Here is a 246577-nt window from a genome sequence, read left to right on the forward strand (position 1 = left end):
GACCATATGGTGACTGCCAATGTGCACAATTCTGAGTTTACAAGCTTCTCCAAAACAGCTTACTTTTTGACTAAGAAATTAAGCCTAAATAGTGGAAATCCCCTCTAAGTATTGCATTTTCTTGAGTTCTTTTTCCAATGTTTCAGTTTACCTGTGAACTGGCTTCCTGAGTTCAAGCCTGAGGTTTTTGTTCTCTAACTAAAATGTGTCATTAGTTACCCTGAAGTTCTGTTTGATTCTGAACTCAAGTCCTGCTCTTCAGTAAATCAGACCACAGTGCTTAGACCTTGTACCTCAATGTCCAGCATTTTATCCCATGCTTGGAACACCATATGTGACCACCAGTAGATGCCGTTGTCACAGTGTGACATCAAAACATTAGATGTTATAATTTTATATCAATCTTTCTTTATGCTGTAATAAATGTCTTTAATGACATCTTTAAATCCACCATAACTGTTTCTGAACATAGAAATGTACAGTAAGTTAAATGATATGTAGCTGTGTAATGATATGTACACAGAGTAAAGCACCCAGTCAAACAGACATATGCTAGTGGTTTTTAGCTTAGCTTGCTTTACTAGTCAAGCCTTTTTCAGCTCTTATCTTTCAGCTGGTAAAAAAGTAGCGTTGAAAGCTTTATTTCCTTTGAATTATAGATATAATTATAAATTGTGATAGATTATACATTTTTATAAATGATCAAATTTGATAGATTTTGTTATCTTGAGACATTTAGTTGATGACATCATCAGTTTGGTGTAGGACCAACATTACTGCAAAACGTGTGTGTTTGTGCTAGCTAGCTGTGTGTGTTGGTGCACTAGCTCGCTCCATTTGGTAAAGCCCAGCACTCATTTTTCTCTTGTTAGCTAAAACAACATTAATTAAATAATTAATTTGATTAATTTAAAAAAGAAAAGTGACAGTAAATGTTTTTTTGTGTCTAAAACAGTGTCTTCATTTTACAGTATATAATTTTTTCCCCCCATTTTTAATATATAGTGTTAAATGCAGTAATGTCTAAAGGACTGTACTGTAATTATCACTGCAGTAAAACATTTACAGTATTTATACTGCAAAATTTACTACAGCAACTTACTGTACATTTCACAGTCTTTTACAGTGCACTTGTAACTTATTGAACCAAGCAGTGATCTTCTGACACAGCTTCAGTTCAGATCCTACATTTTCAGTTATTAATACCATTGATTTAGTTGATCCCTTTGTGTCTACAAGCAGAAAAACTTTATATATAAATGATAAGTGGTTTGAATGTTTTATTTTCTAAACAATCAATCATAATCAGTCGGGTCTATTTTACTGGTTTGGCTCTACTTAAAACAGATCCAAACCATGTTTTACTGCCCCAGGAACATATATGAAGTTAAACTGTATGTGACTACTCATATGGATCATGGTCGTTACCTGAGAGCAGTTTGTGTTGCAGGGCACAGGAATGCAATTAATATTTAATAGTCCAGTAGTGGAGTTGGAAACACAGCGACAGGTCTCACAGTAGTTCCCTGGAACGTCCGCTCCAGGCTATAAATGAATAAGCCACAGTCAGTGGTCAACGATACATTTAAATACCTTTCTAAATCTCTTCATTTCATTTCCATCTGGAAAGGCAGATGCTGTGCACTTTTAAAAACATTTGTAGCCAAATGTATCATATTTGAAACACAGGTCATAAACATAAACAGGTCATAAACATCATCATAATTGAGATCCGCATAAACCATAAAAATTGCATACAGATTTCTAAATTAATATTAGAAGGCAACTATAAATGTACAGAGTTAAACAATTTTATGTTCTACATATTTAAGTATGTTTAAACAATTCAAACAACTGTATAATATATAAAGAAAAGGCATATTTCTAAAGTGTTAGTAAATGGTAAAGTATTTGGTCAGAAGGTCAAAAAAATAATCCAGTTGGGAAATGGGAAGATGAGCTCTACTCTACAATGTAACCAAATGAGATCACAGATGATTGATTACCCAAGATGCTACTTGATCTTGCTTACAGGTAAAGCATTAATCTTACCTGATATTCGGTGCCATTGAAGACACAGACAGGTTTGGGCTCTGATGAAACAAACAGGCAGGTTAGAAATAATTGCAAAAAACTTACATCTTACATCCACAGACCAGATCAGACAAGATAGAAGTAATGCATGTGAGATAAGAGACTTACTGCAGAAGAAGGTGAAACATGAGTCCCCCTCAGACAAAACATATTTTACTTATTAATTTACTAATGGAATTAATGTATATAATGTAAATAAAACATCAGGAGTCAGTTTTCAAAAAATGTATCTGACCAAATTACAGCGATCTTGTTGAAAAATGGATTTTTAAAAAAAGATCATACGTTTTTTTAATCCTGAAGATTTGGATATGAATTGCAAAACCTTATGCTGAAATTTTAGATACCTTAGCTAATATTAATAATGAATTGAAAAGTTGAGGACACATTTTGTGCAGAAATTACTTAAATATAAAAATAAACCTGTGTTCTAAATTGATTTAAAACACTCAGGCTGTGTCAAGATTACTATAAGCTACAGACTACATGCAAACCTCAATAGCGCAGGTTTGGCAGGTTAGTAGGTGAAAATATTGACAGCCTAACCCTTTTATACTAACAGGAAGTGGTGAAGTGTTGCTTTTCACCGCTGCACTTCACATTGTTACTGCTGTTTTACTAATAACTGTACCTGATGTGAGTAGCTCCTCCCTTTCTGATTCATATTGGATTGTGGGATAATAGTGTCCACCATAACCACACTCAAAAGGCGACCGGTTCTGAGTAAGCATTGTGGATTTACCTTAACTCTGACTATGGTATCCACTGTATATTACTCACTACACACTACCAGTACTACCAGTTGTTGAAATGCACCCTCACATTTATAAAACCATTAATTATTTTGTTTTTAACGTAGTGTTTATTTTGTGTTAAAATTGGAAATGAAGTTAGTTTTAGTATTAGTATTATTTTAATAGTAATATTAGCAGTTCAATGAAATACTATTAGGAGTTCACAACATTTTAAGGCAGCCCAGACACTTCCCAGACAGAAACTGATTTAACGCATAAATTTACAGTGTAACAAAAAATGTGGATTACTCCTTTAAATATGTGGGCAAAAGTAAAAAACACACATATTATTTGCTTATAATTATATATTTAGTATTTTTTTATTAAATATTTGGAACTATTTATTTATAATTGTAATTATTAAGCAAACAAAGGGAGAATAGAAGTATCCCCCTTTTAAAGTGATATATTTCGGGTCTCTCTTTTTTATTAATAGAAAATGCTAAAACATAATTTGTCCAGCAGATGGCCACATAATACACAGAGAGGTATAACAAGTGCAGAAAATCCAGTTCTAGAAATCCTTATCCTGTAAAAACTGAGACTAAATCTGTGAGATCATTTTGATCCTTGATGGGAAAAAGGAGGATTATCTGGACAATTTGGATCAGCATGAATAGCTTTGAAAAACTGCCCCCAGATGTTATTAGTACTCAGCAATGATCTAATGTGAGAATACTTGTTGAATACTTGTTGAAAGTGTATGTCTGTTCATGTGTGCTGTTTTCTATACTCTCACACATGTAAGCCTTTTTGTTGTGTCTTATTGCTCTACCCATTCACCCTCCTCCTTCCTCCTTCACCTTTCCCACTTTTCCACAATCATCTTCACTACAGTGCCCCCTCACCTTCTTTCTCACCCTCCTCCCATCTTACCAGCCTATGTGTTCATTAGACTGGACTGGACTGCACCCGTGACAGACTGATGCCCAAGCTATGCCTGTGTATGACCATGTGTCTGCACGTGACTAAAGACTCTCCTGACACTTCCTCACAACTTCCAGTTACACAACTTCAGGTTCAGGGCCAACACTTGTACATATTAGCGTATACACTCACCACATTGTGAACAGCAGTTGTTGGTCTTTATCTCAAAGCCAGGTTTGTTACATGGTCCTGGGCTTGGACATGTGACAGGTGCACACACTGGACCCATGGACTCAGTTCGGCACTCGCAGTCTTTACAATTTGTGCGCCATTTGTCTCCCGGCTGCAGGAGAAACACATGATAAGTGCATGCAAAACACATTCTGTACCTCAGAGACATGTCAGTGTGTGCATTCAAGGAATCTGAGATGAACTGTGAGTCAAGTGTTGGACCACAAGTTATTATAACCCACACTTCAGATATAGTCTTTTGCCTTTTATTGTGCATCCTAAAAATGTAGTAAAACAGTCCAGTGTCTCTGTGTCCCTGAGTAATATTCGTACATGCTGTATAGAATGTACAATCAATCTTTCAATCTGTAGCATGTGGCTCTATCTGCCTACCTTCATATCTGCCATTTCTGATCTTCGTGCTTCATTTTGCTTTGGTTGGTCATGTGGACCGTAGCATTTGGCTCTGTTGTTAGCCCCCTTTGTTGTCTTTTTTGTATTGGGACTATGTAATGTTGTTTTTTTTAGATCACATGTGGTGAAATGACTGCATTGTTATTTGCAAAGGATCAGTCTGGATTTGTGTGTCTGGACATCACACACCTATCTGCATGGGTTGTGTTGAAAGTGACGCAAAAGATACTTTGAAATCTGATCTGCATATCCAGGGGGTCCAGACTGAGATGTGCCTGTACAAATCCCATTGTAATCGCATTTTAAACCACCCACACATGTAGTTTTCTGAAAATTTCCAAAAATCGGATTTTATATGATTTTAGGTTTTTCAGATTCCCAAAAATCTACCTAGACACAATCTAGATATTTCAAAAAATCTGAACATAGCTGCATACACCCACGTTTGTGCTGTTGTCCTGCATTGTTGGCCTGATAACTGTTGTCAGTTTAACTTGTGACTGTGGTGTGTTAAAGTTGTGTTGGTCCCTGGTTTTGTGCTCTATCCATTTTTGGTTTTTATCCTTTTTTTTTGGTGTGTTTTGGTCACATCTTATTCTATCATATGTGAATCTTATTCTATCAGATTTGAACGCAATCTTGGACTCGTGATACACAAACATCATATAGTTTTACTCCAATATGCTAGGTAGTTAAACAGTCCTGTGCTTCATTCATAAAAGAAAAATCCAAACTACATTGTTAACCCACCTTCCTGGGCAGTCCATCAGGCCCCACACAACCTAAAACAGAAGCAATACATTTATAGGTGTGTTTATAGAAAGGGGAGGATTGATATAAGACAAAAATGAGCTGAAAGGAAAATGAGCAGGTTGCCTAATACATCCTTATACATTTACAATACATCATAATACATTTTCTTACCACAGAAGGGTGTGCATATGTCTGTGTCAGTATTGAAGAGAGTGGTGCCATTAGGGCAGAAGCATCCTTCTTTAAAGCCTTGACACAAACTAGACTCACAATCGACAAACTTGTCATTGTACCTGGTTTCATGGAAAGGAAAATATATATATATATATTTACCATTAACAGTCAAGCCAAAAGATGAATGTTTTAAGTAATACTGAATAACTGATTGTTAGAATTTTTTCTCCATTACTTGGAGTTGCAGGTTTCTTGTACTTTGGGCCCACATGCCTGGTAGACTTTATGGCTGGGACATCTGTATTCTATCAAAAGAAACAAACCCAGATGAAAACAATCATCTGTATTTTGCATGCCAGCATTTAATGACAAATTTATCATCTGCTTTTTACCACAAAGTCCTTTAGTAGAATCTCTCCATTCCACACATATAGACATCTTAGCACACAAGGTCGCATAGCTCTCCAGGCTGTAGCATCCAGTGGCATTTTCCATGTTACACACGTCATATTGACACGCCTTATAGAAATTTTCAGGGGGATAGAATTTGTGGCACTCTTCAAACACTCTGTAAAAGAAAAGCACATTGTGGCACAGATCTACAGCAAATCTTGTTTGAGTATGAAAATAATAAAGGATGTGAACCCAGAAAGTTCAGAGAAGTTCAAAGAACTTCTGTTTTAATTTATGGTCAAATGTTTTTATTATTACATGTGCCTTACTTGCTGATGATGACTTTGCAGATGTCTGGTTCACATGGTTTCTTTGTTGTAGATGAGCTTATACTTCTGCTTGTGGTTGTACTTATGGGAGGGACTGTAGTAGGACATGCGCCGTCCACTTTCCAAGACTCTGCCGACTTCGGACATTCCTGAATTTGCCCGTTAGGTAGTCTGCAGTCATTGTCTGTGACATTGTCACAAACACCTTCCAAGGTAAATTATAAAAAAGTCAACAATTTGGTCTATACAATCAATTACGTAAAAAAGCATTTACTGCATGTTAGAGCAAACCTGTAGCTGCACTCACCACACTGTCCCTCAGTGTTGTTATGGAACAAAGAAGATGGCAGGCTGACTACAAAGTTCAAGCCTGCAAAGGTAATCTGAGCTTTGATAGCAGGAATGTCCACAGTAATCTGAATTCCTGTACTGGTGATGGTAAAGTCTGCATTAGAGATGGTTGGAGTCTTCTGTACATCATTGACAAATACCTGACAGAAATAAAAAAGGTTTTATATAAAACATTTACAATACTGTCTGCAAAATGTCTAAAAAGCTAAATAAAAAAATAATCTATCAAATCAAAAGTTATTTTTTAATCAAAGAAAATTATTCGATTGAACATATAGCAGAAATGACAGGAGGCATTTGACATACATTTCTAAAGACCAACCCTGGTCCCGGAGGACCACCTGCCCTGCACACCTGATCCAGCTAATTAGCTAGTAAACACACCTAAGTTGAAGATGCTGTGTTAAGAACAGGGTACACACTACAACGTACAGGGCAGGGCAAGTTCTCCACTACCAGGGTTGAGATTGTCAGGTCTTGAAATGGAAGTATAACTACAGTGCATTGAGTGGACATAAATACCATTGTGACACATTTTTAACGTCTAAAGGTAATGAATACACTGTGTTAATACTGGCTATGAGTACGCTACTGTTTCAAGTCTGGGATGAATTAAACATGAGCACCCTTATACATGTAAAAGAAGTAACAGATATTCAACTGTAATCTTTCATTTTCACTTGCAGGACAGTTTTTAAACATTTGGGGGCCCACTCTCATGTCAATCATAGTATTTTCTATGCATGAATGAAAATGAATTAAAGTTAAACAAATGCTAAATTACTAGTAACAAAGCAATAACATGATCAACAATCAAGGAAAATTACAAACTCACAAAGCTGCTTATGGCTTCAGGGCACTAAGCAACTGATTATACAGCTCATACACTCTTACTCTCTCAGGTTGTTCATGGTTGGATTACACAGTGTGTAGAGCAACAAAGCATACCACAACAAAGTGCCACTTACTTTGTTCACAGTTGGGTTTCTTTTCTGTGTCAGGAGGATTTTATGTTCTCTATAGTATATAGTTAAACTCTCAGGACAAGCCAAGCCATGCACTACATCACAATAGTAGTTCTTGATGTGGACACTGAAATTGTACTTCTTGATGATTTCCTGAACCAACACATATGTGCAGTTGCCTTGAAATGGATAATACTTTCCATCGAACGTCACGTAATGAGGATCTCCCCAGCCCATGCATCTACCTGTAGTTTTGGCGAGAAGAATATAATTACTTAGTGCTACTTGTTCCTCCTAATGTGGTTTACATTTAGTAAACTGACTTATGTTCGATTTCTACTGCATTCCTAATTTCGAGGATTTCACTTTGCATACTCAATATTCAGTGCTATACTGAAAGAGACAGATTACACTTACATGGGCATTCAAAGCACGCATCCTTAACTTTCACAGGCTGCATAGAGTTAGCACACACTGGAGGGACAACAGACTTGGTCTGTGGTGGCGGTATGGTGATGACTGAACCATTGAAGCATTGTTTATACACACAATCCTCAATCCAGGTGTATCCATGCTGTTTTTCATGAGGAATACAAAGAAGAATACAGTTGTGTCATTATCTGTAACAGTGTGATTGGTTATCCACACAGTTATTTCTGTGCAAACTAAAAAATAATGCTAAAAAATAATACACAATGTTGTTAATGTGACATGCATCTGCACTTTTTTGAAGTAAACATTTAAAAATATTTTGTGTACTGTATATCACTGCTGTCCAATGAAAAACATGCGGCAAAAAATTTGTCTGTTTTTTAGTACACTGTGTAAATAATTCTGGATGAGTAAACCAAAAGAAATGCTCTAAATGACTTGAATAAAGTCTTATTTCATATGAACCTTAGTTCAAAGTTAAGAACATTTTGCCATCTCCTGTAAAGTCACCATTTTGGCGATACATGTTTTTTATTGGACAGATGAAACTATTGTATTTTTCTCAATTAGTCTAAAAAGTTATATTCAAAATGTCATTTTCAATTCTATGCTATATAAACCAAAACACATTTCCAAATAAATAAATAAAGTTTAATGAATTTGTTTGGGTTCATCCAATTTACCTTTACTGGTGGCTTGAGGAATGTGCAGTCTGTAGATGGAGTAGTTGAAGTAATAGTAGTTGTAGTCTTGCCAGTGGTAGTGCTAGTAGTTGTAATGGTAGTAGTGGGTGTTGTACTGGTAATGCAAAGTCGTGGTTCCTTGTGAACATGGCACGTTAGGTCACATGAAATGGTAAAACACCTTCCTGCCCCATCAATTTCATTATAGATGATAGACCCTAGATAGAAATTAAGGTCAAATACAAATAATTAGCAACATATTTGTACTAGAAAATGGATGAAAAGGCTAATTTCTGTGGGGTTCATTCACATACACATACACCGCCATTAATTTAGGATGCAGGGAAAAGAAAATACCAGTTGCGTAGCAATGCAGCTAAATCTGAGCTCAAGCCAGCCTTTATATTAAAAGATTTCTATCAAAGCAATCTTTTAAGAAAATATGCCATTATTTGGGATTAATAAAGAGTAGAATTTGTAAAGTACTGTGTTTCTCCATTTGTCTATCTGTCCGTCTATTGGTTTGATTTTCTAGACCCTTCCATTCGGCAGCTCCTGGGATTGTGTGCCCTGGAGTTGCGTATTGAGGGGGGCTACTGTCATGCTTCTCTGTCAGTGTTAGGTTTCCCTCATGTGTTCTTTAGCACATGGCTATATCCTTACCAAGTGGTGGCTTAGGAGTTAGACCTCTAGGCTATTGATGACAGGTTTGTGGGTTTGATACCTGGGATCAGTAAGCTGAGACCTTGAACAAGGCCCTTTCATCCTCTCTGCTCCCCAGGTACTGCAGTAATGGCTGCCCACCGCTCTGGGTATATATGCTCACTGTCCACTGTGTGTGTTTTGCTGGAATGTATATGTGTGTTCACTGCACAGATGGGCTATAGGCAGGAGCCAAATTCCATGTCTGTCACAAATGGTGAATATGGTTGTCTTGTCTTCTTAGTGTTCCCATCTGTGCCTACTCTGTAGTCCTGCCCTTTTTACTCTTGTCAGGTGTTCCTTATTTTTTTGTGTATAGTCCCTTTGTTTCAGTGTTCCTTCTGGTCATGTGTTTAACGTCAGCTCATGAAGTGAGCTGGGCCTGTTTGTACCTTGTCTGTTTCTTTGGTTTGTTTCTGTTTCTGGTTTGCTTTTTTGTTTTATTTGTAATTAAAGTACTTGCCTTTGTCTGCCTCTAAGCTCAGATCTTTTTTTTGGACAAGTAGATAAATCTTATCATCCAGTAAATTAATTCTTTGGGGGCATCTCTTTTAGAGAATAACAGTCGAAATTATTCAACCCCCACGGCAGGTTTATTGGCAAAATGTGCAAACTTTAGATAAATAAATTAAATAAAAAATAAAAGAATTATAAATTTAAATACCTCAAACAACTACCATAACGAGTGCTTTCAACACAAAGTAGCACTTTTAATGACACTTGCAGTCTCAGAATTATTCAACCCTCTTAATTGAATCATTCTTACGAGCACACATTTGTAAATTAAGTGTTGTCTGTCACACCTGTAATCAAGGGCTTTATTAGATGCATCGTGTGTGATTGAAATAAAACTGAAATACATGGAGTGCTTTGGGGGCTGTTGACTGATGTTTGCATATTGGAAACATGGCTATGTCAAGAGGCTTGTTCAGAGAAGAGATCTCTGCCTTGCAAGGAAAAAAGGAAAAGGACACAACAAAACTGGCACTGAATGTTCCAAGAGATCCTGCTGGAATCATATTCAAGTTCAAAGTTGAAGGAACATTGGCTATGCTGTCTGGATGTGACAGAAAGAGGAAGCTATCACTGGCTGCCACCAGATTCCTAAAGAGGGAGGTGGTCAAGAACCCTGGAAAAGACCTGCAACAAGACTTTGTGGCAGCAGGCACTGAGATTTCAGATTGCAGAGTAAGGCACATACTGAACACTGAAGCTCTCTATGCCTGCAAGCCTCTACTGGCTCCAAAACACACAGTAGAAATAATCGTTCTGTGAATTCTAAAATTCTAATTCTTAAATTGGAACTTTTCAAGCCTATGGATGGGCGGTATGTCTGGAGGAGGAAAAAAGAAGCATGTGCTGAAAAGAACACCTTGCCTACAGTAAAGCATGGCAGTGGCTTGATGCTGAATATGAAACGTTGCTAGCATCAAGTGTGAAGTAGGACAGTATAGTGGAGTAAGAGTAATTAAGTTAAGTAGCTGGCATACAAATCAGCACATTGCTGCCATGGAACTAATTCTTAACCTGCTAGCAATACCACCTAGTCAGTATAGAGCCAATTGTTGCTACCCTAGCATAGGTCACAGATAAGAGCGACACACACTACAGAAAATGTTCAAGTTAGTTTTCACTGATACAAGAGGATAAACACTTACACCTAAGTAAACATAGTGTGAGTAGTTACTGTTGGAGTGACAGAAAAAGGTCTTGGTTCAGTCTTGTTCTGAACTGATTAATTTAACCTGCAAGCCTGATTAATAATAATATAATTTTATCATTATAACTAACAAGCAGTGATTTTAACAAGTAACAAGTAGATTGATGTTTTATTTTACTGAACATTTCCTGAGTGATGAATGTCAAACATCTGCTTTTTTGCAACCATGAATGGGTCATGATCATGTGTTCAGCATATGTACTCAGTATATTATGTATACAGTATACATTCCCAGTATATAGTATAGAATTTATATGTTCACAAATTGCATTGTTTATAAATGGTATTTGGTTGGTTCATGTTTTAGTATATCTGGTTTGCTAGGAGGTTAGACTTTTTCTATTTCTGTCCTGCTTGCTTTAGGGCTCGAGGTCTGCCCTCATATAAAACCTAAAAATGTTGAACCATGTATTCATCTCAGTCTTGCTCTCATCTTAAAAGCTAAAAATAATGTGAAATGATTGAAAATCCACTGTTTTAATATTAGCAGAGCTAGCATGCATACACATTGGCAATACTTATAGCCAAGAAAACTGAAGTTCAAGTGCTTACCTGGGTGGAACGTTTGGTTATTGTATGTACAGACACATGGTGTTGTTGGAGACAGGGTAGTAACAGGTGTTGTTGTAGAAATACTTTTTGTTGATGGTGTTGTTGATTCATTAATTTGTGGTTTTTTTGAAGGGGTACTTGTGGTGCCAGGTGGTAATGTGATTATCAATTCTGTGGTACTTAATGTGTTTTGTGTAGTTGTGGTTGTAGTTCTCTCTGCAGTAGTTGAAGATCTTCCTGTTACTGTTGTTGTTGTCACTGTTGCAGTTGAAGTTGTTCCTGTTGTAGTTGGGCTCTTTGTAGTACTCATTGTTGTTGTAGTTGTTGTTGATGTTGTAGTTGTAGTTGGTGTTGTAGTTGTAGTTGGTGTTGTTATGGATGTTGGGGTAGAAATGGGTGTTGATTCTGTTGTTGTTGTGGGTGTTGTAGTTGGTGTTGTTAAAGATGTTGGGGTAGTAATGGGTGTTGATTCTGTTGTTGATGTTGTAGTAGTTGGTGTTGTTATGGATGTTGATTCTGTTGTAGTTGTTGTTGTTGTTGTTGTAGTTGGTGTTGTTAAAGGTGTTGAGGAAGTAATGGGTGTTGATTCTGTTGTTGTAGTGGTGGTTGGTGTTGGTGTTGTTGTAGTTGTAGTAGTAGTAGTTGGTGTTGTTATGGATGTTGGGGAAGTAACGGGTGTTGATTCTGTTGTTGTTGTAGTTGGTGTTGTTAAAGATGTTGAGGAAGTAATGGGTGTTGATTCTGTTGTTGATGTTGTAGTAGTTGGTGTTGTTATGGATGTTAGGGTAGTAATGGGTGTTGATTCTGTTGTTGTTGTAGTTGTAGAAGTAGTAGTTATTGGTGTTGTTATGAATGTTGGGGAAGTAACGGATGTTGATTCTGTTGTTGTTGGGGTAAAAATGGGTGTTGATTCTGTTGTTGTAGTGGTTGTTGGTGTTGTTGTAGTTGTAGTATTAGTAATTGTTGTAGTTGGTGTTGTTATGGATGTTGGGGTAGTAATGGGTGTTGATTCTGTTGTTGTTGTTGGTGTTGTAGTAGTAGTAGTAGTTGTTATTGTAGTTGGTGTTGGTATAGATGTTGGGCTAGTAGTGGGTGTTGATTCTGTTGTTGCTGTTGTTGGTGTGCTGGTGCATCTTTCATTTTGACGACAGCATTTGACTCGTATTTCATAATTATAACAAGGTGGTTTTCCTATCTGATCCTTGTCCTTACAAATTAGACCGTCAATAACATTACATGTCACCGTTTGACCCAAATCTGCTAAAGACACGTCCTTCTGTTCTACAGCTTGACATTGTATAGCTTCTCGTGTCTGACAGGAAATGTTCTTTAATTTGAAAATGGCATCTATGGATTCAATTTCACCTCCGTCACCATTTGGCAGAAAATTAGGATAACTGGTGTCAAACCAGTCAGACCATTTGCATTCAATCGGTTGGCATTCAGTAGGTGTGACAGTTGATGGAGTTACAGTTGCTGTAGTGATTGTTGGTGTTGTTATAGTAGTAGTAGTAGTAGTTGTTGTTGTAGTTGGTGTTGTTATGGATGTTGGGGTAGTAATGGGTGTTGATTCTGTTGTTGTTTTAGTTGGTGTTGTTGTAGTAGTTGTTGTTGTTAAAGGTGTTGAGGAAGTAATGGGTGTTGATTCTGTTGTTGTAGTGGTTGTTGGTGTTGATTCTGTTGTTGTTGTTAAAGGTGTTGAGGAAGTAATGGGTGTTGATTCTGTTGTTGTTGTGGTTGTTGGTGTTGATTCTGTTGTTGTTGTTAAAGGTGTTGAGGAAGTAATGGGTGTTGATTCTGTTGGAGTAGTGGTTGTTGGTGTTGTTGTAGATGTAGTAGTAGTAGTTGTTGTAGTTGGTGTTGTTATGGATGTTGGGGTAGTAATAGGTGTTGATTCTGTTGTTGTTGTTGTTGTTGTGGGTGTTATGGATGTTGGGCTAGTAGTGGGTGTTGATTCTGTTGTTGTTAAAGGTGTTGAGAAAGTAATGGGTGTTGATTCTGTTGTTGTTGTTGTTGTAGTTGGTGTTGTTATGGATGTTGGGGTAGTAATGGGTGTTGATTCTTTTGTTGTAGTGGTTGTTGGTGTTGTAGAAGTAGTAGCAGTTGTTATTGTTGTTGGTGTTGGTATGGATGTTGGCGTAGTAATGGGTGTTGATTCTGTTGTTGTTGTTGTTGTTGTGGGTGTTATGGATGTTGGGCTAGTATTGTGTGTTGATTCTGTTGTTGTTAAAGGTGTTGAGAAAGTAATGGGTGTTGATTCTGTTGTTGTTGTTGTTGGTGTGCTGGTGCATCTTTCATTTTGACGACAGCATTTGACTCGTATTTCATAATTATAACAAGGTGGTTTTCCTATCTGATCCTTGTCCTTACAAATTAGACCGTCAATAACATTACATGTCACCGTTTGACCCAAATCTGCTAAAGACACGTCCTTCTGTTCTACAGCTTGACATTGTATAGCTTCTCGTGTTTGACAGGAAATGTTCTTTAATTTGAAAATGGCATCTATGGATTCAATTTCACCTCCGTCACCATTTGGCAGAAAATTAGGATAACTGGTGTCAAACCAGTCAGACCATTTGCATTCAATCGGTTGGCATTCAGTAGGTGTGACAGTTGATGGAGTTACAGTTGCTGTAGTGATTGTTGGTGTTGTTATAGTAGTAGTAGTAGTAGTTGTTGTTGTAGTTGGTGTTGTTATGGATGTTGGGGTAGTAATGGGTGTTGATTCTGTTGTTGTTTTAGTTGGTGTTGTTGTAGTAGTTGTTGTTGTTAAAGGTGTTGAGGAAGTAATGGGTGTTGATTCTGTTGTTGTAGTGGTTGTTGGTGTTGATTCTGTTGTTGTTGTTAAAGGTGTTGAGGAAGTAATGGGTGTTGATTCTGTTGTTGTTGTGGTTGTTGGTGTTGATTCTGTTGTTGTTGTTAAAGGTGTTGAGGAAGTAATGGGTGTTGATTCTGTTGGAGTAGTGGTTGTTGGTGTTGTTGTAGATGTAGTAGTAGTAGTTGTTGTAGTTGGTGTTGTTATGGATGTTGGGGTAGTAATAGGTGTTGATTCTGTTGTTGTTGTTGTTGTTGTGGGTGTTATGGATGTTGGGCTAGTAGTGGGTGTTGATTCTGTTGTTGTTGTTGTTAAAGGTGTTGAGAAAGTAATGGGTGTTGATTCTGTTGTTGTTGTTGTTGTAGTTGGTGTTGTTATGGATGTTGGGGTAGTAATGGGTGTTGATTCTGTTGTTGTAGTGGTTGTTGGTGTTGTAGAAGTAGTAGCAGTTGTTATTGTTGTTGGTGTTGGTATGGATGTTGGCGTAGTAATGGGTGTTGATTCTGTTGTTGTTGTTGTTGTTGTGGGTGTTATGGATGTTGGGCTAGTATTGTGTGTTGATTCTGTTGTTGTTAAAGGTGTTGAGAAAGTAATGGGTGTTGATTCTGTTGTTGTTGTTGTTGGTGTGCTGGTGCATCTTTCATTTTGACGACAGCATTTGACTCGTATTTCATAATTATAACAAGGTGGTTTTCCTATCTGATCCTTGTCCTTACAAATTAGACCGTCAATAACATTACATGTCACCGTTTGACCCAAATCTGCTAAAGACACGTCCTTCTGTTCTACAGCTTGACATTGTATAGCTTCTCGTGTCTGACAGGAAATGTTCTTTAATTTGAAAATGGCATCTATGGATTCAATTTCACCTCCGTCACCATTTGGCAGAAAATTAGGATAACTGGTGTCAAACCAGTCAGACCATTTGCATTCAATCGGTTGGCATTCAGTAGGTGTGACAGTTGATGGAGTTACAGTTGTTGTAGTGATTGTTGTTGTGGTAGTAGTAGTAGTAGTAGTAGTTGTAGTTGGTGTTGTTATGGATGTTGGGGAAGTAATGGGTGTTGATTCTGTTGTTGTTTTAGTTGGTGTTGTTGTAGTAGTTGTTGTTGTTAAAGGTGTTGAGGAAGTAATGGGTGTTGATTCTGTTGTTGTAGTGGTTGTTGGTGTTGATTCTGTTGTTGTTGTTAAAGGTGTTGAGGAAGTAATGGTTGTTGATTCTGTTGTTGTTGTGGTTGTTGGTGTTGTTGTAGTTGTAGTAGTAGTTGTTGTTGGTGTTGTTGTAGTTGTTGTTGGTGTTGATTCTGTTGTTGTTGTTAAAGGTGTTGAGGAAGTAATGGGTGTTGATTCTGTTGGAGTAGTGGTTGTTGGTGTTGTTGTAGATGTAGTAGTAGTAGTTATTGTAGTTGGTGTTGTTATGGATGTTGGGGTAGTAATAGGTGTTGATTCTGTTGTTGTTGTTGTTGTTGTGGGTGTTATGGATGTTGGGCTAGTATTGTGTGTTGATTCTGTTGTTGTTAAAGGTGTTGAGAAAGTAATGGGTGTTGATTCTGTTGTTGTTGTTGTTGGTGTGCTGGTGCATCTTTCATTTTGACGACAGCATTTGACTCGTATTTCATAATTATAACAAGGTGGTTTTCCTATCTGATCCTTGTCCTTACAAATTAGACCGTCAATAACATTACATGTCACTGTTTGACCCAAATCTGCTAAAGACACGTCCTTCTGTTCTACAGCTTGACATTGTATAGCTTCTCGTGTCTGACAGGAAATGTTCTTTAATTTGAAAATGGCATCTATGGATTCAATTTCACCTCCGTCACCATTTAGCAGAAAATTAGGATAACTGGTGTCAAACCAGTCAGACCATTTGCATTCAATCGGTTGGCATTCAGTAGGTGTGACAGTTGATGGAGTTACAGTTGTAGTTAGTGTTGTAGTTGTTGTTATTGTAGTAGATGTTGGAGTAGTAATGGGTGTTGATTCTGTTGTTGTAGTGGTTGTTGGTGTTGTAGAAGTAGTAGTAGTTGTTATTGTAGTTGGTGTTGGTATGGATGTTGGGGTAGTAATGGGTGTTGATTCTGTTGTTGTTGTTAAAGGTGTTGAGGAAGTAATGGGTGTTGATTCTGTTGTTGTAGTGGTTGTTGGTGTTGTTGTAGTTGTAGTAGTAGTAGTTGTTGTTGTTGGTGTTATAGATGTTGGAGTAGTAATGGGTGTTGGTGTTGTTGTTGGTGTTTCTGTTGGTACAGTAGGTATAGAATATGGAAAGAATGTGTGTTATGTCATGTAGTTTCATTTGGGTATTTACACATAAGAATTTCCCAGCTTTCCCAGCAAGACAAAAAGGTCATAATATATCTAGTCTCTGTGCTCAGTGGCTGAGTGGCGATATTTTCAGTCTTAAAACAGGGGGCATTTTTGGCCTTGGCCCTGTAATGTCTGCATTAAACAGGCCAGGCAGTGATTGAGGGAGGTGATCAGGACCCAAATGTAGAATTCAGTAAAAGAAACTTGAAGAGGCACTCAATAAAGTACCTGGAGCTTGACTACAAGATAATATGGGGCCTGCTCCACCATTAATATTCAGTGTAAGGATTCTAAAGTATTTCCTAAGTAATCTACAATATAAAAGAAAATGATATATTATGATTTTTTAAATCAGATTCTACACTCAAACAGTGTTCTGTATGTCCAGTAAGAAACCATTTTTTAAACAGGATTATTTTATGATCTTTAGCACTTAGCACTTGGTAGTAGGGTGCCAATCGAGAAAGGGGAGGAACAACAGTGTAAGCTGGATGCTAACAATAACCTGAAATCAGCTTTATCATTGCAGAGGTAATTTGATAAAACTCCATGTGAAGATGAAGTTTTCTCACTTAATCACTGATATTGTGATGTATTTAATTCATGAAATGACTGCAATGCATAGTGGAGCTCTTTTTGTCTTTCAGCAGTTCATGGTTGTTTGGAAACAACAGTATACTCTAAAAGATCTAAAATACTTGGACTTGCCTGTGATAAAATCAAACTAATGAACAGCTTATTGTGGCTAATAATTTTAATACAAAGTGCTTAAAATACACTTCTTCCACAGAAGAAGGTGTTTGTGGACATCCCTTCTAGCGAATTCCCCTGACTGCAGGTGCAAATTTACAATTACACTCCAAGAAAGTGTTACATGGAACACTTATGATGTTTAACACTGACAGTTTTGCTGTGTAGTTATGCTTATTAGCCTATTAGATTAGTTGTATTTACAGTCAGGATATCAGGCTATTCAGCCAGCAGCAGTTAACTATAACCTAACAATACTCAGATATATGTGGACTTTAAGAGAAAAGTACAAGAAAAAGTGGGCTCTTTAAAAACATTATGAAAATATGGCACAAGGCAGATTATTTGTTTACAGGTGCTGCCACCTTTTTAATTTTTTTTTAGAGTGTAGTTTGCTGACCTTTCGCACTATGGTTACCCAAATAACCTTACAAGGTACAAGAAGTACCTTACAAGAAGTCACAAAAATAAATAAATATCAGAAGCAACCAACCTGGGTTTGAGCACTGAGACGGGTGAACACACTTCATCGTCTCCTCATCTAGTAATGGGGTGTCTGAGGGGCACTTGTGAAAACATCCTAAAAAAAAAAAAAATCACACCAACATCACTGAAATGACACTGCATGCAAGTTAGGATACGTCTGGACAACTCAAAATAGACCACAATAATTTCCAAACAATCCTGTCGGGATTTCGGGATAATTTTAATACTGTCAGAATTAGGTCCCTAAGAGGTAAATGAAAAGCCATGGCAACCTGTCAGTATCTCTGACATCTCTATATGCCATAGAAGAACCACTCTTGGTTACATAAACATATTTGTAAAAGAGATGCGTGACAGTAAAGAACCTTTTAAAGGTTTATAGGACCTTTACTTGATGTACACCATAACAAATCCCACCATAATAAATGCAAGAGTGGTTCTTCTATTGCAGTGCTCAGATAATAAACTTCAATTTTGCAAATTTAATTTATTTTGATGTCTGATGTCAGTGCTGTCCTGTTAATTGTGCTGCTCATATTATATTTTTACAAAGGTAGCACAACTGATGTTATGTTCGAGTACTGTGCTTGAAGAGCCCACCTCTTTAAGCATATACAGTTGAACAATGTTCAGAGAATCGTGCCTGGTAAGGGTGGGCAATATCCTAAAATTGTATCATATTGTGATGAATTGTGTTATTGCGAAGCACAATATACTTTTCTGAACATATCGAGGATATTGTCAGTGCTTAAAGAACACTGATGAACTACATGTTTCATAACAAACAGTGTAATTAGTGCTGTTTAATTGGATTAGGCACAGCACACTTTAGATATCATGTAAACCATTGTACTGGGACAGGATTTGATTTGATTTGATTACTGATACAGTCTGTAAAATATTGCAATATATATCATTTATTGTGAAAATGTCTTTAAATATTGTGATGCAGTATGTTTTCCATATTACCCACCCCTAGTGCTTGGGCCCTCTTAAAGAGGTGTGCTCGGGCACAGTTCAGTTAGAAGCATGAAGTGTGAATGCTAGCCGAGCACGAAACATGATGTCCTCCATGAAGATGTTCTTATTCGTGCTTATTCGACTGACAAAACAATTATCTATATGGCATGCAAGAGTGTTGTGTATCATGTGCCCAAAACAACTCCAAATAAGCATCAGAATAAATCAAGTCTGCACAAATTGGGTCAATTGTGCTTGGCACAGTACAAGGCAACCTGGCCTTACTTTAAGAGAGTAGGCCTTAAAATACTACCGATAAGCCAATGCGAAAATTAGAAAGTGGTTCCATATGAGAAGCTTATTGGTTCTACAGGGAGTGATCAAAATTAAATAAAGCTAAACACCCATTTTATTCACAAATGAGTTCCCACATCATGCAAAGTCTGACTGAAGGTGTTGAATGTGCCGAATCCGGTAGGCTTAATAATGCTTTCAATTGCAAATATGGATCACAAGAATTATTCAATCTTTGAGAGAGTCAAAATGCTCTTTACAGAACACAGTCAAACGTGACCAAGTGTTATCCAGGAAAGTCTTACCTTCTAATGGAGGAAGTGGATTGAAGCAGACTCCTGAGGGATTCTTGCACGTTTTCATGCAGGGCTGACCACAGGGTCTATAGTGCCACTCACAGCCTTCATATGAGTTATAGTAGTCACAAAACAAAGCTGCAAGAGCAGTTCATGTCAGTCAGTCATAAGTATATGATACTCTGCACTAGCTTTGGATTGCAAGAACCCTGTGGCGATTATATTCTTTCAGCCAGTCTGGTAATACAACTGTACAACCAGGGCTTGCATATTTACTGTATTTGTGGATGTATGATACAGTTTACCCTTTCAGGGATTAATGCTAATGATTTTTTTTTATCCAGACTCACGGCAGATGGTTGGGGTCCTCCATGATATACAGGCTCCCTGCTCACTGCATGCTGCAGCATATGCTGCAACAGCAGTGCAGAAACACTCACAGTCTCCACCGCTGTCACATGCACATGTGTCCTGTACACATATGTCATAATACGGATCTGGGTTTACCTATGAGGGGGGATTAAAAGTACATATATGTCAGTGGTTTTGTATTTGTTAAAACATAAAATAGGACTGTTAAAATAGGACTGTTAAAATAGGACTGTTAAAATAGGACTGTTTCACATTCTGTCAGATGAAAAATGGAAGGCAACAGCTGAAGTGAGTGGAGAAACTGAACGAGCAGGTGTACTACATTAAACAATTAAGCAATTAACATCTTGGCTTACTCTTTGTATAAAAAATTTGAGTAGGCTCAGTTGACCTTGATTTTAGAGAAAGATTGCGAAAGGAAACAATCTATGTGACTTCAAAGAGGTTTCGTTACTGAGAGCTTCAGTCACAAAGGCCAGTGTTTCAGTAAGAGCCATGACTAGTGGCATCTGCATTCAAATCTATGAGAAGATAACAACTGGGATTTGTGGTCTAAAGATGCACATTTAGTAATGGTGATGAAATAACTGAGCAGGTGTACAGATGTGGAGAACAGCAATATTGTCAGATGAGCCATTCTTCATCGCATTGCCCACTTGTGGAGATTATGATGAGGATTGGCTCATGTGATGAAATACACACTAATTAGTGACTGTTCAGACCTAAATGCTTCATGACCCATATGGTGAAGCAGCTCTGTAATGCTGTGAAGTGCATTTGGTTGGAATGGTTTGGGCCAACTTGCCCGCTCAGAGTGAAGCGTCAATCCAATCAACACAGAGTTATCCTGCCTAGTCATTAAATTTCTATCCTGATTGGAGTAGTCTGTTTCAGGATGACAGTGCCCTGAATTTATTGTGGATATTGAATAATTTTCCTTTACTTTCATGGAAGGAAATTGTCTAGAAAATCTGTGCCAAGCTGCACTGAAGCTGGTTTAGTGGATGTGGTGGCCCTTAATGTGGAGACACTTAATAGCAGACTTTTTTGGGTTTTTTTTTCCCTTTTGATTTTTCACCAGTTTATCTGTTATAGTCCAAACTATCTTATAGTTTTATAGGATGGCTACTCACTAAGGTGTGACACTCTGTAAAAGTAACACTCTTGATGATGTTGCAGTGTTTGACAGCCCAGGGCTCACGCCAAGGTCTCAAATTACAGGAGCTGTTGACACTGCTGGCTTTGGGGCATGTAGAAGAAATTCTCCAGCTGTTTCCAAACTCAAGGGGCTCCACCACCTCTTCTCCAGCACGAGTCAGAAAGTCATTTTTCCTGTTACCGTCATAGTTACCACACAGTCCACACACTTTGCCCTGATATGAGGAAAGAAGTGTGATGGAACAGAGAGTGAGTATTGGTTAAAATGAGGGTTTTCCTGCACATTAATAATGCAGTAATTATAATGATTTATGTTGTTACTCCATAGTTACCCTTTTATTCAAGTGGCAGAGTGAACAGAATCTTATAAATTCTTATATCAAATGAAAGCTGTTACTAGATGTAATAACAAAAGTTACTGCATGTAACTGCATGTATATTGTTATTCTGGTATCTTTTGTTTAGCTGTTGATGCACCCTTAATAACAACAGTTCCAAATAGGGATGTCCCAATCTGATCCAGGCATATTTTAATAGAGAGGGTAGTGGCTAATTTATTAAATTTATTATTTAGTTATTTCACATCAGTAGACCAACAACAACAGATATCAGACCAGAGTGTGCACCACTACATACACACATGGTGTGACTTTACTGCAGTGTTTTAAAGGAGCTGGGATGGTCAGGGCGGAGAGTCAGACTGGATTATCAGATAATAAAAACTATAATATATATAAGTCATTTTAAGAAAAGTCTCTACTAAACCAAATCAGTCAGTCCAGAGTGTTTATTATAGAAACTCATACTAATAATAAAGTTTACTGGATGTATAAATCAGCAACTCATCTTATCTAAACTGTGCGGCAGCATTATTTATGCAAACAATGGATCGGATTGGTATCGACTGATACTCAGCATTGAGAGAGTCCGATCAGATCGGGGGGCAAAATAACCTGATTGGGTGATCTTTCCTTTAAAGGATTCCTGTCCTGGACATTTTCTAAGATATAGCTATAAAGAATTGTTCACAAACAAAACCAGATAAGAAAGAGCTGCCATAAACACTGCAAATTTTAAAACCACAGTGCCCAGTTTAATGCTACACTACTACTTTTATATTTAATTTATTTATGCTGTGTACACTGAAACCCATTAATGAATGCAGGAGAATAGGATTTTACTTACCCTAAACGAGGCTGTGAGTTTGATCTGTAGACTTGTTTTTTTGTCCCAGAGCAGAACCAGACCGTTATTAGCTTCAATTATCAAGTACATCCCCACAGTGTGGATTTTGTAAGGGATTTCTGTGCCATTATCATAAATGAACTCTTTAATATTTTCATCCGATAGTAGCAACTCTTTGTTCTGTATTAATATAAAAAAGACAAAGCTTAACAACATTTTAAGGTATCAATCAACAATTCTGTAGGCTATCAATAACTAGCAGTGGAATGACATGCAGCTGTATGATAAACTCACCCCTAGAAAGATTTTAATAGATTTAGAACAGGTGGTCCCAGTGGTGCCGCAGGGGATATTCTCTGTGATGATACGGAATGAACCAATGAAACTGTTGCTGCAGTAGTCCTGTAAAGAGTAGACACCAGCAGATTTGGTGGCTTGATATGGCATGTGTTGAAAAACATTAGCCAATGCATAGCATGCTGCATCTTTGCAAGTTATTAAGAATTATATAACATATCAAAATCTTACTGCATGAGAAGCGGTTAGTGAGAGTTCTCTAATTATAGCACAGCCTTTTTAAACTAAAAATGTTAATGCATTGACAATTGACAAGGCTCATTTGAACCTTATAGTCCTTATAGGCAAGTCTGTTCACTTAGTGGACATTTTTGCAATGCCTCCGGGCAGTTATTTCCAGTCACACTGGAAATACTACAAATATGGGAAATGAAGGTCAGATGATGAATATGATGTAGGAGTAATGACCCACCTGGGCCAGTGTATATTCACAGTTTCCACTGAAAGAGTATCTTCTCCCATCAAAAGTTATGTAATGGCCATCACCATAGATAGAGCAAGTGCCAGGACACTTTTTGCTTGTGCAGCTCCATGTTCTGTTTCTGCAAGTGCTACAAGTCCACAACGAGGATAAACATTGATGACCAACATTCATTCATAACATATTACTAAGATCACCATCAGCACCCAGCAGTGGCACCATGTCAGCTCTGCTCACCATGTGTTGCAGTCTTCTTGAACAGTTTTTCCAGGTTTATAGAAGACACCATTATGAACACAAGGACACGATTCTTCTTGAACACACCCATCATTTCCATCAGCTAGTAGACCACTTGGACAGACGCACCCTGATATACACTGCATGCTCATCTGCAACAAACACAAAAAGGATAAAGATTAAAAAATCATACTGAGATTAGAGAACAATCTTTATCCAATATGAAAGATGGCAAACCACTAATAATAAGGACTGTATCTCCCCAGGGGAGTGTCTGAAGTGTACTATGATGTTTTTCATTTTATGAGTAAGTCCTCTCTGTCCAAAACAATGCCATTATCGATGACATCGCATTTACAAACACACACAAGTCGAAGCAAACCAACCGAACATTTGTGTTTGTTCGTATTTGTCCGGTGGCTTACAATGTCTATAGCAGTTAATTCATCTTAACGTATTCTGAAAATTTGCCTTTGCTATAGTTCAGCAGAAGGTAAAAACTAAAATTCTGTGTTTTGCATTTCTTTAAGTATTCATTTATGATCTAATGTATTGGAATACAGACATATTCATATTCGAGCTGAGTTCTGTAACTTCTCAAACATTTCAACAAAAAGCAATGTTACAAACATTAAAATGGCTAAATGAAACTTTACAGATGTGCACATTAATATTACGAGAACCTTTCATTTGTATTTAGCAAGCTAACGTCTCCATGTAACACCTGTTACAAAACAAACAATATACACTGTCTAATGCCTGCATAAATATAAGCAACATGAATCATTCCATTAACATCAATATATCATGTAATGCTGTAATACAAAAAAACCCAAAAGGTAATAGAAAACACACATAGAAAATCATCAAAGAAGTATACACACTAACACAAGCTAAATTCTTTTAAAATGATGGCATATTAATATCAGTTGTGTCTCTCAACCCTGCTACAAAACTATAAAACAGCATTTACCAGCAAAACCAGCATCAGACCAGCAATAAAACAATAGGAATGGCAACTTGTCCATCCATCCCTCCATTCATCCATTCATCGGTCCACTTATCCATCCATTCACCCATTTACTCATTTATCCATCCACTTATCCATCCATCCTTCCATCCATCCACTCATCCATCCATCCTTCCATCCATCCACTCATCCCCCCTCCGTCCATCAATTTAATCATTCTTCTGTTTGTCTATTTATCCACCCCCAATCTGTTAATTCACTTACACATTGGTCCGAGTCCAGCATCTGACAGCTTTTCTGGCATTCTACCCCTTTATCTCCTTGTTCAGCATTTGAGCAGTTGAAGAATATCATAGGGCTCTTGCAGGCTACAACAGAAAATGAACATACAACACAAAATTCCCATCAATTCCAGGAGAAGCAATCCATTAAACAACTGATATATTAGGAAATTAGAGCTCACTTGGAACTTGCTGCTGCCCAGTGCAGTGTAGCCTGCCATGAGTGCATGTGCTGTGAAAAAACAATAAATGTATAAATACATTTAAAAAAGTGAATTTCTTTTTACATACTTTGAATTTGGCAGTTGTTATTTATATTATTCACATGTATTATGAATAGACCAGTAGAAATGTGTGTGTATGTGTGTGTGTGTGTGTGTGTGTGTGTGTGTGTGTGTGTGTGTGTGTGTGTATGTGTTTGAGTTCACTTCAACAGAGAACTGAGAGTCACTGAATAAATCCATATTTTACCATGTAGTGCCATCCCTGTTGATGACCTGAGAGGGGGCTACAACCTGATTGTTGTAGTAACAGGGGCAGCTGGAAGAAGGCACACACTCGCCCTTGTCATTAAGGTAGGTGTCTTTGGCACAGCCACAACCATCCACAGGAGTGTGGCTCACCTGACAAGTTAGGTCATATCCACTGAGGGAGCGGCAGGTGCCCCCACAACTATACAGGCTGTAGAAGTACTTCATATTGCCTGAACAAGCTGCAGAGAACTTACCTGCACAACATAAGACACATGTATAATATGAGACATTCTTCAGTTGAGTCTTTTACAAACAAGTGGTAGAACTTAAAAATATCTGGTGTTCAGTGAACCATGTGATAGTGTTCTGTACTTTGGTACTACATACTACATGCACTTATAGGGTTAGAAAAGAACTGACACAGCCTAGATTTTTTAAGGTAATCTAATGAATGCATTCAGCTACATTAATTTGCACCCATTGCTGACACAGATGTGCAGGTAGTAGGCAAAGCTTGTATAGTCCCTGTGGAGAAGTCTTGCCAATAGAATAGGGCTCTCTGGAGCAGATAGACTTGAACCAATTGGCACCATGTCTAATGCCAGGCATGAGTCTATAAAGCCCTCCAGCATTGAGCTGTGGAGCAGTGCAACTATGTTTCTAGAATGATGATTGTGCTCCATCCAGTACTTTTGGGATGGGTTGGGAAATTAGGGATGAGGTGGGGTGGTGTTTATCCAACATCATAGAAAGCTTTTCCTAGACAGTACACAATTACTCAAACAAAAGTGGAATACACTCTTTATAATGCCAGAAAAACTGTGAACGAGCAGGTGTCCTAATACTTTTGTCTATATAGTGCATTTAGCATTTTAGTGCATTTTTACTAAAATGAGGATCTTACCACAGGTGGCGTTTCTCCAGTTGTTGAGCAGTACACCTTTAGCAGCACATGCATATACATAGGATGACAAAGCTGCACACATGCAGTCCTCACTTTTGGCACAGTTACATGTGTCGTAAATACACCTCTACAGAGAAATGAGCAACACATTTAAGAAGGTGCATTAACACCTTTATATGTAACAATACATATTCATGACATCTTGGCAAGGCTAGACTCTACTATTGGTAAGTTTCTATGGTTTGCTATGTCTGGCAGAGATGTAGTACATGTACTAAATTTCAGAGTGCCTTCACAATAATGGCCAAAGGTCTTTTTTTTATTGGTATATATACACAGCACTGTGCAAACGCTTTAGGTACCTGTCCGCAGATGAGCTACTTATCTGTGCAGTAGGTGTTTATTTGCTCAGTAAAACACTAATTTAAGAATACATTCAAATAACATTCATAAAAAACGTTGTGGCTTTACATCATTGTGATCATGAAAACATCTCCTAAGCTTTCATCCTTAAGAGAGTCTAAAATGATTTAGTTATCATCCAACACCTGGTTTGGTAAGTCAGTGTTTAATGAAATTTATGTGAGCTGGTGATGAAATTAAACAAATTCACACCCTGGCTGGAGGTGTCCAGGAGAAATTATATAACACGATATCAACTACTTTCTTCAGAATGAGAAATTGTTGTAACAAATATCTTGTTACTTTTAACTGTATTTATGTTTGCCTGCATCTGTTTTAATGTGATCTGGTGTTTTTACAAGCAAATATTGCATCGATAAATGGTTGTAATTAATGTGATCAGTACGGCATAGTACTGTAAATGGGTAAATAATAAATGATTGTCATAAAAAAATTCCACTGTGTTTTAGATGCACCTCATAGACCTGCCTTTTAAGGAAGTGTTCCCATTCGATACAAAATTGCCTTTATTTTCTAGTGCAACACATATTTAACCCTATTAAAAGACTATACTGAGGCCATTAGAATTATGTTTAAGGCTATATGCCAACATCTCTGACCGAGTCATGCCCTTATGCATATAAGGTAAATACATTTATTCTTACATCTTTGTAATCATTTGGGTTGACATCAGAATGACAGTGAGAAAAGACTCCAGCCGGGTCAGTAAGCATGTTACACCATTCTTTGGCATATTTTTCTGAAAGAGTAAGAACATATAAAACTTTAGAATGGCAACTTTTCATGTAGATTTAAAAACAGTTCCTGCTTTAAAAACACTGTCCTGTACATTCATTTTGGATACATGTACATCACACTATTCTGTACCTTTTTCCACACTCATAGAGCAGGGGTTTTGATTAGTGTTAGTAACATCAGGACAATTGGAATTAGCTTTCCATGTGTTGGCAAAAGTTGCAGCCGTTCCCTCTTTCATTCCAAATTCTGTTCTAAAGTCGTCTGCTTGGACATCATTAAAGTTCCCACACAAACCTATAGGCAAAGATACATGTTATGCTGGGAGGTGTCATTACATGGGATGGGAAGAGATGATCATAGTGATTAAGAAGTTGATGAAAACACACACCACTTAGATTTCCCTTTATTTGGGAGCTGGACACTATGTACGCTTGCATGACTGGAACAGTTTGGACCACCAGCTGAAGGCTTTGAGTGTTGGCAATGATGAAGAACGTAGAAGGCTTGAAGACTTTTACTTGATCTGAGATAAAATTAGGAGAACAGCACTTCAAACAACACAGTTTTTGCACATTGATATTTACTTATTGCTCTTATCTAGAAATATGCATCGAATTATATGTTCACTAAGTAAAGCAGAAGGTGTTTATAACAACTCACCATTAAAAATGGGAAGTTTAGTTGCAATCTCATTCACAAGTATAGAGCCACTTGATAGAAAGGTGATCTGGTAATGGGAGATAAGTCATTAAGTAATTAAGTAATTATGTTTTATGCTCAGCAGGAGTTTGTGGAGATTTTATTAAATGCTATTCTTGGATCAGTACCAAGCATGATTTCATGCTTTTGTAATGAATCATAGTAAGTAAAATACAGATGAGCCATTTCAAGAACTGTTACACAAAAACTTTGTTGGTAAAAACTTAGTTTAGTCCAAAAATAAGTGCATATTTCATTGAATTTCATTGTAATCTATTCAATTATAATATGAAACTCACAAATAACAGAGCACAGGCCACATCCCTGTCATACCTATGGTTAGATGGTAGCAAAATACTTACAGTGGTTCCTGAAATGATGAACTTCACAGCAGTCAGACATGTTTCAGTGTCTGTCTGACCACACTGCACTAGATGCCCCAGGACCATCACATCATTTATGAGGTCCTGAAAAGGAAAAAAAGTGTCTGTCAAATATTTGCTATGTTGATTACAACTTATAGCATAAGGCAGTAGTAGTGATAACTACAGAACATGTTTAGGTATTTGTCATTGCTTTAAATAAATATTGCTTTAAAAAAATTATTAAATGATAGTGACCTTGGAAAGCACATAATGGCAGTTTCCATGGAATTTGTAGGTTTGGCCATCGTATGTGGTGATATGAGACCCTCCTAGCAAAGAGCAAGTGCCAGGACAGTCCAGTTTTGCACAATTCCACCGGCCTGCAGAACACACACTAACATACAACACAATGGAAATCAAAACATGAAAACATGTTTCTTTTTGGACATATTTACTTATTTTGATTTTAAAAATCAATCAATCATGTCCAAACATTTGCATATGATTGTGCATACATATATACCTATTGGACCCCCCTCTGTAAAGATAAAGTCTCACAACATACATATACACTGTATATTCACAGTGACATATATTTAGCATTGCTGATAATTTGATCATTTTCCTTCATAAGGTAGTATCTAGTGCTGTTTTCAAAAAGGGATATTTGACCATTAACAGACTAAATCTCAAGCCACAAATGAGAAACCTTAGGAACACTGATGAAGCTCCCCAGGAATAGTTGGCCTACCAAAATTTGTTCATGAATTCAGGGTAAAACGGAGCTGTGCAAAAATGCCATTAATTGTCTTCCATTTGCAAAAAAAAGCACCCAGAATTCTAAACATTTTGGAATAATATTCTGTGGATGGAAAAGTGTGAACCGATTTGGACAACCCATGTCTCATCACTTCTGGTCCAAATTGTACATTTCTCTTGTATATTATTTTTCCCCTGTGGCCTAATTATCATTTTGTCATATTAGTTTATGTAGCATAACTCATTTATATGACCAGTTACCAGCCTCTCGTTATCCCTCATTCCTTTATCCTTGATATCTCACAATAAATATGTCTGAATTACAGATAACTGTAATTATCAGGTTGATGATATCATATGGTAGGAAATGTTGGTTGCAGTGAATGCTGCAGGTCATGCAACAAGTTCTTCAGTTTAAGAAGGCAATATCTCTTTTGCATGGGGAATTTGCATGTTGCTCTATAAATAAGTGAATGAATTGCTTTACAATGTTTGACATTAGTCTAAAGTAACATTTTCTAAAAGCATTGCTTTTGACACGTGTCTGTGTGATGTTTATATACCATTTCTGACAAGTCTTTGTGTATGATTCTCCAGGCTTGTATTTTTTTCCATTGTGGGGGCAGGGACATTGATCAACTGGGGTGCAGCCATTTCCCTCAATGTCATTAAACACAGTTCCTGCACAGTAAGACATACAGTTAAAAATGTATATCATTCAGTTGACTTTGTCCAGAGGCTTGCTGTGGCTGCTCAGCTTCAAATACAGTATTCTCTGTCTAATAGTCTAATGGACTACATAAAATCTAAATACAAGGTTTTTTTTTTGTTTTTTGTTTTTTTTTACAGATAATCAACCACTTACTAAACGGAACTTAATCAGAGCATTAGCCAGGGAGCTTTCTCTGCATTGCTTTCTTTTCTAAAGCTATTGTTGCAGCAATATGAATATAAACATCCAACTACAAGTTCTTACTGCTACTAACTGACATTTTTGTTGAGATAATTGTCAACAAAAATGACAACCAGCTCAAATTTGTAATGACAATACCCCATTTTAATGAGATTGGATAGCTGTTTCAATACTACAATAGCATCCTATGAACATTTGTCATAAACATTTTCTAAGAATAACCTTGGAAATGGCATGGAAGTCTCAGCAGGTCTGCAAACATGTGAACAGTTATTGTTTACCTTCTCTTTGCACTCTGAATAGAAACAGTGTCTTTCATACAATAGAATGATCCATTTTATGTTTGTATTAATATTTGTTATTTTTTTATAAGTTGAGGTTACCTGGTGGGCAGTAGCAGCCATCGCTACAGTGTTCAGTACAGACCTGGCTCACTTCTTGGTTAGTACAAGTGTCTTTACATGGTTTCCCACATTCACTATGCACCAGGTTAAATGGACAAGTCTTCCCTACAACAGAGACAACATTTGAACAATTTGAAACTGCACATCTTCTGGTCAGAGATCTTTTATGGGATTCAGTAAGTGGTTCCATTAGTGGAATCGCTTTCCTGATTCTAACTATAATCATAATCATAATCATATAATAAGGATATTAACTGTTATAACATACCACACAACTTGTCGGTTCTCCAGTTCTGTGGCTGGCCCCCAGCATGCGCACACTGGCGTGAAAACTCAGAGACTGTGTCACACAGACACACAGTCTGGCTGCTGTTACACTGACACATGTCTTTACTGCACGCTTCCACAAACCCCTCAACGAACAGCAGACTCTGGCAGCTGTCGAAGGCTGGTTTAGAAAGCAGCTGTTCACATGTTTTTCTCTGTGAAAGGTGAAGAATTGGTAAGATCAAAACCGACAAAGAAATTCTACCAATTTCTTTCTTCAGCAAAATCAAATCTTTAGAAACTAATTTAGAAATAAATGGTAAATTCAAGACGTTTTTAACTCTAGGCTTATTATTTTCAATTCATCTTAAGACTTTGCAGTCCTGTTTGGTATCCCAGAGAAGTTAAAGGATAGTTTTCCGTATGTATAAAACTCAACAGCCACATTATACATTGTATCAAACTCTTCACTCATCCATGCAGAAAGTTGTGCTTAAATAATGACCAAGCTTTTAGCAGTGCTGATCCATATCTGTGAAATTCCATTATTCATTAAAGGTGCCCTAGAATTAAAAACTATATTTATCTTGGCATAATTAAAGAATGAAAGTTACATGAAGTGACAAACCATGAAACTTCAGCAGAAAAACCCACATAGGAAAAACATAGCAGTGCAATGGGCCAATTCCAAAACCCAAAAACTGCTACGAAACAGTCTTGACTCACACCCCCAAAATTTAGATTCACCCAGCCCACTGGCAAAGTCTTTTCAGGTAATGAAAATGTGATGGCTACTTCAGGAGAATATGGAAATTAGGCTGAAAAAGCTAAGAGGTAACACTAGCCGACTGGCTTGGGAGAGTGAGCCAGCAAGCAAAGGCCTGCTAGGAGATTAAGCAAGCAACAGCCAGCCGGCTTCCTGCTGAGGAGCCAGTGACAATGACAATGAAGCTAGCTGAATGTACTAGGCTAAATTCAACCATTTCAGACCTTACTACAAACTCTTTAGCTAGCTAACCGCACTGACACAGGGAGGACCCAGAGAGGACTGGAACACTCGGTTCTGTTACAGTGTTAAAAGTCATGGTCATGCTATACTACTGTGGGCTGGCTCTGTGAGGTGAACCAGTCAATAAAAGTCGAGCTCATCATTTTGTTTACAAGCTTTCCATAAAAGAAGCAACAGCATGTTTCATTCTAAAGGAAAATAACAGGGTTGTAAATAGACTTGTAAGACCAGATCTTCACCTCAACCAAAGTCACAAATTTGCTATTTATAGCTTTTAATTATTTTAAATTCCTTGCCAATATCTTGGTAAAACTACTATATGAGGCATATGGTTACTAAAATACAAATTGGCTAACTAGTCCTTAGTGGTTAGAGGGTTAAACAAGAAGTGGTGGAAAGAGCACTGCGTAAAACTACACAAAAACTTTGTCTGTATAGGTTCATTTTAAAGTAAACAAGCCTTCTGTGGTAAATGTTTTGTGGTAATTTATGTTTTGCAGTTATTTAGTCTCTTTAAACAGAGTGTTTACTCCAAATTTTGAACAAGAGGTCCTAGATCTAAACAACCAAATAAACACAACAAACAAACTTGTTCAACCTTTGAAATGTCATGATGGGACATACCTGATCTTTGCATTCTTTAGTGTGCAGCTCAATTTCCTCACACGTCTCAGTGGGTGCATCTATTTTCCATTTATGTCCATAATCTTGTGATGTTAGTTGCTCACCTTTTACAATGAATGTGAAATGTGATTATACATGTAACAATTTACATTTTAGAATGTAAGCAAATTGTAGCAAATAATTTAGAACTGTCAGCTTTAGCTCACCATTTTCTATGAACTCATTGTTCTGAATGCCATTGAAGTCCCCGCACAGTCCACAGGTCTGATTTCTGTACTTTGTGGAAAGCTCAACCTGAAGAGCAGTGACATGTCAGTACACATATAATTCTTGCACTGCATACAGTAAATAAAGTAAATAAATAAAAGTCAGACCAATGGATTTCTTAGTGTTTTACTTCATGTGATGTGTATACCCCATGGAGTTTTCAAAGTTTGAGTGCTTTAATAATCCACCCTGGAGAGAGCAAGGCCAATTGTGCTCTCTCAGGGCCCAGCTGCCAATGGCTAGCAGCATGACCAGGATTTCAACTAGTGATCATCTGGTCATAGCGACAGTGCCTTTTTCTGCTGGACCACCCAGGCCACATTTATATGTATTAACTATAGAAGTCTCCACCCCACCTGGTATAACTATTTACTGCTTTCAGAAGTCCTTGACTGACTAAATTTGCATTGATTTGGGTTGAAATTAAACAAAAAGGTACTTTTACTGTTAAAAAAGGAATGTTTTGTAAACATTTCTGTTTTAAAGCATAAATTAGTGTGAGGACATTATTATAATAAAGAATCTTCTCTGATTTACCAAGGCTGATAAAAATACAGTTCTTACATTTTGATTAAACAAAACTATGGTAAAAATAAAATAACTTAAAACCAACTCATTTTGTAAAACATGTTTTACATTGCTTAAATGACCATTTCCATTTAAAAAAAATAAGAAAAAGTACATTGTAACTTTGTGCACATTATGACATCTGGCTTAAATAAGTGATTTATATTAGTATTTGTCCCATTCTCTCGTCCCTGCACTGGTTACGAGTTAAATTCCGCATTGATTATAAAATACTCCTTCTGACTTATAAGTCACTAAATGGTTTGGACCCACAGTATCTCAGGGAACTTCTAAAACCATACAACTCATCGCATACACTTCGTTCGCAGGACACAGGCCTTCTGTCAGTTCTTCGCTTTATCAGAAACAATGCTGGAGGAAGAGCTTTCTCTAATAAAGCTCCTCAACTCTGGAATAAACTTCCTATTGGTGTTTGGGACTCAGACACACTCTTTGTGTTTAAATCTAGATTAAAAACCTACCTCTTTGCTGAAGCTTTTGGATAATCCATCAAAAACACATTTTCCTTTACAGGCATTACATCAGTTTATTTAAACTCCTAAATACATCATAATTTTCTCTTTTCTTTTCTCTCCCCTCTGTGCTGAGCGGCCCCTGCCCCCTGCTTGCTGCTGATACAAGTTTATTTATTGGATCCTATCACTATATATTACAAAAACCCCTATCCAGATAAATTGCGCCATCCGGAAACCTACCATTTATACCATTCTGACACCCCATTTGTTGGTAAGCAATCTATCGCATCTGCACATCACGTCACACTCCAGCAAGGAAATAGCAGACGTATGTAACCCAGTATGACAATGTCTGTGGCAGAGACTCAGGAGAACTCGAGTGAAATGTCCCAATTAAGTTCCACATTTACATTCCAATAAAGTTATTTATAACACGCCTCTGAAGTTTGACTTTTTGCACCATTATAATACTTATAGGCAATGTTAATGCTCAGTAGTACACAAAGATGCTCCTTTACTATATTTGATATTACTAAAATGCATTCATTTTCAGTGGGCAGATATGCAGCTGAAACAGGCAGCCTAGTGCATCCCAACATTTTTCAACATCAACTTTTTAATATAACATTATCATCATTATGGCTTTAGAAAAATGTTTTTTTTGGGGGGAGTGCACTGTAGGCCCCTGTGGTGCAGCCTAAGCTTTTGCCATTTGTTTTCCTTACATTACTTTAACTTTTATACTTTAAGTAGTTTTGAAAGCAGTACTTTTACACTTTTACTTGAGTAAAAAGCTTAAGTTGATACTTCAACTTCTATATACGTCTTTTTAAACCCAAGTATCTATGCTTCTACCTGAGTAATGAATGTGTATACCTTTGCCACCACCTACAGTGTAAAAAGTTCTCCAGAGCTCACTGTTAGAGAAATGCATCAAACTGTAGCATCTTGGGGTCACAAAGCCTCCATAACAACCATCAGGCGCTATCTACATGCAAGTAATCTGTTCGGGAGGCATTTTGGCAACAAACACTCTTGGTGGGTCTGGTGTAACACAAAAGATGAGTATGTGGAAAGCACCTCATACCCACTGTGAAGTATGGGGGAGGATCATGGGAACTCCTCCCACGGCCATTTCAGTCTCTAGACCTCAACCCAATTGAAAGCCTGTGGGGTGAGCTGAAGAGGAGAGTGCATAGGAAAGAACCCAGGCCTCTGAGCAATTTAGAGAGATTGAATCAAAGATGAATGTCTTAATGTATTCGCCCATCTTCTAAAATGTTATAGCAGAAGGTGAAGTGCTGTCTTGTTGGCAAAGTATTAACATCAGGGGCACATAAAATAATAATTATTATTTTTTGCATTGTCGCCTATTTTGTTTTTAATGAAGTAATAGAAGCCTAAGAACACATCTTAAGGAGGGGTGTCAATAATTGTGGAGGGCATTGTACATTGTTATTGTACATATTGGGACTTATATACATTTTGTAGGCATGAATGGATGCCCTGAACTCTTTAGCCCTTTAGAAATGTATTATGGGCTTTTTTACTTTTTTAAGTAAATTAAGTAAATTAAAAAAAGTTAATACTTTTTAAAAATAAATGAATAAAGTATTCATATACTTCGCATGGTAGCCCCCTCAGCAGATGGATGTTTTTCCACTTCAGTTCTTGTTTGGGTCTTTGCTGCACTGCTCTTTTGAGGTCTACCCACAGATTTGGATGAGTCCGTTGTGGATTTTAAGGTACGTTTACGATCATCCTCTTTAAAACCTAAGCTTTTTAATAGGCAGTGTGATGTTCCTATAATATGCTGTAGAATTTCCCTCTACCTGCAAACCACAGAAAAAGGTCTTTTGTCTGAATAGTCTAGTACCTTTGCAGAGTCTGCTATATTTTCATAAATGTAATTTTCAGTCAAACAGTTGCCTTTTTAGCAATCCTGTCAATAGTTCTTTTGGAAAGTTTTCTATGTCTTCCAAACTTCAGGTTAATATACATAATTTTTTTTGTTAACTAGCCAGTTAACCAGTTTTTAATTACAATACAAACTGAAGAAGTGGCTACCTAAAAACGCTTTTGGCAGCTTCTTAGGAGAAGCCCTTGGCTGCTGATTGTTTGGACATGGTTTGAGGAACCTGAGTAAAAAATTGGTAAATATTATCTGAGAACTTTTGCATGGTGCTTCCTTTGCATTACTCTCTAGTCCATTCTCTTTTAAAATGAAAAATAAATAAATAAATAAAATAAAATAAAAAAAAATTGGTAAAAATTATCTGAGAACTTTTGCATGGTGCTTTGAAATGCTAAAAACGTCAGTCAGATCTTTTACTCATTTAACTATTCTACTTGGCTTTTATACATATTCTTACTGTTCTTCATCACTTAAATGTGGCATGTTCTCTTTATATTGTGAATAATACTTTCATATTAAGAGGAGCATCAGAAATGTTCAAAAATGACATGGAATAAAATCAATGTATATTGACATTAAAAGAATATTAAGTAAATTATTATATTTTTGTAGATTAAAAATTGTTTAATAAATCTTCACTATAATATTCCAATGGATAAATACATCTTACAAATCATTGGATCAGTTAGAAAGAATAAAAACTAGCTAATCATGAAGCCAAAGAGATCCAAACTTCCTTGTTGAATTCCTCGCATTTAACTCAAAGAACCAGTCAGTTCGGTGTTTCCTTAACGTTTTTAAATGTTTCCTTATTTGATTAGATTATGACATGTAGGTTTGTTAACCTGTTCAATGTTTGTCTTTCCTTCTCTCTGTTTGTCTATAAACAATCAGTCTTTACTTGAACAAATGATGTTTGCATTTTATCTCAGACACTCAACTTTTTGTCACGCTTGACAAGCAAGTGATCAAACAACTGATCAAGCTTATTTGCAGCTTTTATTCATTCCATACTTTGCATTCAAAATATGTCCTGGTTTTAAACTGTTTGTAAATTGTTCTTTTCTGTTACGTTTTATGTACACTTGATCATGGTTGAGATTACATGTAGGTTTTAGGAACTATTCATTTGCTACTCATTTTCCTCTGCCGTTTTTATCGTAGGGTGTGGAACTCAGAGCTTTTTGTTCAACTGAACCATGAGTGAAAGCTGAAAAACTAAGGTACTATTTTTTTCTGTGTAATCTGATTTTCCTTCATTTAGTTTATTTCTTTTTTGCATTCATTTACACACTGTATCATTTTTTAAATAGATAAAGGTAAATAATACTCAATGACTATCAGGTTTACTATCAGAATATAAAACATATATAAAACACATATAAAACATAATGTTTAGCCAGGACCATATGTATTTGTTTTATGTAGAACTGTAAATGTAGGCTTTAGGAACTATTAAGCCTTCAGTTTGCTGCTCATTTTCCTCTGGAGTTTTAATCCTAGGGTGTAGAACATATAAAGTATGTACTGTTATAGAAGTGAAAATCATAGTTCAACTGTACCCAGAGTGAGTTGTGTTCATCCCAAAAGACTGCCAGTTCTGGCTTATTGGAGCTGATTTTGATGTAACTTGTAATTTTCTCAATCCGAACTCCATACTGATAGCTTGGGATGATCACTCTAATAGGAAAATAAGAAAACAGAAGCATAATCAAACAACAAGAAGCAAGGCACAACCTGATGTAGGCGAAAATGTAATAATAATAATGTAATTCAAATAATACCATGTTGAAGCATATCAATAGTTTACAGTGATGTCTAGTCAAATAAGTGGGATTTTTAGACGCCTAAAAAAATGGGCCTCTTTCACCAATATCTTCCAAAGACTTTTCTTAGATTTGTTTTTTTAGAAAAGTCCTTACAAAAGGTTCTGTGGTTTTTAAACAACAGAAATTTCTTAAGGACAGTTGGCAAATAAGGCAAAATTAATAATGTCCATGTGTCTTTATTGAAAAACACATCATACGATAGATGTAATTTAAATCAAATGTATTTTTAAAAAATTAACCTCACCTAGTTTAAACAACATTTATTTATATGAAACTAACTGTGTTGCATATTAATTACCTGACTTTTTAGTAACTGTAACAACTGTTAACTCTGCTTACAGTATAGGGTATAAAAGCTTGAATTGTTCAGAACTGGCATGGTGCTGGTAAGAGGTGTACATTTTCCTTAATAAAAACATTAACATGAGGATGATGCCCTGCTTTTCCCCAATAATGGCAGTCATAGCACAAACCTAATGCGCAAATAAATATAACATGCTTTATTCAGTATACACAGTTACAACAGACATTGCCACAATAGACCTTGTTAATGTTGTTGTGCAAAAAAAATACTTACGCCTTTTCGTTCATGGTAATGTCCCCCTTAGCAAGATGGATTACAATCCCATTTAGCTTTATGGTGAAGGAACTGATGGTGGGTAGATTGTTGACATACTGCCTTCTCATTTGGATGTTAAAGTCAGATATGGCGCTGTCACACATGGTGGTCAGTACATAGTTACAGGTGTAGGGCAGTTGGAAGAACTGTCCATCAAATGTATTGAAGTGGAAGTTTCCCCATGTGCTGCACACCTGCCCATTGTGATTCACATTCGTTCCTGATTAAGAATTAACACATGTGCTTAAAACAAAGTAGCTTTCTACAATTACAATTATTTGTAAAAATATTTTTAGTTTAAGTGTTAAAACAACATTTACCCATAAGAATCTCCTTTGTAGGCAGTATAGACACTTGAGGTGGGAGACAAAACAGAGAGACCTTTAGAAATACTGATATAGTATTCAATAATTTGTGCCCTTAACAAACAAATACATCATTTTATTCCAAAATTAAAAATGAAATATTTATTTATATTTATTTTATACCAATTTAATCTGATCAAAATGCTTTGTATTTATAGATATTGTTTCTGTAGACATACCTGGTGACACTGGCATCATTTCAGTTGCTGCTTCTTGCGGATAGGTGTTAAGAAGGAAGTCAAAGTCTTTTAACATAACATGAGAAAAAAAGATATAAATATAAATGAGAAAATCAACAAACACCAGCCTGTAAATCATTCACGTTTTCTGATATGGAGGACAAACAGATTATTTTCCTTGCCTGGCAAAAAAAGAACAATTGATGTGAAATAGTAGAAAGATGATTTGCAGCCTCACAACCTCCATATTTAATTAAAGACGTATTTATATGTATAAATAAATATTAACTAACCAAACCCCTTGAATGTTAAAATGAAAATAGAAAATCCTGAACAACCATCTCAATGAGTTTTGTACTTATTCTCCTACCTGTTTGCTGGGATGACAGTCCAAAAAGTATTGTAACCACACTCAGTATCCATACTCGTGACATTTTAAGATTCCCCATGGATGCCAGGTGGTATATGAGAGACTGCTGTCTCATTTCTCTGTGCCCATTTCCTTCAGGAAAATTTATTTTATATGGAAGCCTGATCAGTCTGAGTTGTGATACTGATCTCAGGGTGGAGCTTTGACTTAAGACGCTCATTATTATTTGATGGTCTGTGACGTTTCTGAATCAAACAAATATTGAATGTATAGAAGCTTGTGTTTGAGATTAAACATGCTTAATGTAGACTAATAACTCACTACATGACAAATGTTCCATTTAGACCAACAAAGGTGCAAACCTGTTTTCATAAAGTATCACAAAACAGGAGCGCTGGATCAGGGATTCCATTTGATCTGATTTCAACACATGTAGTATGTTTCATACATATGCAATCAGTGTACAAGATGAAAATCCATGGTACTTTTTTCCTGTGTAATTTGTTTTTCCTACTTTTAGTGCATTTCGTTTTGTATCAATTATGCACTGTTTGTTAATAGGTAAAGGGAAATCACAATGAAATTCCATGTCAGTAGGTAATAAAATATTTTTTAGCCAGGTCCATGTGTATTTGGACAATAACACATTTTTTTTGTAATTTTGGAATTACAAAACAGTGAATTTGTAATGATGTGTATTTGTGAATTTATGATACTTTGTAAGGCCTTAACTGCAGCCACCTTGAGTTTGCTGCTTTTTTATGTGTCTTTCTACCTTTTGTTTTGTCTTCAGTAAGAAACGCATACTCAACTGGTAACTGTAAAACATTCTATTTCTCTTCCTTAAAAAGCTCCTAAATTGATTTGGTTGTATGCTTGGGCATTGGAATAGGAAATATTAAAAAATTATGATTTAGTTAGTATTTTGTGAAATTCTGTACTTAATGGTTATATACATATAAATATACACAAATGGTAATTTAGCTAATAATGCTAATTAGGCTGAAAGTAAGAGAGCCTTTAAATTAGCCACTATTCAGACTTATGGACTTACAGCAGTGTTTTTTATAGTACAAAGCTGTAGTCATTAATTGAACCTTGGAGTGACCAAACCTACCTATGCTACTATTATAAAGAATATTAAATATGTTTATTTATCATTTTTTTAAAATGTACATATCAGTATATTGAAGGGGCATTTTGACCATATCTGAATATTGGAAGGGAATTGTCGCTCCCCATATTTAGTGACTATGGCCCTGTTGACAGACAGGCAGATATGCAGTCAAATTATAAAAAACAAATATCAAAGAAAGAATGGACATATACTAAAGACATAAAGTAGAAAAACAGTAGTGTCTTAGCAAGACACTTAGAGGGCAAACACACTAAATCTGAGGATGTAGTGCAAACAAACAGCAAGCAAAATTAAAGACTTGACAAAGCACAGGAAGAATTGAAGTGACATATCAGAAGGAGGCACTGTGGAGCCTGATGGCAGGTAGCAGAAAAGATAAAGCAGCAGTTCAACAACATCATGATAAAATAAATTTGTTTAAATTTGCCATCACTCATCTGGCTAGACCAAAGACTTCATAATGATTGAACTACAGTATTTGTCAGGAATTTAGTGGCACCTGAGACAATGATATCTTTATCTGGGTAGTAAGCCATCACTTGCATTAGTTTAGAAGAAATACCAATATACATTTAACCATTTATATGTAATGTCTGTCAGTGTGTCATTTCCATATTTGTCCTCGTATTACACAAAGGAGGCAGAGTATAGGTGATCATTTAAAGGCTAGAGCACACTGATTGAACTCTAAATCCACACTAAATTCTAAATGTAGTGGGATAATTTTAAAAGTTGCCAGTTATCTACATGGTTTAAGAAACAAAACATTGGTCCATTGCCAGGGTTGCTGGTTCAACCCCAGCTGGGAGTAACTGTTCTCTCACAGTACACAAAAGCACCCACAGTCATAATAATCACATCCTTACATCACATAAGGCCTGTCCTTACAGGCTTTTCTCTCCGCACTTGGGTCTGCTCCTTGACTGTTGTGTAACAGAAAGGTGTGACCAACATTGACCCAGCAGACTTGGATCAGTTTAAGACAGCCTTGCAAAGCTAGGGGGCCACCACAGGGCTCCATGAGCAGCCACTGCAGGAGATGGTCCAGCAGTTGTCTGCATTAATCAAGGCTATTCAGCCCAGTGCTGATGCACCACCCACCTGACCCACAGAGACAGCTAATGCAGCCACTGAAGCTCCTCTTATGCTATTGAGTTCTGTACCCTAGCTGCGGAGAGTGGTTGGAACGATGAGGCACTTTGGGCTATGCTTTTGCAGGGGCTTAATGGCAGGCTGAAAGATGGGCTCGCCACTTGAGATCTACCTTAGAGAGTCTGTATGATGTGTGCATCAGGCTTGACACTCGCTTGCATCAGCAAGACCGGGACCGGAAGAGCGAATCTCATGCTTCAGTCAGCCATCTGTCCTGGCGCCCCGCCCTAGTCCAGCCACCAGGCAGCTCAAAACCCACTGAGCCCATACAGTTGGGTGGTGCTTGCCTTCCCAGCCATGAAGCCTCACCCCAATCTCTTGAGTCCAGGCAATTCAGTGGCAGGGATTGCCCATCAGGAAATGTGCAGGCTCCTTCTAGCCAGGGGGACCAGTAAGGAGCCCCCAGATGACTAATCATCAATGACCATGATGATTAATCATTAGGCTCTGAACCCATTACTCACTGAACTGAATCACTTTGAGGGTGGGCTCCCACAGCGAGAACACCTCACTATATATAACTCAAGCCCCCCACTTAAGGGTATCCCTGGTGAGAACAGCACAATCCCTGCATTGATTGGTCCACATGGGACCACCCTAGGCCCAGGCACAGAACCTTGAGGGGGTCCCTCAAGAATACTGGGACCTCTAAGAGGTTTTTAGTAAGGCGAAGGACCAAATTTTGCCTCCCCACAGGAAGTATGAATGTGCCTTCGTCCCTGTGTGGACTACCGGGCATAAACTCCATCAAGAACGCCCACCTCTGCCACTTATGTTTACAGCATTTGAGGCACTGCAGCAAGCCCACTGCAGGAGGTTGACTGGAAGACGGCATTTATCACCCCCACTGGGCATTATGAGTACCGGGTAACGTCTTTTGGGCACATGAACGTCCTGGCAGTGTTCCAGCACTTCAAAAACGAAGTACTTAAGGAGGCCCTTGGTCATTATGTATGTAGTATGTCTACCTCGATGACATCCTCATTTACAGACAGTCTCTTGAGGAACAGATTGAGCAGAGCATTTGTGTCCAAAACCCCTCACGTTTATGCTCTCAGAAAATAAAGAGCAATAGTGTCTAACATCTGCAAGATTTTTTTACATTTGAGGATTCACACACTTACTTATACTTACAATAGACTGTAAAACCCTCACTTGCTACAGCTAACCATGACCCTTGGCTATTCAGCAGAAAGACTCTGTTGGCAAAGGGAGGACGCCAACACAGACCAAGTACTTGGCAAACTGTCCTGAGATGTCAACCAGGAGACTATGTTGACATGGTTTCCCTTCACTTGAAATATCATAACATCAATTAACTTCCCCATTGAAGAGGCACAATGTGGTTGGGGTGGTGCAACAGATAACACCACTATCTGTCAGTGAGCTACCACACCATGTGTGAGGCAGGGGTTCGATTCCCAGTCTGGGTGACCATGCTGTGCTACACCAATAAGAGTCCTTGGGCAAGACTCCTAACACTACATTGCCCCCCCCCCCCCCCCCCTCTGTAATGCGAGTAACCTTGTAGGATAGGATACCAACAACTGCTTTGGAACACCTTAGCAACCATGTGGGACATGATAGCAACTGCCTGGCAACCATTTAGCAACATCTTTGCAACCACCTGGGATACCATAGCAACAGGCTTGAATCACTATAGTAATCACTCAGCAACACCTAAGCAACCACCTGGGATACCATAGAATATGCCAAATAACCATTACTTAGCAGCCACATGGGATACCATAGCAACAATGTAGTGACAACACCTAGCAACCACTTATCAACACCATAGTAACTACCTAGCAACACCAAAGCAACCATCTGAGATATCTGGGACTCCCATGAATCATTTCTTTCATTTTTTTCATTTTTTTATTTCATATTTTTATTGATTGCTTTGCAAACACTTGTATTTCCTATATGAACATAATTTATATAAGAATTTTGAGTATAAAATATCTAGTCACAAGTGGCCAAGAAAAAATCTACTTCTTTCTGGTCATTTGTTGCCTACCCACTATCATTGGGCACAACACAGAACCCCCCCTGGACAGTTCATCACAGGGTACCACACACAGCCATTTATTCACACACTCACACCTAGGTCGAACTCAGGCCCCTGGATCTGCACATCACACACACTACCTGTGGCGCCACCATGCTATTCATTTACGCTTGTGCTTTACATACAAACTACTGTTAGTTGGAAAGAGTAAGTAGGTTAGTTTTATATTTTCCTTTATAGGTTCTTACCAAAGTTGACAGATAAACTGGCGGTGTGGAGGCTGGTGCAGTGTCCTCATTGTAATGATGCATATAAGACAAAAGCAGTGAACTAAGCTAATTAACTTTACTAGTATTATTTTCACAGAGACCAATAATAAGACAATTGTGTCCGCAGTCTGTGTGAAATCTGCGGTTGGACACTGACGCCTACATTTTTCATGTATTAATTTGTCTCACAGAATATTTGTTTTTACATAAACTAGCATCACTTTAACTTAATTCACTTTGATGGTCAGACATATTTGACATACAGTGCAGGCAGACATGGTGATAATAAGCTGATGATTACTATTGCAAGGCACTGCATTACATGATGACATTAGTCATCAATTATATTTAATTACATCACCCAGTGCCTACCTATGGGCATTTATCATGCAGACATACTCACTTTCCATACTCATTCTCCAAATAGATATTACATGTACTGTCTCTGTTTTCTGTTTTCTCTCTTTTTAAAGTACATATTTAATTACAAACTCACCTTGACACTATGTGTGACTGTAAACAGGGATTAACACACTGGATCCCACAGTAAACCTTGGAATGTTTAAACATGAATGTAGCTAATTCACTGGTATTCCCTCCCTCTTTTAAATAATGATTGATAAAGGCTGTAGGTAATATATCTGGGCATTTCATACCTTCTGACATACTAACCATACCACAGTATATATTTAATATATATTGGGTTACAAGATGCTCTTTGTACACACCAAGCAGAAAGATAGATATTTTGATATTGCATTTTATTTGAACAGTTAAGTTTTTAGAATAAAGGACTACAAAGCTAGGCATTCAGGTCCTTCAACAGATACCCAAAACATAATCTAAATAAAGCGGCTGAAATTTATGAGAGAGAAATTTAAAGCAGATATGTTATCATAGACATTGGCATCTCGTTTGGGTTATGACTGTTGATGATGAACAGTAGATTATCGGGCAGTTTTTAGCCCTTTGTCTGTGCCTTTTGTGTAACAGCGGGGCAGTCAGTCTGGCTGCAGCTGCACTCTTCCACATAAATGTAGGTGTGTTTTACTAAATCTCCATTAAGACACTTGAGGGTTGCTGTACGGTCCCTGGTGCGGCTGGCCTGACAACAGCCACAAGAGGAAGAGCCCAGCTCAGAGTACCTGAAACATAGACAGATTGAGAAATATAGATATATACAGTAATAAACAATGCGGCTGTGTGTATTTGCGTGTGTGTTGTACTCACTTGCTGTAGCTGTTACAATCTCCTTCACAGTGTGTCTGCTCCACTTTGCTCTCTGACTTGCAGTTGTTGTCAATGATATAATCAGAAGTGGTCTCTACTTTACATCCCCTCTCCTTCTCCACACCTGAAACAGACACACACACAAAGCATACACATAAGCTGGGGTTTAGAGCTTTGGCGTTCCCCTACATTGAACAAATGTGAACAAAAAAGGCAGACCACAATCTTTTGTATTCATATATCTCAGATAAAAACACATTACTGTAAAGAGATACTCACAAACTTTGCAGCAGCCATCGTCTGAAAGCTGCACTGTATTCTGCAGATCAAAGATCACACCATAACATTAGATCACATCTGTCCTTCTGTATGTCAATAATTCCAAAACATTAAAACCTAAAAAATAAACTAATCATTTCTAACAGAGCTGGGGAATTCCAGGCCAGTACGGTTTGGTGATTTGTCTGCTCTGACGCTAATCCTGGCAATTAGCTTCTGTTGAGTCTGGTGTGTTTTAGCAGGACAATCACCAAACTCCAGAGCTACCCACCCCTGCTCTGTAACATATGGTGTCAATAACAAAGGTGTGGTTAAAATTGAACTTAGGAAAATTTAGTACTGTTACCGTGCCAGACAATGATCATGTGACAGATAACTGGTTTAGTAAAGGAGAAATACATTTAGTTTATTTCTCTATCATAGTGCAGCATTATTGATATCTTGAAAAAAAAATTGGGGATTTTTTGGTATTTTATGTACCAAAATCTAGACCTGTTATGATAACGATTATGATCATTTCCCCACTGTGTGAGAATTTCCCCACTGTGGGACTAATAAAGGATTATCTTATCTTATATTATAACTATTGTTTTTTTAAAATTGTTTTGAATAATAATAATAATAATAATAATCATACAGCACCCCCTAAATAATTTACAGTATCAACAATCTTGTAATTTTAAGACCATTTAATGTCACTAATATAATGATAATGTATTAGCATTAGCAACTATTAAGAAAATTCAGACTTTTAAAATAGAAATAATAAAATGTTTAAATATCATAAGGAATACTACATAAATAAAACAAACCACTGTTTTCAATATACCAGCTCACTTAGATAAGTACTCCCTTAACTAAGTACATGCAATGTCAGAAAAAAATTATTACAATATATTGTACAATAATTTGATAACGTTATTCTTGTGACAGATTAACTAAAATCATCTAAAAACTTGACTCTAAGACATGTCTTATAAATAAACACCAGTATATGCGACCAGATAAGATTTGTATGTGTGTGTTTACATGAGCAGTAGCAATTGTGTGTAATATGTATGTATTATTTACAGGCTGGCAGTTGTCTATGTCGAATGGAGGACACTGGATCCTGTAGTTGGTAGTAATGAATTCTCCACCGACGCTCACACAGATGAACCTGTTACAGACAGTATTTTTGGGGGCCCATTCTGCTCCAACCTACACAGACACACAGGTCAGTACAGATAAGATTCTGCACACTGCACAAATCACCCCACAAGCTACTCTACAGCGCCTCTTTAGAGAAAATTGTGAAGGCAGGTTTAAATAGTCTGCTACTCAGACTACTCCATATTCAAAGCTGCAATTTGTAACATATTGTCTTGCCTACAATGAAAGGCCCAATATAAATGCTCCAAAAAAGCATGTCAGATTGAAGCTTTTGTTTTTGTTCTGTAAAGTTTCCATGTTGGAATACAAGGTTATGCGTGACAGCAATTAAATACTCTTGAAACATCCTATAATGTACAGTTACCACAGCTCAGTTCTTCCTCAGTTGACCTCTTTACCTTACCTGCAGAACATGCCTTGTACCGTTGTGGCCAAGGACACACTTAGTCTGCACACACTTTCCACAGCATTCCTCACCTAATGGCTCCACATACTCATATCCCTGCGAGAGAGAGATTTATTTTACTATATTTCCAGACAGGCAAATACATAGGAAATACTGAGAGCCAGTGGGCAGTGGGCAATTCAGCAGAGAAATCTGTTGTACTCCTGAGCAATGGCAATAAAATATACTTTTCTTCTCTGTTTTATCACGGCATGTCAAATAACCCAGAACAAAGATTTTCAGGCTGAGTGGAGTGCGAGTACAATACTCACTGGCTCACAGTCCTCATCGCAAGTCACAAATCCACATTGTATCTGATACAGTTGTGTGTTTGGATCCACGTCCCAGGTGCAGTGACACTCCTGGCAGTTCACCACAGGGACTGATGTACCAGGCTGCAAGAGAGAATTTGAATATGTAATAATTATTACACATGACATGCAAGTGTTCTCAAAGAAGAGCTGCTATCACTCATATTTACCTCATACTCTATGTTTTTGTGCACACACACTTTCTTTGGCTCTGTGAGAACAACACACAAAACTCTGAGTTACACTGCATGCACAATCAGAAAGCTCAGACAACAGTCAAATGACTGTTAAAAGGTAAAGTTGAGTAATAGTAATTAATAGCACAGATATTTATACCACATGTGAGTTCAGGGCAGCATTTTCCTTCAGGCACAGTGAGTACAGGAGCATAGCCAATGTTACACTTTCCATCTACACTGGGGCAGAGGCTGCTGTCACAGCCTAGAAAAAAAACAGCCATGAAGTATTGGCAATATGACACAACAAATAAGCTTAGGGTCAAGCAGATTTATACAGTGCCTGGCATTTTTCTATTGAGCCACTTAACAAATGCAAATAAGGAACTGTCTGTAGTGGGAATGTCTGGGCAGCCTAGCTGAAAAATATCACATGGTTATGTATGCAGACTTACGGCAGGTGAGTATAGTGCAGCATTCATCTGTGGGGTCTGTCTCATTGGCAACAATGAAGCCAGGTTCACTGCAGGTTACAGGCTTGCTGTTTGAGCACTGCTTTGGTTGACAGACCACAGATGCTGTTGTTGCTTCACAAACACAGTCCTGGCAGCTATACTGAAACTTTTCTCCAAGCTGTCATTAGGGCACATGGCAAAAATAAGAGATTTTTTTACAACTTGACTTGCTTGTCCAACAGATTATGCAGTCAGTAGCATAAAAGCCCACACCACATTCTGCCTGGACTACATGGACTTTCAGGGCCTTAGTAACTGGCCTCACAACTGAAGGATAATGGTGAATGAAAAAACTTATAGTTGACATTTTAGTATCAATACAACAGTGTAGATAGTAGCATCTATGGTAAATGAAATATAAAGGTAAATAAGCAGCAGGACAACATTTAAAACAGCATCACAAAATTATTACAAAAGTAAACTATGAACTCACAAACTTAAAGACACCTTACCTCTCGTGCTTGACCAGAGGGGTCCAGGCATCCTGTAAAAGCAGAGCACACAGTCAAAAGAATGAATTGTGTTGTTGTTCTTCTTTGGACTGATATTACAAAGCGAATGATGACAGACGGATGACATCTCATCTCTTTCCTCTGATTTAGCATTAATGTAAGATTAACCATAAAGGCAGTAATTTCATATTATTCCATTTACAGACTACAAATAACACACATATTCAATAAATATTCTACAACATTCTCATATGGTACTTTAAATTGTATTCATTGCTGACACAGATGTGCAAATGTCTCTGTAGAGAAGTACTGCCAATAGAATAAGAGTCTCTGAAGCAGATAAACATGTATTGGCACCATGCCTAATGCCTAGTGTGGCCTAGAGGGGTATCAAGCCCCTAGCATTGGGTAGCAATTGAGTTGTGTTCAAAATGATGGTGCTCCCTCCAGTACTTCTGGGATAGGTGGGGTAGTGATTATCCAACATCTTGACCTCATTAACGCTCATGTTGCTGAATGCCATCAGATTCTCACAGCATGCTCCAAAATCTAAGTAGAAAGCCTTCCTTGGACTACAGACAAGGTATGGGCTGTTTACTTACCACACTTGTCGACACACACTCCTGAGTCCTTGTTGAAGAGCAATGTGCCATCAGGACAGAAGCAGCCCTCAGTAGTCACGTTCATAGACTGCTCATTTGGCCTTACATTAAAAAGATCATACAGGACCTTTTAAATCCCATCAGCATCTCAGTAAACAACGTCTGACACCCAATTAAACCCCCTAACTCAAAGATTTTTGCATTATTAAGCTCAGACACTGTGCTGTACACAACACATCAATACTGTACTCATTTTAAGAACTTTGTAAAAGCCTGTATAAGAATATGTATAAGAATTTTATATAAGATTGGTAAAGCACATATCATCATTGTGGTAGGAACAGACATGATTTCACACCTGTCCTGACAGGTAGGAGGTTCAGCAGGTCCACAGGGTTTGTAGACTTTGTCTCCTGGACAAGTAATAGCTGAAGAATGACATCACACAGTATTATTACATTTGGGACAATGGACTAAAATCAATCTGACAATCAATACGTTCCACTGGCAGACTGGCAGCAATGGCAACACAATAATTTTTGGCTTACTGCACAGATCAGTGTGGTCTCTCCAGTTTAAGCAGATGCCAAACTGAGAGCAGGCAGCGGCATACGTCTGCAAACTGGTGCACACCACAGCAGGGTTGGTCACGTGACAACTGTCAAACTGGCAGCCCATGAAGTAGTTGTCGGGGGAGACGAATGGATGACACTCTTTAAACAAGCTGTAAAAAAAAGAAGCGAACTGTCAAAAAAGTTTTCATATACTTTGTGCTCAGTTCCTTAATGTAATGATGAAACCTAGCCTGTACTAAAGATACAATGATGTCACCACTAAAGGACATGGACAAAGATAACAAAACAATCAGTCAATATTTTGACTTAAACAACAAAATAAATAATAAAAGATTGTGCAATAATACAACATACAAGCTTAATTATTGGCTTATGGTAGCTTATGTGCTACAATATACAGAGTAGCTTGAAATATGGTCTCAAAATAAAGCCATAAATATTACAATTCATTCACATTCCCTCTGCTCCCCGCGACTGCCTACTGCTCAGACTAACCACTGGGCTCTCCTGCTACCCATGTCAGCCCAGCTGCCCACCCTCCTGCTACTGCTATCTGCCTACCGACTACATGTGGTGATATGGTGACATTTTATCAATATTGTATAAGCAGTTTTGATCAGATAAGGAAGGGTTCCCTGTGAAAGTCTTGCTTCCTCCCATGGTTTCTTCCTTCAGGTCTGAGGGAGTGTTTCCTTGCCACTGTCGTCTTTAGCTTGGGGGGTGTTATGTTTTATGTTATGTTGATCTCTTGTCCTTTTACTGGATTTTTCTGTAAGGCTACTTTTGCTCCATCAGCAATACAACATATGTCTCAAGCTAAATCATTTTTGTGACTCACCTGTTCATGATGAATGTGCAGAGAATATGTGTTTGCATGTGTGTGTTTTAGTGAGTGAGTTTTGTCAGCTGTCATCATGAGCAAGACATTTGAGTCACAGACACTCACTCGCTCTTGAGAAGTTCACACACAGGATTGGCTGGGCATGGCTTTTTTGTGGGTGCAGAGGTGGGTGGCACAGTGGGCGGCTGGGGGCAGTCTGGGTTATACAGGTCTTTAGCTGGCCAGTAGTCTGCCATCACTGCACAGTCATGTAGGAGTTTCCCGTCTGGTAGCATGCAGTCATCAGCCCGGTTGTTGTTGCAGGTACCTGAGAAAGATGAGTGCAGCCCAATTCAAGCTAAATGTTATGAATCTTAAATAGATTCTATTAATTTGGAAAAAATGGTCTTGTTTCATTACAGAGTAAGAACATAAATATTCCCATACCACAGTGTCCCTGTGTGTTGTTCCCAAAATGTTGGAATGGCAGGTTGACACTAAAGCCTGTTACTCCAAAAGTCAACACAACTCCCAGCTGTGGAATCTCCAGAATCATGTTCACACCTGAGCCCAGCACTCGCACACCGTTTTTAGCAAAGGGTAACTTCAATGTAATGTGCCCCATAGATGCCTGTGTAGATTAAATACAATAGAAAAGAATAGGTAACACTTTATTTACAAGCAAGTTACGTAGGGGCTTCACAACACATTTATTAAGCACTGAATAATGGATTTATAAAGCAATACTTCAATATTTATCAATAGCTTATGCCATTCGCAACATAAGACATTTAATTAGAAGTTTAATGAAATAAAAGATTATAGTGAAATGTCATATTGATATGGAACATCATATTGAAACTTATTTTAATGTATTTAAAACTAAATTGATCAATTATGTTTCCTTTATAGTCACCAGGACAGTGCTTGACTGTTAAGAAGGATGTTTTAGACTTCATAAGGAATTTGATACATGAAATGGACCTTGGCTTTTTTAAAACACATATTTGCTGTATTTGTGACATTTATGTGTTTGCTATATAGTTGTAGCATGTAAATTTTGTTGGCATTTTTCTGTATCCCATCTAATGGCTGTGATCCACTCTGAACATTTTAACATTACCTATGTTGTCCCACCCAACATGCTTTGTGGATTCTGTTTAATGAAGGTGTTTTGAATAAAAAATGTGTTACCACTTCAGTTTGACAGCTTTAAAATCATCATAGAATATACATTGTATATACATGATATACATTGTTCATAAACAGGTGTCTGTCCTATAAACTACATGCTATGGGGATAATGTTTCATAACAGTGTTATAAATGAAGTCAAGGTTCATTACTTTAGTTTAGAATCATTAAATGCTTTCATGAAGCCGGACATCATGTTTTTTAACAGGCAAGTTCTGTTCTGATGACACTGCTGAGAGACCGAGACTTTATAGATGTGGTTAAAGAGAAGGAAAAGGAAAAGTATAGGAGTATATCACTACAAGGTGAATTCATAAATAAAACAGCCTTTAGGTATTTATCCATTTTTTGTTCTGTTACAATCTTCCATCTGATGTGACCATATAATAACAACATTCAGCTTCTCCATATGATCCATTGGGGGGAAGAGCAGACGGTTTTCATGTATACTTTCCCTTATTTCAATGCAACAATCGTGTCATCTTGGGAACGCTGATATAAATATTTTTCATAGTGTTTTTAATATGATATTCAGCACTAAACCATGTTACATCAATACAATCTCAATAATTGTATAAAGCATCTTATGTCATGTTGCGAGTGCTGGCAGATTCAATATGTTTCTAATGATTCGTTCTTAATAAAACTTCCAAACAATATAAAGAGAGAGAACTGCCAGATTCATATTATGTCAACATTTTAACTGTTGTCAGAAATAGAGTCTCAAGGTTTTTACATGACAGCAACGATAATAATGGATAAAGACACAGAAACAAATTCTACTAAACAGTCACAGCTCCCTCGTTTTCATCATAAGAAAAAAGAACAATAAGTACCAGTTCACTCTCACCTCTAGTTGGGCAGCTCCTAAAAGGTTGTTGTTTTTAAGGGTGATGACAAGATTGTTGTAGGACACAATCAGGGCTCTGGGGCAGGACACAAACTCTCGAGGGTCGCAGTTGATATTGTCAATGTAAATTTTCAAATTGTGTTTAGGTCTGATTTCCTCCATTAACACATAAGTGCAGTTTCCTTGATGACTGTAGAAGAGTCCATCAAATGTTATGTAGTGAGGGTCTCCCCATCCTTCACAGAAGCCTAGGCAGGAAACAAGATGGGCTGTTATTGCAGTCGTGTTATGTTTGACAGTAAGGATTAACAGAAGGTGTCATGAAGTAACTTGGCTACAAAAGCAAAAAGTAATGTTCAGTTTTCAAACTGTTTTTGGTTGGAATAGTTTTGGCTTGGGGTTTTGGGTCGGCTTTCCTCTGGCCTGTGCATGAAGCCAGGAAAAAAGTGAGGAGATGGAGTGAAGGTGGGTGCACCATGTGTTTGACATGGAGCTGAACTGAGAAATGGGGGTATATAAGGGCGTGAGGGGTGTAGTCCTATTCCTAAAATCTGGAATGTCATAATTCCACAAAAAAATCACTGTCAGTCTAAGATTGTGAATCTAAGATTCACAAAACAATAACAGGAATAATAGAAGCACTTCACTTTTAGTTTTCACTTTCAGGGTTAAGGTAAAGCTTGCATTTAAGACTAGGTTTAGCTTTTGGGTTACAGTTAAGGGGTGGATTAAGTTATGTTTAGGGTTCGATTTCAAATAATCTATTTAGAGCTCAGTTGCATTTCACAGATCTTGTGTAAATGTTAATTAACAACAAGCTAATCCTCTACAAAGCATTTACAGGGGACTGGGGGGGGGGGGGGGGGGACTAAAGTGCCCCCCCCCAAAAAAAAATCATCATCATTATCCAGTGACAAATGCAGAAATGTTGTGTATAAATGTTTGGGTATAGTAAATAGTTAAGTGAGTAAAATATGAACTGATCTCTTAAAGGGCATAAGGTTGAGGATTAATCATTATATTCAATATTTTAAGCAACACTAGTGTACTGTACAGTTTTAAAGTGCAAAAAGGAAAGGAATACCATGCAAAAGTTTGGGCACCCCAAGATATGTAAGCTTTCAGTTAACATTTCCCAAGGTCTCAGTCCCTAATTTGCTTATTAGGGCTATGGTCTGTTCACACTCTTAGAAAGGATACCTAGAATAGATACCTAAACAGCCAAATCAAAACCCCCCTTGCCTGCTACGCAGACATTATTCTACCATGCTGCGACACCAATCATGTGTTGCAGGCAGTGAAAATGGTAATGCTTCACTGGTAAAAGGAAAAAATTGAACAATAAATTCTGAATGCAAACTTCACACAAAAAGCAGAGTAAATTACATTCAAATCACATTACACAGATAGGCCAATGTAGTGTAACTGGTCTCTGTCTGCTCCCTCTGTCTGGGGAGGGCAGACGAAAACTTCACTTCACAGATATTTTGCTTAGGGGTGCCTGAACAATACTAAACCCTTCTGTACTCTGTAATTTATGCAATAAAAATATTTGAAGCCTCATTCACTCACAGTCACAGGCATTTTGCATACAGCAGTGGTTCTCATCAGGCACCAGACCCGGCTTCTTCCCATTTGAACATGTAATGTTCTGAAGAGGTGGACACTCAAATGGTATGATTTCAATTATGTTGTCTTCAATGCACCGGGCTGTGGTGCAGTTACAGATCTCGAAGGTCTCATTTTGCTGTCACCAAAAAAGGCACAAACAATTTGAAACTTTGGTTCCGGTCTTATCACACAACACAGCACTATTTATCTCCATGCTGTTCTAAAATCAATGTCAAATTCATGCTATGGATATAAATGAAAGGTTTTTAACATTTCAATATCCTCACTTTCTCAATGAATCTCTAAAATCTCAACTTTACAGGACAGAAAACAAAACATTTAAAAAAATAAAAGTAAATGTTTAAAAAATAATATTTTTATGAGTTGATTATGATTATGGACATTTTAGAGCATTTCTATTGATCCCCTCACTATGAAATTTGGACACAATGTAAAAATTGTCTGAGATACAAGGCTTTTTGCATGACAGTGACAATGTGCTTTGTTTTAACAAATAATCATGTTCTTAATAAATGTCCAGGCATGATATATGAATTCCACATTATGGAAGTATATGCTTTAATTTATCATTAAAAACTGCTTGGTTCTAAATATTCTTTTCTGTGGTGTGTGGAGTTTTCTTTTCATAAATTCACAGATGTCAGAATAAACTATTTTTTGCAAAGATAGTATCTATTACAAAATCCAAAAAGGGATTTATTTTTAAGCCTTTTCATTTTCTAATTGTGAAGAAAGAACTTCCTTAAGTGTTTTTAAGTGTAATCTTGGATTTAAAGTTATCTAATGAAATGATTTTCTAAATAAAATTTGTGACAGATGACAGACATTTGCTTTTTCTACTGCATCTACTTACATTTACTTCCCATGTTGGACAGTCATAGTTTGGGGTGGTGAGTGGAGGTGATGTTGTAGTTGGACATGGCTTTGTGTTGTTCTTAATTTCACAGATATCAGAACAGATCATAGTCAGACAAATACCTGAACCAATGTGAACCATGTCATATATGGTGTCTCCTGTAAAAATAAAAAAGAAAGTAATGCATTTAAAAAGTAAATACAATCTCAAAATACACTATATCTCTAAATTTTGCTATAGACTTGTCTTATAGTATACAATTCTAAGTGATATTAATTTGACATGAATTAGACCCCACTAACCTGGTTTATAATGTACTCCGTTGATTACACAGACACACATTGTGGTGGTGGGAGTTCTGGTCGCGGTTGATGTTCCTGTTGTGGTTGTAGTAGTTGTAGTAGTTGTTGTTGTTGGTGGTGTAGAGGAGGGAGTAGTTTCTTTAGTTGTTTGTTCAGGTGTTGTTGATTTAACTATAAACACTGGGGTAGTTGTTGCTTTGGTAGTTGTTTCAGTTGTAGGTGTTTGCTCGGTTTCAGGTGTTGTAGTTGGCACATGAATTTCTTCTGTTGTTGTTGGTGCTGCTGTTGTTGTAGTAGTAGTTGTTGTCGTTGGTGTGGATGAGGGTGTTGTTTCCTCAGTTGTTTGCTCAGGTGTTGTTGATTTAACTATAACCACTGGGGTAGTTGTTGCTTTGGTAGTTGTTTCAGTTGTAGATGTTTGTTTGGTTTCAGGTGTTGTAGTTGGCACATGAATTTCTTCTGTTGGTGGTGCTGCTGTTGTTGTTGTAGTTGTTGTTGTCGTTGGTGTGGATGAGGATGTTGTTTCCTCAGTTGTTTGCTCCGGTGTTGTTGATTTAACTATAAACACTGGGGTAGTTGTTGCTTTGGTAGTTGTTTCAGTTGTAGATGTTTGCTCGGTTTCAGGTGTTGTAGTTGACACATGAATTTCCTCTGTTGGTGGTGCTGCTGTTGTTGTTGTAGTTGTTGTTGTTGTTGGTGTAGATGAGGGTGTTGTTTCCTCAGTTGTTTGCTCAGGTGTTGTTGATTTAACTATAAACACTGGAGTAGTTGTTGCTTTGGTAGTTGTTTCAGTTGTAGATGTTTGCTCGGTTTCAGGTGTTGTAGTTGGCACATGAATTTCCTTTGTTGTTGTTGGTGCTGCTGTTGTTGTTGTAGTTGTTGTTGTTGGTGTGGATAAGGGTGTTGTTTCCTCAGTTGTTTGCTCAGGTGTTGTTGATTTAACTATAAACACTGGGGTAGTTGTTGCTTTGGTAGTTGCTTCAGTTGTAGATGTTTGCTCGGTTTCAGGTGTTGTAGTTGGCACATGAATTCCCTCTGTTGGTGGTGCTGCTGTTGTTGTTGTAGTTGTTGTCGTTGGTGTGGATGAGGGTGTTGTTTCCTCAGTTGTTTGCTCAGGTGTTGTTGATTTAACTATAAACACTGGGGTAGTGGTTGCTTTGGTAGTTGTTTCAGTTGTAGATGTTTGTTCGGTTTCAGGTGTTGTAGTTGGCACATGAATTTCCTCTGTTGGTGGTGCTGCTGTTGTTGTTGTAGTTGTTGTCGTTGGTGTGGATGAGGGTGTTGTTTCCTCAGTTGTTTGCTCAGGTGTTGTTGATTTAACTATAAACACTGGGGTAGTTGTTGCTTTGGTAGTTGTTTCAGTTGTAGATGTTTGCTCGGTTTCAGGTGTTGTAGTTGACACATGAATTTCCTCTGTTGGTGGTGCTGCTGTTGTTGTTGTAGTTGTTGTTGTCGTTGGTGTGGATGAGGGTGTTGTTTCCTCAGTTGTTTGCTCAGGTGTTGTTGATTTAACTATAAACACTGGGGTAGTTGTTGCTTTGGTAGTTGTTTCAGCTGTAGATGTTTGTTCGGTTTCAGGTGTTGTAGTTGGCACATGAATTTCCTTTGTTGTTGTTGGTGCTGCTGTTGTTGTTGTAGTAGTAGTTGTTGTCATTGGTGTGGATGAGGGTGTTGTTTCCTCAGTTGTTGGCTCAGGTGTTGTTGATTTAACTATAAACACTGGGGTAGTGGTTGCTTTGGTAGTTGTTTCAGTTGTAGATGTTTGCTCGGTTTCAGGTGTTGTAGTTGGCACATGAATTTCCTTTGTTGTTGTTGGTGCTGCTGTTGTTGTTGTAGTAGTAGTTGTTGTCGTTGGTGTGGATGAGGGTGTTGTTTCCTCAGTTGTTGGCTCAGGTGTTGTTGATTTAACTATAAACACTGGGGTAGTTGTTGCTTTGGTAGTTGTTTCAGTTGTAGATGTTTGCTCGGTTTCAGGTGTTGTAGTTGACACAGGTATTTCCTCTGTTGGTGGTGCTGCTGTTGTTGTTGTAGTTGTTGTTGTCGTTGGTGTGGATGAGGGTGTTGTTTCCTCAGTTGTTTGCTCAGGTGTTGTTGATTTAACTATAAACACTGGGGTAGTGGTTGCTTTGGTAGTTGTTTCAGTTGTAGATGTTTGCTTGGTTTCAGGTGTTGTAGTTGACACATGAATTCCCTCTGTTGGTGGTGCTGTTGTTGTAGTTGTTGTCGTTGGTGTGGATGAGGGTGTTGTTTCCTCAGTTGTTTGCTCAGGTGTTGTTGATTTAACTATAAACACTGGGGTAGTGGTTGCTTTGGTAGTTGTTTCAGTTGTAGATGTTTGCTCGGTTTCAGGTGTTGTAGTTGGCACATGAATTCCCTCTGTTGGTGGTGCTGCTGTTGTTGTCGTAGTTGTTGTCGTTGGTGTGGATGAGGGTGTTGTTTCCTCAGTTGTTTGCTCAGGTGTTGTTGATTTAACTATAAACACTGGGGTAGTTGTTGCTTTGGTAGTTGTTTCAGTTGTAGATGTTTGCTCGGTTTCAGGTGTTGTAGTTGACACATGAATTTCCTCTGTTGGTGGTGCTGCTGTTGTTGTTGTAGTTGTTGTTGTCGTTGGTGTGGATGAGGGTGTTGTTTCCTCAGTTGTTTGCTCAGGTGTTGTTGATTTAACTATAAACACTGGGGTAGTTGTTGCTTTGGTAGTTGTTTCAGCTGTAGATGTTTGCTCGGTTTCAGGTGTTGTAGTTGGCACATGAATTTCCTTTGTTGTTGTTGGTGCTGCTGTTGTTGTAGTAGTAGTTGTTGTCGTTGGTGTGGATGAGGGTGTTGTTTCCTCAGTTGTTTGCTCAGGTGTTGTTGATTTAACTATAAACACTGGGGTAGTTGTTGCTTTGGAAGTTGTTTCAGTTGTAGATGTTTGCTCGGTTTCAGGTGTTGTAGTTGGCACATGAATTCCCTCTGTTGGTGGTGCTGCTGTTGTTGTTGTAGTTGTTGTCGTTGGTGTGGATGAGGGTGTTATTTCCTCAGTTGTTTGCTCAGGTGTTGTTGATTTAACTATAAACACTGGGGTAGTTGTTGCTTTGGTAGTTATTTCAGTTGTAGATGTTTGCTCGGTTTCAGGTGTTGTAGTTGGCACATGAATTTCCTCTGTTGGTGGTGCTGCTGTTGTTGTAGTTGTTGTCGTTGGTGTGGATGAGGGTGTTGTTTCCTCAGTTGTTTGCTCAGGTGTTGTTGATTTAACTATAAACACTGGGGTAGTTGTTGCTTTGGTAGTTGTTTCAGTTGTAGATGTTTGCTCGGTTTCAGGTGTTGTAGTTGACACATGAATTTCCTCTGTTGGTGGTGCTGCTGTTGTTGTTGTAGGTGTTTTTGTCATTGGTGTGGATGAGGGTGTTGTTTCCTCAGTTGTTTGCTCAGGTGTTGTTGATTTAACTATAAACACTGGGGTAGTTGTTGCTTTGGTAGTTGTTTCAGCTGTAGATGTTTGCTCGGTTTCAGGTGTTGTAGTTGGCACATGAATTTCCTTTGTTGTTGTTGGTGCTGCTGTTGTTGTTGTAGTAGTAGTTGTTGTCATTGGTGTGGATGAGGGTGTTGTTTCCTCAGTTGTTTGCTCAGGTGTTGTTGATTTAACTATAAACACTGGGGTAGTGGTTGCTTTGGTAGTTGTTTCAGTTGTAGATGTTTGCTCGGTTTCAGGTGTTGTAGTTGACTCATAAATTTCCTCTGTTGGTGGTGCTGCTGTTGTTGTTGTAGTTGTTGGTGTGGATGAGGGTGTTGTTTCCTTAGGTGTTTGCTCAGGTGTTGTTGATTTACCTATAAACACTGGGGTAGTTGTTGCTTTGGTAGTTGTTTCAGTTGTAGATGTTTGCTCGGTTTCAGGTGTTGTAGTTGACACATGAATTTCCTCTGTTGGTGGTGCTGCTGTTGTTGTTGTAGTTGTTGGTGTGGATGAGGGTGTTGTTTTCTCAGTTGTTTGCTCAGGTGTTGATTTACCTATAAACACTGGGGTAGTGGTTGCTTTGGTAGTTGTTTCAGTTGTAGATGTTTGCTCGGTTTCAGGTGTTGTAGTTGGCAGATGAATTTCTTTTGTTGTTGTAGGTGTTGTACTGCTTTTAGCTGTAGAAGTTGATACAGGTGCTGTTACAGCTGTGGGTGTAATACTGCTAGTTGAACTTTCTGTTGGTACCTCAGTACTTGTAATTTTAACTTGTGGTTCGGTCCTAGGAGTTTTTGTAATTATCCCACCAGTCACAGGTTTTTCTGAAGTTGTTGGCTCAGTTGTAATTTTTGAAGTAGTTGTCGTTTCAATTGTAGATGGTGTTGTTTCATTTGTCATTGTCACAGTAGTTGTTGAAGAAGGAGTTGTAACACATGGTCCACAACAGTAAACCCTGATTTCATAGTCAAAACATTTGTATGGGCGGTGCACCTGGTTTTTCTGCTTGCACACCAAACCAAATGAAACATTACACTGCACAACCTGATCTGTATATTGCAGAAATTCATCAAAGGGAATGTCTGGACTGTTTACAGACCTGCACTCAATGTCTTCTGGAGAGTCACATATTGTTTTTCCAGCATTCTCAATATTTTGATATGTTTCCAAGTCATTTCCCTCTGATATAGGATCATATACATTAAACCACTCAGACCATTTACAGCTAACACATTCAGATGTAGTTTCAGGAGGCACTGTTGATGTCGGCTGACTTTGGGAAGTGCTAATTGGTGCAGGTGTTGTTGTTGTTGGTGTAGTAGTTATGAATTTAGTAGTCGTAACTTCTGTGTAACTTGTTGTAGGAATAGTAGTTGTTGTTGAGCAGGGGTCACTGGTCTCAATGACTGTGCTGTTTATACAGATGGCAACATAGCACATTCCCATATTGTCTGTTACATTATATATGACATCATTTTCACCATATTCTTTTCCATTGTAAAAGCAGCAGCCTTGGAGAAACAAGAAATAAGAGGAAAATATTTTGTTCAAGAGGTAAATGATGAGTTTCTTCATAACTCTTTAAATTGTTCCAGTATTTTCTTACCTTTTCGTGGTGAACAAATTTTATTTCCATTTTCATCACAGAGACTGTAAACATAGTTTTGATTACTCAGTATTGTGTTTTATGCAAATGTAAAGTTATGCATATTAATTTGTTTTACGTTTGGAAGTATTTAATGAACATACCAAAAAGTACATGGTTTATCAGTTGGTATTTCATCCCCATGTTCATACTCCGTTCCATTGATGAAGCAACCCTCACATTTCTCAACGCAAATTCTTTTCTCCTCATCAAAAATTGGTTTGTCCTCTGGACATGTTGGATAACATCCTGCATGACAAAAACCACTTAAACATGTTGTACGGTACAGAAACTACGACCTACAACACAAGTGACTAGGAACACTGTTGAACACTGTTTACTGTTTTTAACTCAAGAAGCACACTTTAGATACCAGACATTGCAGTCCTGATTGTCAGCATCTGAGGGAAGTGATAGATTATGCTAAGTCTATGTTTTGCTGAACTCTTATCTTAAATGGAACTTTATATTATAACTGATTTGGATAATACAAATTCAATTTGTCAATTTTCTGTGTGGTAGCAATTATATGCAAGTCCTTAATTCATTTGTTTAATTTGTTTTAATGTATCAATTAATTTGACAGATTTTAAAGAGTTAAATCAGGTATATTTAACATACATTTTTCAGTGAATCCCTGTATGTAATAGTGTTGTGTTTTTCTTGCCAAATGTCTAATTCAACTTAATAGGTATTTGAGAGGAGAAAAAAAATGTAATTAATGTAAGAGTCCATCCTAATTTTCAGGATGGCACTGCTTATTTAGGGGGTCCTCCACATGTTCTCATTTTAGAATCAAAAAAATGTATGAACAACAAAAATTTCATTGAATTGCTTCAAATGTCTGTGATGCCTTTTATCTTATGTTGACGCTTGTGTTTTTAACAGGCTCGTGTCACCCTCCTGTTTGCATTTTTTCAGAAAACCAACATTTGGTCATGCTAGCTTATTGCATGAAATGGAAACTAAACTTAACTAAACCATGGTGTGATAACTCACCCTCCAGGTTGGGTAATGGGTTTCTGCAAATGCCTTCAGGGTTCAGGCAGGTTTTGTAGCAGGGTGTGTGACAAGGACTGTAGTGCCACATGCACTCATCTGGGTCGTTGTAATAGTCACAGTACACAGCTATTTAGGGAAAACACATAAACCAATTAACATTACATGAGGTACAGGTATGTTTTGATATGTATTGAAAATATAATCACAATCAATTCATAACCCAAATTAGTATTAAATAGATACTGGCAATTATCTATTATTATGAAACACAGTGTTGGAGGATGCTTACGGCAGATCTCTGGAGTTCGCCAGGCCACACACACCCCAGCTTCATTACAGGCTTGAGCATACGCTGCCACAGCGGTACAGAAACACTCACAGTCACCACCGGTGTCACATGCACACGAGTCCCTCACACAGTTTTCAAAATAAGGGGCGGGATCCACCTACAAATGTTTACAAAAAATGACTTACTGAATATACTGTACTGTGAAAAAGCCCAAAGCAGGCATGAAAACTGTTAATATAATCAACCTCTTTTCTCAGCAGTAAGTGTGTTTTAGTGTGTAATCATATGATATACTATTAAATGAAATGACTGAGCATAAATAACACAAATTAAAAAAAATGAACATAGATAAAGTAGGTACTTGGTAGTAACTGTAAATACTGGCCTGCCTTGAGGAGAGCTATGTGAATGGTTAAGCTAACACTACAGAATGTGTGTGTGTGTCACACTTCCTGCTAATGCCTGTTCTCAAACTGACTCTGTTGACTGTCTAGACTCTCTCATCCATCCACCAATCATTTCACAGTTTCCAGAACCTCATCACCAGAACACTAAAAGTGCACCTGTTTCCCTGTGTATTTGCAGCTTTAGGTTCCTCTGTGTTCACTTCACAGAGGAACTTACATGGACAGAGCACAACATGAGTTACAAAGAACGCACAACAGTGCCTCTTCTACCTCAGATGACTGAGGAGGTTTGGTATGAATCCCCACATACTCAGGACGTTCTGAACCTGCACTGTGGAGAATATTCTGACACCTGGAACGGAACCTGTACTGCTTACAGCTGCCCAACGGTAAGAGGTACAGAAGCGTGAGGAGCAGAATTAGTCAGTTCCAAGACAGCTTCCACCCCCAAGCAATTAGGCTGCTGAACGGCCAGGATTACAATGTATAAGTCCAGTTCATCACAAAGCTAACTCACTGGCTCATCACACAAGATATCTTATCACTCCTCCACCCCATAAACACACACTCTGTTCCCTGCACTTACTTACTGAAACCGTGACCAACTGTTCAGTCAAACTGCACCCACCAAATTCTTCTGCCCACTCACACTACACTTGAATTCACATCTTATCCTGAGTCTTTAAGTAAATAGTCATGTAAACATTTCACAAATTATATATTAAACCTAAGTATTTTAAGCATGTATAATTTAAGTATAATGCAATAATGTAAGTTTAGTGTATAATGTATGTATAATATATATATTTTATGTCTAGTGTATAGTATATGTATAGAGTATGTATAGTGCATAATATATGTATAATGTATGTATGGTCTAGTATAAATGTTTTGTATTTTATTTTGTATATTTTTGTTATTATTATAATTTGTTTTACTATGACGGACAATGCACATCCATTTCTCACTCACCTTTACATCTGTAACAATTTGATGTGACAATAAACCTTATATGATTTAAACCTGTCTATTTGGTCAAGACATTGTGGAGTACCGCCTCTGTCTTTCTGCTGCATACTGAGCAGTTCCTGAGCGCTTTGCCTGACTGTGTTTTGACCTGTTTTTCTTCTACCATTTATTCATCACCCTTTAACTCTGTTTGGTTTGCTTTCTGGTTTTGCCCCTATTGCAATACTTTACTATAAATTCAGACCAATATCTACAATATCTTTAGGAATCTACACAGTTGTATGACTCATATAATGGTATATCAGAGATTGTAGACATGAGATCTAACTACTATACCATGTTATGGCAGTTTTTGAAGGTTTCTCCTGTAATGATGCTGCACTGCATTTTTGCCCAAGTGTGCCGGTAGGGTGTTTTAGAACACGGATCAAAGTCTGGCTCTGCATCAGGGCAGTGGCTGTTCACTTTCCAGCTGTTTGCAAACTCCAAAATGTCAGAAACATGAAGCTGGCCTTGAGTGGTGAAGTCATCTTTGCCATTTTCATTAAAGTTTCCACATAGTCCACAAACCTCTCCCTGTAAAATTGGAAAACGCAGTGTTACTTTAGTAGACCTAAAGGTAGATGCGATTGCTAGAGGGTTAATATATTTAACTCACCATGTGCTGTGGTTGCAGAATGACACGAACTGTGGTTTTACGGTCCCACAATACTGTCAGGCCAATATCAGCCTCGATGGCCAGGTAAAGACCCACATTCCTCACTCTATACTTAATCAGCGTCCCAATTTCAATGTCGGTGCTTGTTATTTTGCCATCAATCAAATCCATCTGTGTTCTCTGTTGACATATCACATCATATGACACCATGGTCAATGTATGCATTTGAAAATGTAGACATAAAAAAAACAATATATACTAATATAGCTAAAATGTAAAGTAAAAAGTAATGTAACATGGTCATGTATGTCACTGCATAAAGCCAAAAAGCCAAGACATGTTTTGATGATTGAAAATAAATTAACAAATCCAAATACATTTTGGCATATTTTGAACACAATTTATATTTATTTGATTTATATTTATATTTTAAAAATAGAACATGACATAAACTGTGTCATAACCTTTTGTACATGATTTATATGCATGGCACTTTATTTGGAGTGGTCCTTTCTGGATGAAATAAACACTCGTCAGACTCATAGTAACATCTCAACAACATATCAGGGATGTAGCAGCATCTGAACATTCAGTAAATTATCAAGTGACTTTTACTGAAGATGTGTTCTGAATTCAGATGTTCACATCAGAAATCACTGATCATCTTACAGGTCTAATACAGACCACATCCTCAACAAGCTATTATAGACCTGCTGCTGACACCAGTCTGGAACTGGATCTAACAGGAGTAGACTGAGATTAAGGGGCCAGGATGGGGATTAGGTCTTGGGTTGAGATTAGGGTTCAGGTTCTAGATGAGGGTTAAGATTAGGTCTGGGGTTGAGGTTAGTGTTAGGATTAGGGCCAGGTATAAGGGGTAAGGATTAGGTTTTAGGTTAGGGTTAGGGTTCAAGATGAGAGTTAAGTTTATGTCTTGAGATAAGGGTTAGGATTAGGGGCAGGGATGAGGGGTAGGATTAGGTTTTGGATTGATTTTAAGATTAGGGTTAGGATTAGTACCATGGGGAAGGTTAGGTTTGGGTAAGTAACATATCAAGCCTATCTGATGTAACACATAAGAGCATCAAGATACTTACCTGTTGATTGTGTTACTGATACTCTGTAAAGTTTAATAATCATCTACAAAGAACCACTTCCAATAAAGTGTTACCAATTTATGTATTCATTTCTTCAATATGTTCAATTCAGCAAATAAACAGTTAATGTGCCTTACATTTACAGAAATGTGTTAATTGTACAGTATTTGTACTTGTTTCCACTTAAGTACATAAATAATTAGGAAAACGTTTGTCCTTACTCCCAGTACAATCCGAACAGATTTGGAGCAAGTGGTTCCTGTCGTCCCACAGGGTACATTCTCTGTAATCACATGAAAGGTGCCTGTCCTGTTTCCACACTTGTTCTTTAGGACAATACAAAGCAGTTATTAGTAAGTTAGAAAACAAGAGACTGCACTATTTCTATAACACGTTAGCAAATTGCCACTGTCTGATTTTTCACTTTCTATTTTCTATTACATAATTTAAACTGGCAGCTGGTTATTTTCCTGTAACACAACATGGCACACAGTTGACCGTGGTGTGTTTAAGAAGGAAAATAACTGCTATGAGTTATGAGGATGAGGGTGGTAAATTTGGATCTGTAAACAGGTCCTAAGAGTTTCAGTGATCATTTTATTCACAGGTTAATTCACCCCTTAAAACACCTATTGACCACCTGCAGGCCAAAAGTGTTATTACAAACTACTATTACCAAGGAATAGCCCCACCAGTTTGTACAGAAGTCCCTGTTGTTACTGAATAACACACCTTAGTGTGTAATAAGCCTTGCTGCAATAATTTTCAGTTAATCCACTGAAACTGGTGCCAAACCTTTGAAATATTTTCAGCAAAATATGAAGCAATACTAGGTACCTGGACGGCAATGTAACCGCAGTCTCCACTGAAGCCAAACCTTTGGTTATCGAATGTGTTGTAATGGCCACTCCCATAGATAGTGCAGGTACCAGGGCATTTTTTGTCTGTGCAGTTCCACTTGCCTCGTTTACAGGTGCTGGGCAGATGAACACAATACAGCAGTTTTTTAGTTCACACAATGCTTTCAAAATTTTAGCTATTACTGAAACATGCAAAGCAGATTCACACAAGACAACTGTATCATTTCAGCACTAGGAGAATACAGAATGGTGTACACACCATGTATTGCACTGGTCTTTTATTTGAGAACCTGGTGCGTAAAATTGACCATTGTGTTTGCAAGGGCAGTCATGATGTGGAACACAGTGACCACGACCATCATCCAGAAGACCTGAAGGACACTGACATCCAGATGCACAACCTGCAAGGTACTGATTTGAAAAGAGAATAGGGAGTGTAAGACAGGTAATGTAAAGTGTGCAACACTATCTGGTGAAACTATTATACTATAACTAATAAATCCTGTCATAGTGCCGTTAACCAGCTGCTAAAAGCAAAGGTTCATTTTTTCCTCTGTAAAAGGATGTTTTATTACTAAGACAAAATAACAGGGTTGTAAATAGAAATGCCTGGATCTGGGCATTTTTTTTTGTCACAACCAAAGTCACAAACTTACTGTTTAAACATCAGAGGACAATTTAAACAATCAGTAATTAAATCTGCAGTGCAAAAAACAAAGGCAGGATGCAAAGAGATTTAGGTGAAAATAGGAGTGATACTTACACAATCAATGGTCGTCTGTGCACATGTTTGTGCACACTCCAACCCATGCTCATCTGGCTTTGCCTCACTGCAGTTAAAGAAGACCTTTGGAGCAGAACAGTCTGCAGGACAAAGAGTAAAGCAGAATTTATAGAATGAATGCATTATAAACATTTTATTTGCCATTTGCAACCAATCAGAACTGTTGGGAGCACAATACTATAGGTCAGTTCTCTTACAACTAAGGGCCGAATCACTCACCTGTAACAAAGGGCTTCCAGGAGTGGCAGTGGAGCTTTCCGTTTGTACAAACACTGAGGGAGCACCACATGAGCGACACATGAGACTCTTAAGTCTGATTAATTTATATGCACTATATTTCTCACATCAAGCTTTACTGCTGTGTTTCTTAGCCACTTACCAGTGCTCATTTTTAATGTTGATTGACTTGCCAGGTTTAACATGCTCTCCATTGTAGTAACAGGAGCATTTTTCCATAGCCACACAAACACCATTCTCATTCTCGTAAAGCCCATCCGGACAGGCACACCCATCCACAGGCACATAGTTGGTGCTGCAAGCATGGCGCTCTGAGTTGAGGGAGTCACATGTGCGCTGGCAGCCGTGCAGCAGGTAAGAGAAAGTCTGTGTGGCAGGGCAGTGTTCAGTGTACTTCTCTGTGTTTGCAACAGAACAAAAGAGAGAGAAATCCATAAATTAAAATAATACATCAATATATTAATACATGAATTAAATAATTGGTCTATTGTCACATTCCCTCATGATAAAATAAGTCAAATTCAGCACTGACTTGTTCAAAAGTGTACTGCCAAAAATATGATTTCAAAATATGATTTCAAGAATCTGTCGTATAGACTCAATACATCATACAGATGTAATGAGTCTGTGATTACATGTTTTGTGATCAATATCATGTTATCGGCAATTAAATGATCACGTATAAACAGTAGCAAAACAACAGAAGACTCATAAGGGTTCAGGATGACAGAAAATGTATCCATCTTCTACAAAAAGTATATTCTTTAAGACCCTACCACACACGGTCTCTCTCCAGCCTTGCAAGAAGATTCCCTTTGCTGTGCAGGCTCGCACATAGGCGGAGAAGACAGCGCACAGGCAGTTCTCGCTCTTCTCACATGTGCAGGTTGAGTATTTGCACCTCTATGTGTGAACAATCATGGAGTAGTAGCTCAGCAAGGACCACAATACACATCATTTCATCAGTCAGATATTTGGTACAAGAGATCAACTGTTGAGTGATCACAGTTGATAAATATACCTTTATCTAAAAAAATATGTAATTTCAGAAGAACTTTGGTCTGGGTTACCTTGTAGTAGCTCTCTGGATTAACAGAAGAGTGACACTTGCCGAATGGACCTTCCTTCTCCTTCAGCTTGGAGCACCAATGTTCTGCGTAGCTTTCTAAAACAAACATTAAACACAGATTAGCCTTTTTTTCCACACTGTAAAACTGGATTCTTTAAATCTGAATATTAGTTTGTGACTTAAAGGTACTCCTTCTAAGTGTGAGGGAGTAGGCCTTTGGAGAACGTTTCCTTTCTCACCGCTGTCTATGCTGTAGCTGCAGGGGTCGTCCAACCTCTCACTGCGATCAGGGCAGTTGAATTGAGCCTTCCAGGAATTCGCAAAGGAAGCTGCAGTGCCTTCTACCAAACCCTGTGGAGTTTTCAGCTCATCATACAGCACCATGTTAAAGTTGCCACACAGGCCTGCCAATGAGAACCATAAGTACAAATGAGTGGACAAGTCTGTTCCTGACTGGAGAAACTGGGTTCTTTTTGAGCTGTTTATTAAATAATCTGTTCAAAATTACCTTCTTGTGTATAATCTGAGTAGAGTACATACATACATGTCTTATGTGTGTTAATAATGTAGTAGACAAAGACTGACCGCAGGTCTTTTCCTGGAAGCTCTCATCCAGGGTGATGTAGAGCTGCATGACTGGAACCAGCTGCACTTGCATCTGCAGCCCAAAGGATGTCTGCAGTATGACGTGGAAAGACGATGGTCTGAACACAGTGAGGTCAGCTGTCAAACAGACAACAAAAGACTTTAGAAAGTTGTGAAATGGAGTAGAGGTTGATGTCCTCAGCACAGCAAAACTTGACAGTCTTGTATGTTTGGAGGGTAATAGGTACTCCAGGGTCTGTAATCACAGCATTATCCAAGGCAGGTATTCAAATACCATTAGAATCACAATTTGTACACCTCTCAAATCTCATTCTCAGTTACTGCACTCTGTAGTAAATGTACTCCCTCATATTAACCTTTTCATTAAACACTAATACTTACTGTAGTTTACCAACTGAAATGACTACATTAAAATGAAATGATCTTACCTGCAGCATATGGTAGTGTCAAGTCTCCATTTTGCCTCACTGTCCCATCATCTTTGATGATCAAGGCCTGGCGAAGATTAACCATCAATATCGTCAGCTTGATCATGAGATTGGCCATCAGCATAGTTAGCATTATCATTATGCATGTTCATTTTAACAAGCTTTAATATTTTAGTATAGATTCATAGTAATCAGAGGAAATGGATGATTTTAGTATTTTGCAATTTTGTTTGGAGTTTTCATAAAAATAATAATACACTTTTGTTTATATAGTCATATGTTGAATCAGCTGTAGACAGATAGGAAGACATACGTTATTCTTGTCATTATTGAGTAAAAGTGCAATAGATTTCAGGCAGGTGTCTGTTTCCTGGGCAACGCAGGGAATAAGTTGCCCCAACACAGTAAATGTAGACCCCACGCAGTCCTGCAGAGACAGAGGAGAAAATGTGAAAAGGGCTTTTATAACTTGAAGCGATAACACAAAGTCATTTAGGAAGGTTGTGAACTGCTGTGAGAGCAGCTACGAACCTGGGAGAGGACGTAATAGCAGTCTCCATGGAATGTGAATTCTTTGCCATCAAAGGTGGTGAAGTGGGAACCCTCCTCTACAGCACACAGTCCTGGAGTGGACAAATCCTCACATGTCCACGCGCCATTCTGACACACACTAGAACACACAGCATTGTCAACTTGGAGAACCACAGCTATTCATGCAGATTAAATAATGTCATGACATGGCATGTTATGGTTACAGTGATACAATGTGTGTATGGCTTTTACAGCTTTACAGTAGAAAAGATGAAAAAGGATAGAGTAAAACAGTACAGAATAGAGTTAAATAGATTGAGACTGACTATAGACCACATCATAATGTTTGTAAAAATGCAGATTGGCAGTACTTCCAGGTGAATAACTCACATAACTCACATTCGGTCAGTGTGCATGAGACTGTTCCCTGAAAGACCCAGTAGGGAGGTTTAACAATTTCAGGAGTAAAGATGTACCACCAAAAGAGTCATTACTGAGGAGCGATATGTTTTGTAAACGACTACATGTCCATGCAATCTTCTATATTTTTGCAAATGGTAAACAAATGGTCAATGCAATGGCAAATGTATCCCAGTGCATCAAGGTTCTTTATCATCGTCACTGAAAGAAATCCTTACATAACACTCAGGATGGCAAAATCGTGTTATGTCCTGTTGTATCCTACTGCATTATTCACCTCGAAGTAAGTTAACGGTGTTTGTAAAGTGTTTGTAAACATACAGATTGGTCAAACTTCTTGGATATATATCTAAAAAAATATTTATCCTCATAGAGCAGCAAATTATTACCTGCCAGACTACACCAAAAAATCCACATTAATGGTGAAATCTTGTTGTTTATGGGGCTGTACACCACATCATTAAATACTGCAGTATAAAATGTAAACCAATACATTTTATTGGTTTACATTTTACCACACGGCCAGGGTTTACACCGGGCAGCAGTGCAGTAGAACAGAGCTTTGCTTTGTGTGAACGGTAGGAACAAATGAACTGTATTTGTATGAACAATTGTTTTTTGATGGAAATATAAATGCTTTCCAATACAATCTTTGTAAAATCCACTGAACTTACATAAAATAAACTGACATAAATAACCTAATAATTTATACATTCAGTAGTAGTAAGTCAATACTAAACCGAGTCACTTTAAGTCACTCTTAAGTGAAAACAGTATAAAAAGATCAATTAAAGGCCAGCTTGCACCATAATCACATTTAGAAGCATGTAGCTCCGCTAATATCAACAGTAGCATTAGGGTGTCAAACTGTTAATATTTTGAGATACACCATATTTGAACGTTTAGATGTTTATTGATAAGATCAATGAAAGTGCTTTGCAATTTCTAATATGTTGGTGTAATAACTTGGAAAATCATGTTATCAATGCAGTGGTACTGCAATCAAGCAACAGGGAAGGTCTTTGTTATTGTAAATTATTGTTAAATTGTAGAACCAAAAAAAATATAGAAATAGAACAGATCATAAAGTGAAATAAAATAGAAGTGGAACAGAATAAACCATATCATCTTTAAAGTACCATTCTTTGTCCTCCTTGACCAGCATTTCCCCTGGGTTGTAAATCTTGTTGTGCTTACACTGACACTGTTCCTGAGGGATACAGCCCCTCTCAGAGATATCATCAAACACAGTGCCTACAGCAGCAAATACACACACACACATACATGTACACAACCTGCTAGCATAAGTAACATATTGAAACATATTGTCCTACATTATAGCCTTGGTTGCCTCTTGTGTGACTTGTTCACAAGTATGTGCCATGTTATGATTGACTGACCAGGTGGGCAGAAGCAACCGTCCATCTTGTGTTCTTCACACAGTGAGCTGGTGTCTGTGTGTGAGCATGTATCAACGCAGGGGGATCCACTCTCAGAGTACTCCATGTTAAAGGGACACTTCACAGCTGAGTGCATAAAACAACAATTTTTACAGAAGCCAGAATATTAGCACATTAGATATTGTACCTTTAAGAGGACGTGAACAAATATTTAACACTTGCACAGTTAAACTATGAGCAAATAACGTTTTAAATGAATGACTTTTAGGTGGTCAGTGCACATTTATATTTGTTTAAGTCGATCAAACTGTGATAGACAAGCTGTCTTTTAGATCAGAAACCTGATTACTTGGTATTGGTTTTTCTTCTCTGTTTGTTCTGGGTCAGTGCCTATGCTAAATGACTAAATGGAAATGGAAATGTTTACCACAGAAGTCAGGACTCCTCCAGTTGGGTGGTGTTCCTCCAGCATGGGAGCACTGGCGGGAGTACTCTGACAGGGTAGTGCACAGTGGCACGTTGTCCTCGATGTCCCCTGGGCGACTCCAGCACCTGTCCACTACGCAGGCCTCAATATAGGGCTCAGGACTCACAACCTTGGTACAGGACAACCAGGCTTTATCCTGCAGCAGCTCTGAGCATCCTGGGCGCTGTAAAGAATAAATGCATGTCTGTGCTGAGCTTGCTGTACTGTACCCTTTGTAGTTTTGTGGTGTTATGTGTCAAGACCTCCAGCATCTAAACAACTGTCTGCCAAAACCACAGCAAGTGTTTTTTTCTCTATGAATGAATCCATATTTCTTAATGAATGAATTGACAAATGCTGTTTAGGTCTGCTTGCTGATGTCTTCACCCAGATAACGCTAGTCATAAAATCATAAACATGTCAATAACTTTAACCATTTGATATCATTAACACTGTTAGCTAGTCTTCTAGAATGATCATTTCTCACATTTGTATTCAGAATGATACACTAAGCTAGCTGTGATGTACCTATAGACACATTTTATGGCATTTACTCAAAGCTGTACATTAAACTTGGGCATGTGTAGATTAGCCATGTGTATTTCTCAAGTAACAATCTTTTTGTATATTGTAGTTTTACAGTTTACGATGACCTTGTTAGCCTGTTAGTTATCTGCCAAGCTGTTCATTAAGGATTACATACTGCTGAGGGAAAGTAATACTTCAGTTTGAGCTGCTAAAACTAAATATAAAAAGACAAAAAGATAATAGACATAATAGATTAGTGCTGGGTATTAATTAGTACTGGATAAATGGTGCACATCTTACAAACGCTTGACACTTGTCCACTGTGGACTGAAAAGGCTCGTCTTCTTCATACAGGTCCTCACAGTAGTCATTGGGGTTGTGGACCCTGTGCTTGTTGCCAAACTCAATGGGTCCAATCTCACGAGCTGCAGCACATGTATGGATTGAGTAAAATCAGCATATAAGTCAGAAATCCATTTTTTTCATTCATTCAAGTCAAATTGGCCATTATTAAATAGAAGTTATTTGTTTTTCATATTTAGGGGGATATGGTTAAAAAGTTATGATCTTAGGTTGAACCAGGAAGTTACAATAACCACCAGGAATAAAAAAAGGCAACATTAATTTACAGCAAATCAGTGGAGAGGCTTAAGATATACATTAACTACTACTACTACTGCTAATAATAATAATAATAAGAAGAAGAAGAAGAAGAAGAAGACAAATCAATTCCATGCAACATACATTTATAAGCATAAATAATAATTTAACTGCATGTACTGTACTGTACTACTGTACTTCATTCTACAGCGAGATAACCTCAAGCACACTGTTGAGAAGACAAGTACGTATTTATTTACCTGAAATATTTAGTTGAATGTTTACTGTATTTTTCTATAAAAAATGCTGAGAAATTAATAACATGTACTTAATAACTTTTTGACAAAGTCTACGGTAGTCTCCCACTTTTGCACAGTAATAGGAGTAAGTGCAAACTCTTGAAATTATATATTACATATTTATTAACTTATGGTAGATTTTCACTGGACTGTGAAACTACACACCCTTTTTTAGTGCAACTCACCTTCACTTATGAACTCATTTAGAATTGGCATGCCATTGAAATCTCCACAAAGTCCACAGGTGTGATTGACATATTTTGTGTCCAATTCCACCTAAATTCAGAAATAGCAGGGTACTTTATTCACAGTGCAGATTTGCATCTGAAATAATTCACATAATATCCACGCAAAACATTAAAATGTTACAATAGAAACAACGTAAAATAAGTTCATATTAAAACATTGGCTATAATTGACTCCACTGCTAACTGACACATCCTCCTTTGTCAACGGCTTGACCTTACAAGGCTATATAGTCTTAGAGCACATCCCAAATGTCACTAAAATATGCAAAATCACCAACAGACTTTCTATGTATTGTGCAAAAGATAAAGACTTTTTTTTTAGATGACTTGCACTTCTGTACTGCTGTCATACTTTAAAATGGTCATGACTCAGTAAACGTTTCATATATATATATATATATATATATATATATATATATATATATATATATATATATATATATATATTTCTGTTGCCAAGCATAAATAATAATATATGTTCAATAGTGTGTATATTTTAAAAAGTGTGCATCATGTTGGCGTTACCATGACGGCATCATCTCTGTTCCACATGATGCTGAGGCCCAGTTTAGCGTAGAGTTTAATGTAGATAGCGTTCTGTTCAATCAGCACTCCTGCGACATAGTGGGGCAGTTTCACACTGATATGACAAAAAAGAACATGGAAGAGTTATTCTCCTCCTTACCCGATTACACACAGAACACAGAGAAGCAGAATCACATCAAATATCACTAAATTTTTTTTCTACAAAGATTTCTTACAAATGTAATCTTACACTTCGCTGTTGACAATAGCCAGATCCTTGGTGAGTTCGATGGCCAGGTCACCAATGGTAACCAACACTCGGGTGATCTGGGAGTCCCCAGGGAACTGTGCTCTTTTTACATGAACTGAGAAGTCCTGCACAGGCCGATGGCAGTCAGACACCAGGTCATACTCGCAAATACCCTGGAACTGGTATACGTCTCCATCAAAGGTCTTAAAGTGGAAATTACCCCACATGCTGCAGACATTGTCCACATGGTTGCTACGGCGGACTGGGGAAGGGGAAGAGACATACGCAACAGAAAATTTTATTTGAGCAAAATACCTAAACATTGTATTTGAAAGTTGCATGTGTTTAGAGCCTATGACTAAACCACTTAACATGTGGTTTACCCTGAATATACAGTATAAGCTTCAATTTTGCCAAGGTCATCCAGCTTTCTCTCAATTACTTGAAATAACCGTTTTTGAGAAGTTATGAATGAATCATGACCAACATTTCACAACTGCAAACAGGACGCAAAGTGCACAAGTTAGTGATGGTGCAGGTTTAAACAGATCCTATCCGATAGTGTTCATTTCAACATAGTGGCAACTAAAGTGCAGTGTAGATTTGCTTCCCCTTTCTATTCACAAACATTACTGGAACACAACTCAGAGAACTACAGATTAAAACAGCAACTGGGCAGCAGTTCCACAAATGAGTTTTAAACTTTACACACTAGTTGTAGGCCAGGGGTGGGGAATTCCCTGCTTTGCTTAAATCCTGCACCTACTAAAACTTGCCAATTTACTGATGAATTGAGCAGGAAAAGCACAAAATGGTGCAGGAATCTGGACTTCCAGGTCTGGAGCTCTCCACCCCTGATGTAGGCCTGATCTTAAAGCTGAATTTAGTTTTAAAGAAGAGGTACCATTGTTTGGCATTGTTGTAATTATGCCTGTACATATCATACGTAACAAATTCTTCTCTATAGATTATTTGTTGAAGTTGAAACACTGTGCACTTATAGGTTGTATTTATGGACACTAACATTACATGTCACATGAGCCAGCCAGATTAATCTAAACAGAGCAAGATGCACTTGCTAGCACAATTTGAGACTTTAAAGACGTTATAGTGGAAATATCCAGACCTCAAACAGAATCTCCGCAATATGCTTCTACAGCTTCCTCTCAGATAAACAGAGACCTCACATATAAGGTGACCTTTCTAACTCAAACCTTGCATTGCTGACTGGTACGGTTTTAAACATCGCAACAGAAATATCAGACATTCTTAAATATAACTTCAAAGAGAACCTTAAAAAATATGATTCTATTTCAACAATACGATGTTGAATGCATTCAACTCTTACCCCTAATAGCTTTCACCTGGAGGCCCCAAGTAAGAGCCAGGACCAGAACACAGAGTGCAGGTGTTCTCCACTCCATGATGGGCTGGAGGTGGATCTGTCCACACTCCTTGGGTAAAGTGCAGGTACTGCTTCTTCTGTCCTCTTGCAGCCCTCTTATATCTCAGTTACTCAATCTTCATGGCTGCCCTGCCTTTCTGGGAGGAACTCTCAATCTATGCCACTTTTATTGAGACATGTCAAACAAAAAAAGGCCAGCCTGGTATCTTAATGGTCAAGTGTGTGTGTGTGTGTGTGTGTGGTTGCGTGTGTGTGGTTGCGTGTATGTGTAGGCATGTCGATCTCTACGATGCGGGGGCAAATTCTTGCTGTAGATATACTTGCTGTAGAGTTATCAATGAAGCACCAGTCATAAGCACAATTGGAAGGCTATTCGTTTTATTGAGTGGGAAATTAGGAGATTGTCCTTTATGATTCATATATTATTATTATTATTATTATTATTATTATTATTATTTGTTCGTTTCACTTGACTACCAAAGTGAATTGTGGAAAGCTATAAAAGCTTGTGTTGTCAGTTACACAGACAGTGTATGTCATGATTTATGCACATTGCAGTTCTCACATTATTTTCTAGAATTAAAAGAGGTCAATAGAGGTCAATATTATACATACAAACATACAAAAAAAAAAAAAAAAAATCAAACAATTCCTGTAACTGTCAATGAGACTTCTGCACCTCTCAGCAGGTATTTTGGCCCACTCCTCAGGTTTAAAGGGTGCCTTTTCCAGACGGCATATTTCAGCTTCTTCCAAAGATGCTCAATAGGATTTAGGTCAGGGCTCATAGAAGGCCACTTCAGAATAGTGTAATGTTTTCCTCTTAGCCATTCTTGGGTGTTTTTAGCTGTGTATTTTGTTAGCAAATATGTTGCAGCCAATAAGTGCCTGAAGTCTGGAATGCTAAGTTTCCCTTGATATGCTTTGCCAGACCTTTACTGCAGCCACCTTTCTGCCTTCAGCTGTGTCTTCAGTAAGTGAAAAGTATGATCAGTTGGGTTGAGGGGAGAACATTCCATGGTTGCTCAACTTCATTGAGGTGGTGCGCAGAAGCAAACTTTCTTCACTCTCCCAAAACCTAAGGACCTGACTGTCAGTTTCTTATGGTGGCATGTTGTTTACCATACTGGTTGAGGTTGGTAGATGTTTCATTTTGTGCTGCCATGGAAGATAAGTTTGTTGATATGTACAGACTGTGTATTAATGTGGATATAGTACAATTTCTCTGTCTAGTTTATACGTAATACTGCACAAATGACTTTATTGCTTTCCATGGCTTGCTTTACAGATCAGCATTTACAGTATATTACTGAGGGTCATAAAACAATTTCAGAAAGAGGATCTGGCCATAAATGTGTTAATCATACTAGTAGAGAATAAACAGTAGCAACATTTTAAGGATCAACCCCATATCAACACTGATAATAAAGACTCATGGAAGGGATAAAGAGACCTCTTTACATGTCTCAAAGAGACTAGAGTCATTTAAAATATGAAACATCAGTGTCAGATCGCACCATCTGTCACTGCCACAGCCCAAGTGGACTTTATGGGTGACGACCAAGGAGGACACCATTGTTGAAAACAAATCAGAAAAAAGCTAGACCGGAATTTGCCAAACTACATATTGACAAGCCCCAAAGCTTCTGGGAGACAGATGAGACAAAACTTTTTTGCCAAGGTACATCAGCTCTATATTCACAGATGGAAAAATGAAGCGAAATGAAATGAATCAAGAAAAGAACACTGTCCCTACTGTGAAATATGGAGGAGGCTCTGTTATGTTCTGGGGCTGCTTTGCTGCATTTGGCACAGGATGTCCTGAATCTGTGCAGGGTACAATGAAATCTCAAGATTATCAAGGGATTCTAGAGAGAAATGTGCTGTCCAGTGTCAGAAAGCTTGGTCTCAGTCACAGGTCATGAGTCTTGCAACAGGATAATGACCAAAATAAAATACACAGCTAAAAACACCCAAGAATGGCTAAGAAGAAAACATTACACTATTCTGAAGTGGCCTTCTATGAGCCCTGACCTAAATCCTATTGAGCATCTTTGGAAGAAGCTGAAATATGCCGTCTGGAAAAGGCACCCTTTAAACCTGAGGAGTGGGCCAAAATACCTGCTGAGAGGTGCAGAAGTCTCATTGACAGTTACAGGAATTGTTTGATTGCAGTGATTGCCTCAAAAGGTTGTGCAACAAAATATTAAATTAAGGGTACCATCATTTCTGTTCAGGCTGGTTTCATGAGTTTATTTTTTTAAAATAATTCTGTTGAAGCATGGTTGAAAAGCAATGTCTGACTTTCACTGGTTAATTTTCATAGCAAGTTGGTTCTGTGACCATTGTTGTTTTTTCTTTCATTAACCAAGGGGTACCAACAATTTTGTCCATGTGTGTAGCTGTGTGCAAATTAATTGATGTTTCAACCGGAGACTCTCAACAACCTGATCACAAAACTATATTGCCCCCCCACACACATACAAAAAGCAAACAAACAAATACGAGATTTCTTTGCCTGTAATGTAACTATTTTTCTGTTAGAACTCTATTTGAGTTCAAAGTTAGTTGCTCACACTACTGTGGAGGATTACTGACATACTCCTTCTGGTAAAACCACTTCAGCTCAGTGACATTTGTAGGCCTTTAAGCATGAACTGTGATTTTTAGGTCCTGCCACATCATTACCATGCAGTTTTGGTTGGGTTTAAGCCATTTCCAAAGTTACAATTTAATTTTTTTATCATTGTAAGATAAGCTTACTTGTGGTGACTTTATACCACTGTCTCACTGCATGACCTCCTAGGTCTTCAAATCTCACATGTACCTCCTCTTGAGTTTCACCTTGTGCTCAATATTTTTCATTCTGGCCATCAGAACCTTTTAATTTCCGATGCTGTGAGTTACTATTTTATTTGCTGCATTTTATTTAACTTAATAACTGAACATCTAACAAATATATGAATTCATCTTTTATTAAAATTAACCAGTGATTCTGTAATATCCCTTAAGCATATCCTTGATCAAATAATTCAGCATCTCTCCCTGGAAGCCCAGATAACAAAACTGAAGCTCTCTCATTTTGGACACATTATGAGAAGAACCAGTTCAATGAAAAAGAAATACTGAGTGGAACTGTTGAAGGTAAAAGAGGAAGAGGATGACCAGTAACAAGATGGAAGAATATAAACAGAGTAATCATGACTGAGCTACTAGTAAACCTGAAGATACAGACAGGTAATTCTGGAGAAACACTGTTCATATGTTTTTGTTTATTTACTATGCAAATTGATTAATTTTGTTCCAGAAATAAAAGGTTGGAGAACAAGGATGAAGGCAAGACAAGACAAGACAACCATATTTATCATTTGTGACGGACACAGGTGGAATTTGGCTTCTGCTTTTATCCCATCCGTGCAGTGAACATACACATGCACAACAGTGAAACATACACATGCCCAGGGCGATAGGCAGCAACTGCTGCAGCACCTAGAGAGCAGAAAGGGTGAAGGCCTTGTTCAAGGACCCAACAGTGGCAGCTTGCCAAGCCCAGGTATCGAACCCACAACCCTAACATCAATAGCCCAGAGCTCTTTTTTAGGAGAAACATCTGTGACAAAGACAAAGTTGATCACTAAATAAAATATATTGCATTCGCTCAAACTATAACACTGCCATGAATAAGGAATAGTATCAAAACATCCTTCAACTACAAGTTCTCACAATGATCTAGGAGCAATTTGGTGATGAACAATGCTTTTCCACCATGACTGAACACTATGTCACAAGGAAAAAGTGATCACCAAGTGAAATTTCACCAACATTGAAATTTAGGGTCCATGGCTGGGAAACCATTGAGAACCTGTGGTCAACAGGATGGAGAAACAAAAACACAGAAACTGTGATCAACTCCAAGCACTGATTAGGCAAGAATGGGTTGCCATCAGTCATAATTTTACCCAGAAGCTGATATCCAGCATGCCAAGGCGAAAAATGAATGTATGAAATGTTTATTATTGTACTTCAGTATGCTATAAACATCTGACTAAATGATCTAGAAAAGAAATTGAGGCCGTAAACCTTTGGCCACGACTGTACGCCATTTTGAGTTTTATTTAAATAAACACTTTCTTTAAAAACACTTTCTTTAAAAGCAGTGTGGGTATACAGACTGTACAGACTATATAATAACACTACACATCTAGCACATTTTAAATTTGATTTCCTTGGCATGTACATATGCAAGCATGAAGACTAGTATATTGTAAACCTTTTGGTTTTTTTAACTTTCATTGAAAATGAAAAATGATTTCATTCCATGTGTTTTGGGATATTTCTGTGGGTTTCATCATTTGGCCATTTACATTGAGTCAAAAAGGCAGATACAAGATACAAAATAGATACACCTTTTTGCATGGCTCTGGCATTGTACATGCATGTACTGTGTGTGATATTTTGGATAAGACATCAACATCCTATAGTCATGTAGGTGCGTCACTTTGCTCTGGGTACCATCTGTCTTTGTCCAGGAAACTGAGGGGTCATTAACCACCTAATATTGATCACATCCTGCTCCCACCCTCCACAGGACTCCTCTCTGGAGTGACGCATCTCAAACACACTGTAGTAACTGAGGGTTATTCCAGAGCGTATTCTAATTCTGGAGCCACAGGATAAGATTGGCTTCACAGTAAGCAGGAAAGCTTTACTGTAACTTTGCAAAGTTGTGAGAAGGCCCTCAGGACTTCAGCTACAGCAAATATTTGCTGACCCACACAGCATGAAAATCACTCAAAGCTAGTCCTCATCTTGTAGTACAAGTTCCTTCTTACATTCCAGTATGCACTCTTCATCTGTCTGCGTATGCAGCTTTGCATAAATGAACAGAAAGTTCAACAGCCTGGGCTCCTCAAATGGCTCAGTAGACAAATCAAGGAAGTTGGCTTAAAAAAGTCATACACTACTCTCCAAAAGTTTACAGTCAACCATCCTGTTAATTTTATGTTGTAACTGTGAATTCAATAATAACATATTGAAGCATGGGGCATCCGGAATATTAATGTATAAGATGGGTTTAATGTTATAGAGGTTTTTAGAATCATATAACCTTTTCTGTTCATCATTCTGGACACACCATTTTTTTCTTTATTGTTTCCTATATATTAACCAAAGCTTATTACACACTAAGACATATTATTCAGTCACTACAGGGACTTCTGTAGAAACTAGTGGGGCTATTCTTTGGTAATATAAGTGCTTTGCTTTATTGAAAACATTTGACAAGCAATTTACATTTGCTTCCCCATTTATTTTCAACATAATTCACATTTTATAGAACTGTATTACAGACTGTGGCCTACAATGATATAAAAGCACTATATCATAAAGCTAGTATATGGGGGAAATCAGGGATAAAGCTTCCATTTCCTGTAAAATGAGAACAAAGCTGCATGAGTTTTGCAACACACATGGACAAAAAGTCTGGCAGGTCTAGCAACAGCTTATTGTCGTCTTATTTGTACAGAATTTATCCTTTACAAGTCCAAACATTTCTTATATTTGCCTTCAAACATTGCGTTCATTCTGAACTATAATCTTATTTTAAACAAATTAGGCCCCTTGATCATGTTATGCCTTGCTGATGACACTTTATTTTAATAAGTTTTAATAGGTTTGCCCAAAGCCATTTAGTACATGTCCAGATTAGGTTTGGCCCAAATCTTTGGGTAAGTTTAAAAGTATAAAATGAAGGTATAAACTTAATTTTATATAATGTAAACCAGACCATTTGTACATTTATGATGTCCTTACACCCATAAATGTACGGGGGAAAAAAACATGGCCTAGAGCTTTCAAGTAAGTGCTGTGCTCGTCTCTTAAAAGTTGTCAGGTATGTCTGACAAGCTATCCTGCTGTTCAAAAGCCCCTCCATTGACAAACATTGCACTGGAGACATAGCTGCTCACAGGTATCGCCTCCACCCTCACCTGCTACAGCTGCGCAAAAGATTTATTGGCCAGAGGAGACAGCTGCTGTCCACGGAGGGCCATGACCCATGGCTGTTCAGCAGAAAGACTCTGTTGGCAAAGGGAGGACGTCAACACGGACCAAGTACTTGGCAAACTGTCCTGAGGTGTCAACCAAGAGACTATGTTGACATGGTTTCCCTTCCCTTAAAATATCATAACATCAGATGTGCGTGTGTGTGGCTGCACGATTGACGTCCCCTTTGAAGAGGCCCAATGTTAGCATAGCTTTTTTCTTCATTGTGGACAGTAGCATGTCCCCTGTCAGTAACCGTGTAGACTATGACACCTTCTCCTCTTCTTTAAACATTTACATTAGCTGAGATACTATAGTAAAAGGCCTCAAAGAGAGAGCATTTAGAATAGACTGTAGAAGGTACAAGATCCTTTTTGCAAACATTTTGGGTTATTTTTTCATTTATTCTTTTGTATGAAAGGCTTATTAATTTGGCTAATAAATGGCATTAATATTGCTGTGGCTTTCTTCCTGCCACGTTTCTTTAGTACAGATCACTGACATTACGGTAGGTGGCGATATAGCTCCAGCTGCGTAAATACTGAGCAGCTGCGCAGAAGAAGAGGGTAGAAACTGACGCTCCAGCCTCTCGTGTTGTTGTTTGGTGTAGTTCAGCAGTCCTCATGGGTGAGACAGACACTCAGATTTACTCTGAAAATTCATTGTTTCTTGTCCTACGAATATGAAGCTAGTGTCTTATTATCCAGCTTCTAATGCCTGTTTCCCGTTCCACCTTAAATTGAGCTGCGGCTTCGCTCTGGCGCCTGTAGCTACAGCGCTGCTGAGTATTGCCGCTGTTAAGGTGGAGCGGAAAACTGCACTGCAGCTTCGCCGCCAAAGTCCTTCAGTTTACAAAATCTTTAGTTTCTGTCCACAAAGTCTTATGTCTACTACATGGTACACATGGCAAGTCAATAAACAGTGAATACTCACGTAGATGGTAGCTAGCTAATTTCACTTTTCTATGACTTTGAGTTTATGTCTGAAGCAATGTAGCTATGAACTGAACGGTGTCATTAGACTGCATTCACTCATCTTAGATTCCCTGGATTTTAATCTGGTAGATTAAAAATGAGACCTGCTTACAGACATGTCTTGGCACTAGGATAAGGGTAGAAAAGTGGGTAAATGTGAAATGCCAGTCATTTCCTACTACCTGTTTGCGAAACTTCGGATGAGTAAAATAAGTCTATTAACAGGTAACAGTGTTCAGTTGTTCAACTGTTCGTTTAACACTGCATTCATTTAGCGTTTTGGCCCCTTGAAGAATCCACTAAAGGTCGTGTTCTGGAGGACGGATTTTAAGAATGAACTTTGAGCCAACACTAACCATTCCCTGTGGTGTTTACATTCTCAGATCATAAGGAGAACTGCACTGAAGAAGGAGATGATGATCAGTCCAGTTCTTCATCCCGCCCAGAGTCACCGGAGATGGATCGTAATCCATCACCACCTCCCGAAGGAGATGAGGAAACCGTGGAAGAGGCTGATGCCATTGGAGAAACAGTGTATAGCAAACATTGGCTCTTTAGCACGTTAACCCACCTTATTCAGGTATATTATGATCTTTCAGACACACTGAACCGCAACAACTACTTAACAGACAGAGCCCATATGTTTGTTGCATTTTTACCATTGAATAAGCTCCTTAAGCAACAGGCTGCTATCAGACTTTCATGAGCCCATGGATGTATTTTATCCATTGGTAAAGTTGCTCCAAAAGCAGCCTGCATTCATTTTTATTGTAGATGGTGACAGAGCAGGAGTCAAAGGATGGGGAGCAAGAAGAGCTGTCTGATGAGCATGAGGACGAGCTGTGCAAGGTGTGGGACATGGCTATGGATAAGGTCTGTATAATGAGTTACAGTTCTGCGCAGCTGTATAGGCATGCAAGACTTGTTTATGTATTTTGTCTTGTAATTTATGCTTGTTTAGTCAACAATACTGTGAGTAGATATCTTTGAGTTCAAATGTCTCAGGACATGGCTCACATCTCTGTGCACTTGCGTTTCTGTTCCTGGTTTAAGACTACTTTAGCTGCTAACCAGAGCAAAATTTGATTTGTACAATTCTGACAAGCTTATTGCTAGAGGTGGCATATTGATCTCAATGCGTATCAGGACAACATCACAAGAAAAGCTTAACAATACTGTTTATTGAGGTGCTTGAATGTTCATTACATTAGCTAAGTTATTGATCTATTGTTTCAACTGTTTCTGGTTTCAGGACGTGGCTGGTTTTCTACAGGAGTTTAAAGCTCCAGACATCTTGCTGGGTGTGATTGCAAAGTCTCGCAATCCACGCCTGACTGTAAGTCAGAGAATCAGTTTTTTGGAAATCTCATTTATTAGTTATGAGTTAGAAACACATGTTCTAGCCATAACACACCTATTAGGTGAATAGGGTTGTGGAAGCCAACGTCGAGCTCGGGGAGCAGTTGGGGATTAGGTGCCTTCCTGAAGGTCACCCCGGCCGTGAATACAGAGGGAGAGGAGACATACTTTGTTTGTAATCCTCTTCCTTCACCCCCTCGTCAGTCAAAGGGATAGAAACCATGACCTTCTGGTGTACTTCTTTAATTCCTGGGTCCCGTATCTCTCGTAACAGTCATATTTAACTTGACCATGAATGTGCATATACTGCAATACTGTTTTCCGTATACGCCTCTACTGCTGCTGTAGGTTTCTAAAGATGGATGATACTACACTTTCTGTTACAGGAAATCTGTGTGGGAATTCTAGGAAATATGGTCTGTTTCCATGATACTTGTGTGTCTTTGAGCCAGAATGCTGACCTAGGGTATGTAAACAAGGTGCAGTCTTCCTTGTTATGTTAGTTACATACATAGTACATTAAGTTGTCATACAATGAGTATATCAACTGTTTGAGGTATGATATTTTCTTTTCTTTTCTTTTTTTTCTATTTTCTTTTCTTTTTTAGTGCTGTGCTGCTTTTACTTCTAGGGGACAGCGATCCCCCCACACTGTTAGAGACCTGCAGGTGAGAAAGCTAGTTTAAATACTAATGTCATAGTACATACAGCTCTGCAGTTCACAAACTGCATAGTGTAGCAGTATATACCATAAATTGCATGCTGTTCCTCACAGTAATATACAGTATAACATCCAGTATGAAATATATACAATCACAAACCTGTGCCATTTTTGTACCTGTAAGGTCAAATCACTTTCTAGGTGGTTACATCCATAGTTACTCCGAAATCACCACATTGCATTAGAGGATACAGTATATAGTGAGGATAGCCTACTGGAATATTATAATATTCCTTATGTCTCTCTTTGTTTTCTTTCCAGGCTCCTGGTGACTTGTTTGTCTCAACCCGATGTTGCCCCCATGTGGCTGGAGAGAATACAGCAGCAGACTGCCACATGCAACAACCTCTGTTTCATAATGCGCAGTTCTACTAATGGTACGTTATGGTCTAGATCAGGACTGCCCAGAATGTGAAGTTTATCTAGCTGTTTCTGTGACACCCAAACTACTTTATTGCCACACATTGTAATTTGGCAGAATCCGAAGTGCCCTCCAGTTGGGCCTGTCTCCTCATGCTACACTATCAACTTATTGTGCAAAAACTGGACATGACCTTAATATTTTTCTGTTGATCTAAATACTGCCCACTGTGTGTATTTCCGTGCTTGTTTACATAAGAATGAGCGTCACTGATATTTTGGCCAGTCGCGCTGTTCTGTTCTCTAGTCTGCTCTCTGTCTGAGGCAAGGTTGAGTCTGTGTGCAGACAGAAACATCTATAGTGTAGGAGTTCCAGTGCGAAAATTTTAGAAGTTTTGAAACTACATTCTCTGTTGTGGGAATGTTTTGACTTTAAGCTGAATGAGCATGGAGAGCCCATTATCATGGTCGAGCTAGTATGTCAAAAACAGTGGTAATGAAAAGTGGCAGTAACAACTAACCTAAACCTCATCTAAAACAAATTCATATTCCATCTATTTTTCCAAGCTGGGGACATATATAGCCAAAGACATGCTGCCATTAAACAACCAGCATTTAAAAATATGCTGCAGTCTTTTGACAGGCAGTATGCATTGCCAAAAAATACCTCCATAATTAAATAAAGGTTTATTTCTTTTTAAAATGATGTAAATGCATTACTATGTTATTATGTTATCATTATATCAGTGACAAAAAAGGGCTTAAAAATGACAATATTGCAGTTATGGCTATTATATTGTCCAAATAAATAGTAGTACAGTAAATAGTAAATAGTCTTGAATTACTTGATACTATTACTTGATAGTATCACCTTCTGTGTCTCTCTCTGTCGTTAGTGGAATTGTTGATGAAGGTGGGGGAACTGGTTGATAAGCTGTTTGACGAGGATGAGGACTTGATGAAAAGCTGGCTGTCTGGACTGCCCAGCGAGAGTGACCGGGACAAGGACACACACCAGGACATTGCTTCTTCCCTGCTGGAGGCTGCAATGCAGCTTAGGTCAGACACTCTAATTGAACCTGTGTCTTGGAGAGGGAGAGGGAGAGGGATAGAGACATAGACCACATAATCTATCAGTCCTGTTGGTAGACGATTGCAACAGGCTGGTAATGTCTGGGTCTCCCATACCACGCTACAAGCTGAACTGTTCGAAGTGCTTGTCATTGGCACTCTTAAGTAAACTGAACGGTGAGCGTGAAGGAAAATGGTCTTACTGCTGAGCCCCCACAGGGGGTCAAACCCTAGCATGAGTCACTCCAGACTACGCTGAGCAAGAGATAATTGACCTGGTTTTACATCGAGAATGTCTAATCAAAACAAAACAGAGACCATCAACTTGGTTGTATGTCTTAGATTCGTCAAAATGAACCATCTTTTTTTTAAGTAACAGCTTCATACACAAATACAAGTTTGGTCTTGTGAAATTGTATTGTATTTTGGAATGTGAAGTCTAAATCCTAAATTATAGAATTACTTACAAAATGAAAAAGAGGGTTTATTGAAATGTGTGTGTTTTTAGGAAGGAGAGTCCAGAAGCTCTTGAGGTGTATCTGCATGCTCTTCAACTTCTAACTACAGTAGATGAAGGAGTGCAGAATCTTGGTAAGACTGTCTTTTTCAGTGTAATATATGCTAACGCAGTGCATTTTGACATCCCAATGTAGAATTCATTGGTGTGCAAGGGCCAGACTCCAACAAGATTGTTGGCTTCATTGTTCTAGTTTTAGGGGTGCAGCTGGGTTTTCCACAATGTAATTCAGTTAGTAATGCAAGGTAGTGGGTGATTAGAATACAGGTACAGGCAGTGGGCTGGGCATATGTGTGACCCCAACTATAAGGTGCAGGCTTTTTTAAACTGCTATGAGTGATTTAGTAACTGCTATAAATAATTTGGTGTGTACTAATGAATTCAGTATCATGTGGTTTCTCTGTCTTTCTGTCCGTCTCGCTCTCTCTCACTCTCCTAATGCAGTATCAGAAGAAGGGTGTGGAGAGGCATTGTGGAGGTTTGTGTGTGAAGTGGTGTGTGAAGATTTGTGTCAGCCGGGGGACCCCCCTATCATCCTGCAGGAGCAGAAAGCTCTTCTGGCTCCTGCACTTGCCCTGCTGTCTACTTTATATAGTAGCCTTCAGAGAGAGATCAGTGAGGACACACACCTGCACTCATCGTATACAGAATTCTGTACAGCATAATAAATAAATCCTGAGCATTATGGTACATTCTGACAGAAATTACAAAAATTACATAATACATATCTGGTCTCTTTCCGCTTGGTTTTGATGCAGGCTTGTCATTGGTGGGTAGTCTTCTTCGAATCTTGTACTTTCATACTGAAAACCAGCAGGCCGTGCATAACGGAAAGCAGGAGTCCGGAGACAGACAGACGGAAGAAGTGAGGGATCAGCAGGACAAAGATGTGCAGCTCCTGGCCCTGGTTGAGATGGCAGTGGAGCTACTTTCCACTGTTGTCACAGATTTGCCCAAGGTGAGAATGATATGCTCCATCATGCACAGCAGGTGTTGTGAAACTGGCTGTACAGCAATATGCCAATTCTAAGTGTGTGTGTGTGATTTGTAGGACACCATGTCACAGCTGGTGAAGCAAGGTGACTTCACTGAGAAGATCTGGGTGTCTGCTTTGAAGACTCTACTGCCCCAGAACGTCACGGCTGTGAGTTTATTCTATCACAATCCCTCTCCTTCAGTCTGTCTTAGTCATTGATTTAAAAAAAAAACCTGGAACATTACTGCACACCCTGTATTAGTAGTTAATCATTTTGGTGGTGTAACGAACCATAAGTGATCTGTGATCCATACAGATTGCCCCTATGTGTGAACTGCAGATCACACATCAAAGTTTAAACATATGTTTTTAAACCCTGTTTTAAATGTAATAAATCTGTAAGTCTGCAAAATGTGGACAAACACAAACAGCTCAATACAACTAATATTACAAGAGCTTTCGCCAAATTCAACACAATGTTACGACCAATATTTATGACCAATGTAGTCTCAGATTTATTCAACCCCTTGAGAGTCTTTATTGCTTTGTAGAGTACCCTCTTACTGTTATAACCTGTTGCTATCATGATGCATAGCCAGGCACTAGCTTCTGACCGCATTCCTGAGGAATCTTAGCCCATTCCTCATGAACAATGGCCTCCAGTTCACTAATATTCTTGGGTTTACATACTGCAACCTCCTTTCTATAAGATTTATATGGGGTTAAAGTCAGACGATTGTGGCGACCACTCCAGAATCTTCCAGGACTTCTTCTGAAACTAAGCCTTGGTGGACTTTAAGGTATGCTTAGGATGTCCACCACCTGCCTTCTCAGGAATCTGGAAGCAACCGGTGATTGCTTTCTGCTAGTAGCCTAGTCAGTGTTCCTTTAACATTTAAATTGTGAACTATGTTTTTAGCTGTATCTCTAGACACTCATTGCATTTTCTCTCTGTTTGTACTGCTTCCTTGTTTAGGCTATGATTTCTTCTCTGACGTTTTTAGACAGCTCTCTTGACCTGACTCTTAACTTGACTCTCCTGTTAGCCATGCAATCACATTTTAATCACCTGATTTGGGATTCTGTTCAGGCCTTGAATAATTCTGCAATTGCCATGGTGAATTGTTTTGTTAGTTGTGCTATTTTAAATTGTTTGTTTTATTGATAACTGAGGAAAGTTTGTAATTTTTGCTGATTAAAATTAATTTGCAGTGGTGGTCTTTTGCAACGGTATGTATCAGAATCAGCCCATTTTCAACCTGAACGGTGATTGGCCGATATTTATTTAACTTCGTCTGTCCTGAGAACTGATCATATGAAACAAAAAGTTATGGATTACAGCAGTTCTGCGTGAGGCTCCTTGGTCATAGGACCCTACAATTTCAAAGGATCAATAGAAATGCAGGCCTTGTGTATGGCTGTAGAAGTCCCATACTGGATTTTGCTTTGTGTGCCAAATCTTGTAAAATGTGTAAAACTAATATGTCTTTAGAGACTTACCAGCACTAGCCTGATTCCACACTTCAGAGTACATCACACAGCCCAGTAGAGTGAGTTTCAGAAGACCGCAGAACCAGCTAAGATGACTAACACAACACAAAATTAGGCCGTTTCTAAATGTGACTATTGTAATCCAAATGTAATTGTAAAAATCACTCTGGAGTGTCCAAGGAAAACTAGTTATGTTTGTCTTCTTTAGTGGGGTGTGTTTTGCTGATTCTATAAATGATCCAGTCCATCATTTTAAAAACCATTATACTGTTGTATAATGTATAATGCTGCTTTAAACTTTATATACATCATTTTACTGTGATGGACATGCAATGATTAGTCATGAAAGGCCAAAAGCTCCTTAAGTTCTGACTGATGTGCAGCATTATTCTCTTGCTGTTAACATGGCTGTGAACTAAATTGTAAAAATAGCAGCATTCTACTTCACTGGCTATGCTGCAGTTTTGCTACTGTTCTTAAGTGATCTACCACTGGAATCATGTACTTAACTCAGTTGTGAAAATTGAAACTGAAACTCTGTATCTGCATCTCTATCAACACCTATCTCTCAAAACAAACACTGTCTTTGTCTTCAGGTGCAGTTCCTGGTTTCCATGTTGTCTGAGGTGGAGCCCAAACTGGCAGACACTCTAAAGAGGGAGTGTTCCATCCCATCAGAACCAGAATAGACCACAGACACCATTCATATATGGACTTGAATCCCTCCAATACAAAGCTCATCCTGGAATGGACCAACCCTTTAGCTCACACACACGTTAGTCTGTGTCTCTCATTTATGCATCAGTGCACTCCTACTACACCATAGAGTTCTGGGCTCTGTTGGGGGTGTATGTGTGTGTGAGACACACCAAAAAGTATTATGTTAATACTGTTCGTGTGTGTGTGTGTGTATGATTGTTTTTGATATAGGCAGGCTTTTTAATAAACTTGTTACATCTGTTTGTATAAATCTTACCTCTGTTGGTTCGATTGGAGACACATTCCAAGTGCATTTTTGGTTTTCATACCCTGATTTTCTTGTTTTTTTTTACAAGATGACTGATGACATTTTTTAACTTCTGGGGCCAATACACAAGGGACCCTTACAATTATGACTTTTAAGCCCCAAGAAAAGTCACAAGCTCTGTAAAAATGAAGCCATCGGATGCATTTGGTAGTGAGCTAGCTAAAGAGATTCATGTGGTGTGGGGTATTTTAATAGATACCCGTGGGGTTATGTCACTTCAATGTCTCCAACTTTCTTTATTTAACTATACAGTTTGCAATTCTAGGTCACCTTTATGTCCTTTTAGAACTGGTGTATGGAGGTGCCCTTATGATTTTCTGGGAAGCTGTATATACACATGTTGCTGTGGGTGGGTGTGTGACCTTCCAGATCTGACAGTTAGGCAGTTCAGTGTATATATGTTTTTGTCTACATTGTGCTTTGTCTAAATTAGATGGGGTGAAATTGTGGAAAACCTCAAAAGAATTTCTCCTGTTCTTCATTACTTTAACCTGTTAAAATTGTACAGAGACCTGAACGTCAGTGTCTGTAATCTCTAACAGGGACCCTTCTCTGTGTTCATTAAGTCACCACCACATCTCGGCCTGACCTGAAGTGTTTACCGTCAGCAGTGCTCTCTGGCTGGAATACAGAGCAGCTTTTTAATTAAGGCTGCGGATTGATATGCAGAGCAGCACTGCTCCTTTCTAATGGAAATCCTTGTGTGTAGGAAGAAGGCCTGAGGGAGGCCTGAGCTTTAGACAGGCCAGGCTGCTGATTTTAGCACGGAGTGGGTTTTGATGCTCTTATAGGGCTGTGGTGTTCAGATTAGTGCTGGCCTGAAAAGGTTGATCATGAGTGATCATGCTTACATGCGTGACCTGAGTGTTGGTAGATCCGTGAATTAACTGTGTGGCAGTATCTACGGATGCACTGACGTAATTGTGGGACTAGGCCGGTAACTCCTATTTATATACATATCTGCTGACATCTATAACATTACAGAGAAATGTAATGTGTGTTGCAAAAGCTCAGGGTCACCTATACATTCTGCTAATCAAGAATCAATGTTGGGATCTGGGACTAAGCCTTTACTAGGGCGATCTAGGGATAAGCCCTAAATTTGTAGAGTATCAGTATGCATAATAGTTAGGCCCACATCTAATGTGATTTAATAGCTATCCATCCACTTATGTCAGGCACAGGCCAACCAAAGCAATGGTGTCTCCACCCTCAGATACTTTACATACAGATCCTACCTAAGCAGAAGGGTACACCCCCCCCCCTAAACCCTTTACCACTGAATGAGAGGAAGAGAGGAACTGTTGATGACTTTAAGAAATAATGTATATATGTAATTAATTATAGGAGGAGCTGAGGCAGATGTGATGAACAGTATAGTCTCAAACCTCCTATGTCACACAAGCAGTGAGGTGTCATTACATCTGTAATTGGACAGGGATGTGAGGCCCCATAATATGAGCGCAACAATTGAACAAGCATAGGCTGCTGGAGCCCACTTATATTTCTCCAGTCTGACAACCAGAGGGTTTGAATGGATGGTTATGGCTGCACATGAATACCTTGGAACTGTGTTGAATGCCTAACAATACAGTGATTAAAAATACATGAGCACCCACAATACGAGCCTGCTGGAGAGGGGTATGTGTTTGTGTTTGAGTGCGAGAGTGTGTGCATGTTGTATGGCACGTAGAGCCTTCCCCTCAGTCTCTCTGTCTCTTGCTCACTCACCCACTCTCCCACATCTCTCTCACAGTCTCCCACCTCTCCCTCTCTCCCACCTGCCTCATTAAAGTCTGTGTAACTCGCTCTAATCAGAGCCCCTTCATGTCATTTCCTGTGGCCGGCACGTCTCTATATCCTGTCAACAGCCGCACAATGCAAGTTTCCCCACTCTCTCTTTTTTGCCACCACCACTAAACGCTCTATTTCTGTTGGCCCAGAATAGACTAATGACGCCATTGCACCTTTTGATGGGCTTCTATGATGGCCTGTCCTAAACACCATGCGCCTTTTTCCAGTTTTTTCCTCCTTTTTAGTCATTTGCATTTTACATAATGGCTGACGCACATGATAAGTAGTAGGAGCAACCCATGTTATTAAATGTGAATGATAATCTGGGGTCAGTTGGATTGCTTTCTTCAAATACACGCTGCATGTTCATCTGATCTTGAACTCCGATAACTTACTTGGAAAGGCAGAGAGTAGATAAAAGCAAGAAGCAAGTATTCAGGACAGACCTGAATGCTCTGATCCTGGCAGACAGCATATGTCATTGTTTGTTCAGTGTTTTTACGCTGTTGGAGTTTGTTGAATGTGAGGCCTGCGCATAAAGGAAATGAATAAGTGGGACTGCACGCGGAAACAAACTCATACAAAATGATGAATGGACATGTGGACGTGAACTAATACATCTAAATTAAACAGCCGGATAGAGTCTAGTTCTGTTTACTCAGTTATGTAAAATGACGTACAGACCTGAGAGCACTTTTTTTGCTCTTTCACAGTTTATTCGTTAACAAATGATTCTTTGTTGTGTTTCCCGTCATTCTATCACATTGCTGGCACTCTCTGTACTGATCTGTGGTAGTAGAACATTAGAGGTTTAGGGTTTTAGTCTAGATTTGTTAAAAAAAAAAAAAAAAAAACAATAATTTGAGCCCAAAAAAAGAAGAATAAAGTTGGAAACACTTTAAAATAACAGCTACTTAATCACTAACTAACAGTTTGTTATTGCCTGTTAATTATTATATAATAATTACATTTAGAAAATGCATTTTAAAACATTTACCATAGAAGCCTTATCATTATTTCATAATACCTCCAATAGTTACTAAATGTATCCTGTAATGCTAAGATGCAAAAGAATAATGTTATAGGGTTAATATATACTTTATATTCACATTAATAATGAATAAATGAACACTTGTAATCAAGTTGTGACTGAATCTGATGATGTGTTTAGAAATGCAAATTACATTATTTACTGTATTATTATTTAAAAGTACTGCATTTGTGAGAATTTATAGGTTTATAGTTCACATTTATTAATGCATTGTAGTAATAAAAGAATTAACTAAATTAAATAAACTGTATTTAACAAACTGTTGAGTAGTTTGAGTAAGTATGAATGGAATTTGTAAGAGATTGTTATTATAAATCTTACCATACAAATGATATATTTGGTTATCTTTCTGTAATTCAGTGTGATTAATGATTAATTGATTATTAATGTTACTAAGTAAAAGGGTTAATACTTAATAAATGGTAGCATTGTTATACATATGTAACTATTATATAATAATTAAGAGGTATTAACTAACTGATAATTAGAGTTAGTGAGAGTGTTTAGGTTGTTGTTCATTGGTGCCTGTAATTAAAAAGTGAAAAGACAGCATTTAGAATAGTAAATTATAAAAGTTATAATGGCTTATAAACCTCTTAATGGATTACATACCTGAATAAATGCCTGACTGAATATGTTTCAAATTTTATTTTAAGATCATCAAGTGCTGAGTCATTACATTTTCTGAGAATGAAGCACAAAAATATTGTTCTTTGTTTACACACCACAAATGTGGCACTCTTTACTAGTCCACTGAAAAAACAGCTAAAAACATTTTAAGTAGCTTAGCAGCATTGTTGGTTGATCTTTCATTTAATTATTATTTCTGGTTATTTCTGGTAATAATTATTTCAAATCTTATATTCATTTGTTTATTTTATTGTTTTATTATTTTCAATATCTTTATCTCTATATAATCAATCTCTATATAATTTATAAAAATACATCATATATAATACTTTTTTTTATTTCCCTTTCCTTTCTTTCTTACTTTTTAATTTATTTTTTCTTTTTTTATAATGTTTTTATATATTGTTTTATTGTTTTATATTGTTGGAGGTGCATTTGACATATGGAAAGAACTAAAGTTAGTTTTATTATTGGTTGTTTGTTTTCTTTAATAAATTAAAGCTATTTGAAACTACTTCAAACTTGTTTAAAAAGAAATTTCAACCAAATTCTGTGGTGTTTGTGTGTGTATGTGTGGAACATCCATGAGATTATAGGCATTAGTTTATGTGTCCCTATATGAACTGTAGTGTTTGTATGATTGGAGAGATTAGCAGGCTCTTCAAACTGATCACTCAGATTGTGTGTGTGTGTGTGTGTGTGTGTGTGTGTGTGTGTGTGCGCGCGCAATTGTCGCACACACATGTAAATCCCCTGATTGAAATGAACAGAACTGGGACAGATTATCTGTCAGGGGTACATCTTTGGTGGGTATTCATCAAAGCAAAATACTCTACATAGTTTCTGTGTCATCCTGGCTTGGAGTAACTAATGGAATAGTCTAAAAAACATTACTCTGCCATGTCGCCCTGCTCATGGTCGGGTTTTGATGGCCTGTGTTCTATTGTAATTTAATTTAAGGTGCTCTAGATGACCGCATGTGGAATCTGCCGCATTCAGTCATACTGCGGTTGGAGTTTTGAGGTTGCAGTCAGTCGGTAATCCAGTTCTCACCTGGTCGATTAAATTGTTTCCTGAAGATTTGAAGAGGTGGTGGCACTACAGAGAAAGATTGCTTTAAAGTCATTTGGAACTTTGTTCAACTCCACGCACTGCTGGGTCCAACATTAGATTCATGCCAAGCCGTGAATGCAGCTTCGTTGCATATTTCACTGGTTGTCCAGCAAGCGTGCAGGCTGTATAATGAAGTGAGTCTGTAATGAGATGAGTGGGCACTGTTGAGCTCAAAGTAACGCTACTCTTTCTCTATAGCAGCTGAGAGCCTCTTCAGCACAAAGGGCCAGGACCTGCATAATGCCAGCCTCCCTTTAATTAACATTGAGCTCCTTTTGTGTGAAGAGACAGAGAGGTTGGGGGGAAATGAGCCTGAGCTAATACTGCGTCATCTAATAAATTATATTGGATTTATTAAAAATGATATCTATATACTTAATTTTTAATTGATTCACATATTTATGTCTTGTATCCAGCTCGACTTGATGCGTTTCACATGAACGAACGAACAATGAATGAATGATTCAATAATTGAAAGAATGAAATTAATAATTGATGCTTCCTGGTCACGTAACAGTTATGAGAGAGTCAATAGAGCTGAAACGAAAGCCGTTCAGTGGTTCTGCTCTTTCTCTTAAACTACACTTGTGGTTCTTTGAGAGATGCCGTAGAGGAACCACTTTTCCACAGTTCCCTAAAGAACCATGTTTGTAATAGAGATGTATGAGTGTGAAGGACCTTTAACCCCTGAACTCAGAAAGGCTTATTACACACTAAGGTGTATTATTCAGTAACTACGTTGACTTCTGTACTAACTGGTGGGGCTATTCTTTGGTAATAGAAGTTTGTAATAACCATTTCGGCCCGCCAACAGGCCATAAGCTGTTCAAGGGGTTAAATTGGTAAAAAACCTTTCCGTCAGGAGAAGCTTCTCACAGTCACACTTCCCGATTAAAAACATTGTTCTTAATGAAACCAAATATGATTCTTCTATTGCATCGCTTCATTAACCATTTACACCATGTGAAGTATTTAAAGCATTTGAATTTTAATATTTTAAAAAGGTATCTAAAGCTAAAACCTAAAATGTATGCTTTGTATCATTACTAAATGCCTGAGGTGACATCATGTCTTTACTTAAAACATGTACTTTCTGTCTGTCACCCACCACAACTGGCAGGATATTAATCTAATTAGCCAGTGGGTCAGAGGAGAAACATCACGCTACTGACCTATGACACTTCAGTACTGATCAATACCAAGTGTGAACGAGCGCAACATAAAGGTAGTGTCCTATAGTCTGCTTCTGCTCTGACTTCATGCCTGCCACGTGATTAGAAGAAGGTCACCGCTTCACTGTCGACATTCAGTGATGCATCCTAGGTAACCAACACATTCAATACAATACCAAAAATGCTGAGGATGCCTTTTGAACATTTTCTCCCAACATTTGGAGCACGTCTGAAGACTCAGTTCTACCTTAATGTACTCAAGGGCACACCAAAGAGCCTCATTAAAGACATGCAGCAGGCCCTGTATCTGTACATGTGGCCTGGGGTTTATCAGGTCCATCGCTGTGGTATATCATCCTTCTCTCCAGATCCCAGAGGATTGTGCTTTGATCCTCTTTGCCCCCCCCCCCCCCCCCCATCTAGAGCCCACAACAGCTCGCTCGTGTTGATGCGAGTTTGTTTGCCTTCCGCCAGGTGAGTTTCATCAGCCCTACTGAGTTTACACACTGAACCCAACGGCCCACGCACGTCAAACATACACGTTTGTATGTACTGCTTATAACACTGTCCTACTGTTCTAACAGGGTCACACTGGGGTAGTACATTAATGTTTAGACTATGACAGAGTAAAAATACAGTCAAAAAGAATGTATTTTTTGTAATGATTACTGATCCACACCAAAAATGATTTATAAATTCATCTTAAGTTATGATTTACTTTTATTTAAATGAATGTGTGAGGATCTACATTTGACTTTTTAGTTCCGAATTGCTTTTCTGTGTTTGATTTCATTGTGTCAGGTCAGGCTCATACATAACTTCATGATCTGAGATTGTTTGCCTTCTGCCAGATTTCTGTGATTACCTGTGAAACCAGAGAACTAAGAGGGTGTGCCAGTACTGTCTAGCTCCTCCTACGACTTTAAGAATTGTCTCACACTGCTTTGCTGTATTTTGTGTGTTTATTTAAAATATAAATTAACTCTGCTGAATCTACTGTGGTTGGGTGTTTTTTCTCCACATGTTTTCCAGCACTATCCCTGTGTTCATATCAATTCTTATTTGGGATTTTGCCTGACACTCTTACTCATACTGACTTACATGTGAATCATGTTACATAGGTGAATGTAGGATGACACATAATGTCGGAGTCTTGATCAAGTACTGTTGGTGCAGTTTGTTGTGCACTGTTAAGAGTATTAAACCCTTGAGAAACATTTGGAGGTTCTTGAATTAAAACTATGGAGGAACCTCTTATGAGAGGAACCTTCAAAGAAAGATTTTATAAGACAAACGGTTCCTGGAAGGTTTCTCAAAGCACGTTCATTTAAAATTTTAAATCCTCTGAAGGTTCCTCAAGGATCTTATTCTTTTAACCGTGTGCTTGGCTGACCCAGGAATTAAACCCCAGGTGTTGTTACCTGCTACACTACAGCAACTACAACATCTTACATCAAATATCTTACACCTTTTAATAGTCTATTATAGATCATCAATATCTCTTTCAGCAGTTATGTATCTTGATGAATGGGACATCCCTTTAATAATCCTGCTTTCCCATTCTTCCAAAACAGTTTTGTGTCATTTCTAAGAAGCAAAGTATCTGTCCTTGCTGCTTTACTAGCTGTAAGTGCATATGCCCTGCATAGTCTAAAAAGGCAGAAAGGTATTTTTTATAAACTGGAAAGCGTAGTCCTTCTTTTTAATTTTTGTAAGTCTAATACACATGTGAACTGTGCCCTTTAGGCCACCTTATGGAGGCTGCTCATGTGGCTGCTACATGCTCTCCCAGACCCTGAGGAGGATCGACAGGCATCAAGCCTTAGAAAAAACACCTAGGTCTTAAGTCCCTTAGAGACCACCATGCAAATTAGGCTAGTTGCTCTAAGCAACTCAGTGAACCTCAGTGACTACATGTGAGAGAGTCCATCTATCAGATAGAAAGTAGTTTGCAGACTTAGGTCTTGTGGATTCTGAAAGATCATCCTCTCTGAGCTCTTTCACTGTAGGCTAATTCTTTTCATCGCTAAAACCTGGCACCTGTGGGCTATGCCACCTTGGACAAGCAGCCCTGGGGAGTTGTCCCCACAAAGGGAAAAATAAAGATGAGATGTAATCCTCTTAGCATATACCAATCAACCCTCTGTGTGCAAGACGCCCAGAGCACCACTGAGGACAATTGTAAGGCAGCTGTGAGAGCCGTGAACTTTTAACTAGGCCAGTACTAGAGGCATTGTTACAACTAAGCCTCCAAAAGTGAACAGTAAGAAGAGTCCACATCCCCTCTCCTGTAAAAGACGTTTTAGAGGTTGATTTGCAAATCAGGACTGAGGTATGTCACCAACTGTAATAAGAAACTGACAGCTGAATCAGGTTCTCAAGTTGAATATTCCCCGACACTTGAAACCTTGCACTAATCCTCATCAAACAAACAACTGTCTGGAAATCTGAAACCTAAAGCAATCAATGGCCACAAGGCAGTAGAAAAAAGAGACGTGTGTTTTTAGCTTGTGGGGAATGTTATTAAAGACCTTGGTGTATTATTCAGTAACTACAGGGACTTCTGTACAAACTGATAGGGCTATTCTCTGATAATAGTAACACTTGTGCCCACTGGCAGGCCATAAGCTTTTTAAGGGGTTAAAAAATGAAAGTTTAGAGAAACAGTGGGGGTCAAGTTGAGATCTAGACCAAAAAAAAACAATAAAACCCACACTGTGAATTCCAACAGCTTTCATGACTTATATATAAATTATATAAATTAAATAATATAAATTAGTAATCTTTACTCAGTTACCAACATAATGCCCTTCTTACTAGTTGTTTTAAAACTGAGTTGGATGAGTTAAATATGATGACCTTTCAGGTGTGCCTTATGTTTGGGCATTGCAACCTTAATGAAACCTAAAACTCACACCTTTCCCATTGGCCCCTGGCACCATCTATTTGCATACTAGGCATGCCTTCCCTCCTTTACTTACCACCAGCATATAGTCATGACCCCTGGGCTACCCACTGACTTATACGTAGGTTTTTGGTGTACTTGCCTGGCTTCAGTGTTGGAGGCTGTAAGAGCAAGTTACCACTTTCTCTGCTACTAAGTGTGGCTTTCTGTTGTCTGAATGCTACAGTGACCACTCATGCATTAATGTAGATGTCAATAATATTAGTGCCATTGGAAAAGGAGGGAATTATTAATATCATAATAATACAATAATATAATACAATAATATCATTATTTCATATCACATTGCTCTTCAAGTAAATACAACTGACAGATTCTAAGTGTTAGGACATGTTAGTTAGCCCAGTTTAAATAAATGTGTCATTTGTAATGCACACACAGTTGACTTCACTTCAAATGATTTTGTTGTTTGAAATAAAAATTCTATGCAAAGTCAGAAGCACATGTAAAATTAATTATCAAAAACTAAAGAGTAAAACTTAAGAGTAAAAATCCTGAAAAGCATTTGCCAGCACAACATACAATACCTATACCACTTTAACTTTAAAAAGTCAATCAACTTCTTGTTGTTTTTTAACGTAAGGTTAACTATTTAGATTTTACAGCGTGCTCATATGCTGGTACAACAGACAAACCACACCCCCATGTGACTGCCAAGAACCTGTGTGACAGTTGAAGTTGTGACAGAGGGGTGGTGCATGTTTCACTGTGCAGTGTTGCTTGCACAAATATAAGCTGCATTTGTAATGGTTTACTCATTCATTCACTATTGAGCATATAGCGTTAGCTACATAGTGAAGTGACTAGGTGATGAACAAAATACTTTTTTGGACACTATGTTTGGAAACACTGCTTCATTAAAAAAAAAAACACTTGTGTGATGGACATTTGTTTAATGCATCCATATTCTGTCGCATAAACAAATCAACTGTTGAGCAGTAGCTACTGATTTAGAAAAATGTGTGCTGTAATTAGGATGGTTACACATCGAGTTGTGTATAAATGATTAAAACTCCATGTACAACTTTTATTGGTTGATATTCTAACATATTTATCATGGGCATAATAAGAAGGCACTGACAATTTACAAACTGTTATTTATTCACATAAAAATGATCATTTAATTTATTTAAATAAAAAACATTCTACTAACATTTTGTATATAAAACTGGTGTATTGGTCCATCTGTGTATTCCGTACAGTCTGGAATATTTCTGACCAGAGACATTATCAGTGAAAAGACCAACCACTGATTGAAATATGAATGGGAATTAAGAAAGACACCTTAACTGGGATCTCATCACAAACCTAATGAAGCCGAAATAGACTAATTTCATTACCCAAATGTCAAACTTAGGGTTGGATCTGTCATATTATAGGGTTTGTATTGCTGCCTGTAGCATTATCAATATTACACAAGCAGAGGTAAGAATTGATTTCACTAAATATCAGCATATTCTAGATTAAAAGGACATCTGAAGCTGAATTTATAAAATATATTTATCTTGCTCAAATATTTGTATGTAAAATGTAAAAAGGTGACTTTGGGATCAGGAAGCACATGCTACTGTAGGGACTAAGATTTCAGATGTATATTAGCCTTTGACACCAGGGTTTGAAATAAAAAGCACAAAGAAATGTGAAGTGAAAGTGATTGGAGAGAGGAACCTGCAGAGCTCAGTCTAACACTGGCGGATTGTTGGCTTAGAGGCAGACAAGGCGCAGACGGTTACACAAAGGTGAGTGCAATTAACCTAAATAGCTATCCTTCTCCTTGATATAATATAAAGACATTCATATCTAGTAGTTTGTATCACTACAGGTGTGTGGAATGTCTTTCGTAAACACACATCTCTAGCCAGCTCTGCCTCACCTTCATCCAAACAGGACTTTATTTGGATTGATACTTTTAATACTTTATAGTTATATAGTTTAGCACATCAATTAAGCTTTAACCCTTTAAACACTCCAAGTCTTATTACACACTAAGGTCTATGACTCAGTAAATTCAGGGACTGTACAAACTGATGGGACTATTATCTGGTAATGAAGGTTTGTAATAGGCTTTTTAGGACCTGACCCGGGGGCCTGACCCTGACTTTAACCCCAACACAAAACCTAAACCTAAACCTCACTCTGGTCCTGAGCCTAACACTGTTGCATATCAGACAGATAGATAGATAGATAGATAGATAGATAGATAGATAGATAGATAGATAGATAGATAGATAGATGAATATGAATAAACATGATGAAATGAAAACATGAAAACATGATGATCTCAGCATCTGTCGATAGTCTATAGTGAATCAATATAAAGGGGCATATAAAGGCCTGTTAGTAAAAGAGACTGGCAAGTAAATGTTCTTAATTTTAACTCAATTAGCAAGCAGAGGAACAAGAGGCACAGAGGTTACGGAGGATGTTCGGAAAGAGTTTTTAAAAACCTAAAAAAAAACCAAAAAAACTAAAAATCTAAAAATAACATAAACATTTTTGACATAATTTAATCATTTACAGCATCTTGAATGAAAGCATTTTACATTGATTTCTATAGAACGCTAAGAAGCTTTGTAAACTTGGCGTTTTGGAGCTACAAAGGGTTTACACAACAGCAACAAAATGACAGCAGTTACAGCAATTCTATCTTCTTTATATTTTTTTATATATTTTCTATATATTTTCTATATATTTCTATCTTCTATTTTCATACAGTTTTGATAAAGGTGTGTTCACCCCCCCCCCCCCCCCCCACACACACACACACCCCCCCCCCCCAGTCCTCGTCATCTGCAGCTTCTCAATAAACCCTATTGACTGAAGTCATTCACTCCGTGCCTGGAGCTCAGCTCTATTTCGGTTCCACATGTGATTCATGTCAATCGGCAGTGACGAAAATAGTGCATTTCCATACTTTTTATTTACGCGTGTGTGTGTGTTTATGTGTGTGTTTATGTGTGTGTACACAGAGAAAATGAAAAGGTATGTCTCTAACACGAGCGTCCCCATGACGTGTGCAGCGCTCCTCTTTTTCCATTTGCTCTCCTGGGGAAGATTACCCAGGCCTCCAGTCCATGCAGTTATACCCCACCCCACCCCACCCCACCCCCTCCTGCCCCCGCACTGGCGTTCATAAATACCAAAGCGCACTGCCTCGGTGTATTATTCCATCCTGGGCAAACTGAGACGGGGGAAACAGCTTGATCATAATCAGACCTCAGGTGAATAAATAGCAGGCTTGACGAGACCCAAAATGTACTCGAGCAAAAGCGAGGGCCCGCGCAGAGGGAGGTCTTTCGACTCCATGAACATTGGGCTGACTCTGGAAGAAAAGCAACTTAATAATGAGGTAGGATCCCATGGTTAATTATCTCACTGTACAGCTGAAAATGCTGGACGTTGTTTTTCTAACCGAACTGGTCTACCTGAACTTCTGGAGAATGGCAATGAAGCCAGGGGCTCTGAGACACGAGCTCACATATGATCAACCTGCTTGTATTTGTCTTTGGCTGATGTTCAGATGTTGAGACGTGTTAATAGGAGTCATTCAGCACACTTCTGGCGTGGTGGCCCGTGTGAATAAACTCGTTAAGCCGTGAGAAAAGCAGTGCGTCAAGCGTTAAGAAGGTCAAGAGCGCATCACCCATTTCTGAGCAAACGTGCGCAAACTATTCGTTTGGGCTCAATCAGATAAGAAGAGATTGAGCCCCCCTCAAGGTTTACACGCAGGCAATGCTTAGGTTAACGCAGGTGAAATCAAAGAGACAAAGAGGGGCGCCAGGAAAAGACACAGGAGGCTGTTGGTCACGGTTTGTTCACTGAACTCACCGCCCGAGACAACACGGCAAAGCTACATCTCCATTACGCACACTTAGGAGCAGCGCGCGATGCGCGTACAACAGTGATTAATTGCAGCCTAATCCAGTATCAGATTAGGGTAAGGCGGTGCTAATAATAGGCTTGCACGTTCTCCAAATGGGATTGCTCTAGGAGGTGGTTCTGCGAGACAGACGCCGGCCTCCTCCTATTAAACCGAGACGGCGTTGTGCTCTGACCCGTGCGACCGACCCTGAGCCGTGAGAGCAACTCTGACCCGTGTGACCCGAGCCGCTCTCTCAATGCACCGATGCTTTCAGGGATCCTTCAGACGGGGGGACGTGGCCGGCGTCAGCTGCTTTCCCGCACACTCGCGCTAGGAGCAATGGTTGGTAGACGAGGACCCTTCTCAGGAAGGATGAGACCATGGTTAGACTATGATTAAGCGTGTGAAAGAGAGGGAACCCCAGATCCAGATCACACTGAAGTCGGTTAAAGTCTAAGAGCGCAGAGTCGCTGTCCGCGGTGCTGAACTGTCTGACACAGGCGCGGAACGAGGGCGCAGACGGTCCCGTGCCAAAAGCTTTAATTGGATCAGCGCATTCACCCTTTGACTGGCTTGGATCTGTCTGGCATTTTCAAACGTAGAAGAGTCATCAGAGCTTTGTCTTTACAAAAGGGCTCAGGGTTCATTTCTTGCCTGTTTTTTATGTCATTTTTCAAACAGGCAAGAGTTGATTGTAGTAATTGTTATTGTAATTAAGTTTCGCAGTGTTTTCTCTGGCTGGCTTCTCTCGACTAATCCACACACGCGTAACACTGGATACACATAAAAAAAAGTGCTGGTATCAAAGACTGTAATTAATTTTACTGATTTTGGAGCTTCTTTAACCGGCTCAGTTGATCGCCATTACGATGGGAGCCTCAGAACTGGTACAGTACTGGAACATTAGGACTTAGACTCATGTTTGACAGGTGTTTTTTGACATCTATATATATGTAAAATGAATGAACCGATTTTTTTTTTTGTCTACAGATGAACAAATCTGCCTTTCCTAAGATAGACGAGAACAAAGATAACAAGAGCGAATCTGCAGAGAAGGGTCGTGCAGCTATCGTCTTCTCCCTGAAGAATGAGGTCGGGGGGCTTGTCAAAGCACTAAAGCTTTTCCAGGTAAGCACACGGTATTCGTTTTAATGGTATTGATCCATATTACGTTTTGGTTTTTGTTCGTTCATGTTCAGTTTCGTCCAAAACATCAATATCTAATATTCAAAGTTTTATTTTTCTACATTTATATGGTTTTCCATTCTGAACCTTCCAAAAAAAATAATTTATTCCACGGAACAGGAAAACCACGTCAATCTCGTGCACATCGAGTCGAGGAAATCGAGGAGGCGTAACTCGGAGTTTGAGATCTTGGTGGACTGCGACAGCAACCACGAGCAACTCAACGAGATCATCCAGCTGCTGCGCAAACACGTGAACGTGCTCGAGACTGAGGCGCCTAGCAAGAGCCTACCGGAGGAAGACGGTATGGGTGTGTGTGTGTGTGTGTGTGTGTGTGTGTGTGTGTGTGTTGAGGAAAGGATGCAGTCTGAATGAAGGAAGGAATAAATAAGTATTTAATCCAGTAATGTAACCTGATACTTCAAAAACCCACATAACCCACACTGAATATGAACCTCTCAGATGAGGTATCAGTTATCTTTGCTTTTGTCGTGTGTGTAAAGATGTTTACTATGTTTGCGAATGTATAAAAGTGCCACATTCCTTTTCTATTAGGCAAAGAAATGTGATTATGTGTGATTCTTTTGTAGAGATGGATAATGTGCCCTGGTTCCCCAAGAAGATCTCAGATCTAGATAAATGTGCTAATCGTGTGCTGATGTATGGATCAGACCTGGATGCCGACCACCCGGTAAGCACTGGACAATAACCTGAAATAGATCCCAATCGGGGTCACTTACAAACTACAGGAATAACACTGCTGTTGCTGCATTATTCTGATCTGCCATCAAGATACTGAAGCCATCAAGAAACCTAAACCTGTCCCTCCCTCACTGTTCTGTTTCTGCAGGGCTTTAAGGACAATGTCTACCGCAAAAGGAGAAAGTATTTTGCAGATTTGGCCATTAGTTATAAGCAGTAAGTGACTCCATGGGAAATATTCTATAACTGATTGTGTTTACCCTCCTAATGTGGTTCTTTGAGTGATGCAATAGAGGAACCATCTGTTTTACAAAGTGGTTCTTTATGGAACCAAAATTGGTTATTGGTAATAATTATTCCTAATTCATCTTCACACCGTTTCTCTTCACCAGTGGAGAGCCCATCCCCCGCATTGAGTTCACGGAAGAAGAGGTGAAGACGTGGGGGGTTGTGTTCCGAGAGCTAAATAAGCTGTACCCCAGTCACGCCTGTCGGGAATACCTGAAGAACCTACCTCTGCTCACCAAGTACTGCGAGTATCGCGAGGACAACATTCCCCAGCTGGAGGATGTCTCACGCTTCCTAAGAGGTGAGATGGGACACCACACACTGTGTTGTGTGTGTGTGTGTGTGAATGGGATGTTTAGATCATGTTGCATTTGAGAACTACTTGCAAAACCACCGTTCAAGCCCTCTAAGGTGTTATTTGTATTGTCACATCCTCAGAGCGGACAGGGTTCACCATAAGACCTGTGGCAGGATACCTCTCACCCAGAGACTTCCTGGCAGGTTTGGCCTTCCGCGTCTTCCACTGCACACAATACGTCCGGCACAGCTCAGACCCTCTGTACACACCTGAACCGTGAGTACACTAAGCAGATTAAATACCTCTGTAAATATTCCATAGCGAATCAGTGTGTATTTGTAACCATTCGTTCAAATGCAGATACTTTATTTATGAGCACTATGTGTGTCACACGATCCTTAGGATAAGTGAAATATTATAAGATCTTTGTCTGATCCTACGTATGTTGAATGTTTTGGTAATCTGTGTGTTTTAGAGACACATGCCATGAGTTGTTGGGTCACGTACCTCTTTTGGCTGAGCCCAGCTTTGCTCAGTTCAGTCAGGAGATCGGACTGGCCTCACTGGGAGCATCTGATGATGCAGTTCAGAAACTTGCCACTGTGAGTATTCAGCATTATTTTTATTTATGCGATTCAGAAGGTGTGTTATCTGTTTTAGCATTGCTGCTTCTATGGCACGACGCCACTTTTTCTTTGCCCATCCTGATGTCAAAATCTCAAAATTGCTGAAATGAGTGTAATTTGATTGAATAGCATTAGTGATATCTTTTTAAAAGCTTAAAAGCATTAAAAACACTCTACTACCTCACAGGGAGACACAACTAACTACATGACAGCATATATCATGAGTACGTTATTCCAGGTTACATTTCCAACAGTAGTGGATTCATGATTTTGCCTAATACCCATTGACATCAGTATGCCATTTCTACCTAGAACACTATAACTGAAGTGAAAGCATCTGTCTGTACCTGAGGTTTACACACAGTGATCAGAGTCTAAGAAATGTACCTACAACCATGAGGTTTACTGTTGTTCTGTTGTTCATAGTGTTACTTCTTCACCGTGGAGTTCGGGCTGTGTAAGCAGGAAGGGAAACTGAGAGCATATGGGGCAGGACTGCTGTCCTCCATCAGTGAGCTAAAGGTAATAATATGAATGTGGCCTGCATGACAACACCTCCACATTTCTCCACAAGTACATGCCTGAGATAAAATGTCCTGTAGCTGCACATAATCAGCCGGTTGGCTAATTATAATGTCTTCCTAACAGCACGCTCTGTCGGGGAATGCTCGGATCATGCCCTTTGACCCCAAAGTTACATGCAAACAAGAGTGCATCATAACCACTTTTCAAGACGTGTACTTTGTGTCAGACAGCTTTGAGGAGGCCAAAGTCAAAATGAGGTACGTGAGGATTAACTAGATGAATCATGAATCCATTAACTGATTCACACCTGGATGAATTTACATGGGGTTTCTAGCTGCAGGTCACGCCATCAACCAATCAAAGGATTTCATGAATTCTCTACTTTTTTCAGGGAGTTTGCGAAGACAATCAAGCGGCCATTCACAGTGCGTTACAACCCCTACACACAGAGCGTGGACGTCCTAAAGGACACAACCAGCATCAACAGCGTGGTGGAGGAGCTGAGACATGAGCTGGACATTGTGGGAGATGCACTGAACAGACTCAACAAACATCTAGGCGTCTGAACGACTACCTTACAAGTCATATTATATACATTGCTTTTTTTTCATCAACGAGCGAACACACTCAACTGTGTCCAAATTCCACCAATTCCACTATAGTTGATCTGATGACAATCTCACATTTATGGCAACAATCCATTTCAATTATGTTAATCATAATTACACTTTCTGCTACAACTGAGATTTGTACCCTGAAGCTTTTAAAGCTGGCAAGTACTAATTCAATTAATCTATTCATTGTCTTTCACACGTCACTTGTGACCATTACATCCGCTTTGAAAGGCATTGTGATAAATTGATGCTTGCTGTCATCAAAATATTGTTTTTGTGATTTCAGCTTTTTTTGTGTCTGTAAAAGTCATTGAAAGTCATCTCGGCATTATAAGGCACCTTATTCGATGAAATATGTGTTATCATCTGATATTTATTATGAGCTTGTACCTCGAAGCTTTAGTGTCATTAGCATTTTTCTCTATCTACATTATTAGGGGAAAAGGACAAGTACATGTAATGTTTTGTCTCAGTGTGAACCTAATTCTATCCCATTTTCATGTTTCTGTTTATTATTAGTTGTGTCTCAATGTGATCTTTCTTCATACAAACAGAGCTTCTATTCATTCTCTTCACTAAGTATGCAAGGATCATTTTTACACACCAGACAGCTTAGGGTTCTGTGTAATCGTCCTAGATGCTTGTATTCTCAAGCAGCTAGTCTTACTAACACTTCAGGTTTCAGATGGCTAGATGAGTGTGTTGTAATGTGTATACGTGTAGAAGCTTGTTATAATAAAATTCCTTATTTTTGTACTCTAATGAAGTCTGTTATTTGGATGAAGGTGTGCTATTTTTGTACAGCATTGACTGAACAATGCTGAATTGCTGACTGAATTGTAAAAATGGCTAAAAGTGTGTTGCTAATAGAAACTGCTAGCTAGCACACACCACCAAAGCTAATAACATGCTAATAGCTAGATGTTTTTCTTAAAAAAAAAAAAAAAAAAAAAAAAAAAAAAAAAGTTAGTCCAGGGGCCTGGAGTTGTGAGTTTGATCCTTGTTCTGATCTCTGTCAGTGAGTGACCTTGACTTGGCTATGCTAAATTGCCCCTAGATGTGAATGGTTGTGTGTGGTACCCTGCCATGGACTGGCATCCTGTTTAGGGGGTATTCCTGCCTTGCGCTCAGTGATTCCAGGTAGGCTCTGAACCAACTGTGACCCTGACTACGAAGAAACAGATGAGAAGATGGATGTTGTAAGATTTGTAAGTTGTAATGTTGTAAGTGCACAACCACTTGTTAAATGTGCTGAGATTAGATCTGTCTTCGTCATTTGGCCTACAGAGAAGATAAGAGGACACCTTGCCTCTTTTTATCCTGTGCTGAAACATCCAGTGCTTTCCAAACACACACACACACACACAATATGAAAGGCTGGAGCTTCAATACATTCTCTTTATCAGTCTGTATACAAACGGGTGTTAACTTAAAGTGCAGATGCTTCCAGATAGGTATAGGGCATAATGCAAACAAGCCATTAACATCCTGGCATACTTTGTTGCATGTATATAAACACTTGAACATGCCAATCTAACCTTTATTTTGGATTAATATGGCAAGAGTTGATTTTTGGGCCACAGATGGATGAAGCTTCACAAACACCACTGAATTGGAGCACTGTTGCAATACGACCAGTGACTGAAGTGACATCTGCATCCAGATCTGTGGGAAAGACATCAGTAAAGAGTTTTGAAAGCACACATTAAGTGAGTGTGATGCTCACCGTTGCACATTAGTGGGAAATGTGAGGAAAAACAGAACAGCAGCTGGTCCTCAAGTGACTGAGAATGTCAGTGCAGGACGTGATCAGACTGTCAGCAAGAACAGACTTACATAGAGAGTGGCATTATAGAAGGGCTGCAGTGCATAAACCCCTCATTACAAAGAGGAGGCAACGGTTCAGGCCTCATGAGCCAAGCTTACAGGTCTGAATGTTTCTAGCAGGGACACAAATCTTTTTTCAGCTTTCTTTCATTGGTTTGTTTGCATATAACTTTATTTCCTTTGTCAGTTAACCTGTAGGAATCTTTGTGATATGTATATGTCAGTGATTTACATAATCCTATAACGAATATCTGAGAGTGTCAATAAAGTGTAGGGAGGCACTGTGATCTGGTTTTCCATTATTGATGAACATTATTGATTGTGAACATAAACCTAATAAAGAAGGATGAAATGTGATTTAGGGGCAATTAGTTCAACCTGAGTGCCCCATGGGAGTAGAATTATAAGACTTAAGACTTAATGTTTACTGACCAGGCCTCATACAGTTATGCTGTAGGGGCATTTACTATACTTGCTCAGTAAAAGTCTAGAATTTGTCAGGCATGGTTTGGGTTCCCCTGCTCCATTTATCTCTGACAAACTCTAGACTCTTACTGGGCGAGTAAAGGAAATAAAGGCTTATTTAAAATGTCAAAAAGTAAAATCACTAATGTAGTTTTGCATGAAGACTGAACTCACCCTTCCTCTTGTCTTTCTAAATGTGTGTCCATCTATGTAGCATCCTTCCCTCTTTTATTTTTTATATCTTTGTATTGATTTACACTGACTTACACTTCAGCTTTATCTTCTGACCAAACGCTTCTATTCTGAAACCTAGAATCCTAGGAGTCCCTTCTAGGGGTGGCAGTGCACCCATCTACAAGGCATGAGGGGTCACTGAATGGTTTGAGTATGAAAATATAGCCTTCACAGTCACCAGATATCAACCCATTTGAACAGCTATAGAATCTTTTGAACCACTGTGTGATATGATCCTGCATAGGATCTTTCGTGAAACACCACCATCATCAAAACACCAACTGTGGGAATAGTTTTGCGACCATTGATTTCCTTCCGTCCAGTAGAACGTTAAATCTGTAAACCAGTACACATTTAACATTATTTAAATGAAATTAAAATATGTTATCGATGTAAAACTAAAGATCCCACATCCTTCTAAAGACAAAATTACCATATGAGTGATGTGATGAGAATCCACCACCAGATGGCGCTGTTTCTGCAGCTCAATTGTGAAACGCTGCTTAAAATAAGAAAGACACAACAATCATGGCGGATCTGAAGGACGCGTTTAGCAGCCATGTGAATCGTCATCACGCTGCGCCCACTGATGGACCCACCGAGGACGAAATATGTCTTGTACACGTGGGTAGGTTTTTACCAATCTATCAAACACTGCTGAGTCTGCTGTGAGCACTGTAAGACTGTGCAGAGACCATCCACTCACCAGTACCAGTACTGCACCTGTAGAGAAGCGCCGAGTGTAGTTTGACGTGTTTCTACACTGTTTCTCACTCGTTCAGCTCAGCTTCAGTTTCAGAGTGTGATATGAGCATTCCTCACATTTCTGCCGTTGTAGGACCATTGACCACTGTCATAGAGCCGAACACATGCAGTGAGGAGTCGATTCTCTCATCCAGGTTCACTGACAGTGATCATAGTCATCGTGCGATGAAAACCAAACAGGGTGGGATACAAAACCCCACTGTCACAACATCTGAAAAAACACTAGGGAAACTAGGTGTTTTGCAGACCTGTATAAACGTACTCACTCAATCTCATGCCCCGAGATTGCTAAAATACTTTAGGTAATGTTTTTTTAATGTGTTCGGGTTTTAGTAGTGTAGTAGGAACGGTCAAATCAGTAGGTGTGGTATTAAGAGGAGTAGCAGTAGTAGTGACAGTAGTGGTAGTTGTAGTAGCAGAGCAGAGCTGTTCAGTGTAGTAACTGTAGTAGTAGTGGTGGTATTAACAGTAGAAGTAGTAAGATCTATAGTAGCAGAAGTGGTGTTAAGAGTAGTAGTAGTAGTAAGGGTAGTAGTGGTAATAGTATTAACAGTAGAAGTAGTAAGATCTATAGTAGCAGAAGTGGTGTTAAGAGTAGTAGTAGTAGTAAGGGTAGTAGTGGTAATAGTATTAACAGTAGAAGTAGTAAGATCTATAGGAGCAGAAGTGGTGTTAAGAGTAGTAGTAGTATTAGTAAGGGTAGTAGTGGTAGTAGTAATAGTATTAACAGTAGAAGTAGTAAGATCTATAGGAGCAGAAGTGTTAAGAGTAGTAGTAGTAGTAAGGGTAGTAGTGGTAGCAGTAATAGTATTAACAGTAGAAGTAGTAAGAACTATAGTAGCAGAAGTGGTGTTAAGAGTAGTAGTAGTGGTAGTAGTAATAGTATTAACAGTAGAAATGGTAAGAACTATAGTAGCAGACGTGGTGTTAAGAGTAGTAGTAGTAGTAAGGGTAGTAGTGGTAGTAGTAATAGTATTAACAGTACAAGTAGTAAGAACTATAGTAGCAGAAGTGGTGTTAAGAGTAGTAGTAGTAGTAGTAAGGGTAGTAGTGGTAGCAGTAATAGTATTAACAGTAGAAGTAGTAAGATCTATAGTAGCAGACGTGGTGTTAAGAGTAGTAGTAGTAGTAAGGATAGTAGTGGTAGCAGTAATAGTATTAACAGTAGAAGTAGTAAGAACTATAGTAGCAGAAGTGGTGTTAAGAGTAGTAGTAGTAGTAGTAAGGGTAGTAGTAATAGTATTAACAGTAGAAGTGGTAAGAACTATAGTAGCAGACGTGGTGTTAAGAGTAGTAGTAGTAGTAAGGGTAGTAGTGGTAGTAGTAATAGTATTAACAGTAGAAGTAGTAAGAACTATAGTAGCAGACGTGGTGTTAAGAGTAGTAGTAGTATTAGTAAGGATAGTAGTGGTAGCAGTACTAGTATTAACAGTACAAGTAGTAAGAACTATAGTAGCAGAAGTGGTGTTAAGAGTAGTAGTAGTATTAGTAAGGATAGTAGTGGTAGCAGTAATAGTATTAACAGTACAAGTAGTAAGAACTATAGTAGCAGAAGTGGTGTTAAGAGTAGTAGTAGTAGTAGTAAGGGTAGTAGTGGTAGCAGTAATAGTATTAACAGTAGAAGTAGTAAGAACTGTAGTAGTAGAAGTGGTGTTAAGAGTAGTAGTAGTATTAGTAAGGATAGTAGTGGTAGCAGTAATAGTATTAACAGTACAAGTAGTAAGAACTATAGTAGCAGAAGTGGTGTTAAGAGTAGTAGTAGTATTAGTAAGGATAGTAGTGGTAGCAGTAATAGTATTAACAGTACAAGTAGTAAGAACTATAGTAGCAGAAGTGGTGTTAAGAGTAGTAGTAGTAGTAAGGGTAGTAGTGTTAGTAGTAATAGTACTAAGAGTAGAAGTAGTTGTAGTAGGTGGTGCAGTAGTTGGATGTTAATGCAGATATTCATGCGCTCAAGCATTCAATCTTCTTATCAGCCATCACATTAAAACCTAGTAAAAAGTAAATGATCATATTTTTATAATACAGTGTGTGCAGAATTATTAGGCAAGTTGTATTTGAGATGATTATTTTTATTATTGAACAACAACTATGTTCTCAATCAACCCAAAAGACTCATACATATCAAAGCTTAATATTTTTGGAAGTTGGAGTGGGTTTTTTTTAGATTTAGATCTTAGGAGGATATCTGTTTGTGCAGGTAACTATTACTGTGCAGAATTATTAGGCAACTTAATAAAAAACAAATATATGCCCATCTCACTTGTTTATTTTCACCAGGTAACCAATATAACACAAAATTTAGAAATAAACATTTCTGACATTCAAAAACAAAACCAAAAACAAATCAGTGACCAATATAGCCACCTTTCTTTACGATGACACTCAAAAGCCTTCCATCCATAGATTCTGTCAGTTGCTTGATCTGTTTACGATCAACATTGCGTGCAGCAGACACCACAGCCTCCCAGACACTGTTCAGAGAGGTGTACTGTTTTCCCTCCCTGTAGATCTCACATTTTATGAGGGACCACAGGTTCTCTATGGGGTTCAGATCAGGTGAACAAGGGGGCCATGTCATCATTTTTTCTTCTTGGATGCATGTGATGGAGCATTGTCCTGCATGTTTTTCTTGAACGATACCGACTTCTTTCTGTACCACTGCTTGAAGAAGGTGTCTTCCAGAAACTGGCAGTAGGTCTGGGAGTTGAGCTTCACTCTATCCTCAACCCGAAAAGGTCCCACAAGTTCATCTTTGATGATACCAGCCCATACCAGTACCCCACCTCCACCTTGCTGGCGTCTGAGTCGGAGTGGAGCTCTCTGCCCTTTACTGATCCAGCCTCGGGCCCATCCATCTGGCCCATCAAGAGTCACTCGCATTTCATCAGTCCATAAAACCTTATAAAAATCAGTCTTAAGATATTTCTTGGCCCAGTCTTGACGTTTTATCTTATGTTTCTTGATCAAAGGTGGTCGTTTTTCAGCCTTCCTTACCTTGGCCATGTCCCTGAGTATCACACACCTTGTGCTTTTTGATACTCCAGTAACGTTGCAGCTCTGAAATATGGCAAAACTGGTGGCAAATGGCATCTTGGCAGCTTCACGCTTGATTTTCCTCAATTCATGGGCAGTTATTTTGTGGCTTTTTTTCCAACACGTTTCTTGCGACCCTGTTGGCTATTTGCCATGAAACACTTGATTGTTCGGTGATCACGCTTCAAAGGTTCAAGACTGCTGCATCCCTCTGCAAGACATCTCACAATTTGTGACTTTTCAGAGTCAGTCAAATCTCTCTTCTGACCCATTTTGCCAAAGGAAAGGAAGTTGCCTAATAATTAAGCACACCTTATATAGGGTGTTGATGTCATTAGACCACACCCCTTCTCATTACAGAGATGCACATCACCTGATTTACTTGATTGGTAGTTGGCTTTTAAGCCTATAGAGCCTGGAGTAGGACAACATGTATAAAAAGGATGATGTGATCAAAATACTCATTTGCCTAATAATTCTGCACACAGTGTATATATATATATATATATATATATATATATATATATATATATATATACAGTGAGTCCAAGAAGTATTTGATCCCTTGCTGATTTTCTTCGTTGGCCCACTAATAAAGACATGATCATTCTATACTTTTAATGGTAGATGTATTCTTACATGGAGAGACAGAATATTAAAAAGAAAATCCAGAAAATAAATCTAAGGAATATATATTAATTGATTTGTATTTCATGGAGTGAAATAAGTATTTGATCCCTTAGTATTCATTAGCAGTTCTGGCTTTTACAGACCAGTTAGACACTCCCAATCAACTTGTTACCTGACCTGAAGCCACCTGTTCTCACTAATCACTTGTGTGAAAAACACCTGTCCACAGAATCAGACAGATCACACAGATTTCAAGTCTCCAACATGGGTAAAACCAAAGAGCTGTCACAGGACCTCAGAGTCAGAATTGTTGACCTTCACAAAGCTGGAATGGGCTACAAAAAGATTAGTAAGGTGTTGGATGTGAAAGTAACAACTATTGGTGCAATTATCAGAAAGTTTAAAGAGTATAACATGACAATCAACAGACCTCGGCCCGGTGCTCCAAAGAAGATTTCGCCTCGTGGGGTGGCAATGATGCTGAGAACAGTCAGAAATCGTCCTGCAACCACTCGGCAGGAGTTAGCAAATGACCTGAAGGCAGCTGGGACCACAGTTTGCAAGGAAACAATTGGCAACACTTTGCGCAACAATGGATTCACATCCTGCAGTGCCCGAAAGGTACCCCTGCTGAAGAGAGCACATGTGGAGGCGCGCCTCAAGTATGCCAATGATCATTTGAAAGATGAACCAAGTTATTGGGAGAAGGTTTTGTGGTCAGACGAGACCAAAATTGAACTTTTTGGCCTCAACTCCACCCGCCATGTGTGGAGGAAGAAAAATGCTGCCTATGACCCCAAGAACACTGTGCCCACCGTCAAGCATGGAGGTGGAAGCATAATGTTTTGGGGGTGTTTCTCTGCCAAGGGTACAGGGCTACTTCACCGCATCACTGGGAAGATGGATGGAGCCATGTACCGCACAATCCTGAGGGACAACCTCCTCCCCTCTGCCAGGGATCTGAAAATGGGCCGTGGTTGGGTCTTCCAACATGATAACGACCCTAAACATACAGCAAAGGCAACAAAGGATTGGCTCAAGAAAAATCACATTAAGGTCATGGAGTGGCCCAGCCAGTCGCCAGACCTCAATCCGATCGAAAATCTATGGAGGGAGCTGAAGGTCAGAGTTGCCAAGCGACAGCCCACCAACCTTCATGATTTAGAGAGGATCTGCAAAGAAGAGTGGGCCAAAATTCCCCCTGGTGTGTGTGCTAAACTTGTGGTTAACTACAACAAACGTCTCACCGCTGTGCTTGCAAACAAAGGCTTTGCCACTAAGTATTGAGTGTGTTTGGCAAGAGGGATCAAATACTTATTTTCCTCATTGAAATACAAATTAATTAAAATATATTCTTTAAAATTATATTCTGGATTTTTGTCTTGATATTCTGTCTCTCCATGTTAGAATATATCTACCATTAAAAGTGCAGAAGGATAGTGTCTTTATTAGTGGGCAAACAAAGAAAATCAGCAAGGGATCAAATACTTCTTGGACTCACTGTATATATATATATATATATATATATATATGCGCAAGTGAACAGTCAGTTCTTAAAGTCGATGAAGGAAGGAAGGAAGGATAGCCGTTGAAAAGGTTAGGGGAACCCATTGATGGGCTCATTGATGCCCCACAGTAGATAAGCTGTAGCATGTTAGTTTAATGCTGGGCTTATATAGCCCATTCATTGACCGGTGTGACGATGTTAGGTAGGAGGTTTTAATGTTATGGCTGATCACATTTTGATGTACATTTTGACATCCAACTAATGCTAACTTGGAATTTAACTTTCTTTACCTGGGAAAAAAGGCGGCATACCCTTGTACCCTGTGCAGTCTAGTTAGTTTTGTACAAGGGGATAGTGGCTTTTTTCAAAACGTTTTGTGGTTTCTCTCAGGGTGCAAACAGTTTCGGACAGTTGGGGCAGGGCCATGCCGAAGATCAGGTGGAGCCGCAGCATGTGGACTACGGTCAGCCTAGCAGAAAGTTGCGGGCCATTGCTGGTGGGGGTGGCCATTCAGCACTTATTACTGGTGAGATATTTAAACGTTGAATTGTGTAACCCTTTGTAGTTGATTTGTCTTAAAAAAAAAAGAATAAACTAGAGCTGGGCAATTTGCGATATTTCATTGGATTATCATAAATTTTGTTATTGTGATACACAGTATGCTTTTGTATATGCTAAGCATATCAAAGAGACTGTTAGTGCTTAAAGAACACTGATCAACTGCAGGTTTCATTACTAACAGTGTACTTAGACTGGTAAGTGAATGAAGTGCAGCAGATTCTGACTTAATATCACTGTATTCAGTACAGGAGAGTATCTGTATAGTAGTTTTGATGTATTTACTGTGTGATTACATGTATCGTGCCAAATATTGTGTATCATGAAAAATGTCTTTAAATATCATGATTTTTACCATATCGCCCCGGCCCTATAATAAACATAGTAAGCCATGAAATGAGCTTGAACTGTGCTGTCACTGCCAACATGATTCACTTGTTCAGCATTTAGGTTGGTTACGTGGAAAGTGGTAGTAGTCCTCTCTGCAATAACATCTGCATCGTTTTTCACCATACTTTCTCTAGAGTCGGGAGAGCTGCTGGTATGTGGACAAAATCACAAAGGCCAGCTTGGCATCGGCCACGTTTTGGAAATCGTGACCTTTCAGCTTTGTCCTTTGCCCGGAAATAAGACAGTTCAGCAAGTGTCTTGTGGCTGGGACTTCACCATCATTCTTACTGGTAACTTATGGGAACTGTTCACTGCAAAATCAAATTACTCTTAAAACACCCCCCCCAGATATGTTTTGCACTGAAGGAACAAAGTAATGGATCTCTATAGCACCCATTGATTTTTAGATCTTGGTTATATTAATATACATAAAAGAAATGTGTCTGATACTTTTATCCGGAGCAACTTATATTAGAATCATGTTACACAGGGGGCTAATATTGTGTTAGGGGTCTTGCTCAAGAACTAGTGAGGTGTGGTGCATTTGCCGGCCCAGGGAATCAAACACCTAGTCTGCCACTGTCAAGGTGGTGGTGTTACCCACTACACTACATTAACTGTAAATGTGACTTCACACACCAGACATGTCTTAGCTTTTTTTTTCATGCAATTTGTTGATGTTATGAAAAAGCACTAATAACAGAGAACCAGGTAGACTTTCAAATGTTTGTTAAAAAACCTTAGGGCCTTGCATTAACTTGTGATTCAGACCTCCATCCTATTTCAATCCATATGTTTCTCTAAAATGCACCGCCAGTGTGTGTAGATATTTTTTCTTTATATTTTACTTTGCCATGTACAAAGTGCTTGCAGTACAGTAATCTACTGTAAACATGAATTCTCACTGTTGTTAGAATATCAAATATCTTTTAAAACAGGCAGCAAATTGTCTTAGAGAAGGCATAGTCTTGCCCATGCTGCCCACAGCTGAAAACAGAGCAGCGCTACTGTCCCGAGGACTGAGTCAAGACTGATTGTAGCTGGTTTCTCGATGCCAAATAGCCCCTTTTCATGTACGACAGCAGACTTAGTGTTGCGCTTACATAATTGTAGACTACAGAAAACACTTTCCATTTAAATTTCAATGTGATTTGAGCAATCCAATTATTGTCCGATTGCAATGCATCAAGTAAAATCCGAACTCAATCAATGAAAACTCATGATGATGCAAATTGTAAACAGCTTCTCAGATTACTCAGAGATTATTCTGATATTTTAGAGCTGTACTGGGCTTAAAGAGCCCCAAGAGAGACTGGGATTCTTATATAGCCACTGAAACTCTGTCTTGCAGATGATGGCCAAGTCTTGGCGTGCGGCTCCAATGCTTTTGGACAGCTGGGGGTGTCGCCACAGATAAAACACACAGCAGAGCCTCATTTTGTCAAGGTAAAAACTGAATGTATATTGTATTATTATTATTATTATTACATGTAATATATATCTATATTATATGTAATATATAGTATATTAATATAGTCTATTACATTACAAAATGTTTCTCTCTTGTGTTTCTTCTGTAGTCTTTGGGTGAATCTGTCATCAGTATAGCAGCAGGGCTGAGACATGCACTTGCAGTAACAGGTGTGCCTTTCTCATTTTCTGTGCCTCTCTTATTCCCTCCTTCCATCTGTTTTTTCTCCCTGCGTTATCCACACTCAATGTGTGTGTGTGTATTTTTGTGAATGCGAAGGTTCAGGTGGTGTGTATCAGTGGGGTACAGGTCTATCCAGTCAAGCAAAACGAGCCCTGAATCCTCAGCCTGTCCCAGCCCACCTCATCTCCCAGGAGCCCTGTTTGGTCCCAGGTAAACACATTGACCCATTCTTGCACAATAAACAAGCACTTATGACTGTAAAGGTGTATGGGTGTGTGTAGGGTCTATTTTGTAATGTATGATATACATGGCTGTGCATTTTATACACTTTTTGCTAAGGTGTGAAATTAACTAAAAACTACCCGTATTTTACTCATAGGAATGGATCAGCTAACCTCCCAGAAAGTGGCTGCAGGTTCTGCACACTCTGTCTGTTTGACAGGTGAGGTATTTCTCAGTCTTTTATCTCTGATCTATTAGCATATTTATCTGTACAGTCCATAGATACATATTCATACTAGCAGGACAAACTTTCAAACTTTAAAGTAAGTCTGGATCATAAAACAGTGTAATAGTGCACCGGTCCTCTGATGTGGGAACTGATTGCTGCTGATAAATAAATGTTGGGAGCTTTGAATGTTTGTTTTGATCCTTTAGCAACTGGAGATCTGTTCCTTTGGGGAAGTAATAAACATGGCCAGCTGTGCAGCAAGGAGTCTTTCCTGCCACTTCCTTCTGCTTTGGATCGCTCGCTGCTAAATGGAGAGAGTGTTTCTGCTGTATACAGTGGCTGGACACACCTAATCGCTCAGACAGGTATGAGCATACACACCCAGTCTTTGCTTTGGAGATGGTGTTACTTGAGTCTTAACCTTGGTTCCTGACATCTTTATTTAAATTGACTCGTATAGTTCTGAGCACTTTCAGTTCTCTTTGAAAAATATCAGCATGTAGTCCTACTTGTATGACCAGCCTGAGGCTTTGTCCCTCATACAAGGCCTCATATGAAGTGTTGGTAATAGCAGTGTATTTAAAGTTGTCTTTCAGATACAGTGGAATGCCACATTTTGGGCTCCCTTGGTCTAATTGTTACTGTAAATAGCTAAGTGAGTAAATTAAGATGATGCTTTTGGAGGTGTCTCTGCACAGTAGAACAGTGCGCCACCACTCTACAGTCTGAGGAATCTTCCTGAAGGTCTTTTGCAGCTGAACAGAGCTTTTGATTTGCTTTTTCTAGCAATTCTTTGAGCAGTTTTCTTTTCAGGATTTATTAATTATATTAACAACATAAATGAGGAAACAGTCACCTGATAATGCTTTATCTTCCTAGTCGTCTCCTGCCTCATGGACATGAATTGTTTACATTTTTTGAAAGCGAGGTAGCTGGTTAGAGGAGCCTATGGCTGATTGTTGGGACATGGATTGAGGAGTCAGAAGCTGCATTTGAAATTGTTCTCTATTCAATATGCCCTACATGCAAAAAATCCAGATCACTGTATAGAGCACTGTTATAGGGAACAGAATTAGACATGGCAGTGAACGAGTTCAAAAAACCTTGTTATATGTGTGAGCACACTGCTGTGCGACAGCAGATTGTGTCACATACCCAGTCTAAGTGACAGTCTTCCTCAGAAAGAAGCTGCATGCGAATCACCCACATCTGCTTAGTGTACATTGGACACTATACTACATTATTGTATATGCATTGTGGGGTTAGAACCGTGCACTAAACATTTGGCACTGCATTTTTCTACAATACTACAAAAGGCCAGCACCCCAAAGTAGTGCACTATATAGTGAATAGAGCACAGTTTCAGATCTAGCCAAATTATTTATAAAACTGATATTTGCATCACCTGGCCTTTTCTAACGATGACCAAGCCGTAGGTCCAACAAGCTAACTGTTTCGAAAATCTTTTGAGTTTCCTTGTTTGTTTTTCTAAATTGTACAAACAAAAATAATACACTAATCTTCCTTAAAAGAATGAAAATAATGGCTTTAACTTTAACTTCAGTCTATCTTCTGTTCACTTAATTCACAATAACCATTCACAATAACAGAACTTTTCTTTATAGATGTCCAAATGTACCTCTGTATATCACCTGGAATTTAAGGCTACTTGGATATTAACCTTGTTAGATTGTAGAAGTCACTGTCTTATTAAGTGCATCTTATCTACAACTTTCAGAGAGTGGGAGAATCTTTACGTGGGGGAGAGCCAATTATGGACAGCTTGGGAGACAAGGGCCAACTGATGACGCCACAAGTGTAGACTCAGTCTCCAGTTCTGAGACAAGCCTACCGTCAGAGGTCAAGACACTTTATGGAGCCACGCAAGTATGAGCACCTTGCTCTTATTCAGGACAAATGTAATACTTTTTACTTTTAGGCCGAGCTCTAATTACTGCTCCAAAAAGAAATAGTGAGGCACTTGATTTGTCAGCTCCTACTTTTTCTGCCAGATTTTGCCATGTATCTTTGAGAAACGCTCCAACTGGATTCTGTGTTTATATACTGGTGTTGAAAAACATAATTGTATTATTTAAATTATTATTATAACAAAAACAACAACAACAATAATAATATATAATAATATACAGTAATACTGTCATTTATTATTTTATCATTTATTAACATGCTTTTTTGTTGAATTTGTATAAAACTAAAGTGATGAATAGCAGAATGCAGCTGTTTAAACAGTGAGATGTTAAAAAACAACCACATTAGGTTTTATGACCATTTTTTCCCCACTCTCCATTCCTCCTGTTTTACCCTATGATCAGGCTTGTGTGAGGCTTTAAAAGCTGGACACACAGCAATGTGCAGTGTACAAAGAGAGCCAGCAGGTGGGGACATCACTATGAGAATTACCTCTTGTTTCTTGCATCCTGCCCAGAGACAGCGTTCTCTAACACTGAAGGTCACCACTAACCTTGGAGATACAACTTCTGTGTGTGTGTGTGTGTGTGTGTGTGTGTGTGTGTACACAAACCAACATTATATGTTAAACTCAGTGAGTTCCAGTTGCATTTAATACATTTGAGACTGTAAAATGAATTCTGACAGAGCCCTCTTTCAAGCAAAGTGACCTGAGGGAACTGTGGACATGTGTGGGAGAAGGAGAACGAGAAGGCAGAGCGATCAGGAAAGGAGAAGAAAGGTCTTTGGCAGTGTGAGATACAGACGGGCATGACATCTGTGCCATGCTGCATTTATCTCTCGTGCGGTTTTCCAGGCACAGAGCGGCCCTGTCCAAACCCTGTCGCAGTAGCTTGATGTTTCCTCTCCGCTCAGGGCGTTGGACAGGTGTCCTTTGGCGACTTGCTGTGGTGCACCCCGCCTCTTTACTGCCAGTGCACCACTTATCATGCTTAATCTTCAAAAGCTGCTGATGCCACAGTGTCCTCACTGTTCTGCTGTTGTGCATTGGGTATGCTGATGAGAAAGGGGACAGAGGAAGGGTGAAACATGCTGTAATTCTCACTGAAAGTGAGAAGAAAAGCTGCAGAGGAGGATGGGCCCTAAATACTTTGTCTGTCCTTGCTGCTTATTGATAAGGACGCCTTGGGCTTGCTGTTAAAATTTATCCACAACTGTTCAACAATATCATTTAAGGGGAAGACATTGTATTGTATCTTATATTGGAGTCCCAACTTCCACCCACTAGCTAGGACCCCTATCCTCCAAGCCACATAAATCCAGTCAAAGGCATCTTTTCGAACTGCCACTAACTCAGTGTTATAGAGAAGCTGAACATGCTTGGAGGAGAACAACAATTACCAATTCATTTACTTCAGCTAACAGGTGCCTGTACTGACTAGCATCGAGAGGGATGATTAGAGGCCATCATGCAGCAAATAAACATACCTTACATGCACTTGGTACAAATAGCCTTAAATTGGTCCAGCACGGAAAGAAGACATAAGAGTGGCCCTAAGGCATGTTAGGCTAGAATTCAGTGCTAGAACAAGTTGAGAGAGCTGTCCATGGTAGTAAGCATTACATTACAATCAGATTAGTTCATTCACACAGTGTCACACAGGTTCTGCATGCTGAGCTGGGAATCCCGAGGAGGGGCCAGTGAGGTCTGTAGTCTCATCAGCAGATGGAGAGATCTGTACCCATATGTATTGAGTGTTTCGGTGTCAGGATACGTATCCAAGGTGCACTGTTCTCCAGTCTTATTAAGTGTGATGAAACCTGATACTCTGATGTTTTAAATGTATTATGTAGACACATATACACTGTTAAAAGTATAAGGAGTTTGAAACTGTGGATGAACCTCCTAAGATGTTGTGAGGAACCTTCAGTGAATCTTCTAAAACCTTTTCTTGAAGCACCTTGAGGTTCCTCCACAGTTTTAAATTAAAGAACCTCTAAAAGTCCCTTAAGAATCTTGTACTTGTAACAGTTTACACTGGGCTTTCATTTAGAAATTATCTTAGATTATGAAAAGCAGCTTGTACATTCTGCCCATGTCACCAATGGTTTCCTGTAATAGTGTAACTGGTAAAAAGAATGAGAATATTCTGTTTCACTGCTGAAAGCATGAGGCACACGCTATCAACTGGCAGTAATGACTAATTTGGGGTGACCTGTGTACAGAGACAGCTCATTGATTGAGAAACTGATCTCTCCACCCCCCCCCCCCTCTCTCTCTCTCTCTCTCTCATATAAAAGCATACTCATTGGATGTGTCATTCTTTCAATTTAAAAACAGCTTGTGTGCATTTCCAAACATGGTCCAGACGGATGTTTCTTTTTTGCTAGTCATGTGCACTGCCTGCATAGTCCTTAAATAAGCTAGAAGATGATGTCATCTTGAGTTGGTGTCTCAGTAGAGTTTAAGTAAAGAGAAGGGCGTAATGCATCAACCTGTGCTCTGATCTTAGCCCTTACCACTACTTTAGTAATAATAGTTTCACTATAATTGTATCGTATTTTCCGATCACTCCATTGCATTATCATTGCCAATCAACATGTAAGGCACTCTCTTTTCATAGAGCCGCTGTCAAAGATGGTAAAACCTAAATGCACTTCTGCAAATAAAAGGATACACATAATATTAGTGTAAATAATTGGCATTATAGAAAGTGCAAAAGATAAAGAAAGAAAGCTGAATGTGTTGTATTGTGCAAGTTCTAATACTCTGTAGAGATAATTATAATAGTTTCTCTTTGAATTCTTTGAATTGAATATGAAGCAAAGTTAAGCAGTGATTGTTTCATTTCCCTTTTCGGCCTGCTTTGCACTCTTTGACACCCTGCTGTGCTTCCAGAGTCACCAAGGTCATACAAAAATCTGGAATGACCTTTGTCACCTTACTTGGTCCTTCCCCCAGCTCTAATGTTATGATTTAGCACATCAAGAAAAACTGGCAAACAGAAAATGTATACAGTGCCCTCCAGCATTATTGATGGAGAATAATTGTATATCGGCTGTTTCCTATACTCAACAGCTTGAGGAAGAATTTAGTCATATAATGAGAGCTTTCTTTAAAAAAAATTAAATTAAATAAAATAGGTTTATTATTCAGTTATTAGGCCTTATTCAGAAACCATCATGCATTTTGTGGAGTCCCACAGTGTTCTGTTTTAGGGTTTGTGAAATTAATGCTAATTGTGGCAGTAATGTAGTTATGAGAGTAAAGCTCTGAGGTATAGGCCTACGCACAAGGTTTAAGGGGCTAACACAAAACTGTGCACAGGGTTTAAGGGGCTAACACAAAACTTTCATGACAATGCATCATTCAGTTAATGGCCAAAAGTATGTAGACTCTCAAACAGCACATTCATATGTGTTTGTTGAATATCTTCCAAATCCATTAGCGTTAATATGGAAACATGGGAACATGATCCATGAAGCTTATGATGAACAGTTCTTGGCTGATGCTGCTTTCAGTAGCAGTTTAGGACTCAGAATCAGCACTCAGTGGTCACCATTCTTTGAACTTATCTGAGGTGTTGTTGCTTCTAGACATTTTCACTTCACAGCAGCATCACAAAGAGAGGGTCAGGGCAACTCTAGCAGGGCAGAAAGTTGACAAACTGACCTGTTAAAGAGATGGCATCCAAGGACACCAGGCTCTGCAGTACAACCCTTTCTTATGTTTTTCTAAGGAGACTGATTGACTGTGTGCTTGAGTTTAGCATAGATTGTGTCATATACACTAGTGGTGTCGCTAAGCCAGTTTAGGGGCCTTTACCCCAAAAGGGACGTTTTATTTCCTATATGATTCCTAGCTTTTTATTATTATTTCCATTACTTTTACCATTTGTAGTATCTTTTTTTTTTTTTTGGCAACCCTAATCTTTAAGAATGTGAGGTAGGTGTTTGGATGCCGAGCAGGGAGGTGAAGAGGCAGACAGTGTGGGACCACAGGTTGCGCTTACTGCAGCTGCTGAGACACCCATCTACAATAGCTAGCTGTCGAGTTTTTACTTCAGATCAAATAACCCTATTTCTTTTCTTTTTTTTATCAATGTTACATGTATAAAGATATTGGGGACTTTTTATGTGTCTTGATATAAGCATCCATTCATCTCTAATGACACCCTAGTAGTGTATGTAGCCTAACCTCAAGCCTGATTGTGAGGGTCAGCTCTGGGATCTTTTTTTTTTTTCCTCTAGACAGTTGTTCTGAGTGTTCTGGGCAGTCCTCTGTCCAGCGACCAGGGGCTGTTTTGACACTGACTGTGTTTTGCCTGTATCTCTGCTGTGCTTTCTTATGCTGTGCGGTTTGCTAAAAGAAAGCTGTTGTGTCAGTGATGTTAAAAGATACAGACAAGTCAGGGCAGGTCTTCCTCGCTTACCCTTGTGTACATATCTGTATGTGTGCTTTCAGAGTTGATGCACTATGATTTGATGACTGCCACACATCTATTGCTGGTTTAATTGGGAGACATATGTTTTAGATAGAATGTCTTAAATAGAACGAGCCACCACTGGCTTAAACTAAACACTTGCTTTGTGGGCCTTTGGACTTTTTGCTATTTGATCATCTGCTAAAATTTTATCACATTAAGTTCTTGGTTGGGTTTACTTTTTATCATGTAATCATTAATGTGTGTTAAACGTTCACCTGTTGTGATCCATACACTAGGTCAGAGTTATGCAGTCTCATTCACAAAGGACTGGTGTGAGTGCAGGTTTCCATTCCAACAAAACAGGAGCACATACAATCAAATGTTAGAAGATGCTTTTTCTGGATTAGATTAGACCTCTGCACTAGGTTTAGCATAACAAAAGGCATCTGTAGCTGTAGAAGACATTCAAACAATATGCTCTTTATATTGTATGCTGCAATTGTTTTACAAGTTTCTACATCTCTATTAGAGTTATTATTATTATTAGTATTATTATTATTATAGAATCATTTCATGCAAGTGCATTAAGTAAGAGTGGGTTGGCTGTGAGCTGTAGTTTGTGCGGTGTGTTCCAGCACAGACCTTATGTAGAGCTTGTTTGTGTCTGGACCCTGAAACTAAACCATTTACAGAATCTTTCTGAGATCCAAATTCCAAAAGCCCCAGTTATTTGCTGTACACTCAGTCAGTTTGGAAGTCATTTTGTTATTACTTTGGAATTCCTTAACAATAATGGCCATGGGTTGCTACATACACATAGCTACTGACAAGTAACTGTAACACTTTATTCATTTAAAGTGCACACCCAGTAGTGTAGACTGGTTGTGTGTATCTGTGTGTAAAAGTGTCTTGCTGAGAGAGTCTGAGGAAGCTGGTTTTGCTATTGTGGTATTGTTAATCTCCATTTTCTTTTTTTCCCTTAACAGATCGCATGCGGATCAGAACACAATCTTGCCATTGTAGGTGAGTGAGTACATGTCTGACATGATATGAGAAAGACAGAGAGATTCTTTTCAGTCATCCCCAAATCATCAACTGTTCCAAATTCTTCTGACTAGACTGAGAGAATTGGGACACGGAATGGACAAATAATGACTAAAACATGTTGAATAGGATTGATAATGCTAAAATCCTGACATTGAAGCAGAGAGGCAGTAATGAGCAAAAGCAAGCTAGTGACAAAGTAAGGATAAAGAAAGAGAGAGAACAAGCATAAAATCAGAAGAGTCTTTATTTTGCCATCAGTCGAAATACTGTGTTACTGCCCAAGTTACTGCTGAATTGAACAAAAATGGAGGCACAACAATTCCATTTGGATTATTATGGCTTATTTCTCTGACATTGAGAAGACACATCAGAATTGAGAGGGCCGAGATAGTGACGCAGAGCGAGGATTTGTGACAGAAATCCGTTAGTTATTAAATGATAGCACTAATGCTGTAGTGTAAGAATTAACCACAACTTTGGGATTGATACCTTGGAGAGCTTAATGACTAAATTCCCATAATAGGAATCCTTTACCCTCTCATTAACTTGAGGATAGATGTGTATCTAAAGTAATTAAGGAGCCAGGAGTTCTGTAGAAGGGCTGTACTGTTATCATAGAAGACTGGTGTGAATGTGATTTTCATGCCTTTACATTATACATTATAAGGTCAGTACCATCCCCTTTCAGTTAAACTGCCTATCATGGAACATGCAAGACCAGAGTACTCTGTCCAACCTTACATACAGTGCCTTGGGGTGGGGAGGGGGGTGGGGGGCATTTGACACAAACATTCAGAAGTTTGACTTCACAGATTTTAGGTGTTACTAGAATAATGGACAGGTGATTCTATAATAACCAAGAATGTGGCAAAGGCTTTTTTGGACAGGTATGTTTGCATAGACATGGAATTTTGTCTTTGGTAACACAGCAGCTTGCAGCACACAGTAACGGACAATAAACATTTCACACTTGGATTAACTGATTAACTGATTAATTAACTGATTAATAGTGTTACATAAATTGAATAGAGTTCACACTGAATTCAAGGAAACAAAGAAATTGTGGTGCATAGCAGGTCTGAACAATAGATTGAATTTGCTGAACATGATACTTCACCTTATCCTTCACTGTGTCATCAACAGACCTATTAGACTAATATGCAAACTGTAGAGGGTCAAACAGAGCGTTTTTGACATGCTTCAGGTGTTTTAACGTCAGTCTCCCAAAGGATTCCATGCCTACGGAGTTCAGAGTTGTGGCTCTGTGATCATTTATCCCAGTGATTGTTGCTTTCAGTATATGGGTATTGTTGTGCAGCGTTTAAAACAGAGGTACTTCACAAAGTCCTAGTGATTGTGTGAAGACAAGTGCACTTTGGTCAGTGCAGACCTTCAGGCCGTGAGGATGACGCATCATCAGAGGTGGTAAGTAACAAAGTATACATATTTCTTTACTGTACTGTAGATTTTGGAAGTATCTGTACTTTATGGCCACTTCTTAGTACATTTCAGATGAAAAATCAGTCCTACTACATTTTTAAAACAGTTTTTTTTATTTAACAGTTTTAATTGCACAGTTTTTAATCAGGCAGCCAATTGCTGTCTGCCAAATTGGTGGTTACCCAGAATTACCACAGTGTACTTAGGGCAAATGCATTATAACATGGAGAAATGGATGATTCCTACAGGACAACAATGTGCCTGGCCCTGCTAACACCGTTGAATTGACCGGCCCAGTGGGCTTTTTATGTGTTTATTTGATAAAGATCTTAGCAATCACTATTTTCTTGGGGTTTAAAAAAATTCACAAAGATGTTGATTTCAACAGAAACAATAAGACAATGAAATCTTAGAGCAAATGTTACCACTTGATGCATACTGATTACTCAGAGAAACCACCTGAAAAATGACCTTTTAATTCAATGGTTTGTAAATGTTCCATATCAGTAAATCTGACATTTTGAAAGAAATTCTCTGTGTGCCTGAACTTGAACTTGCGTAAATATTAATTCGATTTTTACAACGATGTTGTATGATTTTTTTTTTTATTTTACTTTTTTTTTTTTTTGCCTTTGGGTGAAAAAGAGAAACCTATGTGTAGATTTCAAATCCCACTGGTTGTACTTTTTCTTGCATTTATGAACACTTAGCTCCTGACTTGACTTGGTTCCCCAAATTTGCGTATAACCATCACTAACCCTAGGCACGCATTTGCAGTTCATCATTTCCTCAACCTACAGACAAAACAGAGCACAGACTTTCCGATGTTCATCATTATCAGACAACCAACTCCATCTAACTTCACAGTCAGCGTTGTAAGTAAACTGCTTGCCAACTGTGAATTGCCTAGAAGACTGAAGATTGAATCTGCTAGCGAACTGCCTTGAAGACTGAATTTGGACCTTGAAATAAGGCGTGCGACAAGACAACCTCTTTTTGCAGAAGACATGAAGTCTCTGCTATGCCTGATCGCCCTTGTGCTTTTCAGCAGCATCACGCATGGATGGCAGTTTCAAAAATGTCAACTCAACGAACTTGCCTTGGATTGTTCTGGTGAGCATGGTGCTTACTGTGAGCATGTCAGCGATATTAAAGTGGATACTGCCGGGCTTCCAACTGACATTCAGAACTTGTGTATTGGCACGGATGTTGAAACACCATATGGATCTCTTGTTTCTGGCTCTTTTTCACGCTTCACTTCTCTGGAGTACCTGATGATCTTTGGCTGTTTTACTCAAATTCATCCTGGGGCATTTCAGGGGCTTTCAAACCTTAGAAGATTGAGCCTTTTTACAGTAGACCGCTGTGCGATTGCAATATCACGCCAGGTATTTAGGAACCTTCCTGAGTTAAAAGAATTGAACATTTCCAGTTTAAATCTTTCACTGGTGGCAACTGATGTTTTTGATGATCTCCCCAAAATTGAGAAATTTTCTTTTGTTTGGCCTGGCAAATCTGTCTTCTCTGAACTAATATGCAGACTCATAAGGCTAACGTCTTTAAAAGAATTTGTTTTTGCAACGATGGTGGATGAGATATTAGAAAACCCTAACTGTACCCATAAAAATGAATTGTTTTTTGAAACTTTCCCACGTATCCCGAGAGCCAACCTATACTTTTCCAAAATTAAGCATTTTCATCCTGGAGCAATAGACTTTTTTCAAGAGTTGCCTAATTTAGCATTTGGTTTGAATGACCAGCTACTCAACTACCTTCCCAGATCTGGCATCAAGAGTGTAGATTCCTTAACATACAATACAGACAAACTTGCTGTGGAGGAAATGTGCATTGTTGTGTCCAAGTTGTCAACTAGACACCTTACGATATATTGTGAAACTGTTAGTAACTTCTCTCATTTTAGGAATGATAACTGCATTGCACTTGAACAGTTACAAATCGCTGTCAATGGTTTACAGCCCATAGACTTGAGTTTTTTCTACTATATGACAAACCTTAGTGCTTTGTCAGTTTCTGGCATGGGACTGAATACATCTGGTTTTAGATCTGTGTGTATGTCTCCGGTACAGGTCACATGGCTCTCTGTGTTGACTGTTAAATCGAATTCAATAAATAAGATATATCGCCATCAGTTCCAATGTTTAGCCAATCTTAAAACACTTAATATTACTGATTGTGCTGTTTCACAAATTGAACCTTTTGCTTTCATGGAATTAAGCTCATTAAGGTTCTTGAGCCTCCAGTATAACTTAATTAGTGTGATTAGTCCCCATGTTTTCGATGGTCTGTACAATCTTTCGGTACTAGACCTTCAGAACAATCCACTGTTTCGCATTGAAGAAATGGCATTTAGGCATCTTGTGAATCTTCAAGAATTACATTTTAGATATGTTAAGGTTTCACCACCAGGGTTCATAATTAGGTGGAATTTAACACACATGTTTGGTAATATTTCAGAACAGCTGACCTACTTGTTCTACGAGTATGTTGAACCAATGGAGCTGATTATTGGATCCAATGTGATTTTAAAAAACAAGCTTACCTTCTATGTGCACACGGCTGTTGTCACTATTGAGGACTGTTGGCGTCCATTTTTTAAATCAGTCACCACTCTCTTTGCAAGAACCAAACATATCCTCTGTGGATCAGAATTCATAGGAAAGTACATTACAAATGTGGAGAACCTAGTCTATCGATCTGGATATTCAGACAAAATTGGGGATTTGACAGATCTTAATAAGCTTGTTCACCTCAAGGTACTGAGACTTGACGCTGTGGATTTTTCAAAACAATCAAACGTGGCTGTCATTTTCCACAACCTGACTAAACTGAAGGACCTGAGGTTGTTTGACTGTAGACTTTTCAGTATTGACGGCACTTTAACGCAAGACTTAAAGTCACTGGAACTTCTGATGTTGGTGTTTCGGGATTATGTCACAATATATGGCAGTTTTTTTGAACCTCTCACCAGCCTACAGAATCTGGCCATTTATCGTCTTCAGCTCTTCTGCAATTGTGACAATGCCAACTTTTTCAAGTGGGTGCTGGAGAACAAGCAAGTGCAGGTTGAAATTAAGCTTCCAAGACTAAACGCATTGCAGTGTTTATCAAACGATGGCTTTGACAGACCCAACTTGCGGGTTTATGCAAAGCAGAACTGTTTTTTTGAGAGAGAATTTGTGCTCTTTATTTTGACTTCCTTGGGTGTGGTCTTCTTGATGTTGGCAGTATTGGGCCATCAAATGAAAGTACATTTCATTTTCCCGCTTTATCACATTGCTCGTGCCTGGATTGAGCAAGCTGTAAGGAAAGATGGCAGGTTGCAGTATCGCTATGATGCTTTTGTTTCTTACAGCGGCAGAGATGAGAACTGGGTAATGAAGGAGCTTTTGCCTAGCTTGGAGCAACGAGGCCCACCCTTCCTTCGTCTTTGCCTACACGGCAGGGACTTCCAGCTGGGCAAGGATGTGGTGGATAATATCACAGACAGTCTCTATGAAAGCCGTTACACGCTTTGTCTGGTCAGCCGCAACTACTTGCGCAGCACCTGGTGCTCTCTGGAGATGCGGCTGGCAACCAGCCGGTTGCAGGTGGAACACAAAGATGTCCTTATCCTGGTTTTCCTGGAGAAGATCCCTTCCCGCCTGTTGTCTGCGCATCACAGGCTGGCTCGTCTGGTGAAGACCAGAACGTACCTTGACTGGCCTCAGGACTTAGATCAGCGTGATTCCTTCTGGGACAGACTGTGGGACAAACTAAAGCCTGAGGAAGTGTTGTGAAGAGATGCATGCTGTTAATGACCGAGTTCATTTTGACTATAATATTCATCACATTCTGAGGCTAAAGTTGTGGTTTCCAATACTCCTGAACTTTTAACATTTTAGGACAGAAAGATACTGCCCATGTTTTAATTATCATTTATTTAAATGGAGTTTGCTGACACATTGGTCCACTGCCAGCAGCAATTGATTGCATTGCATGTATAAATAAATGTCATTATTAGTTTGAGTTTATAGAAAAGGATGATGATGAACAGTACTAAAAGTAGATTACAGTGCTTTTCATTATCAGAATAATGGTTGACTGTATTTTATATACACAATATAATGCTAATATTAAAAGGGTAAATGATCTAACATCACAACCCATAATGGATCATCTTGTTAAAATGATGCAGTGAAGATGCATTTACGCTTGAAGCAGCTTCTTTTTTTCAGAGTTTCTGTTCTTGTTTTCTTCACTTTGTGACATGTTTGCTGTTCTATTTTTAAAACGGAAGTGCTTTCTGCGAATGCAGACATGCTTCATTTAAAGAGGAACATCTGTTATAGTACATCCTTATGTTTGGTATCAGGGCCTAAATAAAGTGTTTAAAATGTGTAGCAGCTGTGTAGCACCCTCTATATAGACTTATTTCTTCCTTAAATACCTATAGAGTTTATGCTCATACATAATAAACTGAAAAATATATACATTTTGTTTTATTGGGTTGTCCTTTTATTTATTTTTTTGCCCACTACTGTTTGGCAAGCTAATTTCATGTGTAGTAAGACGCATCAGAACTGCCAGTCTCCCGGTTTGTGTGAAACTGAGCTTTGCCTCTTTCTAAGCTCCTGGTCACAGTGGTTTGTGGGGAACCTCAACGTCTGTATATGACAGTACATTGAAAATGTCTTGGTCTGTGGTGACACATTGAAGGTTCAAAGAAGACGTTCTTAATGTTTTAATACACTGTAAAATAATATATATATATCAAATATATTTTAGTCTGTTTATTTTAGTTTTGACTCAGTACTTCTAAATTATAAGAACAGGCTATGTAGTCCAGGGTCTTCTACTGTAATACACGGTTAGAGAATGTGTTTGTGAAGGAGAAGTAAAGATGAACAGTTCTCCTTCTCCTTTTTGCTCTTCCATGTCTAGATTAGTATGCTACTCTGTACATTGCTACGGTCTATAAGTTTGTTGCTATGGAAACAGTAATATACCTGGTATCAGTGGCAGAACGCTGCCCTGTTGCTGAGTGAAATGTGCTACAGCAATATGGTGGTGTATCATTTCCTTCAGTCCTGTAAACCTGCATGTTTTTTGCTGAATCGATGAGCTGTCATTCTTTCAGCCACAAGCGTGTCGTGCAAGGCAATCCTCACCTCCAACATAGACGAATAAAAACAAGCGAGTCATTGTCATCGGCTTTGTTATGAGGCAGCCGTGAAGGACAGCTGACTGGCTGTCCAGCAGGAATGGTTAGAAAAGGTTAGTGCGTTGGAATGCGTCCCTCTACAACATGTGAAGTGAACGGTGGAGCGACTCACGGGGTGCAAATCTGAGAAAACGAGTTTCCCTTGAGAATGCAAGCTCCCTTCTGGTTGCCACGGCAACGGGCGCTGTTATGTAACAGTGTTGCCATGGCACGTGTTTCGGTGGTGGTGCATGCTTGACCACACCCATCAGGCAAATGGCTCAGCAAGTGTCCAAGTCCCAGTGCTTTTTTTCAGTCACACAGCCTTAGATTCTGATTGGTGGCTGCACGTATGTGTTAGTGAGAGTGACATTACGAGAGGATGATTGTAGCTATTTAGGGAAATACACCAGATGCTGCTTATACATTCATAAGCACTTAGGTGGCATGTCATTCGCATAACTGTGTAACACACTTCTTTGTTTATTCATTTCCCCCATTAAAGCCAGTGCAGTGATTGGTTGTGTGGCTGGTGAACATCTCTGCTGTGTTGGGTTGCAGAGCTTTTTGCTTTCATTTCCTTATGTCATGTAAAAACAGTGTAAAAACATATCCATGTTTTAATTTAGGTCCATGTTTTCTATATTGATGGAATATAATAATAAGGCAGTTTCGCAGAAAATAAAGGGGAAGTTGCGGTCAATACTGAACTACTCTAAGAGAGACAGTAGTCAGTCAATTGCAACTGTCATGAATTTTAAGTGTGGTTACATAACAAATACAGAGCTTGATGTGTATTTACATGCAAACACCCCAGCAGTTTTCTTACTTGTTCAACATCGATATTGAAGGTGGCATCATTTCATGCTAGAAATTATGCACAATTAAAGGGTCTTCTGTCTCTGATAATGACTTGATTTAATTATTAAATTCCTGACCCTGTTTTGTTTTCATGCTGTCTTTTGTTCTTTATAGGGAATCAGGTCTTTTCCTGGGGCTGGAATGAGCATGGGATGTGTGGAGACGGCTCCTTTTGTGACATCCCACAACCACAGCCAATCCCTGCCCTCAGAGATGTCAGTCCTGTTCTGATTGGCAGCGGAGCTGGGCATTCCATGGCACTGTGTTGTTTGACGAACAGTAAAGATTTTGGAAGCTGACAAGTCTTTGAGAAGATCCAAGTCTTAATTTTTTTTGTGTTTATGCCTTGCTTATAGATTAGATGAGATGTCGTATAACCCTGCGTTAACCCTGCGTCAGAACATTTAAAGCAAGGGTTCCCAAACCTGCAACCACATTGACCTTTTGAAATTAACCTTACATGATGCCAAAAAACTAAGAATAAATATTGGTCCCCCCTTTCAAGAGAGAGTTTTTAGGCTACCATATATTTTTTGGACTTGTGTGACTGTGAAGAACCTAACAAATACATGTTTCTTTAGGGAACCTTTATGAATGTTTTTTTTATGGTATTGCTTGACTAGGCACCCTTTTTTAAAAGAGCACTATGTGTGTATAAATTGAATTACATCTGAGCAAATTATATGATCTGTTATTCCTTATGGTGTACAGCGAGCCTGCTTACCTTCCAAGTAATGTGTGTTTTAAACCTGTAGCTCTGTGAGCCTGTCTCAGTGTCTCACAGCTGTTCTATATGACCATATTCACTTTGAAGACATAATCTGAGGTTCTTTCCTTTACACCCTCTGCAGTTGTGATGTGTAAAAGGGCTAAAATGCTGTTGGGAGATGTGACACTCAGATGAATAAGGGTCTTCTACTAATGCCCCACTGTGATGGGCAGGACTGGGTCAGCCATGGATCACTGTCCTCCTGTCCACAAGAACGCCCCTTAAACAACTCTTGAGCCTAGTCGGTTTACCGTACTTTACACTATGCAAAGACCTGTCAGACAACTATGCACTGTAATCTTGATCTGCCACTGATGCTGTTTTTATTGAATGCATTGTATTCTAAAGGATATATACACTCAGGTCCATAAATATTTGGATGTCAACAAAGCTGTTCTTTTAGCTTGATGAAGGAACTGTTCATTAGGTCTGCACGATATTGGGAAAAAAACAACATTGCAATATAATGCTGTTCTGTGATATGTATTGCAATATATAAAAATACAAAAAATACATGAATTTTCACCGGATTTCTCCAGAAGTCAGTGATCTAACATTATGTTATTAATAAGGCCTTCTGTGAATCCAAGATTGGACTGAAATAAATGATATTGAGTAGATTCAATCTGCCTCTGCCTCAGATCTGTCATTTAAAGTGTGATTAGTGCAGTTTTTCATTTCTTTTGTATCAAGCATGTTCTAGCATAGCATGTATGAGTTAAAAGGCCTTATGTGACACACATCCTGTGATGTGACTACTGCACAAGCATACATTACAATGGCAATGCTGAAACAATATATTGTACAGCCCTACTATTCATGCTCCAAAGCATACCACCTCATATGTCAAGCATGGTGGAGGTAGTGTTATGGTGTGGGCATATACGGCTACCAATGATACTGGTTCCCTTACATTTATTGTAATGGAATGTAATGTAATATACATGTTATTATAGAATGGCTAAATGTTGAAATAAGGTGAAGTTCTTATTGGACTAAAACTTACAAATAACAGTAATTGTACAAATAACATGCAATAAATGTCGGGATGGATGCACTCCTTTCACTTTGCACAACTTATGATCACAAGCTAAGGTTATGTGAAATCTGGCAATACTGTTGCTTACATTACAACAGGTCTGATAAAATAATTGCAAAAACTAGAATTTGTGACATATGTGATGCTTTATATTCTTACTGAATCACTCTGAACTAAAGTACAGTAAAGTTAGGGACGTGCTGCTGTGGATTAGTTTGCCCTTTCTCTTGCCTTAGATATTATTGTATGTAAAAGGCACAGTCATTATTCATCACATAGCCATGACAGTGGCAGTGAACTCCTTTTGTAGTCACTGTTCTGGGATTAAATTCATGCTCTCTAAATAAATCATTAAAACATTACTTCCTCTCTACTGAAGCTGAGTAGACTGAAAGTAAACTGAATGAATTTCTCAGTTAGATCAAGATTTCAACTGTAACTTAAATGACAAAATCCTGCCACTCAGCTCCACATCAGTCATGTGCAGTTGAGATAATGTAGGAATGTGCTGGCAGAAACATTTAGTGAACATTTCCTTTAGATAATCTTTGAGAGTCTTGCTGAGAAGGTTTGAAAAGTTGCTTGGTTACAGACTGGATGGTTACAGACTGGAAGGTTCTTGCTCCTTTTGCAAGTTTCTTACTGTTTATTAACTTGTCAAAGTACATTTTAAAGAAGCAATATCCTCACTATTCTAAGGTTACATCAACCGACCAAAGCACAGGAATATAAAATACATATCATTGCTGCATATCAAACCACTTGTCACCTTTCATTCTTATTTCATTATATGCATAATTTAAACTCTTCGGTTCCCACTTGCATTGCATTAACAATTTCATGAACATTGACCAGTAAAAATGGTCATTGAGGGTCCAAATTATTTGCTTTTACTGTAGAGTTACTATTTTGGAGATGCAAGTAATTTTGCAACAGTCTTACCGTCTATAAGACATTCCTTTTTTATTCAATAATGCCTGATAAGTCATACCCATGGACTTTATGAATTGGACCCTGATAAAACTTTGCCTCATATATTCTGCTGTGATTCCAACTTGCTAAGATCAAAGGAATACAATAAGCACAAACCCCATGCTTGGTTTTTTTTTTATTAGCATATAATAGTTTTTTTTTCTCAGAAAAAAGACACAAATTGATTTAACAAATCAAACCATCAATGAAAACAACATCTTGTTTTGAATAAATAACCACACTATGCACTGTACGGTGCATGAAACATATACGGGACGTCTCACGGAACAGCACAAACAGTGGAGATACCTGTGTTGCTGGAGTGACCGGAGAGTCAGGCCCCACCGGCAAACTGTTAGAAACATAGTTGATTTATCTAAATTGTTTTTTTGTTTTTTTTAAACCAGTCAGTAAATACTCAACTGGACATTTATGAGCTGCCATTTCAACTGACACGTCCAAGATTACTTTTAGGAGATGCAGAGGATTTCATGTTTCTTTATACCAAAGCCGGACTTGGAGCAGACTCAGTCTTTGCACTGTTTGTTGATAGGCAAAAAGAGTTGTATAGAGTCTGGTACATAGATCTGTGGTCTTGTGGTGTTTTGTTAATGGACGGTCCAGCATATTGTCACTGTCATATTGTCAGTGAAGGGTTCGACATGGACATCCCCAAAGATATGACTGGCAGTGTTCTAGGTTGGTCCCAAAGAATTGGGTATACTGTACATTTTCACGACAATGGAAAATAAATATTCACATAAACCTAAGACACAGTATTGTTTCCTTTCTTTCATTCACCTATCTATTAAAACCCTGTATGTTTCAGAATTGCTTTAAGTGAATCTATGAGAATCAGCATTGGAACTTCGTTGCTTGTTGTGCAGGATTATCTGATGGAAAACGTTCTGTCACGCAGTACTTTCTGCCAGAGAGACAGAACGATCCAGACAGTCTGTGGCCTCTTATTTATCCACTGCTCTGGCAGGCACGAGTTTCAACAGCAAACGAGGCATTTTCTTAAACATTTCCTAAAAGCTTGTTCGGCGCACACAACAAAGGACTTTCCATTCATTCAGAATAATAAGTTTGGTCCTGTTGTTGTTGTTGCTGCATCCGCCAAATCAAGTGTGTAGTGAAGCTCAAACTACATGTTTCATTTTCCCTTCAAACTAACTGGAACGTTACCAGCCTAAGTATTAAGCTACACATGATTTCAAACTATTTTAGGCTCTACTGCAGAGGCCACCAACCCTGCTACTGGAGATCTACCTTCCTGCAGATTTCAGCTCCAACCCTAATCCACCCACAAAGCTGAAGGTTGCTTTATATATGGATTTTCAGAGACCCTTGCATTCTGGCACCTGTGACTGCAACACTAAAGGTGGAACGGGAATTACTGCCCTCAGAAGAGCTGGATTAGCTGAATGAGGTGCCAGAATGTAACAGTGGCACCATCTGAGGTGGAATAAGCCAGAGTTCAGACTCATAACCCCCTCTCACCTTCAAACCTCCCAATCCCTGAGGTGCTTGGCTGTATCCAGAACCACATACTACCGTACTGTACTTACTATTGTAATTCGTATTTCGTGTTTAGTATGGTAGTGTAGGATTCTGGACACAACCCTGGATTAGCTGAGTGATGTACCAGAAAGTAACCATTACAACAAGGTGGAATGCAAACATTCCTATATGTATGGTCCAGGGATGTCTGGCTGCATCCAGAACCACATTTGACTATACTATACGTACTTACTATTGTAATGAATTTTAGGTAGAGCCCTTGATAAGCTGAATGAGGTGCCAGAATGTAATTGTGGCACTATTTAAGATGGGATGAAAAGTTTTAAAAATAAACCATAATTTCATAATCATAATCCATTCCACCCCATACTACGTACAAAAAAAAATTTATATTGCAAAGGGTTCTTTGAGCAATGCCATGAAAGAACCACTTTTGGTTCCCTGAAGAACCATGTTAGTAAAAGAGATCTGCGAGTGTGACAAACCTTTTCATTTGATGTAACAGTTCTTGACCAATTTAAAGGTCCTTCACATGGACTGGCGCCCTGTCCAGAAGGCTTTCCTTTTTTTTAGTAAAGGACCTTTTTTTTAACAAAAGGTCCTTTATGCTTTAATAGAAGTGGTTCTTCTTAAGCGTTGCTCAAATTACTCTGTGTAGCACCTTTATTTAAAATGTTGCTATTGTAAGAAACAGACGTTTTATAGCGGCGTACAACTTAGTAAAGCAGTCCTGAAGGCAGCCCTTGTTTGGCTGAGTGAGGTGGGTTGGAGATGAAACCTGTGAGAAGGTAGCTCTCCGGAAGGAGGGCTGGTGAATCCTTGCTCTACTGAAAGGAATGTAAAAGTGAAGAGGTGCAAAAAGTGCAAAAGGCAATTACTAAGCAGTTGCTACCGTACTTCAACAACAACAAAAAAATAAAAACACAGGGAAAAAGCGTTTCTCTGCTTAATGAGCTTCTCCCTACTTGGTCATGACTGGAGAGTAAGTGTAATAGTCAATCACGGTGATACGAACTGGAGTAACATCTTACAACATTAAAACAGAGGCACACCAAAAAAACGGAACATCTGTTAGTCACTTACGGAGGGAAAGGAAAGAAGAAATGCACCAGCACACGAAAGCACTATATACAACACCGACACATACACACACATACATACACATACACACACTCCAAAACAATAGGCACTTAACACAGTACAACAGCACGATAACCACTCACGGAACAGAGATACATATGGCTGAACAACAACAGCTTCTCTGTGCTACTGTGCTACATCTATGCTGAGTTTGTCTCTGTCACTTCAAAATAATGCTGATCTACTGTACACACACACACACACACACACAAAAACACATACACACGCTACAGCACTATCAGGTGGGAGATGTGGCTTTATGGTTGACACACATAGTGGTTGGCACACCATGGTTCATAACACACACTGACTCTGTTGGTTGTCTGCTTCGGCTCACTCGCTGGGCTTCTAAAAAACATATAAAGAAGAGGACACAACAACAACAAACAACAAGGAAAATCATATTAATACACCCAACGAACACCAACTGAAAAAATAGAGGACAGATGGATGGAGGGGAACGTGAAAAGGCGGAGGAGGGAGAGGGGGTTGGGGTTGAGGTTTGAGGGGGAGCGTCCCCTTAACCGCACGAGGCAAGCAAGGTCAGCGTGAAGCCAGCACGGGGCAGGGTAGTGAAATGGCCACTGATGGAAATGGCTCTGCTGGACATTCATGGTAAAAAGCGCGAATTTACCATGCCCCTCCCCATGCTCGGCCACAAGCAGCATTCAGCACACAAGCAGCAGCGCACGTAGACGCGGATTATGGTAGAACAGGCCATCGCATGCTGGGTGCTTGAGATGTGGTGTGCTTTGTTTTCCGCCATGCTCAGGAAACGCTATCATGCCACAGTGTGTGAAGCAGGGCAAATACATCACTGCCGCTCCTGCTTTCCGTCTCTTGTTACACTACCACCCAACCACCACCACCACCACCACCACCCCTTTAAAAAGTCACATACGATCTCTTTGACCTTGCTGACCTCTCAAGGGCCCAGTGCAACGACACATGGGCCTGGATGATAGAGTGCTGGTTTACAACTGCAGCTTTTTTTTTTTCTGGATCTAGTGCACCCTAGCTGCGTTCAGATCAAATGATGGGTCCTATGACAGATAAGAGAGAGGGGTGAAAAGTCAAAGAGAAGCCACTGTAAAGGAGGAACACAGCTTGTTGCCAGGCAACGAGGGTGATGTGTATGTGTGTTCTGTCAAATAAAACCAGAGTCCAAAACATCGATTCAGTACAAAATTTATTTCATGCAAGGTCTTTATTTACAGTGTCATTCGCATACGGTACGGTACTGGATTTTTTTTTTATGGCGTTTTTTTTTTGCATAAAAGTGCATGCGTTTACCTTTCCCCAAGTAAGTTAAAAGAACATACTTTTTTTCCCCTCTTTTTTTGTTTTGTGTCAACAGCACACAGTCTTATGTAGTACATGTACATTGTTCTATTTTGTTTTGCTACAGAGAACAACAGACATTACGCCAATTATCAATTATCACGGTATGAACCTGAATGTATGAAAAAATAAAGGCTGAACTGTACTCGGCACTGTGTTCCCGTTCCCTCAGCTGGTTTTGTACTCTGAATAGAGTGGAGTAAATTTGCTCGCATAGGAAAAAGGTTGCTCTCGAGGTTAAAGTGCATTATTTCGCTATTTGCATTTTTAGTCTGTTTTCGTAAAGGAAAAAAAAAGCTGAATGGTCAAACTGACCACTGCTACTGTTAGAAACATGGTGTGTGCTCAAACACACACAAAAGCTCCTGGTTTGGGGAAAGGCAAAAGGAATTTCAGCAAAGAAAGAGTCTTTACTGCTACATGTACTTTATATCATCTTAAATGATATCATACTAGATCTGCATTATATATGGATTTATATCTGAAAAAGAAGCTTTGGATGTAAAAACAAAGATATACTTTTCTTACATGATTTCTTATGACTTACATTTGTTTTTCTCAGTTTCCCATGCAAGGCATGCAAATGCAAATGAGGTTTCTTCAGTCATAGTTTTATGTTGGTGACGTGTGCATCACTAGAATCATGATGGGTAAGTGCTACTTTCACTTTTTTTAACTCCATTGTTACATTACTAAACTATATGAAATGCCATTTTCTCATCTTTTTTTTATTTTAAAAAGGTGTCCCATAGCTCCTGATGGAAAACCACAGCTTAGAAACACTGAAGGAGGGAAAGGGGGAGTCAGAGGAAGGAAGGGAAGGTGAGAAAGAGAAAGGAAAAGCACGATAATGTTCCTGGAAGGAGAAGAAAGGTGAGAAAAGAGAAAGAACAGACAGAAGGAGAATATGGACACTGACATGATGTGAGTAGATAAACGAGGAGAGTCGGGACAAAGACAGAACAACGTTGAGAGACAGATACGAAGAGAGAGAGAGAGAGAGAGAGAATGAAAAGCTGACAAAGACAAATGCTGATGAAAGACGGATGGTACACGAGGTGGGCGGGCATCTCAGTGCAGCGCTGCAGAGCGGGGCCTCTGATTGGTTAGTTTGGTTGTCCATGCTACAGGATGGATGGGATGGGGGAGTGGGCCTGCTGCATGAGACAGGGCGGGCTGCAGGGGAGGGCCGACACTGAGGCCACGCCTCCAGACATGCTGCTATGGCTCCATGGCTTTTCATAACCTTCATTTAAAGAGAGAAAGGGCTTTCAGTACACCACAGTGCATCCTCAAATGCCAGATGTATGTGATTGCGTGTTTGTGTGTATGTGTGTGCAAGTGTACATTTGTGGCTAAGCATGTCTAAAAGTGGATGAATGTTTTGGCACTTGGAGTGCATTACTGTGTAACCCTGTCATGTAGTTATGCTCATGGTGAAACCAGTTGACAGTGACCATTCACCAAGTCAACCGCATCATCCTCCATGCGTGCTATGCATTATGCATTAGTCTGTCTACTGCATGCACTGGGTGGTATCACAGTGCTAACCAGCACAACACAGCTATAGAGAGATACCAAAGAACACAGCCAGACACTTTAGCTCAATAGACTAGATAATATCAAATCAAGCTAACGGTTAATATAATTCCATGCAGACGATTCCTCTTTCTCTGTAGTACAGCAATTACTGTTTGAATTTGTTTACTGTTTAAAATCTGACAATAAGACGCACCTATAGCACCATTGTATTGGATAAGCAAGAATAAAAACGTCTGTTGTGATGTTCAGCTCGGTGTATGGCTTCTGCTGGGATGTTCTAATTTTGAGCTTCAAGCTTCTGTAAGCCCCAATTAGAATCTAACAAGTCCCGCCATGTGTTTCACAGTGATACCTGGAAACAGTCTCACCTCGGTATTTAATGGGGTAGAACGTAATTGGTGTCAACCTGCTCAAGCAGCAGGACACAGTGTGAGTCAGCTTTGGGTCATGCCTTTGGAGTTATGTAATTCTCTAGCATGAAATATTCTTCTCATCTTGCTTTTGGACTAACGCTGGTTTGGTGGCGCATTGGGCCCACGTGATATACGCCGTTTTAAACCGGGCACTGTGACCTAAGAGCCTCTGACTGGCTGAGTTCTTGTCATGTGACCACATGCCTCATATCCCATGCTGGAACTCTCTAAGGTTCACCATCACCAATACCACCCGCCATAGTGAATCTGCATGCATGACTATTTATCAAGGCAGGCACTTCCTTTAAGCTTCCTTTAATAATAGCAGCAAACTAATTTCAAGCCTGTGACACCAGGAACCTGCAAATCCACTTACAGCAGAACCTGGAGGTTCTATGGTTCATAACTGTAAACTGTAATGTGTGCCACTGAAAGTGTAACATTTGACATCCAACAAACAAACAGGGTAGAAGGATAAGCGTCAGGAGTTTTCAATAATTGTTACTTCCACTACAACTTCTACTGCTGACCTGCAGGCAAGGCCTAAAAGGGTCAAGCCACAGACTTTGTGCTTTGTGAGACTAATCACAAAGTGATCACTTTCCTTGAGTAAAAAAGGCCATCCTCGACTGACAGCAGCTTCATTTTTCACAGTAAGCAAAAGATGGTAAACAGTGACTGGCCGATTACGTACCCTTCCTGACTCTTCCCCCTATGTGATTGCCCCGTTCTCCAGAGGTGAGCAGAAAGCAAGGTCTCTCGCGGTCCACAGGGCTAAAAACCTCCTCAGGTGACACTGCCTGGTCAATGTGGGGACAGTCCTCATTGGCCAGGGCTGCTTTAGATGCCTCCCCGTTCACTTTAAAATCTGCGAACACAAACAAGGACAGACGGTACACTTCAGTCTCGGGCACACAGACCGTTCATCTCACAGCATTAGCTCAATTACAGCCTACAGGCAACATCAGCGAAATTATAGTTACAGTCAACCTTACGTCAACCTTATGACACTACTTATGCCTGTAGTATAAAAACACATTTCCTCTGTCCTCTGTGGGATCTGTTATTAAATGAGAATGTTCTTTAGGTGCTTTACTGAATTCTAAAATCATATAATTACCTTACCCTACCCTACATACTGGAAAAATGACAAAAGTCAAATAGTCATCTTAAATCTTCTCAGCTTTAGCTGTATAATCGAGTTTTCTACATTTATGTTTACTGCATTTAGCAGACGCTCTTATGCAGAGCGACTTACAAAAGTTCTTCACTGTTTACTCAAGAATACCCTTAGCTAGTTTGAATAGACTAGAATTCAAAGATACCTCTAAGCTTTGACACTACTAAACACAAGTCAATATGGAGACCATAGTACTCAACACTATATTAGTAACATGATGCCTTTGTTAGTGTCAAAAACTCTGTCTAGAAAATAGTGATATATCTTGGGATTTACTTGGGTAAATATAAAGGTCCATTATGTCCTAATGGAATGACAGAGCAGAAATCTTTATTTCCTTTGGAGACCCAAAAAATGTATTTCGTTTTGTAATGATTTCTTTATCATTTTATTATTATTATTTATTTGGCCTTATGTGGCCTTTTGTAACATTATATGCTGAGTTTATTAAAGGTCATACAGTGATGATTCTGTACACTAAACTGGGTGTAGGTAGTTCAGGTTCAGCTGAGGGAGGTCTTCTGTTTCCTTGGTCTGTGTGGTCTGTGCACATTTTCAGTTCAGTTCCCCTCAATAAAAAGGGGAAATGTGGCAAGCGATTCAATTAGTCAGGTCTTTAAGAAAGATATATATATATAATAAATATTTTATTAACTTTCATATTTTATTAATATTATATGTTTAAATTATAAATATATCTGCATGTTAAAAAATATAAAGAAAACAAATCAGGTTATATTACTCATATTCAAATTGAGCCTGCAAAAACAGTATGTTAAGACCATTTTTGAATGATCAGTTATTTAGCACCAGAATCAAAATTCATTCATAAGACCATTTATTTTCATTTTATGCTGTCTGAAATCAAAATATCACATCTACCATGGAATAGTTAGCGTTAGTGTTGCCCTCTCTTTAGTTTTCGATGATGATTTTCCCTGCTTCTTTGGTTCTGATAGGGGCAAACAACCAAATGTTGGCTCCACTCGTTAAAACATGAGTGGACATCACTCATGTTTTAACATTAATCGGGTTAACATTACTCAGGTAAACATGAGGTTGTTTACATCTATACTGGGTAAACCATACATTTTACACGGTCGCAGAAAATCTTCTCTGACCCCACCTTTTTTATGTATATCAGTGTTTTTTATATTTGGAATAGTGTTCTTAACTAATAATTTCAACAGTTGTTCTTTATGACTTCATGAGAATTCTGTCACCAGTCTTAGATCACTAGTGCCTCTCGATACTGTATCAAATAGCTGATTTATGATACAGCTAATGTTTTTCAAATCCCAAATCTTATACATTTTAGACCTATAAGAGGGTGTTAAGCTGCGTTTCTGGAAGACCGCAGTCCCATAGGGTTATATGTCTTACCTGCATGATCCCACCTAACTTTAATATAATAAAATTTTATGTAATAAAAGGTAAAGAAATGAATACATAACAACTGCAAATTATTGCAACAGGAAACTAAATGCTTTTAGTTCTCTTGAAGAATCAATAGTTCTTAACTGTAATCTATCACATATTGACCTGCATAACTGGATCAGCTGTGGTATATTACGGTTGGAACTAAACAGGGTGTAGTTCTCTAAAAGCAAACTTTGAAATGCCTCCATGTAAGCAATCAGGAAGCTGCAGCATTTTGCCTAAGTATGACCTCCAGGAAGCCAGACTCATATAGCTGCATGAGGCTAATAGCTAATGGCTGAGTAATTTAAAGGGCTCTGGATGCTGTTGGCAATTGCAAAGATTTAATGACAGCAGGCATCGTTTTTGACCCAGCAGGAGCAGGAAATGCAGTGAGAGATTGCTGATTCATTTGCATTCATAGTATTATTATTATTATTGCTAAGCTCACCAGTGCCTCCTTGCTTCTTCACACTGTACCAAACTATTGATTTCCTCACTCCTACAGTCACTGCTGTACTCTTACACACCTGCTCTTATAGTTTGCCTATGTCTCCAAAATCAGACAGATTATTATTAGATTAAATTATTTTTCATTTTTGCTTTAAAGTATTTATTATGGTCTTTTACACATTAATGAAATTTCGCCCCACGCTTAAAAAGATTCCAAGCTGGTAAGTCTTCTAGGCTCACCCAAATTGACCCAGACACAAAGAGAACTATTCTAAGTAAGGACCAGCCTTATAGAGAAAAAAAATAGAATTCAAGATGCCTTGAATTACTGTCTACAACTAGCCAATATGCCGATCTTTGTGTACAGTCTATTCTTAGCATTCTAAAATATGTAGAAAAGTAAAAAAAAATAATATATATATATATATATATATATATATATATATATATATATATATATAATATTAAATGTAATTTAGGATCACTGCATAAGTAAATAATTGTGTGTCCATTATATTTCACAAGTAAAATTAGTAAGTAAAGATAGACCAGGTGGAAATGTTCTTGAGAACATATTAAGTGAATAAAGATCTAAAAAATTAAGGGAAATAATTCTACAAATAAAAAGACTTATATCATGGCATTACACATGAAATATTATAAAAACTAAAAACTGTAGAAACAAGAAGGAGAATAATAGTTCTCAATTATAGGAGAGAATAGGTTTAGCGTATAGCTCTGACATTTCTTGTGTGTGCAAAGATTACTTCAACCAGCTTATGTCATTGAAAAACACTAAAAATGCCTTTCCAGTTTTGAGACTAAATTACCAAATCTTTAATATTTTATTTTTCTACACTGTATCCCCACTAAAGAAAAGAATGATCTTATTTTAACTAATGCAAGTTACAGCAGGTGGCAGTGCTATTTATGCACTGTCTGTGAATTCAATATTCTGTTAGACAACTTACCTTGGTATCTAATCTCAGAGACTTCTTCCTGGGCCAGAGGGCAGGTATCGCTGTGTGTACTGGGTCTTGGAGAGTTAATAATTGACTTACAGTAGTTGGGGGAGCCCAGGGGGAGAACCCGGGGAATATACTTGTTCTTTTTCTTTGGTAGTTTTTGTTTTGCCATTGCCAGAGAGTAATACATGCCAAAATTGTTGACAATCACGGGCACAGGCATGGCAATGGTCAGCACACCAGCCAGAGCACAAAGGGCACCCACCAACATGCCTGATGTTGTCTTAGGATACATGTCTCCGTAGCCAAGCGTCGTCATTGTAACCACGGCCCACCAGAAGCCGATAGGAATGTTCTTGAAATACGTGTGTTCACTGGCACGGGGGTCGTTGGGATTGGCTCCGATGCGCTCAGCGTAATAAATCATGGTGGCAAAGATGAGGACTCCGAGGGCAAGGAAGATGATGAGCAGGATGAATTCGTTGGTGCTGGCGCGGAGCGTGTGACCCAGCACGCGAAGACCCACAAAGTGACGTGTCAGCTTAAAGATACGCAGGATCCGGACAAAGCGCACCACACGCAGGAACCCCAGCACGTCTTTTGCAGCTTTGGAGGACAGGCCACTCAGTCCCACTTCCAAGTAGAAAGGTAGGATGGCCACAAAGTCAATGATGTTGAGGGCGTTTCTTATGAACTTGAGTTTGTCAGGACAGAACGTGATTCGTATTAAGAACTCAAAGGTGAACCAGACAACACAGACTCCCTCAATGTACGTGAGCTGCACCATGGTCTCAGTCTCAGGGTAAAAACGCTCCACGGTTTCATTGTCTACCACTTCAAACACTGTCCGGTTGATGATGGGGTTAAAGGCCTCATGGGTCTCCAGGCAGAACGTTGTGATGGACACCAAGATGAAAAAGAGAGATGCGAAAGCCACCCACTGCACAAGAAAAAAAGAGAAGAGAGACAATTAGTAAAGCCAGAAAGAGGGAGAGTGTATGTATGAACAGTCTATGAATCAGTGGCATCAAATTTCCCAGGCACATCACTCCACCTTCCCTCCTCCCCAAAAAACTAATTTCCCATTAAAAAGGTACTTTCAGCAGAATTTAAAGAAATCCAGGATAAAGTCCCAGTCGGGATAAAGTTGCTAGTTTGGTCTCCTTATGCACTACAGAATACTGCTGCGTCAACAGGAGTGTGTCATTTAAGCCCTATGTCTTCTGCTGCTGCAGCTCAAGATCACCGCTTGAGCCCAAGGACGATGGAGGATGGCAAAGTGGCGCCAGCCCAACTCCCCTCTACCTCAATGGGCTAAATTTAACTGTATCTTCTCTCACCGGGGACTCCAGGATGCCCCTGGCAAGGTTGCCACGTGCCAGCTGAGGGGCCATGGTGATAAACAACTAGCCTTTCGGGGCTTGGACCCTTCTTAACAGGTATGGATGAGATGGGTTTACTGTAGAGGACAAGTCTGTCGATGTCTGACCACTGGCAAGGTGGTTTATTGCTGAGAACAAAGCGCTTTGACCTTCACTATGCACACGTGACGAGCTCAGACAATGCTTCATCAATAACTTTCATTTCAGCCTTTCCATTTACGTAGGCTCAGGTCTTATTAGCTTGTAATTGGCAATACATTGCCAGACATTAGCTATTGATTAATTATATATCTGCATTTAATGGAGCTTCTAGGGACTGCTGTCCTGCGAGCACTTATCTGGCCAATTCTTCTAAAAGTCATCCCCACTGCTCAGTTTACAGCTCCTTCCACGGCATATTGCTTCTCACAAAGTCTCTCTCCACAGGCACTTTATATCTGGGTCACCCAGTACTTAGTCAAACAGACAGAATTCCCTGGATGTGCTTTGTTGGCCGTTTGTGCGGAGTAGGGATGTTTTGTCTGAGGCACTGAGCATTCAGACAGGCACACTCTCTCTCTCTCTCTCTCTCTCTCTCTCTTTCACACACACACACACACACACACACATAAACAAACACACAAATAGGCGCCTTTCATCTATCATTAGGATCACCCTCTCGTCTTTGTACTCAGGCGGAAAGCCTGTGTTTGGTTTGAGACTGGTTTGTGTGGCTCTGTGCGGACAGTATTGTGCCATCTCATTCTGGGAGAAAGCGGTGGAAGGGAACAGCCAGAGAAAGGGGTAGAATCGAGAAGATGGGGGAAGGGAAGAAAGATGTGCTGGGGAAATGATAGAGGCATAAACCGATAGGTGGGAGAGAGAGAGCGCGCACACACACATGATGGGTAAAACCAATGAGCTCTCTCGAGACCTTCACAACCTCATTGTTGCTAAACATACTGATGGGATTGCTTCCAGTAGAAACTACTGAAGATTCCAGTGAGCACTGTTGGGGCCATATTCTGGAAGTGGAAAGAACATCATTTCACCATAAAATGGCCATGACCAGGTGCTTCCCGCAAGATTTTAGACAGAGAGTCTAAAAAAGCCAAGGACCAAGAGCCAAGGACCACCTGTGGAGAGCTATAGAAAGACCTGGAATCAGCGAATACTGCATTCAACCGCCATGGCCTATATGCATGCTCACCACAAAAGACTCCATTGCTAAAGAAAAGACATGTTGAAGCTATAGTTTGCTCAGCAACATATAGACAAACCTGTGAAATACTGGGAGAATATAGTCTGGTCAGATAAGACCAAAATTGCACTTTTTGGATGCAATGTACCGCAACATTCTTGATAAAAATCTGCTGCTTCCCAGCATAACATCTTGAGTACCATCAATTTAAAATATTAGTAAAACAAAATGATAAAACATGTTCTAGGATCTATGTGTGCTTTCATTTTTATTTTTACAATTTGTTTCTAAGGGTTTAATGGTACAGAAGGTCACGACTCAGTTCACACCACGGTTTGGACCTTTGGAGGTTCAGTACAACAGAAAGCCCCCACCCAAAAAAATCCCATCTTTCTTTTTATTGATTTTGAAAAGACCGCCGTGCCAGTCTCGGTCTGTTCCACCTACTGTGGCATATTTTCCACACATATCCTACAGCTGACCAACAATACCATCTTTGTCGGATCCAACACAATTTCACGAATTGAAATAGCATGTAAAAAGATCAGAATTTCAGAAATATGAAATAACAGATTTTTTTTTTTACATGTGGGCCAAAGGCCTGCAACAACACAGTGCTAACAGTAAAGGTAAGCGATGTAATCAAGGACTCATTAGCACAGCAGCCCTCACATTAAATTTTACTCATTTTAAAACAAGATACTACAAATATGTTACACATTTAGGCTATAATGATGCAAAAGGACAAAAGTGGCATAGTGCCAACATAGAGCGCAAGACTACATGACATTTTACAGCCTTAACAAGACCAGATTAACCTCTGCTGTCCTGTATGGGTGTCTGTTTTCTAGCATGGCTAATTAAAATCTGGAAAATAAGGTTAATGTTCACTACTTTAGAGAACACTGAACTCACAAAACTAATCAGCATTTACTTTAAAACAGCACTGACCAAGGAATACCTCAAAAATGGTGCTTAACTCAAAAGGTATGACTCAAAAATGTATTCTCTGTGCGACTGTGTGCCACATACCAGTACAGCCCTATTTGTTTCATTTTGATGCTATGCCATAGATCAACAGTCACCTCACAGTTCCATCTAGGTACAGTCCCATAAGCACTTCTCTGTCTAATCAATCACAGTGAGATACCTGAAACACTTGATCCGTGTTTGATGGGATACCATCTAATAGCTGTCCTCCCAGTGCCACAGCAGTGACCTCAGTATGTGCTATCATCATCTGGTGACTATCCAGTCGTGTGAGTGCTTTGCAGCTGAATGATGCTTCCCGAAGCACAGAATAAGACCAGTGTCATGCCTGTGATGTATAACACCCATTCACCTCCAGACATACTGATCACAACCATCAACTGGGTTATTCACACAAAACATGACAAACTATATGTCCAGCCTGTAAACAAAATAAAGTGGCTAAAGCTTGATGATTTTCTTCTTTGAATATACAATCAATGAAGCCTGATTGAATGCTTAACCGTAAACCTGTACGATTGAAAAGACTATTAGTAACACTGTTTAATATGAATAATAATAATAGTTGAAAAAAATCTTTATAATTTGCATATTGTAATTTGCATAAGTCAAGCGTAAAAATATATACATCTTCATGCAAATGTTTGGATACCCTTGGCAAAGGACATTTTTATTATTAAGAAGTAGCAAATACAAACTGTACAGATAATACAACATAAATCACAATCTTTTCACCCCCTTTGCCAGAAATCACAGCGTGCAAACAGCCTGTTGGCAGAATTAACTATTTTGTCTTCATCAGTCCAAAGCATTTGTTCCCAAAATTGATCTAGATGTTCTGTAGCATACTTCAAATGTTGAATTAGGTGATGAAGTCGCAGATAAGGTTTCCTTTCCATGGCTCTTGCATGAAGATTATGTTTGTGCAAGCAATGATGCACAGTGGAATGGTGCACCATCACTCTCTTCTCTAATAACCCTTAATGCAGGTTCTTGGCGGTCAAATGTGGGTTCCAATTCATCTTTCATACCAGCTCAGAGCAGTTCTCTTTCAGTTGAGAGTCTGCACTGTAAAAACTGCAAGCTGAATAAATCTTGGCTATTTTGTTATAGCTGTTACATCCGTTTTCAGATCTTTTACTTGGTCAAAGTTTTGCCCAGGTTGCATTGATGATTTTGTATTTTTTCATGTTTTGAAAGCTAAAATTGTTGTGTTGTATGTTTAATTAATTAGCTACAGATACCGGTGTTCATTTCCTAATTCAAATACAAAGAAAACATTCACCCACTCTTTATTATGTTTTATTTTTATGTTTATGTTTATCTCATTACTGCAGTACTTTGTCAACTATGCAGTAACAACTTGTGTGACGGGATTTTGTTCTGGTTTACTTTCTTAGAGTTTATAAGAAAAAGTTAACAAGAAAGTTAACATTATGGCATCCAACATAGATTATTTCTTGTTATTAAAAAAGGGAAAAAATAGAAAAGATTAGTAATGAGAGTACTAATGAGAGTAAACAAATTTTTCTATATGTATTTACTATGTAAATATAGTAAATATTGTTTTTATACATTAAATATTGACATATTACATATGTATGATTCATTATTTATGTATAAATACTTGAATTTTTACCTTCTTACATGTTCCTGTCTATCGTTTATAGTCATGACCAAGTTTTGTGCATCCCTACCTAAATTACACATATATATACATACATACACACACACACACACACACAGACACATACAAATGCACACATGCACGATCCTCCCAAGCAGGCTAATGAGTGACATGTGGGAGGGTATTTGCTGAGAAAGCAAGTCTGGACAAGCCAACACTGAAGCCCACATTCAATCACCCACCATCACAACACACACTTTCTGAACCAGATGGTCCTTACACACACACAAGGTTGCCGGCGCACAAAGAGACCTCTTTATTCAAAATCACGCATGGTTTCTCAGGTAAAAAGCACACTTCACTACAATATTAAGACATCAGTTGTGTTAAAGTGTCAGAAACAGCCCCTGCTGTGTGTTTACCGCACAATGTGAAAAAGCAAACATCAGAAAACAATGTCAGGCGTCTCTTAAACGTGTCAAATTTCAGGTTAACTTTCAAGCAAAGTGCAACTAAGCTGTCATTCTCCTTTACTGTGACAACACAGCATTTTCATCTGATCCCTCTCTTGTTGTAAGGTACTGTCATCATTTCAGCAATGGTTCTTGTTGCGCTTCCCTCAATATTTCCTCCTCTCCTCCCTCCGAGAGAGAAACATCAACCATGATTAAAGTGGTCTTTACTAGCAACTCCTTGTTCTCACTACAGTTGCAGCGGTATACCGTTTTTAGATGTACCATGGTGTGAAAATTGATGATTATCAGGCCGTGTACATTAGCTTAGTACCAGTGTTGGACAAAAATACTGAATTCAAAATGCAAAAGAATCCCACCAATTTATAATAATAATAATAATAATAATAATAATAATAATAGAGAGAAAAAAGGGAGAAAAAAAACAACCACAACAGCAATTACTAGAGAAGGACGGGTGAAATGCCATATAATGTGATACTGTGATATTTTCTGAGCCAGTTATTATACCAGGAAAATGTCATACCGTTTGCAACCCTAGTTCTCACGTCCTGTGGGAATATGGTAACTGTTATCATGTGACTAACGCAATGACATCAGAATCAGTTTCAGCAGAAAATTGGAATTGATTCCATGTGGAAATCTGGCAATATTTAAATGTCAAATATATAACCATTTTCAAATATTTTTATATATGGGACACATACATCAGCTGTGTATCAACATATACAATCATACATGTGCTTCACATATATTGAACAAACAATGAAAATTGTCTCTGTTACACAAAAAGCACAATCTAAAGAACTCACTTTTAGGCAAATTTACCATATGCACAAATATGTTTTTCTCTACTAATTATAAATATATGTGTAGTCCATATATTTTACATGTATACAGTTTTTGATACTGTATTAATACAATATACATTTTGCTAGTTTGGAGCATGCCATCAAGACAAGACAACCATATACACTATTCGTGACATTTTGTGACACAGATGGAATCTGGCTTCTGCCTTTAACCCATCCGTGCAGTGAACACACACGTACACACAAGTGAAACACACACAGTGTACTGTGAGCACACGTGCCCGGAGCAGAGGGCAGCCATTGCTGCGGTGCTTGGGGAGGAGAGAAGGTAAAGGGCTACCCTATCATCAATAGCCCAGAGCCCCATCAGTATATGGTGATATGGCGAGGATGCTGTAAGACATGGGGGAGAACTCAGAGAACTTGTCCTGGAGTTCAGGTGCTGCCTTGTGGTAGGAAGCCAGCCCACCCTTTGATATACGATGTTTTGGATTATAGGGATGTTCCTCCTCCTAAAATAAAGTCATTTCTTAACACACATTTCATAACATATTTAAAAAATATATATGAACAGTCCTTTTTGATTATACATGCATACATTGCCATATATCAGATTTATGTGTGGGCTTCATCTATCAGGCCGATGGTTCCATTTGCCCAGTATTGTAAACCAATTCTTGATAATGTATTAATAGACCTCTGAATCCATGTGCCATTCTGTAGTAGTGCCCATATTATTAACTACATGTCAAAGCTGTATTACGAAATGAAAAAAGTGAGTAAAATTTAAAAAGTGATATATATATATATTACATATCTAACCTCATTTGAGTCTACTGGTTTGTGTAGATTTGGGTAAAAGTGCCACCAGCAGCAGTGTCTTACGATGTTAGTTCAGTGTGCTTATGTAGCAATGTATCAAAATTTGTATAGCAACTTGTTAACGACCTCGCAATTCTGAGGATTCAGTGACATTTGAAAGAAAAATGTTTGTAGGACAAAATGTATCCACTTGGAATACTTTTGTTGATATGATCGCACATTTAAAAAAAAAAATCACATTCATTCATTCATACAGAAATCCAGACTCAAATGCCGGCTGTGGAAGGACGCCCGAAAGCTAAGCTGTGCTGTTGCACTAAAATATCAGACTTTTATTCATTATATAGCCTTTTTAATGTTGTAGAAATACATGTTTTTATATTTCTCTGTAATGCCAATTCTAGTATCTACTGCTAAGGCTAGTATCAGCGTTGTCAGATTTGTACATAAAAAAATGTGGAATATAGACACTGTATTTGCTACAGGATCAGATCAGATTCATTCCTGTTTCTCTCTGCAATCCAATCCAGAATCTTCTGCTGAAATCAGCCCGATACCGACACCTGGTAGTAGTGCCCCCTCCACTACTAATTCCTGACATCATGAATTTGAGCCTTCTCACACTCTGTTGGACAACCAATAGGCTATGTGATCTCACTATATCAGAATTGTGAGAACACCATCTATACAGCCTTGCTAGACACTTCTGGTTCTTGTTTTTCCCATTGTGATGTACTGATGGGCAAATGGTGATGAAACCTACTGGATAGGTCTCTGTGAGGCTTCCATACTTTAAGCAGAGATAAAGAGATATGAAAGTGGTGATTGCAGCAAGTAATTGAGTTGTCAAGTTGTAATGTAATTAAGACCTACAGTTTGATGGAGGGAGGCTAAAAATAACTCAGCACAATTGAATTGGCTCAGGAAAACACATAAAGTCCAGTTCCTTCACTGCGAGAGGCAGGGCCTGGGAACACAACAGTGCCAGAAAGATTCCTAAAATCATCAGCCACAAAATGTAGAGCTGATCTTTCATTTGGAATTTTTCTTTCAATAAAAATTAAATAAGTAAGTAAAAAATGCTTAGTAGCTTCTGAAGAGATGAATATTTAATGCAGCATGAAGACACCCAATAAGTGTCCTTCTAACCTGCCTTCAGAAAAGATTCTTCAGCCTAGGAGTGATGCCTCACAGAATGTACTAACCCATGATCTCCTGCTTTTTCGTTTTTTCTCACAAAATAAATAAATAAATAAAATACTTATGAATGAATTATGTTCCTTGTTTTATTGGAATAAACATTCTGCAATGTGAATATTATAAACACTGTAAAAGTAGCACTTAACTGGTAGCTTATATTGGTATCGGGCTGATGTCATCAGAAATTGGATTGGATGCTTAAAACAAAGAATGAACCTGATTCAATCCTGTAACAAATCTATCCTGAAACACCATACACTCACACTGTGTGATGATATCTGTGTATGTCTTTTGGTGGTGTAGTAGAGTGTATCTGTAGTCTTAGATCTTCATCATAGCCTTTTTTCGCAGGCCCCCTAAAGACGAAATGATGTCCAGAAACTGATTAGAAACTGATTGTTTAATGTACCATAAAAGAGGTGGGGTATGCTGAGATGCAGACAGTTAAACACTTCAGAATCTATTTTATTCAGCTTTGATACACTATATGTCCAAATATTTGTGGATACCCCTTCTAATTAATGTGTTCAGCTATTTAACATTGCACCCATTCTTGACACAGATGTGCAAAATTGACAATATAGGACTCTCTGGAGCAGATAAACATGAACCTATTTGCACCAAGCCTTACACCAGGTGTGGGCTAGAGGGGTATAAAGCCCCCTAGCATTGAGCTGTGGAGCAGTGGAATGATGGGATGGTTCTTCATCCAGTTCGTTCAGGATGATTTGGGGAGTTGGGGATGAGGTGGAAGTGGTGATCATCCAACATCCTGACCTAACTAATGCTCTTGTCGCTGAATGCAATCAAACTTTCACAGCAATGCTCCTCCAAAATCTAAGAGAAAGCCTTCCCTGGACTGTAGAGTCAGTTACTCTAACAGAAGTTACTCTAATTTCAGAAGAAACAATGAATAACAGGTGTCCCAATACTGTTGCCCATATAGTATAAATCATATTTATTATATATCAAGTAACTGCAACACCTATCAGTTATACCTCATGTATTTAATAGAGAAATGCTGATTTCAGGGCAGAAATGGTGGCCACTCTGGGTCCTGTGGAAAGGGGTTAAGGGAGGTGCTTCAACTCAGAATTGATCATTTTAATGCTTAGCAGTTTCTTAAGAGGAAATATCAGATTGGTATCAGAAGATACGTGAGGTTCATATCAGTATCAGCATCAAAAAAAGATGAAGATATATTGCGCCATCTCTAGAACAAAGTGAACACATGGCCTGGAAAAACGCATAACTCAACCACAGGCTTCATCTGATTTCTAGGGAAGTGAGAAGACTTTATTAGGTTGCTACTGGTTGTTTCAGATCAGGCAGTTCATCAATCTCTGTGGTGTTATCAGAGCTCCAGCAGCTCTCTGCCATGGCAGACACACAGACCAGCCTGGCTCCCAGCAGTGGAGCAGGACAGCCCTAGCCACAGCCAAATTAATAAAACATCTCCTTCCAACAGCCCAGCGTCATCACTACCATCCTGGAGCAGATGCAAGGAGCCCTGGCCAATACTCTTTCAGCGTAAGGCCCGCACCCACATCTCTCTCTCTATTAATATATACATCACTTTTATCTCTCTGTCAAAGTAACTTTCCTCTCTCACACCCTCTTTTCCCTCGATTAAGCTACATACAGCCTTTCCCACAGCCAACACACTTTGAATTTGGAGGCCTGCCATCCTGGGCCTTCTCAGTGCCAGAGCCTTTGGGTCAGAATAAACAGCACTGACCTGTTTTCGACCTGATTGCCAAAACTTGTGCAAATGCTGGGACCACATTCAGATGTGTTTAAGAGCTTACTGGCCTCATGGTGGGAGTGATGCGGGAGATATCAACAAGAGGAGTGGCTGGGCACAGGCCTGAGAGTTTAAACAAAATAATGAGAGATGTAGAGAAGCTCATATTTTGATGTGTGTGTGTGTGTTGCTCCAGGGGTCATGGTTGCTGCTTGTACCACATCAAAGTGAATGAACAGCAGTCAGTGGTGGAGCTCTCTGGGAGAGAACATGATCTGTGTTCCCAGTTACAATCTGTGAGCACTATTTCCAATATTATGTCACCAGATTTGAATTGTGTTCTAGTGAACACTTGGAACAAACAGAATCAAGCTCTTGAAGAGGGAATGCTCCACACATTCAGGCTAATCTTTTGAGGAAGAAGGTTCTCATTGTCTATCATTTGCTGTTTCATGATCAAAAATCGAACAGTACATCAGGGTATTATGTAAGACGGGACGACGGGACAGTGTGTTATATAGGGGTGAAAAGGGGTAAAAATGGTGCAATGCAAAATTATAGTGTGCATCATAGAGATGTGACAATGCGTTCTGGAGAATATGCAATCTAATCTGTTGTATTGTAGAAATACCAGAGTTTACAAATCGATCTACAAACACATTCCAGTAAGGCGGTGTCATGCACAGCACTCCTCCTGTATCCTACCTGCAGTCTCATTAGTAAATTCTGCAATTTAATTGATACAGTCATCATGATCCTTAATTTTAATTTCATTCAATATATTGTGAACATACATGTTAGGTCATACAGAACAGTGTGTTAGGTCACATAGAACAGTGTGTTAGGTCAAATAGAACAGTGTGTTAGGTCACATAGATCAGTGTGTTAGGTCAAATAGAACAGTGTGTTAGGTCAAATAGAACAGTGTGTTAGGTCACATAGAACAGTCTATTATAGGATGTGTTAGGTCATATAGAACAGTGTGTCAGGTCATATAGAACAGTGTGTTAGGTCAGGTCATATAGAACAGTGTGTTAGGTCAGGTCATATAGAACAGTGTGTCAGGTCATATAGAACAGTGTGTTAGGTCATATAGAACAGTGAGTTAGGTCATATAGAACAGTCTATTATAGGATGTGTTAGGTCATATAGAACAGTGTGTCAGGTCATATAGAACAGTGTGTTAGGTCAGGTCATTTAGAACAGTGTGTCAGGTCATATAGAACAGTGTGTTAGGTCATATAGAACAGTGAGTTAGGTCATATAGAACAGTGTGTCAGGTCATATAGAACAGTGTGTTAGGTCAGGTCATATAGAACAGTGTGTCAGGTCATATAGAACAGTGTGTCAGGTCATACAGAACAGTGTGTCAGGTCAAATAGAACAGTGTGTTAGGTCAAATAGAACAGTGTATTACAGGATGTGTTAGGTCAAATAGAACAGTGTGTTAGGTCATATAGAACAGTGTGTCAGGTCAAATAGAACAGTCTATTATAGGGTGTGTTAGGTCATATAGAACAGTGAGTTAGGTCATATAGAACAGTGTGTTAGGTCAAATAGAACAGTGTGTTAGGTCACATAGATCAGTGTGTTAGGTCACATAGAACAGTGTGTTAGGTCAAATAGAACAGTCTATTATAGGATGTGTTAGGTCATATAGAACAGTGTGTTAGGTCAGGTCATATAGAACAGTGTGTTAGGTCAGGTCATATAGAACAGTGTGTTAGGTCATATAGAACAGTGAGTTAGGTCATATAGAACAGTGTGTCAGGTCATATAGAACAGTGTGTTAGGTCAGGTCATATAGAACAGTGTGTCAGGTCATATAGAACAGTGTGTCAGGTCATACAGAACAGTGTGTCAGGTCAAATAGAACAGTGTGTTAGGTCAAATAGAACAGTGTATTACAGGATGTGTTAGGTCATATAGAACAGTGTGTTAGGTCATATAGAACAGTGTGTCAGGTCAAATAGAACAGTCTATTATAGGGTGTGTTAGGTCATATAGAACAGTGAGTTAGGTCATATAGAACAGTGTGTCAGGTCATATAGAACAGTGTGTTAGGTCAGGTCATATAGAACAGTGTGTCAGGTCATATAGAACAGTGTGTTAGGTCAAATAGAACAGTGTATTGCAGGATGTGTTAGGTCATATAGAACAGTGTGTCAGGTCATATAGAGCAGTGTTAGGTCATATAGAGCAGTGTGTTAGGTCATACAGAACAGTGTGTTAGGTCATACAGAACAGTGTGTCAGGTCATACAGAACAGTGTGTCAGGTCAAATAGAACAGTGTGTTAGGTCAAATAGAACAGTGTATTACAGGATGTGTTAGGTCATATAGAACAGTGAGTTGGGTCATATAGAACTGTGTCAGGTCATATAGAACAGTGTGTTAGGTCAGGTCATATAGAACAGTGTGTTAGGTCAGGTCATATAGAACAGTGTGTCAGGTCATACATAACAGTGTGTCAGGTCAAATAGAACAGTGTGTCAGGTCATATAGAACAGTGTGTTAGGTCAAATAGAACAGTGTATTGCAGGATGTGTTAGGTCATATAGAGCAGTGTGTCAGGTCATATAGAACAGTGTGTCAGGTCATATAGAGCAGTGTTAGGTCATATAGAACAGTGTATTAGGTCATATAGAACAGTGTGTCAGGTCAAATAGAACAGGCTATTATAGGATGTGTTAGGTCATATAGAACAGTGTGTTAGGTCATATAGAACAGTGTGTCAGGTCATATAGAACAGTGTGTTAGGTCAGGTCATATAGAACAGTGTGTCAGGTCATATAGAACAGTGTGTCAGGTCATATAGAACAGTGTGTCAGGTCATACATAACAGTGTGTCAGGTCAAATAGAACAGTGTGTCAGGTCATACAGAACAGTGTGTTAGGTCAAATAGAACAGTGTATTACAGGATGTGTTAGGTCATATAGAACAGTGTGTTAGGTCATATAGAACAGTGTGTCAGGTCAAATAGAACAGTGTGTTAGGTCAGGTCATATAGAACAGTGTGTCAGGTCATATAGAACAGTGTGTTAGGTCAAATAGAACAGTGTATTGCAGGATGTGTTAGGTCATATAGAGCAGTGTGTCAGGTCATATAGAACAGTGTGTCAGGTCATATAGAGCAGTGTTAGGTCATATAGAACAGTGTATTAGGTCATATAGAACAGTGTGTCAGGTCAAATAGAACAGGCTATTATAGGATGTGTTAGGTCATATAGAACAGTGTGTTAGGTCATATAAAACAGTGTGTTAGGTCATATAGAGCAGTGTTAGGTCATATAGAACAGTGTATTAGGTCATATAGAACAGTGTGTCAGGTCAAATAGAACAGTCTATTATAGGATGTGTTAGGTCATATAAAACAGTGTGTTAGGTCATATAAAACAGTGTGTTAGGTCATATAGAAGTGTGTTAGGTCATATAGAACAGTGTGTTATAGGATGTGTTAGGTCATATAGAACAGTCTATTATAGGATGTGTTAGGTCATGTAGAACAGTGTGTTAGGTCATATAGAACAGTGTGTTACGGCATGCTTTAGGTCATATAGAACAGTGCGTTGGGTCATATAGAACAGTGTGTTATAGCATGCGTTAGGTCAGATTATATGGGGCAGTCATACTGAACAGTCTATTCGGATAGTATGTTGTTTTATTCTGTACCATGTAAAATATTATGGAACACTGTGTTAGGTCATGTAGGACAGTCTATTAGATCATATGGGACAAAGTGTTAGGTCATGTGGGACAGTCTAGTAGGTCATATGGGACAGTGTGTTAGGACAGTGTATTAGACCATATGGGACAGCGTGTTAAGTCGTAGGACAGTGAATTAGATCATATGGGACAATGTGTAAAGTCAAATAGGGCAGTCTCTAAGATCAAATGGGGCAGTGTGTTAGGACATATAGAGCAGTCTAGTAGATCATATGGGACAGTGCATTAGGTCATATAACAAAGTGATACATCATTTATAAAGTGTGTTCTGTTCAATATGACAGAGTGTTAGTTCATATGGGGCAGTGTGTTAGATCTTTAAGCACATGCTTTTTGACCATATTGGACAGTGTTAGGTCATGTGTAGTAGGACAGTGTACTAAATTACATGAGGCATGTGTCAAGTTCTCCAGTGATCTGATGCCCCACACACGCCTTCTCTCGTTCCTCGCTCACACACACACACACACACACACACAAACAAACCTCTAGCTCTGTCCTCACTCACCCGCGCGTATCGGGACGAGTAGGGGTCCTCAAAGAGCGCCCACATCTTCTTCTGCCAGCGGCTCCAGCGGCGGCTCCTGCCGTCCGCCGCGTCCCTGTGCGCGAGCCTCCGCGTCATCTCGGCACCCTCGTCGCCGTCGGCCGCCTCGTGCGTGCCGTCGCCGGCCCCCTCCACCTCCACCTCGTGCGCGCTTTCCACAGGCGCCGTGCCGCCGAAGCTTACGAGTGCCTCCTCGGCCTCACGGTGCTGCCGGTACGTCATCCAGCAGCACGGCTCCACGTCCGTCTCATCGATGCCCCAGAAGGAGAGCTCCTCCTCGTACAGAGGACCGCACACGTCCGCCGGGCAGTGCAGCTTGCCAGTGCGGTAGTAGTTGAGGATGTGCGCGAAGACGCCTGGGTGCCGGTCGAAGAAGAAGTCGTGGCCCGAGCCCTCCGTCTGCTCGGCCAGGCGCGCGAGCCGCGTGCCGGGCAGCGTGCGCAGCGTGCCGCGGTACGTCTCGTGCCTCACACCGCCGACGTTCAGCACGACGCGCTCCTCGTCGTCGCTCAGGCCCATGGCGGGTACCTCCCTCCCTCCCTCCCTACCTCCGCCACCCCCCACCCCCCCCACCCCCTTAACCCCTAGCAGCTGCAGGGCATCAGCACGGGGGGGCGAGAGAGGCTACGGGCAGCACCCCCGTACTCGTGCAACACATGCATGCAGAGTAGGGGGCGTGGGTGGGCACAGTCGCACGAGACGATCAGACAATCGGTGAATAAAAAAAGGTTATTAATGCGCGCGCCCCTTTTTGCTGCGTTTTAGAAGACCGCGTGCGACGGTGCGAGGGGTGGCTTTGTGTGAGTGTGCGTGTTTTAGCGCGCCATTTCTAAACGCGCGGTCCTCACCCGTCTCCTCACAAGAACAATAAAAGCAGCTCTGGCGACCACCAGCATAACCGAGTCGATTCCGAACGCGCACGTGTGCAGATCAGAGCACCGGTCCGGGTGTCATTGGGCGCAAGGTGACCGCACGCAAAGCGCCTTCATCACTCCTCTCCCTCAGTGCGTTACAGCGCTCCTCCGACTGCACCTTGCCCTCATCTGGAGGCGAGGACCCTCCCTGCCGTGTCAGACTCGTCCGTTGCGGTGCGCGTTCACTGGGGGCGTCGCTGCGACGGCTTCCTGTGCCGGAACGGACGCTGCATCGGAGGCAAGTCGGCTGGGGTTGTAATGCCTTGGAGGCGAGCAGCAAAAAGGACGAGGCGCGCGCGCGGCCAGTGCGGGGAGGATCCTTCATTCACGGAATGCAGTGCGGTCTCGCGGCAGACGTGCTCCTCCGCATGCAAACGCACTAGTGCACATGTGTAGCGCGCTGGAGCCCCGCGCGCACATCCTGAATGATTTAACCACAGGTAGCCTGTAGGTGCTGTGCTCACGCGCAGCTTGACCTCCCTCCACTCTGTGTGTGTGTGTGTGTGTGAGAGAGAGAGAGAGAGAGAGAGAGAGAGAGAGAGAGAGAGTCTGTGTGTGTGTGTATAGTTGCTGGGGTGGGGATAGGGGGTGTAATGGCTCTGGCACCGTTATCGCGCGCTTTTAAAGGCAGCAAGAGAGACAAATACCTCTGGTGATGCTTGACAGAATGTCCGTCCCAGTAGAAAAGCTGTGTACTGAAATGAGCAGCCCCCCCCCCCCCCCCCCCATACACACACACACACACACACACACACACAGGATTAGAATGTAACGATAAGAGATGCATCATAAAATAATAATAACTCTTAGCCAATCAGGGACTTCTTCTATTTGTTGGATCAGGTGGAGTGGATTAGGGTTGGATGCAATGTCCAATGCGGGAAGGTAGTTCTCCAGGAGCAGTTTTGGAGACCACTGTGCTGGGCACAATCACAATCAGTACAATGTGAGCATGTTAATACATTGTATACATGGGGGTGCCTTGCAATGCCATATCTGTTTGAATGTCCTCCATTCAGTATTTAGCTATGTTTGCTTACAGAAATAGACACCTGAGACAATCAATGTAATCAGCCAAAAAACATATAAAATAATAATAAACTCCACTAAAATCAGTGGTAGGTTTCCCCAGCAACCTTAGCACGACAATCACTGGTAATTAGCAGAGTGAGAATAAGGTTAAACAGTCTCTCTGTCGTTTAAAAAGAGCTGTAGGGAAACTAGGCCGACTTAACATCAGACCTGTACAATAGTGTGCTAAGCATAGAGACTGTAACCAGCTTTCCAGTGTGACCACAAAGCAACAGGGGAAAATGTCAATCCCTGCTAAAGATGTTGGATATTAGAAAGGTAAAGGTTAAGGTGCACGTATTTGTCACTGTACAACGAAATGTGCCCTCCGCATTTAACCCATCTGTGGTAGTGAACACACACTCACACACACACTAGTGAACTAGGGGCAGTGAGTACACACACAGTGAGTGCACCCAGCAGTGGGCAGCCAACTCCAGCACCCAGGGAGCAGAGAGGGTAAAGGGCCTTGCTCAAGGGCCCAACAGTGTACTGTACCAGTCACCTGGTTGAATGTGTGCAGGTCATCATCTTAAAAACACCTGGTCCAAATGTTAGGATGAACAATTCTTTCCCTAGTTAGGATGTCATAGCTGGGGGTTTCAGGCAGTTGTAAGTTGTACGACTGTGGCGGTGTGTATGTGTGAGGGTGGAAATACCCCTCAAACCATGCAGCTACAGTCTGTTACTGTACATTAATACTTAACCATTTACTCATTTAGCAAGACTAATAAAGCCTATATGACCAATTCATCTCTGGATGGCAACCATGTGCGACCAAACTTTTGACTGGTGCCGTAAGTTCATTGAGAGCCTCTCATCAAGCTCATGTACACTCATATAAACACTGTCAATTATTCTAAGTCCTCCAACACAAGTACTATTCTGCTCTAACACACGTGATTCCAGCCATGTGGAAGGATAGTAAACAGGGTCACAGTCCTCCAGGACTGCAATTGGAGAAACACCTGCCATTTGGAGGACTGAAATAGAACCGCAGTGTCCAGTATGTGTCCGTAGGTGGCAGCAAAGCTTGACAATCTGCCTCCCTGGTACATCTGCTCTTCTGTCCATCTACAGAGCTATTGTCTAAAACTTTTTTTCAACAGGTCTCAGTTGTTTCAGTTATTCTTGAGAAGATGCAAGTCAGCTTATGCCAGCCTGTGGTCATGATGTGTGTCCTCAATATATACCTTCCTGCAGGCTCCACCTCCATCCCAAATCTAACACACCCTATTCAGCCAATCAAGCACTTCTGAAGACAGTCATTAGATGTGTTGGAGGTCAACTCTGTACGAAGGATTGATGCCCACTGGCACAAACATGATGTGTTAAGCCACATCACATGTTGTTAGCCAATCCCTTCCTTCTCTACAACTGGTCTCACAGTGTGCTTTCTTTAAACCAGTGGTCACCAACCCTCTTCATGATGGTCTACCCTCCTGCAGGTCCCACCCCCGACTCTTCACACCATCTTCAGCTAATCAAGCACTTCTGTAGACGATCAGTAGATGGATCAGATTGGGGTCCGTTAGGGTTGGAGCTGGGAAGTCTGCAGGGATATAGAACTCCAGGAGCAGGGTTGGTGGCCACTGCTTTAACCAATCAGGTTGATTTGCACAACAAACGACTTGGTCTATTACTTGCAGTTTTACAAAGTGAAGAAAGCTGGAAACATTGTTTCAGATGTTTTTATTACTGTTCAGTTCCTCCACAACCAGAAGCTTGTTGCTATGCAACCCAGTTACACAGTTACATCCTATAGGCTCACGAATCCTATTTTTGATGGCGTACAAGCCAAGCTAGAACAGCTCGTACCACTGAGAAATAACATGTAGAACACAATGGACTGAGAACAAAGAGTTCATGATGCAGTGCAGACGGCGGTTTCGGACCTTCATTTAATAATAAAATAATATTAAAGAAAAGAAGCCACTCAGTGTTGTTGTCTTTTATTGTTAGACATGGTGGTAATGATGGATTCAGTTTGAAAAGGAAATTCAGTGGGATCTTAGGACATTTTGGTTTGTGGGAGAATAATTGGTTCTCAGCCAAACGTGGCTTGCAAGCAACACAACATTCCCCAAAACATGGCGAATATATTTCTCAGCCAATCCTACATGTGTATTTCTATTATTATATTTACATTTATGGCATTTAACTGATACTCTTCTCCAGAGCGATATACAAGGTTACTCCTATTACAGAGGAGGGCCAATGCCGTGTTAGGAGTCTTGCCCAAGGACTCTTATTGGTGTAGCACAGCGTAGTCACCCAGACCAGGAATCAAACCCCAGTCTCCCACATGGTGTGGTAGCTCACTGGCAGGTAGTAGTGTTATCTGTTGCGCCACACCAACCTAGCCACACTAGCCAGGTAGAATCATTTGAATGTAAGTCTTGACTGGGAGCTTAATCATAAAGTAAGGTCAATCTTCTGGTCAGATGCCTACTGTATCCCATGGAACTCCCTGATTTGTGATTCTCCGTCTGATTGGGCTGGAAAACATATGATTCTGTGAGAAGAAGTCCTCATAGTGCCTCATAGGGTGGGGATTGGCTGTAAAGCATGAATATTGTCTGGCATGAATATAACAGCCAAGCCCACATTGTCACCATGATATAATGTAACTGAAGTAGATCCTTGCTTTCTTGCACCGAAGGAAGAACCAGGAGACGGCTGAGGTGTTGAGCTGCTTATTTCAAGGCAAACGCAGTTGAGTCTGAGCTTTTGTCCAAAGACAGTAAATGCACATGCAAATGCTGTTCCAGCTTTTCGCCAGAGGTTAAACTCACACACAAACATTAAGATCCAATATAATACACTAGCTAAACACTACAGCAGTGACATTTACTAATCATGCTAACTCTGAGTTAGGAGAGAAGTAGAAGAACTGACCCAAACTGCCCCCCCCAGAATCTAAGATCTGTATTTAAATAGACCTCAATTGTAAGTGGAAAACATTCAGAGGGTTCAGATGTGTACTCTGTAAGTGCATGTGTTTTTTTATTATTTAGACCTCAGACAGTCAATCTCACTAACTGATATGGAGAACTGAACATTTTTCAGATGTTGAACCTTCAAAAAAAGCTAATATTTCTGTCCATTTTACACATTAAATAAATGCGGATCACCAATAACTATAAAGAAACTAAACTCTGCAGGTCCCAAAGAATAAATACAGTGTCCTTTCTCACTCCGTATTGTCCACTTATGATCATGTCAATCAAAAAGTGTGTAAACGATGTGTATACAGGGGTCATAGCGTAACAGCATTTCAATTCAATTCTAATCTGTTTATTTGGTGCTTTTCACAACAAATGTTGTCTGGGTCCCAGCCTTTTTTGAGCAAGCCAGTGGCAACAGTGGCAGGGAAAAACTCCCCTTAGATCTAGAGGAAGAAACCTTGAGAGGAAACCAGACTCAAAAGGGGAACCCATCCTTCTCTGATCGACATTCAGTGGATTTTAACTTGTTGGCTTCCAGTATTGCTCAGTTTCTTTAAGCACCACTCTACAACCCTCAGCATTTTCCATTATATTACATCCAAAACAAGACCTTGACGACTGATGGCCAGTCATACTCTGGTTAGTTAACTGCAACAACACATTATATTTAACAATGTAAAAGTTGTACCACAGTGCTACATTCTGATCATGTCACTGACATTCATCAGAATATGTGATTAAACACACTTGTAATGGTGGACCTGATGAGGTGGTGCACACTCTGCTTTGGGGGGCCCTCCAAAAGTTGAATAATGACTGTGGATCTGCAAGGCTTCAGACTGTGCTCAGTAGGCTCAGTGTTTGAGTGAGACTCCTGCACGTTGCTTCCATGTTGCAGACTGGACGGGGCGGGTCCACGTGACTGTACACGCAGTAGTTTGTTTTTAAGGGGACAGTACATGATCACAGTTACAGCTCTAACCTACCCCCTGCACAACATCATGTAAACACACCTAAAATGTGCATGTAAATGCAGTTATCTAGGGCTGAGCTTTAGCTTCAGTGTTTGTGTTGAGTTATGTATGTTACCTATTCAGAATCACTGCGTTCAGTTTCCTTACACTCAGTGATCACAGTGCACTCTCGCTATGTCTGACTGGTGTGATGACCTTACTCCAGACAAAAACTGAAAGCGTCGGTTAAAGTGAAAATCATCACTGAAAGACAGTCCGATTATCGGTCATCTTATAGTTTCAAGAGAAACTGGACGGAGGGGGATTGCGTAACTGTGGCTCTACCGGTCACAGAGTGTGAATGTGACCGTGGTTTCAACCGTCAAGACACACACTACACACTGCAAGATCCAATGTCAGGGACGCATTAGTTAAGTAACCTATGTGCAGTACGGAAGATAGGATATGATGGGTCGGTCGCGAAAGATCCGGTTCTAAGAGTCGGCTCCTGGTTGTGAGCCGTTTGTTCTCTTCTGTTAACCCCGTGCGTAATTGGTCTAGATGTGTGGCGGTGTCTGTGTGTCTGCACTAAGCGGGAGGGGAGGGGTTACAGACACACACACACACACACACACACACTGCCAGCAAAGTGAGCACACTACAGGAGGGAGACACGAGAGAGAACTTTGCGCTTTACACAGTCAGACAGACTACACGCAGGACAGGTGAGGAAAACGAGGGACAGGAAACGTAGTAACGTTTGGACACATTCTAACGTGCTGCAAACTGTGCAAAGTTAACATTTTATATCGCACAGGCATCTGCGAACTGAGTATATTAAAAATACAGTTTAGTTTAGTATCAGGTTTATTTGTCATCTGCATATAACAACCTGTCAGGACATTTATGCATTGAAATGCTTGTGGTGAGGCTCAGGTTGCTTGTGGTGAGGCTCTACATGAGGACAAAACTATATACATACTAAACATATTAAAATAAAGTTATATAAAAATACACACAACATCTACACAAAATACAGAATATACAAAGACAGAAGGGATCTGTAGAAATTCTTTGACATGTACATTTATGAGACAGGTATAGTCTGAGAGAGGGTGGAGCTAAATATAAATATGTATGTTTATATGTATGTATGTCTATTCCTGTCATATAAAGTGACTTAGTGATGTTGTCCATAGCAATGATATATAGAGTATTAATAATAAAGTACCCGAGTACATATAAATAATAAACATTGTTTAATGTTGTTTTACATTAGTAATTCATTTTACTCATAATTTAGTAATACATTGATTTAAGCAATAAAAAAAAAATCAAAGGAGCCACTGAAAGATCCGGCTCTTTTTAGTGAGCCGAGTCAAAAGAACCAGCTCTCTAAAAAGAGCCGGAATTCCCATCGCTAGTGGCGGAGTGTCTGGTTTCTCAGTCAGTTCACGGTGCACCGGGAGCTCTGACGATTAGCGATCCCATTGGCCCTGGAAGCAACGGCTCAGTGAACGACAGCCAATCACAGCCGCGAAAGCCGTCACCGCCCAGCAGTCCTTATTATGGCTGCTCTGTAAGATGTATGAGATCCCTAAGCAACTTCCCGTCGTTCTTGTTTAAGGGACACGCTGCTGTATGTTGACATGTCCGCGGGCATTATGCTAAAGAATGTACATAAACTTAGATATCCGCTGGGGGTCTCCAGAGCGCTGTTATATCACACGGAAAGAGGCGTTTACGGTTATAAACCGCGAAAAGGGAATCAGGAAGGAGACAGTGAGCTGTCCCAGCTAGACCATTTCTCCTCACTGAATCAAGGTAGGTCAGTGGTGTTTACTTCCAACCCACACAACAGGGGTCGGCCTCCGGTGTGGTGTCACCTTAAACCGTGCCCTGCGCGGCGTTCACCTTTCTCTATCAGCGCTAATGGCTGTAGCGTCGGCGGGCAGCTGTAGCTTCAGTCTTTTCAAGCGCTTCACTGAAGGCAAGATCTACACCAGCTCTCTGTGATTTGGACCCTTTGACTAATCTCTGTTTTTGCTTGCTGTTCTGTGTGCACAGACCATGGACTGGCGAGACTGGTGGAGGCCTATCGGACACATGGGCACAAGGCTGCTAAAATTAACCCTTTACTCCCCCACTCGCCTGTCTCGGAGAAGGTGCCAGAAATCTCCCTCTTAAATGGCACCGTCCAAGGAGTCCTGAACACAACCGGTAGGCATAATTCTGCATAACAGCTCTACACCATTTACATTAATGGCATTTAGCTGATGCTCTTATCCAGAGCGACTTACAAGGTTACTCGTACTACAGAGGCAGGCCAGTGTAGTGTGGGGAGTCTTGCACAAGCACTCACCCAGACTCACTGACAGGTAATGGTGTTATCTGTTGCACCACACCAACCGAGGGGCACACCAGGGGCATTCAGTTCTGGTTCTCAGCTCACTTTGGTGAGTTCCCTGCTCAGGCACACTGACCAAACCTGGTGTGTTTAATCGCCAAGTAGTGCTGAACATTGGGCTTCCAGGACCTGCTCTACACAAACGCTCCTCTGATCATTAGTAACAGATGTCAGTCCTGGCTCTGAAATACTGATGCATGCTATAGATTGGTGCTGATACAGTGAACTAAGAAATAAGCCCTTCCTGAGGTGTACTACTTGTGTTGGATCAGGGGGGAAACATACCATGCAGGACAGTAGCAGTGATCTATGTAGCAGTGAAATATTTCAAAGTTTCAAAAAGTTTGAGGCTGGAGAAAATAATGCCTGTACGTGTAAATTAAACAGTACAACAGTACACCATCACTCCAGAGTCTGCTTAACCACCCTGAAGGTTTTTTTGCTGTCAAACAGAGGGTTGTGATTTGCATCTCGAGCAATCCTGCGAGTCTTTTTGAGCTTTCAGATCTCAACCTGAAAAAACAGCTACTTGAAAAAGCTTTGGTATCTGATTATAACCAGTCGCTGCTTTGTAGGCATGATTTATTTGAATCTTTAGAATAATAGGCATCATGGTAAGAGGAGCCCATGGCTGCAGATTGTTGGGGCAAGGTTTGAGGAGTTGAAATATTTATGAAGTTTTAAAATGTGCATTTCCTAACAATGTAAACAGCCTTTACAAGCAAACATGTCCGAGACCTTGTTAAAAAGGTATCTGAGAACATTACAAAGCAAAGATAATACACTAGTCTTGCTGAGAATTATATTATTATATATTATATAAGTATTTAATCATTAACATTATGCCTTTCAGAGATCAGTTATTCTTCTACTTGTAACTTCACAGGAACAAAAAACATATTGACCGGGGTTCCCACTGTCCATGTTGAGAAATGTTTTCATTTTATTGCTCGCAGTTTGTGCTGAAGTAGCCAGAGCCAGCATATAGAGCCACTGCTTTAAAGGACCTGCCAGTGCTGTTTAAGATTCATGATCCACGCCACAGAAATGAACAGTCCTATTTTTGTTTTTGATTGTATCTCTGATTTATGTTTTTTTCTTAAGGTTTAAAGCACTTTGGGAAAGCAAAGGCCACCACAGAGGAAGTGGTAGCGTACTTGGAGAACACCTATTGTGGGAGGATCTCTGTGGAGACCAGCCAGCTGCAGAGTCTAACGGAGAGAGTGTGGTTTGCAGACCGCTTTGAGGAGCTCAAGAAAGAGTCTTTCTCTGCTGAGGAGAGAAAGCAGCTGGCAAAACTCATGCTTGAATCACAGGTAGAAGCTGGACATGCACTCTTGTACAATGAAGTAACAAGTTAATGTAGCATATCTTGTATGCCGAATTTGATCCCATGACTTAACTTGACTATTATTGGGATCGGGATGTCCCGATCAGGGTTTTTTACCCCCCGATCTGATCTGAGCCTCTTAATGCCGACTATCGTCTGATTCCGATCTGATCTTTGTGTTTCTGTAAATAATACAGCCCCACAGTTTTGGAAAGCTGTGCTAATCCATGCTAGTAAACAGCAGTACAATCTCTATTTTTAGTAGCAGTTTCTGTAATCAGACTAAATTCTAATCTGATCTGCTTTGTTTGGAGCAAATATAAAAAAAAACTGATTTAAACTCTAACATGTTTAATATTTTACAGTTCAGTCTGACTGACTTACCTGACCATTCAGCCTCAGTTCCTTTACAGCTCTGCAGTCAGATCACTTAGTGTATGTGTGTGCGCATTTGCATTAGCCGCTTCCTCGGTTCTGAATGCGCCGTTCAGAGCTGGCTTAGAACCAAAGAAAGAAGGGTTCTCTTGCTGGTAGAACAGAGCATTTCCACCATACTCTGGTTTCTAAACAGGCGGAATTCAGCAGTAAAGACTGGATGGGAGGAATGTTAAATCTTCCCAAATGGGTCAAATGGGATAAAATATCTGTGTCTTGCAGAAGTACAACAGACTGGGTGGTTTTTGGCAGCGCAGACAAAAATGGCAAAAAACAGACCACCTAACACACTCTGTACCTGCTGCTCTCTCGTAGCTCTGAGCTAATCGGAAGTGTATATATCGGAAGTATAAGTATAAGTATAGGTATAATCAGATCGAAAGTGGATCGAAACCTTAAGTCGATACCCTATCCATTAAAATGCCTGGATTGCCCCCCAATCCCGAGTCACTGGGTCGGATCGGTATTTCTTTTCAAAGAAAAACATTCAGAGAAACAGCGTTTGGCCTAAGGTTTATTTCTTTATTTTATAGCAGTGTCGCGGTTCCCACACCTCCTGAAAAATCATGAAAAACTGATGGAAAATGAGAGAATGTCCTGGCAAATGAATTCAACATTTTGTTAAATTCAACATTCTGTTTTCCTTTAGCTCAGAATGAACTACTAGGCTATCTTTATGAGCTAGCAGATAACATTGCCATGTAGCCTTCTAGCATGGCTAAGGCTTTTTAAAGCAGATTAAAGCAGATCATGCATATTGGTATTTTTACACATGGGCTCCCCCTACAGTGGGAAGTGCAATTTACAGTTAAGCAGCCAATCGCATTGTGAGCTCCCTGAATCACAAACTTTACACATTTTGGACAATCTGAGAGATACAGAAGCAGCAAGAAGTACATTGAGTGTCGTGTGTGCATATACGGAAGGAAGTGTTTGAAACACGTGCCTATATAAACAACCACTTTTGCTGCATGCTGAGAGCTCCCTGCTACTATTATCATATCAATCATCATACCCACCCCCCACCACCACCCCCCCAGCTGACTGACCCCTACTCCGTTTCTCAACAGCTTCATAGATTAGGATCTTCTCATATGGTAGTGAGCAGGTATTTGTTTGTGATGCTTGCTCTACCACTCTACAGCAATCTTTCATTTGTGCCAGCCCTGTAACTGACAGCACAGATAAGAACAGGTTTAGCAAGGTACCTTGCCTAATATTATAGCAAATGTTACAAAAGAGGCAAGGTATGGCATGATCCCTGCCTGTTATAACAATCAGATCATCCTGAAAAGGCCTGGAAAACTGATCTCTAGAAAAGAGTTGGGAGCTTGTGGCTGTAATGTCTGCTTGAAGTGCTGTTGCAGCACATAACCTGTCCTCTCTTTTAACATCACAGGAGTTTGACCACTTCTTAGCCACCAAGTTTGCTACAGTGAAACGCTATGGAGGAGAGGGAGCGGAGAGCATGATGGGATTTTTCTTTGAGTTGTTCCGTTCTGCAGCCAAAAGTGGAGTGACCGACGTGGTTATGGGAATGCCTCACCGTGGACGACTGAACTTGCTTACTGGACTTTTGCGTTTCCCACCCGAGGTGAGTAAAAAGCAGCAGTAGAGTATTTTAATCATGGTGTATAGACAGGTTTAACAGGCTTTTCGTACATGGTACACTGTATGGTTGGACAATAGAACAGTAATAGTAGTAGTAAGATGACTATATCTCAACAAGAGGACGGTAATTCAAATTACGACATGTTTGATGTCAAATTTCTGTTCTTTGTCTATCTAGAACACGCCCAAAAAAGCAAATTTCTCTATTTGCAAGAGAGCCATAGGGTGGGGACGTAGTGAAGCTCACTGATTAGTGATGTTATGTGCTGAAAACAGGTGGAAAAAAACTAACCGCCCACAGTAGCTTGAGTCATTCTTTTTTTCTTTTCCTTTTTTCCCTCCCCCTCTGTCTTGGCTGCTGATGGCAAAGCTCCATGGCTTGGGATTCGACCCCCAGGCCATAGTGGAGTCATTCCCAATAAGAAAACCTGGATTAACCTGTCTGTTAAATATAGTGAAATATGCCTGAGAACGGTCATGGCCGGTAACGAAAACACCTCCTACAAGCACTTCTATAAAGAAGAATGCACCTCTATGCCTACATGGTTCCCGTGGTTGCGTTGTGCTGGTCAAACTGATGTTGACACATTTAATTTTAGTTTTAGTTAATTAATTTAGTTAATCATTTATATTTACATTTAAGGCACTTAGCAGATGCTCTTATCTAGAGAAAATACCCTTAGCTAGTTTGAATAGACTAGGCTCCAAAAGTTCCTTTTAAGCTTAGATACTACTAAATTCAAAAGTACACTACACTTCGCCCAAGTACCCTTGCAAGAGTCAGTCAGCGTTTGAAGACACCGAGCGACTCTGCCGTCTGTCGAGTCAATAATCATGAGCCTATTGAATCGACAGACATGAGGCTTTATCCTCTAAGCGTATGTAATTGAACCTCACGATCTGTGCTGTGGTGTTTAGTCTGTTAGCTATCTTTGAGTCTAGCTGGCTGGCAATGGATCCAAACACAAATCCGCTGCATTACGGCTTTGTCAGTCTACAACCAGTCACTCGGCTTTGCTCAACTTTGACGAGAGGTTTTATCATCAACATTTTTGTCAGAAGTGCAGCAGTTAGTCAAAATAGCAGCTGGACTGTGCTGTGTGGTTCTCGATGGATCTGTAGCCAAGCTATCTAAGCAAAGGTTACAGATCCACCACTGTGGAAAGAAAACCATTCAGTTCAGCTTTCTGTCCTTCAAACACCAGTCTTACAACTTTATCCTTCAGATTTGAGTTATTGTCACTTGAACTTTAGTGGGGTTGAACGTGTTCTGTGGTGAACCTAATGTTCTAAGCTAATGCCTAGCAGCTGGTGACCCTGTGAGCAAACTAAAAATTGGATTTGATCTTTTTGTTTTGTGGTTGTCCTGAAATAATGCAGGATGAGAGGAAGCCATGTGAACGTAGGACTACCAATGCTGCTAGCGCTGCTCTGTGTCTGTGTATAGGTAGCAGGGAGTAACTGTCTTTTAATAAATTAAGTTTGGCCCCAAGAGGTCCAACGGAATAAGGTGCTGCCACTATGACCAGGGGATTGCTAATTCGAATCCTGGTCATGCTGCTAGTTATCACCAGCTAGGGCCCCAAGAGAGCGCAGTTGACCTTGCTCTCTCCAAGGTGGGTAGATGAAGCCCACATCACTCCAGTGTGGTGCTGGCCAGCACTAGCGCCAGGTTCACGGCGCTTTCCTCTGAGCACGTTGGTTGCTGGCTGACTTTTCTGGAGGAGGAAGAGGCCTGTGTAAGCCTTCACCCTCCCAGTGTCAGGAGCACTGGAATCCAAGTTGAGGAGAAAAAGGGGAAAAATAAAGAAATAAAGTTTTAATAAAAAGCTTTCATTAGCAAACTGCAAGAGCAACAGAAAAGTGGCTTTAATTAAAAAGAAAACATGGCCCTTTTTAAAATCTTGACCTTAATCCCTAAAAAGCCTCTACAGTGATCTTGAAGTTGCATCAGTGTCTGTATATGACTTAAGTAACTTTACAAAGAGAAATGAAGAACAAATATTGCTTCATCCTAATGACCATATAGTGTGTGTGTGTGTGTGTGTGTGTGTGTGTGTGTGTGTGTGTGTGTGTGTGTGTGTGTGTGTGTGTGTGTGTGTGTGTGTGTGTGTGTGTGTGTGTGTGAGAGATATATATAATCCTGTGCTGTGCTGAAGGGATAAGTGATGATGTACTGCACATGCAGCGGTTATAAGGTTGGCAGAAGGAAGCTTCTGGGGTTAAGGAGAGAAACGCTGTAGTTCTACAAAATATATAAAAATAACTTGCCACTAAATATTGCAAAATGAAGATGTATAGGCTTCCTCTCAGCTGTCTTTTAAAACTGTTATTATTTTCAGTACCTCTACATCATACTGAGGGGAACACTGTACTTTGGGTCATGTATGTCCCCATGTGTCCCTGTGTAAAACATTACTCTATTGTTGTTGGTTGTGTACATAACCTTCTTATTTGTTGTCTCTCGTGCGTCGTTTCAGTTGATGTTTCGTAAAATGAGGGGTCTGAGCGAGTTTCCAGAGCATTCGCCTTCCATCGGGGATGTGCTGTCCCACCTGACCTCCTCCATTGAGCTGGAAGTGGGTGCTGGACACCCGCTTCACGTCACATTGCTGCCCAACCCCTCCCACCTGGAGGCTATCAACCCAGTAACGCAGGGGAAGACCCGTGGCCGACAGCAGGTCAAACAGGATGGGGACTACTCTAATGATGCGCAAGCTCTGCCCGGAGACAAAGTCATCTGTCTGCAGGTACCTGGGTTAGATGGTGCTTATGGAGATTTGGTATGAAAGTCCTATGCTAGCAGAACTGTCTTGTATCATCAGCCTGTCTTTTACAAAAAGCATCCTGTGGGTTAACATGATATAATGTATGTTTTCAAAGAAGATACACCTTGCTTATGTCAAGCAGCTGTTTTGTGGGTAGTAATTCACCTGTTATCTAGGTTCAGGATTTAGAATCCTTTTGAATAATCTTATTTTTTAATATACAGGAAAATCTGAAAAAGTTGTAGAAGCCTTGTTGGTTTTTAGTTGGGAGAGCTCAGTTTGTTAAGATTTGGAACTTCTGTTTGTGCCACCTGTTCAGGTTCATGGCGATGCCTCATTCTCAGGCCAGGGAATTGTACCAGAGACCTTCACTCTGTCAAACCTCCCTCACTTTAGAGTTGGTGGAAGTATTCATCTCATTGTGAATAATCAAGTGGGCTATACCACTCCTTCTGAGAGGGGTCGCTCATCATTATACTGCAGTGATGTTGGTATGCTTCAACAATTCTATATTATTTGTCATAAACGAATGATATTTGATGCAGTTGATTACTTTGAAAAACATTTATGACACTTGGCAATAGTAGGAGAAGTAGATGATTTCTTTACTTGAATAAAAGTAACTTTGTATAACATTATTCAGTATTCCAGCATTTATGAATCCTTTTGAGCTGTGTAACGAAAGTCCAGGAACTATAGTGTATTTATTATTACACATAATGTGCTTAAAGCATGTGGATAATGAAATATAGCCACTATATTATATTTATTTCATCTAATGTAAATATCAATGTACATACATTTTTAGCTACTATAGTTTCCATATCTGGCCACTTTATGAACTGACTAAAGTAACAATGAATTAGATAAACATGGAAGAGTCTGTGAAAAAAAATCATAAATTCTTATTTAAAATTAATGGAGTGAAAATGTACATAATTAAGAAAGTTTGCTTTGTACTAATGGTGGTATTGTATGAATTGGCTTGATGTGTAAATCAGGTAAGATGGTGGACTGTGCTGTGATCCATGTGAATGGAGATGATGCTGAGGAGGTACTCAGAGCAACGCGACTGGCCGTGGAGTACCAGAGGCGTTTCAGGAAGGATGTTATAGTAGACCTGCTGTGTTACCGCCAGTGGGGTCACAATGAGCTGGACGAGCCCTTTTTCACAAACCCAGCCATGTACCGAATCATCCGGTGAGTTCACATTCCCTGTCCTATTTAACTGCTAATTAGGAACACTTGTGTTCGCATGTCCTTAACAAGTCTGAATTTATAGTAATGGCACCCTGTTCATTAACTTTTTCTTTCACATCCCTTTAGCTCAAGGAAGAGCATCCCTGATTCATACGCTGACCAGCTGGTTTCTGAGGGGCTGATGACGGAAGAAGAGTGCGGGCACATCAAGACAGCTTGCTACTCCATGCTCAATGACCGACTCGCGAACATGACCTTCTACAGCCCTCCACCCACCAACCTCCAGGGCCGCTGGGGGGATCTTGTGGAGCCTCAGAACAGAGTTTCATCCTGGGATACTGGTGTGGCTGTACCTCTACTTCAGTTTGTGGGGGCCAAGTCGGTGGATATTCCTGAGGAGATCCAGATGCATGGTCACCTGAGGAAGACACATGTGCAGGTACAGAATGACCTGAAACTTCATTTATCATCTTTTTTGAATGTCCTTTTCAGTTTAAGTTGTTGCTCTCTCCCCTCTCGCATGATGGCGACAAGCCATGAAGGGTGAAGGCCTTCCCTGTGATTCATATAGCCAATGACATGTTTTGTTTTTATTTGAGCTGACATTACACATCATAGAGCAGCTGAGCATACTTGGAGGATAGCAAAGACTGCAAAAATCTTTGTAGACATAATGGAAGAAACAACGCTCCTCCTTGTCAGGCATGTTTATATATATATATATATATATATATATATATATATATATATATATATATATATGGGGGGGGAGTATTTAGTCAGTCACCAATTGTGCAAGTTCTCCTACTTAAAAAAATGAGAGAGGCCTGTAATTGACATCATAGATAGACTATCAACTATGAGAGACAAAATGAGAAAAAAAAATCAGAAAATCACATTGTCTGATTTTTAAAGAATTTATTTGCAAATAATGGAGGAAAATAAGTATTTGGTCAATAACAAAAGTTCATCACAATACTTTGTTACATATCCTTTGTTGGCAATGACAGAGGTCAAACGTTTTTTGTAAGTCTTCACCAGGTTGGCGCACACCGTTGCTGGTATGTTGGCCCATTCCTCCATGCAGATCTCCTCTAGAGCAGTGATGTTTTGGAGCTGTCGGCGGGCAACACAGACTTTCAACTCCCTCCAAAGGTTTTCTATGGGGTTGAGATCTGGAGACTGGCTAGGCCATGCCAGGACCTTGAAATGCTTCTTACGAAGCCACTCCTTTGTTGCCCTGGCAGTGTGCTTGGGATCATTGTCATGCTGAAAGACCCAGCCACATTTCATCTTCAATGCCCTTGCTGATAGAAGGAGGTGTGCACTCAAAATCTCACAATACATGGCCCCATTCATTCTTTCATGTACATGGACCAGTTGTCCTAGTCCCTTTGCAGAGAAACAGCCCCAAAGCATGATGTTGCCACCCACATGCTTCACAGTTGGTGTGGTGTTCTTTGGATGCAACTCAGCATTCACTCTCCTCCAAACACAACGAGTTGTGTTTGTACCAAACAGTTCTACTTTGGTTTCATCTGACCATAAGACATTCTCCCAATACTCTTCTGGAACATCCAAATGCTCTCTAGCAAACTTCAGACGCGCCCGGATAGGTACTGGCTTAAGCAGGGGATCACGTCTGGCACTGCAAGATCTGAGTCCCTGGCGGCGTAGTGTGTTACTGACTATAGCCTTTGTAACTTTGGTCCCAGCTTTCTGCAGGTCATTCACTAGGTCCCCCCGTGTGGTTCTGGGATTTTTGCTCACCGTTCTTGTGATCATTTTGACCCCACGGGCTGAGATCTTGCGTGGAGCCCCTGATCGAGGGAGATTAGCAGTGGTCTTGTAGGTCTCCCATTTTCTAATTATTGTATTTACAATGTTAATTTTGTTGAGATGCTCTAGTATTTACAGTGTAAATCATTGTTGGTTATGCACTTGCTACGTGTATTGTAAGAAACAAGTGGAGACTGACCTAACCTACATTACAACCCACCCAGCCCTCACTGAAAAGACAACTTTTCAACCAAATATGTTAAGACATGATGCAAAGTGAAATATGTAAAACTTAGAAATAAAAAAAAAAAAAAAAAACTAGAACAAGACGTCCTCTATGTCTAAAATTCACATGCTGTGAGAGGAAGGTCAAAAAAGGTTCTATTTAATGTGCTCTGAAAAAGACTGTCACTGTCCACAAGCCCAATTTTCTCTTTTTGGGCTTAATCGAAAGTCATCCAGATTTAGCCCGAAAAACAACATTCACATGATGTCTGGTGCTGGGCGGAAAGACCTATTACAGCAGGTAACTGAATACAGGAAATGTCAAAATAATGACTCTGTCATGCACAAACATGTCATACAAGCCTCAGCCGACTATTAAGAACGTAAGAATGTAAGCTGGCGCATAATAAACGGCAGCTAAGCGTGTTTTGACAGGACATGGGGGACCTGGTCATCCCTCCTGTCTACTAAAAGTACAGTAAGTAATACTGTCATGACGTTTTAGTGAGAAGTCCATCGGGTCTCAAATTAAGGTGTCAGTCTGCTCTGTAGAAGTGGCTCCCTGACTGAGCTTCTAGGGAGCACTTAGTTACCATTTTCTGCATTTATGAAATGTTGTAGTGGTGTGTATAAAATATTTAGTTGACACAACTTTATTCTATACACTGCATTGACTGGCTGACGTGGAAATGATGGAGTTTTGAACTTGATTTTAATTTCTTGTTGAAATGCACAGTCTAGGTTGCAGAAACTTGAAGAGGGAACCAAGCTAGACTGGTCCACTGCAGAGGCCCTGGCTTTCGGCACACTTCTTTGCCAGGGTAAACCATTTCTATTAAATGCTGAATTCCGCAGCAGTTCACTATGTTCAATAAGGCTTTCTCTTCTGTAATACTATATAAGTACTTTTGTTTATTAATTATTTTTTTAAATGCAGGCTTCAATGTGCGGATCAGTGGCCAGGATGTGGGCCGTGGTACATTTAGCCAGCGCCATGCGATGGTTGTGTGCCAGGAGACCAGTGAGATGTACATCCCTCTCAATAACATTGACCCTCAACAGAGAGGCTACCTGGAGGTCAGATTAGCAGTCAAGTCCTGGTTTGGACAACATACTACTTATTTACTTGTCTGTAATGTGTATCTACGTGTGTTTTATTTCAGGTGTGTAATAGTGCACTGTCTGAAGAGGCAGTGTTGGGTTTTGAGTATGGGATGAGTATTGCACAGCCAAAACTGCTGCCCATCTGGGAGGCTCAGTTTGGAGATTTCTTCAACGGCGCTCAAATCATCTTTGACACCTTTCTTTCTGGAGGTAGAAAAAGTCAATTACACTAATGATTAGAAAGCATTAATGTCCCTAATTACAAATGTCAAATGTGATTATTACTTCTCGATTACAGTGCTGAAGGCTATAGTTTGACAAAGAAAAAAAGTTGTGGTTCTTATGTTAAATGTTATAACGACTTTTCAAGGTGAAGCGAAGTGGTTGCTGCAGAGTGGCATGGTGATCCTGCTGCCCCATGGCTATGATGGAGCTGGACCCGAACATTCATCCTGTCGAATTGAACGTTTCTTGCAGGTAAACATATTTGTAAACGCTTCAGAACACACAAAAGATTTGCACCAGTGCCTGATCAGCCTCAGGAATAGACAGATTGAGTTGCTATTGGACCTCTTCTTTCTCCTTCACAGATGTGTGACAGCAAAGAGGAAGGAGTTGATGGTGATACAGTGAACATGGCGGTGGTGAATCCTACAACACCTGCTCAGTACTTTCACCTTCTGAGGAGACAAATGATCCGAAACTTTCGCAAACCACTCATCGTGGCTTCACCCAAAACACTGCTGAGGTTTTCTGTGAGTTTCCTGCATTGTGTTTGGTGACTGTCATATTTGGCCCGATTTTATTTCACTGTATGCCAGGTGGCTCACGGTGTTATTCCTACTTATCCACTAGGGGGCAGTGTCAAGCCTGGAAGAGATGGGCCCAGGCACTTCCTTCAAGTCTGTAATTGGCGATGCCTCTGTAAATCCTGAAAGGTATGCAGTGTTGTTATAAACCACTTTTTTTTTTTTTATTCCACTGAACTTTAAACCAGTTCAACTGTGAGGCACAATTCAGTAATCTGTTCCCTCTGATCTTTGCTGCTAGTGTGCTGCGGGTGCTTCTTTGCTCAGGCAAGCACTATTATGCACTGCTGAAGCAGAGGGACACGTTGCCCGAGGCATGTAAGAACACAGCGCTGATCAGAGTGGAGGAGCTGTGCCCCTTCCCCACAGATGCCCTGCAACAGGAGCTCCGCAAATATAGCAACGCCAAAGGTGAGTGCCTGTCATTCATATGCATTCCCCTAGCATGCAGTTTCTCAGTCACACTACAAATAATTTAATAAGAAGGTTAACAGATCTTGAGATCTTATTTAGTTTTGTAGTGCATGTATTTAATTTAATCATTTATCGTTAATGTTTGGGCATGCTTGACTAAATGACACGTTTGGTTTTTATTAAGAAATAATTAGCACAGTTTCTGAAGCTAATCAAACACGAAACACCATATTTTCAGCAAATTGCACAGTTACTATGCCTTTTTAATCATTTAAAAAATCATCTTTGTAGCCTGTGCAAATGTTTGGACACAAAGAGTTGAAGGCTCAGATTATTTATTTGTTTTGTGTCCCCCATCCACCCACCCCCCCTCAAATCAGACTTGTTTTTAGTTATATTTGGAATGGTCACCATCAAATTTCTGAGCTTTATGCATTATCGGGCTCTAAGCAGCTGTCTAAAGATCTGAAACCACAAATAATTGATGCCCAGGGGAAGGCTACAAAAACGTAGCCAAGCATTTTCAGCTTGTGTTTTCTACAGTGCAGACTGTTAAGAAATGGAAGACCTGCACATATGCTGGTAAAAGAGGCTAATTAAAAGCCCCATATGACTGGCAAGAACCTGCATAAAGATTTAGCTGAGTTGAGATGGTGGTGCACCGTTCCACGGTTTGGAAACAAGTGTTGTGGGTGAATAAAGTCACAATAGCATGCAGTTTTTACATTTTCTGTGATTTCTGACAAATGGAAGGGGTGGTCCTAAAGCCTTTCTTAACTGCTTCATTTATGCCAGAGTTCATCTGGAGCCAAGAAGAGCCACAGAACATGGGATGTTGGTCTTTTGTATCTCCCAGATTTGAAAAACAGCTTGCCTGTAAGGTGAGGATGTGTAGCATTTTTCTGACTTTTGCTTAGTGCACTTATGACCTTTCTGCAGAATCGTCTTTTGTGGTACATTATATTGTGTTTTTGGGGGTAACTGTACTGTGAATGAGGTGCTTCCTGATTAATTGATTTTTTTTTTTTTTTGTTTGTTTTTGTGGTGGTCTTTTTTGCTATTTCTCTTCCAAGCTGCGGGTGATCAGTCGGCCTGCTCTGCCCGCTCCCGCAGTTGGCATCGGAACCCTTCACAATCAGCAACATGAAGCTATTCTCACTGCCTCTTTTTCTTGAGACAAAACTACACATACATAAAGCACTTACCCAGCTTAGCACAGTACCCAGGATGGTACAGCTGCCTTCAGAACACTTCTTCCAATGAGCTTCAATGACACTTTTTTTTTTTTTGTTTTACTATGTTTACATAGTATCAAACTTTTTAGAGCCCTTTAACTCTGTCCTCTAATGATATGTTGGCTGCACTATTCAGCGTTATGTTGGAATGTCAGGGAAACTCTGTATTCTGCACATTTGAGCGTTACATTGAGACAAACAGTCAAACACACAAAGAATACTTGCAGGGGCCAAATACGCAGTCTAGATCATTAACTATATTTAAGAAGGAGAGGTTTGTGCCATAGTATGAAATTAAAATGTATCTAGCAGGTTTAATCTCATGGAGGGGACAAGATTAAAGATTGAGCGTCGAGCCCTTTTAATGGTGTAGTTGAAAATAGTTGTGGCAGTCAAAACAAAAGAAATACAGTGACGCTTTGGAGCAGTGCGAGCCGTAAAACTAAAATATATAACAAATGACCTTTTGTTTCTCATTTTCAACAGATTTCATTTTTATTATACATCAGATCAATATAGAAGGGGATGTTTTGTGGAATGTGTGTTTCCCAAATTACCTACTGGAAGTTTACAAAATGAGTGAAAAAAAGGCATTTTAGATATCCAGGTACAATTCCTAATCCCACAAAACAGTTTGCTGAAGAAAGGGCTAAATCGATCCTTAAAGAATGTAAGTTTTCACTTTCACTGTTTTTCGGAAATGATGTCTGATTTACATGCCCCCATTACAGCAACAAGAAAAGTGCACTGTTCAGTGAAAATTCTATAATTACACACCATGGATCCTTAACTACCAACTTGAGAACTGTACAAATCCATGTTTTTAACAGGTTGTATGTTTTCGCAATGCTACTGGGCATTTTACTTGAATAGCTGATTTACTGTAAATTTTTACCTTTAGTAGATAGTTTATTGTTGAGATCCAGATCTATTGAGACATATTTCAACATGCAAGGTACCATAAGAGCATCATCTCCACCTCCTCCAGAATCCACTGTTGTTGTTTTAAGGGTAGTATATTGTCCTACTTTGGAAGAGATGATTCATTTGAGAGAAAAAAATAAATGATTTTATGAAATCTAAATGTCCCGATCTGCATGTGTGATGTGTAGCTAGCAGGTCCATGATTGAAAATGAATGGATGACACTTCTTACAATTACAAAACCCTCCATAATTAATGGCACCAACTGTGTCAAGTACCATACACCCATAATTAAGGAAAAGTATAAATGACTCTACTAAATATAAAAAAGCAACAAAAAAAGAAGTTGAAATCAGGCTAAGAAACTGCTTATTGAACATCTAAGCAGAACATTATCTACCAGCAGATTGTCGCTGCCAAATAAAAACATGTATCTCCAACATGGTGACTTAAAGGAGAAGGCAAAACTGCTCTGAGCTTTAAATGGAAGTCAATAAAATAAGGAAAATAAGAGTTCTCAGTAATTTAGAGCATTTCTATTGGTCCATCATCCAGGATGATTTACACAGTGCACAGAGCAGCTACAGGGTTTAACAGACCACAGAGGAGACAAAAATGGAGATGCATGTTCACATGTTAGACACTACTCTTCACCTTTGGGATCCTAAATATCCTAATAAACTGGGGGGGAAATTAAACAACAAAAAAACAAAAACAAAAAAGAATTTGCATCCATATTAATGACTAAAATGTAACTTGAGTAAAAAGCAGATTGCTTTCACCACAAGGATTTTCAAAAAATATTTGAAAATAATTTTAGCTTTTTTTTAATCTGGAAATTGTGACTGAACTCAAAAACCTTTTAGTAAGATTAAATGATTATTATTAAAAAAAAATTGGGGTGTTTTGGTTGTAGTCTGTATACATTTGCCTACACATTTTATCACATTACATGCGTTTCTGGCCTTTAGTGTTATTGAATGAACACTGCATTATTAATAACAACATAACCCCCAAAAAAATCGGATTTCTAGTGACCTGGGTTGGTTTATTACAGTTGCTGCCAGTCTTTTCACCTGAGGGGACTGTGGTGAAATCATTCAGCAGTCGGTCAGAGGAGCTGCTAATCCTACAGGGAGACAGCACCCCCCCCCCCCCCCCCCCTCCACTTACAGTTAAGACTGAAAAATGACTCAGACATATGTGAGACTTTCTGTGTGTTACTCAGGGCTGCTTTCTGTCAGTAGAGGCGAGGCGGCGAAGCGTTATCTGCAGCTCTCGATTGGATTAGTCACATTTTAGGCTAGCTGGCTACGTAAGGCACCTTTATGGTAGCGTCTGACGGTGAGGGCACGCAGCGGTAGGAGCCGCTAGCAGGAGGCACGACTCGACTCGAGGCTACTCTTCTGTCAGGCTCGCTGGGTTGATTTTCCGTGCTGTAGCCGCACCCTGGGTAACAGAAGAGGGGCATCTCTTTCTCTGCTCTACTTACGGAGTGTTAGCCCTGGCGCCAGCATGGCCAGGGGAAATGAAGAGTCCGCCAATGGATCTTGGAAAAAGCAGGTCGATGACATCAAGAAGATCTTTGAGTTGAAGGAGATCCTGGGAACGTGAGTAGCGTTTCTCTACAGCACAGTGCATCAACACACAGTGCCGGGTGTTGCGATCCGTTCATGATGATTTTTTTTTTGTTTGTTTTTTTTTTTGCAACTCGAGGTGTGTGTGTGTGTGTGTGTGTGTGTGATGTAGACATGCGAGATGTGTAAAACCTTCAGACTTTTACGTAACCGAGAATGAAGAGGACGCCAGGCTCTCTCAGCCCCGCGTACAGTGACAGCTCCGGTTCTGCACACTTGAGGAATGTCAGCTTGCTATGGACAAAGTCCTACAAGCAGATAAAGACCTCTGTCTGCCTTTCTTCAGGCCATCTGACACTGGTTTAAAGCGCTGTTAATGTCCAATATTTATGGTATTTATTTATCCTTTCAATCACCTTTATCATTTTCTAGAAATCACACTTTAAGAATAATTACCTGTCAAACTTTTCCGTGCCCTTGTGTTGTACCATTAAGAAGAGGCTCAACCAACCATGGATTGTTTATATATATATATATATATATATATATATGGTTCATTCATCGACAGCTCTGTGACGTGGAGGAGAGAAACATTCCCTTACAGGGGAAATAAGTTCAGAATCAGAGCTGCCTCTTTTTTGTTGTTGTTGTTTTCGTCCTAACCGTTAAATCTAATTGCCCTAATTATGTCTGCGGCTAAGCTCTGTTAATGTGAATAATTTGCTTGCTGGCACTATGCCATGTGTTTTGTTTTTAGAATGACTGTAGCCTAGTTCATTCAAGTGTTTCGCTGTTCGAGGCATGCCACAGTCTCTTACTCCTAACTGTCTGTATTTGCCTCCACCCGTTGTAAGTGGACCTTTCCGGCTTTCTTTTTTCTCCAACTCCCCCCTCCAGCATCATTGTGTGTATCTCCAAAATGTCACGTTTACAGAAGAAGGCAATTGTGAAACAACAAAGAACAACTGCCAGATTCTAATGATGTCAAAAAGTACAAAGTGACAAAAATGGTGGTACGGGGGGGGGGGGTGTGGACATAAAAAACTAGAAGAAGAAGCAGAATTCATGTTGCCACTGAGGGCATTATGAAAGATTATTATGTATTTCCTACAGTCATTTCCTAAACCAAATATAATATGTATTGGTCATGAATTGGTTGGTATTAATGACACCTAATTAAAGTGGAAGCTTTGATCAGTCTTTAAGGTGACCTGTTGAGAAAACACTGCGATGGGTTTTGGAAAAGAATTGACATCTTCAGAGTAACTTTCTGTGCCGATATTTGGAGCATCCAGCAAAGTACTACAAAACATGCACTGCCTCACTCTTATTCTTCAGACCCTGGAGATTTGGCACATCTGTGCAGACTGCTGAGAAACGGAGAAACTTGTTAGGCCACATCTGCAGACTGGATAGGCCCACACAACGTTTTCTAGTGCCTAGCTTCTGTATTTCCAAGATTCCAGATTCCATTCCTCCATCTGATCAGCTTAAAAATAACTCGGTCATTGCTTTGTTTTCCATGTGGTTACTGAACAGGTGATTTACATGATATACTAAGAAAAGTATACTGTTATGTAATTTATCATGATAAATATCATCATATTTCCCAGATCCAGTCTAAATTTGATGATTTTTAAATAATCTTGTCAATTATTACTTCCTTACTTCTTATATCATCCCCTATTGGCTCTATAGAGACATCAGTCAGTTCTGAATCCGTTTTGCTTGTGATCTCTAGTAATGCAGAATCCGACTTCAAGGACATCTTGTAACTGCAGTGGCAGAGGTCAGCACAATACTGCTTTAATGTCATAGTCTGTTTAATCTGGCAGGTTGTCCCAAAGCCACCCATGGATCAGCATCCGTCCCACTGTCCCCACCCTTACACACACACAGACACAGAAAGTACTCCCTACAGTGGCCTCTACTTTAAATGAGAACAGTGTGGTGATAGCTGAGAGGCTTTAGTTAGAGTTTGGGTAACTCAGAGATTATAGTGTGTTTAGGATCTCTTCACTCTCATACCCTGTTTAAAAGAAGTTGCTCTGACTACTGAAATAAGCAGTCGTTTCAAAAGTCAGGCATCTAGTCTGCTTGGCTGCTGAATGGAAGGAAAAGCAAGTGGAAATCTGGAACAGGTTCTACCTGGATTATGTCCTGAGGATTTCCCATTCCATCTCTTACATAAGAATCCGCTAATGCGTCTTACACAAGACAGTTCACTCTGATTATTCAGCATGCTGGTTGCCCAGTGGGCATCATTTAATAACACTGAAATGTCTGTTTCTGAAACAAAATGAATATTTTTGGACATTCTCACTTAAACCACCTCTGCTTTGATTGTACAAAACGCCATATCTAAGGAAGAGGCATCTTGTGGTCATCACTTTCCTCCTGTCCTGTCCAAAATAGCTCAGTCATTCCCTCCAGTGGTGACTCAGCAGGAACCCGTTCTCAGTCAGCACCGTCCGACTTGTGCTCACACCCGCACACCCACCCACGTACACTTAGAAACACTGCACCCTTATCATAATGTGGATACATATCAGAATGTGTGATTTAGCGCAGCGTCCATTTTAGATTAAGACGCTCACTCATAATCCTCGTTATTCCTGGGATTAAGTGCTGGTGTACCGGAATGCACCTGCCCCTGTGTACGCACAGCCTGTGCAATATGTTTTTACTGCTGCTGTTCACTGCACTCGCTTTTACTGCACTTTCTTGTTTGTGCCGTAGGGTCCAAGATAAACAGCAAACCTGTATAGACACCTTTAGGTCATTTAATTGCTTGTATAACCCCCAGTGCCAGTGTAAGAGCTCCGTAAATTGCAATGGTTATTATAATAAGAAGATAGGGCCTTATTTGCGATCCATCATTATGAGACATAGGCTTCAAGTTCATACCCAAGACCTAATCTAAGACAATTCTGAGGAAAGTTTTGGTGAATGAGGCCCAGTCAACACTAATACATGACCAGACACCAATGGTGGGGGCGTTCCGAGGGCCTGTAACAGGAGCCATAAAAATGTATAAAAAATGTTTTTATTTTGCCAGATTTGCTGAAGTTGTGGGGCCCAGTGTAATATCATGGGTCCCAAAATCTCCTGTGCACCTGTACATTCACAATTTCTAAAACATATACATTTTTACACAGGTTGGAAATCATTTTATCTAAAAAACTGCAGCAATAATGCTGCTTGTAAGCTGTCCTTGCTGTTATCAGCACAATATGCAGTGATGTATGTCACTGACGGAAGCCGTGGAGTTCCTCAAAGTGGAAACTTCCTGTGGTTTTACTGGTTTCCTTCTTACTGCAACCCAAAAAAAGGTCCTCATACCTCATGCAAACAAAGGGGAACTCCTGTTGTGCTGTTTCAAGCATTAGAGCTCTGACTACAAGTTTCTATGTTTCTAAACTGCAAACTATCTCAAGTTTATAGTAACAACCTTCCCAATATTTTTTATGTTTTTGTAGTAGTGCAGAAGAATGATAGGTATGTAGTGTTTTAGGGGTGGGCAATAATGTTCCACAATGTGCTTTTTGGAAGATATTGTCTATATATGAGTATCATCAATACTGCAACACTGAACTGTGTGTGTTTCAGAATGACAGCTGGTTAACCAACTTTTAGTGCAGCAATATACAAATTATTGTATTTTGTCTTTGTAAGCACTGAGAAGTATTGTGAAATGTATTACATATCGTGAAATGTCTTGCCATATCGCCCACCCCTAGTGCTGTTGCTAACAAAAAACAACACCCCAATTTTAGCTTTCCACAGGGTTACTCCTGCTGTATGTGCTGTTAGTCAGGGGTGTTAATTCCTGGCCCTGAAGGCCTACAGTCCTCCACAGTTTGGTGCTTTCCCAGGTCCAGACTGTGCTGGACTGCAGCCTACCAGAAAAACGAGTGAATGCCCCTGCTGTAAAGTTTGCCAAAGCAGGCCTGTTTTTTTGCAGAGTAAACAGTAGGCCTAGAACTTGTTTGTAAAGGAATGATAATAGCGAATCCCCACTGACAGTGTAGTTCAGGCTAAAGACAGAATGATCATCCAGAAATGCGGCCCACTACGTTTGCCTCTTGCCAGATTTTCCTCTGAGCTGTTTGACTGCATCTCCTTGGCGTGCGAAGGTCAGTTTCTATTAACCTGCTTATGTTCTCTCAAAATCCATCAGGGAGAGATTAAATCAAGCATGTGTAATGGGCTCTAATATCATTAATCCATGAATAATCGTTGCTTACTCCATACTTTCTTCATAAAGCCTATTTGATCTCAGAGTAGCGATACTTGTACCAGTATAAATCAGAACCAGAATGAACATGCATGTTTATTAGCATGGATCAGCTGTAATCCGGTAGAATTTCTGATGTTTGTGCTTGTTTCCTTCCATTTTTTTTTTTTTTTTTTAGGATTTTCAGCCTGATCTGGACATAGATCTCATATGTTTTCTGTTGCATGTATTGCTGTTGCCACAGCTGTTGTGGTTGCTGGTTGTGGTGACAACAGAAGGTGGTTACCATATTGTGTTTGTACCAACATCAAAAGTGTGAAGACACTCTTCTGTGTGTTTCCATGACTCCTCTTATAGTTATTCAGTATTCAGCAGGGGGTTCAGTCCCAGTGGAGTGTATGTATTGTAATCCTCAGCAGCACAGTGAACCTCTTCTGACCCTTCATGTTCTTAAATGATCACATCTTTCTCTCATATAGACTCAGAATGTGTGCAGTAACTGTTTAGAAAAGAGGAGGGTTAAGTGAGGAGTGCACTCTGACTGCTTAAAGGACTGTGGTAAGCTGCTTAATTCTAAAATCCTTTGAAATATCTCACTTTAATGTTTAGAAAATACCTGTTAGCAGCTCAAGCGAGGCCTGAAACCCTTTCAGATAGTTAAATTGCACTAAACGGTCATAATAAATTTTGACACGGTAAAGAAATAACGTTTTATTGAACTGCGAAAAGTCAAAGCTTCACTGGTGTCATGACATATCAGACAGCCTGAGTGAGTAATGGCCAATTGATGTGTTTCATCTGACCTCCTATGACCTTGTGCCGGTAGCTGTGTGTGTGTGTGTGTGTGTGTGTGTGTGTGTGTGGTGTGAGGGATTACTGAGGATTTTCTGTGGCCACTGAAGGCTTAGCTACCAAATGCAAACTGCAGTCTGATTTAGGAACCCACTATGTGCAGCTGATTACACTCAGTGTTTATAATTGGACGTTCTCTTGTTTATAATTGTGAGTGTGTGTGTGTGTTAACTTAGAATAGACGCAAATTCTAATGAAAATGCTCAAGAATGTGCGTGTATGGTCCCTTCAAGAGCCTGCAGCTTTTCTCATGTATCCATGTTTCCGTTTTTCAGCTCATCCTTTTTTTTTAAGCTCTTTCCTCCTAAGTGATTTTTCTTTGCACTTCTGTTTTTTTAGGGGGGCGTTCTCTGAAGTGGTTCTCGCTCAGGAGAGGGCTACAGGGAAGATGTACGCAGTGAAATGCATCCCTAAGAAAGCGCTGAGAGGGAAGGAGAGCAGCATTGAAAACGAAATTGCTGTACTCAGGAAGTAGGTATTGCTCTACGTACAGAATCCTCCACACGAACCGGCTAAAGCCATTCAGCAGTGATGAAGCTGACGCATATTAGCAGTGCTTACGTTAAAGAGTCCATCAAAACAAACTGTATACACCCCAGTCCACCCGGAACATATATGGTAACTCAGCTGCAGGAGCAGGCTATACTAAGAAGTGTAAGAAGTGAATCTGCTCACACTGCTTTTTGAATTAGGCAAAATACAGGACAGCCAATCAGAACAGAGGACTTTTAAATATACCCATCTTAAAGGCACAGTAACACATACGGCCTGCTTAATTCTAAGGGATAAAGAAAGTTTGGAAAAGCATAATCGAAAAAATGTCATGTTTGTTACATAAACCCATGTCATAAATGAATGTAATTAGTAAACCTAAGAGAAGAAAAGGAATAAATAAATGCAGGATATTTTCCCTACAAACAGCAAAATACAATCTTGTGCACACATATAATACATAGCTATCATTGCTGTCGGACAAAAACCCTGTATCTTCATTTTTCCCTTTTTTAATATATATAATTCGAATCTGGTTCTTTACATTGGTCTCCAAATTTCATAATATTATTATAACATTTCATAATATGACTCTTTATTTATAGTTAAGAGGGTTTTCCTTCTCCTGTAAAGCTGCCATTTTGGGCATACAAGTTTTTTTTTTCATGACAGCAATGATATTGTAGCTGGCACACAATAACCTTTATCTGTATTTCTATATAATATAATTTTTTGACATATTTGAATTGTTATTTATATCTTTATATCATAATTTCAACATGAATAAAATCTTTTAACATTGGCTTCTATTGAAAGTTAAAAAAAGGTTTGCAGTTCCCTCCTTTAGCAAGAAATCAATCTAGTATTTTAATTGATTTTGTTACCCTTTAAAATGTATGAATGATTAGTTTTTGTTAAATTAAGTCCAGTTGTTTGACTGTTTTTAAGAAACCCTGTTACTCTGATTGTCAAAAGCATCAGTCCATTAACTGATTACTGTAATAGTGAAAGTGACAGCTCTATAATTCAGTCCATTTCCCATTAAACAATTGAAAGGCCAGCATATAAGACCAAGCTAAAAAGTTAAGCAATGCTAACTGTTGCTTCCGCTCTTCTGTGAGAGCAGGATGAGTCAGGCTGTTTGAAGCCACTTTAGCAGTGCCCTACCTGTCCCCCACACCCACCTGCACCTTCTGTTAAGAGTCTGCTGCTGCGTTCGCAAGGCTGTGGTGTTCTCCCCCACACACGCACTCTCCGCCCTCAGCAGTGACTCATGCAGCCTCCTCTGCAGCCCTCACTATGCCGCACACGTTTGCATGCGAGCGTGGCATGATGGTTGTCATGGTAAAAGAGGAGCAGGCACTAAGAGCAGGGCTGCTTATGATGAGGAAGAGGGGCTGTGCAGGCAGCTGGGGATCAGCTGTTCGCCACTGTGAGGATGTAGTGTTGTATAGAAACAGCACGGCAGCAGGCAAACCTAGAAAAGGTGCTTCAGAGGGTTCTTTGAGCAATGCCACAGAGAAACCACCCTTAGACCTTTTGTTTAAAGGTTCTTTCACAGTTCTTAACCCTCACACGTGGTCAAACATGGTTCTTCTGGGAAGAAAAAGTGCCTATTCTATGATGTCGTTCAAGGAACCCTCTGAAGCACCTATCTTAACTATCAAGTAAGCCATCAAGTAGTGCTAAAAGCGTACATCTGTTCAAAAGGCCTGATTGCAGTATTTGTAAGGGGTATTTTTTTTCTCTGATTTAGGTTTCGTGCCAAGCAAATATAGCAAAAAACTCAACTAAGTCAGAGTTAATCATAAATACTAACTAGTGATTAATCATTCTAGTAAAAATACATATAACATATATATAAAATACATATAAATTTAAGTAACGTATAGTATATGCTTTCTGTATTATCAAATTAAACACAAAATAGGTGTTGAAAGCTCTTGGATTGAGATTGTCAATGAGAGCAGCTTCTTGTATGATGTAGCAATCCATTCAGTCTGCATGAGCATTTTCACACTGACTGAGAAGGCAATGCAATGTGTGAAGTGTGTTTTGTGCAGCAATGACTTTCATTCATATTAATTTATATTTATGCGTCTATTCATATTCATATTTACAACATCATTTTGAGAGCTTTTTTGTTTATTCATATTTATACATACTTATACTATAATGGACCCTTTCCCCCTTATTTCCTAGTCATAGTAACTACTATTCCTTATTTATTAATGATTCATTCATCTGCAATAAAATGAATAGTTCAATTCCTCAATTCTTTCTGCCTTTCAATTCCAAGTGTTTGAGCTTCAGATATATGGCAGACATATTGGGCCTCATTCACTAATATCCTCCTAAAAATTTCCTTACATTTGTTCTTGAGAAAAGTCCTAACCAAAAGTCTTTGTCAGATTTGTGGTGACTTTTTAAACCATAGAATTGTTCACATCTCTGCTCTTATAATAATGGATTACATTGGCCTCATTAATTGAACAAATCCCAATAAGATAACATTGGTCAATGTCATACTGTACTGTCATACTGTCATAATGTTCACGAAAACTGTCAGTGGCTTTTACGAAGAAATTTCTTCTTAAGAACAGTTGGTGACTGAGGCCCATTGTCTGTAAGTTACCAGACAATAGCACAGTTTTACTGTTTTGTCTCTAACATTTAACACATTGAATTCAGAATGAATAATGACCCATTTTCAGGAGGAAGTAACTAATTATGTACAAATTAACATAATCGCATATTGGTTGCAAATACTTTGGGGTTAGTTACTGTCTGATGTCTGCTAGCCATAGGCATCAGTACCACACATACACTTTCTTCCCTGATGATGCTCTACCAGGCATGTAATATACCTATTTGTGTTCTTGCATGGCTTCAGTTAGTCTGAAAGCTTGCTCTGCAGGATTCCGTTCAGGTGAACCAGGTCCTGGCTACTTGCATCTCTTTGGCTTAGAAGTACTTCGTAGTCACTTTAACAGTACATGTCAGGCCATTGTCCTGAGACAAGGTGTTCTGAGCACTTAATAGGCTTTGTTTCACTTTAACATTCACCCTGTCTGCACTCACATCATCAATAAAAAAAAGGCTGAATCCACTGGCAGCTGTGTTTGTCCATGCAACTATGTTTTACAGATGAGATGGACGGCTTTGGACCGTGTCTATATACAATTTTCTATTTCCATCACGCTAATGCCAGTTAATCTTCATCTCGTCTGTTTGTCCCAGAACCCTGCAGACCTTTTCTCTGCACTTTTTTTTGTACACTGTAACCTGACCTTTCAGTTCTTGAGGTTTTTCAGTAGTCTGCATTTTGTGGTGAACCCTTTAAGGTCATGCTCTATTCTTCTCTTCATACCTTAGTCTTTAACATGTCTACAGCTACAACCCACATTCATCTGCTCAGCAGTTTTTCCTCATCATTAAAAGTATTCTTCCGTCATCCATCAATGAAGTGGTCTGGTTCCATGGTCTTGCAGGTTGTCTTTTATTGCTAAGCTTACTTGTGCCTTCTGAGTGTAATACACTTAACGTTTCTCCCATCTCTAATTGATTTATTCTGATGTTTTACTCTGGTGTGGCCTTTTTTTACTGAGGTCAACAGTCCTATGGTCCTCTAGTTGAAATACAGCAGCAACAGACTAGAAATGTAAATGACACATCTGCAATCACCTTGAGACAGCTTGTACACTCTCGCTAATGAATCAGTGATGAAATTACACACAGCTGGCCAATAAATAACTGGGAAGCTAATTAGTCAGTTATGTACGGTCTTCTAAAGTGGTTAAAGTCTGTGATTCCTATATGGTTCAGCCATCACGGGCGTTAATACCCTCAAATTAACATGACGTTCTGTACTTTAAATGTTTTAATCCGGTCAGTACAACAGCATTGGCTAGTTAGATACAGACTACACACTTAACTGCCTCTGAGTAGGAATATACACTGATCAGCCATAACATTAAAACCACCTGCCTATTCTATTGCTTTGACCTGTTGAGACATGGACTCCACAAGACTTGTAAAGGCATATTGTGATATCGGAGACCAAGACGTTTGCAGTAGACTCTTTAAGTCCTGTAAGTTGTAAGGTGGGGCTTTCATGGATGACCTCAGTTAGCCATGGACACAATCTGACTCTTGTCAGAGTGGCTCAGAGTCTTACGCTTGCCTTCAAGAGCTGGCTGGTCACTTGTTAACTAATGTGTACATCCTACCCCTTGACAGGTGCCATTGGGAATAGATAATCAATGTAAATCTCTTTACCTGCCAGTGATTTTAATGTTATGGCTGATCGGTTCAGTGGTAGTGATATGTTAATACTGTAGAACGGTCTTATCCATAATGGAAATAAGGAGTGGGATAAGGAATATGTTAAATAAATGTGCATCTGAATCTGAAGCTCTGATTACCACAGGATGGTGGTGTGTATGCACATAAATTACACCAGTTGTTTTTCTTTCTCCAGGATCAAGCATGAGAACATTGTTGCCCTTGAGGACATTTATGAGAGCCCCAACCACCTGTACCTCATCATGCAGCTGTAAGTAACATCATCAGAGTCGCTACTTGTGGCTCACTTGTAAACAGAAACTGCCCTTTTATCACGATCCTGTCCTGCTCCACTGATACAAAATCAGCAGTCTGCATTCTTCTAAGTATTGTACTGCTTCTCTCATCTATAGTGAAGGGATGAACTGCGAGCAGTTGTCATGGCACCTGCTGTTATTCTTGTGCAATGTTATATCCAGTAAATTTCAAACAGAACCAACCACAGATTGTTGCCGTCTTTCTTTCAAAAACAGCAGAGCCAAATCCAACTTGTGATTTGTAACGTTACATAAGACCATGTAGCATTTGTATTGGTGGGAGATTGCAGGAAGGAAATGAGTTTTTTTTTTTTTTTTTTCTTATTATTTCCCTGTGTGTTTCCAGAGTCTCCGGAGGAGAGCTGTTTGATCGGATTGTGGAAAGAGGCTTTTACACTGAGCAGGACGCCAGTGCTTTGATAAAACAAGTTCTGGATGCAGTCAACTACCTTCATTCACTGGGTATAGTGCACAGAGACCTCAAGGTATGGGCTGCTTCCTCAAAAGCTGTATTAGTGACGGACATTTAATCTGCTGGGACTTTTGCCTATTTTGCCTTCAAGTAAACCTGACGTGTTGTCTCTTTTTAGCCAGAGAATTTGTTATACTTCAATCAAGACGAGTCCAAAATCATGATAAGCGACTTTGGCCTGTCCAAGATGGAAGGAGCTGCCAATGATATCATGTCCACAGCCTGTGGAACTCCAGGATATGTTGGTGAGGCTGTCAATCAAAGACTAGCTCTAGTTTACCAATCCTGCCATCGCCAATGAATTTACTGTCTTTACTTAACAGTTAAAAAAGTGCCTCTAGGAAATTATTGATTATTTATTTGATTCATTTCATTAATTTAGTTGTTCAGTATTGTCTTTTTTTTCTCCTATATCATTAGCTCCAGAGGTCCTGGCACAAAAGCCCTACAGTAAAGCAGTTGACTGCTGGTCTATTGGTGTTATTTCTTACATACTGTGAGTAGCTTTTTTCCAGTACAGCAGCTTCCTACCGTTCATCAGCTGCATATGTTTCGCTATGAAGACTACGCTACTTAAAAAGAATAACTCATATGCTGTTCTGTTTTTTATTCTCCCTCAAATGCCATTGACATATCAAACAGCGATGGCAAAATAAGAAATACACATTAACAGCTTAAATATCTGGCTTCTTTGTCACAGGTTGTGTGGCTATCCTCCTTTTTATGATGAGAATGACTCCAAACTGTTTGAGCAGATCCTTAAGGCTGACTATGAGTTTGACTCGCCATACTGGGACGATATCTCAGACTCAGGTGAAGAGCTTTTGCTTTTGATACTGAATTGCTACATTACAGCGTTACAGAAACCTCCACATTTCTCTTTTGTATTGTCTAGCGCGCTTATAAATTAAGACTGATGACTTTCCTGCAACTCCATGTAACTGATTGTAAATTAATGTTTGACAGCCAAAAATTTCATCAGTAATCTGATGCAGAAGAATCCTGAAAAGAGGTTCACGTGTGACGAGGCTCTTCAGCATCCTTGGTTAGTACTGCTTTACATAACCATGAAAGGCCCTAACTCTAGGTGTGTGTAATACGGATTATACAGGCCATGGGGTGTGGTGTAAATAAGCTGTCTCAGATTGGTTATTGATTAGTTTTGGCTTCTTTGCAAACTGCTGAAGAACTCTGTTGTTTGATGTTGTCGTTAGGGGAGAGGGTAGAGGTCATTTTAATAACTTTTTTTCCAATATCCAAATCTTTTTTAAATGTCAGTGCTTTTTCGTATTTCAGCTGAGCGGGCATTTAGAGCCTGCATGTTTTGAAGCTAACTGGTAGCGTTAAATAGCATGACAGACATTTACAATTTACTATGTATATAAATGCTCAAATATTGGGTGATATGAGATAAGGTGGTTGTTGTCATAACAGTCTTATGCAAAAGTATAGGTACCCCAGTCAAATAAAAATAAACATATGTAGAAAATATATTTATCTGTATCTGTATTTAGCATCTGTATTTATACCAACATTTTGTGTGTATAAATGGTAATCTAAACAAAGCTAAATAGCTAAGTTAATTCAACTCAAAGAAATTATTAGAATAAAACATTAATTCATTTAATAATAATAAATCAGTATAATGCAAAAAAAAATTTACTCCCAACTTCAGGATTGCTGGAGACACCGCTCTTCGCAAGAATATCCATGAGTCAGTGAGTCGGCAGATGAAGAAGAACTTTGCTAAAGCCAAGTGGAGGGTGAGTCACATCTCTTTAGCTGATTTCTGCATATGACTTTGGGTAATAGCAGAAGGATACTGCATTATACAGCACATCTGAGATGGTAACCCTCTTTCTTCCCTCTTTCTCACAGCAAGCTTTTAACGCTACAGCAGTGATCCGGCATATGAAGCGTCTACAGCTCGGCAGCAGTTTAGGCAGCAGTATTGACTCCACCCAGCACAGGAACCAGAACCAAACCCCTATGCCTATCAAGAGCCAGTCTGTCGATGTATCCTCAATCAGTCGCAAAGACTGTAAGTTGATAAGTTCCTAATATTTCTCCTTTTTTGTATGTAATGGATTGGCATGCTTTAGAGCTTAAATGCCCATGGCAATCAACATTTCATTGGATATTGAATTGTGCAACGTGTTTTTATAAAAATACGCATATTTATGCAAAACCTATTGACTGCATGCCTAAATCATCATATTGAACAACTGTGCTGAATTGTTAAGTCATTTCAGATGTGGTTTGTGACAGATTTATAAAAAGCTGTTATTTAAAAAATGGAAAAATGGATCATACTAGCACAACATACCTTTGCCCATTTTTAAAGATGTCTTTGCTGATCATCACATTTGGGATAAGAGAAAAATTATGTAATTATTCCTTTACGTTAGTCAGCTGATCTATCTATCACAGAACCGCCCTTGAAGAGGTTATTCTTTTTGTGTAGATGCATCCCAGAAAGGCCCAAACACTGGGGCGAAGGAAAAGCGGTGTACGCGGCCTTCCACCGTCACCACCATCATCACCGGATCCAAGTGACACAACCACCTCAGAAGAACACAGCACCTTCAGACATTTAAAACACTCTCTATATTATCCATTGGTCACTTCCACCTGATCAGTCCTTGATCTAGCAGCTGCCAATCAGCAGCACACTGTTCACTCCTCGCTGTGCCAGAAGGTGCCATACTCTACTCGAGGAGTTCAGACAAAATGGTGTGATGAGAGTCTACTGCTGATCAAAGCTGCCGTTGATCTGCATGGTACCTGTTTTGTATTGTGGAGCTGAGGTTGACTAATGCACGATGGAGGTAATGGACTGTTTAAAGCTGCTTTTAGTCTGGAAATATGATGAAATATCGTTAAAAGTAGATTTATTATATGGTCTGTTTACTTCAGCTAGGTTTTTGGGTTTCTCACACTGACTGGACAACCACCTGGTGCAACATTATCTGCACTAAAGCAAATGAGACATTAGATGATCACATGCAGCAAAGGTTCAAGTTGGATTTCCTTCAGTACCAGGCCAATATTTTTAGGTAATATCCAGAAACGGTTTTGGCATTGGTCACATGACCAGCTGCAAGCCAGTGATTAATCAGTATTGCAATATACAGCTGAAAAGCTTTTTTAATGCCACTTTAAATCCATTTCATGCTTACAGGACAGCAGAGATGTGTTTGTTTGAAAGTGAAATGAGGCAAACTATATTACTAGAGAATAATTTGTATATAGATCTACCACATAGCTCGGGCCCAGTTACCCAAAGCATTGTACGGTAAAGATTGTCTAAATTGATTGGTTTCTACAGTGTTGTTTGTGGTATCGATTTTGGTAAACACAACGCTTGACTTTCTTTTTTTTTTTTTTCTTCCCAACTGTGTAACATAGAACTTGTACTGTAACTGTAGTGCTGATACGTACCGTTTCATTTGACCACTATCTGTGGGTACTGGTGGAGTGCGCTTTGTCTGATGATGTAAGTTTCTTTGGTATGAAGTGTTATCTGGAGTGTATACTGTTAAAGGTGAATGGACATATTTATTTTTTCATGGGCACTTTTAGTTCTTTTTGGTTTGCTGTATAATAGTAACTGCTGTATTCTCCATGTCATTGAATTGTATAAATGCTCTCAGGAGTATGTTTGAAGGTAGTCGGCAGCCATTTATTAAATACAGCTTTGTATTATGCCCAGTTCTTTTTATGTAAGATTCAGCAGTTGTGTGAAAAAAACCTTGGAAACCTGTTACCACAAAAATATAAATCAGTGTTCCATAAGCCTGCTCTTGACTGCATTTTGTTATTCAGTGTAATTCTTTACTTAGGAAGGAATCTTGAAAAGAATAAATAAAGTTATGAAGTTGTTAATGAAGTTATTTGAGCACATCTAAATAACTATTCTACTGCTCAGTTTAATGTAGTCTCCTTTTCTACCATATTGTTGTATGGTCTGAACTACGACTTTGGGAAAGATGGCTCCTAGTGTGCTCAGTATTTCCTTACAGTCTTCATAGCAATGCTCTGAATTTAGCAGCTAGGTGCAGCTTCTTTTAGTCACATCACAAGGCAGAGAGAGGGGCAGAGGCCCTATTCTGAGTTTATCTTATTTCATCCCAATATTAAATGGACAATTTAATCATGTTTAAAGGAAAAAAGCACAGCTTTAAGATTAGTCTAGAAGTATTTTATTAAATTGATATACCATTTTACATTTAGCCCCAACATAGACTTGTCAGACAGTCTGTTAAGAGCCTAGCGAATTTGCACATTGGAATACATATATTAGCTGTATATTTGTATATCATTAATGCATGAAACATGGCTACAGTTTAAAGTAAACTGGTAAAAGCTGAATCATATTTTCATACTTGTAGTAGGTCATACTGAACTCATTACAAATTTATACATCACAAAATGCATGAAATCTTTCACACATTTTTCTTAAAATAAAGTAGTATAATCATAGTAACACAGTATTATCAGTACCATATCATAGTAATATCATAGCATATCAGCTGAGGGTATGAATATTATTTATATATATATATATATAATATGTTGTGTGCACTTTGTATAATATGCATGCTTAACTTTAGCACTGGTGTAAGAGACAATATTATGCACCCTGGTGCAGAAAGCATTTAGCGTATAGAACAACGGTGCAGAAAACTGTAGTAAGAAAAAACAGCAAGTGTATAATAATTCAGTCCTTGTCCAGTCATAAGTCCGGTACAAGACAATTTTGCCCATGTCATGAGTAAATCAGAGAAGATCTTAGCATCTTTAACTGTTGATCTACTTTTATCCCCACCTGAAACAACTGCTGCTCTAAAGAAAAAATGAGTTCTTGTCCAGCAGATGGTGCTGTAGATCTGACCCAAAAAGTTTCATGCTATTTTTGTCCTCAACAAATCTAGGGAGTGCTCATACAGTAAGTAGGCTACACAAAGCAGAGAGTGTTCTTTGTTTACTAGCATCTTTCTTCTCCCCTGGTGGATAAAAACCTCTGCTGGGCAGCTTTAAATGGTGTGTCGGTTGTATTCATAAGAAGGGTCAAGGCCATCATAGTGGAACTCTCTCCACTGCTCTGTCTTCTCCCGGGTTCTCTCATCTTGCTCTGAAAGAGTGTTCGATGAAAAAGGATCAGTTCACAAACGGATTAGCAAGAGGATGACCAGATAGATAGATGGATAGATAGATAGATAGATAGATAGATAGAGAGAGCTATAGAAAGATGAAGCATAGATAGATAGATAGATAGATAGATAGAGCTATAGAAAGATGACTCATAGATAGATATATAGCTGTAGATTAATAGAGAGCTATATATATATATATATATATATATATATATATACGAGAGAGAGAGAGAGAGAGAGAGCGAGAGAGCTATAGAGAGCTATAGATAGGGAGTTATAGAGAGCTATAGATAGATAGATAGATAGATAGATAGAGAGACAGATAGAGAGACAGATAGATAGATAGATAGATAGATAAATTGATATATATATATATATATAGAGAGAGAGAGAGAGAGTGAGAGAGGTAGCTATAGGGCTATAGATAGATAGACTAAATCGTTATTTTTTAAATAATTGTTTTCACCATCATGCTCTTCCTCTGCATAACTCTCAAACTCGTTCCTCTGCTCCTCATGGTATTCTCTCTTCCTTTCATCAGCTGCCAGTCTCTGTCTCTGCTCAGCTAGAGGGCAAGCATTAAAATTACAACATCATTCCAAATGAAAGAGAGAGCAGTAGATATGTAGTCTTTATTGCTTATAAAAACATGATGAGGTACAAATGGACTTGATTTCGAGGTTACAACTATGCCTGCAAAATGAATCAAAATTGCATGTAGTTTCCAGGTGTTTCGGTACATTGTCCTGTAGCTGTGGGTTGGAGAGTCTCCATCATTGCTCATCAAGTTTCGCTAACAAAGTGCTAACTATGTGTCACAAATTGTGTATTCTTAGTTAAAAGACTTCTAGTTCTGTGAGGGTTGTCGTGTATGACTGCACTCTGTGTATCCACAGATTTTCAATTACGCTTATGTCAGGGGACTGAGAGCTGTGTCAAAATCTTTAGTTCGCACCTCTTGAGGCTGTCAATTGTTTTGTGTTTAGGATCATTATCCTGTCATAGACGCTGTCCTCTTTTCCTCTTCAGTTTTTTTTTTTAGAAAGTATTGTTTGCCTGCCACACCAGCTAGGCTGCTGTTTACAGAAGCCCATAGCTGCTGATTGTTGGGACAAGGTTTGAGGAGTCTGAGTATTTATGAAGCTTTGACATTTTCATCAAATTAAGGGCTGAGAGTTTCATACAATGTACCTGAGAGCACAAATCTCTTGGAGTGGCCAAACTTTTGCATGGTTCTCCTTTCCTTTGTTTACTCTAAAATTGCAGAAAACTACACATGAACACCCATATTCATTATTTGTTTTGGACACAGATGGAATATGGCCTCTACGTGGAATATGGCCATACGTACACTAGTAAAAACCGAAATCCGTTGAAATCTGTTGTGAGTGTATGATATTCGTACAGCCATGTAATATACATATACAGCCATTATTCAATGTGCTTCAAGAACTAGTGAAGCATTCATTACAGCATCTGTGGCTTGTTGATGCAAGGAGCTCTTGCTCAGATCCTATATGATAACCTCTGACTTAACCAATCATTTTCCTAAACTCTGACCTCTCCAAATAGCTAAAATCATGTCTGTACTTGAACGAAGCTTAATTCTTAGTATTTCAACAATCTCAGGAATTCTAAAAGTGAGTGCATGTGGTCCGTCTGACTGCTGTCACTGCTCTAGTTTATACCTAGCTGTAGCTACTTAGAACGAACTGAGCAGCACAGGTTTAAACTGAGGTAGAAAATCTTACTGGTGGGCAAGACCAAGTCCCAAGTCAAGACCAAGACACAATTACAATCAAAAGCAAAAAAGCCAAAAGCCAAATCAACATCTAAGGACCCTGTGCAGACCCTGCTCTGACAGTGCCTGAGGCTGAGTGCTGGTTTCTCCATGTTGGCCTGTGGCTCCTGCTCACCGCTGTGGTTAGCCTCTACTGCATTCCTCAGCTGGCTCAAAACACAGCGGTCAGGCAGCACCTGCAGAGCCTATGATCCACTCTAAACCTTCTTCTTCTACATTGGGTGTTTACACCTGGGATATTTTTAATTTAACTGTGTACAATGTAAAGAATCTACCTCACAATTCTTAAATTATGTTCAGTCAGTTGTTCCGAATATAGGACCAGACAACATTAACATGACTTTTCTAAGTGGTATCTTTTATCTACACCACTGCAACCATATTTACTTCAGCTTCAACACTCCAGACATTGTTGTTTCAATTGTACTCGGGGGCACCATATGCATTAATGCATTAATCAAGTAGTTTGGCAGAATTGTTAAAGTGTACTTAAGGACTTTACATTAGGAGCAACAGCCAAATCAATACTGGGCACAACAACCGCAACCCACACATAATGAGATGGCCAATTCTATAGAACAATCAGCTGCAGAAAAATTCCCAGTAATACCATAAACAAACTCACCATTGATCTCATCCTGAGTTTTCACTGCCCTCCTGCCACGACGTTTAAAAAAGCTGCTGGCATCACTCTCTTGCATGAAAATTCTTCTTAGCCCACCTTAGATCAACACACAACATTGACCAAGACCAAGTATCATATCAAATCAAGCACTCAGAGGTAGCTCTTCAACCACCCCCAACCCCAACCACAGTACACTGTGTTCATCCGTAAGTGAAAAGCAATAAATTATTTAATTAAATAATAATAATAAAATCTGCATTATTTGAGCAGTTGTTTTGAACAGTTGTCATTTCTGCAAATAAATGCTCAATATAAATGCTCAAAATAAATAACAATATTTTTATTTTGAATTTAGAGGAAATGTTGACCTTGGTGCATGAAATACATTGCAAATTTTAATTACCCTAAACATATTGCCTATAAATAATAAAACTAGAGAAAATAATGTTGTAGGGTGGTCTCAGAGAAAGTTTTTGTTTTTTGTTTTTTTTAGAGCCCCAGATTTAAGCATTGATGAAGAAGGGTTGTTTACAGCCATTACAGTGAATATTTCTTGGTCACCTTGGGGGCTTGCTGCTTTGTTGTCCACCTTTCCATCAGAGACAGATGCACTGTTAACCTCATGGGACACTGTAACACACCAGAAAGAACATCACAAGTGTTTCCTACCTCTGAATCTTGACTTACTCAAGCAATCACAGCCACATGCTATATTCGTCTAAACTCCAGTGCCAATGTCGTCGTCTTTGTTCTTGTGCAAGGTCTGAGGGTGTATGCTCCAAAAAAATGAAGGATCTGAGACACTCCATATGCCACTTTAGACACAGAAACATCCTCCATGCTGTCATGTGTCATACTCACAGGTGAGGACGAACAGCACAGTCAGACAGCTGAGCAAGGCCAGGCGCGTCCACCACATCTTTAGAGTTGTATCCAAGCTACAGAAGGTTACAAGAAACAAAAGGGTCCCACACAGAAATACCAGGGAGCTGAAGTGGAGCTTGTGACTGAAGAAGCAGTGGCAGGAATGCAGGAGATCGGGCCGAGTGATGGGAGGGGCACAGAAAATTTGTTTCCGAAGGGTGGACCCTGGGCCATTAGAGAAACTGTAGCAATGACTAGCCGCAGGATATCATTAAATTGGAGTGGACACATGTAACCCATTTAAACACTTTGGCATGGGCATGCCCCCCTGGTTTCTACCAGCCTACTTCCCTGAAGCAGTCACCAAATCCTATCCCAGCCTATTTTTAAATGACTTGATCAAGGTGTACACATTTGCGCACCAACAAAATATATGTTGCCTTACTCTCTCAGTTTAGATATTTTGGAAAACAATTGTGTTCATAGTTTATTTATGTTGATCTATCCATGTTCAGATGCATTCGTTAGTTACTGCTGTGAGATTAGATTAGCTTTTTAGAAAGTTGGCATTCAAATTTCTGTTGTATGTGAAGTGCAGTATACATTTTTAAAGATATTTACGTTTGTGAACATTCAACTGTCATAATAGATTGGGTGTAGCATGCTTTTGTTTGTTTGTTTGTTTTTAGCATATTTTTAGCAATGCATTGTAATTTTACCTGTAAATATACACTCTGGTAGCATGCTTTTTGACAAGGCAATACAAATTGAAAGAACACAGACATAGCTTACATAGACGTAGCTTAGCCAATTCCACCAGAGAACTTAGCTACACATAAAAACTTATACAACAAATTGCATATCAGCTTTTTATTAAAACAGCTTTCCATATGGCTATTCCATTAGTTTAGCATAGCTTAGCTACCCAGCAAACAAGTCAGCGCCCATTCCACCAGTAGAGAACTTATTAACAGCAAACCCTATGGCTATTTATTTGCCCTATGTTGTTTACTACAGAGGGCTTATTTACGGGTTTAGCAGAGCACACTGCAAAAAAAAAAAACCATCCCCCAAGGGCACTTAGGGTTACTTTGGTTGTTTGTCTGTTTGTTTTTAGCTGCATTGTAGTTTGATCACTAGTTCTGACTAACTACAAACACAGTCTTGTTATGCATTGTATTTTAAACTGAAAAGTTGTTACATAGCGACTAAAAAGTCCTACTTAAATTAATTTGACTGAACTGTATTTTTTGCTGCTTTTCTGCAAAGCTTCTCCAAACTTGTCACCGGCCAGAGCAAAGATAATAGTCAAATTCAGTGCATTTCTTTACAATGTGGTGGCTTGTCCATTTTGTCAATGTTGCTAATTCATCACTTATGAAAATATTTGTAATACATTCATATTTTATTTCTGATAAAGTTTGTTTACATATAAACAAGTAATGATTTTATTCTGTAGTAATTTGTCCTTCCCTGCCTTTCCTTATTTTACTATATTTCACTCATTATACCATACAAATCGCGTGCTGCAAGCAACCGCAAGCTTGCCAGCATGAAGACGTGTCTCACACACCAGACTAGTGATATGTTTTTCGGTGCAGCGAGTGGTTTGCATTTAAAGGGGAAATGGGCACGGGGCCCCTTCACACAAGGAGCCCCTCTCATAGCAGCTGTAGACAACCATGAGGCCACTGGAGGTGTTTGCTTACAGGGTTTTTTTTTCTTTTGGAGGTTGGCTAAGCCTCTGGACTGGGTGCATGAATGAATGTTTAAAATGAAGTATGCCTTCTCAGTCAGGGCAGACGATGAAATGTGTGAAAGTGTGTGAAAGAGGGAGAAGTCAAATGTTTGTGTTCCTTGGATTGCCAGAGAGATGTTTCTGAGGACTCCCAAGTCTGATGTGTTCATCAGCCTGCTGAGTAGTTCTTAACTACACTTTAGCATCAGACAAATAGACAAAACAGAAGAAAACTGAAATAATCATGACTGCACAGGTTTCTGCACAGGTTGCTATTAAATCAATATGTGGCCACTTTTACTTTAGCAATACTTTTATTCAGGATTTCAAGTATTTTAACAATGAAATTGAAGCAGACCTTCTTACAGCAGCAGCAGTGTTTCAGATTCACATGGTCGCCATTTTTCAGGGTGATTAAACCACTTGGGCCCCATACTACTACAAGGACCACATTCATAATCTTGGGGTATATGGAAATGTAACACAATAGGACAATGTATGATTTGTTATTTTATTACTTCTAAGATAAAACCAAAATATATCATATTTCAGATATTCCAAAATATCCTGCCTGTACTCCTGCTGGGAGCATTTTGGATATGGTGCATTTAGCCTAGCGAAATACCCTAGCTTTTTGCTTAACCTATAAATATACACACTGGTAGCATGCTTTTTGACAACGGGACTAGCTATGGTTGCTAAATTATGATTGGACAGTTGGTATTTAAGGGAGGGGTATGTGAATTAGTGAAAGGTGTGCTATGATTGTTTGTTTTCATGTGAGTTTTCATGTGGAGATTTTCCAGCAGAGTAATGTATAAGATATTGTCTTTGTATGGAGTGAGTGTAGTGGAGTGGTAAAAGCGTCAGAAAGATACTCAAAAAGAGCACTGAAGTCTAGCAGTGGAGAGCATGTAATTTATTACTGTCCAGCTCTGCTGTAGACTGAGATAATAATGAAATCCAGTATTTAGTATTCATTCCTCAATGTGGATTTTAGTGAATAAATGTGGCTTTTCACTTTGTATGTGTGTATGTGTGTGTTTGTGTGACAGAGAGAGAGAGAGAGAGAGTAAGAAAGAAAGAAAGAAAGAAAGAAAGAAAGAAAGAAATGACTAATCAGAGTAGGGCAGAGATAGCTTGGTCAAACACAACCATGGGTTCAACTGGCCATGCACTGAGGAGGGGAACATCAGATTGCCTTTGATTGGTCGGTTAAGGCTGGAAAACTCCACCAGACATGATCCTACACACACCTACCTTCAGTCCACTTCTGTGAAGACAACAGACCGACAGAAGCTTTGCAATGGCACGTTATACCGTGCATGTAAGGGATGAGTGGCTGACCGTCCCCTGTAAGGATACGTCCTACACTATAAACTGGTTAGGAGTGGAGGCCCTCAAACGGTACATCAAAAACAAGCCTGATAATGGAGGAATCCCACAGGCCAGAGACGTGCGCTTTGTGGCCAGGAGGTGTCAGGGACAAGGATTGCTGGATGGTGATGATACAATAGAGGATGTCTTGGAGGACAATGATTTTGTGGAGCTTGGTAATGTTCTACTGCTGCTGTTTACATTCATTTGAGGTGGCAGTGTCAGCCAATAAGTGATTACCTGGATTTCTAGAATGAATGCTCACTAACCAGTCCTGGTTTCATTTAAATTTGTTTAGAGATTGAAGGAGACACTATGTCATCGGACTTCATTCCCAGTCAGCCTGGAATGTCATATTTGTATCCTTATTAAACATCCTACTGCAGTGTTACTCTGTACTACAATGCCTTCCAACAAGCAGTGAACAAAATGTTGAAAATGACCACTGATAATGTAAAGAATCAATGTGAATGGATAATTAGTGCAAAGTCTTTTGAAAATCACTATGTGAATGTTTAACATACTTCACCTTAACAAGATTTACCAGGACAAGACCCTACAGAGAGCCAGCTGAGGTGAGACTGTTTCATTCAACTTTGGAAAATCGTAGGAAAAGACTAATGGCGAAAGACTGTGATCTTTAGTAAAATATGCTAGTGAGAATGTCAAACAACAAGAAATGAGTGTCGTATTATAATGAATTATAATGAATGGTAATGCAATAGCCTCACTAAAAAGATGCATTTATTAACCCACTCTCTAAATGATATGTTTGTCTGTGCCCAGTACATTTTTCTGGATGGTAACAGTCTGAGTTCCACTGACCTTGTCAATCTAGGACGAGGCCGTTACAAGATTAAGGTACAGAAAACAAGACATTTCTTAAAGATCTGTTGGTTCTGAAACTTAGCACATCACTGCTGTCCAATGAAAAACATGTATCTCCATTTTTGTCTGTTTTTAGATTTCTCCATGGTTTGAACCCTGTAGTTGCTCTGTACACTGTGTAAATCATCTTGGATGAAAGGACCAATAGAAATGCTCTAAATGACTCTTATTTTACATTGACTTCAACTCAAATTTAACATAAGAACATTTTTTACTTCTCCTGTAAAGTTGCCATTTTGGAGATACATGTTTTTTATTGGACAGGGACGATATACAGTATGTTGAATGTATTAGTTTTGGAATTCTTTTTAAACTGGAAATGTAATATTGCTGTAATGTGACTCTCATTACTTAGCTTTTATTTACTGCACTTTTTACTATTAATTCCTGTCCTTAAAAAAATGGGGTGATATTTTAGCTGACTCCTGAGGCTGAGAAAAAGGTTGAGCAGTCAAGAGAACTTTTGGACACCATAGTGAAAGAAAAGAAAGGTAAGAAAAAGGTGTTTTGTTTTAGCCACATTTTATGAGCTTTATTTACTGAGTATAGTTCAGGACCGGACTGTACTGCAGTTACAGTTGCACATCATCTATAGCAGACTATATACTCTAGCACCTTGTTTGGGTTGGGTTACAGATACATGTATTGGTCAGGTGACTACTGTGGCTCACAACTGAACAATACAGTAGGATTTAGTGATTAGAAGTAAAAGTCTGACTGTTTACTCTGCTTTCCAGTTGTGTATGGGATCACCACAGGATTTGGGAAGTTTGCTCGGACGGTCATTCCTATCAGCAAACTCAAGTACACCTGTGTTTTTCAATATTTATGTAGTTCTTGGATTGCTTTGTGTGATCCATTCAGCCCAACAGACCTAATCATGTGAAATCTGTGATTCTCTCATATAGGGAACTGCAGGAGAATCTTATTCGCTCACACTCAGCAGGTGAGATGGTATCCACGCTTATTCTCTAAATCCCCCCTTTATTAATAAAACAGTGCGTTACCGCTGACTCTTCCTCTACAGCGTTATTCTACAATTGATATGCGTTTTGTTACTGTGTGTTTATGCAGGTTTGGGCAGTCCTCTAAACCCTGAACGGACACGCATGCTGCTGGCCCTCAGGATAAATGTCCTGGCGAAAGGATACAGCGGCATCTCTCTGGAAACCCTTCACACCATGATACAGGCCTTTAATGGTACCTGAACACATGGGTTTTTTTGTTGTTATGAAGATTTGGGAGTGCTTTCTAAAACACAAAGGCTCTTTTAGAGTTCACATCACTATTAATATTAGGGCATGAATGCATGTTTGGTTTTCCTTCACTTTAAAAGGCCTCGTAGGCCTTGAATTTCTTTGTGGTGTTGTCTGATTTGAATGTATGAACATTTAGTATAGTATAAACTGTGGCTAAAATATACACCAAGCATTATTAATAGTTAATTATTAATAAAACACAAAGTAATTAGTATTATTATTCAAAAATTCAAATAACATAAGGTTTATCTGGGAGATGTAAATGTTCTAGAATGATCCATATACTAAACCCAGTACTGCTTCAACATATTACTCAGTGTGTAAGATGGGTCACTTAAGTTGGCTTCTCCCTATGCTTTCCTTTAATATCTTCACAGCGTCCTGTCTGTCGTTCGTTCCTGAGAAAGGCACGGTGGGTGCCAGTGGAGACCTTGCTCCTCTCTCTCACCTTGCACTAGGGCTGATGGGGGAAGGGAAGATGTGGTCACCAAAGAGCGGCTGGGCTGATGCCAAATACGTAAGGGGCCTGCACTCATACTCCATTCATGTCCCAGTCCCAGTGTTTACCAAACTAAATGATGAAACCAGAGCGTTATGAAATCTGTTTGCTTTTCCCAAAGAGATCTTTGACTTTTGCATTGCCCCCAGGTTTTAGAAGCTCATGGACTGAAGCCTATATCCCTGAAACCAAAAGAGGTACTACTCTGACCTCCTCGTCAGGCTTTAACCACTTTTATCTGACTCTGTGTTGACATAGTGATGGTGTCCTCGGCAGAAAAATGTATCCTTGACCCACCTGCTTTGTTTTGTCACTGGCTAGGAGTAATTATGAAAGAAATCTGACCATGACCTGTAAAAGAAAGTCAAATACTGCGTTCAAAAACCATAGTGATTGAATGCAGTGTGGTGTGTTTTGCAGTGAATATTGGATCTTTGTATATTGTTGCTGTCACACTTCAACCTATGTATTGCCATTTTTTTACATTTTTACTATGTATTACATTTTTACATTTTCACTTTCTAACCTAATGTGAATTTGACAGTTCTTTACACTGTCCAAATTTCATGATGAATTGACCAATAGACCTTAAAAGGTGATATAGTGAGGATATGTATGTGTCAGTTAGTGCTGCCCATTGTGCTCAAAATTAGAGAACACCAGTGTGTACTGTGTATACTGACCAGACTGAACTGGCATCATAAAATATCCAATTAAAGAGGTTTATGTTGATGCAGCTTCATCAAGCCACTTCTATCTGCAGGGCCTGGCTCTGATTAACGGGACACAGATGATCACCTCACTGGGTGCAGAGGCTGTAGAGAGAGCAGAGTCTATTGCCAGACAAGCTGACATTATAGCTGCGCTCACCCTAGAGGTTCTAAAGGGAACCACAAAAGCATTCGACAGCGGTGAGATAACAATAAATATATCTTTTGTGTCTGTTACTGTGAATTGTGAGTGAATGTAGTTATTGTAGTATCAGATATCTGTGTAAAAAATGGGGGAACTGTTGTGAGCATGTTAAAGTTATCATAAAAAACAGCACTGCTTTATTCTTCAACAAGTTTAGTAAATCAGGAAAAAATATTGAACATATAGAGAGACTTATATGCTAGATGGCCCAAATGGTCATTTGCAAAAATATTAACAGTCTAATAGGACTATGTATAACTATTTATTTTACATTTTTGTATTTTTTAATGGTAGTTAAAAAAAGTCATTTTACATTTTTACATTGTATACAGCCTTGTAAAATTAAATACATTATCTGTAAATAAACACCCCAACTGTTATTTGAAATATTATGGCATTTTATTTTTACAGAACAGCTATATTACTTACACAGTATTTTTCTGCTTTCTTAAATTATAATCAAATGTATTTACAATTACAACAATTATCTGTAATTAATCATGCAGATAATAGTAGAAAGGCTTATTGTTCATCCTAACAATTTTTTTTTTCCTAACAACTATTTTGTATGTTTAAGGTCAATTTCATTCATGTTATATTCATAAGTACACTGTAAAACAGCTGCCAAACAAAAAACATAAGATTAAAGTGAAAAATCCTAATTAAAATTCAGTGGGAAAACAATACATTTAGAGAAATTCCATTAAAGTTTCTTACAGATTGTTTTTGCATTTAGCACATCATTTAGCACTGTCACTTTATTGAAAGTGTTTGGCCACAAAAATTTAAGAACAATCTGTTAAATTGTGGTGCTTCTATGCAGAAACTTTAATAAATAATTTTATTTGAATTTTAAATCATATTTTAGGATTGTTTTTACAGTCTACTAAATAATTTGAAGAACTCCTTTTTCAAGAGTAAACAACTATAGAAGACCCCGCTACTGTCAATGAAACAATGAAACTCAAATTTGCTCCAAACCTCTCACAGACATTCATGAGCTGCGCCCGCACCTGGGACAGAAGGAGGTGGCCTTGCGTTTCCGTGCTCTTCTGGACTCCGATCACCACCCCTCAGAGATTGCAGGTAATCATTGATCGCTAAAGCTCTGACCCTCTAAATGTGTTCTAGCTGCCCGCCTCTGACTAACTGTGTCTGCGATTGCCTTTGTAGAAAGCCATAGGTTTTGTGACCGAGTCCAAGATGCATACACCATGCGCTGCTGTCCCCAGGTAAAGCTAGTCTCTGTGGTCAACAACTTTCCTAATCACCAATGATGATCTTTTTCTTTTTTAATTTTCTTTTTTTTTTTTTACAGGTCCATGGTGTTGTTAATGATACGATTGCTTTTGTGAGAAATATCATAAACACTGAAATTAACAGTGCTACAGACAATCCTGTATCCTTCCTGTATTATTCTTGGCTCTGCGTTAAATTAGAGACCCTTATTTCTGGCCTGTTGTTACTACTCCCAATTTAGCTATGGCCAGTTCCCACCACTAGCTAGATCCCCATTACACGATGATACCATGTTGAGAGGTTAAAGGCTTGCACATTTTCTTTGAGAGACACTTCTTTATAAATCTAACCGCACCTTAAAATATTCAATAAGTGTCAGTGTCCCTATCACAGACCCTTAGAATCAACCTAACATTTAACCTGTGATTGATGTCTTGGATGCCATAGCCATCTTGCCAAGGATTGATTTTTATTATTTGACCAAAGACACCTGTTAATTTCTACCTTTTGAAACGTGCAACAGTTGTACAGTGATCCCTGACAAACAAACTAGATGGTGTTTTCAGAGCGAGGAGAGACCATTTCTGGTGGCAATTTTCATGGAGAGTATCCAGCAAAGGTATTTGTAGTCTAAAAATCTTAAATATATAAGCATCTGTAAGGATCTGTACATTCGCCACTGTATTCTCAAGAGTTAAGATAATTTTAACATTAGGGTTCCTTTGGGAAACTAGGCCTTGGACAGTTAATATGCAGCTGAATACAAAGGTTTGGGCCTTGGGCCCTAATCCCAGTGTTGTGCTTTAAAATATATATTTTTAACTGTGCTTTTTGTAAAAATAAAAACATCAACACAGGGTCAAAAATATACATACACCCACTTAGATTATGAATTCAGTGGGGCTGAAAGTTTGTCCGATGGTAGCTTCTCTGTACCAACATAAAAAAAGGTTTGTTTAACATCATTTTAGATTGACCAATACAAAGCACAGTGGAAAGGTCCAAGGAGCCATAGATTTACACAAGCCATAGCCATAACAGCAAAGAACATCCATTTAAACAATTAAACGTTAGTACGAGTTTTTGATAAGAGTTTGCCAGGGCCTGGAAGAAGGCCCAAACTTCACCCTCAGGTGGGAGAAAATTGGCTTGGATGTTAGGAACAACCTAAAAAACACCGTAGAACAGGTAGTGCTAGTAAAATGCTCTGGGGCTGTTTTGCTGACAGTGAAACTGGTACATCAGCATAACCTCAAACCATCAACTGGTGTAAATGTTTGAAATGTGAAAATAATTAGACTTTTCAACAGGAAAATGACCCTAATCAGTCATCAAATGTGGTTGTGGGACAAATAAAGCAGATGGTCCACTCAGTCCTATATAAACCTTCATTCTCACTCCACCATTAAGTCACCTCCTGCTGGGAGCGCAGGCTTTGGCTCCATGCACCTAGCTAAAAGCTGCCCTGAACTCTAGCCCAAAAGTCCTCTGAGCTCATTTCCATCTCCAGTCTTTTAGGGTGTGGGACATACTAGCATTTAACAAATGGACAACTAGGGACTTTTAACAAAACATTAACAAAATTCTTATTGGTTTCGATTGAAGATATTTATTGTAACTCATTCTGCCACAGAAAAAGAACGAAGAAATCACTGAAAGCCCAACTCTGTTACAGCAGTTTACGTGCACTTCTGAACACTATATTATAAAGGAGAATTATGTAGATGTTTGTCTTTCATTAAACCCACAACAAACCCACATATAATAATGTTTTGGAATACTGAGCTTCGTTAAGGAGAGGTTTGGAAGTAAAGGTTTGAGGTCTGCGTTAACACACTGGCAGACATAGAATTAGTCCGTTTTTTAGAGCAAACCAAGCAAATATGATGTTTGCACACTGTGGAATGAATCCCAGTACCTGCATCCTCCTCATATCTCTCTCGGTGTCTCTCCTTATAGGCATTAGATTATTTGGCAATAGGAGTTCATGAGCTGGCATCTATCAGTGAGAGGCGTATAGAGCGTCTGTGTAATCCATCTCTCAGTGAGCTGCCTGCCTTTCTGGTGAATGAAGGAGGACTGAACTCTGGCTTTATGATCGCACACTGCACTGCTGCAGCCCTCGGTTAGTCTGTTTCACACACACACACACACACACACACACACACACACACATACACACTAGGGCTGATTGCAACTCACTACTGTACTTGCTTATTATTTATGTATTATTAAATATGTCATATTAAAATATAATATATGTACTTTCAATTTCTGATTAAAATATGTATTTTTACTTTATTATATAGTATCCTATATATACTTCAAATAGATGTTTAACCCCTTAATGCAGCAAGGTTTATTACACATTAAGGTGTATTATTCTGTTGCTACAGAGACTTCTGTACAAACTGGTGGGGCTATTTTCTGGAAATAGAAGTGTGTATTAACACTTTCGGCCCACCAGCAGGACACTGGTCATTTGAGGGGTTAATTAATGATATAAATATTTTTTTATTTTATCTGAAGTATATTTTTGCTATATGATTTTTCCAGAGCAGATACTCTATATACAACAAACAGCCACCAAAAACACACTGTTCATTGACAGTCTTACACGTTTAACATTTGACTGATTCTTCTCATGTCTTTCCTTGCAGTTTCTGAAAACAAGGTGCTGTGCCACCCCTCCTCAGTGGACTCCCTGTCCACCAGTGCAGCCACTGAAGATCATGTGTCCATGGGTGGCTGGGCTGCCAGGAAGGCCCTGAGAGTGATTGAACATGTTGAGCAAGGTGCAAGCACAGCCAGATCACATTCACAACACCTGATTTCATAACAGTTAATGAAGAGGTTTAAGGTTTAATCAACTGAGTATACTGTGGATACTAGCACTACTTACAGTGCAGAGGTTGAGGGTGTGGGATCTTGACTGATGCTGTGCTGGGTGTGTTCTCTCTTAGTGCTGGCTATTGAACTGCTTGCAGCCTGTCAGGGTATTGAGTTCCTACGCCCACTCCGCACCACGACACCACTGGAGAAGGTGTATGAGCTTGTGCGCTCTGTAGTCAAGTAAGTCATCTGGCTCTGTCCAAACACACAGATCACAGACCCCGAAATGTTGAACCTGTTGGTTAATATTTGTTCACTCGTGCACAGTAAACAACCCCAAAGTGGAAATCCACAAACTGAAAAAATGTAAATAGATGCAACAGTTATATTAAAGTAAAAGAACATTTCATTCCCATTCCACGGGTTATGTTTGGGCTTTTACAGGCATTTGTTGTATTAACCATGATGAGCTTCTGTGTTCTGGTGTGCCAGGTCAGCCTGTATCACTACATAAAAATAAACAATCCGTTGTGGACTCTGAACAGCTCATGAATTAGACTGGCACAAAAACACACAACTAACAGAATCCCTTGCAGTAATGCAATAATGATTCTGGTCATTTTGAAGTGTATTGCTTTTTACTTGTGGAGTACGGCATGTGTCAGTAGCCAAATAATATTTCAAGAGTTGCTCTGGATTTTTGACTTGTAGTTGCTTCAAAGTTTTAATCATGTTGAAATAATGGAAAAAAACATGTCCATTCACTGGAAATATTTGTGTCCCCTTAATTAAAGTGGTTATTAATTACAGTATAGTGCGAATAAAATATACATGCTTAGTTACAACACTAAAACAGCAAGCAGTTTATACAAACCTAGCTATCATATATATGTATATATACTCACTCTTATCTCTTTCTCTCTTTCTGATAAACAGACCCTGGATTAAAGACAGGTTCATGTCTGCAGACATTGAGGCTGTGCACCGGCTTCTCGTAGACCAAAAGGTGAGTCTTAATCTACCATTCTTCTTCCATAGTTCTTCTAAAGCTCTAAAGCTCTAAGCTCTAAAGCTTAAGTCTTAAGTTTTTTTAAAAAAACACTATCCGAAGGTCACTGCCACAAAAATTAGTAGTCATTTTTCAATCCTGTTCCACTGGATGCTCCTTTGATGTACCTACATGCCCGCTAAACTTCATTTTTAAGCATGCCTAATGAAAACACTGAAATGTAAGTGCTCTGCTCTGCTCTGGCACACATGGGTCCTGGGTGAATCCCAGTCTTAGTCACTAGATAAGAGAGAGCTGAACTGGTTTTAGTTTGTCTCATGGATTTATCTCCTTTTCTTTGTCTAGGTGTGGAACGTTGCTAAGCCATACATTGAGAAGTACTGCACCGAGCTCTTGCCTGAATCACGCCCGTCCTCTCCCACTGCCTTTTCTCTGGACCCTCCACCATCACCACGGAAACGGGTCCGTCACGAGTGACCAAGACCAATGTTACCCATTGAGCTGCACAGAAAGTTCAACGGGGGTTCAGGTTTCTGCACCCAAAACTGATTAAGGTCGTTCTTATTATTTGTAATAATGGAAATTCGAGTTGACAACATTTGATATGTAGTAACTGTAGTGTCTGATGGCTCTCAAGGCTTCCTTCTGATTACATTCAAGCACATCTTCATTCATCATGTCGATATTTATGAAACTATTTTATTGTCATGTTCAGTGTCATTGTGGCTATGCTTTAAACTCATGAAACAACCAAGTAGTGTTAAACCATTTGAAATAGATTTTTAATCATCACGCAGAAGCAACTCACATGCCACTCACACTCACTCACTCAGATTCATTTCCAGTATATTTCCAGGAAATAAACCTTTGTATTGTGAGCAGTGCTTTAGAATGCTTATCACAAATGTTCTCAGAGTCTAGGTCCTGAATGGAGTTTCCTGTGGCTAAGAAAATATTTTCTTTTTCTTCCTGCTGGCTTTGATGATTGAAATGAAAACTTTCTGCTACAATCTATGTTTATTCACATGCCTTCCTGAACTGTAATAAAAGAACCTCAATCATTTATGAGCCTGTGTAACATTGATACTTCTTACAGTGCAACTGGGTTTGATTTCCATATTTTGGAGTGAATGTATCCTAAATCCTTGCAAGTCTTTTTTCTGTTCCACCTATGAAACACAGTTTATTTATTAGGCTTGTATAGCTCCTATAATTAATGAGATGCTGTATGAAGAAATGAGGGCCAGCTATAGAGAGAGCCACACAACAGGTAGCAGCATGTCACAGACAGCTGTTGTGTGTATGCGTGTGTGTGTGTGTGTGTGTGTGTGTGTGTGTGTGTTAGGAATCCTTAACAACACAACACTACTCCCTCTTGCTCTCTCTCTCTTTCTCTCTCTCTCTCTCTCTCTCTCTCTCTCTCTCACACACACACACACACACACCTTTTCCTTTTTCCTCTGTATCCCCCTTCACTTTCTCCTAAGAAGATACAGAGAGCAGCAGAAACAGTGTACTATAGCAGGAAAGTCTTGGATATCAGTTATTATTGGATTTTGCCTTTGCTGAGATCCCAAGGAAATATATTATAACTGGAAAATCCTCAATCAAGTAAGTTGTTTACTAAAATTGTATATTATAAGATATTCTAGGAGTCATGAAGACTTTGGGTGAACTCTTTTTCAGTAAGGAGAAAAAGTGTAAGGTCAACAAGTGAAGCTATTTTGGTTCATTTGACACTGTTTCTCCTACATTTTAGGTGCACTAAATTAATACCATTCATATTAATGCATCCATCATCTTTAAACTGCTCAGATTTGTTATAATACTCCCCTCCTTTACTCTGTGAACGTGATTTGGAGGCTTAATGTAAAGTGTATGAATGCTAGCTGCTCTAAACTCGTCATTTTAGTAAGTTAGCAACGACGTACACATTCTTTAAGGGCTCAGAAATTAATTGTTTACTTACCCTTCCTACTAATAAGAGTACATTTGATATGTAGTAACTGTAGTGTCTGATGGCTCTCAAGGCTTCCTTCTGATTACATTCAAGCACATCTTCATTCATCATGTCGATATTTATGAAACTATTTTATTGTCATGTTCAGTGTCATTGTGGCTATGCTTTAAACTCATGACACAACCAAGTAGTGTTAAAACAATTTGAAATAGGATTTTAATCATCACGCAGAAGCAACTCACATGCCACTCACACTCACTCACTCAGATTCATTTCCAGTATATTTCCAGGGAATAAACCTTTGTATTGTGAGCAGTGCTTTAGAATGCTTATCACAAATGTTCTCAGAGTCTAGGTCCTGAATGGAGTTTCCTGTGGCTAAGAAAATATTTTCTTTTTCTTCCTGCTGGCTTTGATGATTGAAATGAAAACTTTCTGCTACAATCTATGTTTATTCACATGCCTTCCTTAACAACACAACACTACTCCCTCTTGCTCTCTCTCTCTTTCTCTCTCTCTCTCTCTCTCTCTCTCTCACACACACACACACACCTTTTCCTTTTTCCTCTGTATCCCCCTTCACTTTCTCCTAAGAAGATACAGAGAGCAGCAGAAACAGTGTACTATAGCAGGAAAGTCTTGGATATCAGTTATTATTGGATTTTGCCTTTGCTGAGATCCCAAGGAAATATATTATAACTGGAAAATCCTCAATCAAGTAAGTTGTTTACTAAAATTGTATATTATAAGATATTCTAGGAGTCATGAAGACTTTGGGTGAACTCTTTTTCAGTAAGGAGAAAAAGTGTAAGGTCAACAAGTGAAGCTATTTTGGTTCATTTGACACTGTTTCTCCTACGTTTTAGGTGCACTAAATTAATACCATTCATATTAATGCATCCATCATCTTTAAACTGCTCAGATTTGTTATAATACTCCCCTCCTTTACTCTGTGAACGTGATTTGGAAGCTTAATGTAAAGTGTATGAATGCTAGCTGCTCTAAACTCGTCATTTTAGTAAGCTAGCAACGACGTACACATTCTTTAAGGGCTCAGAAATTAATTGTTTACTTACCCTTCCTACTAATAAGAGTTGTATAACCAGTGTAGTACTTTCATTCATTACGTTCATTAAAAGCCCTGCTGATGCTCAGTCCTTCCAGGTGATGCTTCATTCCTCACACATTGTCCGCAGGTGCGGTGTCCTAGCTGCTTTCTGTCCCCTGTCTCTGCTGTTGAAGTGAAACTCCTGTTGGTTTCAGAGGGGATGAGTCTAGACGAGGACACACGTTGGCTCGAGTGGGTCACCAAGCAGTTTGAGAGCATTGCAGGTGAAGACAAGGAGATAGACCTGGACGAGTTCAAAACAGCTCTTAAAGTGAAGGAGGTGAGAGCTGAATGTCTGTGTACAAAACCTACAGACCAAATGAACCCTGAGAAGACTTAAAGAGGGGTAAAATGACCATTAAAGCGATTCCGGTTCAAATATTATGACTGTCCATATGTAGCCACATATTATTTACATGTAAGGACACAAATCACTTACTTTTGGGTTTCAATCTGTGTTCATGTGTTCAGGTGTACAGCTTTCAACCCTAAGAGCGTTTAGAATTGACAGAATGCTGAACTCCTCCAGAAGGCCCCTATTGGCAGCCAAAGTTGTGTCTAATCATTAAACTCCAGAGCAGCTGTAGTGAAATTCATCCAGAGGTTGCTTTAGAGGGGTACAAGGGGTCAATAAAAATGTGTGAGAAATGGTAATGGCTATATTATGTAACATGTATTACAAAAACAAATAAACAAGCCCAGAGTGAGGGCAGATCATCTCTATTCTAAAAGATTGACTTAAAGAGCACAATTCTCATAAGCACATTTTAGATGGTGGCTCTCAGCTAACACGTTAACCCATGGCTTCAATGACTTGTCTACCCTGTTAAAAAAAAAAAAAAAGAAAACAGTAATTTTCATAATGTTCTACAAGAGTGTTATTGTTCTTACAGACTGTTTCTGTACAAGTAAACATTTAAATGTAATATCAAAAGGGTTGTATAAAAACACCTTATTTTTAGTGAAATACATGAATAATCTGTCAATCTGACAAAATAAAGGCATTTACTTTCTCCACATGTAGAATAACTGTTCATTTAAAAACTAGAAATGGCAAAAAACTAAATCCAGATTGATTTTGGATTTATAAGTAGTTACAACAGTTACAAGAAGTTACAAAAGCAAAAGTATAAACACAGATCTTTTAGAGAAAGAAAACAGGATGTAGAACGCTATAAAATAGAGATAGTCCATGCTTGCACACTCCCAAAAAGGCTATATCTCAGCTTAGTTGCCATTATGACAGCAATTTCCTAAAACTACCCAAAATACACAGCCAACCATAACTAAACATCTCTTAGACCATAAAAACACAACATGCTTAACAAAACTACTACTAAAAGCCACTTGTTTCTAACTAAATAGAAATTATAAATTATAAAGGCACCCAAAGCATTATGGGAGCATCTTATGTCACAATACTTTAAAATTAAGTTATAGACTGTATTGGACAGTGTTATATCAGCATAGCATAAGGCATTTGGGGACAGTTACAGAACATCTTACTAGTTTGATTAATCATTTAGTTATCATAATCATAATTAATAATAATCATCATAATAATCATAATTAATATGATTTTCCAGAGAAATAAATAACAGGAAAATATTGTAAAATGCAATGGGAAAAGCTTCAAAATGTCTTTTTATAATGTACTCATCTGCACACATACTACCCTTATCTGTCAGTAGAACTAGAAGGAACAGTAAAACAGTATCTACACCCCATGGTTTCAGATAACTCTACTGTAGTTACACTTTGAAAAAATGCTCATGAATTGTGATCGTCATACTTGATCAAGTCATAGGCTTGAAAGATGAATAAGAAAGACAATATTAAATGTGAATATCAGAACATATATCTCAATTATCTTCCTGAAACTTAACCATCCTTTTCTGTGTTACAGTCCTTCTTTGCAGAGCGCTTTTTTGCTCTGTTTGACTCCGATGGCAGTAACTCTATCAGTTTGGATGAGCTGCTGAAGGCTCTGAACCTCCTCATCCATGGCAGCGAGACAGACAAACTGCGCTTTCTCTTCCAGGTCTACGATGTAGACGGTCAGTTTGCTTGTGGTCTATAATACAGCAAACACAGTGCCAAAGACAGCAGTGTTCTCTGTATGGTGATGCATTTCTCCAGTGACCAAAATGTCAAACAAATGGAAACCCTGGACAGAGTTTTTGTGAGTGTAAATAGCGGAATTAGAGAACAAACTGATCTCCAAAAGGCATCACAAAAAAACATTGTTCTCAAAGGTTTAAGCATGATTTGTGTATTACTTTTGCTTTGTTCAGTTTTAGAATGACAAAAGTAAAGGAGCTCCATGCAAACAATTGGGCATCTTGCAAGATTTCAGCCCTCAAACATATTTTACTAAGGACTCTTGGCTAGCTTGTTGGGGGTATGTTTACAATCATATTTAGGAAAAGGTGATGCAAATCTCTATAAATTCTCGGACTTCTCAAATCTTATAACAGCAACAGAGCTTTTGACCAGGGATGCCAAAACCTTTGCATGCCCTGTATATTCATACACCAATCCCTGGAGCATATTGTTAAAAATGTGTTTTGTAAACCGTGCTATCACAGGCAGTGGTTCTATAGACCCTGATGAGTTGCGTACAGTGCTGAAATCCTGTCTGAAGGAGAGTGCCATTTCCTTGCCTGAGGAGAAACTGGATGACCTGACGCTGGCCCTGTTCGAGTCAGCTGATAAAGACAACAGCGGATCCATCACATTTGAGGAACTAAAAGCAGAGCTGGAGACCTTCCCTGAGGTCATGGAGAACCTCACTATCAGGTAGAGGCTTATTTAAGGAGAAGAAAATTATTCAAATGAGCAGATTCAAGATGACTGGCATTCAGGAAATATTAGAAACTGCACTCAAAAAAAAAAAAACTTGAAATGAACGTAATTGAATCTTGGACAGTGGTTTCACACAACTGAAATGTGTGTTTTCACCATGAAGATATCTTTTTGGAAATGCACAAAACTCTTGTGTACAAACAGCACAACAGTATTTGGCCAACTCAACTCAGTAAGAACAGTAAGAATGTTCACCTAAACTAATTCAATCACACTGTAAATTCTGCTCTCTGGACATATACATATACTAACCTTGCTGAATTAATGTTACTTGTGCTAATTCTATCAAAACTTAGATAAACTATGAACATAACCAGGTCATATCATAAGCTTTTAACTGAAATAAACAAATTCTATCTACTCAAATGCTGATGACAATATTCTGCATTATTACATGAGCATTCAGACAATATAAAGCAACACTCAGTAGCAATGAAAATGCTAACTTACTCTTATAGCCTTCAGCACTGACACCAGGCTTGCAACCCTTTCATAAAAATTGCAGTGCACCTAAGAGAATATAGAGTGAAAATAATTGCACGTTGTGAGTGGGGGGGGGGGGATGGGTGCAAGCCACGCCCAGTATGTACACAGATAGTGCCAAAAGCAAATGGGAAATGTGTGACTTTTACTAATCAATGTTGCACTGTCCAAACATAATGCATGTAAAATCATCACCAGGCCTGGAAAAGCACTTGCAAGCACCAAACCCTCAGTGGCCAATGAAATTAGTTGTGTGCGTGACCACATCTCTTAATCATTGAATTCAGGTGTTTCATTCAGTCCCACTGCCACAGGTGTATATAATCAAGCAACTAGCCGTGCAGTCTGCCCTTATATACATTTGGTAAAGAAGGGGTCGTCCTAAAAAGCTCTGAATTCCAGCATGGTACTGTAATGGTGCATAAAGTAATATATATATATATATATATATATATATATATATATATATATATATATATAAATGAGTTTGGTGTGGAAGAACTTGGCTGGCTCGCACATAACCCTGACCTCAATTCCATCTAACACCCTTCGATGATCTACAATAAGACTGCCAGCCAGGCCATCTCATCCAACATCAGTATCAGGCCTGACAAATGCTCTTCTGGATGAATGAACAAAACTTCCCACAGACACACTCTTTGTTATAGAAAGTCGTTTCAGAGGAGTGGAAGCTGTATTAGCTGCAAAGGGGGACCAACTCCACATTAATGCCTATGGATTTAGAATGGGTTGTCATAAAGGCTCCTGTAAGTGTAATGTTTAGGTGTCCCAATACGTTTGTTCATATAGTGTATGTGAGCCTGTGTTTCCATTAATCACTCGTATAAGTACAGAACGTACATATTACTTTCACAGTAGTTACAGAGTAGCTCACAGTGAGTATTGGGTAGCATATTTGATTGAATAATAAGGCAAGAAAAAAGGCATAGATTTGTTACAGTGCTGTTATGTTGTTGTGCTTACTCAGTGCTGCTAACTGGTTAAAGCCTCCTGATCTGGAGCAGAAGAAGCGCCAGACCCCACGGTATCTGACCCGTACATACTGGCACAACAACAGCCGAAAGCTGCTCTTCCTCTGCCTGTATGGCTTTCTCAACATGCTCCTCTTCATTATGAACATGCTGCAGCACGCTGCTGGTGGACCCTGGTTTATGTTGGCAAAAGGCTGTGGAATATGCCTCAACCTCAACTGTACATTTATTATGGTGAGTATGTCTGTATCTGATTCTGGAATATAGACTGGAGTGGGACATTTTCCCCTTTCAGACAACGTTACTGAACTGCAAGGCATTTTTCTATAGACTGATCTTGTCTGCAGGTGCTGATGTTACGCCGCTGTCTCACGTGGTTGCGGGCCACCTGGATTGTGAGAATCTTACCTTTGGACCAGAACATCCTGCTGCATCAGATAGTGGGTTACGCCATCCTCATCTTCACCGTGGTACACACCATGGCACATGTCATGAACTTTGGTAATTCTTTGATAATTCTAAAAACTTTGGTTGTAGAGTTGCTGACTTTGTCAGTCATCTTCTAAAATCCCAGAAGCAGATCAGATAGAAACTGATTTTCCCATCATTTCCAAATTTACAGTAAGTGAAGTTTCAGGGGTTCTTTAGTAAAAGCAATGGTTCTGTATAAAACCATGACAATTGGAGGAACCATTAAAATGCTTAAATTGTTCTTTGGCAGATTAAAGAGGTTTTTTTTTTCATTTGTGTTGGTGGTTCTACATAGAACCTATAAAAATAGTCATATAGGCCTTAAAAAGGGCTTTTTTCAGAACCCTATTTTAGAGTGTAGACCAGAAAGAATTCCCCTTACCACTGATTGAATCCTACAATGAATTTTACAATGAAAGGATTGGATGGAGAAGATTTTGTTGATATATCATGAATTCATTGTTAATCTGTTCAAATTAATGCAGTTGGTTCTCCCTAAACATCAGTCAACCGCATAATAATTCATATTAAATTTCTCTTCTGTGATTGATCAAGTTGCATGTGCTCTGTTTTCTCTCAGTTCACCTAACTCAGGCAGATGATAGTTATCAGCTTTGGGAATATCTCTTGACCACTCGTCCTGGTATCGGCTGGGTAAAAGGCACTGCCTCAGTCACCGGGGTCGTGCTCCAGGTCCTCATCTGCCTCATGGTGGTTTGCTCCAGCACGTTTGTCAGACGCAGTGGGCATTTTGAGGTAAGATGAACAAATGATTTCTCCTGCTAGAAGGATGGTCAGCGTCACCAGGCAATGACTTAAAGCAACATTATGGGAGAATTATTTGCTCCTGGGCTCCTCCTACAGTCAGGAAGTGTATGTTATGCTAAAGGACACACTTTGCATGTGCATTACTGGACAAGCTGAGAGATACAGAATCATCACTGAAAGGGAAAGAAGCATGTGGACTGACATGACATGACATGACATGAGTTCATATGTTTTCACTAAGTGGATTATTGACATTCATCATCTCTTAGTCCTGTCAACACATATAGCCAAGCAGCTACACTAACAGACACATATGAACACCCATGAGGAACTAACATAAAGGGAAGGACAGCACAATGATGGTAACTGAGAGGGGAGAAAGACACACCCAGCATGCAAATAGGTGGTGCCAGAAGCCAATGGGAGAGGTGTAAGGCGTGTGGGAAGAGCCTAAGCTAATTAAACTTATCACCAACACCTGCTACTGTCATCTTTTAACACTATTATTGTTGAGACAGGTTGGAGCAGCTCTGAAATCCTACACAAATCTAGAGTAGAAAACACTTGAAATGTGATCCTGGTGTTTTTGCTGTGTAAGTGAGTCAGCATGTGTTGATTGTAGCAAAAGCTTACAGCAATGAGAGCTACAGCAATGGCTAACTTTATGTCTGTTTAGATATTCTACTGGTCCCATCTCTCCTACATCTGGGTGTGGGTACTGCTCATAGTCCACTGTGCTAACTTCTGGAAGTGGTTTGTCGCACCTGGTGTAATTTTCCTTGTGGAGAAGCTAGTCGGCATTGCAGTGTCTCGCATGGGTGGCCTATACATCGTTGAGGTCAATTTGCTGCCGTCTAAGGTACTATCAAATTATAAAACAGTTTACTTGTTGCCAGTTTATTAAAGTTTCAGTTTATTCAGTTAATGTTGTTTCATTTAAGCTGAAGAGTTCTTTTTCAGTGCATACACGTGACATCATTTTTGCTCTTTTGGTTCTGTTCTCCAGGACATTGGATTTTAAATCAAACAGTGACTGAGAGGTTAAAGTACAGAGTGTCAGTGTTAAAGTTGGGATTCAGCAATTTAATCCCTCAGTCATTATTTTGGTTTTAAATCCAGTGTGCTGAAGTACAAACAACAACAAAAATGGCGTCACTTGTCCAGTTACTCACAGGCCACACTTTTGTGTTTATTGTTCAACACTAAAGGTGACTCATTTGGTGATCAAGCGGCCACCTTTCTTCCACTTCAAACCTGGAGACTATGTCTACATCAACATTCCTGTCATTGCCAAGTATGAGTGGCACCCCTTCACTATCAGCAGTGCCCCTGAGCAGCAAGGTACAACAAATGTGCTGACATCAAACCTTAACCCTAACCTTACTATAACTAATCGGTGAAGAAAATCATATATGTTGATCCTATTTGTTTTAGTGATTCAAACCTGCAAGAAAATATTTTGTACTGTGTAATCTAGGCCTAAACTAATTAAATTAAGGCTTGATTAAATTTGTGTACATCCTCTTCAGCAAGGGCTAGTATGGAAGTTTGGCCTACTTGCATGCATGCAGCCACATCACCATATATAAATATGTATATATCCATGCTGTTCAATGAAAAATGTATCTCCATTGGACAGGATATTTTTGCCTGGTCCTGTAAGGCCACTATTTTGGAGATACATGTTTTTCATTGGACAGCGTAGCTGATCTTTTTCGGTCTCTTTACTTTACAGATGTTCTGTATATTATCATAAAGACATAACAAGTTTGTAACCTTTTTCCAAAGATACCATATGGCTCCATGTGCGCTCAATGGGTCAGTGGACAAATCGCCTGTTTGAGTATTTCAGACAGTCTGATAGCCAGACTATGAGCGACAAGAGGCTGACAGCCAGCCTGAGGAACCGACGCCATGTGACAAGAAACCAGGTGAGAGAAAGCGAGAGTTTCATTTCTAATTGTTAATGTGACTGTTTACTTGTGTATGTGTATCATTTCATTGTCATATTTGTTCATGACAGGAGGGGCTGTTTAAGTGCATGAGTTGCAATGGAACTGTAGCATCTAATGAGGATGTTGCAGTTGAGCTAACTCTGTATCGGATGAATGGCGCACGCAGTGCTTCTGAGAAGCCTTACATAGACCCCACAGTGCAGGCAGAACTGGGAGATGCTCCTTCAGCTACTAGAGAGGTCAGTTATACTTCTGATGGGGGAATGCAGTGGCCTGCACCCCAGAGAACAGAAAAGGCAATTATTTTATATTTGGTTGTTGATGGTAAAAACTTCTATATTAATTAATGTCCAAATACAATACAAATCGAACTGCCATTAAAATGATCATCTTTGAACTTCCAGATGTCTGCTAAGCTGAGTGAGAATCATAGGTTTTGTAACATCAAGGTGAGTAATAACTATTACAGTGTGGTTACTCAGGATTGCTGTCATGTAATAGCATGTTTATTAATTGTATTAATAGCATTTCAGATGTACTAATAGGTCTGCATTACATGTACATGTACATAGTTTGATGCTATGTTACAATCTGTTATGAATTAAAGAAATATTACAAGAAATGCAATATGTGGTTGATAAAGTGTCCTGTTGTTTTGCACCACAGTGTTATGTCGATGGGCCCTATGGCACCCCCACCAGGCAGATCTTTGCCTCAGAGCATGCAGTGTTGATTGGGGCTGGCATTGGCATCACACCCTTTGCATCGATTTTGCAGAGCATTATGTACCGGTGAGATTCACAGCACAGCACAGCATTCACACATCAAGTATCAAGAGTTTAAAGATTACATCAAAGCTTGTGTGATACATGTAATTAACCTAAGCCAGCAAGCCATGAAGTGAAGCCAGCAGAGTCAGACTGTACATTTTCAAACAGCTGTTCTAATACTTCTAATAATCTAATACTTTAGGTATCGAATGAGGAAGCAGAACTGCCCAAATTGTAACTACTCCTGGTGTGAGACTATCAAGGACAATGAGATGAAGCTGAGGAAGGTAAGGCATTTGGGGGAATTAACCCAGCCTCAACAAACTTTGCTTGGAGGGTAGAACCAGCCTACAGATGTCAAATTTAAAATATCAATTCCGGACAGGTGGATTTCATTTGGATAAACCGAGATCAGAAATCCTTTGAGTGGTTTGTTAGTCTGCTGACCAAGCTGGAGATGGACCAAGCTGATGAGGAACCTGAGGGTAAGAGATAGAGAGAAAGTATTTATGTCGTAAAGACTCTATTTACAACAACAACTTAGTTTGGGTTTGGGCTGGTTTGTTTCTATGCAGGGCGCTTTTTGGAGATGCACATGTACATGACCTCAGCTCTTAGCAAGAATGACATGAAGGCTATCGGACTGCAGATGGCACTGGACTTGCTGGCAAAAAAAGAGAAGAGAGACTCCATCACTGGCCTTCGTACACGTACCCAGCCAGGCAGACCAGACTGGGGCAAGGTTGGTGGCAAGCTGTCTACTTCAGTGGGTCTACTTCTGATCAGCAGCCTGAGTGCTATATTCTCTGACACACTAAAAAAGGGTTTTGAGTAGCTGTTAGTTTTACATAAAGAAAATATGCTGATATATACATTCTGGCATGGACACGCCCACAACTTGTTTCATTGGCTACTAATGGTTTGGAGCTTAAGAGTGCACTTCTGGTCTTGATGATGAATTTACATGCCTTATTTATTTAGTTATTTAGTAATAATGTTGAAGGCTGTAGTTTGTTGGCTGAGTGCTGTAGTGTCCACCTATGCCGAATTGCTCCATCTGCATTAGTGAAGATAACGGGTTGCTGAAATCTACTACAACTTACAACTTACTAACTAGTAATGATGAATAATAAAGATGAATAACGTTTGTCTGTGTTCAAAGAGCCAAATTTATTTAAGTTACTTTGAAGTTGGTGGATTGGTTTAAGTGTACATTACTACTTTCAGTTGGATTGGCCAACTTTAGTTTTTACACAATAATTTGATGTAATTCCAAATATATTTTCATGTTGAATCACAGTTCAGTTGTGTAAAAAATGCAACTTGACAAAGGTTTGAATGACATTCATAACTTGATTTCAGAAAATCAAGACAATCAGATTCAAAATGAATCTGCCAACCTAACATCAATCTAAACTCAATCCACTGTCTAAACATTTCTAAAAGATCATTGGCCAATGTCAGCACTTGGAAAATTGCCTGGCAATGTGCCCAAACTGTAAACCCTACTAAATTAAGTTTACTCAAATCATTTGAGATAATTTCTTTCCTCAAATGAATTAAGTTTTCAAAATTCTGTTTTTCAGTAATTTGTAAAGCTGTGAGTTAAATGAACACATGAGTTTAAATTCAACAGACTTGTTCATTAAACTATAAGTATTTGCCACTCAACATGTTACTTACCTGTAACTTAAAATCTGCAGTAAAATCAAAACCCAGGTGAGTTTACTTAACATTAAACCTTTAACATTAAACCTTAGTTTAAAGTTGAACAAATATAGTTTAGGTTAAATGTTTTTAAGGTTCTAAACATTGTTGGATATAACAACTTTTCTAACACTTTAATTGAATATTTTAAGTTAAAGAAACCACAGCTCAACATTTTTTAATCTAGCTTCATTCATTAATAGATTAACATTAATCTGTCAAACACTGACAGCATAATCTTGTGGTAGCTCAAGAGTGAAAACTGGCAACATTTACGTGGTTTTCTACAATACATCTGGATTCATTCTGACTGTAGATAAATGTTGAAATGTTTATATTTACAATATATTCAACAACCTGATGAAAAACTGTCATTACATGTATACTATGAAACTACTGAGTTATATACAGTATGCATACTTTAGAGAGGGTAACCCTGGGCAAATGACAAGACATTGACGGTGAGTGTCAATGACTGGAAGACACCTAGTATGCAAATAGATGGGGCCAGGAGCCAATGGGAAAGATGTAAGTTTTACTCAGAGGTCCATGTAGGTAACGCTACAGGTGTGTTTACACTGTGTATAATTAAAACAGCACAGCTGACTCAGTTACATGGATCAAGTTCAGGAATGATTACATCCACATTCAATTACTATCCAGTTGCAAACAAACTAAACTCAATTATTAGAAGCTGATTCAACTGAAGGATTCCATTTGGATTAAACATCTGCACATGTGCAGCAAGGCACGCAGACAAACACTACAGAGCTTTTCAGTTTTGCACACCACTACTCACATGTAGCTCCTGAAAGTTTATATATATATATATATATATATATATATATATATATATATATAATTTATATATTGGGTGTGCCCCCCTTTATTAGGGGAAACATGTAGACGTTTCCCCTATTCTATTAGGCGTATATTTATGTCTTGCATGATAGATGGTTGTCAGACCATAGACTATGTATCATTTTCTGTGCTTGAGTATTGCAGGGTTCACTCTTGCATTGTCCTGGATCACAGTTAATGAAGGACATTTAAATGAATTTAACTGAATTTCTTTAGTTTTGCAGTTAATCTGGTACAGTGCAATATATATTTTTTTGACCCATCTTGATGTTTTTGTACCTTTCTCTGATAGCTTATTTTTTATTGAGTAAACAAAGTAAGTTTAATAAGGGCAATGAAAAAATCCTAATATATCAGGTTATGTAAACTAAATTTTATTTGTTTGTTAAACAAAGAAGGAAAATTCAGTCAAATCAAAGAGCTTTGTTCAAGACTAGTTAACATTTCTTGTAGTGTTGACAAAACAGTGTCAGTCAGTATAACTAATAATTAGCAAAATTTGGAGAAATTTAATGCAAAATTGTGCATGATTGAATTCAGTTTGTGTAAAGAGGTTGTTTTTAGTACATTTTTTATTAGGCTGCGTTATCTATGCTGAACTTTCTATCACTGTCTATCCTTTAGGACTGTTATACTTTTCACTGTGTTCTGTGGGATGTGCTCTAGGTGTTTCAGAAAGTGTCCGAGGAGAAGAAAGGGAAAGTCCATGTGTTCTACTGCGGCTCCCCGGCACTTGCTAAGGTCATCAAGGCACAGTGTGAGCAATTCGGATTTCATTTCTACAAAGAAAACTTCTGAGACTTCACACACCTTTTCACATTTTCTCAGGGGCTATTTCTTACTGTGCCCCTCCAGCATAAACCAATGCTTGTTTTTTCTGACCTACCAGCCTCAGAGTCTGACTTTACACTGTGACATTCTCTATTTTACACTGTATGTCTGTCAGTGTTTTTGTATGCATGTATTTGCCTTTGCACTTTCTGTCTCATGTTGGACACACCACCACACTTTCTGAAAAACACTATTTATGATTAGAATAGGATTTCCATTTAAATAAATGTAGAGGCTTAGATTAGCATGTCATTTAGTAATAGTATAAATGTCATTTAGTAATACAAAGGCTATGTGTTACCATGTACATTGTTATTGTGTATGTATCATGTTTTTGTGCATGTTTTGTGTCTTTAATTAATACCCTTAGACTTTCTCGCAATCTATTATACAATATTAGGGATTATTTCATGTGAAGACGTGTTGTATATTTGTTATCTGAAGTGTTTCTATTGCCTGCACATATAAAAAACATGTATCTCCATTTTTGTCATTTGAACCCTGTAACTACTCTGTACACTGTGTAAATATTCCTGGATGAATAGACTAATAGAAATGCTCTATATGACTTAAAATAAACTCTTGTTTTACATTACATTCAAAGGCAAGAAAATGTTCGCCTTCTCCTGTAAAGTCCCAATTTTAGAGATACATACATTGGACAGCTACGGTATGCTCCTTATTTCAGTATCCAGAGTGCCTACCAACCCATAAACTGTGAAAAACGCCAACTCTGTCAGGTTTATTTTGGAACAACAATTTTGGAATCACAAGATCTCTCGTTAGAATAATGTCACCCCATCTCAGTAGCTCCACCACTGCTTTTGTGAAGGCAGAGTGGTCGAGGGGTGTTTTTTGGCAAATGTACCGTGGAGCAATGTTGCAAATATGAGAATCAAATGAGAAGACAATCAAGCCACCTAGATTTAAAGAAACATCCGCAAGTTTACTTTTCTGTGTTTTGAATTCCAGTAATAATACCTCTGCATCTGAACTAGGATAAACTATATATATAAGTACTGCTTGGCTGTTAGATCTCAGTGTTAAAGGTAATAAGAGGAAATTGCTGTTTTATTTTGTGCTGCTGTGTGTTGTTAAAAATGCATTGCAATAGAGTTCTGTTGGTCTGAGTTGGTTAAATGAAAAGCCTTATTAACAGTCTAAGTATGTGTTTTAAAAGTATCTTGATTTTTTAAAATGGCTTTTTTGTAAGTCAAGTACAAGTTTGCCATGTTTGATGAACAATATCTAATTAAAATATCTACATCGTTCAAAATTTGTCTGACAACTGTCAACGCTCAGTCTACTGAACGTTTCTAAAAGCTGACTGGCCAATGTCAGCGCATGGGAAATTGCCTGGCAGACCTCAAATGCTCAAAATAGTTGAGTAATGTGTGAGAAACAGTTTTACATACAAACAACTTAATTTATTAGAGTTCAAACAACTGGAAGTCTCAGCCTACAGTCTCTGCCATGCGGCCTAGCTGTCATTAGTGGGCTTACTGATTGGCAGCTGCCACTGTTTTAAAAAGAACAATATGTCTGTATTATGAATTCATTGTTGTTTATTTGGTAGCATTTTGTTGTGTGACTGACTTTAAAACTAGAGGTGGGTCAACCTACCCCAGCCTGTCTTTCCCTCCACATCCCCATCCTCATTTAATTCTCAGAGCTTCCTAAACGGTAGCCAGTCTAGTTCACAAAGTTAAATCAGGACTCCCACTCAGACAAGGTTAATTGTGCCACATGGAGACATTTGACTGGTTGATTGTTTTTTTGTATTTGTTAGTGGCAGCTGTTAGTGGCAGCAAATGATCATAGCGGGTTTGACTGGAGTTAGGGAACAGGACTAGTGAGGTAATTGACTCATTGCTTTGGGTTGTGTTCTAAGACATGTTTGGTGAGGTTGGTGGGTGTCCTTTTTTTTTTAGTACTCACCATCATGATGTCAACTAAACTGAGCTATAGCCTCAGGGCTGTTTTGAGGAGTTGTGTAGAATGTATGCTTTGTGCTGGGAAATGAGTGGCCAAATTACAATGGGTGTATTTGCTCAGATTAGATGTTGTGATAAAAGTTGTAGCTGTTATTGATTATGTGCTTTTTGGATGTTGTGAGGATTTTGATTGGCAACTGCTATTTGGTTGGCAGGTTCCACTGACTGACTAGCATCTTATAGTAATTTACAAGTTGAGTGGCAGTTTCCAGTCTGCCAATATGTTTGATTAACCAGTAGTGAAAGCTGCCTGTCGGTTTGATTGGGGTTGGGGGACAGAACTGAATTACCTGACCCACACTGTGATGGATGATATTGTGGGTTGAGTTCTAATACCTGTTCTTCATGAGATTGATGGGGTTTTTATACTCACCATCATGATGTCAACTAAACTGAGCTATAGCTTCAGCCCCCCCCCCCCCCCACTCCTTTTTTATCTTGTTACCTTGTAGGAAATGTGCCCACTGTTATAAGCAGTAATGCATTTAGTGATGTACTCATATTTAATGTAATCAGTACAAGTTGTAAGTGTTACTAAAGACAGCAAATAAATGCAAGCTGTCACCAGGTGGTAATATTAGCTTTAAGTTCTAAAGCTTTTAAGTTCTTTTTATGTTCTAAGAAATGATGGTAAACTAATATTTCTGTTGAATCACTATCATGTTGTTAACTAAACAACAATAGCTTCTGGGCTGTTTCAAGAGTCAAGTTTTACTCTTCAGGGTCCTTTCTTGACATTCTTGCTGTAACTCTTTACAGTTCAATAAAGGTCTTCAAATACTTACTCAAATAAATTATTTTCTGACACATTTTAGTATATCATTGATGTGAAAAAAGTGAGTCACATCATTTAAACTTCTCAATTACTTTGGCAAAAATGATACGTCAGCCAAAATACACCCCATGACCACCTTTGGAAATTCTGCCTTGAGGCTGGTAGGTCAGGCAAAAACAAGCCTTGGTTTATGCCGGAGAGGCACAGTAAAAAATACCCCCAGTGACAGATAGTTCAGCATAAATAGCACAGTCTAATGGAAAATGTAAAAAAAAAAAACTTTAAACAAACTGAATTTAATCATGCACAATTTCACTTCCAAAACAAAAAAATGTTTTTTTTCACTAATCCACTTTTGTGGATTAGTAGTTATACTGCCTGACATATTTAACGTAAAGAAAAAAAAAAAAAAACATAAATGAACAGTACAAACAAATCTCTTTGATTTCATTGACTCTTTTTTAAAATAAAAAATAAATAATATTTATATATTTTATATATATATATATATATATATATATATATATATATATATATATATATATATATATATTGTATATAATTGTGACCCACAAGAACTAAATCACCCCACCTCAAGAAGATCTTTTTCCTACTGAGATAAGGTTACTGAGTGTACATTAGTAGTCTGTCTGGAATACTTCCTTTATAAGAATGCTCTGTATGATTACAGAGCATGTAGTGCCTCCCAGAAGGAAGCGGTTGAAAAAGATGGTACACTGGATGACAGGAATCTGTAATTACTCTCTTTCATACTGTATTAAATTTAATTGTCTCAGAAAGAACAACCATGATGCTTTGGGTTTTCTTTGTGATTTGGATTGAGTTAATAAGAAAGAGCTAAAGCCTTTTTATTGAGTTGCGCTTTGTTAAGAGATGTTTTGGTGTGGTCGGTTGATTGGTTGGTTGTGTGTTTTTAAGTAATTACCAGCATGATGTCAACTAACCTCGGATATAGCCTGGCAGGTTCCACTTTCTGACTCTTATCTCATGGTAATCTACAAGCTGAGTGGTAGTTTCCAGTCAACAAGAATGTTTGTTTAACCCGTAGTAGTAGTTGCCAGTCAGTTAGTAGCAGCTGTTAAAGGCAGCAAATAATTGTTGTTGGTTTCCTAGGAATTGTGGGACAGAATTAAGTTAACTGACCCACAGTGTGATGTGATAATATTGTTGCCCAGGAGTGGTCCCATGATGCTTTGGGTTGTGCACTAAGGCATGTTTAGGTGAGGTTAGTTAGGTGATCGTTTTTGTTTTTTTTTGTTTTTTTAGTACTCACCATCATGATGCTAACTAAACTGAGCTATAACCATTTTTGTTTGTTTTTATGGAAATGTATGCTTTGTTGTAAGAAACAAAGCAGCATGTGATAAATTAACCCTGGCTGTGATTGTTCAGCCTTTATTATTGTTACACTTAAAACATCTCTAATAACACAAACCAATTAAGCTTAACAAAGTTATCATAACCACCTGATGACAGCTTGCACATATTTACCTTTTCTGAAGTGGTAAATATGTACAAGCTGTCATCAGGTGGTTATGATAACTTTGCTAAGCTTAATTTGCTTGTGTTATTAGAGATGTTTTAAGTTGGTGTTTTGGGTTTTTTTTTAGTTATTGCTATCATGAATTTCACATTTGTTTAGCTCAGATTATTTTTTCTATGTAAAACGTGATCTGTCCCACATATATTTATACATTTACACCAGTTTTGAGTTAAGTCAACATTTCTGATCATTTTCTACATCTTTTAGTTGAATCTGATATTTTATTTTATTGTCTCTGGAAACTGGATTGTGATTGGCTCATGCAATCTTAAAAACAGCTCACTTTACAAAACAGATACTTCACTGATGTTGGATTTGATTATTTCTCTCACGTTGATGTTCCTTAACAAGTAAATGTAACTAAGTCAGCTGTGCTGTTTCAATAATGTACTGCAGGGGTGGGCAACGAGGACCAGAGTCCAACACAGTTTAGTGATATCCCTGCTCTAACAGATCTAATAAACCTGGCAATTAACAAGTGAGTATATATATATATATATAGATATATAGATAGATAGATGGATGGTTGTCATCAGCATGATAGTTGAAGTTAATACCATGCTTGCTAATTACTCTACCCAGTGGCAACAAATATAACACTTGGATACGGACAAATAATTGACCCTTGTGGGACACCACCTTTGTACAATCAGAGTATTCATTATGTAAATAACTAACTTACTACAAATACTACAATTCTAAAATGAACACAAAAGTACTGAAACAGCTTTGAACTAATTGAATTTGAGCTAATTTGCTGTCACAATTGATCATGAGCTAGGGATAATGACAACATGCTGACGGTGAGTGATGGGTGAGGACACACCCAATATGCAAATAGATAGTGTCAGAAACTAATGGGAAATATGTTTTAGGTTGTATTGCTCAAACACTACAGATCACTGTAAATCAGTGATGGGAAATTCCGGTCCTGCAGGGACAGATTTGTGCTTTCCCTGCTCAAGCAAATCTGATTCAACTCACTTGTTAATTGCCAGGTTTATTAGATCTGTTAGAGCAGGGATATCACTAAACTGTGTTGGACTCTGGTCCTCGTTGCCCACCCCTGCAGTACATTATTGAAACAGCACAGCTGACTTAGTTACATTTACTTGTTAAGGAACATCAACGTGAGAGAAATAATCAAATCCAACATCAGTGAAGTATCTGTTTTGTAAAGTGAGCTGTTTTTAAGATTGCATGAGCCAATCACAATCCAGTTTCCAGAGACAATAAAATAAAATATCAGATTCAACTAAAAGATGTAGAAAATGATCAGAAATGTTGACTTAACTCAAAACTGGTGTAAATGTATAAATATATGTGGGACAGATCACGTTTTACATAGAAAAAATAATCTGAGCTAAACAAATGTGAAATTCATGATAGCAATAACTAAAAAAAAACCCAAAACACCAACTTAAAACATCTCTAATAACACAAGCAAATTAAGCTTAGCAAAGTTATCATAACCACCTGATGACAGCTTGTACATATTTACCACTTCAGAAAAGGTAAATATGTGCAAGCTGTCATCAGGTGGTTATGATAACTTTGTTAAGCTTAATTGGTTTGTGTTATTAGAGATGTTTTAAGTGTAACAATAATAAAGGCTGAACAATCACAGCCAGGGTTAATTTATCACATGCTGCTTTGTTTCTTACAACAAAGCATACATTTCCATAAAAACAAACAAAAATGGTTATAGCTCAGTTTAGTTAGCATCATGATGGTGAGTACTAAAAAAACAAAAAAAAACAAAAACGATCACCTAACTAACCTCACCTAAACATGCCTTAGTGCACAACCCAAAGCATCATGGGACCACTCCTGGGCAACAATATTATCACATCACACTGTGGGTCAGTTAACTTAATTCTGTCCCACAATTCCTAGGAAACCAACAACAATTATTTGCTGCCTTTAACAGCTGCTACTAACTGACTGGCAACTACTACTACGGGTTAAACAAACATTCTTGTTGACTGGAAACTACCACTCAGCTTGTAGATTACCATGAGATAAGAGTCAGAAAGTGGAACCTGCCAGGCTATATCCGAGGTTAGTTGACATCATGCTGGTAATTACTTAAAAACACACAACCAACCAATCAACCGACCACACCAAAACATCTCTTAACAAAGCGCAACTCAATAAAAAGGCTTTAGCTCTTTCTTATTAACTCAATCCAAATCACAAAGAAAACCCAAAGCATCATGGTTGTTCTTTCTGAGACAATTAAATTTAATACAGTATGAAAGAGAGTAATTACAGATTCCTGTCATCCAGTGTACCATCTTTTTCAACCGCTTCCTTCTGGGAGGCACTACATGCTCTGTAATCATACAGAGCATTCTTATAAAGGAAGTATTCCAGACAGACTACTAATGTACACTCAGTAACCTTATCTCAGTAGGAAAAAGATCTTCTTGAGGTGGGGTGATTTAGTTCTTGTGGGTCACAATTATATACAATTATATATATATATATATATATATATATATATATATATATATATATATATATATATATATATATAAAATATATAAATATTATTTATTTTTTATTTTAAAAAAGAGTCAATGAAATCAAAGAGATTTGTTTGTACTGTTCATTTATGTTTTTTTTTTTTTTTCTTTACGTTAAATATGTCAGGCAGTATAACTACTAATCCACAAAAGTGGATTAGTGAAAAAAAACATTTTTTTGTTTTGGAAGTGAAATTGTGCATGATTAAATTCAGTTTGTTTAAAGTTTTTTTTTTTTACATTTTCCATTAGACTGTGCTATTTATGCTGAACTATCTGTCACTGGGGGTATTTTTTACTGTGCCTCTCCGGCATAAACCAAGGCTTGTTTTTGCCTGACCTACCAGCCTCAAGGCAGAATTTCCAAAGGTGGTCATGGGGTGTATTTTGGCTGACGTATCATTTTTGCCAAAGTAATTGAGAAGTTTAAATGATGTGACTCACTTTTTTCACATCAATGATATACTAAAATGTGTCAGAAAATAATTTATTTGAGTAAGTATTTGAAGACCTTTATTGAACTGTAAAGAGTTACAGCAAGAATGTCAAGAAAGGACCCTGAAGAGTAAAACTTGACTCTTGAAACAGCCCAGAAGCTATTGTTGTTTAGTTAACAACATGATAGTGATTCAACAGAAATATTAGTTTACCATCATTTCTTAGAACATAAAAAGAACTTAAAAGCTTTAGAACTTAAAGCTAATATTACCACCTGGTGACAGCTTGCATTTATTTGCTGTCTTTAGTAACACTTACAACTTGTACTGATTACATTAAATATGAGTACATCACTAAATGCATTACTGCTTATAACAGTGGGCACATTTCCTACAAGGTAACAAGATAAAAAAGGAGTGGGGGGGGGGGCTGAAGCTATAGCTCAGTTTAGTTGACATCATGATGGTGAGTATAAAAACCCCATCAATCTCATGAAGAACAGGTATTAGAACTCAACCCACAATATCATCCATCACAGTGTGGGTCAGGTAATTCAGTTCTGTCCCCCAACCCCAATCAAACCGACAGGCAGCTTTCACTACTGGTTAATCAAACATATTGGCAGACTGGAAACTGCCACTCAACTTGTAAATTACTATAAGATGCTAGTCAGTCAGTGGAACCTGCCAACCAAATAGCAGTTGCCAATCAAAATCCTCACAACATCCAAAAAGCACATAATCAATAACAGCTACAACTTTTATCACAACATCTAATCTGAGCAAATACACCCATTGTAATTTGGCCACTCATTTCCCAGCACAAAGCATACATTCTACACAACTCCTCAAAACAGCCCTGAGGCTATAGCTCAGTTTAGTTGACATCATGATGGTGAGTACTAAAAAAAAAAGGACACCCACCAACCTCACCAAACATGTCTTAGAACACAACCCAAAGCAATGAGTCAATTACCTCACTAGTCCTGTTCCCTAACTCCAGTCAAACCCGCTATGATCATTTGCTGCCACTAACAGCTGCCACTAACAAATACAAAAAAACAATCAACCAGTCAAATGTCTCCATGTGGCACAATTAACCTTGTCTGAGTGGGAGTCCTGATTTAACTTTGTGAACTAGACTGGCTACCGTTTAGGAAGCTCTGAGAATTAAATGAGGATGGGGATGTGGAGGGAAAGACAGGCTGGGGTAGGTTGACCCACCTCTAGTTTTAAAGTCAGTCACACAACAAAATGCTACCAAATAAACAACAATGAATTCATAATACAGACATATTGTTCTTTTTAAAACAGTGGCAGCTGCCAATCAGTAAGCCCACTAATGACAGCTAGGCCGCATGGCAGAGACTGTAGGCTGAGACTTCCAGTTGTTTGAACTCTAATAAATTAAGTTGTTTGTATGTAAAACTGTTTCTCACACATTACTCAACTATTTTGAGCATTTGAGGTCTGCCAGGCAATTTCCCATGCGCTGACATTGGCCAGTCAGCTTTTAGAAACGTTCAGTAGACTGAGCGTTGACAGTTGTCAGACAAATTTTGAACGATGTAGATATTTTAATTAGATATTGTTCATCAAACATGGCAAACTTGTACTTGACTTACAAAAAAGCCATTTTAAAAAATCAAGATACTTTTAAAACACATACTTAGACTGTTAATAAGGCTTTTCATTTAACCAACAGAACTCTATTGCAATGCATTTTTAACAACACACAGCAGCACAAAATAAAACAGCAATTTCCTCTTATTACCTTTAACACTGAGATCTAACAGCCAAGCAGGACATCGCACAGAGAGGGTAGTCTGCGGTGAATGACAACACATTGACGGTGGATGTTTAGGACACACCCAATATGCAAATAGTTTGTGCTAAGAACCAATGGAAAAAAATTATTACTCAGCCAGTTTCGATTGCAAATATTCAGGTCACTGTATATTATTAGAAAACAGCACAACTGACACAGTTGCTTATACTTGTTGAGAAACATCAATGTAACATCAGTGCAGTTTTTTATTGTGCAATTTTAAGCTTGCATGGGCCAGTCACTATCCTGTTACCAGACACTCAATTATTATCTGTTGATTCAACTCAAAAATGTAGAAAATGATAGTTGAGCAAAATATGGGATATATTCAGTTTTACGTACAACAGCCTTGATTCATTGAGTTTAAACAGCAGAAGTTATCAGTAATAATTTCATTAACAACAGCTGATCTAGAACCAAAGTATGTTAGTTATGATTGTATGTTTAACATTCATGGTTTTATATGAAGGTCGTGGCACTTCAAAAACCTGATGAATTTGTTAAACTTGGTATAGGCTAGGTCTAATATTCTGCACTGAAATGGATAAACTTTGTATAGACTAGGTCTAATATTCTGCACTGAAATGGATAAACTTTGTATAGACTAGGTCTAATATTCTGCACTGAAATGGATAAACTTTGTATAGGCTAGGTCTAATATTCTGCACTGAAACTGTTAAACTTGGTATAGGCTAGGTCTAATATTCTGCACTGTAACTGTTAAACTTGGTATAGGCTAGGTCTAATATTCTGCACTGAAATTGTTAAACTTGGTATAGGCTAGGTCTAATATTCTGCACTGAAATTGATAAACTTGGTATAGGCTAGGTCTAATATTCTGCACTGAAATTGTTAAACTTGGTATAGGCTAGGTCTAATATTCTGCACTGAAATTGTTAAACTTGGTATAGGCTAGGTCTAATATTCTGCACTGAAATTGTTAAACTTGGTATAGGCTAGGTCTAATATTCTGCACTGCAATTGTTAAACTTGGTATAGGCTAGGTCTAATATTCTGCACTGAAATTGATAAACTTGGTATAGGCTAGGTCTAATATTCTGCACTGAAATGGATAAACTTTGTATAGACTAGGTCTAATATTCTGCACTGAAATGGATAAACTTTGTATAGGCTAGGTCTAATATTCTGCACTGAAATTGTTAAACTTGGTAAAGGCTAGGTCTAATATTCTGCACTGAAATTGTTAAACTTGGTATAGGCTAGGTCTAATATTCTGCACTGAAATTGATAAACTTGGTATAGGCTAGGTCTAATATTCTGCACTGAAATTGATAAACTTGGTATAGGCTAGGTCTAATATTTTGTCTTAATAAAACTTGGTGTTTTGTCTTGTATAGGCCTGTGCTCTAAACTGTAGCAATCTTTTGGGTCAGGTAGTGTCTTAATCTTTTGGTCAGTGGGGTTAAAAAAAAAGCAAGAATAATTGTGTCTTGGTATATTAGATAGACATTATATCTTACGTTTAACGTTATTGCGTCTGTCCCCATTTAAACGTGCTACTTGTCCCACATTTTGTCTGTCTGGAGGTGGTCACTCTGATCCCATTTGATGCTTGATGTCAGAGATGGGGGTCAACGTTTAAAACGTCGGGCTGCATTAAGTAGTCGTATACGTAGTGCCATCTCGTGATGAAGTCTGCAACTGCACTTTATTCATAATTAATACAGGTCTCAGCAGGTTGATGAGCATTTGCTTGATTACACAAGCCATCTTCGGTGCTACAGACGAACGACTGTAAGAGTGGTCACCGATTACGGATATTAATGTTTATCATTAATTGGGAATCCTTACAATCCTTTCGTTTAACCATTAGAGACAAGCTGGTAATTTGTTATTACCTTACAGCACCAGTTCTTATCATACAGCACATAGTAAATCTCTTGAAGCCACGCCTTCCCGACTGTCTGATTGGACAGTGTGGCTGTCGTCTGCTTTTCCATTGGCTCGGCGCGGTGTCACTCAGTGATGTACAGTGATGCAGGTTTGGAAGAAGAGGGCTTTGTTTGTGCCCAGATTTGCTGTCTGTTCATTGAAAATAGCCTTAAAATTCAGATTACAGCCGCAGCTCTTTTCTACTCTGCTGTGGGCCCGTGTTGAGCAGGAAGCTGGTGCAGGTGAGTGTTACGATTTCTGCTTTTCTACAACTGATTTCTACCAAACGCCCTCTTTCGCATTTAAAATCACGTGAATCCCTGCAGCCTCAGATCCAGCCCGTACTGCCCGAATAAAGAGTCATATTCATTCATACACATTACAAAACGGAGGAAGTTAAATGTAGCTCTAGCTGTTTCATGGCGATCATCTGCAGATCCTCCTTAGCTCTAGCCATTAATGACTGTAATGAGCGAGTTAGCCAATTTATGACCGTCAGCACAGCACCATTACACTTGATTGACTTGGTGTACGGTAGCTGTCATGGTCATACCTTGCCCTTAATGCTGAAGTTGAAGAATAACTAAGTTGTTAACGTGTTTCTGTCTGTAATACATGATATGTTTAAATAAACTGCCTTATGATCATTGCTGGAATTCCTTAGGCAGGAAGCACCAGAGCCTGAAGGCAGACTTGAGGCAGGCAGCTCCTGCAGTTTTCCCTGAGATGTCTTCCAGACTTAGATCCGTTGCCTCTGCATGGCTGTGATGTGAGGATGCGCTGCTTGGTGGCAAGAGTCAACCACAAGACTCTGATAGTCATCTGTGCCGTCTTTGCTCTGATCACCGTGCTGCTATGGAACAAGTGCTCCAGCGATGTGACTTTCCACACCCCAACCAAACCCCAACCTGAGCCTGCACCCACCCCAGAGGAGGAGGAGGAAAATGGGCAGCCCCCTGAGGCTCCGCCAGTGGCCAAGGAGGTCCCCTATGAGCAGATCGACTGCCTCATCAATGAAGATTTCACCATCAAAGGGCGCCGCGAAGGTGGTGAGGTGTATCTGCCCTTCAGCTGGGTGGAGAAGTACTTTGACGTGTACGGACGTCTGGTGCAGTATGAGGGTATGGAGCGCTTCGAGTTCTCTCATAGCTACTCACGGGTGTACGCCCAGAGAGAGCCCTATCATCCAGATGGGGTCTTTATGTCATTTGAGGGCTACAACGTGGAGGTCCGAGACCGAGTGAAGTGCATCAGTGGAGTAGAGGGTATGTGACTTCTTCTGCAGTGAAATTGAGTTATTTATTTTAATAGCAAGTTGTTATTATTTGGGATTCTATCAAATTATTTCTGCAGCAAGGATTGATTTAGAATTCCATCTAACTTTGCTCTTTTTACTTTGTTTTTTAGGTGTGCCCATATCCACCCAGTGGGGCCCACAGGGCTACTTTTACCCTATTCAGATTGCTCAGTACGGACTAAGTCACTACAGTAAGAACCTTACAGAAAAGCCCCCTGACATAAAGACTTATGGTACGGTGGAAGAGAGAGATGGCAGCCCCAATCTCTGGACAGTTCCTAAGGGCTGCTCACTGGCCAAGCTCCATGACCCAGGCAACTCAGCAACTGTTCACCAGTTCAGCACACCAGGTAGGTGCTGCCACAATGAACTGTCAGACACTGAGTACAAGTAAGTCAATGTAACACACCATAGTTCAGGTACATTTCGGGTACAGTTCTAGGTTGGTATGTTCCTGATCCCAAATGAAGTGTCTTTGAAGACACAGCTAGTCGTCTTAATTAAGTCTTATTAAGCTTATCCATGTTACTGTGCTGCTGTGCATCACTCTTTGGCTTCCTGTTGTTGCCCACTTACATGTTAAACCTAAAGTGGACAGGCCCCCTCAACCTGACAGCAATGGTCAAAACCCTGTCCAGACCTAATTTGAAAAAAATCTTATAGTCTTAAAGTCTGCAGGAAACAGGGAAGATAGGCGTCAAGGTGGAATAAACTTTCCACTGCCTTACTGTCTTTGAACACAGACTTTGAATTTAATCATTTTTTTATTAAGTATTTAAATTAGGGATGCACATATGTGGAAATACTGATGCTGATATCCATTATTGTCATGTATAAATCTGCTGATGTTGATACTGATAGATAAACATTTCTAAAATGTAGACACTGGAACTATAGCTTTCTTGATTAACATTATAAACAAAAGTTAAATGTGTAAATGAGTAAAATGCAGATATTTTAGCACATTATCACAGTGTTACCAAAAAACTCTTTTACTGCACTGCAAGTAAATGAAAAGTAAAAAAGGCTGGAGTCAGGGCAAAGTGTATGGAGCAAATGTCACTTAAACATATATGTAACTGCAGCAGAACATTTACATATAGTAACATACAATTATGTTCCCTAATGTACCATTAAGAGTACCACCCCAAGGTTAGCATTTGTACACTGAAAGGTCAGTACTGACTGTGTCGGGTAGTATCTAAGGTTATCTTTATTTTTTAGCCTATTTGCATTAACAAACAAGTTTGCAGTTTGCCCTGCCCAAGAGCGAAATATTGTCTTTATTTGCTATGTTGAAGATTAGTATTCCCATTTTAACCTACAATGTAGGTGGCACTCATAAAAAATCCAGATAATCCAGTTAACTGTTTTCCTCTCAACAGTTGTGTCTCCTTTGTTTTGTGTAGACAATTCTGAGGGTGTATCTCTGCCTCTGGACAATTCCAAGGACTTTGTCCTATCCTTCAATGTGAAGTTCACTTCCAATGGTAGCGTATCAGTGGTGTTGGAGACTACGGAGAAAGGTCCCCCATATGTCCTCCACTACGTCACTAGCTCCCTCCTCATTTCCTTTAAGGACAGGCACATCACCTACGGCATCGGCCCCCGAACAGGCTGGAGTACACTGAGTCGAGACCTGGTTACTGACCTGCGTAAGGGGGTCGGTTTGTCCAATACAAAAGTAGTGAAGGCGACTCGGATCATGCCTCGGCGCGTGGTCCAGCTGGAACTGCACGGCTCAGGCTTCATCAGCAACATCAGCATTTCGTCCACAGCTCACATGGCTGCCTTCTTCGCGGCGAGTGACTGGCTCCTGCGCAATCAGGACGAGCGTGGCGGGTGGGCCATCAGAGTGGCACGGAAGCTGGGGGAGGGCTTTAGGACCTTGGAGCCTGGCTGGTACTCGGCCATGGCCCAAGGCCAAGCCATGTCCACACTGGTGCGGGCTTACCTGATCACACATGACCCGGTGTACCTCAGCGCTGCTATGAGGGCCACGGCACCATTCAAACGGACATCGGAGCAGCATGGTGTGAAGGCCCTGTTCATGAACAAGTACGACTGGTATGAAGAGTACCCAACCACGCCCAGTTCCTTCGTGCTTAATGGCTTCATCTACTCTCTGATTGGTCTATTTGACGTGGCAGAAATAGCAGGTGACAAATTTGGCAGAGAGGCAGGCATACTGTTCAGCCGAGGATTAGAGTCGCTGAAAGCTATGCTGCCACTGTTTGACACAGGTTCTGGGACTGTGTACGACCTGAGACATTTCACATTGGGTGTAGCACCAAATCTAGCACGCTGGGACTACCACACCACTCACATAAACCAGCTGCAGCTGCTGGCTTCCATAGATAGTTCACCTATTTTCAGAGACTACGCCAAACGCTGGAAGACTTATCTGAAAGGGGGTCGTGCCAAGCACAACTAGATTTATCCTAAAAGGACTGATTTTTACTATAGAGAATCTCCTGAACTGTTAATAGCAGAATCTGTGCAACAACAAAAACAATAAAGAGTTGTTGAAATGCTGCTGTGTACGAAACGGGACAGTCAGGGATGTCCCAATCTGGTCTGGAAGATCAGAACTGTGGCCAATCAAGGTATATTTTATTGGATCGAATTGGCTATATTCAACTCACTGTTGGAGAGGTGACAAACAGACATTATCCTCACATTTTTAGTAATTAACAAGCAGTCTAAATGTCCCCATATGGAACTATTTGGCCTTGAAAATGTTGAAAATGAATACAGCCCAATAGTCACTTTTTGTATCTTCAGTGTTAACATTTCATCTGTGGTTAAGATAGATGCCTTTCAATAAAAACTGTTAAACCGGAATTGGGAATATTCAGCTTAGCGTTAGCAACGCATTCAAAGCAGAAAATGGAGTGCATTGTGAATGTTGGAGCTAGTTAACGAGCAAAGGAAGCGGGTTCAAGACATTCTAAAACAGACATTTAAATACACTTCACTTAAATATACAATTTATATACATTTATATTAAAGCTTTACACTAATATAGACTATATTAGACTTTAAACTGTTTAAAGCTCAACTTTAGTTCAGTTCATTTTAGTTAAATCAACTTCTGCCTGCTTCCACTTTAACATATGCATACTCTAAAATGTCATTGATTTTCCTACAGCATTTGAAAATGATAAACTGATCAGCCATAACATTAGCGCCATCTGCCCTGAGTAGGTCCCCCTTGTGCCACCAGAACAGATCTGAGCATTCGAGGCATGGACTCCACAAGACCTCTGAAGGCATCCTGTGGTATCTGGCACCAAGACATTAGCAGCAGGCCCTTTAAGTTCTGTAAGTTGTGAGGTTGGGCTTGCTTTAATGAGTCTGAGGTGCCCATGGCCCTGTCGACAGCTTACCAGTTGTCCTTTTTTGGACCATTGGTAGTAGGTACTGACCACTGCATACCAGAAACATCCAACAAGACCTACCTGATGCTTTAGAGATGCTCTGACTCAGCCCTTGCCAAATCACCTGTCATTACTTATTACTGGTATTAATGTTATGGTTGATTGGTGCATATAAATTGGCTATGAAGAATGATGTTGCTTACTTCAGTGTACTTCAGGTGTGCATTGTGTGGCTGTATTGTCTTAGGAAATACAAATCCTTTTACACTTGGCACATACTTTAGATTTAATGACAATATTGAGGACAGTATTGATCAGGATATCCCTAGTCACAGCTGAGAAATATCATCCAGTAGTTTAAGCGTAGTTCACATACATTCGCATTTATGAAGCTGATGAGATTTTTTAGAAGATTCTTACACATAAACGATTGTACTAATAGTGATAGTTCCTTTATACTTCTGAAAAAGCGGTTAAGCAGTAAAAGCAATTCCGATATTTACATGCACTTTAAGATAAGCACATTCAATTTAGCATACTATGATTTGGTAAAAACAGCAGTGATAAAAGCAAACATTAGGACTGTGAATCTGTGTAGAGTAAAACTGAGCAATGATGAACAGCATATTGTGCCGCTTCATGACAAGGAATTGTTGGTTCTATGGTTCTAAGGTCTTGTGGGATGTGTGCAATAGTTTGAGTGATATGTTGTACATTGTACATGTTGTATTTATTTTTTATGTGGTTATTGACTGTAAATTTGACATTTCTTTGGTCATTTGATCATAAAAATTAAATTTTAAGCAACAAGCCACACGGCTTATGTAACAAATACAAGAAAAATGTGCTGGTGTAGAAAATCTGCTTGATTGTTTTTATAATATGAGCTCAAATAAAAGTACTTAAATAAAAGTTGAATGAATATTCTTTGATGAACATCAGATTGCTAATGCGCAGCATAGAGCAGTATAATGAAATGCATGAAATATATAATATATTTCATATAAATAAATAATGAAATTTACTCAAGTTGCCCAATTTCCAAGAAAAAAGGAACAGAAGTAAAACTTCAGCATATTTATTAACAACAATTGCTTTAACTATTTAGGAATCACTTAATCACTGAAATCAATTATTTTTTTCATTTTTACAGGTTCAAAACTAATTGAACAACTAATATAAATATTAATATAATGATTATTTTAATTAATTGAATGCAAATCATTTGCAGTCAATGATGTCTATTCATCTCTATTCATCCTGCTACTACTATCATCAGTGAAATTCAGTGACCCACTTCCATTGGCAGCTAAACATGCCAGTGCCATAACAGCGCCTCCACCATGCTTAACAGATGATGTGGAATTATTTGGATCATTGGAGCTTAATGTGATATGCAGTGCAATGTGCAACTCATCTTCCTGGCACTGATATGATGCTCCACTTTAGCTGTATCCCATTCATTTTGGTGTTGTTGGCCAGTGCTTTCCTTCTTTTTACAAATTGACCAAATTGTTGATTCCTAATGTTTTATACAATATTGTGTACATTAATGTGTTGTTTTGTTAAAGCCCATGTAATCGAGCTGGAAGTATACAGTTCAATCACACTTTGATTGCTTAATTTCAAATCTATTAAGGTGATATACAGAGTCCAGATTATAAAATTACACCACTGTCCGAATACTTTTGGATCTGATGTACATGTATAACAAAGGGACACGGTTTCTGACAAAAAAGGGTCCCAAGAAGTTGATCCTAAATTGAGCCTCTTCAAATCATCAAATATAATTTATAATGTAGTTTTCTATTCCAAGTGGTGCTCTTCATTTTCCTTTTGACAGATTTTTACAATAAAAATGAACCAGCTAAAGTTTCATA

The 246577-nt window shown here is 39.1% G+C and overlaps 12 protein-coding genes across 14 annotated transcripts; 8 read left to right on the plus strand and 4 right to left on the minus strand.

Moving 5' to 3' along the window:
• Positions 1-8359: 8359 nt before the first annotated feature.
• On the minus strand, positions 8360-41749 carry LOC140549652 (mucin-2-like). The gene is made up of 30 exons (XM_072673402.1): positions 41563-41749; positions 38512-38643; positions 38142-38207; positions 37556-37817; positions 36712-36829; positions 32131-32218; positions 31925-32028; positions 30293-30506; positions 30004-30129; positions 29271-29388; positions 28198-28342; positions 27946-28047; positions 27545-27611; positions 27273-27407; positions 27014-27178; positions 26791-26885; positions 25724-25850; positions 24818-25073; positions 24529-24578; positions 24330-24433; positions 23096-23247; positions 22850-22988; positions 22375-22482; positions 22081-22260; positions 20871-21110; positions 19716-19872; positions 19375-19503; positions 17823-17909; positions 8481-8698; positions 8360-8368 (listed from the first exon to the last, which is right to left on the minus strand). Exons 1-30 carry the CDS (start codon positions 41747-41749, stop codon positions 8360-8362), a joined length of 4080 nt encoding a protein of 1359 aa, XP_072529503.1.
• A 2104-nt stretch (positions 41750-43853) lies between these two features.
• On the minus strand, positions 43854-74663 carry LOC140549043 (uncharacterized). Its single transcript, XM_072672291.1, has 46 exons — positions 74571-74663; positions 73223-73484; positions 72973-73087; positions 72385-72475; positions 71601-71725; positions 70734-70956; positions 70307-70432; positions 70046-70160; positions 68487-68625; positions 68269-68382; positions 67956-68022; positions 67507-67644; positions 67161-67325; positions 66923-67017; positions 66629-66755; positions 65995-66250; positions 65835-65887; positions 65595-65695; positions 65091-65242; positions 64809-64947; positions 64193-64297; positions 62875-63054; positions 62553-62792; positions 60841-60997; positions 60549-60677; positions 59654-59798; positions 59511-59554; positions 54475-59415; positions 54170-54330; positions 53257-53431; positions 51685-51932; positions 50089-50272; positions 49768-49969; positions 48795-48970; positions 48605-48674; positions 48247-48347; positions 47642-47673; positions 47130-47307; positions 46835-46939; positions 46669-46709; positions 46460-46582; positions 46146-46244; positions 45662-45790; positions 44591-44630; positions 44312-44435; positions 43854-44226 (listed from the first exon to the last, which is right to left on the minus strand). Exons 1-46 carry the CDS (start codon positions 74644-74646, stop codon positions 44043-44045), a joined length of 10992 nt encoding a protein of 3663 aa, XP_072528392.1. The 5' UTR covers positions 74647-74663; the 3' UTR covers positions 43854-44042.
• A 6559-nt stretch (positions 74664-81222) lies between these two features.
• saal1 (serum amyloid A-like 1) lies at positions 81223-89108 on the plus strand. The gene is made up of 13 exons (XM_072672292.1): positions 81223-81296; positions 82027-82223; positions 82418-82516; positions 82896-82979; positions 83389-83468; positions 83611-83670; positions 83985-84100; positions 84980-85142; positions 85663-85745; positions 86116-86286; positions 86430-86629; positions 86723-86815; positions 88735-89108. Exons 1-13 carry the CDS (start codon positions 81293-81295, stop codon positions 88825-88827), a joined length of 1443 nt encoding a protein of 480 aa, XP_072528393.1. The 5' UTR covers positions 81223-81292; the 3' UTR covers positions 88828-89108.
• Positions 89109-101070: 11962 nt separating this feature from the next.
• tph1a (tryptophan hydroxylase 1 (tryptophan 5-monooxygenase) a) lies at positions 101071-106752 on the plus strand. The gene is made up of 11 exons (XM_072673778.1): positions 101071-101239; positions 102743-102880; positions 103058-103241; positions 103528-103628; positions 103788-103855; positions 104032-104228; positions 104366-104501; positions 104701-104827; positions 105278-105373; positions 105500-105633; positions 105768-106752. The coding sequence occupies exons 1-11, from the start codon at positions 101144-101146 to the stop codon at positions 105940-105942; spliced, it is 1452 nt and encodes a 483-aa protein (XP_072529879.1). The 5' UTR covers positions 101071-101143; the 3' UTR covers positions 105943-106752.
• A 2353-nt stretch (positions 106753-109105) lies between these two features.
• sergef (secretion regulating guanine nucleotide exchange factor) lies at positions 109106-129840 on the plus strand. Its single transcript, XM_072672293.1, has 11 exons — positions 109106-109144; positions 114845-114980; positions 115537-115692; positions 116754-116848; positions 116983-117043; positions 117153-117266; positions 117436-117498; positions 117714-117872; positions 119246-119394; positions 124850-124886; positions 129724-129840. Exons 1-11 carry the CDS (start codon positions 109106-109108, stop codon positions 129744-129746), a joined length of 1032 nt encoding a protein of 343 aa, XP_072528394.1. The 3' UTR covers positions 129747-129840.
• A 5520-nt stretch (positions 129841-135360) lies between these two features.
• On the minus strand, positions 135361-160190 carry kcnc1b (potassium voltage-gated channel, Shaw-related subfamily, member 1b). Of its 2 annotated transcripts, none has more exons than XM_072672295.1 (4): positions 159633-160190; positions 145175-146108; positions 141846-142019; positions 135361-138203 (listed from the first exon to the last, which is right to left on the minus strand). In XM_072672295.1, exons 1-4 carry the CDS (start codon positions 160188-160190, stop codon positions 138094-138096), a joined length of 1776 nt encoding a protein of 591 aa, XP_072528396.1. In that variant the 3' UTR covers positions 135361-138093. The 2 variants fall into 2 exon arrangements, with proteins under 2 accessions (XP_072528396.1, XP_072528395.1); XM_072672294.1 differs by lacking the exon at positions 135361-138203 and adding an exon at positions 139044-140442.
• A 6932-nt stretch (positions 160191-167122) lies between these two features.
• Positions 167123-181958, plus strand: dhtkd1 (dehydrogenase E1 and transketolase domain containing 1). The gene is made up of 17 exons (XM_072672296.1): positions 167123-167381; positions 167625-167777; positions 169069-169280; positions 171129-171323; positions 173821-174090; positions 174428-174599; positions 175110-175308; positions 175435-175747; positions 178049-178133; positions 178250-178389; positions 178476-178626; positions 178787-178893; positions 179007-179171; positions 179272-179354; positions 179467-179636; positions 180435-180520; positions 180713-181958. The coding sequence occupies exons 1-17, from the start codon at positions 167207-167209 to the stop codon at positions 180812-180814; spliced, it is 2778 nt and encodes a 925-aa protein (XP_072528397.1). The 5' UTR covers positions 167123-167206; the 3' UTR covers positions 180815-181958.
• A 1027-nt stretch (positions 181959-182985) lies between these two features.
• On the plus strand, positions 182986-197823 carry camk1db (calcium/calmodulin-dependent protein kinase 1Db). Its single transcript, XM_072673779.1, has 11 exons — positions 182986-183407; positions 188803-188934; positions 193436-193510; positions 193903-194041; positions 194147-194273; positions 194449-194524; positions 194729-194841; positions 194995-195073; positions 195704-195791; positions 195907-196069; positions 196493-197823. Exons 1-11 carry the CDS (start codon positions 183313-183315, stop codon positions 196582-196584), a joined length of 1179 nt encoding a protein of 392 aa, XP_072529880.1. The 5' UTR covers positions 182986-183312; the 3' UTR covers positions 196585-197823.
• Positions 197824-198226: 403 nt separating this feature from the next.
• Positions 198227-202639, minus strand: ucmab (upper zone of growth plate and cartilage matrix associated b). The gene is made up of 5 exons (XM_072673780.1): positions 202472-202639; positions 202172-202240; positions 201611-201706; positions 199651-199749; positions 198227-199162 (listed from the first exon to the last, which is right to left on the minus strand). Exons 1-5 carry the CDS (start codon positions 202527-202529, stop codon positions 199065-199067), a joined length of 420 nt encoding a protein of 139 aa, XP_072529881.1. The 5' UTR covers positions 202530-202639; the 3' UTR covers positions 198227-199064.
• Positions 202640-205518: 2879 nt separating this feature from the next.
• On the plus strand, positions 205519-214707 carry hal (histidine ammonia-lyase). Its single transcript, XM_072673781.1, has 20 exons — positions 205519-205765; positions 205888-205948; positions 206137-206164; positions 206376-206450; positions 206896-206968; positions 207215-207281; positions 207386-207423; positions 207552-207677; positions 208114-208253; positions 208385-208432; positions 208999-209146; positions 210141-210236; positions 210324-210382; positions 210469-210549; positions 210943-211008; positions 212349-212514; positions 213050-213184; positions 213353-213461; positions 214158-214227; positions 214576-214707. Exons 1-20 carry the CDS (start codon positions 205519-205521, stop codon positions 214705-214707), a joined length of 1965 nt encoding a protein of 654 aa, XP_072529882.1.
• Positions 214708-216792: 2085 nt separating this feature from the next.
• Positions 216793-229926, plus strand: nox5 (NADPH oxidase, EF-hand calcium binding domain 5). Of its 2 annotated transcripts, none has more exons than XM_072673783.1 (17): positions 216793-216908; positions 217387-217578; positions 219205-219355; positions 219887-220097; positions 221635-221872; positions 221986-222139; positions 222690-222865; positions 223554-223736; positions 224086-224218; positions 224666-224808; positions 224901-225071; positions 225237-225281; positions 225499-225623; positions 225805-225889; positions 225988-226087; positions 226178-226344; positions 228837-229926. In XM_072673783.1, exons 2-17 carry the CDS (start codon positions 217459-217461, stop codon positions 228966-228968), a joined length of 2334 nt encoding a protein of 777 aa, XP_072529884.1. In that variant the 5' UTR covers positions 216793-216908; positions 217387-217458; the 3' UTR covers positions 228969-229926. The 2 variants fall into 2 exon arrangements, with proteins under 2 accessions (XP_072529884.1, XP_072529885.1); XM_072673784.1 differs by having other exon boundaries at positions 217454-217578.
• Positions 229927-239843: 9917 nt separating this feature from the next.
• glcea (glucuronic acid epimerase a) lies at positions 239844-245609 on the plus strand. Its single transcript, XM_072673785.1, has 4 exons — positions 239844-240262; positions 240685-241285; positions 241428-241667; positions 242727-245609. Exons 2-4 carry the CDS (start codon positions 240796-240798, stop codon positions 243749-243751), a joined length of 1755 nt encoding a protein of 584 aa, XP_072529886.1. The 5' UTR covers positions 239844-240262; positions 240685-240795; the 3' UTR covers positions 243752-245609.
• Positions 245610-246577: the final 968 nt, after the last annotated feature.

Source organism: Salminus brasiliensis, chromosome 2, assembly GCF_030463535.1.
Source record: "Salminus brasiliensis chromosome 2, fSalBra1.hap2, whole genome shotgun sequence".
Taxonomy (NCBI): Eukaryota; Metazoa; Chordata; class Actinopteri; order Characiformes; family Bryconidae; genus Salminus; species Salminus brasiliensis.

Bases quoted from the DNA above. Each gene is read 5' to 3' on its own strand.
- LOC140549652 (XM_072673402.1), bottom strand. From the start codon at position 41,749: ATGACCAAGGGCCTCCTTAAGTACTTCGTTTTTGAAGTGCTGGAACAC. The intron at 25,851-26,790 runs GTAAGAATAAAT...ATTTCTCTGTAG, and splicing joins ACCCAAATGATTACAAAGAT to AGGTGTATTTACGACACATG. The intron at 19,873-20,870 runs GTGAGTAGCCAT...CCCCCCTCATAG, and splicing joins TTACAGAGTGTCACACCTTA to GTAAACCCAGATCCGTATTA.
- LOC140549043 (XM_072672291.1), bottom strand. From the start codon at position 74,646: ATGGAGTGGAGAACACCTGCACTCTGTGTTCTGGTCCTGGCTCTTACT. The intron at 63,055-64,192 runs GTAAGGACAAAC...ATATGTCAACAG, and splicing joins CTGTTCGGATTGTACTGGGA to AGAACACAGATGGATTTGAT. The intron at 48,675-48,794 runs GTAAGCCAAAAA...GTCATTCTTCAG, and splicing joins AGACCACACTGATCTGTGCA to CTATTACTTGTCCAGGAGAC.
- saal1 (XM_072672292.1), top strand. The intron at 82,224-82,417 runs GTATATTATGAT...TTTTTATTGTAG, and splicing joins CGTTAACCCACCTTATTCAG to ATGGTGACAGAGCAGGAGTC. The intron at 82,517-82,895 runs GTCTGTATAATG...TTCTGGTTTCAG, and splicing joins GGGACATGGCTATGGATAAG to GACGTGGCTGGTTTTCTACA.
- tph1a (XM_072673778.1), top strand. From the start codon at position 101,144: ATGTACTCGAGCAAAAGCGAGGGCCCGCGCAGAGGGAGGTCTTTCGAC. The intron at 102,881-103,057 runs GTAAGCACACGG...TCCACGGAACAG, and splicing joins AAGCACTAAAGCTTTTCCAG to GAAAACCACGTCAATCTCGT. The intron at 104,502-104,700 runs GTGAGTACACTA...TGTGTGTTTTAG, and splicing joins CCTCTGTACACACCTGAACC to AGACACATGCCATGAGTTGT.
- sergef (XM_072672293.1), top strand. From the start codon at position 109,106: ATGGACCCACCGAGGACGAAATATGTCTTGTACACGTGG. The intron at 109,145-114,844 runs GTAGGTTTTTAC...GGTTTCTCTCAG, and splicing joins AATATGTCTTGTACACGTGG to GGTGCAAACAGTTTCGGACA. The intron at 115,693-116,753 runs GTAACTTATGGG...TCTGTCTTGCAG, and splicing joins CTTCACCATCATTCTTACTG to ATGATGGCCAAGTCTTGGCG.
- kcnc1b (XM_072672294.1), bottom strand. From the start codon at position 160,190: ATGGGCCTGAGCGACGACGAGGAGCGCGTCGTGCTGAACGTCGGCGGT. The intron at 146,109-159,632 runs GTGAGTGAGGAC...TTTCTTGTGCAG, and splicing joins ACTCGTCCCGATACGCGCGG to TGGGTGGCTTTCGCATCTCT. The intron at 140,443-141,845 runs GTACGTAATCGG...CTTTAAATGAAG, and splicing joins AGGGGGAAGAGTCAGGAAGG to GTTATGAAAAGCCATGGAGC.
- dhtkd1 (XM_072672296.1), top strand. From the start codon at position 167,207: ATGTCCGCGGGCATTATGCTAAAGAATGTACATAAACTTAGATATCCG. The intron at 174,091-174,427 runs GTACCTGGGTTA...CCACCTGTTCAG, and splicing joins ACAAAGTCATCTGTCTGCAG to GTTCATGGCGATGCCTCATT. The intron at 174,600-175,109 runs GTATGCTTCAAC...TGTGTAAATCAG, and splicing joins ATTATACTGCAGTGATGTTG to GTAAGATGGTGGACTGTGCT.
- camk1db (XM_072673779.1), top strand. From the start codon at position 183,313: ATGGCCAGGGGAAATGAAGAGTCCGCCAATGGATCTTGGAAAAAGCAG. The intron at 194,042-194,146 runs GTATGGGCTGCT...GTCTCTTTTTAG, and splicing joins TAGTGCACAGAGACCTCAAG to CCAGAGAATTTGTTATACTT. The intron at 195,792-195,906 runs GTGAGTCACATC...TCTTTCTCACAG, and splicing joins TTGCTAAAGCCAAGTGGAGG to CAAGCTTTTAACGCTACAGC.
- ucmab (XM_072673780.1), bottom strand. From the start codon at position 202,529: ATGTGGTGGACGCGCCTGGCCTTGCTCAGCTGTCTGACTGTGCTGTTC. The intron at 201,707-202,171 runs GTGACCAAGAAA...TGTTGATCTAAG, and splicing joins CAAAGCAGCAAGCCCCCAAG to GTGGGCTAAGAAGAATTTTC. The intron at 199,163-199,650 runs GTGAAAACAATT...ACACTCTTTCAG, and splicing joins TGCAGAGGAAGAGCATGATG to AGCAAGATGAGAGAACCCGG.
- hal (XM_072673781.1), top strand. From the start codon at position 205,519: ATGGCACGTTATACCGTGCATGTAAGGGATGAGTGGCTGACCGTCCCC. The intron at 206,969-207,214 runs GTAAGAAAAAGG...TCTGCTTTCCAG, and splicing joins CATAGTGAAAGAAAAGAAAG to TTGTGTATGGGATCACCACA. The intron at 207,678-208,113 runs GTACCTGAACAC...ATATCTTCACAG, and splicing joins CATGATACAGGCCTTTAATG to CGTCCTGTCTGTCGTTCGTT.
- nox5 (XM_072673783.1), top strand. From the start codon at position 217,459: ATGAGTCTAGACGAGGACACACGTTGGCTCGAGTGGGTCACCAAGCAG. The intron at 221,873-221,985 runs GTGAGTATGTCT...TCTTGTCTGCAG, and splicing joins TCAACTGTACATTTATTATG to GTGCTGATGTTACGCCGCTG. The intron at 226,088-226,177 runs GTAAGAGATAGA...GTTTCTATGCAG, and splicing joins AGCTGATGAGGAACCTGAGG to GGCGCTTTTTGGAGATGCAC.
- glcea (XM_072673785.1), top strand. From the start codon at position 240,796: ATGCGCTGCTTGGTGGCAAGAGTCAACCACAAGACTCTGATAGTCATC. The intron at 241,286-241,427 runs GTATGTGACTTC...TTTGTTTTTTAG, and splicing joins GTGCATCAGTGGAGTAGAGG to GTGTGCCCATATCCACCCAG. The intron at 241,668-242,726 runs GTAGGTGCTGCC...TGTTTTGTGTAG, and splicing joins TCACCAGTTCAGCACACCAG to ACAATTCTGAGGGTGTATCT.